The sequence below is a fragment of the Globicephala melas genome, chromosome 7, assembly GCF_963455315.2.
Source record: "Globicephala melas chromosome 7, mGloMel1.2, whole genome shotgun sequence".
Classification (NCBI taxonomy): domain Eukaryota; kingdom Metazoa; phylum Chordata; class Mammalia; order Artiodactyla; family Delphinidae; genus Globicephala; species Globicephala melas.
The window spans coordinates 65,863,246-66,114,202 of record NC_083320.1 but is presented as its reverse complement, the minus strand read 5'-3'; the positions used below and the strand labels follow the sequence as shown (position 1 = coordinate 66,114,202).

General features: G+C 37.2%; 1 protein-coding gene and 1 pseudogene across 3 annotated transcripts; one reads left to right on the top strand and one right to left on the bottom strand.

Annotated features, from left to right (window-relative positions):
* Positions 1–39,434: 39,434 nt before the first annotated feature.
* CSRNP3 (cysteine and serine rich nuclear protein 3) lies at positions 39,435–231,398 on the top strand. 3 transcript variants are annotated; one of them, XM_060302331.1, is made up of 8 exons: positions 39,435–39,510; positions 53,841–54,011; positions 79,731–79,819; positions 152,255–152,425; positions 203,242–203,501; positions 218,077–218,373; positions 220,420–222,896; positions 227,945–231,398. In XM_060302331.1, exons 4-7 carry the CDS (start codon positions 152,278–152,280, stop codon positions 221,455–221,457), a joined length of 1,743 nt encoding a protein of 580 aa, XP_060158314.1. In that variant the 5' UTR covers positions 39,435–39,510; positions 53,841–54,011; positions 79,731–79,819; positions 152,255–152,277; the 3' UTR covers positions 221,458–222,896; positions 227,945–231,398. The 3 variants fall into 3 exon arrangements, with proteins under 3 accessions (XP_060158314.1, XP_030705628.1, XP_060158315.1); XM_030849768.2 differs by lacking the exons at positions 39,435–39,510; positions 53,841–54,011; positions 79,731–79,819 and adding an exon at positions 135,140–135,344; XM_060302332.1 differs by lacking the exons at positions 39,435–39,510; positions 53,841–54,011; positions 79,731–79,819 and adding an exon at positions 137,120–137,206.
* LOC115848870 (small ribosomal subunit protein eS4, X isoform-like) lies at positions 127,235–128,011 on the bottom strand (annotated as a pseudogene).
* Positions 231,399–250,957: the final 19,559 nt, after the last annotated feature.

Below are 250,957 nucleotides of genomic sequence, written 5' to 3'. Positions count from 1 at the left end.
TTATGCAAAACACAAATTTGTGAAAATTGGGACCTCCTAGAAATATTTGTAAGGCTGGAGACCATGTAGAACAGGAAGAACAAAAACTAGAAATATTTGGGTAGCTAAGGTGACCAACCATCTAGTTTACTTGAGAATTTCCTGGTTTTAGCACTGAAAGTCCCATGTCCTGGGAAATCCCTCAGTCCCAGGAGAAGGGTTGGTCACTCTAGTTATAACTCTTACTGTGTTCCAACTTGTCCTATATTCTGGTTAGACCTGGGGAAATTTGGATCATACATTTTAAAATTATATATACATTTTATTATTTTCTTAGTTAAAAATTCTAGAAGTGAAATTGCTGGGCCAAAGATTGCAGTTAACTTTGTCATTTTTGACACACATTTTCAAGTTGCCCTTGAAAGAAAAAGAATTAACCTCCTACCAAATATTAAGGCATTTGCAAAGCTATAGAAACTTAAATCGCTTGTACTGGCACAGGAATAGATATATCAATGCAATTATATTCATTCAAATCCAGAAATAGATTTAAATATGTATAGGATTTAAGATATGATAGATGATATTTCATATCAGTTGGGAAAATATGGATTATTTAATGCATATAGTTGGGCAGCTGTATAGTCATCTGAAAGAGAAGTGAATCCCAATCTCCCTCCTTATAACAAAATAAATTCTAAATTTACCAAAATTTAAATATTAAAATAAAAACATAAAAATATAGAAAAACACGTCATTTTTTTTATTATCCTTGAGTAGAAAATGACTTTCCAAGTATACAAAAATCTGCAAAGTCCAAAGCAAATGACTGATTCTCTTGAACATGTATAAATATTTTTTAAAAGACATGCGTATTCAGGATAACATTCAATAAATAAATCAACAAGAAAAATAATAAAGTGGAACAATATTTTCAACACAAATGACAAAGAATTAATTTTTTTAAAAAAGAATTCACAGAAAACAAAATTCAAATAACCAATAAATATCTGATGTTTGGCATCACTAGCGCTTAAAAATGCAAATCAAAACAGCACATTTTTAACCATTATATTGGCAAAGTTGAAAAAATTTGATAATATTCCGTCTAACGTGGGTGTGGGAAAACAGGCATTTTTTTTTACAAGGTTCTTGTAAATTGAAATAACATTTTGGGATGGCAATTTCACAATATTTATGACGTTTTAAATTAACATATCTCCTTTACCCAGCAAATCCATTGGTAGGTGTTTATTCTTTAAATATATTTACTCAAATACACAATGACATAAAAAGAAGAATGTTCGCTTCTGCATTAGTTATAAGAGCAAAGAACTGAAAATAATTTAATGCTTGTCAGTAGAGTTCTGGTTAAATAATGTGACAACTACTTAATATAATACAACGCAACTGTTGATAGAATGAGGCAGATTTATATTAACAGAAATGGATAGTTGCTGTGGCGCAGTGGTTGAGAGTCCGCATGCTGATGCAGAGGACACGGGTTCATGCCCCGGTCCGGGAAGACCCCACATGCCGCGGAGCGGCTGGGCCCGTGGGCCATGGCCGCTGAGCCTGCACGTCCGGAGCCTGTGCTCCGCAACGGGAGAGGCCACAACAGTGAGAGGCCCGTGTACCGCAAAAAAAAAAAAAAAAAGAATAACATGTTTAGAATGAGTTTATTTGTATAAAAATGTATATACAAAAAGAAATATTCTGGAAGGATAAACATGAAACCGTTACTCATCACTTCTGGCAAGTATCAATAGAAATAGGGCCTAGAGGTTGGGCTGGAAACTTTTCTTTTATATTACACTCATCTGGATGATTTTGTTTTGGCCACAAGCATGGGTTTTTAATAATAGAATATTACTAATAGGAATTTTAAAGGACGTACCAATCTGTTCTTGCACTTGTTTGCCTACTTTCATGATATCTTCCCAACAAGAATGGATATTTCCTGAATGGCTTCATTCAGGTTGATCACAGTTGAATGTCAGGGAGACGAGGAAGCATGTCAGCCTTTTGCAGTGTGTGATGTTCATTCTGTTTTCCCCACTTATATGAATTTTTTCTAAATTAAGTGAATAAAAAGGTTCTGAGTATATCCCCTAGACTTAGTTCTGGAACATGCCTCTTAAACTCATAAAAAACAAAAAAGACTCCTCCTACCCCCACCATCTCTCCCTTTTTACTAATCAGTAATCAAATCATTAACAAATGGCCCTGGATCAGTGGGTGGTGCTGTCTGTTGGTCAGAAACAGAAACTCAGACTACCTCACACTGTATAAGTTTAATAAAGGGATATGTGTGGAAATCAGGAAGGCAAGAACCCCACAGAAACTCGGGAAGAGTTGAATGGTTGAGATGCAGTGAAATTGAACAGAGTGAGGTAGAATTATCCACACAGCATTAGGGTTCATTTATTTGGTCACCTCATTAACCGAGCACATCCTTGTTGGGCAATGATGGAGACTTATCTCTGCTCCCACCAGCCCCCACCCAGCTCGTGCATCTCATTTGTAGTTGCTTCTTCTCCTTCATGTCTTCACTTCACTCATGGCTCTCATGGCCCTGCCTCAACATGGTCTCCTGGGTATCTTCTCGGCTTCTGTTCCCACATGGTCTTCTCCTGCAGATTCTCTCTCTGTTTCCTGGCTTAAATTCCAGAGAAGGAATCTAGCTCCCCTCATGACTTACCTGTGCTTAGAGATTTCTATTCCAGGCCACTTTGGATGGTTGCCTTTGGGATAGGAACCTGTCTTGTGCACATAAAGGATTGGAGAATATAGACCTGACTTACCATAGGTTGGGACCAATGTGTAAAAGTGAGAGAATTATTCTGGATTTTTTGCCTAAATAGCTTTAAAAGATCTCTGCAAGAAACTGTGGAATTTATATAATAACAAGAAAATGACACTTCTGCTATTACGATTTAGACCTCTCCTTCAGCCATATAATCAGGTAAAAGCAATGAATCTTACTTGATAAAAAAATCATATCTAATAAAGAGTTGTCCAAAAAACATTAGACATTATCAAGTCTAGAAAAATATTATGTAATTTATCCTTCTGATTTTCTGGTTTATATATATTTTACAATATACACAATATACTAATATACTATTAGATTAGTAATTACTAAGTAGCCATATGTAATTAGGGATATGTTTAAAAATTAACTGATAGTGTTTACATTCAAAAAAGTTATAAGCTACCCACTTGACTGTCAGCTTTATGAAGTCAGGGCTCCTTTCATTTATCCACATTTCTCACTTAGCACCTAGCATTTAACCATGTTGAGAAGCTCTTGTAAGCCAGACCAGATACTAGTTTGTTTATTGTATACCACAGTCCTGAGGATCCATGTTTTTTATAGAAAGGGGTAAATCAGTATAGTAGTCAATGACTTCAGCAGAAGTAGTACTTGTGGATATAATGTGACAGAATCAGTGTGCCCATCCTGTACAATGCACTGTGCCTGCCCAAGCAGTGTGCAAGGGCAGGAATCCCACCCTATGACTGAGAGCTGAGAGCTGGAATGGAATGAAGGGCTCTTGTCCAAGAAACATTCAAGCACCGCAGGAAAGGGGTGCAAGGCTAAAGAGCTGAGAGGTAGCGCCTTGTCCTGGCATGGACACACTGATCACAGGGATGTATAATTAGGCCTCTGGCTGTGTCGCCATCCCGGGAGGTAACATATAGGTAAGTTAACAGGTCAGCAGGGCCATTAAGTTGAGGCACAGAAAAAGGTTTCAGGGAGGAGCCAGGAATCTGGAATCCTAGAGAAAAAATTGAGTCAGGAAAAAAAAAGTGTAGCTCTCTAACAGAGACCAGAGCAGATAGAGAATCCAGGGATGAAGCTAAATAGGTACTCAGCTAAATAACTGTATCAGGATGGCCCTTGTTAGTTTTGTTAAACTGCTAGTTTCTCAGTGACTTTTCTTGGACCAATTGGAAACAGTTTGTAAGTATGAGGTAGATTTTCAGAAACATGGTCAAGGGCCATTCTCCCTGTTAGAATCTTTTTAGATGCTATAGTTTCAACAAACAGAAGTAATTCAGGTATGGAATATATGGAAATATATGCGGTATTAGGAAGAGATTTTCTATTATTAAAAAGATAAAATACTTAGGCTACTTTCAAAGATGCTTCATAAAATGTCCCCAAACTTCTGTCCATAGCTTAGCATTCATTTTTATGTTTCAAAATACCTTGGAGGCAAGCCACACAGACCAGAAGTCTTTACTCATGCAACACACGCATGTTCAAGTCTCTATATCTCAATGCCTACGTGTTGGTACCTGTTGTATAGTGAAGAATTTAGCTGGTCTTTGTCTTCAGGTTCTGGGAAGTAGCCTCTAAATCCTTGGAATTTTCCAAGTGATAAGGGTATTTTTGTTATTCACGGTGGTGGTCCCTGACACTTTATACTTGTGACCTACTAGTTCCCTACTCATAGGGAGTTTATGCTGAGATGACTCAGGACCAACCATGTAATCAGAGGGTTGGGGCTTTGAGCCATGTGACAGAAGCCCAATATCCAGGAAGAGGAGGGTGGGTATAGATTTAGTTCCATCATATGGCCAGTGACTCACTCATTCATTCCTGTGTAAAGGGAACCCAATACAAATTCTAGACACTGAAGCTTGGGTGAGTTCCCCTGGTTGGCAATACTCTGTTGACTTAAAAAACAAGCAAACAACACTCCCAAATACCATTTATTAAACATCTATTCTGTTCCAGGCACTATACCAGATTACAGCAGTGACAAAAGCTGCCAGTGCCCTCTGCAGAGCAGAGGTGAAGACTTTGGGGTCCTCTGCTGTGAAAGCTGCAGAGTTCGCAGCTGTCACCGGAGCTGTTGAGCTCCTCTGGGACAAAGGCTGCCGGTGTCCTCTGTGCAGCAGGTCACTGAGGATCTCGATGGCGCCCGCCACATGGTTGGTGTCGATGCTGATTCTGAGAGCCCCTGACCTTCTTTTCTGTCTCCCGTTTTCTCCAGATGTTTCAGCCAATCCAATCTCCTCGGCAATCCTTTCTGTGCCGTCATACTCTCTTTTTCTTCCCTCCACTGAGTTGCTGTAGGATCTTAATTGAATGCTTGAGCCCTCCCAGGGCTATTTTTATTCATGAATAGCAATCTGTTTTTATGGGAGGATGAAAAGTAAGGATTTCCTACTCTGTCTGCTTGTTAAAGTCCTAGATCTGTCTCTCTAATCACACCGAGTATTTAAAAGACATGTACTTAAGGGTCAAGATTTAATAAAATTAATTTTTACTGCTTCACTAACATTCTTAAGTGAAACTGGCTTTTTCTATCTTTCTTTTTCCCACGTCTTTGTGGCAGGAAGAATAAAATTACTAGAAATGGAGGACAGTAGGGTGCCACTGATGGTCTTTGTGCTAAAGCACCAGCAGTTTTACCATTATTGCTTCTGCATCATCTATGCAAATGTCAACAAAGTGGGAAAGAAAGCAGATAATGTCTTAGTGGTATTATGAAAAGCATTTTGATCTCATGGACCCACTGAGAGAGTACTGGGGGCCCCAGAGGGTCCATGGAACACACTTTGAAAACTGCTGATGAAATAGCACTCCCTGTTGCTTAGTGATGCTTCCACTAAAATATAAGCTTCTTGGAGTCAGGTTCACTCCTGTCTTGTTTGTCATTTTAGTTTCAAAGCCTAGAAAACTGCTCAGCATGAAATATTGCAAAGTAAATATGTATATAACAAACGATGAATTTAATGTTAGTCATATCTGAAGCTTGCACTCCACTGTTTTGCTTTCAGTGTTCCCCTAATAAATGTCTATCAGTTATCTTGGCTGATAAGACAAAACAAAACAAAACAAACAAACAAAAAAGCAGACTCTATAAAGCTGGTCTCTTAAAAGGCTTACCCTGCATGTGATGATATCCCAAAAATTACGTAGTCAAAAGAGATCGTCTTTAATTCCATAGTGGAACTGGTCTCGTGCCTGAACGCAGAAGTGGCTTCTGATGCATGCTCTAGTAACTTCCCATCCTTGAGCCCTGCATGGAAGGTCAGCTTTTCCATGGCAACCTCTATAACAAATGGTGCAAAACACATTCTTTCCTTTTTTTTTCTTTCCTTGACAATAGCTTCCCTTAAAAAGGCAGTGGGGAGGGTAATTATAAAACATTTAATGTCCACTTGCCTTTTCAAGCACTTTAAAAAAAAAAAAAGTACTTGCTTCTTATTTCAATTATTAGTTGCTGTGAATAATAGAGTATTTTTCACCACAGCTCTGACTGTATTTATTCCGTAATGAACTTGTCTGATGGAGAGCATAACATCCCCATCAAAAGCCATGCTGCAAGGGCAAGTGCCTCCCCGCATTTGCACCTGCTGTTTTCTCTGCAGAGAATGTCCTCCCCCCCTAAAACCTTACCTGTCATTCAAGCCTTAACTCCAGTCTCACCTTTTCTCTATGGCCTTGTGGTCTTCTCCACATGCAAGTTATGTTTCCATCTGTTTCCCCCTGTCATTTATACATACCTGCTGCAGCACTGATCATGATGAATTTTAGATCTTTACCAGCAGGGATGATGTAATCATCAACTTTGGGTCCCCAGGACCTGGTACAGTGCCTGAAACAAAATAGATATTTAACAAATGGTCTTTGGGATTGTTGTTGTTGCTGTTTTTTAAGTCAATACTATTATCCTGTCGAGAGAATCTAAGCAAAGTTGTTTTATCTTCTGATTATCATACAGATACCTCATGATATATGCTCCACTATGAGATACATTATCACCGCAGAGAAACCAGATTTCATAAATGCTATATAAATCCTGGCAACATGTGGTCCAGTCCTGCCTTGAGTACATGCAAAAAGGTAATAAAGCAGCAAGAAAAACAATAAGAAGCAGTTTAATTCTTCCGTGTTTTCCAGAAACTTCAAGGAAAGTGTGCTTTCATAAAGGTAACAGCCCAACTCCTTGATACTGTGGCAAAGAGTGGTCCATGGAAGCATTAGCTTCACTGGGAGCTTATTAGAAATGCCAAATCTCAGTTCCCAGTCCCAAAATATCCAGTTTAACAAAATCCCCAGGAGACTTGTATGCTTGTTAATGATTGAAAAGGACTAATCTAACTTCGTAAAAATCACCTTCATCCATTTCTCTCATTTTCATTGTTTTCAAAGCAGCTGTTCCCATATCTCTCATCTATGGGTGCTCTGTGATTCTAAATTTCTGCCAATGGGTAATAGAGATATTTCTAGAAAGTAAAACAAATCCCACCTCATCCCCATCTTTCTACAGAGGAAGGAAGGACTGTGAAGGTAAGAAGAAAAGGACCCCGGGAAGGATGAGGAAGAAGCAAATCTGAAGAGGGAAGGTGCTTGTAGGTGTGAGTGGTTTACTCTGGAACATCTATGGTTTGTTGTATAGTCAGTGAAAAATAGAACAAATTTTATTTTTATCTTTTTAAAAAGTGTACACTCTTGAAGAAAACTACTTCCCTATTAGAATCCAGATTACTCTGCTCAGATACAGCTTTTTGGAAACAGTATTAATTAAAACAAAACTACTAAATCACCATTGGTGATGGTCATGTGAGTTCAGAAAAACATTGTAAAGTCTCTGATCTTTAAAGAGTAGAAGGATAAACCACTGATTTACTCTAATTATTTTATCTCGGCTCACCTGTCTGTGATCTGTGATTTAGCAATTCAGAAGTGTCTCCTTAAGAAAAAAAAAAAATGTGTTTTTCCCTAAGCTTATTAAACTGTTGACTTGTGGTTCTAACTCATTACACTTAGCAAAAATATGAACTTCAATAAGAATCTGATACAGGCAATCTAAGGAGCCTTAGATGTTGACTTTTCACAATGCACGCTGTCTTTTTTTTAAAAAAATATATTCATAGCTTGTTGCTTTATATTAAAGGGATCCAGAATAAACCACTGTGGCATAAAAAATTATTTTGAGCTGAAGACCTTTGAGTTGCTGAAATCCCTTATCTGCCTAAAAGCAGAGCCTCTCCAAAAGAACCCAGCTGTCACAAATCACCTCCCGGGGGCAATGCTAATTTCTTCTTGGAGACCAGTAGTCAGTACTGCACCCAAGCAGACATTGCTACAAAACCATCCTATCTCCCATCTATTCTCCTAAAGCCCATTTATCTTTTAAAAAGTCAGTTGTTTTTCCATAAGTGGCCTTTTTAATCCCCTTCTAAGGAGTCATTTGTTCTCCCAGAAGTGCCACTCTGCTCCCCCCAACTCCCTCTTAAGATGGTATATAAGCCCCAAATTCGCCTCCTCAAGTCACATTTCTTTGTGAACTCCCTTGTATACACATGTAATTAAATCTGGTTTCTTTCTTCTTGCTAATCTGTCACTTGTCAGTTTAATTGGAGGTCCCAAACACTTAACATAAGAGGGTAAAGTTTTTGGTTTGCAGACAATATTCAATCTTATCAAATTTGAGGCAATCTAAATTGGTATTAAAATGGCAGGCGTACCCAGACCAGAATTAGTATGATTTAACCATTTTATAACTATTTACTCTTTAAAATTTTGGTGAATGTGAGCTGAATTCACTCTGCATAATCAATAGAACCATAGGAAGCGTGGATTAGCATCAGGGACACCAACAGTGCATTTACGTGACTGATTCTTTAACCATTCAGGGCTCACACATTGGTGTTTTCTTCAGCCGCATGGTATTAAAAGAAACAGCGAATTTTGACTACCTTTACGAGAGGCATATACTCTGGTTTTATATCATTCCCGCTCCTCTGTAGTATTCGACATACTTGCTTCTTACATATTTTTAATAACTTTATAGCACCTGAAGGCAGTTGAGCAAGTGTCTCCTGATTTTAACTAGATTGCTCAAGATAACTGTAAATATCCACTAAATTCTGAATAATATCAACCTAAACAGAGAGCTGGCCTAAATCCATATCGTTACATTGCATTTCAGCAGATTTTTGTTATGGCAACATTATACAAAAACAACAGTAATTCCCATTAACAATAAAATAGTACTCAAATTGATTTCCTATATTAATAGTTCTAAAACTTTTGGGGGTAACACACACTAATTAAGAATGTGATAAAGGCCATATACTTTCTGTCCAGCAAAATGTACTTGCTTTCCCTGTCCCCCAAATACTTCACAAGCAACTTTAAGTTGTTTATGAAAGCCCATTTGTAGAGTGCTTTTCCATTAAGTACTTAATATGGTGAAAACTAAGCAACTCACAGTTAAAAACTGAGCTTCTGAAGAAGCTACTACATTAAGTGTGTGTTAGTGTAATGGTGACGTTATCTCAGATCTCATATTGAATGTTTTAGGTTACAAACTCTTGGAGAAGAGACTATATCTATCATATTTCTTTCCCAATGCAAAGCATAATTCCACACCTGGTATTACTACTACTAATACTGCCTTCTTAATCTTTAATATTTGACAAGTGTATTTGAAAGTTGCAGATAGGTTGGGAAGTTGATGTATAAGGGATTTGGAAAGCTTTAGTATTTGCTGTTCATGGCAGAACAATGCAAAGATTATTATTACAATACATTTTTATAAAAGATGTGACTTTATAGTAATTTAGTTATCACTATTTTGAATCCGTGGGCTTATCATTGGCAGTTATGCTACGTTATGCTAAATCTGTAGATATTTTATTTTATCCTGCATGTTTCTACATGATTGAAGAGACCATCTCTCACAGGATACTATACCATCCATTTAGTATTTTTTTAATTTTATTTTTTTTATTGAAGTATAGTTAATTTGCAATGTTGTGTCCATCTCTGCTGTACAGCAAAGTGACTCAGTTATACACATATAGACATTCTTTTTTCAATATTCTTTTCCATTACAGTTTATCACAGGATATTGAATGTAGTTCCCTGTGCTACACAGTAGGATCTTGTTGCTTATCCATCCTATATATAATAGTTTACATCTGCTAATCCCAAACTCCCAGTTCTTCCCTCCACTACCGCCCTCCCCATTTAGTATTTTTGATAGTTCATTAACGAAAGAAAAGAAATGGCTGCAGCAGAAACTTGGATACATATTACCAAACAACCACAAAACTGCTATCACATACAAAATCTGTCTTGCTCTTACTTCAAGAGCTGTGTTGATATTAAATGATTTATACTTGACACGTGTGATTTATAAAACCCCCATTAGGAAGTAGTTATTTCTGTATATCGAGATTTTGTTTCATTTCTTCTAACAATAAAAATTAGGCCGAGGCTACTTTGTTCTTTAAAAAGAATAAACTTAGAATATATAAAAAATCTTTGGATTCCAAGAAAAAATTAACATAAGAATTTTAATATGCTGGATTATTTTTACTCATTGTTAATCTTAATAAGTGCGTTCAATTGAATCCTGACTCCACAACTTAACAAATGCAAAATTTTTGAAAGTTGACCATGCATTATATTGTAAAAATTTTTAAAAATTAAATTGAACACGTTGGCTGGTGTACAGTAATTTTATTCGATATTAGTTCTATTCCCCCTCCCCTATTGATGTGATGGAGTAATGGCTTCATGCAAAATTTTCATCAAAGTCTGATAGTCTTTTAGAACAATAGCTGTGCAGTCTTTGTAAATGTATAAAATCAACACTGTTCTCTAGAAGTTTTCCTTCCAAGTACTTAAATAAGCATGCAGTTATTTCCTTTGTGGAGAAAGTATGACAAAGATTTGATAACATCTAACTGGAATTATTTTGGTTCACTTTTCTCTGAGGAATTAGTTGATTTTCAAACTTAAAAAAAATAAACAAGGGACAATTTGTTTAAACAACACCAAATCTTGGCCTCTCCTCACTTCTATCTCTTTCTATACATACCTATCCACCAACAATTGTGATACTTAAAGGGGCTTCAATGAACTCCTAAGACTTTGCAGAGTACAGTTTGAAAATGATTACAGTTTCTCTATACCTACACGTCTCTGTCAATAGAACAAAAAAATTAAAATAAAATTTCTTTTCCACCATGTTTATGTTTATAAGAAGTTTTATTTTCATACTTCCTATCTCAAATTTAACTGAAATTTACCCATTTAAAAAATATTCGATTAATACTGGCTTTTTAGTCATTAAGGTTTATATGGATCAGTCACTGCATTCAATTGATTATTTGTGTGTCAGATTGAGTAGTGTTGAAAGTAATGCTAAAACTCTACTAAAGAAATCTGGGAGAGGGCTTCCCTGGTGGCATAGCGGTTAAGAATCCATCTGCCAATGCAGGAGACACAGCTTCGAGCCCTGGTCCGGGAAGATCCCACATGCCGCAGAGCAACTAAGTCCATGCGCCACAACTACTGATCCTGCTCTCTAAAGCCTGTGAGCCACAACTACTGAACCCATGTGCCACAACTACTGAAGCCCACGTGCTTACAGCCCATGCTCCACAACGAGAGAAGCCACCGCAGTGAGAAGGCCACGCACCACAACAAAGAGTAGCCCCAGCTCGCTGCAACAAGAGAAAGTCTGCATGCAGCAATGAAGACCCAATGCAGCCAAAAATAAAGAAATAAATTAATTTAAAAAACAAAGAAATCCAGGAGGGTAATTAAAAGGTGAAAATTAACTAACAAATATTTATCAAGTATCTACCAAGTATAAGGTACCACAATAGGCTCCATGTGAGTGCAGAGGGTATGTGCACTCACAGAATTTATATAATATAGTTGAAACTTAAATAAATAGCTTATATTATAATACAAAGAGTGTAAATGCCTTGAGTTATTAAGTAGAATAAGATTCAGAAGACAGAAGAATGATTAAGGCTGCCAGAATGGTTGACCATTTAAGCAACATAGACCCTGAGGAATGATCAAAGCATAGATAAAGAAAATGTTAAGGAAAAGAATGTAATAGAACAAAGGAACAGAATTGGCTAAAACACAGATATGAGGAAGCAAAAAGCATATATGGAAAATGGTGAGTATCTAGAGTGGTCCTATAGGACAGTGGTTGTCAAACTGTGCTCCAGGAAACCCTACAGTCATGTAGAGGTAAATGAAGTGCCATGATAAAGGGGAGGAATGCTAAGTAACTGGATCTTCAGAGAGCCCTTCAACACCCAAAACACTAGACCACCTCTATTTTTGTTTCTATATATATTGAGGTTCCATATATAATTCATTTTGAAAAAACTTTTCCTCTGCTGAAACAAAAAATAGTCAGTTTTAGGATTGTTGTTGAAAACTAAATTCAGCCAGCTTAAGGAAGATAAAGATGATTTATTATAAAGAAACTGGGCATTTCTCAGAAACCAAGAACAAGACTGTGGGCAAGAATTGAGCCTGTTACTACAAGGGTAAGAATTAATAAAGCCTCAGAAAGGAACTTAAATCCAGAAATAGAAAAATATCAAGAGTTCAGAAAGCATGCTTTCTCTGTTTCTCAATTTTATTTCTCTCAGTGAATAGACTTCATTATTCTTTCTTCTGCAGAGAAGTTTTATTTGCTTCTTTGTCAACACAGTTGGCAGAAGCAGACAGATCAAAGCTACCAAGTGCTTCCATGGTACGGGGACTGGCTAACTGGAGCTGTGATAGGTTAAAAGTCATAAAGATTAAAAAGAAGAAAAAAAAAAGATGAACAGAGAATCTGTGACCTGCGGGACAAATCACTTGGCCAAATTTATGTGTAATTGGTGTCCCACAAGGAGGGTGGTAGGAACAGAAAAAATATTTGAGGATATAATGGTTGAAGTTTTCCAGGTTTAATAAAACTTATAAAACAATAGTTCAAAGATGCTTAACAACCCCAAACAGAATAAAAGAAAACCATATAAGGCATAGTATAATCAAATTTTTGAAAACCAAGTCATAAAAAGAAAATCCTGAAAATAGCCAGAGAATAAAGGCAAACTGAATACAAAAGTCAAAAGAAAAGAATGATGGCAGATTCTGGTCAGAAACACAATAAAGCAATATTTTAAATACTTAAAAAGGGAAAAAAATCCTTTCATCCTAGAATTCTATATTCAGCAAAACTATTTTTCAAAAATAGAGGTGAATTAAAAATCTTTTTAGAAAAACAAAAGCTTAGAGAATTCATCACCAGTATACCTTCACCACCAGAAATATTGAAGGGAGTTCATCAAGTACAAGGAAAATTATGTTAGAGGGAAATTTGAATCTTCACCAAAAAATGAAGAACACCAGAAATGTTAAATATTTAGGTAAATATAAAAAATATATTTTCTCATTTTTAAGTCCTTTAAAAGATAATCAGTGCAAAAATAACATGTTGAAGGGTTTAAGCATATGTAGAAGTAAACTATTTTACAAAAATAGTGAGAAATGGAAATAAATTTTACATTTTTATACTAAACATAAAATGGTATAATATTACTTTATAATATACATTAAAGAGGTATACTTTACCCCTTGCAACCTCTTAAATATAAAATAATAAGGTATTGCTAATAAGCCAATATGGAGATAAAACAAAATTATAAAAATATTCTTTTATAAAAATATAAAGAAAGAAGAAAATGAGGAATAAAGGAAAAGATACTTTAGACAATGCAAAGCAAAACAAAACAAAAAACAAGGAAAGGCTGACAATATCAAGTGTTGGTGAGGATAATAAGGCAACTCTCATACACTATTGCCTTACATATGAGTGTGCAAAATACCTTGGAGTCACTTTGGAAAGCAATTTAAGAATTTCTTTCCAGGTTAAATATACATTTACCATAAAATCCAGCAATTCCATTACTAGATATTTTAACTTGTATGTGTACATTTATTGAAGCTTTATTCTTTTTTATTTTTTTGGCTGTGTTGGGTCTTCGTTCCTGCTCACGGGCTTTCTCTAGTTGCGGTGAGCTGGGGCTACTCTTCATTGCGGTGCATGGGCTTCTCATTGCATGACTTCTCTTGTTGCAGAGCACTGGCTCTGGGCGTGTGGGCTTCAGTAGTTGTGGCACACAGGCTCAGTAGTTGTGGCTCGTGGGCTCTAGAGCGCAGGCTCAGTAGTTGTGGCACATGGGCTTAGTTGCTCCACGGCATGTGGGATCTTCCCAGACCGGGGCACGAACCCGTGTCCCCGGCATCGGCAGGCGGACTCTCAACCACTGTGCCACCAGGGAAGCCCAGCAGGCAGATTTTTAACCACTGTGCCACCAAGGAAGTCCCGAAGCTTTATTCTTAATAGCCCCAGCAGAAAACAACCCAAATTTCCACCAACTGCTGAATAAACAAATTGTGGTATATCCATAGAATGGAATACCACTCAGCAATAAGAGAATGAACTAATGCATGCAACAACATGGATGAATCTCATAATCATTTATGCTAAGTGAAGCAGGACTATCTACTGAAGAAAGACTATCTACTGCATGATCCCCTTCATATAAAATTCTATAAAGGGCAAAATTATAATGACAGAAAACAGAGCAATAATCCCCCCTGATGGAGGTGGAGGGGAACGGTGTGATTAGAAGGAGGTATCATGGAGCTCCCTGACCCCCAGAGGTTCACTGTCCTCTAAACTTCGGCCCATTACTCTCGGTGGCCAGGAACAAAAGTCTTCCTCATCTCATTCAAAAATTATCAGCTTTATGATTTAATTTTCATTAAAGCCTCTCTGCCAAGAAGCATAAGGTTGGGTCTTTGATTAAAAAAGCTCAGTGCTTTGTGACCACCTAGAGGGGTGGGATAGGGAGGATGGGGGGGAGACAAAAGAGGGAGGAGATATGGGGATATATGTATATGCATAGCTGATTCACTTTGTTATAAAGCAGAAACTAACACATCATTGTAAAGCAATTATACTCCAATAAAGATGTTAAAAAAAAAAACACTAGTCGAAACTGTTAAAGACCAAGGTTATTCTAAACTAGGTTTTTGATTATAAGCCACAAACATGAATACAGTGCATAGCTGAAAGAATAATACTGAATAGAAGCCAAAGAATGTGTGGATAAATGATTCCAAAAAACTTAGTGACTAAAGACTGTATCCATGCCTGCTGTGGAAGACAGAATTCTAAGACGGTCTCCATTATTAGCATCTCCTTGGTGTACACATCCTACACAATCCCCTCCCCATGAGTGTGGACAGGACTGGTCATGGCAGAGCGCTCCAGCAATTACGTTATCCATCAGTTCACTTTGAGTTAATAAAGAACGGAGTTATTGTTCCTGGATCTGATCTAACCAAGGTGAGCCCTTTAAAAAGAGGTGGTATCTAAGAGAGCCATTCTGCTGACCTTGAAGAATGAGCCGCTATAAGTTCTATCAACACAAGGGAATGAATTCTATCAACAACCATATAAGCTTGGAAGAGGAGATTCCCGGGCCTCAGATGAGACTCCAGCTCTGGCTGACACCTTGATTGAGCAGAAAATACAGTAATGTGGTGTTCGGACTTTGGACACATAGACACTGGTCATCTGTTACACAGCAATAGAAAATGAATATGCCTATCTAGAGTTGGTGCTGGAGTTTCATTCTGGTCATTATGACATAAACTCTCTCAAAGCATTTCTTTGTTGCCAGTGCTATCTGTCCCTCTGAAGTGGTGAGAATTTCCCACTACCCACAGTGTGCACCTTCAACTAGTGTAGAGGAAACAGTCAAAGACCCAGATGGGTGATATTCTTTCCCTTCAAGTAAGAAGATACACAGTATACACTTTTATGTCTTTCCATCCACCTAGATTGTGCATTCCATCTGGGGGGAGCATGTGCTGTGAAAGTTTTGTAACCATTTAAAAAGTATTTATAATGTATTTTGCTTTAAGTCTATTCAGTGTATAATAGACAAAAGCAAATGACATTTTTTTTCCTTGATGGCTCTTTCACCAGTTTCCCAAGGATGGTTACTATAATTTAGTTAAAATATTCATTTTATTTCTAGGTCTTTCAAGATCCTGATTAATATCCATTCAACTATAATGCCAAAACCTTTTTTGACACTAAACACTATTTACTCACAAAAAGAATAATAAATGTCAGTTACTTTTAGCCCAATAATTGCTTAATAATTACCAAAGTTTTTAACATCTATAACAGGTAGCATTAAGACAATGCTTACAATACCCAGATAACTAATACCACTTCATTATCATCAGCTGGTACATATTTCTAATTCATAGATGAGAAAAGGAAGAATTTCTAACTTATTGACTAGAGGTCAAAGGAAAAGTATTCTCTCTAATCCAGTTTCCAAAAGTCAGATCTGCAAACTTTTTTAATCTGCATACTCAAGTCAGTAAGATATTTTCAAACAAATATCCTCAGTTTATGGGTGTTTATTTATTTATGTTATAAATAAATATATGTCTATATTCCTTACATTACAAAGGATGCAACAGAATTTTTAAAAAATGAACTGAGGAAGCCATAAACATTATTTTAATAACTATTTTGATATGAAGGGGGACAAAATGCTTTTTAAAAATATGTATATATTATGTTATAGGGGACAAAACTAACATTTCATGTGCCTCATTATTTATAAAAATATTTTAGCTTAACGCTTTATAATATAGGAATTTGCAGATATGAGTTTAAGTTCAGTTTACTTAGACACTTGGGTTTAGTAGCCCATCTTAGCTGACAAAAAAAGGATGCAGATCCAGACAAAAAAAAAGTCTTTTTTTTTTTTTACTTTTCTTCTCAAATCATCCCACTCATTTCTCTATGTTGTCCATTAAAGATTTTTGTTGAAATTCAATCAAGATTTAATCTTCCCTGAAGTCCATCAGTTTTTCTTGTAAACTAATCAAGTGTTAATTATATCTTTAAATAATGGATCAAAACCCACTGAACCTCTTTTGAAAATTTTTTATCAGGGTAGAAAATTTGTTTTCCATATTTTTAAGTGTGCAGATTTTTAGCAACAAAATTATGTAATGATGGAAACATCCATTTTCAAAATGCTCTTTCCATAGCCTGCATTTATTTCAGAAAAGAGTTCTTTTTATTGATCAACTTCTTGGATCTTAGTAGATTATTCCTCTTAATTAGGTTGAGAAACAGCTTGCATTAAGAGTAGGAAATGTGGGCTTCCCTGGTGGTGCAGTGGTTGAGAGTCCGCCTGCCGATGCAGGGGACACGGGTTCGTGCCCCGGTCCGGGAGGATCCCACATCCCGCGGAGCGGCTAGGCCCGTGAGCCATGGCCACTGAACCTGTGCGTCCGGAGCCTGTGCTCCGCAACGGGAGAGGCCACAACAGTGTGAGGCCCGCATACCGCAAAAAAAAAAAAAAAAAAAAAAAAAGAGTAGGAAATGTGTCAGCTGTGTCATTTTCAGGTGGCTTACTTGTGGTTGCATTACTTGCAATGTCTTCAATCAATCACAATTCTTTTTAAGCCACTAGTCCATTTTCTGAAGGCTTAGGCCAGTGAAAATCAGGGGGGAAAATCCATACATCCACCTAACTGAGCCCCAGTGAAATGCTTTGTGTTGTAATAACGTTTGAATGAGAATGTTTCTGTCAACCCCTCCTCCATTCTAAAGACCCACTTTCCCTACCTCAGTAGGTGACCCATGACTGCCCCTGCTGATGGGCTCACTGTGAGGGCCAGAGTATGAGTAAAGCCTAATGCCTTTCTTAGCTTTCAAATTAAAATTAAATTAAATTAAATTAATAAAATATTTTTAGTTTTTTCTTTCCCCATCTTCAATAGACGTCTTGAACAATTCACTTTGAAGATTGATGTTGGTCATCACCTTCACCAAGTCCTGGTGATGCCTGATAAAATTTCAATTCCTGAGTCCCATCCAGACCTACTGGGGCAATGATCAGAGTTTTAAAACAAGCTTTACAGGTCACCACTTTACACAACAAAGGGACAATTTGTCTTGAATCAGTGATTCCCAAGCAAAGTAGAAAAACAGGCTTATATCAGAATTAACTTGGGATGCTTGTTAAAAATATCCAGACACTGGATTCCATCCGAGAGCAGCTAAAACCAAACCTCTACGAGTAGGACCCAGACTTTTGTATTTTTTAAGTGATTTCTCATGCAGGACCCAGTATGGAAACCACTGCAGTCTATATCACTGAAGTGAGCTTTGTAATAAGAACTGACATTTTTCTTATTCCTCTCAAGATTCAATTTGCTAACAAGCTTTTAGAGTTCTTTGAGGTTCTTAGTTTAGATCTGTGGTTCTCAAAGTGAGGATCCCAGACCAGCAGCAGCAGCATGACTTGGAAACTTTAGAAATACGAATTCTCAGACCGCATCCCAACCCACTGAATCAGAAACTTTGGGGTGGGGCTGAGCACTCTGTGCTGTAAGGACCCCTGAATGTAATTCTGATGCACACTTAAGTTGGAGACTACTGGTTGAGGTCAAATCATGAAAATTACCTGCCCCATTTTTTGGTGGGGAGGGACTTTATAATAATTTCCTATTTAAAAACTAAATTAATTTCTTAAAAGTTGTATTATTGACAATGAATAAAATCTCATGCATTCTCTCTGTGTTTCCCTTAAGTTGTGTGCTGCAGAGATTGGCAAGAATAGCACCATTTTAAATACTGTATTGGGGGAGCCTGAGATCAGAATTGAGGAAATCTTTTAAGGTTAAGTTCTCACAAATACTTCCTCCCAAAGACCTTGTGCTAGTCTGTGATTTCCCAGCAGATGTTTTCCATTATACTGCTACTGGGTCATGACAGACGCTGCAAGGTCTGCAGTTGCCATGACAACCATGGTTTTTGGTCTGCAGAGAATACTATACAGCTCAGAGGTGTATGTTTTTTCCTTAGTAATGAAAATGTTGATCCATCAAATGAATTGATCTAGTTGACAACTGTACATTTGATAAATCAGCAGTAAATTTGCACAATCACATTTATTATACATGCTTTATCCAGTGGACTGTATGCTGTTTCCACTAAATTTTCTAGACAAATAAAGAGCCTGTGGTAAACATATCAGTCTTTAAAACTATAAAAAGCTGGGGGAAATGTTTTCTTATTCTTATAAACCATATTTTTCATGTAGGAGAAAATGACTTTAGGGAAAAAAAGCTACAGATTTTGGTGATTCACAGTTACTGTTTTATACTCATTTTGAAACTATTTTCCCCTTGGTCATTCTACAAAATGAAAGCAAGTATTAATTTGCAAAGCAATGATAATTTAATAACATTGTAGATTTGAAAGCAATATATGTAGCATCTAATTGTTGGTAATTTCATTAGGGAACTTGTTATCTAAGGTATCATTAGGTTTTACATTCACAAAAATGCTATGGCAAAACATTTTCAGAATTAAGGTCCTTTGAAAAATGAACCAATTATTTTTAAATTAAATCAGGAGACAGTTTCGGGTTTTTTTTTTTTCCTACCAGTATATGTCTGGACATGACAAGTTTTCTCTCAATTATTATTCACAACATACTGAAAACCTGTTCTGGTTGGTTTATGACCTATATAAGAATGAAAATCTTTCAAACAGAGGTATTTTAAATTATGGTAATTCCTTTCAGTTCTAGGTCTCATGAAGTCAGGGTCAAAGTATAATGTTCATTCAGTAAGCTGTGAAATCTAACTGCATTTCTTCTACTACAAAAGTAATTAGGGATGGGCTCTATTTTCTACTTGTTTTTGCAATACTTTAAAAGTTTTTGCCTTGAAATATTTTTGACTAAATATAATCATGTATATGCATTACATTGATAGGTAATTATTCCATTTTAATTCTTTATTTTTTGAATTGGTTATAACTCAATGAAAATTTGAAAATATTTTCTTTTTTCTTTGTTCTGGAAAATAAAAAAAGTCTTTATATTCTTTCATTGGCAACTTTCTCTGAAATATAGACCTTGAAATAATTATATTTGGTATTTTTCTTCTACCGGTTGTATCTTATTGCAATGCATCAGTGGTGTGTGTATTTTTATTCTTTCCTCCTTGTAGATTATGTGCTTCCTAAAGTTCAGTATTATTTCTTTGGTTTGTCTTTGTATCCCTTGTAGTACCTAATACAAACATAGGTGCACAATTAATCCTTGTTATAATCAATTGAAATAAAATATTTTATCCTCCTGTAGATTTCAATTGAATGAATGTCAATCTGGTATTGCTTTCTAGATTTCTGAATTTTCCAGATTCTAAAATTAATATTATTTTCATAATCTGAAAGGAAACTATGCTTTAAAATAACAACAAAAGTAGGGCTTCCCTGGTGGCGCAGTGGTTGGGAGTCCGCCTGCCGATGCAGGGGACGCGGGTTCGTGCCCCTGTCCGGGAAGATTCCACATGCCGCGGAGTGGCTAGGCCCGTGAGCCATGGCCGCTGAGCCTGTGCGTCTGAAGCCTGTGCTCGCAGCTGGAGGGGCCGCAGCGGTGAGAGGCCGGCGTACCGCAAAATAAAAAAAAAAAAAAAAAAACAACAAAAGTGAAATTCAGTAGCTACCTTTCTGCCTTGATGTTCCTCTCAGTTCTACGTCACCTGGTAAACACAACAGTGGTGTTTGTATGTTTTTATCACCCTCCAGCCCCTCTGAAATTATGGATAAAATTTTTGAAGTGATGAGGTCTGTTTATTCTAGAGAAATTATACATCCACACTCAATCAGGAAGTGGAAGAAAAGAGTCCCCTTTCTCCTCATCTTGTTCTATTCCTTTCCACCCACCTCTCATCCTCTCCTCTATGGGTTGGTCTTTTAGGAAAAGAAGAATCATAGGATTTCAGAGCCGAAAGGGACCTAAGAGACTATTAGGTTACAATCTCCAGTGCCCCCTGGAGCTGGGCAGTGGGTGTAGTGGGCTTGCCAAGGACTGTGTTGTCTTGGAAAACACAAGCCCCGTCCAAAGGAGGCAGTGCATACTCAGATCCAGGCAGTTATTGCCAAGAGAGAATGTAGGACAGCTCTGCCAGTTCCTTCAAGAAAATTCAAAAACGGATTTTTATATAAACATCCCAATTTTAATTTTATTTTTTTAAACTTAAAAAAAAATTGAAGTATAGTTGACCTACAATATTGTATTAGTTTCAGGGGTACAACACAGTGATTCAATATTTTTGTAGATTACATACCGTACAAGGTTTTTATAAAATATTGGCTATATTCCTTGTGCTGTACATGATATCCCTGTTGCTTATTTATTTTATAATTGGCAGTTTGTACCTCTTAATCCCCTTCACCTATTTTGTCCCTTCCCCCACCGCTTTCCCCTGTGATAACCACTAGTTTGTTCTCTATATCTGTGAGTCTGTTTCTGTTTTGTTATATTTGTTCCTTGTTTTGTTTTTCAGATTCTGCATATATGGGAAAACATACAGTATTTGTCTTTCTCTGTCTGACTTATTTCACTAAGCGTAATACCCTCCAGGTCCATCCATGTTGTCACAAATGGCAAGATTTCATTCTTTTTTATGACAAAGTAATATTCTATTTTATATATGTACACATACACCACATCTTCTTTATCCATTTATTTATTGATGGACACTTAGGTTGCTTCCATAGTTTGGCTATTATAAATAATGCTGCTATGAACATAGAAGTACATATATCTTTTCAAATTACTGTTTTGACTTTTTGGATAAATACCCAGGAGTGGAATTGCTAAGTTGTATGGTTAGTTCTATTTTTAGTTTTTTGAGGAAACTTCATACTGTTTTCCATAGTGGCTGTACCAATATACATTGGTTCCCTTTTCTCCATAACCTTACCAAGACTTGTTACTTCTTGTCCTTTTGACAATAACCATTCTGACAGGTGGAAGGTAATATTTCATTGTGGTTTTGATTTGCATTTCCCTTGATGATTAGTGATGTTGAGCATCTTTTCATGTGCCAGTTGGCCATCTGTATGTCTTCTTTGGAAAAATACCTATTCAGGTCCTCTGCCACTTATTAATTGGGTGGTTTGTTTGATATTGGGTTGTATGAGTTCTTTACATGTTTTGGATATTAACCCCTTATCAGACATATCATTTGTAAATACCTTCTTCCATTTAGTAGAAATGGAGGAAATTCCCTTTCGCTTTATTGATGGTTTCCTTCACTGTGAAGAAGCTTTGGTTTAATTAGGTCCCAAGGTCCCATTTGTTGATTTTTGCTTTTCTTGCCTTCGCTGATGAGACAGATCCAATAAATATTGCTAAGACTGATGTCAAAGACTATACTGCCTATGTTTTCTTATTGGAATTTTATGGTTTCAGGTCTTACATTTAAGTCTTTAGTCCATTTTGAGTTTATATTTGTATAAGGTGTGAGAAAATTCTCTAGTTTCTTTTTTTTACATGTAGCTGTCCAGTAACATCCTCTCTTTTAAATGCTGGCAACTGATGCACACAAAAAAAGTACTTTTTGTCCAAAAAAAGTATCCTCAGGCCAAAATTAGTCCCTGAGCTACCAGGTCGCAGAATGTGCTTAGACCAAACTTCCGTTTCATAGCTGAGGAAACTAAAGTTCAGACTAATATGAAAACTTGCCTTAAGACCATCCTGGATCTTAGACAGAAACTTCAGTTTATCAACCATAAGTGACTTGATAGAGATATTTTCTAAACAAGTCAGGAAGGAAGTTTGCAAGCATGTACTCTGTGGGGATGGAATGTCCGGAAACTGTTTTATATCTTTGATCATGGAAGCAAGAAGGCATTTGTTTTGTGGATTAGAAAGTGACAACAAGGCTTTGTTTGAGTAGGTGATATGGCCCAACATCTGAGATGCAATGTAGAGTAATAATGCTTAATTTGTGTTCACTGCATTTTTAAAATAACTCCAAGTTCTTTTGTGTAGAATAACATAGCAGTCTCTGAATTACAGTTAAAGTTTCGCTAATGCAAGGAAATTGATATATTTTATATTACTTCTATTAGATTATTATTTTCATGAATGCTTTAGGATTTGTAATTTAGAGAAAGAGAAAATTATCTACCGAAATTGCAAGAATAATCTCTCTCCCTGCATTTATATTATTACATTGCATTTTGTTTTCTGCATTTAAAGTGTTTTTTCCCTAAAGTCTCAAGAAAATTCCAATACATCACTGGTAAAATCAACCAGACCTTCCTTATAAAAAGTAAGGTTTCTATATCCTTAGATAAAATTTTGTCCACTGAAGAGATTTTATATTAAAATGGCCCATCATGCATTGCTCCTTGTCTCACAAACTATACAAGATTGGAAACAGGATCAACCAGACCAGAAATGGCTAAAATCTGAAGATGAGAGTATGGCTGCAAAGATTAAGAAAGGCCTAAATCACAAAATACATCAAAAAGCACACTTCAAATGTTTAATAAAAAGACTCTACATCAGTGTTCCTCAGCCCAGATCACCCAGGAAACTTAAAAAACAAAAAAACAAAAAAAACCCAGTGCCCAACAAAGAGTTCTGATTGAATTGATCTGGGAGGTGGGCATACAGATATCTTATCCCAGTGCAGCTCCACTGAGATAAGTACCACCTCCAGTGGTACTGATACATGGTGGAAATAACAAGGGATCCAGAAGTAGGTAAGTTCTCCTCTAAGTGCTCATATCAGTCCTTGTCATGCATCCCAGGATGTCCAGCATCAGTAACTGAAGAGGAGGGACAAATCCATCTCAGTCCCATAGTGATGTGCTGACTACAGAAGAGGGAAACGAGAGCCTTAGTTAATTGCATCTTAAGTGCCAAAGCTGATCGAGTTCATGATTCCCTCTCAGTGTCTATTTCCCTGGCCAGCACAGCAGTTTCCAGATAAAGTGGCTTGTGTCAATAAGACTAAAGTCCTTTTAGTTCTCTGGGGACTCAAAGCAGTAGAGGAGATTAGGACATTGACAGAACGAAGCACCACTTGCTGGACATGCTCAGGGACAAGGTTGTAGTAGAGTCCACCTAATAGAAAATGTAAAGGCATTCCAGAGAGCACCAGAATTCTGCATAGGAGGCTGAACTCTGGCTGGCAGGGAGGAGAATAGTCCTTTGAAACCTGTCTTAAAGTTACATTTGCAAAACAAATCACTTGTTTTACCTAGAACATATGTTTATTTGCAATACAAGAAGTTATAGAGCCATGAAAGGCTGTTGGAGATTATGGATTTAACCAACTATCCCAGCCAGCCATCTATCTGTGATGTCTGTGATGGTTTAGTTTAAGAGCCGGCTGGTTGTCAAAGCAATTCTTAAACACAAGGTCAGGGGCAGAGAGGGAGGCTGAATGCTCTAGTATGGCCACTGGCACAGGCCTTGAAGTGATGGGTTTGGGAAAAACATCAATACTCTGAATGACACTCAGTGGTGAAAAGTTTATTCCTGACTAGACTTGACCTCAGAGGGTTACAGCTCCTAGTGTTAGTTTATTTAAGTTCATCAACATCTCCCAAGGTGCTGGGTCAGTGTTGTTTCCGGTACATGCCACGTTATGGACTCAGAATCCTCACTTCTACTTCTTCCTAAATGTCCACTCTGACAGTTAATATTTGGACCTTCAGAACATCGAAATTCTTATTATCCTTATCTACAGGATAACTAGGACAAATTGCCACAAACTTGCTTCTGTTAAAGGATTCCTTAGTAATTTTCTGTGCCAATATTTAGAGTTGTCACTTATCACTTTAAGGAAGAGAGAAAATATGGATACATACATTTATTTCCATTTAAGCTCTGAGTAATTCCCTAATTTACATTTAATCCTCTGAGAACCTACAGATAGAGATTTACACAGTAGAGATAACCAACTTTTATAAATTTTAATATTTTAAGTTTTAATACTTAACATCAAAAGGATATATCTAGTGAACACAAAACTTTCAAGTCTGTATTTCCGAAACTGTGTTCTGCAGACCTAGGGTTCTATGGTGTGTTAGCAGTTGCCCATACACTCATGTACCAATGTAAACACACACATACACACACACACACACACACAGAATTTACTAGATTGGGAGGTGCTGTCTTAAGTAAATGCAAACTGGCTTAATTACTCCAAAAATTGAAAAGCTTATGCCATTTAACATTAGGAGGATATATTTTAACACGTTTCCAAAATTATTCAACCAATCAATCCACCTTGGAGGGTCATGTGATGAGATTAGTGTTTTTTAAAAAGAACTTCAGAAGAATGTGTTCTACATGATATACTGAAAAGCCATGGATTTTGAAATCCCAGACAGTATTCAAATTCCAACTTTGTCACTTGTCCATCAACGTGACTGTGGACAAGCTACTCAACTGATTTCTTGAGTAGGAATTGGATAAATAATATCTGCCTCATAAGATTGATCTGAGATTAAAAGATATGAATTATGTAAATATCTTGGAATTATGGAAATACAGAAGTCCTCAATATATCAAGAAATCTGAATTCACTCCCTCCTCTCACTTGAGTCTCTTCTGATGGTCCTTCATGCACATCCATATGTATTTATATGATTCTAACCAAATTTCACATATAGATCTTGTTCTTACTTCACTTAATTATTTGCTATAAAGATGGGCCTGTATTAAGGTAGTCCATACAACTTAACAGGCCAGCTAGCATTCTATGGTATTAGACACTAGTTTCCTTGGACTATCGCTTACTGTTGGACATTTGAGTTATTTTCAAAGTTTCCTTTTCATAAACAGCTTTGTATGAATAACTTGGAAAAAATTACTTGTTTGCCTTTAGACTATTTTCTGGGAGTATATTCCCCAAAGTGCAATTACTAGGTCAAAAGAAAGAAAGCATTGTGTAGCTTTTTTCACAAATGGCTCTGCAGAAATCTGAACCAATTTACAATGTCACTTAAAATATATGTGTACCTTTTTTACCCTAACCTGTCACCAATGGATCTTTATTGCTTTTGCTAGTTTAATGGGTACATACTGGTACCTTCAGTTTGCTTTAAGGCAATTTTATTTAATTTCCAGATTTTTAAGTATGATGGTTTACTGTCTATTTTTATGCAAGTATGCAAGCTGTTTATTTTACTCTTTTGATATTTATTGACTAGAATCTGAATCTGAATCTCCAGTGTTATAGGATCTTCAGCCAACCTCATGTATTAGGGCAAATATTGATAACATGTGATAACACTTCTTTAGGATGACGAGCAAGCTTTGTCATGTGACTCCAACCCTTTCCTCTTTTACCACTTCCCGGCCCCATTCTACCCTCTGAATTTTGTACTTTAGCGGATCTCAATTTTTTTTAGTACAAGAATGATGCCACACAAAATCTAGTGCTCAAATCTCAGCTTATGGCTGGCCAAGGTTGTTTAAGTTTCTCTAAAACCCAGAAGAGTCATGATCTCAAACTTATATCAATAATTTATCCCATGGAAAGCCTTTAACTCGGATCCTGATAATTTTTAAATTAAGGTGTAAAGGGACTAGACAATTATGTAAGAGCATTACAGAGGACTATTTCATATAATGCCAAGCTCTGCCTGCAATATTTTTCTCACTTGGCCACTTTCTACCCAGTTCTTTAGGACCAATCCTGACTTTAGACAACAGTTTCCATCTCACTAATCTATAGCTTAGCATTCAGTTGCAGGTCCTGCTAGTCCAGTCTTGAACTGCAGTACTGATCACTAATTTATCTGTCTTGAACCCAAGGATTAAGGTACTTGGTTTTGCCTCTGTGGGCACTCCACAGGGACAGTTGTCTGTTCTCCAAAACTGAAGCTTGTTGGTGGCGGGAGAGTTGGTCTGTGACCTGCTGATTGACTATAGACGCTGACTTCCTGCCTATCCTAAGCCTTAGCAAATATGGAGTCATCTTATTAACTACTAACAGATGAGAAGCTAGATGAATCATGATCCAAAGTCTGAAGCTCTACCATTGTTTTCCACAGAAAAGAGTGTGTGTTATTTACATGGCAAACTGAACAGCTCTCTCTTGCCAAGGTCCACAAAATGAGGAATCTTTTATATGCATATGAATGACTCAAATATTTCCTTCTCTATATTAAGGAAACATGCATGCTTTGTAAAAGAACAGTTATTGAGGACTGTGTACTGAAAGAAAAGAGGCAGGAGAGGGAGCCATAGAGGAGATAACCCGGCAATTGTCTGCAGAAACATTTCACTAGATGTCACCCCACTCTTGAGTCAGGATTAAGGTTTTTTTTTAGCAGAGCACAGTAGCAGGAAAGATGCCTTCAGTTTCCTGGCAAAAAAATCTTCTCTCTCCTCCAACCTGATGGAGTATCTGTGTGTTGAAATGATTCCAAGTCATAAAAGGAACTTCTGGCTTTAACCAAATGATTTTTAATATCCGTGAAGTTTTGACATTTGAGTGATGATGTACTATGCTAACTTACTATGTAATTGTATATAGTGTATATTTACTATATAGAAATTGTAAAATGCAAATAAGCAAAAGGAAAAGGGAAAAACCCTACATGACATGACCTTGCTTTCAAAAATAAAATTACAAACGTTTTGATACATCCTTCTAAAATTCTTCTTATACACAAACATATACAGGCACTAAAGAGTTGACTCATAAAGTACATATTATGAATTCTTTTCATGTCAATAAATACATCTGTTACTGTGAATATATAATCACTTAAACGGCATAATAGTATTATATTATTTATTAAGTTCCATATAGTCGAACATTGACACTATAGGCTTGAGATCCTAGTATGTTGAAAAAAGAGGTGAGCCTTAATGTATTTTTCCCATGTTTTATATTAGTGGGTATGACATTACCAAATCTTACTTAACCATTTTAATATTTTCCTTTGAAATAATTGTTCAAACTTCAAAAAAAAAATCTTAGAGTAAGCCACCTTTATCCAAGTATTTGATATGAATATGTGTATTTACCACTAACTTTTCAATTCTAAGGAAGAAAAATGGTGACTTACTCGATGTGAGTATTCACTCCTATGAAGCCTGAAATGGCTCAGGTTTCTTATCTGAATGTGTGTGGAGCTGGGGGGGATCAGCGGACACATATTGTGTACAAAATATTGTGTGTATGTCATTTACTGGCAAAGACTTTATAGGTTTCAAGGTTTTCAAAGATGTTAGTGATATATTCTTGAGACCAGATGTTTCTGTGTTCTTATTCCTTACTGGGTTAGTTCATGCTATTTATTTAATTTCTCTGATCTCATTTTTTCCACCTGTAAATTGGAGGTCATGATATCTACCTCGATGTGTCATTGGAATTAAAAGAGATCATGCTTTTAAAGTTCCTGGTCCATAAAAGCACCAGGAGTTTATTTTCTGTTTTATAAATGAAACTTCCTCTTTCTCAGAAATATAATCCATGATTCTTCACGTCAGTTGAATGAATGAGTAAATAATACATGTTTAACTCTGTAAAACGATTAAACAGATTTTATTGAACTGCACAATTATGAGGAAACCATGCTTCCTGCTAGTATTTCCATATGGCTTTTATCAATATGCTTTTTTTTAACATCTTTATTGGAGTATAATTGCTTTACAATGTTGTGTTAGTTTCTGCTGCACAACAAAGTGTATCAGCTATATGCATACATATATCCCTATATCCTCCCCCTCTTGCATCTTGCTCCCTCCCACACTCCCTATCCCACTCCTCTAGGTGGACACAAAGCACTGAGCTGATCTCCCTGTGGTATGCAGCTGCTTCCCACTAGCTATCTATTTTACATTTGCTAGTGTACATATATCCATGCCACTCTCTCACTTCATCCCAGCTTACCCTTCCCCCTCTCTGTGTCCTCAAGTCCATTCTCTACGTCTGTGTCTTTATTCCTGTCTTGTCCCTAGGTTCGTCAGAACCATTTTTTTTTTTTTTTTTTTTTTAGATTCCATGTATATGTGTTAGCATACGGTATTTGTTTTTCTCTTTCTGACTTACTTCACTCTGTATGACAGTCTCTAGGTCCATCCACCTCACTACAAAAAACTCAGTTTCGTTTCTTTTCATGGCTAAGTGTCCATCGACAGATGAATGGATAAAGAAGATGTGGTACATATATACAATGGAATATCAATATGCTTTTGATCTGTTTATTCTAAGCACTATACATTCTTATAATTTTTGTCTTCCTTTGATTTTATTCCTTCTCTCTTTTAATTCTTTCCTACCTGGCAAACTAATGAAGTCATTAGGCCCAAAATGAAATAAATCCTGTTGGGTTATGAATATATGATTTCAGTTTCTGTTGATATCCACCATGTGCTAATGGAATACGTTGTTTGGCTTTTGAAAGAAAATAATGACGTGATGCTCCGACAGCTCACTCTCTATACACTTTCCATAATAGTCAAGTAGTAATAGGAAAGTGGTTGCTTTTCTGTGACAGAGCTGTTTAGATAGCCTGGTCAAGCCTCATAGCTTTGCCTGCACCTACCCAGCAAGTGAAGGAATAAAGCAAGAAAACTTCTATCCCTTCTCACTAGGATACATGCTCCCCACTCCCTCAAACACACTATTTAAGTTTCCTCAAAAAGATACTGTGTTCAAGGAATGCTGTATCGATCCTTGTATTACCTTTATCAGAAATGGTTTCTTTCTCAGGCATATTACTAAATAGAAAACACCACTGATCTTGACTTAGCACAGAAACAAATATGTGTGCTTGGTGTATGTGTGTACATGTACATGATTTTGTATACGTACAAAATTCAGTTCTTTGTTTCTCAGTCTCCCGCCCTATAAGAACAATAAGGGAAAAACCCAGCTAGGTGGGAATTGGTTAATCTTTATTTGCAAGCCTTGTACTTCTAATGCCAGACATTTTCTTTCTTTCTTTTTCTTTCTTTTTTCCCTAAGTGGGCTTGTCTGAATGATTCCAGAAGAAGTTAGTAGGTGGCGACTTTCAACTATGCTTTCTGTGCTAAACGTGTCTGCTTTTACCTTGGGTACTGTGCAAACTGTGCTCACGCTGTTTTACTCTTTAGGGCTGTACTTGCTCAAGCTGTGTTACTGTTCACTACTGCTGTAACATCAAGACCTAAACATTTTAAAAGAGAGGTCAAAATAAACACATTCTGTTCCTTTACTCAATGCGTCTTCATGGACTGCTTAATATGCACCAGATACTGCTTGTGTGATTAAGTGTACACTTCTCTTATTAAGTTCTTCCTATTAGCTGTGTTTATTCTCACTTCTGGAAAAAGAAAATCTGTTTTCAGAATACAGTATTATATTCAATGTACACCTTATATGCAGTTTGCTGCCCATTGTATCTGATTCATGTGGTTTACTAGTTTCTGCCTTTCTGTGAACTTTGAAAAGAATGTAAGCATTTAGACTCTGTTTCATCAGTTCAAAGTTTAGGAGGATTTGTTTTAAGTTATTGAAGTAGTCGATACAATAACCCCTTTTACCGACCTACCCTCATTGAACAAATCTCCCATTTCCTATAAATCAAGGTAAACTGAAATAAAACTATACATTTGGTCTTGGACCCGAATGTAAGTTGATATGAAGTAGTGTTATTTATTCAATTATATTTTGGAACACCTTTTTACACATCTGGCACAGTGCTAAACTATGAAGACCTGATGATAAATAAAGGTTTCTGCTTTTTTTTTTTTTTTGCGGTACGCGGGCCTCTCACTGTTGTGGCCTCTCCTGTTGCGGAGCACAGGCTCCGGACGCGCAGGCTCAGCGGCCATGGCTCACGGGCCTAGCCGCTCCGCGGCATGTGGGATCTTCCCGGACCGGGGCACGAACCCGTGTCCCCTGCATTGGCAGGCGGACTCTCAACCACTGCGCCATCAGGGAAGCCCAAGTTTCTGCTTTTAATAGGATTTTTTTTTTCTTTTGGCTGCGCAGCATGTGGGATCTTATTTCCCGACCAGGGATTGAACCCGTGCCCCCTGCAGTGGAAGTACAGAGTCTTAACCACTAGACTGCCAGAGAATTCCCTAGTTTCTGCCTTTAAGAAGCTTCCAGGGCTAAGCTACATGCTAACCTGTTTCCTTCCATCTGGTGGGAAAATGATAGAAACTTCTATGGGTTCTCCTTTTTATATACACCCAAGGGTCAGATTTCAAACTCAGAACTGAGTTATCAAGAGTTTCTTACATTGAGTATCCATAAACTAAAATCGGCACACTACTAATATGTACCGGTCTCTATATCGATTTTTATTACATATCCTTTCAGCAAATATTTATTTTAAAAATATCTAGCATTTATTTACTAATGTTACATGCACTGTACTAAATATGCATATGTATAAATAAATATAAATATTGTCTCTTTAAATATACACAAAAAAACCCTACAAAGAAGGTATTATTATTAAACCCATTATACAAAAGAAGAAACTAAAGCTTAGGGAAATTTACATCATAGAGCCAGGACTGGAATCAGGGTCTGGATCTGGAGCCCATGCTTTAATTACATTGTACTAGATGTTGGGGATTGAATGATGAGCAAATCAAACACCTCTCCTGACCTCATGGAGCTTACAGTCTAATTAGGGAGACAGATACTAACTAAATCATCATACAAATATATAAACACAAACAGTAATAGGTACTCAGAAGTGCAAATACAGGACATTAGAACAAAACTACCATGGGGAACAAGATATAATCTGACAGGGTAAGAGAAAACATCTCTGACAAAGTTAGATTTGAGCTTCTTTCTGAAGTATTAGCGAGCTTTAAATCGGTGCGTGTAGTGGAAAAGCCGTTAGAGGTTCAAGTATTCATAGACAGAGGACAAGACTGTGAGGCAGAGGAAATTAAAGGAAATCCAAAATGGCTGAGACACCTCTAGCCAGGAGAAACTGGCATGAAATCTAATGAAATCTGTGAAGTATTAGAGGCCAGACTGTGCTGGACCATAGGCAATGTTAGGAATGTTTGTCCTTTTCCTGGGCGCTTTGAGAATCCATGCGCTCAGTAATTTTAAGTTTCTAAAAGTTCTATTTACCTCAAAACACTTGGCAGTTTTGCAATCCTATTGCACATAAACATAAAGACATTTGAAACTTCTTCAGTTTTTGTGAAGATTTTGTTATAAGTATGTCGAGTTGTCTGAGATTTTTATTTGAAGTTATTTATTACTTTAAAATTTTAATTACTTTTAGCTTATCTTCATTACATATTTAGTTGGTTGTAAAATTTTTGGCTAACCTCATTCATCTGGAATGTCCAGTGTTTGCATTAGTAATATTTTTGGCCTATAATTTTAAAAATATTACCTGAAGGTTAATATATGTTATAGTGTAAGCTTTTGTCTTAGTACATTCAGACTAGTATAACCGAATACTACAGACTGGGTGGCTTATAAACAACAACAAAATATTATTTCTCACAGTTCTGGAGGCTGGGAAGTCCAAGATCAAGACACAAGCAGATTCGGTGTCTGCTGAGAGCCTGCTTCCTGGTGGAAGGAACAAGAGAGCTCTCTGAGGCCTCTTTTATTAGGGAAATAATCCCATTCATAAGGGCTCCACCCTCATGACCTAATCACCTTTCAAAGGCCCCATCTACTGAATTAAATGGTTAAAATTTCAACATATGAATCTGGGAGAGACACAGACTTTCAGTCCATAACAAACACGATGATGCCTATCGATAGAAAATGTGTACGTTATTCCACTTCCCAGATTTTCTTAAAAGGAGGCACTTTTGTTATAAAGCAGAAACTAACACACCATTGTAAAGCAATTATACTCCAATAAAGATGTAAAAAAAAAAATAATAAAATAAATAAATAAAACACACCATTGTAAAGCAATTATACCCCAATAAAGATGTTAAAAAAAAAAGCTAGATCGTAAAGAAAAATAAATAAATAAAATTACTTTTTCAAAAAAAAAAAAAAGGAGGCACTTTATTGTTGTGTGGTTGTTGTTTTTTTTCTACGTTGGAATCTGGGCATAAGTAGGATACTTGTTTTAACAAAAGTCTTTTTTTTTTTCCCCAGTGGGTCAAATTCAAAAAATATTTGACAGCCATACATGCCCACCTTGCATGAATCAGGCATGAAACAAATACCACACAAAAGAGCATTTCTATAATGGAGATGAGGACAGAGGGAAAACAGACTGCCCAAGTCTCCCTGAAAGAAATGGGAAAGGCTGTAAACCAGGCAATATTTGGTCTGAGGCTCTACGGCTGAGTGGAATTTTGCCATGTTTTTCAATGGAAGAGAGCAGAGGAAATAAAATGTATGACTGCATGGAAATGAGAGAATATTCCATAATTACAAAGTACTGATAAACTTGAAATTCCAGAAAACAAACAAAAGCCACAGCAAGTGATCAGCCAGGACAGGTATGCAGCTTGTGAGACACATGGAGGTGGAAGTGTCCAGTTTGCCAACTTTTGAAAAGAAATCTGTTTTTCACAGAGGTAGATTTTATGACCTATAACAACTGAGGACCCAAGACCAGCAGGGGAAGCAGAGTCTGCCTTAAATCATGAGGCTATTTCTAGGGAATGGTGAGTTACTTGACTTTCAAGTGAGAAAGTACATAAAAATATTGTGATGGATATTGTTGGAAGGGAATACACATTGTTGAGACTCCTCAAACTTTCTATTTTTATGGAAATTAGTAGTCAGGAAAAACACACCAAAAGGAGATGATCAATATGTATGCACAGAGTTTTGGCTCTTGACAAACACCCATATGATAACGTCAGGTCTACTCAGCACATTAATGAATTTTGGCAAGAGTTATGAATTGTCTTAGCAACGTCCCCAGGAAATGAAGTTTGGCTGATGCAATGCCATCTTAGGAAAGGCCAGATCTGCATATCATTAACATTTGTGTTGGTGGGTTCCCAAAAATGGATGTAGTTTGACCCCAAACGAGTGTTGCAATAAAAGCCCCTGCTTGCTACAGGAGTGGGAAGCCATGTGAGGGAAGCAAAAAATCAGACGTTTCTTCAAGCACAAATGGCTGGTGTCAAAACCGGTTACAATCGTGCTATGTTTGGCAGCTGCACCTGCGTGGTAACTAGGGAGCTATCCGGGTATGAATGTTTGTTTCACACATCAGAATTTAAAGTAGAGGATGGAATACACTGGGCAACATCTCATGAAAATGGAGTTTTTTCCTCCTTCCATAATTTGAGCCCAAAGCCTTAAAACAGGAGGAAACCATGACATAATAGTGTTTTCATCTGTAGAAAAGTACATATTTTTCGATGCTAGTAATGGCGTTTAAAAGGGGAACATGCCTATTTGGTCACAGGCCACTCCGACATTATAACTCTCTTGGAATTTCCTTTTTAAGCAACCTTTCCTAGAGGCCCAGTATTGGCCTGAGACCAATTTACTCTTTGCCAAAAAAGTTATTTCTCAGGCCCAATTATCTAGGAAGCTCATAAAATGTGTGCCTTGGCAGACTGAAGAAAAAAGATTTTTTTTAATCAGGTTTTCCAGAGGAACTCTCAGAATTTCCAATCCAAGATCCTGTTTTGGTTGGAAGAAAGTGCACAGATAGAAACATTAATAAAGAAAAATGAGGAGTGTTGTCTAACTATGGGCAGATTTATTATATCAGGACCCTCCTAGTGGAAGTGAAGGGAATGGGAAAAGGAAGGAATCTAGAACTAAGGGTCTCATAAAATGCCCATATTTAACATGCACAGTCATTTGGTAACCTACCTTAAGGAAAGGCCTAGAAGTTAGAGGCAGGATAAAGACCCCTTTTTATAATTGTTTGAACCAGATGAGTACGGCAAAAGCAAAGAGGACCAAGAGGTTAGTCTGGGATCCATGTCAGGTGGAGGGTCAGGAGACTGATAATGGCCTAGGACTTTGCTTATTTATACCCTGTTGCCATGATTTTAAGGTGTGTTTTTATCTTCACAACGAGACAACAGTTACCTTTATTCCTGTTTTCTCTAAGATTTCTCTGGTATATCTAGTTCTTTTATCCGAGAGGCCTTTAAACATTTTAACTTCTGTTATTCCTCTTGAAGCGAGTGTATGTACCTTAATCCAGAAGAATTTTTCCTGAAATTCACAAAACAAAGGTAGGATGCGGAGACATTTCAATGCTAATTATATATGCCTCTGAATGCTATTTGCTTCAAATACTTAGGTGACAAAAATAGTATTCATTTCTATCCTTCTATAAACTTACGTTTACTTTTTTTTGCGGTACGCTGGCCTCTCACTGCTGTGGCCTCTCCCGTTGCAGAGCACAGGCTCCGGACGCGCAGGCTCAGCGGCCATGGCTCACGGGCCTAGCCGCTCCGCATTATATGGGATCTTCGCGGCCAGGGCACGAACCCGCGTCCCCTGCATTGGCAGGCGGACTTTCAACCACTGCGCCACTAGGGAAACCCGAACTTACGTTTATTCTTAATCCTTTGCTTCAAATAAGTTCACAACTGCAGACTGATCTTTATCAGAAAATAATAATAACAATAACAAAAATAATAGTACTCACGTCGTAGCAGGAGAAAGGGGTGTGATCTCGCGTGAGTTCCTGGGAGAAGCTGCCAAGTGAGGGTCCCTGGCTTTGCGCAGGAAAGAATTAAAGAGCGAGCTGTAGTAAAGTGAAAGCGAGTTTATTTAGATAGATACACATTCCATAGGCAGAATGCAGTCTGTTTCAGAAGGCAAGAGTGGGAAATATGGGGTGGTTAATTTTTATGGGCTGGGTATTTTCATATGCTAATGAGTGGGAGGAATATTCTAACTAGTTTGGAGAAGGGGCGGGGATTTCCAGGAATTGGGCCACCACCCAATTTTTTTTTTTTTTTTTTTTTTTTTTGGCGGTTTGCGGGCCTCTCACTGTCGCGGCCTCTCCCGTTGCGGAGCACAGGCTCCAGACGCGCAGGCTCAGAGGCCATGGCTCACGGGCCCAGCCGCTCCGCGGCACGTGGGATCCTCCTGGACCGGGGCAGAAACCCGTGTCCCCTGCATCGGCAGGCGGACTCTCAACCACTGCGCCACCAGGGAAGCCCCACCACCCAAATTTTGGCCTTTTTTTGGTCAGCCTTGGAACTGTCATGGTGCTTGTGGGTGTGTCGTTTAGCATATGCTAATATATTGCAATGAGCGCATAATGAGGGTCAGGGTTTAGGGAAGTCAAATCTTCCGCCATCTTGAGCCTAGTAGGTTCTAACGCGTCTTCGTCATGTCCTGTTTTTCTCAACGGCTGTGTCATTCTCTTAACGATTGTGCCCTGCCGCCTCCCCTCCAGTCTCAACGTTACAGCATCCTCTTTGGTAAGATAAAAACTTAAAATCTTGATGTCATTTTTGTTCCTGCAAATGGAGACAGGGAGAAAAACTGGGAGAGTGAAAACACTTCAGAATTCTGTGTGTGTGAGTGGTAAGGAAATGCAGTGATTTCACCTGGACTGGTTTAGAATGAATAAAAAAGTTTAAACTGGGTGAAAACAAATGGCCCTGGCATTCCATTCCCCTCATGGATTGCCCTAAGGAGTCAGTTTAGGGTATGCTGAGTGTCAGAGCTGCTCTGTGAACCAGCTGCTGGATTCTATTGCTTTAGGAAAGAGGAAAACCAAATGTTATTCTTCGAAATTTAAGGAAACATAGAACTACCTTTGAACTAATCAAGAACACTTTTAAAAACCCTATTAGGATTTTTAAGGCCATTTTGAGAAACAGAAAATTCACCTGAAATGTTTTACTGGCCAAGTCTCTCAAGGCACCTGCTACCATTTCAAATATTTGAATTCCATGGGAAACTTTGGCCAAACCTCACATTATCATATAACCATGGCAAGATTTTTCTTGTTCTTTTTGCTTTTTTGCAAATAAAACTCTTCTGTTTGCAAGGTGCAGCTGTAGGTACTACATCTTCCTGTATGAGTAGGACAAAACAAATGAACATATATCATTTATGAAACGTTATTAATTATTTTGCTACTTGTTTTCTTTTGCTTTCGAGAAATTCATATTTAAATAATATATTTTTAAGAAACCTTTAGAGGTAATGTGTTGGCCCTCATCTTTGTCTTTTAAATATATAAATAACCCTGAATTGGTACAATTTCTTCCTGTGATCATGCCAGATTTGTAATAAATATCTATGTACTGATAAGGAAAGAGTGCCTACCCAAACACTATCTGGGAGAAATGCCTCCCTGGGAGTTACAGCGGAGATCAACTTGGAGGGAATAAAATGACAAAGCATGTGTCATTTCCATCATTCCCTCTGAGATGACTACAGAAGAATAGGATGTATAGTCCTATAGTACCCTTCACTAAGATTTACAGCAATTGTTCCTTTCTTTCAGATTGCTGTTACTTTCCTCAGTGTTACATACTGTCATTAAATTCTCCACCCTCACTATTACAGCTTCCATTACCACCCACATGGCACTACGGCTTTATCCATGGGTGGCAGATGTTATCACCATATGTCATCCGATCAATTTTCCATTCAAGGGTAATGTAATGTTTGGGGGAAAGCCAACTCACACTTTAGTAAAGGCTTTCTCTGTAGTCTTCACCAGCCGTAAATGCAAGCATCCTTTCAACTTCTTGGCTCTGATACCTAACCAAAAAATCAGCAGGGATCTTAGAAATGCATTGCATATTTCCATGTTAGTTGGGCTCTCTCTCACTATCACCTGCCAAATTGTTTCCTACTAAGGAGTTTGGCACTATTTTGCTTTCCTCTACTTTTATTCTTCTCAGAACATTCAGGACAGAGAATCATTAGCTAGATGAATCCCAAAGGAGATAGTGGTTTCAGGTCTGGTTCACGAGGTTGTTACTTCTTGTTTATTTCTAGGATCTTTACTTCATCTCTTTGTTCCAGAAGTTGGCGTTGCTCATAGAGTTTGAAATGCTTATTCTATAAAATTCTAAAGGATAGCCAACACTAAGACAAGATCAATTTATCATTATTTATCATGATTTGCACATGCTCTCTCTCTTTCATTCCTTTTTGTTTTCTTCTTTCTTCTCAACATTTTCTCCCAACTCCACTCCTCTCTTGCTGTGGGTTTATACTTTTCCACATTTATTGAACACTTACTATTTGCCAATCACTGTGCTGTGCTCTGCATATTTAAATATTAAATAACTACATAATTGTGGATGCATCTGGACTACCACTCCTCAAAATCGTCCCAATTCCTTTCTGATGCAGATGGGCCCCAAATCCCACATTAAGAAATGCTAACCTAGGGATTCCTCCAGCTATTCCTAGCAGTAGGACCACAGAAGCTTGGAAAGCATCCTCCGCAGGAGAGGACTTGAAGTGGGAATCAGGGATAATTTAACCTTCTCTTTATCTCCAGCAGAGCTACCCCAAATAACTGAGCACACAAAGTAAAATCAGTACCCTTCTATCTAAAGTCAATTTTAATTGACAGCCACTCCCTTCCTAACAAGATTTACACCCCTAAAAACTTTCCATAGTTATTTCTGGGCTACCAGTGATTTGCCCTCATTCCAGTTGTTCTTGGAGTTGAAGAATACTTTCTTGTCACTTCTCTTTTTTTCTCCCTTTGGTCTTATTTCCATGAGGACACATTACTGATTTAAGAAATTGAATAGCAAAGCCTATAAATATCTGTACGGTGGAGAAAACATTCATTGTTTAATTTATACCCTCCCACGGAAACTTTTTCAGACCCTCACCTAGTGAAAGCTCAATTAATAGCACTTTTTATCATAAAGAGCCATGATCTGTATTATATTTTGTAAGAATTCAATCTGTATATGGTTTAAATTCTTCGTCAGTCCTAGACCAGCTTCCTTTAAGCTGTGGACAGATTTGCTTTGTTGCCTTAAAGAAGTCTAAGGATATTTTCCTCAGTTGTCCTTTTTATGCCTCTTAGTTCAGAATTGAAATGATTTTGCCCAAGGTTATTAGAATAATATTGGAATTCAATTAGTCACTTTGAGACATGGCAACCGAATGGCTGACTCCTTTTTAATTTTTAACAAGTTCCATAATTCACATAGAGAAATTGATGCCAGTATTTAAGATATATGAAGAAATGCAAGCCACATAACTTTGAAATATTTAAATATTCTAATACTCCGGATGAAATATCTTTTTCATACTGACTAGGCTCTGAAACTGGTTTTTAATGAAAACAGTGCCCAACAGAGGTTGAAATGCAAATAGTATTATGCATCAATATAAAGGGTCTTGATTCATTTTAATTTTATCTCTTTGCAAACTGAATGTGCATAATGTTATCTTGATGTTCAGTCTCAATCTCTTCTATCTACATATCAAAATGTACAATAAGAAGATCATTTTTTTCACTGAAAAAAAATCAGTGGGAACTGAAAAATAAGCAAGGTACCTAAGCTTTACGTTATTTTGCTTTGATTTCAGGTGGGTAAAGCATTGATTTTCCTACAGCCAAAGCAAGACATTTTTACTTCAGCCGAGTTCCCCTGCAGATATTTTCCATAGTTTGGAGCTATTCTTTGAAATATCTTTCATCTCTTTATTCCTTTCCTCTCCATGTTCCTTTTCTCCTCTCCCTGCCTCTCTCCAGCTGCAAGGATTTGTCTCCTAAAAGAGTGGGGGTGGGAGGGAACGAGGGATGAAAGCAGACAGGGAGCATGAGCTAGAGAATGCCAGGATCTGGCTTTTGTTATTGGTTGGCTGCTGCTTGATGGGTAGACTAGGGAGGAGAGAACTCTTCAGTCTGTTCTGACGGAGCCGAAGTACAGAAACCATATTTACAGGTAAGAGCAAAAGAGAAGGAAAAAAATTATTTTTCTTCAAAAGAGAATGCTTCTCAATTCCTACTGAGACAATTTTATGATATAGAAATTATTCTATAAGACATTTCCTTGAAAGTGTGTCCCTCTCATTACTTGAGGAAGCTTTGCAATGAGCTGTTCTCTCTCCCTGCAAAATCCTTAGCTGATAAAAACACCAGAGGCATGTCTTATCCTGGATAACTTTCTAGCAAGTGTTACAGAAGCAAAGTTAATGGATAAGATGAGTCATCATGTGTCTTTTATCGTTTGTTTTTATTCAAGTTTATGTTATTGGAAATCAAAGGAAGGTTGAAGAAAGCTCGGTAAAATTCACAGGTCCTGAGAAAATGGAGCTTTCTCTGAATATACAGTATAAAATTTCACATGGTGTTTAATAGTTACAACACAAGAAATGGTTTAGGAAAATAATTTTTGCAGGTTGTAGACTCTTTTAGCACTAATTTAGCATGAATGATTTATATGCATTTTTTAACTCACTCCTCTTGATAAACCTCATGCTGTTGAGTAGCTATATCATTTTGTTTAATGAATTGTAAGCTCATATGATAATTAAACAACTGTCTTTATCAACATGTATGGAGCCGTTTCCATTTTCAAAGCTTAGAAACCTGTTTTTGAAGGATTAAACACTGCTGTAAAAAATAGCATCTTATTAGGCAAGTTTCATTGGTAGTTTCCTTTATCAATCAAATATATCTAGGTAAGAATTCCATCACAGTATTTATATTGTTGGTAATATCCCTAGGACAATATTTTTTAACAGCTCAAAAGTTAAGGTTTTACTTTACCAGTTGCTTCTCTCTCTTAATATTGTCTTTTATTTATAAGAGGGTAAATAATAAGGGTAAATGTATAAACTCAATGACACACTTACAGTAAAGACATGAAAAATAATTTTACTCCAAGTCCATTTAATATTATAGTGATTTTAATTCATAAATATAGGTCAATTAAGGATGGGGAAACTCATTAAAATGGAGCTTATTTTAAAAAAGGTCATTACTGACTTGAAGACATTGACCATCAATTAATACTTGTTGATTATAATAATAAAACAAAGTCTTTCAATGATGTAAATGACTTGTTCATATATTTTAAAAATACTCCTTTTGAATGATTCACAAACTAATAGGAACGAACATGTACAATTTCTAAGGATTTTTTTGGTCTTGTGTTTGCTTTTTGTTTTTGTTTGAGAAAGGAGATGGATTTTGTCTTTGAAGAACAGACAAAAACATAACAGTTCTTGCAAAATTGAAAAAAGAGGGGGAAAAAAACTACTGAATATTGGGTAAAGATTATCTAAATGAATGGAGAACTATCTTTAATTTCCTAAATGTGCTGAACATAGTTATGTTTACACACTTAAGTGTCATATTGACCCAAGCAAATACTCTTGCATGATTTATTTTGAACTATTTCTGGATTTCAAAAATCTAATGATACTAAAATATTGCCATGTTTCTAATTATTCATGGATTCTTCTGATCTTGTTTTCAAAACAAAATGATGGTAGAAATTAATCCATTCCTTAGACTGGAATTTAAGGTGATATGTAAGACCAGATATTCTTTGCCTGAAATGTGTTAAAGAAAATAAATTAAGGCAGTTATAGTTTTTGAAAATTATAAATTCCAAGTAAATCTACCTCCAAGAATGAAGGGGAATTGATGAAAATTAGAGAGCAGAGTTCCACATGGTTTTAAATTATTCTGTTTCCTTGGAAACCAGCTGCTGCAGATGCATTTTGCTTTCTTTGGCTAAAAATATCATCCTTTTAATAATTGGCAAGGGAAAGGTTCTGAATAAAACCAGAGTATATTGTTGCTGCTTTCTATAATTTCCTTAATGGCTCACATATTTTGGATGAAAAGTAGATAAAACCTTTCTCAATCAGCATTTCCTATCATCCATGGGCAGACGTCTGCATGAGATAACTATGGTAGCCTTTACTGAAGGGACTGCATGAAAAAGAGTGTGTGTGTGTGTGTGTGTGTGTGTGTGTGTGTGTGTGTGTGTGAGTGTGTGCACAGGCGCGCGTGCTGGGGTGGAAGCAAGAGAAAAAAAAGTATGAAAGAAAACAGTTAAGAGGTTCCTGTCCAAGTGAAGGATGAAACAAGGCAAATGAGAACCATGTAAGGCTGCTCTATGAGAGATGCCAAAGCAAGACCATTTGTTTTTCCTTTAGTGCAAACATTAAGATTCAAACGTAGGTTTTTAATGGAGACCACTGCATCCAACTTTGTCTCCTGTGCACAATACTTTCTTCCTTTTTTCTCTTTATGTTTGTAATGGTTAGTAGGATACTGAGCAAGACAATAAATTAAACTTTTTTTAATGTGTTAGTCATTTTAGTCATAAAAAGAAAAGCTTGAGATATATGTTCAGTCTATGGATAGTGAAGAGGATTAAATACATATTTTGACAGATTAAGACTGTTTTTTACTTAATGTCCAGACTATCTTTTATTAATGTAGTCATTTCCTTACCTTTGTAATCTCATATATAAAAAATTATATATTGCAACAACCTAAAACTGTTTTTTATTAGTATTAAGGTAATATATTTGAAATTTAATAGAAATTATTATAAATACACATATGTACTTTTTGTTTTATTTGAAACCCTTTGCTTTTGTTTGGAAATAAAAATTCATTTTCTGTGGCTTTCTTTATAAAAAATAAAAATCACTACTACCATCGTATTTTACTCTAGGCAATTTTTAAAATTACAACATTTTCATTATAGTTTTTTTTCTCTCGGCTATTTGGTGAGAGGGAAAATCAGCATAAAGCTGTCACATCTTTCCTATTTTATTATAATTCAGATGAGAGTCCTAACTCTATCTTCTCTTTACCATTTGTTAAATGCTTTTGACATATAATATCTTATTTTCATAATATTAACTTAGTGTATTAGATTTATTGTTAGCAATGGAGCAAATAAAGTACTACAAGCTTAAACCATGTTTTCATATATTTAATATCTAGGCAATACATTATTTAAAGTTAAATTAATTTGATATGTCAGTATGTTATTTTTCAAAGAATTAAGATAATGGGAAGTATTTAGCTTTTATCAATTAACACGAGCAAAGCACTTCAGTGGCAGCACTTTCATGGTAAACACAGATGACATTAAAGAGCACGCTAACAGCAAATCAGATAGACTAGTAAATGGATTATGCAACCTGTATAAATAATTCATTTCAGGCATAATCAAAATTACCAAGTATGTTTCAAGTTCCTTAAAATGATGCAGTGCATGGACTTACCCTAACTACAGATAATTTTTAAGTAGTTTGTTAGTAGTGGTTCTTTACTGTTTCATGCTTCTTTATTAGCTAAAAGCAGCTTGCCAGATTCGTAGGGGAGTTTACACAGGTCCCTTCAGTCTCACAAAATGTATTCAGGAAAATGAAATATTAATAGTTTCCTCTGTAATATAGGTAGACAACTTTATAGCTATAATGAAAATATGCTGGTTTGGCAAATAACCCCACATTGTTGGAAACGGAAGGGTGGGATTTAAAAGAAATGGAAATTCCAGGTTAAGAGAGTTCGGGTCAGGTTTCACAATGTTCAAACTGTGCTATGTACTTAAGGTAATTCAAGCAAATGAAAAATCATGTTAACATTTGTACTATGGTAGGCCATAACTCAAATATATTCTTGATCAGAATTTATTTTTGACTTAGTATATACCGAATACCTGATAGTATAGTATAGGGCTTATATAGCTGTAGAAAGGGAGTTGGTCCAAAGCAGCATTATTACTCTTTAATTACCATTTCATAAATCAAGGAGCAGGGAATGGATTTGCTTATCAAGCTAACGATCACATTTGGATGTTTCACATATCTCAGTGAACTCAGTTGGGCAAATCATTTGATTCCTTAGTCAACTGTTTAGATCTCAGTTGGTGACAAATAGACTAAGTAGTTTGACCTGAAAATTGTTGAATGTGCATGCTTTGAGAATACAGACCCAGTATAACTTTTCAAGCATTTAATTCATACAATTATGATGACCTTGGTAAATGTCACTTCTAAGGATCACACTTTAACAAGAAGACTACTTGATGGGAGATCAGCTTTGCCATCCATTCATTTTAGTCTCATGGCCAAAAGATAGTAGCCATGTGATTTATTTCCAAAGAGTCTTTGTACTTTAGTGAGATCAGGAGCTTAACACATTATCTTCCAGTACAACAACAAAAGGTAGTACACACAACACATTTCTATATTTCTCCTGACTCACATGCACATTTGTAACAATATTAAATCACCAGGTAAAAGTAGTTCTTATGTAAATTTTTATATCTTTAAACGATATTGACTACGAAGTCCTTTAGCAAACACTCATTTAATTTTCTTATTCCCTTTCAGTATTTTAGTCTTCCATTATTCTAGAAGTGTGGAGCTGGCCTATAGAGATAATCCCTTCCTTGACTGCTTATTTTACCTATGAACAAAGTAAGGCACAGAGAAGCGTTCCCACAATAATTGTTTTAGTGGGAAACTGAGCATTATGTAAAATAAGAATAGCCAAACGCTATGAGTTTGTATTAAATATTGGATATAATGCATTAAATACTGGATGGATGGAAAGCAGAGTTTAGGAGGACTTTGGAAGAAGGTGGAAAAACATGGTGTGGCCAGATGGTCCCCAGTGCGTGACAACACAGGAATTTTAGAGTTGCACAGAACTCTTCACTTTAGTCCTGCTTTTGGTTTCCTGTCAGCCTGATCACTTTGTCTTACTGTCATAATCTCCTTGACTTTCTGTGAGTTTGCTGTCAGGGTCAAAAATGCATTTTAGTTTTGTTTTCTAGTAAGTGTTGTTAGAGTTAGCTGCTGTCATATTGTGGATATATCACAACATACTTAATAAATGAAACAAGTAATTTCCTAAACAGGACTCCTGAATGTATTTACAAAGATTTTCATTTCCTTTTCTATCTCAGGTTAAGCTAGCCAGGGAAAATCAACAATGTCATCAGTCATTACTCAGTAATACTGGTTTTGATGCTGTCAGCATATTAAGGCAGAAAGATTCTGGGAAAAGTTTTCAAAAGTGATTTTAAAACTTCTTGCTTCGCTGTCTCAAAATTCCTTTTTTGTAGTTCATAAAACTCAAACCTTAGGTTGTTTGACCACTGTGATGTCTAAATCAGTAAGGGGCCCCAAGCTGACTCTCCCAACCTGCCCACTGAAGTCCCCTATAGGACTGAGGGTCAAATGGGAAACTGCACTTAGGGACTCCATTGTAAGCTTCTATATTCAGAGATCTTCACACACTATGGGCAGGGCCATAGCTAGCAGCCTCAGGGCCACCTCAGTCCTATCCTGTGCTCCCTGCCATTACTTCTTAGTGTGGTCCTTCCAGTCACTTCTAGGACCTCTCTATAACCTTTTATCAACTCAATTATAATTCTGTGGCAGAGGGTTTCCTTTGTCTTGTATCATCAACATCTACCATAATGCCTGATACATTTTATATATCAAAATTGTATCAAAATTGTTTTTCTGACTGCATAAATAAGTGAATAATCTTGTCAGATTATTCTTACCCTTTTCTTGCACCTTCCCCAGTGACAGACACTCATTACATGCTAAAGATAGTCCCTTTCTTTCATGTGCTGCTTTGTTAACACTCTTCAGTGTGATAATGTTCGTGTCACATAAATGTCATTAAGCCATGCAAAATTTTGTATTGCAGACTTTTTATTATGCAAACTCCTTTTGACCTCTCTGACTTTAACAGGGGATTTCATCTGTATGCAGTCCCCATTTCATGACTCCCTGCACTGTGCTGTTCTATTATACTACTCTTCTGTTTCTGATCACACGCACACACAGGCACACACACACAGATCATCATCATATAGTAAATCAATGGACTAATTGAAAATTAATGTAATTAATTTTTATATTAACATGTAATATAAATGTTAAATAATGTTTGTTTAAGAAAATATAGTAATAAGTATTTTACCAATCTGATACATATTCCATCTCTCAATAACTCCCCACTTTCTTGAGTCAGAGTTATTTAGCAACATTTGATTAAAGTTTAAATTGTTCAGCAATATTTTTCTTCTGCTCCAGGTCCACTTTCTGCCATTTATCTTGTGTTGTGGTGAACAATTTTAAGTCATCGTGTTTGGCAGATGACAATGCTGAATCAGCTACAAAGAATCTAAGGGTGTGTACTAAGAGTTAATGTACCCATTTTACTGGGGTTTAATATGTCTCAAGGTAAAGGCAAGCAGATAATACAGGACAGGTGGAAGTCCCAGTCTGCCACAGCAAGGTAGAACTTACTGAAAAAAAACAGGAACGTCACGCCATGATGTAATGTCTGGGGAGTCTATAGAGAAAGAACAACTGCTAATAGCTAATATATCTTTAAATATGCTCATGTGTGTGGGGACTGTACTGTGGGTGTACATATATACCCCTTAAATGAAGGATTCAGTCAGCCAGTCAGCACATCTGCTTCTAGAAATGCATACTCTAGTACAAATTGGGTATTGTAACTTTGGCTAACCTATTAGTTCTTTAGTACAGCATAGTGATTGATGAAATGCGTAATGATCGATGGAATGCATAATAAACTTTGCAGCTATACAGTCTATAGTTCAACTCCCAAACATGCTATCTTACTGCCTGTGTAAATGTGGGCAAGTTACTTAAGCTATCTGAGCCTCAGTTTCCCTTTCTGTGAAATTCAGTTATTATCTACCTGGGTGATATTGTAAAGACTGATAGATCCATGTAGAACATTTTTCACTACAGAATTTAAGACAGTCAGGAATTGTGTGCAATTTCAGTTGTTACTGTTAGTCATCCTTTTCTGTTAATAAACTAAGAATGGAAGGAGCAAAATAATCCCCAGGGTTTTTAATGGCTTCCTAAATACTATTCCTCATTAGGGGATTAAAAAATTTCTTTTTTTTCCATATTAACTGCAGTTAACTCATTGGATATCAGCTGGCTAAATTAGTACTGTATGAGATAGTAAAATTGCAAAAACAATTTAAGCAGTAAGATACCATCAGGAGTCAAGGAAGAGTGTGATGATTAAAATATGATTTCAAGTGCCAGAATGCCCAGGTTCGGGTGCTGCCTGTAAGACTAATTAGCTTTATGACCTTGGCTCATCATCTAACCTCTCTGTGCTTCAGTTTTTAATCTGAAAATGACATTAATAATAATGCCTACCTCCTATGCATACAACAAAGATTAAATAAGTTGATACATGTCGGATTGCTTTTCTATTGCCTTGCAACAAACTACCGCAAATTTAGCAATTTAAACAATGCCCACGTATTATCATGTAGTACTGTAGGTCAGAAGTTCTGCCGAGTGTGGCTAAATTCTTAGCCACAAGGCTGAAACCAGGGTCAGCACAGCTGAATTCTTGTCTGGTCACTCTGGGGGAAGATCTATCTCAAAGCTCATACCTGTTGGCAGAATTCAGTTCCTTGTGCTTCTAGGACTAGGGTCCCTGTTTCCTCCTTGCTGCAGCTGGAGCCACTCTCAGCTCCTAGAGGCTGCACACATTCCTTGTCATGTGACCCCTTCCATCTTCAAAGTCAACCGCAGAGAATCTCTCTTGTGTGGAATCCTTCTCACCCTTAATTTCTGTCCTCTAGATTTAAAGTTTTATGTGATTAATTCAGGCCCACCTGGATAATCTACCAGGTCACTGATTTGGGACCTCCATTATATATGCAGATTCCCTTTGCCATATAATGTGAACATAACGGAGTGATATTTCACCATATTCACAATCCTGGGTTTATACAAAGAGCACACACCAGAAGGTGGGCAATCTTGTATACCACCTTAGAATCCAACGTAATACATATGTAAAATGCCAGAACAGTGCCTGGCATATAGTAAGCATGATGTGTGTTAGCTCTTACTCTTACTGAATATATGAAAAATTTACAAAATTTAAAAAAAAACAGCAACGTTGCAGTAATGACAAGGGTATAGTGAAATGACATCCTACTGCACCATTAAAGACATAAATTGGTAGAACCTTTCTGCCAGGTAACTTGGCAATGTGTACTGAAAGCCTGGTAATTCCACATCTAGGAATTCATCCTAGAGATATAATCAGAGATGTACACAAAGATATATGAAAGAAAATGTTAATTATATGGAGGTTTATAATAAATATTTTAAAAGAAACCAAGCGTCTCCCTTAGAATTGTAGTTAAATATTATTGCATAGCTATTCAATGAAATGCTGTGTAGCCTTAAACACAAAAATGAAAATCGAATAAAAACAAGTGGTTTAGAAAATTATTTAATGAGAAGGGAACATGCTCATGTTATAAGTGGAGGAATTATAGGTTACAAAGTTGCATATATAGTGTTAATCAATTAGTACTCCTTCTGGAGTGTGAAGTGGCCTTTCGGCAAGACAGGTTCACATGACAAGGGAGGGAACATACCCTGATGCTGTCTGGTCATGCCCATCCATCCAAAGAACAAGGGTATCCTCAAAAGAAGACTTTGTAGTATCTCCCCTAGTTTTCTGTCCTGTTGCCATTTATTCCATGCCTTAAAGAGAAATGGCATGCTCTGGTCGCTCACTTCTATTTATAGCCCCCCTCTATACTGAACTGACTAAATTGCACTCTTAGTCAAGACTTTAGTGTATTGTTTTTGTTTTGTTTTAGCTATAATGCCAAGCATCTGGAATTCATAATACATACCAATGGAGGACATAGAAATACCTACAGTGCACATTCTAACACTGTAAAACAGCTACTACTAGCCCCATTTAACAGGTGGGAAAACTTTGGCTCAGAGAAATTAAGTAACTCACGAAAGAACTATTTAAGGAAATGGTGAAACCAGGTTTTCAAGCAACTGGCTTCACCTTTTTCACCATACCAGTGACTCCTGGTAGTTCCTGGGACTCTCTTACATTTAAAAAAATTTCCCCAGAAAATTTTAATGATTAGCCTAGTCTAAGTCCTACTGTAGGACACATCACCACTTTCCCTATACCTGAAGGCAAATTTGTGGTAACAGTGCAGACTGCTTTTTTCTCCTAAGCTTTTTCCAGCTCCAGGCTCTCAGGTTCTAAATTTTAAATTAACTGATGTGTTTTTAATTGGGGGATCCAGACATCACCACAAGTTCAGATTAAAGCAATTCATCCCATTTCCCTCTCAACCCAAAGGGAGATGTACCAAATTTCATAATCTTTGAAACTAGCATTTCTCCATAGATACTACAACCCAGGCTAATTTCTTCTACCTCTTCATCTTCTGTGACTTAACTCTTGATAAATATCACTGCCCAGATCTCTCAAGTCACCAAATTGTCCATTTCTCCTTTGGGGATTTTCTTCCATTCTTTACAAACTCTTTCTCCCATGTCCTACTTTCCCTTCATATCCCCAGGGCCATTCAATCCCCAGGGCCATTTCACTTTTATTCACCTTTATTCTGCATCTGTCTCTGGATCCAACAATCTGTCCTCATTCTTGTTCTAGTCTTTGTCAATTAACCTTAGTAATCAACCCAAGCCCATGGTTGTATCCCAGCTCTATAGAAGTGTCCTTATAGTGGGGGAATAAGGGGAACTTAAAAATATATATATGGTTGTGAAGATTTACTATTTAGTATATTTAGGCTCTCTGGTGTCATACAATCATAAAATCAATCATTGGATACTTTATTCTGTAAAACTTGCCTAATAACAACAAATACTTAAGTTCTTGGGGGAGATCCATATAAACTCTGAACTACTGTTTTCAGAAAAATAATTTCCATTTATAGAAAGGGCAATGTACCCAACATTCATGGTAGTTCTGACCTCAAAATGACAAATTATATTTTTACCTTTAGATTCTTTTAGTGACCTGTCTCAATTCAGTTATTTCTCATTACATCATAAATTGAACATAAAAATTAATAATTTATTTTCTTCCCCTACTCCTAAAGGCTAGTAATCTTTTGTCTTTTGAGTGTCTTGGTTTGTATAAAAACATTCAACTGTCATTTTGAATATTTTAATTCAAAATATGACTCTGCTTTTTGATAAAATTATGACTATTTTCATATTAGGAGCAGTATTAAGAAAATTGTATTATTTTATATACTTTTCAAAAGGAATTTTTGGATATAGGATTAATAAGAATACTATTAGATAGATAAAGAGAACCTAAGTCGACTCCATTTTTTTTTCTGGACCTGGGACACATAGGACCTTGTTAAGGGGCCCTGAATTAGAATTCTAAAACTTTTGACTTTTAACAAATATCATAATCTTTTAGGTGCTAGAAAATATAAATCAAGTCATCCATACTTCTGTCTGCTTGCTAACAGTTTCATACAGCCATGTACTCTCAAAAGAGCATTCTGTGTTATAGGGTGACAATATTGTTTAGGATTGCTCTCCCTGGACTATGTGGCTGGGACAAACTCAATCAAGGACACTCATAATAACTCTGTTCTCCCTTCCCACCTATTACTGCAGACATCTTAATGGGGGTAGCATCTTAATCTCTCTCACAATTTAACTTCTGCATGATCTCACTGTCTGTTGCCATGGAAATAATTGTAACATTGCAATTTTAGTACTACAGCCAGAGCACACTACAGTAGAATCAAACTGGCAGACACAAAGTAGGATGAATCTATTTTTCCTCTCTCTCTCCAAATATTTCTTACGCTTTTGGACATTTTTTCCCATCCTTTCTTTGTGTTTACTCAGCTAATTACACAGTTCATTCTCTCTTTAATGACTCTGTGCAAGTTTCTTCAAGGTCATCAGAACTAAAAGTATAAATGTGAGCAAATCCACACAAATTATTTACATCGATTTCATACCAGTTAAGGAAAAACTTGCAATAGCTTCCTATAACGATTAAACAGGGTACATCAACATTTAAAAAAATCCATCAACAGCTCTCAGTTTTTAGGAGGTTTTCTGCAATTCTTTTAAACTCTCCATAAGTCGCTTGAAGATAAGAGAGACTCTTCAACCGATTGCTTTCAAACAAGGTCAACTCCAAGCCAGAATCCTATAACCCTTGCAGTAGCAAGTAGTAGTTATGGATTTTACTTTAAAAAAAATCTTGAATGAGTAGCTTTAGGGAGGGTGGTGGATAAAATAGTTATTAACTCTTTGCCTCCATATTCCCATCAATAAGTGAATCTTTGATAATGGTCACCATCCATATAATGCCTCTTCTCTACCAAATTAAAAGAAGTATTATTCCTTTAGAGTAAGAAAGGAAAGCCTTCTTTTTCATTGTTAATTTTATTTGCCAAAGCAGTACCACAAAGTGGTAGGATATATCAGAATTGGTCCTATTTAAAACCTAACAGGAAAGGTGGCTCCCACCATCATCAAATATTTGGTAAATTTAGAGACCAGAGATGGTTGTAGGTAAAATTAAGTAACCACATTACTTTGGGAAGCACTTTGACCTTCCTTCCCCTTCTAACTTCGTTCTAAATTCTTTCCCCACCAAAGAAACCTCTTCAACCCTCCGACTGGTCAGGTTCTGATTTTAACTGTTCATCTGAGCTGCTAAGTCCTCCTTAATTCTAGGACTTTTCCATTCCCCATCAAATCTACCTTTCCTTTACCGTAGGCCCTCTTTTTCTTTGTTTTTTTTTTTAATGAAATAATAGGCAAATTTGTGGTCTTTTTTTCTTTTTTTTTTTTGGCCGTGCAGCACGGCATGTGGTATCTTAGTTCCTCGACCAGGGATTGAACGTGTGCCCCTTGCAGTGGAAGCACAGAGTCTTAACCACTGGACCACCAGGGAAGTCCAGAATGAGTGGTCCTTTTAAAGTACAAGTGAGATATTATCATTCCACTACTTATGCCCTTCATCTCATGTAGAGTAGTATCCAAAGTCCTTACAGGCTCTACACAATCTAGCTCCCAATACCTGTCTAACCTCATTGCCTACTATGTCGAACCCAGGACCTCGACACTCACCGCTCCTTTGCCCTGGCCTAATCTTCCCCCAGATGTCAAAATCGCTGGCTCCCTTACCTTCCTCACCGTAACATTAGCTCACCAAGTAATTAAAAATGCAATGTTCTCTATCAGCCAATCTCTTAGTCACTATACCACTTGACTACTTATCTTTCTTCATAGTGTTTAACTCTACAGGACATATTATATATTTAATTTACTTATCTGTTTATTATTTGTTTACCCCTTCCCCCATCAACACCCAGAAAGTGAGCATCATTAGAGGAAGGAATTTTTTTTCTGTGTTGTTACTTTATTGCTCTCTAGCGATAGTCACTATAATAGTCACTGGTTCATGCTAGAAGCTCAAGAGATGTTTATTGAATAAATAATAAGTGGCCCCTTAACAAAGTACAGAAAACAAATCTCTTTTCTATAGAATGGCACAAATATCTGAACGAAGACACAGATTCCCTTACTCAACAATCTGAACTAGGATATATTTAAAAGAACAAGACAATTGTTGTTTAGTGTTGAGGCTTTCAGGATACAATACGGTAGAGGATGTTCTTTCAGAAGTAAAACGATATGCCAGTTAAGGATACTAGGAAGCAGAAAGTACAGAACAGAGGAAGCCAGTCAGCAGAAGGACCTGGAGCACATATGCCCCACAGAAGCATAGCTACCAAAACTGAGGGACTCCATGAAGTCACTGAGAGGCACAGTGCAAGTGGCCAGACTTCTTAAGAAAGTCACGCTAATCAGATTGGTTCCTTATTACAGATAGGACTGCCATGCTCAGTTTTGATGGCTTAAGATACTACCTCTCTTGGGTAGTATACTACCTCTCTTTGCACATGTATCGTGCAAGTGTCTTTTGTAAAGTAAGTTTGTTCTCCCAACTTATGTATCTCTAGTAAAGGCATTTCAGGTGCTGTGTTGGGCTAGTGGGGAAGAGAATGTTTTGATTCCTTTGTCTGTTGATCCTTCCAAGTCACAGATCTGAACCATTCTTTGTTTATTTTATAGAGCCAATCCAAGAGGGGTTTTAAATTACAATGTAATCTAAAAAACACTCCTTTATAAGCAAAATTAATAAGGGAAAGGAGGATGGGGCATGTGAAAGCTAACAGTGTAAAGGATTGCTTCTGAATGTGAATGCGGCATTGGCCAGATTTTGGAGTGTGTTAAATTGGGAAAGCATGGAGCTGAAATGACCTGGACTGAGTAGTAGCTTCCCACTTTGGCCTGGGTGTACACCTCCAGTTTGCCATAGTTCACACTGCTTACTACCCACTGTCTCTTTGGTTGTGAGACCACTTATTATTGTTCCTATGCTATCATTTTCCTTCGGGTAGAAAAGTATTTCTTGATACCTTTGTTACAAATAACAGTAGACAAATGAGAAGACTGAGATGACTTCATGATTTTATTATATCTGACCCTCTTTATTCATTGAGGTTAACTGCCATTGTAAGAATTTGTGTTTGCAACCGCTGATTACCTTAAGAGTTACTTTATGGCTATGAAGAAATTATTACTCTCAGAGGTCTAATGACTCATCTAAATTGACATTAACAAATTTTAAAAAATGCATCAGGCTACCTCTGACTGGCTTTCACTGACCATGTTGATACAAGAGTGAAGAGACTTAAATTAATATTTTATCCAGCAAAAGATTTAGGACTGTGATTTACCCTATATTAAATCTAGTCTGCCAACCTCTGTGGTATAGGACTCAAGAATTCCCTGTAGCTCTGCTGAACTGACTGGAAACATTATAAGGCATCTAAATTCTGTAGGTATAGCCATTCCTAGCAACCAATTTGATTTTTAACGGACAGAGAGCCCCAGGAAAGTAGATGCCTTTGTACCTGAGAAAAAAGAATTCCCAAGCAACATAGACATGCCCTAATCAGTATGCTCCGGGTATGACAGCATGCAAGTGAGTGATCTATTTCTTTCTGAACCCCTGCTCTGTGACAGTACGTGATTTACCAGAACAAATCAAATAAATGTATTTGACTCCTGTATTTGACTCAAAACACTGAGCCATATTTCCTTATGCAGCCCTCTGAATTCACATTCTTAATTTTGACTTTTTCTCATAAAATACTGTTGTCAGAATAAGAATGCAAATAGCAATGAATCAAGGTAGAACTGTTTTCAATGCTTTCAAACATTGTGTAAAGAATGATTTCTGCATGGATATGACACTCTGGCAGACGTGGTTCAAAAAATTACAACCCCCCAAAACAATTTGGAGACCTTGACTGTGCAATCAGTGGTCAGATATCTCAATGCTCTGTTGCTCCCGTTCCTGCTACAGGTACATGTGACAGCGCTGCAGCGATGAGTGGAATTTTAAAGGAGAAGTTGGAAGAAATTGAGGGCTCCGCACCCTGCTCCTCTGTGCAGGAATCTGATGATGAAGTTTTTAGCTGTGACAGTGCCACCAGTGTTGATAGTGTCTATCTGTCCACTTCTAATCATTTCACTGGTGAGTATCTGAGGCTGTACTTCAGGTTGTACTCTAAATTGTGTTGTATGGTCGATTCTTGGAGTTTTTATCTGATGGCTTATATCTGCCCCTAAGCTGTTTATGATAACAGACTTAATTTGCAAAACATGATACCATTTTGGTTAATTAAGTCTCAGTAGTTTACTCCTGTTTCTTTCTACAGAGTGAGTATGAGAGGCAGAAATGAGTCCAAAGTTAAGCAAATAGCAATTGAAAATAATTTCCTATGTGTCTTCAGTTTTCTGAAATAGATTCATCTTTTCGAAATTAAATCATCTGAGCTCTTTTGAACATCTAATACTAGTCAGTGAGTTGTGGAATACTTGCAGTGCTGAGTACAAAACATTCACTTCCCAGGTGAGAAAACGGTGTTTGTTTTTAAAAGAATGCTGCTCTGAAATAAAAGCCTTGAAAACCCTAAAATTCTGTAGTTGTTTGGATACTGGTAAACCTCAGACCCAAGGCCGGGTTCATGCACTACAGTAAATACAGCTTTCTACACATACATACTTCTCCTAAGCAGTTCATGTGAACAACATCATTTAACTTAAGGTGATATGTTCAAACTTAAAATTGTAGCCATTTAAAGTTGCATTCCTTGTAACAGATGCTCATATGAAGATTAGGCAAATCCTTTCCAACATTTCCGTGTCCACTCAACACCAGTCATTAGGAGACTGGTGATTTTCAAACTATGTTTTAGAAGAGTTAACATCATTCAAAGCAAAACTAAACAAAGTCAATAAAAACCCCTGGGGCATTTGTGTATGGGGTTTTTTTAGCTCACCAAAACAGCCTTTTAAAATTCACACTGAAGTTTATACAGTGTGGCTCTGTGATACCTCTAATTCCATTTTTAACCTTCCTCTCCATTTTTTTTTTTTTTTTTTTTGCGGTACGTGGGCCTCTCACTGTTGTGGCCTCTCCTGTTGTGGAGCACAGGCTCCAGACGCGCAGGCTCGGTGGCCATGGCTCACGGGCCCAGCCGCTCCGCGGCATGTGGGATCCTCCCGGACCGGGGCACGAACCCGTGTTCCCCGCATCAGGCAGGCGGACTCTCAACCACTGCGCCACCAGGGAACTCCCTTCCTCTCCATTTTTAACCTTTGTCTCCCTGACCGCCAAGAATTCAAAAGTTTGTTTGGTATTCATGAATTCTCCCTCATCACCGTTAGAAGGATTTAGAATAAAAATAGGTGTAACTTTATAGGAATGTTTAGCTTCTGTTATTTATCTCTTGACTAAAGTAGAACTTATTTTTAATGAACTTGTAGAAAATATAAAAAAGTAAGGAGAAGATAAAGGAACACTTGGGAGAAGGGAGGAAACAATAGCTGTTTTGAGAACAAGATTCTCTAGTTACATAGGACAGTTACTGTCAATCAGTGGATTTGCGGGATAAGTTTTGTTTGAAATTTATCTATAGCCTTCTGCCTCTTTCTCTAAGTGACTGTAGCCTTGTGGTAGGCACACACCTTGCTGTCACCCACGGTGCCTAGAAGAGCACTGAATATTGAATGTTGCTTAGACTTCTTTATTGAGTGAACAGATTAATTTTCAGACAATTTTTACACTTTTTTTGATAAATAAAAATTGTATATATTTAATGTGCACAACATGATGTTTTGACTTATGTATGCATTGTGAAATTATTATCACATTCAAGCTAATGAACATTTCCATCACCTCACAGTTACCTTTTTTTCGTTTTTGGCGGTGGCGGTGGTGGTGAGAACATAAGATCTACTCTTCTGGCAAATTTCAAGAATGAAATACATTATTTTTATAATTTCCGACGACTTTTTTTTAAACTGGAGAGAATGAGTCTACTGGATGCCCTTATCCTTAGAAAAGCAACAGTGCATGTATAAATTCAAGAGCCTCAGGAACACTATTAAATTCCTTTTCTGTGTACCTTGAGAGTGTTCCTTCTCCAAGCCCTAGAGCACGGCAGGAGCTCCTAGTACTTCTCAACTGTTACCGCTTTAGCCACTCCCGAAAAACACCATCAATCTAGACCCTGTTTCTTTGAGGTCTTCCTACTCTAGTGCAGTGCAGCATTTTCCACACACCTGTGATTTGTTTTGAAACCTTCAGCATGCTTAAACCTCCTCCCTCCTGTCTATGCTTCTCCTAAAGTTACAAATTGACTCTCTCCTGGAAAAATCAATTGCAGGCCTTCTCTATGCAAGGTGCCTATTGATTTCTATAGCTTGTGAGCTCACAAAGTACCTATAATGTTCATTTAAACACCATCAGGTCTTACAATTGCAGATCAAAATACTTTCCAGATGAAAGTAATGTTCTAGTAGTGTACAGGGGTTTGAAAAATGATAGGTCAGGCACTTGTTATGAGCACCTGAACAGTTCCCTGGAGGGTAAAAGTTTGAGTGGAGAGTGGTTTTATTTTGATATAATAAACTATTTGATAACTGTTTTGCTATCTGGTCATAACTTTCCTGCTTCATCACCATGGCACGAGTCTATGGAGGAGGAGATGTCTGTTGTGTACAGAGGAGACAGCAGGCTAGTGAAAGCAGTGGCGAAGTTTGATTAGCTCTTTCAGCTACTTTTCGTTGCAAGTATTCAAGGGTTTTGAGGGAAATATTTACCGATACTCCTCTGTAAGGAAACAATGGTATGCATCATTGAGCACCTTGTAACTGAATGTGTGAGGATAAAAACGATTTGGGATAAACGGTGGGGAGGAGGAGTAAGAAAAAAATAGATGGAAATGTGACAGTAACAGGGGGATTTCCTGTTACTGTGGGTTATTCTCAGCCTGATCTCCAGTACAAACGCTTATTATTTTATAAAATTGGGCAAATTGAGGAAGAAAGTGCATTTGAATTTTTTTAGAGGGTCCAATGATCTTATATATGAGTAAGAAAAAAAATAGTAGAGTCAACCCTCATTTTGAATTCAAAGAATGTTAGAACTAGTAGAGCCTTTGAGAACATCTAGATTGACCCTTATTTTACCGATGTGGAGACCACAGCCCAGGGAGAGTTACTTGACAAGAATCCAAATGTGAGCTAGTGGCAGAGAACTTTATTGTAGATCCCTAGAGGATTGGCCTTTCTACTAGACTGTGCTGCTCTCTGATGGGTCTGTTATATCACTGACTACTAAGTAGAGGGACCCAAATCATCAAGTGAAAGACATGGCTGTATCTTTTGTGCCAGCTCCTCTTAGAAACAGAATGAGCCCATCTTTCGGCATCTCATATCTGTTGCCTTTTTCTTCAGTTGGTTTCTATTGAAAGTGTGCATATCTTCTGGCTGTAATACAATGCCAGTGATGAGTTTATGAATAAATTCAATGAGCATAAAGAAGTAGTGGACAGAGAATTCGATTTGAGTGTGAATGAACCATTTCTCTTCCTCCTGCTGTAAGTGACAGGGCAGACTGTTGAGATTTTGCTTGTGTGTCCCTGACATTGATGAAAATATCTTACAGCAAACATGTTGTTTTACATTTACATGAATGAAATTGGTTTGTCATGGTGACATAATGCTACTTGTGATAATGTGAAAATGTTACGATGAAAAGTAGGTGAGATGCAGTCTGCGGTGTGCATCTTCACTGGCAGCTAACGAATAGAAGGTTATTTCATTTACTTTAGAAGTAAAACCTTTGTATATTCCACTTTTGCCAGAAGGGTGAATAGTCATCCTGGATTCACTGAAAAAAATAATAATAATAATGATATCCTTCCATCCCTTGAACTCCAGGACCCTACATTACTTTTACTTGTTCAATAATTCAAGACTTCAGAAACCCACTTAACTTGCATTTCAATGAGACTCAGTCACAGCTTCTGACTGAAGGCAGTAATTATATTCCATTTTACTGGCTAGGTAAAGAATTGGCTTTTATGTTTGCTTGTTTGTTTTAAGCCCTGAAAAACTTAAATTTGGCTTTAAATGTAAAAGCACGATTAGACCGAGTTTCAAATAAAATTTTATATATTGATATCGTAGTGAATCTAGAAAAACAACACATTGCTTGTGGTTTTAACTCTCAGTTAGGTACTATAAAAAACTAATTATAAAGATAGTTCTGGTGGTGTTAATGGTACTATTTCTTACATTATTCAAGGGATAAGGCCCTATTAGCATGAGATCCAAAATACTTAATAGAAAATCTTCCATTTTTCCACAGCTCTTATTTACTCAGGATGTCTATAGATGGAACTGATCTTGTAGCTGAATTTCATAAAGAGTACAAGAAGTAGAGCTGCTATTAAATATTAAAGACACCACCTTTACATTAGTGATCAGAATATTTTCACCTGACAATGTAATTTGTTTACAAATATTTCTTAAGAGTATTTGCATTTTATATACTTCTTGATAAGAATCATTCATATCTTTATTTTGGGGTCATCTAGAAGTGGTCCTGGGCAATAAGGAGATGATTACCCAGTTGCAAAATAGTGTGACTTGAAAAATGGATCCAAATGAATTTAGGTGATTAAAATTCTGCTCAGCATTTTCAAAGTCCCATAATCTTTTGGCTTTGGTTTGAATACCAGAGGCTGACTGGCATTATACTTGTTGTTTATGATGGTGATGATAAAATCATAGTGCCTGAAGCAACTGTCCTTGTGTTTCTCAAAAGATTTTAAAATTCATCATGCAAATCAGGCAATCTGATGCTTTCTGACAGCTCGAGGGAAGTATACTTGTGTGCATGTGAATGCAAAAAAGAATTAAACCTGGTTCTGCTAAAAAAAAAAAAAGCCAGTTGGTGCTATTTCTGAATTGGCTGCAATATTTAACCATTTCACTCTGGAAAATACTTGTTTATACTCTGAAAATATTACTTCTTTTTTTGTCTAAAGAATTTGGGAGTAAACCGGGAATGTTTTAGGGCCACAGAATTATTGTACCATATGTTTTATACGTTCGGCTACAGTGATCAGGCATGAACTAGAATAGTTAAGTGTCTGAAATTTACTGAATTCCATTGAGAATTAGATTAAGGTTAAAAGTACTGTTTTTAAATGTAATGAAGAAAGAGCAGTCATAATAAATATAACAAAACATAAATATTTGATTTTCAACCAAAGGTCAGCATATAGAAACTAGAAAGACATTTTCTTTGAATGGTGTTTAATTTTCAGGTAGGAAAGTATATATGTATATGTATAGCTGATTCACTTTTTTATAAAGCAGAAACTAACACACCACTGTAAAGCAATTATACTCCAATAAGGATGTTTAAAAAAAAAAAGAAAAAATAAATAAAATTGAAATGGACACTCAATTTTTTGCATTTGGCTTTATCTAATCTCACAAATATTATACCAATGGAGCAGTAATGAAGACTGATTTATGTAATTTACAATTCTAGAAATTTGAATGAAATGTTATGAAACTCGCTTTATATAATGAACTATTAAATCACTTTAAGATCCTTAATGGATATCTGCAGTGGTCTTAGCATGGCAAAAAACAAAAACAAAAATAAAAACCTCAAACCAAATTCTAATAAAACAATTTCCAAAGTACTGTGAAAGCTGGTGAAGATTGCTGCACCAAGTGCTAAAAGCACTAGATATTTCTGGCTGAAATACAATAGTGGGTCCCATTAATTGTGATATTGTGGAGACTGAAATGCACTCAGTGCTATATATTTTTATGCCATGATTGAATGATAATGTTAGTGGATATAAAAGTGTATATATTTTAGTTTTAAATCATATTAATAAAATTACTTTTAAATATTCACAATTAAGAATACTTAATATATTTCATTTTAAACTTTGCTCTGATGCCCACGATTTATACATTTCAAAAAATGTATATATTTTGAATCTTAACAATGCCAGCATTTGGGGTATTTAATTCCATCTTTGAGGAAACTTGTTTGGAAGAAATAAGGACTATTAATTTTAAACATAGTTAATTTTTCTAACTTTTTAGCCTGCTCTATTTTATAATTTCTCCAAAGATGTTGTCCCTTATCTTCTTGCTATGTCAGCTCTGACTTTCTGTTGTTTGCTGTTTCTATGACAACCATCATGTTGGCTTGAAGAGAGTAGTACATATTTCAGATACATATACAATTCTAGACACACACACACGCACACTTTTAGAATTTTTTATTTACCAAAAAAATTGATGACTAGGCTGACAATTATAGTGGTCATTAATCAGTACTAAAATTAAATGCTATGCTAACATCATGGCTCCGTAAGATATATATCATATATTTGACCTAGATTTTTTTAAAAATATGCACAGGGCTTCCCTGGTGGCGCAGTGGTTGAGAGTCCGCCTGCCGATGCAGGGGACACGGGCTCGTGCCCCAGTCCAGGAAGATCCCACATGCCGCGGAGCGGCTGGGCCCGCGAGCCATGGACGCTGAGCCTGCGTGTCCAGAGCCTGTGCCCTGCAACGGGAGAGGCCACAACAGTGAGAGGCCCGCGTACCGCAAAAAAATAAAAATAAAAATAAAAATATGCATAAAGCTAGATAAGCTGCAAAAGAAAACTGAGGGAGTAAACTTAACTAAAATTTATGGACACTAATAAAGAAGCGTATATATTTTAAAAGTCCCCTCAATATGAGATAAATATTTTGATGAAAAAAAGAATGAATGGAATTCAGGATAAGCAACCTAAATAAGCATTGTTATTTTCAATAAAACAGCTCTTACATTTTTAGGATTCGCTAGCTTTGCAGCTAGAATATGGAAATGGTTGAAATTTATAATTACAATATTTTAAGTTCCTTGATGGCAAGGGCTGTGTCTTATATTTCCCCCACATTACTTAATGTTAATAATCATAATAGCAAGCTTTATTAAACATTTTATCACTTGCCAGGCATTGTGCTAGATGTTTTAAACAAATTATTTTATTTGATTCTTATAACACTAGGTCCTAAATAAATTTATTTTTGATTGGTATGTTCATGACTTTTTTATAAAAAGTACATGTCTTAATTGATCAAATGATTTCTGTCATCTTAAACATGACATGAGTGAAGTGAAATAGGCTAACTAATTGTATAGAAATTAATTAAGATTGCTGGATACAATTAGGGTCTCCTTCAACAGGTACGGACCCATAGGAAAAATGTTTTTATATCACATGTTCATGGTTTCCAATGTATGCATATAATATTGTCAGTATAAATGAAATCACTCTCCAAACTTCCTACATAGTTTTAAATTTATTAATAAATCAGAATTCAATATTCTAAGATTAGAACATTGAAATATTTTGAATCAATATATTTAACATTTATTTATTACTTTAAAAAGTTAAATATTTTAAAAGTTTTAGCTTTAATTTTTGCAGTATTTTTTCTTATGGTGAAAAATTATAAAGAAACTATATGCTATGCAATTGGTTAAATAATCTATGGAAAACCCATATAGTAGATTCCCATGTGGCCATTAAAAAGAGCTAAACAAATGTATCTATTGACATAAAAATATATTCACATTAATAAATAATTCACATTAATTGCAAAATTATATTGCAGTTTCATTCCATTTGTAAAATCTTACACATGAGGTATGAATGTAATAAGATCCAGAAACAAAATGAGAAACACATATTTTCTATAGAAAACCTTAAGTTTTCTCTGAATAGTGGCATTATGGGTAATTTTAATTATCTATGTATTTCTCAATATTTCCCAAAATCTATATATTTTCTCAATTTATATGAATATATTTTAGCTTAACAAGATTTATTGTGTCCATTTATTACAATAGCTTTCTAGAATTTTTCACTAATATAATTACTGCTGTTATAATATGTTTATAAATTTTCCCCTGAAGTTGGAAATCATAGTTCAAAGGGTACATTTTAATTGCCCTCCAGAAAATTTTACCAGGTTATGTGCTCACTTCTAGTAATTGAAGTAACTGAGTGCCTTTTCCTCTAACATCTTTCCAGCCTTACTAGGCATTCTCTCTCTCTGTCTCTGTGCATACTTACATACGTACATACATACATATACACCTGGCCAATTTGATAGGTAAAAACTGATATTCTCTCTTTTTTTTTTAACATCTTTTTTGGATTATAACTGCTTTACAATGGTGTGTTAGTTTCTTCTTTATAACAAAGCGAATCAGCTATACATATACATATATCCCCATTTCTCCTCCCTCTTGTGTCTCCCTCCCATCCTCCCTATCCCACTCCTCTAGGTGGTCACAAAGCACTGAGCAAAACTGATATTCTCTTAATGCTTTAACTTGAATTTCTCTGAATAGTAGGAAGCTAATTATTTATATATTTATTTATTTGCCCTTTTTTGTGTGTATAAATTGTCTATTTTGGTTCTTTTTTTATTATGATTTTCTTTTTCATTGTTTTATATTAAGGATTTTTGATTAACCTATAAGCAATAGTATCATTCCTATTTTGTCATTGATCTTTTAACTCTGTTTATGTTTGCCATAGAAATATGTCATTGTGGTCAAACGTATCATGGATTTGACTTTTAGGAGATGTTTAGGGAGACCTCAGTTCCCAAGATTAATTGCACACAAATAACCTCCTCTAGAACTTACATAAATTTCCATTAAAAATTTAGATCATTAGACCAATTGAAAATTATGTTGGCATACTCTATGAAAGAGATAAATTTCCAGTTTTCCTAAAATCATATACTGAATAATATAATAGTTTCTATCAATTTGAAGTTCTGTTCTTATCTTGAACCAAATTCTTATTCAGTATTTGTAGTAGGATCAGTGTCTGTAGTTTTCTTTCTATTTCATCATCTAGATGGTTATACCTAAACCAACAACACTGTTATATTATGACTCTGTAGTAAGTTTTATGTCACATAGGAGTTCCTAATTTTCCCTAACCCATTGCTATGAAGAGAAACACAATACACTACCATACTCTTTAAAGACTCTATTAGCTATTCTCACATAATTATTATTTGAATTTTATAAGAATATTGTCAAGCTACCAAAAAAACCACTGCTATGCCATTGGATTTACATTAAATTTACAGGTTAATTTGGGCCATAAGGCAAATTGACACCTTATAATTCCATTCCAGGAATGCCAGATAATCTGTCCATATTTAACTGTCATTTTACCCACAGTAGAGTTTTATGCTTTTCTTCTTGCAGTGAATTTTTCTTGAGTCCCTAAGTTTGTAAAATATTTTTGTACCTGTTATGAATGAGACTTTTCTATATATGTTCTAACAGATTATTTTTTGGTACTGAGAAAGGCATAAGGTTTTTTTCTTTTAATGGAAATGTTTCCAGGTTTTCACCTTTAATTTGACTGTAGGATATCCTTTATCCTATATTAAGGAGGCATCCTTCCATTAAAGGTTTTTAATTAATAATGAATGTAAAGTTACATCAAATTCTTTACTGGAATATATCAAGATAATCCTATTTTTCTTCAAACTTTTAATATGATGAAGTGAAAACTATTTTTTCTAATATAAAACTATTATTGCTTTTGACTCTGTTTTATCATAAAATATTCTTTAATTTCACATGAGAATATAATTTAGTCTGGAAATGTGGGTGTATTAAGAGGTCCTAAAAATGTTCAAGGTTATTTTAAAATCCACTTAAAAATATGTTTCATTGAGAGAGAACAAAGTTGAAGGCATCACTCTTCCTTATTTCAAACTGTATTACAAAACTATAGTAATTAAAACAGTGTGGTACTGGCATAAAAACAGACCGTAGATCACTGGAACAGATTAAATACCCCTAAAATAAACTCAGGCATGTTTGACCAACTAATACTTTACAAGGGAGTCAAAAACACTCAATGAAGAAAGGAGAGTCTCTTCAATAAATGGTATTGGAAAAAACTGTACATTCATATAAAAATAATGAAACTGGACCTCTGTCATACACCATTCACAAAAGTTAACTTGAAAAGGATTAAAGACTTAATTGTAAGGCTGAAAACTGCAAAACTCCTCAAGGAAAATATATGGGAAAATCTCCTTGACATTGGTCTTGGCAGTGGGTTTCTGGAAATGACACTAAAAGCACAAGCAACAAAAGGAAAAATCAACAAGTAATACTACATCAAGCTGAAAAGCTCTGCATAGCAAATAAAACAATCAACAAAATGAAAAAACAATCCATGGAATAGAGGAAGTATTTGCAAATAATATATCTGATGAGTTAATATTCAAAATATATAAGGAATTCATGAAAATAATAAATAAATTATCCATTAAAAAAATGGGCAAAGGAACTGAATAGAATTTTTTCAAAGTAGACGTACAATGACCAACAAGTTCATGAAAAGGTGCTCAACTTCAGTAATCATCAGGGAAATGCAGATCAAAACAGCAATGAGAAATTACCTCACACTTGTTAGAATAGCTACTATCAAAAAGACAAGAGATAACAAATGTTGGCAAGAACGTGGAGAATAAGGAACCCCTGTGCAGCCACTATGGAAAACAATATGAGGTTCCTCAAAAAATTAAAACCATATTCCCACATCTGGGCAAATGCCCAGAGGAAATAAAATCACTATCTCAAAGAGAAATATGCACCCCTTATGTTCATTGCAGCATTATTTACAATAACCAACCTATGTCCATTGATGGATGAATGAATATAGAAGTTGTGGTGTATATATACAATGGATGTTATTCAGCCATAAAAAGAAGAAAATCCTGCCGTTTGTGACAACATGGATGGAATTTTGGGCATTAATGCTAAGTGAAATAAGTCAAACAGAGAAAGACAAATACTGTATGATCTCACTTATATGTGATATTAAAAAACAAACAAACTCATAGAACAAGAATAGACTGATGGTTTCCAGAGGCTGGAGGGTGGGGGAAACATGGAGACATTGATCAAAGGCTACAAAAATAAATAAACACAATAAAATGTTTCAAAATGCATTTCAAATTCACGCAAACACACACACACACACACACACACACACACACACATATGGTAATAAGAAAAAAATGGGCCAAAAAAGCGCTATACTTTTTTCCACTTAACTGGGGAGTAGTAAAAAGATAAAGTATAGATATTGCTTAATGTGAAAGAAGGAAAAGCTAGAAACACTAGTGTTTAGTACAAATAAATAGATATAGTGGTTTGTTGAGTCTTCTTTACCTATTTTGCAAATGGGTTAAAGGATAAATCATCCACTTTATTAAAAAAAATCTTTCTTCAACATTGAGGTACGATAAAAGGGAACAAAACTGCTCTGTTCAGCATCCCACATATTGTAGCTGCAGATTAACTTTAAACACATTTTTGTTTCTTTGTGGCCAATTTTTGTTTTGATAGCCTCCATCTGGCATTGATCTGCATTCATTTTGTAGTCTGATTACCAGGCATGAAACAAAGAAATCAACTGGTTCCTCTATCTTAAAAGGCTGGGAGAAATTACCTTTTAGATTTCTTTTTTTTTAATTTTTTAGTATTTAAATTCTCTATGTAAGATAAAAGAGGGAGAGAATTCATTCAGTATGACGGTAAAACAGGACCTCTCAACACAACCACATTGACTTAATTTCCCTTACTCGTAATAAATAACTATACCCGTTCTTTAATTGCATTTCTTTTACTGGTTATACTTGGCATATGTCCTAGCACTTCTGTAAAATAGTCAGTTAATGGTCACGATTATGTTGGTGAAGACTTTTTACTCAAATGAAGAAGCCCTACACAATCTAGCTTAAACAAAAAAGAGCAATCTTAGTTCAAGTAACTGAGAAAGGCAAAAAGGGATCTGGAGGTCAAATACCAACCTCAGCGCTTCCTCCGACCCCAATGACTTGGCTCTGTTCTCACTATGGGAGGGCCTCATTTTCTCCCACTGCATATGGGGTATTGGGTTTCCCTTAAGGTCTATGGAAGATATGTGCCTACACATAGACATACACATCTTCCTAGCACTATATATATATATTTTTTTCGGATTTTAATGCTTTAATTGTTTTTTAAACATCTTTATTGGAGTATAATTGCTTTACATTGCTGTGTTAGTTTCTGCTGTATAACAAAGTGAATCAGCTATATGTATACATATATCCCCATATCCCCTCCTTCTTGCGTCTCCCTCCCACCTTCCCTATCCCACCCCTCTAGGTGGTCACAAAGCACCAAGCTGATCTTCCTGTGCTATGCTGCTGCTTCCCACTAGCTATCTATTTTACATTTGGTAGTGTATATATGTCAATGCCACTCTCTCACTTCGTCTCAGCTTACCCTTCCCCCTCCCTATGTCCTCAAGTCCATTCTTTACATCTGCGTCTTTATTCCTTTCCTGCTGCTAGGTTATTCAGAACCTTTTTTTTTTTTTTTAAGATTCCATATATATGTGTTAGCATACGGTATTTATTTTTCTCTTTCTGACGTACTTCACTCTGTATGACAGTCTCTAGGTCCATCCACCTCACTACAAATAACTCAATTTCGTTTCTTTTTATGGCTGAGTAATATTCCATTGTATATATGGGCCACAAAGAACATATATATGTATATATGTTCTTTATCCATTCATCTGTCAGAGGACACTTCGGTTGCTTCCATGTCCTGGCTATTTATTGTAAATAGAGCTGCAGTGAACATTGTGGTACATGACTCTTTTTGAATTATGGTTATCTCAGGGTATATGCCCAGAAGTGGGATTGCTGGGTGATATGGTAGTTCTATTTTTAGTTGTTTAAGCAACCTCCATACGGTTCTCCATAGTGGCTGTATCAATTTACATTCCCACCAACAGTGCAAGAGGGTTCCCTTTTCTCCACACCCTCTCCAGCATTTATTGTTTGTAGATTTTTTGATGATGGCCATTCTGAACAGTGTGAGGTGATACCTCACTGTAGTTTTGATTTGCATTTCTCTAATGATTAGTGATGTTGAGCATCCTTTCATGTGTTTGTTGACAATCTGTATATTTTCTTCGGAGAAATGTCTATTTAGGTCTTCTGCCCATTTTTGGATTGGTTTGCTTGTTTTTTTGCTATTGAGCTGCATGAGCTGCTTGTAAATTTTGGAGATTAATCCTTTGTCAGTTGCTTCATTTGAAAATATTTTCTCCCATTCTGAGGGTTGTCTTTTCGCCTGGTTTATAGTTTCCTTTGCTGTGCAAAAGCTTTTAAGTTTCATTAGGTCCCATTTGTTTATTTTTGTTTTTATTCCCTTTCTCTAGGAGGTGGGTCAAAAAGGATCTCGCTGTGATTTATGTCAAAGAGTGTTCTTCCTATGTTTTCCTCTAAGAGTTTTATATTATCTGACCTTACAATTAAGTCTTTAATCCATTTTAAGTTTATTTTTGTGTATGGTGTTAGGGAGTGTTCTAATTTCATTCTTTGATATGTAGCTGTCCAGTTTTCCCAGCACCACTTATTGAAGACGCTGTCTTTTCTACAGTGTATATTCTTGCCTCCTTTATCAAAAATAAGGTGACCATATGTGTGTGGGTTTATCTCTGGGCTTTCTATCCTGTTCCATTGATCTATATTTCTGTTTTTGTGCCAGTACCATACTGTCTTGATTACTTTAGCTTTGTAGTATAGTCTGAAGTCAGGGAGCCTGATTCCTCCAGCTCTGTTTTTCTTTCTCGAGATTTCATTGGCTATTCGGGGTCTTTTGTGTTTCCATACAAATTGTGAAATTTTTTGTTCTAGTTCGGGGAAAAATGCCATTGGTAATTTGATAGGAATTGCACTGAATCTGTAGATTGCTTTGGGTAGTATTAGTAATTTTCACAATGTTGATTCTTCCAATCCAAGAACATGGTATGTCTCTCCATCTGTTTGTATCATCTTTAATTTCTTTCATCAGTGTCTTATAGTTTTCTGCAAACAGGTCTTTTGTCTCCTTAGGTAGGTTTATTCCTAGGTATTTTATTCTTCTTGTTGCAATGATAAATGGGAGTGTTTCCTTAATTTCTCTTTCAGATTTTTCATCATTAGTGTATAGAAATGCAAGAGATTTCTGTGCATTAATTTTGTATCCTGCCAGTTTACCAAATTCATTGATTAGGTCTAGTAGTTTTCTGGTAGCATCTTTAGGATTCTCTATGTATAGTATCATGTCATCTGCAAACAGTGACAGTTTTACTTCTTCTTTTCCTATTTAGATCTCTTTTATTTCTTTTTCTTCTCTGAATGCTGTGGCTAAAGCTTCCAAAACTATGTTGAATAATAGTGGTGAGAGTGGGCATCCTTGTCCTGTTCCTGATTTTAGAGGAAATTATTTCAGCTTTTCACCATTGAGAATGATGTTGGCTGTGGGTTTGTCATATATGGCCTTTATTATGTTAAGTTCCCCCTATGCCTACTTGCTGGAGAGTTTTTATAATAAATTGGTGTTGAATTTTGTCAGAAGCTTTTTCTGCATCTATTGAGATGATCACATGGTTTTTATCCTTCAGTTTGTTAATATGGTATATCACATTGCTTGATTTGCATATATTGAAGAATCCTTGCATTCCTGGGATAACCCCACTTGAACATAGTGTAGGATCATTTTAATGTGCTGTTGGATTCTGTTTGCTAGTATTTTGTTGAGGAATTTTGCATCTATGTTCATCAGTGATATTGGCCTGTAGTTTTCTTCTTTTGTGACATCTTTTTCTGGTTTTGTTATCAGGGTGATGGTGGCCTTGTAGAATGAGTTTGGGAACATTTCCTCCCTGTGCTATATTTTGGAAGAGTTTGAGAAGGATAGGTGTTAGCTCTTCTCTAAATTCTTGATAAAATTTGCCTGTGAAGCCAGCTGGTCCTGGGCTTTTGTTTGCTGGAGGATTTTAAATCACAGTTTTAATTTCAGTGCTTGTGATTGGTCTGTTTATATTTTCTATTTTTTCCTGGTTCAGTCTCAGAAGGTTGTGCTTTTCTAAGAATTTGTCCATTTCTTCCATGTTGTCCATTTTATTGGCGTATAGTTTCTTGTAGCAATAGCTCATGATCCTTTGTATTTCTGCAGTGTCAGTTGTTATTTCTCCTTTTTCATTTCTGGTTGTGTTGGTTTGAGTCTTCTCCCTTTTTTTTCTTCATGAGCCTGGTTAGTGGTTTATCAATTTTGTTTATCTTCTGAAAGAACCAGTTTTAGTTTTATTGATCTTTGCTATTGTTTCCTTCATTTATTGTTCATTTTTTTCTGATCTTCTGATCTTTATGATTTCTTTCCTTCTGCTAACTTTGGGTTTTTTGTTCTTGTTTCTCTAATTGCTTTAGGTGTAAGGTTAGGTTTTTTATTTGAGATTTTTCTTGTTTCTCGAGGTAGGAAGGTATTGCTATAAAGTTCCCTCTTTGAACTGCTTTTGCTGCATCCCATAGGTTTTGGGCCATCGTGTTTTCATTGTCATTTGTTTCTAGGTAGTTTTTGATTTCCTCTTTGATTTCTTCAGTGATCTTGGTTATTTAGTAGCATATTGTTTAGCCTCCATGTGTTTGTATTTTTTACAGTTTTTTTCCTGTAATTGATATCTATTCTCATAGCGTTGTGATCGGAAAAGGTACTTGATACGATTTCAAATTTCTTAAATTTACCAAGGCTTGATTTGTGACTCAAGATATGATTTATCCTGCAGAATGTTCCATGAGCACTTGAGAAGAAAGTGTATTCTATTGTCTTTGAATGGAATGTCCTATAAATATCAGTTAAGTCCATCTTGTTTAATATGTCATTTAAAGCTTGTGTTTCCTTATTTATTTTCATTTTGGATGATCAGTCCCTTGGTGAAAGTGGGGTGTTAAAGTCTCCTGCTATTATTGTGTTACTGTCAATTTCCCCTCTTATGGCTGTTAGCACTTGCCTTATGTATTGAGGTGCTCCTATTTGGGGTGCATAAATATTTACAGTTGTTATATCTTCTTGTTGGATTGATCCCTTGATCATTATGTAGTGTCCTTCTTTGTCTCTTGTTATAGTCTTTATTTTAAAGTATGTTTAGTCTGATATAAGAATTGCTACTCCAGCTTTCTTTTGATTTCCATTTGCATGGAAAATCTTTTTCCATCCCTTCACTTTCAGTCTGTATGTGTCTCTAGGTCTGAAATGGATCTCTTGTAGACAGCATATATACAGATCTTATTTTTGTATGCATTCAGCCAGTCTGTGTCTTTTGGTTAGAGAATTTAATCCATTTACAATTAAAGTAATTATCGATATGTATATTCCTATTACCATATGTTAATTGTTTTTTTATGTCTTTTTCTTCTCTTGTGTTTCCTGACTGGAGAAGTTCCTTTAGCATTTGTTGTAAAGCTGGTTTTGTAGGGCTGAATTTTCTTACATTTGATTGTCTGTAAAAGTTTTAATTTCTCTGTCGAATCTGAATGAGATCCTTGCTGGGCAGAGTAATCTTGGTTGTAGGTTTTTCCCTTTCATCACTTTAAATATGTCCTGCCACTCCCTTCTGGCTTGCAGAGTTTCTGCTGAAAGATCAGCTGTTAACCTTATGGGGATTCCCTTGTGTGTTATTTGTTGTTTTTCCCTTGCTGCCTTTAATATTTTTTCTTTGTATTTAATTTTTGATAGTTTGATTAATATGTGTCTTGGCCTGTTTCTCCTTGGATTTATCCTGTATGGGACTCTCGGCCCTTCCTAGACTTGATTTACTATTTCATTTACCATGTTAGGGAAATTTTCAATTATAATCTCTTCAAACATTTCTCAGACCCTTTCCTTTTCTCTTCTTCTTCTGGGACCCCAATCGAATGTTGGTGCATTTAATGTTATCCCTGAGGTCTCTGAGACTGTCCTCAATTCTTTTCATTCTTTTTTCTTTATTCTGCTCTACAGTAGTTATTTCCACTATTTTATCTTCCAGGTCACTTATCCGTTCTTCTGCTTCAGTTATTCTGCTATTTATTCCTTCTAGAGAATATTTAATTTCATTTGTTGTGTTGTTCATCATTGTTTGTTCGCTCTTTAGTTCTTCTAGGTCCTTGTTAAACGTTTCTTATAATTTCTCCATTCTAAGATTTTGGATCATCTCCACTCCCATTACTCTGAATTCTTTTTCAGGTAGACTGCCTATTTCCTCTTCATTTATTTGGTCTGGTGGGTTTTTACCTTGCTCCTGCATCTGATGCATATTTCTCTGTCTTCTCATTTTGTTTTACTTACTCTGTTTGGGGTCTCCTTTTCACAGGCTGCAGTTTCCTAATTCCCATTGTTTTTGGTGTCTGCCTCCAGTGGGTAAGGTTGGTTCAGTGGGTTGTGTAGGCTTCCTGGTGGAGGGTCTGGTGCATGTGTTCTGGTAGGTGGGTCTGCATCTTGTCTTTTGACGGGCAAGGCTGCCTCTGGTGGTGTGTTTTGGGGTGTCTGTTAACTTAGTATGATTTTAGGTAGCCTCTCCGCTAATGGATGAGGTTGTGTTCCTGTCTTGCTACTTGTTTGGCATGGGCATCCAGCACTGGAGCTTGCTGGCCATTGGGTGGATCTGGGTCTTAGCGTTGAGATGGAGATCTCTGGGAGAGCTCTCGCCGATTATTATTACGGGGGGCCAGGAGGTCTCTGGTGGTCCAATGTCCTGAACTTGGCTCTCCCACCTCAGAGGCTCAGGCCTGACACCAGGCCAGAGCACCAAGACCCTGTCAGCCACATGGCTCAGAAGAAAAGGGAGAAAAACAAAATTTTTTTAAATAATAAAATAAAATAATTAAATTAAAAATTTTTTTAATTATTAAAATTTAAAAAATTAAAAAGTAATAAAAAAAAGAGAGCAACAAAACCAATAAACAAATCTACCAATGATAATAAGTACTAAAAGCTATACGAAGATAAACATAAAAATCAGATACAAGTCAGTCACGGACAGCAAACCCCAAGTCTACAGTTGCTCCCGAAGTCCACTGCCTCAATTTTGGGTTGATTCGTTGTCTAGTCAGGTATTCCACAGATGCAGAGTACATCAAGTTGACTGTGGGGATTTAATCCGCTGCGCCTGAGGCTGCTGGGAGAAATTTCCCTTTCTCTTCTTTCTTTGCACAGCTCCCAGGGTTCAGCTTTGGTTTTGTCCCCACCTCTGCATGTAGGTTGCCCCCAGGCTTCTGTTCCTGCCCAGACAGGACAGGGTTAAAGCAGTGGCTGATTAAGGGGCTCTGGCTCACTCAGGCTGGGGGGAGGGAGGGGTACAGTAGTTATAATTGGAATGTGGGGCGAGCCTGCAACAGCAGAGGCCAGTATGACGTTGTAACAGCCTGAGGTGTGCCCTGTGTTCTCCTGGGAAAGTTGTCCCTGTATCACTGGACCCTGGCAGTGGCTGGCTGCACAGGCTCCTGGGGGCAGGGGTGTGGATAGTGACCTGTGCTTGCACATGGATTCTTGGTGGCTGCAGCAGCAGTGTTAGCGGTTCATGCCCATCTCTGGGGTCCGAGCTGATAGACACGGCTCACACCCATCTCTGGAGCTCATTTAGGCGGTGCTCTACCTTCTGTGGGCAGACAGGGAAGGAATCCCCTCTCCTCGTGCACCACAAAACAATGGTCTCTTGCCTCTTAGGCAGGTCCAGAGTTTTTCCCGGACTCCCTCCCAGCTAGCTGTGGCACACTAGCCCTCTTCAGGCTGTGTTCACACGGCCAACCCCAGTTCTCTCCCTGGGATCTGACCTCTGAAGCCCGAGCCTCAGCTCCCAGGCCCCACCCACACCTGCAGGTGAGCAGACAAGCCTCTCAGGCTGGTGAGTGCTGCTTGGCACTGATCCTCTGTGCAGGGATCTCTCCGCTTTGCCCTCTGCACCCCTGTAGCTGCACTCTCCTCCATGGCTCCCCCCCATCCACCCCCTGTCTCCGCCAGTGAAGGGGCTTCCTAGTGTGTGGAAACTTTTCCTCCTTCACAGCTCCCTCCCAGAGGTTCAGGTCCAGTCCCTATTCTTTTGTCTCTGTTTTTTCTTTTTTCTTTTGCCCTACCCAGGTACGTGGGGATTTTCTTGCCTTTTGGGAAGTCTGAGGTCTTCTGGCCACATTCAGTAGGTGTTCTGTAACAGTTGTTCCACATGTAGACGTATTTTCTTTTTTTTTTTTTTTTGGGTACGCGGGCCTCTCACTGTTGTGGCCTCTCCCGTTGCAGAGCACAGGCTCCGGATGCACAGGCTCAGCGGCCATGGCTCACAGGCCCAGCCGCTCCGCGGCATGTGGGATCTTCCCGGACTGGGGCACGAACCCGTGTCCCCTGCATCGTCAGGCAGACTCTCAACAACTGCGCCACCAGGGAAGCCCTGTAGATGTATTTTTGATGTATTTGTGGGGAGAAAGGTGATCTCCACGTCTTACTACTCCGTCATCTTGAAGGTCCCCCCTCTAGCACCATATTCTTGAAGACAAGGAGCAGTCTTTTCCAACCCTGGCTCTAACAGCTCAGATGGTGAAATAGCTCATGTTTTCATGAGGATTGTCTTAATGTGTCAACTATGTGCCCATTTATGTTCAGTCTCTGCCCTTCCTCTGAAAATTGCATTTCCTGACTGCCTTGCCTACTGACTTCCCTACAAAATGCAAAATCAGAGTTCATAAGCCCATTCAATAGATGAAGAAACTGGTATTATGTAATTTGCCCAAAGTCACAGAAGAAAGATGAAAACATCAAAAGATGTCAACCTCTGTTTTTTGGTACTCCAGAGCCTAAACACTTTTTATTACATTGTCATGCCACGAATATTTCTCTCGAACTGCATTGAATCTTCATTTCTCTACTCATATCTGTAAAAATCTTCACTCAGTGTTCAGTCATTATTCACTTTATGGTAAAATCACTTTATTATTAAGTCATCTATCATGAAGTCTATCAATAGATAGACTTCTGTAACAAAATTTCCTCATATGATATCAAGACTTTTTGTGGCTCTCCTGTTGCAGAGCACAGGCTCCGGACACAGAGGCTCAGCAGCCATGGCTCACAGGCCCAGCCGCTCTGCAGCATGTGGGATCTTCCCGGACTGGGGCACGAACCCGTGTCCCCTGCATCGGCAGGCGGACTCTCAACCACTGCGCCACCAGGGAAGCCCTAGACTTTTTCTTTTCTTCATCCACACATACTTGACATTAGCCAGTGAGCTCCTTGGTGTTGCAAGCAGACTAATTTGGGGTCAGATTAAATACATAATTATATATACCCCATTTCTGTCTGCCACTACATGCAATATTCCTGAAATGTGGAGAAAGTATATAAACACATTAAGTAGTAATTAGGTGCTGGGCACTTTCTACAGGGAAATTTTGGTGAGGCTCCTTATATCTTAACAGTGGCAGAGAAGAACATATTCTTAAGTAACAAATATGTGGTTTTTTCTCATTTCTTTTAAGAGAATGGAAGTTGTCAGGGCAGCGCCAGCAACCCTGCAAGACATTATTTGGGCATTCCTACCCTGCAGAATAGTGACTGTGTGGTTTCCATGCAGGAGAATCAAAACAATTAAAATAGATACTGTAGACTGCTTCATTAACTGAAAGTGGAGGGAATAAGTCTGTAAAGATCTTCCTCTTTTACTTCTGTCAGTGGATATTGCTTTTTCTTTTTTTAAGTTTAATTTCTATTTTCTGCAGCTGAGCATGAAAGTACACTGACTAACACAGTCTGCAATTAAGCTATGTTCCTAGGACCATCTGTAAGAATTTATGCATTTCTTGGGAATCTGATCAATTCTAGCAGCAATTCTGTATTTTCCTTGTGAAATTAAGGAGCCCTGCAATCAATTTTATATTTAAAAGTTGGTTTCTGCTTGAAAAAAAATGTGGACCCAATGTCCAAAAACTATTCTGTGCTTCAAAATTGGTTTCCTTGAATAATTCTCTCTTATGCAGACACACATGCATTTTTATGTGAAGTCGTAAATATCATATCACAGAATTTAATGTAAGGAAGATTTGTTCCTTCTCTCCTATTTATTTATTTAGTCATTTATTTATATCATTATAGACTCACAGATATTCATTTTATTCTTTGGGTTATAATCTAATACTGTCATTAATTTTTATTGCTTAAATTAGTCCAACTTTGACCATTGAGAGTTCTTTCAGGTCAGTCCTTCTGTCCTTCTCACATGACATAGACTTCTCATGTGCCTATCCTTTTTTCTTTCCCTTTCTTACTTTTCATTACTGTAAGATGATTCAGGTTCATCTTGTATTTACCCTGTCCCAATCCTAGAATTAGCCATTTCTCAAAGAGTTAGGTTTTTAATATGAGTCATTGGGTAAATGGTGATGTCATTTACTAAAATGAGTAAGACTGAAGTAAGAGGAGGAAGCCTGAGATTTGTTATCTTTCTCTTTCTTTCTTTCTCTCTCTCTCTCTTTCTTTCTTTCTTTCTTTCTCTTCCTTCCTTCCATCTTTCTTTCATTTTTTAATTATTTTTTGACATGTTAAAATTTGAAAAGCCTATTAGCCATTTAAGTGGAGCTGTAGATTAGAGTAGGCAGTGTGTATAAAAATCTAAAATTCTGAGAAGAGGTTCAGGCTACATATCTAAATTTGAGAATCACAAATAAATGGTGGTATTTAAAGACATAGGACCAGATCTGCTTTCTTAGGAAAGGGTCAGATAGAAAAGTCTCAGACCTCAATCCATGAGAGGATTTAGAGGTTAGGAAGAATGGAAGAAATCAGGCAGGAAGGTTGAGGAAGGGCAGTAAATGAGGTAGGAGAAAACCCTACTCTGTGCATGGTATGTTGCAAGCCAGGTAAAGAAATAGCTCAAGACTGAACTGAAAATCTGAGTCAAAATCTCTTGAGATATTGAAGATAAGGACTGAAAATTTACCATTGGATTTGGTAATATTCAAATTCACTGATGACCTTGATAAATGCTATTTCAGTGGAACTGTGGACCAGTTCCACAGTCTAATTTTGGGGAGTTCAATATAGAATTACATCTGAGAAATGGAGAATACCTTCTCTTGGGAAGTTGCTACAAAACGGAGTGGAGAAATAGTGATAGTGAGATGGGGAAATGATAGAAAGGGAATTTATTTTTAAGTTTGGAGATATTACAACATATTTGCAGACAAAGGGAATAATAGAGTAAAATAGGGGGGAAATGATGATGCAGAAGAAAGAGGGGATCGTTAAAGTAGCAAAGACCTAGAATTGGTGAGAGGAAATTAGAATCCAAAGCTTAAGAGAAGGAGATGACCTTAGGTGGGAGAAAGAACAGTTTCTCCATCATAACAGGATTGAAGGCAGACTATATGGGTACAAATATCAAGAGTACATGGAATATAGTAGGAAGAAGGAAAGAAGTTCCAGGCCCTGGAGTTCTATCAATTTTCTTAGAAGCAATATCATAAACCGAGATGGAAAAGATGAGAAGAAATGTTGGACAGTTGAAAAGAAGTAAAGGTGCCTTTTCATGGTATCATAGAGTTGAATTATGAATTAATAAGGGAAATGTGATATTAGATTGTCAGGCACGACTACTGGGGACCCACTTGCAATAGCCTACATTTTCTCTAGTCATTATCATCCGTTCAGCTACTAGAGGCAGGTTCATAGTAGGAAGAGAGTTGAGTTTAACTAGCTGATTTTTTATTTTTTTGGTCACATTGATTTGAAAAAGAGAGAAAAAGTCCTTCATGGTGAGTGTATATGTGAGGAAGAGATTACAATGATGAATAACGGACCCTAAATTCAGTAAGTGGGGAAATGTGAACATGAGTGGGACAACAGAAAAATGTGTAGAGGTCAAGAAAATTTTGTTGATGAAGTGTACGGTTTATCAGAGACTTTTCGTCACAAAGATTCTTTAAGGCTTCCCCATACCTTACTGATACATTGCTCTTGCGATGGTAGAATCTGAAACATCTTTTCAATCTCTTTTATGATAATCTGTCTAGTCAGGTTTGCACCTTTTCTTGGGTCAGTCTTGCTAATTTACAATTTTCTGGGAAATTATCTACTCCTTTAGGTTTTTTAAATTTTTACCTAAATTTTCACCCAAATTTTCTTATAGTTCTTGCAAATTCCTAGTAATTATAGTTATGTCTTTTCCCATGTCTTTAAATAGAGATCTATCTGAACTCTTTCAGAGAATTGTTTGCACACTTTGGAGCACAGCTGATTGAGTGGAAAAATCCCATGGTGACCACCTGATATGTAAATAGCCTAACTAGGACTGATTTAATTTCTTTTGATAACTCTTGTCCCCACTTTTACTGAAATGGAATGACTAAGTGCTATCATCATTTTAGAAACTTTTTTGGTCATGTGATACTCTTCATTATAGTTCAACACATATTAGGAAAAAATGGAAATTATTTTGTTGTTTGTTAAATAGTGGATTAAGGGCTGCATATATTTTGATAACCGCACTTTATCAGATGTATGAAGGTACAAAATTGAAGTGGTATTGTTACGTAAGAAATCATTCTAAATAGAATCAATGTGATTGTCAGTGGTGTTTTATTCTCTTAAAAAAAATAGGGCCAGGGCTTCCCTGGTGGCGCAGTGGTTGGGAGCCCGCCTGCCGATGCAGGGGACACAGGTTCGTGCCCTGGTTCGGGAGGATCCCACGTGCCGCGGAGCGGCTGGGCCCGTGAGCCATGGCTGCTGGTCCTGCGTGTCCAGAGCCTGTGCTCCGCAGTGGGAGAGGCCACAGCAGTGAGAGGCCCATGTACCGCAAAAAAAAAAAAAAACCTCTAAAAAAAAAATAGGGCCAAACTGTACATGGCAGATTGGTCTTTCCTGCTAGATTCCTTTGCCCTAGGCCCTTTGCTTCTGTCAGGAAGTTGTCCTTCAGAGTGAAAGATGCTTTTGCTGGTTGCAGGCATATTAATTATGCAATACTGTATTTCGAGATGCAATTGCAAATATAACTAAACTATTGCCCTGAACTTACCAGTCGTATTATCGCCTTAGAAAACCTGAACAGCTAATTCACCTTTCTTCATTTGTGTTCATAGAGTATTTCCTTTTGACATACTGAAACTGAGATGAAGCAGGCTTCCAGACTTGCAGAAGTGATCAGCTTGGGGGTCTCAAACTCCCTGATCCTTGGAGGAACAAGTGTATTCTCAAAATCCCCACATTTGCAAGAAAGTTATTTTTTTAGAGATGGCAACAGTTAAGAGTGTTTTAAACAAGTTAAAATTCGTTATATCTAACCACTGAATCATCCACTATAAACAACACAAGCTGATCTTATAGCTCAGTCAAGGCCACCACTGAGATGTGACCTTCAGTGACCTCAGTGAAGTCTAGCATGGCTATTGATTAAAACATGCCAGCAAGAGTCTGTGCCTCATTGACCTGCTAAAGGTGCCCTTTAGAGAAAATGTTGACAAACACAGGAGAGAGCCTTGACCCTCACTTGCCACTCTGAATGGCTGCTGGGATTTGTAAGTTGATTTGCAGTAATGTACGTGGGCAACCGGGAAGCCATAGGGCCTGGAACTAGGAGAGGTGGTGTTCACCTTTCCCTCCAGCCCTGTGACATTGCAGAAATTTCTAAAAATGAAAACTGGTTCTCAGGGAATTTCTCAATTGAACCCCAGGTATTAGTAAAGACTAGATATAAACCATAAGTGTTAGGTGCACATTTTAAAATGATAATATAGGTTTGTGTCAATTTTGTTTTTCACAGAACTCATAATCAGAAACTGAGGTTCTTTAGATGAGCACAACAAAAGATTTGTGAGGACAAATGATGTTACATTTACATTAGTATACATATTCCAAGTCTTCCATAAATGTCACCCTCCTTGAATATTTTTCATAGTACCTGAGATAGTTATATGTGTCCACAAATCAGTCCCAGATGTCACTTGTCACTGCTAAGGCCACCCATGGGACTGCAGTCCCACTCAAATAGTGGTGTAGTGAGTGCTGCAGGTATTCTAGTTTGTTCTGCCAAGTAACCGTGCGTATCCGTGTAGACACACGTAAAGTTTAAATGGAGAAAGAAGCTCCTGGAGACACAATTGTCCTGAGACAATTTTTTTCTTAGGGATTTTTGATGTTCTAAGCTTGTTTGAATGCCATCAGCATAAATTGTTTGCTCAGTCTATTTCTTCATTCAATAACCCATTTACAGTATTTCTACATTAGCTATTGTTATTGGCTATGATCAGTAATAGTTCATTTCTGGCTATTGTGGAAACACAATAAATGAACCACACTTCACAAGTTTCTCTACATCATGTTTAAGGAAAATTGTTACACTTGTATATGGACATAATGATTTATCTTAACATATTAGAATGGAAAGTTTATTAATCTTTAGGAAAAGTAATTATACATATTTTAGTCTGGGGAAATAAAAGCACGTAATTACTGCCAGGATTTTATCATCTCTTTAAATTATTGCACTAATCATAATAAATATTCATTGTGATTTTCATCAACTATCTAGCTACAATATTTTGATTTTCCTGTTTATTTTTGTGTCTTGAAGATACGAATCTCCTGGAGACTAGAAAGTTATTTAAATCTAGTGTAATGCTGATTGATAAGATAAAATGCCTTTAATTTCTTATCCATAGTAACAGTTGTTGATTGAATAATAGGTAAATAAATGAATGAACATGTATGAATGATTAGAAATTTACTACATTTTTCTAAGATGAATGTTCTTTCTGCACTAATTTATATACGGTATGATCATTCAGTTCTAAATTTAATGCCTTATTTATATTCCAAGATTCCTATTGATTTTCCTCTGTGTCACATTATATTTACACCCTGTCATCAGCTTTACTCTTTGAAAATATAACGTTATGTAACATATTGAAACATATTTTCTTTTATAAGGAAAAAATAAGGAGATATCAACAGACTGAAAAGATGTTTTCAGAGGCATAGATTCTTCAGGAAGATACTGGCGTTCATAAGATCTCAAGGTTAGCATACATTATTATTTTCATGCTTTTACAGATCTGAGATATAACTGTGTCACTGCTCCATGTTGTTATTGCTAATGTGTAATTGGATAATAAGGAAAAATGCTCTTATATAAAATACATATTTTTTAAAAGATCTTTTCAAAATTTTTAGAAATTCATTTATACCAGAAATGTATTATTTCATTCAATTGGGATGGTTACAAGAAAATATTGTTTTAGTAGAGAATCCATTGGTTATTAAAATTTTCTTCTTTTTTAAAGGGTAACACTGTTAGCATAAATATAAATGTTAGGCATTCCTATAAAATTTTATTTTTGATTTCTTAAGGAATGTACACCTATTTAGCAAATTTTTTATTTCTTTTGTATCTTTGGTTACAACATACACACATATATACATATAGTTTAGAAGGATAGCTGATCAGCAATCCTTCTAAAATTCTTAGAATCCCACTCCCCAACTTTCCCAAGTACAGTGAAAGAAATTTTACTCTTGTCAGAAAATGTGACCTCAATAAAATGACAGTTGATATGAATGAACAAAAAGATATTTGAGAAACTTTTCTAAGTTGTTAGAATCATATGTCTAGAAAAGAAAAGCAAAATAAGCCTACTCTCATTAAACAGCTTTTTATAATAGTAAACAAATGTAAAATATTCATTTGGAAGTTTGAGTTACAACGTAGGTTAAAATGGCTCATTCTAATGGGATAGCTTGAGAAAGTGAATGATTTCTGACTTCTTTATATTGTGGGACCCAATATCAAATATTCATGATTTTAAATGAAATGTATTAATGATTCTTATTTATTTATTTTTATTTGTTTTGTATGTTTATTTATTTATCTTTATTGAGATAACATTGGTTTATAACATTATGTAAGATGCATGTGTATAACATTATGTAAGATGCATGTGTACAACATTATATTTCTGCTTCTGTGTACAACACAGCATGCTCACCATAAAAAATTTAGTTTCTGTCTGTTACCATAGAGTTGACCTTCCTTACCCATTCCCCATGCCTCCGACCGCCTCCCAGCCCCTTCCTCTCTGGTAACCACTACTCTGTTCTCTGTAATGATCGTTTTATTTTTATTGCCTTGGTCAGGCTTGCCTTCAATATCTACTTGTTTTCCTCACTCATCCAAGGATATATTCATTCAAAATTTATTTAGGACTTACCATATGCAAGACAATGGCTGAGTGCTGCTTTGGTTGTTTCAAAATGAGTAAGATATGGTTCTTGTTCTCGAGAATTGCCGAACCAATATGTTTCTTGGAAATTAATTTTATTATTAACACAAGCAACACATAATTAAAAAGACAGGCTAGATTTAAAAGGGCATGTAATGAATTCTAAAGCACAATGGGAATTATTTGGGGATTATTCATATTTTCACATTATGGCTTTTATTAGCCTACAATACTGAGAGTTAATACCAATGGGAATGATGCTCCGTTACAACCCACACTCAAATGACCTTTTATTAAAGTAGCTCTTCAAGTACACCACAAGTAAGTAATATGAGATTCTAAGAAAGAAAAGTCTCTTTTTTGCCACAACTGCAAATTTAATGTTGTAGAAAATAGTTATGCAAACACATGAAAAGAACAAAGGTGAGCATTGCCTACTTGGTTTTTCTTATTCCTGTACAGGCAACTTTATTAAGCTCACCAGAGAATTAAATCATTTCCCCAATGACCTAGAAAGGCAAGTAGATTTGCAATGCTTGTAATGTAGGTTTGAATGATATAAACCCCTAAGGAATCCATATGCAAATAGCTGGATAAGTAAAGAGATTTGCAGTGGAGTGGGAGTCCAAACTCTGTTGGAAATGGAATCGCATAGCACTCTGCTTCTCACAAAGAGCTTTTAGAAAGGTCATGTCTTAAGAAGTTAAAGCAAGTCAAGTAATTAAAAATAGTAAACATCTTTTTGAAAAGTCAGTGAAGACACCCCTTTCTTAATTATTCCATTAAAGTGGTTAAATTAATTTATATAAGAACTACAATCATTCAACAAATATTTATCAATTGCCTGCTATGTGCATGGGGGCAACAGCAGTGAATAAAATACACCAATATCCTTGCCTTAGTGGAAATTACATTCTAAAGGGTGGAAATATACAATCAATAAAAAACAAAGTTAATTATATGTTACATTAGATGGTGACGGTGCTATGGAGAAAAAGAAAACAGGTAAAGAACATAGAAAGTAAGGAGGGGTAGAATTTTTAAAGCGCCTAATAACCTAGTACTACATAATTTGTACAAAGGAGATAGATGTCACTTTACCCCACATCGTGCCAACTAAAAGCAAGTATAGTGAAATATAGCATCTGATGGTAAGTTTTCTAAATCATCATTTGCTAAGGTAAATATCATTTTAATGTACGTAAAATAACTAGTATGTATTTCAGTTTCGCTGGAAAGAAAAGACTTTTTTAAATGATAATACATTTACTACATGTACATGAAATACTGTCAAAGTGTTTGCAATAAAGAAATATACAACTGAACATGGATTCATCCATTCACTTACTAAAGGATAAAGACTGTAACTATCCATCTGTGTATGGGGGAAAATCAATCCATTTTTTAGAATTGAATAAATATTATAAACCTAATAGTTAAGGATCTCTATGATAATATATATAGATGATTCATGGTGCTAGAAGACTCTATATAATTTTTTTATTGTTCTATCATCAGTCTTATTATCATTTTGGGAGAGTACGGAGTACTGGGATTGAAGACAGAAGGAAATTATTTAAACACCACCTCATTCACATAGTACACTAATTTTTTAAAAGACATGTGTTTCGTTGTACATTTGATTTATTAGAAGAAGTGTGGAGATTTGGAAATTAAAATAAATCAATCTATTTGTGATCTTCAACAAATGAGTCATCAGGTTTCTTTTGATGGTAATCTGGTTGGAATTTTTCTGTGAACCATTAGGTGCTGAGCACAAGATTCTGGAGTTGTTTACAGGCCAGATAACCCTGCCCATTTTTTGGAGTCTGCACTATAGATGAACTCATCACATAAATTGACATTATCTTAAAAGCCATTCAGTTTTGACTTTACTGGATAAAATTGAAAAGTTTAGCCAACTTGATGTGCAGAAAAGTAGTTAAATCAGTTTTTTCGTTGTTAATAAGTCAATGTGAAAGGAATATCTAGCCATCCAAAAGAACAAAATTTAGATTAAGAGGTTTCAAAACCTATTAAGTATCACAATTCCTTTAATCTTCCAAAAGACAGGTATTATAAATAGTATTATCATCTAAAGGAAATAAATGGCCAGTATTGAAGTAGTAAAAGAAGTACAAAGTAAAGGTCACGATTGTTTAGAAGACCTATCTTAATTAAACCAAGGCAGTGGGTATATATAACATGCTGTATTGTAGACAGAAGAGATGGTCAGCTCTGTGAAGCTGACCATACAGAGGCAACCAGCACAACAGTATTGTCTGTTTTGGGAAAACCAAAAGAAAAGAAAAAATAAGAGTTGCAGAGGACTAGTGGAAGATTATGGGAAAAACAAAGACTTCTTATTAATGTCACTGTGTCAGAGATAGATTCCTCCCAAACCAACATTAATCTTTGTTAGATTTATCTAGAGACTTTGAAAGAAAGAACTAGAAACTCTCGTTTAAGGGTAACTAAAACATGACTTTTCAAAAGCAAGTAGAAAATAGCAAATGCTTTCCCTTAAATTCGCTCACTTTCATCTTCCGTATATGTGCTTTACAAAAGTTAAACCCAGGAATATTTTGCAGATTTGTACCACAAATCCAGTTCCCCATGGACTCTTCCAAATAATGACTCTTGCATCCTCTCACAAACCACCACACACAAATGTACACCTTTGAATCTCACATCACCTGGCATGCCCATGTTCTGGGTTGTTCCTCCCTCTCCACCTTTATTCAGTGGTTCTCCAAATGACTTCCTACCATTCTCCTTTTCCATCATTCTTATAAATGATCTGTCTAATCCAGGTTTCTCAACCTCAGCACTACTGACACTTTGATGGCATAATTTTTTGTTGAGGGGTTGTCCTGTGCACTGTAGGATGTTTAGCAGCCTCCCGGGCAGCAGTCGCCAGTAGTACTCCACCCCACAAGTCGTGAAAACCAAAAATGTCTCCAGACATTGCCCAATGTCCCTTTGTCTCATCCCCAGATGAGAACCACTGATCAAATCCTAACAGTCACAACCTCAATAAGCATCCACTTCATATCAACAACCTCCCAACCACCTACAGCATCTTGTTCTCCATTAAAACTCAACTGAGACCCTTTAAATTCCAGCCCCCTTTGTTAAAGTGAAACTCACTTCTGACCATCTGTATTTGTTTTTAGTTCCCTTTTATTTGCTTATACCTGGCCTTGTATCTAAAATGTGTCTAACGGAATGAGTGAGAAAATTAGGGAAAAGGAAAAATAAGGTAAAAACATAAGATTGTCAGGAGTTGCAAATGAATAAACCCTTTTCCTCTCACTTTTTTTTTCTTGAATTCATGGATACTTCCATGTTCCCCAAGTCTTAACTTGGAATTCGGCTTGCACACCAGCAGCTCACTCTCCACATTTCTTAGTCTGTCCTTTTTACAGTGTACATGCAAACCTGAATCCATAGGGGAAATCTCTTTTCTTACATACAGGCACATGAGTGCTCCAGGAGCAAATTATACCACTCTGCAGATAGATGGTTTTCTAATCTGAGTCAGCCCCTCAGTAGCATTCGCTAATCCTTTCACCCTGACTGTGGTCAGCCACCATTTCAAAACCATATCACCCCACACAAGCCATGCAATCTCTCCTCTTCACTCTCAGTGCACCTGCTGTTATGACAAGAAAAGTAAGGTCATTTTGCGGAAACTACTTGTGCATCCTTGCAGTTCCCTCCAGCACCAAACATCAACATCTATCACCATTCTTTCTTTCCTCCAATCTTAAGGGATCAGGAGTCCTTCCTGCTATTCAAGGCAAAGCGTGGATTTGATTTTATTCCCTATCACTGATGCTGAGGCTTTTGCCATTAATTTCCCTTATGTCCTTTATCTTCAACTTTTTCTTCTTTGCTGGCCCTTTTTCTTCAACCTGTACATGCTCTTCAAACTTCTATCCAAAAAATAAATCAGCAAACAGAAGCAAGCTGGCCTCTCCCTTCACTAGATTTCACTTGCTGCTGCCATCCAATTTCTCTACTCCCCAGCTCATTCAGACTCTCCATAGCTGCGGTTATCTCCAGCCTCCAAGGTTCAGCCACTCCTCAGCACAGTAAGATCTGATTTCTAACCCCATTTAACAGAGCATGCTCTCTCTAAAGTCTCAGATGACCTGCAGCCCTTATCTTGACTGGTTCTCTCAGGGGTATTTGACACTGTTAACTTCATTTTTCTTCTTTCACTCCCTGGGCTGCTGTGACACCCCTCCCTCTTGGTTTGCCTCATACCTTAGAGACGCTTTTATAAAGTCCCCTTTCACAGACTCTTCTTTCTCTGTTCTTTCACATAGTCAGGAATCACAACTCAAATACCAATAGGCAGCCATAGGTAATATAAATGAGCGAAATCAGCTGACTGAAAGCAATAAACACTGCCGGGGCCAAACAACTTGCCCACGAAAGGTCTTGATATTTCACTCGTGCTCACATGATAGTGCTCCCTAGAGACCCACCCTCAGCTTACTTCTCATCCACCCTCCTGGCTCTCCCTGATCAAGCAAAGCCACTCTTAAGACTATGAATGACATAGATGGCAGTGACTCCAACCCTGTTCTTTGATTAAACTACAGAATTGCACATTACACACACATGTCTGTGTCTACAGGATATCAATGCCTAGTAAGGACAGACACAAAACCAAATCATCAGAGTAATGGAAATACAAAGTCCAAAAACAGACACGATATACACGTGATCATAACATGCAACAAAGAAATAATCATCAGTCAATGGGGGAGGCCTTCCAATGAAAGGCTGTTAACAACCCCAAGTACACATAATTAATTCGTGTCTGATAAAGAAGGCACTTTGAATGGGGAGAAGCAGGGAAGGACAATGGCTTACTTAGAAGAAGGTACTAGAACAATTCTTTAACTACGTGGGGAAAGATAAGGTGAGATCTATACATCATACTATACTGAAGTAAATTGCGGATAGATTTAAAATATTTTAAAAGATTTAAAATTACTTTAAATATTTTCAAATGTTTAAATTATTATTGAACATTCAGTAAATTCAATAGCTCACAGGTATTTATGTGCCTTGGGTTTAGGAAAGCACTTAAGCAATGCAAGAAAGCAAAAGAAAAATGATTTATTCATTTTTATATTTACAAACAATAAAGTTTACTCTTCTTGGTGTACAGTTTCATGAGATTTGACAATTGCACAGAGTCATGTACTTCACCACAATCAAGATACAGAACAGAGCTTCTCTGGTGGCGCAGTGGTTGAGAGTCCGCCTGCCGATGCAGGGGACGCGGGTTCGTGCCCCGGTCCGGGAAGATCCCATATGCCACGGAGCGGCTGGACCCGTGAGCCATGGCCGCTGAGCCTGCGCGTCCGGAGCCTGTGCTCCGCAACGGGAGAGGCCACAACAGTGAGAGGCCCGCGTACCGCAAAAAAAAAAAAAAAAAAAAGAAAAAAAGATACAGAACAGTTTCATCACCCCCAAAATTCCCTTGAGGTGCCCCTTGTTGGCCCCTGCCCATCCTAATCCCTGGCAACTGATCTGTATAGGTCACTATAGTTTCGCCTTTTCCAGAATGTCATATCAGTGGAAACATACAGAATGTAATCTTTTGCATCCGGCCTCTTTCCCTTAATTAAAATGCATTTGAGATAGATTTATGTTGTTGCATATTTCAATAGTGTTTTCCTTATTATTACTAAGTAGTATTCCATTGTATAGATGTATCACAGTTTGTTTATCCATTAAAGGACATTTGGGTTGTTTAGATTTTGATGTTTTGAATAAAGCTGCTATAAGGATCCAAGTAGAATTTTTTGTGAGAAGCTAAGTTTTCGTTTATCATGGGTAACTGCTTTGGTGGGATTGTGTGTCACATGTTAAGTTTATAACTTTCTAAGACACTACAAAAATGTATTCCAAAATGGCTTATATCATCTTGCGTTTCCATCAGTAATGTATGAACATTCACACTGCTCCACACATTTACCAGTATTTGGTATTGCCAGTTTTTTTTTTTAATTAATTAATTTAGTTTTGGCTGTGTTGGGTCTTCGTTTCTGTGCGAGGGCTTTCTCTAGTTGCGGCAAGTGGGGCCACTCTTCATCGTGGTGCACGGGCCTCTCACTGTCGCGGCCTCTCTTGTTGCGGAGCACAGGCTCTAGACACGCAGGCTCAGCAGTTGTGGCTCACGGGCCCAGTTGCTCCGCGGCATGTGGGATCTTCCCAGACCAGGGCTTGAACCCGTGTCCCCTGCATTGGCAGGCAGATTCTCAACCACTGCGTCACCAGGGAAGCCTTCCAGTTTTAATTTAATTTATTTTATTCTAGCCATTCTAATTGTTGTGGTTTTTAATTTGTGTGTCCTTAATAAATAATAATATTGAGCATTTTTACTTGTGCTTATTCACCATCTATATACATATATACTTTTGTGAAGTGTTCAAATATTTTGTCCAATTTTTTTAAAAGTCTTAATTATTTAGAGCAGTTTTAGGTTCACAGCAAAATTGAGAGGAAGGTACAGAGATTTTCCATATATTCCCCACCCCATACACATGCATAGCTTCCCCCATTATCAACATCCTTCACCAGAGTGGTAGCTTTGTTATACCTTTTGTTATACCTGATGAACCTACATTGACACATCGCCCAAAGTCCATGGTTTACATTAGGTTTCATTCTTGGTGGTGTACATTGTATGGGTTTGGGTAAATGTATAACGACATGTATCCATCACTGTAGTATAATACAAAATATTTTCACTACCCTCCGAGTCCTTTGTGCCCCACCTACTTATCTTTCCTTCCCACCCTCAATCCCTGGCAACCACTGATTTTTTACTGTCTGCATAGTTTTTGCCTTTTCCAGAATGTCATATACTTGGAAGAGTATAATACATAGCCTTCTCAGGTTGTCTTCTTTCACTTGATAATATGCATTTACGTTTCCTCCCTGTCTTTTTGTGGCTGAAAAGCCACATTTATTTTTATCACTAAAAAATATTCCATTGTCTGGATGTACCACACTTTTTTATCCATTCACCTACTAAAGGATATCTAAGTTTTGGTAATTATGAATAAAGTTCCTAGAAACATTCACTTGCAGATTTTTTCATGGACATAAGTTTCCAACCCCTTTGGGTAAATAATTGTTAAGTCATATGGTAAGAGTATGTTTAGTTTTGTAAGAAACTGCCAAACTGTCTTCCAAAGTGCCTGTACCATTCTGCATTCCCAGGAGCAATGAAGAGTTCCTATTGCTCCACATCCTTGCCAGCATTTGGTATTGTCAGTGTTTTGGATTTTGGCCATTCTAATAGGTGTATAGTGGTATCTCATTTTTAAAATTTGCATTTTCCTGATGATATATGATGTGGAACATCTTTTCATATGCTATTTGCCATCTGTATATCTTTGGTGAGGTGTCTGTTCAGGTCTTTGCCCCATTTTTTAATCTTTTTTTCTTATTGTTGAGTTTTAAGAGTTCTTTGTATATATATATATATTTTTTTTTTTTGCCTGATTTTTTTTATTGAGTTGTTTTTATTGTTTAGTTTTGAGAGTTCTTTATAAATATTCTGGATAAAAATCCTGTGGGAGATGTGGAATTTGCAAATATTTTCTCCTTTGTGGCTCGTTTTTTGTATTCTTGACTTTTTTCTTTTACAGAGTAAGAGTTTTTAACTTTGATGAAGTCACATTTATGAATTTTTTTCTTTTATGAATTAGGATTTTGGTGTTGTATCTAAGAGCTCTTTGCCTATCCCAAGGTCATAAAGATTTCACCTATTTTTCTTCTAAATATTTTACAATGTCATGTTTTACATTTAGGTATATGATCAATTTTGAGTAAATTTTTGTATAAGGTTAGAGACTGAGGTTCAATATTTTGCATACAGACATCCAACTGTTTCATCACTATTTTTCTTGAAGACTCTCTCTTCTCCTTTAAATTGCCTCTGCACTTTTGTCAAAAATCAATCATATTTGTGTGGATCTATTTCTGGTCTCTCTATTTTGTCCCACTGATGTATGTATTTGTAATTTTTCCCATTATCACAGTCTTGATTCCTGTAGCTCTGTAGTAAGTCTTGAGATCAGATAGTGTGTGCCCTCTTCTTTTTCAAAATTGCTTTGTCCTATGCATTTTAAAATCATCTTGTCAATATCTAAAAAAACCCCAATTCTTCTGGGGTTTTGATTGGAAATCATTGACATATATTTTTTAAATACTCCAAATTAAACTTAAATTAAAAAATCTTGAAAAATATTCACTATATATATAAGATACAAACAGTCAATATTATTAAAGTATGGAGAATTGTTAGATATCATTAAGAAAATATAAACTTCATTAAGGTAATTAGCAAGGCCTTGTGGGAACTTTTTACAAAAGGTGTTCTGGTCAGCTCTAAATTTAAAATATAATGTTAAAATAACAAGTAATGAAAAACATTTGATGTGTAATGGTCATAAAAACATAAAAACTTTGGGAAATAATGTAGCATACTGACAGAGAGCATCATTTTAAGGTCAGACTGAACTTTGAGTTCATTCTTTACTTATCTGTGAGGATTTAAGCGAACTTTCTAATGTTCAGATACTCTATCAATTAAGTAGAAGAAGATAAAGTCTGGTACATTGTAAACACAAAAGTGGATTATTATTGGTGAAGATGTGGAGAAATGAACTGTATCATACTGCAAAGGTGGACAAGTAAATTGTTTCAACTTTTCTCAAAGACCATTTGTCATTATGTGTCAAATAATCGTACTCCTTACATATTCTTAGGAACTCCAAATATTTACAAACCTTAATGAAACAATCAATTATGAACACAAAACTATGTATACAAAGACATTTATTAAGATAATATTTAGGGACATCCCTGGCGGTCCAGTGGTGAAGACTTTGCCTTCCAGTGCAGGGGGTGCAGGTTCAATCCTGGTCAGGGAGCTAAGATCCCACATGCCTTGTGGCCAAAAAAACAAAACAAAAATCAGAAGCAATATTGTAACAAATTTTAATAAAGACTTTAAAAATGGTCCACATCAAAAAAATCCTTAAATATAATATTTAAAATAATGAAAATGGGAAACATCTGCATGTCTGAAAATAATGAAGTAATTAAATAAATTATTAAATATCCATGTAAAGTAATATCCTGAGATGGTTAAAATAAAGGTGTTCCACAGCATGTTTTATTATTATTGGTGACATCTGAAATATACCAATAAGTGAAAAAGTAGGCTATAAAACAGCTTTTACAGTATGATGTCATTTATGCTCTTAAATGATGTATATGCATGTAAGAAAGGATGATTATATAAATGCATATGTGTATGGGTGTATGCACATATACACATGTACGTATAATAGAAGTGATTAGGTCTGTGTGGTTGGGTGTAAATTTAATTAATTGCTTTTTTGGTGTTTTTCAGTAGTCTCCAAATTTCCTGAAAATACATCTTATTATTACAAAAAAAAGATAATTTAAAATATGGAATAGGAAGGGATAGGAAATCATAAACTACATAAAAAAATAAATAGCCAACTACTTAAAACATTATTTATTTCATAGATGACAGTGAAGGGTGATTAGCCTTATTATTTAAAGAAATTCACCAATTAATATGAACATCAATAGGACTCCAATAGAAAAATGGGCTAAAATAATAGAACAACATGCATAAAAATGAAATATAAGCAGCTGATAAACATATAAAAAACTTCATCTTTAACAGTACTCAAAGAAATGGGAATAAAGTGTTATAATTTTATGTCTATCAAACCAGCACAGATTTTTTTATTGCATATCTGTTTCACTGACATATACTGTTGACGGAAATACATTAGTAGCAAAATATGTTAAACTTTCATATGCTTATGCTTTCTTATCTTAAACAATAAATTTCCAGACAAAAGCAAATATATCATAGAATTACATATAATTGTTTGAATCATTGAAAATAATAAGCATGTTCTATAATAGGAGAATTGTTTTAAAAATTGTGGTACATCCAGAAGATATAATATGACATATCCACTGAAATTTCATTTACAAGAAATTTTAATGACAAGAAAAATACTCATCATATGTTAGATGAGAAAAATAGACATGAAAAAGTGGAGAAAATATAAATTAAATATATAAAAGGAGCATTAAAGTAAACCAAAGACAGAGAAATTAAATAAAATATTTTAAATTATTGTATAATAAGGTAAATATTATAAATAGCATTTGAAAACAGATTTTTTTTAAAAAGTAGAATGGGAAGTGATTTGTATTTTTAATTTCTAAATGTTCATAGTGTTTTTTTCTATTGAGGTATATTTGATGTACAATACTATATAAGTTTCAGGAGTACAACATAGTCATTCACAGTTTTTAAAGGTTATTTTCCAATTTTAGTCATTATAAAATGTTGGTTATATTCCCTGTACAATATATCCTTGTAGCTTATTTACTTTATGCATAATATGTCTATTAATCCCCTACCCCTATATTGCCCTTCCCTCCTTCCCTCTCCCCACTGGTAACCACTAGTCTGCTCTCTATATCTGTGAGTCTATTTCTTTTTTGTTATATTCACTAGTTTTTTTATTTTTTAGATTTTACATGTAAGTAATATCTGTCTGATTTATTTCATCTAGCAAATGCCCTCCGAGTCCATCCATGTTGTTGTGAATGGCAAAATTTCATTCTTTTTTATGGCTGAAGTAGTATTCCATTGTATATATATACCATATCTTTATACATTCATCTGTTGATGGACACTAAATGTTCATAATTTTCATGTAAATCTTAATTTTAAAATATTTGTTTATCTCCTCTATGTCTCAAACTTTTTCCTGCTACTGTGTTGACCATCTCATTTAAAAATAGCCAGTCATGTAAGTCAGGAAGCTTCTCACTCATCAGTCATTTCCAGAAAACCACGACCAAATTTGACTAAGTCTTTTCTTCATGCTACTTCTCATCCCCTCCTGAGAGCTGCACTGTCACTACCACCACTTTAATTCTGCTGCTCTTCATCTCTCAGCTGGATAACTTGATAGCCTGTTGATGAGTTTCTCTGATTCCTCTTGTGTCCCTTCAAATCCATTCTCAATACAGCCTCCCGGAGGCTCAATCTAAAACAAATGTCTGACCATGACCTTCATTCACCCTCCTGCATTTCTTCAGCAATGTCCCGTACATTGATAAGATCCAAGCCACTTGTCTCAAGTACCTGCTTTTTGCATTCTTCTTCAGCATCTTCGCTCGCCGTGCTCAACCTTGATTCTACATTTCATCATCCTGAACTCTTATACTCACCCCCTTGGTTCCATACCTTTGTGCCTTGACATAGATGCTTTTTCTGGTTGGAATGCTGTTCTGTTCATCCTCTCCTCTCTTTTTGTTGCTTCACTAATTCCTCTTTGTACTGAAAGGATTAGATCTAGTGACTCCTCAAGCAGAAAAGTTTTTTTCAGAGCTTTTTCCATGTCCTAGCTCCTTATGTTTACTATCAGATTATTAACAGCTTTTTTTTTCAAATTATCTATTTACGTGTTATCCTCCCCTCAAGACCAGTGAGCTCCAAAGTATAACCTTTGGGGTGAACAAGAAGATCTTTTGAGAAGCAAAGTAAAAATATTAGTATCTCTATTTCTGTTTGTTCCTCATTTCTATGTTTAAGTATTCATACAATTGAGATAATATATTTGTACAATAATACATTATATTATATATAAATGCATATACATACATATATAGGATGGCAGTGAATGCAGAAACTTTTTTTTGCTGGTGGGAATGTATGGTTTACCATGCTTGAAGACCATTGCTCTGAAGTTTTGCAAGGGCAAGGAATATGCCTTTTTATCCATATTTTTATCCATATCCTTTTTATCCATATAGGGACTCTCTGTTGAACTTAACTGAAAGTAAAATTTTAACAAACTCTTATCTATATTTATGAAGTTGGTTGTGAAGTGATTAAAAATTTAGATTAAGGTGGAAAATCCTCTCTCTCTTGTTTACTAAACTTGATGTGTATGAGAGTTAGAGGGAATTTGAGAGAGAAAAATACAAAGCAATAGAGAAAAAAATTCATATTAAAGTAATCATTATTGCAAATGGTTTTAAATCATGAGGAAATGAAGTTTTAACATGCATGCTTATAGTTTCCCAAAGGTACTTAAAATGCAACATTGTCTTAGACAAAAAGATCTATGAGGATTTATAAAAGGGAGCATAACTTTTCAAAGCTAATGAAATTTTGAGGATAGAGTGTGTTTGTGCATCCCAATTCTACAAGCTCAGAACTTGAAAGTCCTTTAAAAATTCCCTTTTCAAGGAGTTGCCCAGTTTACATATGCACTGGGATATCTGCCAATCAGTATTAATACTAATTGATAGAAGGACCAGAAGTCTAAACCCGAGAGAAAATTCCATTCAAATGTTTGATTACCCTATAGTGAATGACTCTCCTAATTTTAATAAAATCATATTTCTAGTTTTCTGTAATTCCAGACAAAGAATGTAGGGAAAATGTAAAGGAATGTCATCTTCCTGGTTTGTATAAGGACAAATGGTACACAAATGAATGAATAATAAAATATTTACAAGCTGTGTTTTTGTTTTTTTTTTTTTGCGGTACGCGGGCCTCTCACTGCTGTGGCCTCTCCCGCCGTGGAGCACAGGCTCCGGACGCGCAGGCTCAGCGGCCACGGCTCACGGGCCCAGCCGCTCCGCGGCACGCGGGATCCTCCGGACCGGGGCACGAACCCGCGTCCCCCGCATCGGCAGGCGGGCGCTCAACCACTGCGCCACCAGGGAAGCCCACAAGCTGTGTTTTGGTGTTGTTTTCAGGGAAAATTTGAAAGTATATATCTAAATATAACATCAGATGTTGGAAAGGAATTTTTCTCTTCTAATTAGTTTTTAAAAAATCTTTATGAACATGATGAATAAGGAGGCCCTCTTGGATTTTTTTTCTTACAAAATGTTATAACTTTATGTTTTCCTGCCCCTGCTTCATTTTAAGTAGAGCTGATCTAATTTAGTTGGTTTTTTAGGTTTTTAACATCAAGCCAAAAATAAACATCTAAAAATTTGTGTTACTCTTGGACAATTATGTCCCACTCTAAGGCATACATTTCCTGAAACTGTTATTTTTATCTCACTCATGATTACCTGTAAGAATCAAAAGAAATGAATATATGGTATGCGGTATTTCTCACATGGCCTCATATATTAAGAAAAAATTAAAACTAACAGATGGAACCTATTTCAGAACACCTAAAAAAATCCCTTAGTTTTAAAGTTCTTTTAGTCTCCAAAATGATTTTTCAGACCAGGATAATATGGTATATCTTGAAGACAAACATTTAGGGAATTTTCTTCAACACAGGTTTGATTTCCAGTTGTCAACATCATATAACTAGTTTCTTTTACAGCCAGCAGAGATGGTAGCTTCAGCCTTTCTGTTAAATATAAATGGGAAGTGTTGGAAAAATGGCTGCAATTTTATGCTTAATTTTATCTCTAGGTATTCTACTTTCTAGATTTCTAAAGCAATAAATACAGCATAAGTAACAGTCAGAAACACAAAAGTGTAATTATAATGACATGAGTGTTTCCAAACTCTCCTTTTAATCAGCATCACCCTCATGTGAGACTGATTGGGAAACTCATTCTGCTTTGAAATCTACTTTTTGATTCATCCCGTAACAATGCGAATCCCTTATTTAGCCACGTCTACTTGAAAATCAGTAAGGTTAAAGGGCATAACAAAGTGCTAACAGAGGCCAAACTGCCTCATGCTCACATTATGTGCTCTATGTTGAAACTTCCAGAGGTTTATTGATGCAGTGGGACTAGAAAAATGAGAGCAGAACCAATTTTCTCCCTGGTCTTCACCCTTTCCCACAGACCACAAGATAACCACCATTATCAAAAGGAAACTAAAATTTTCCTCTTCTGTTTTTTGTCAAAGTAAAATAATGGGATTTCTTTTTTTTTCTCAAGGATGTTTCACTAGGTCAAATATAAATCTTAGCAGAATATTGCTTATGTTCAGAACAAGTAGTGTATTTCCTTTTCTTTCCCTCTATTGCTGATATATGAATAATGAGTATTAAAATGAACATATGTAAATGTGAAAGCTTTACACCAAGTTGACAAGAATTTTTAAATTGTATTTATGAATGGGCAAAATATGCCTATGCTTTTTATTGTTTTCAACGTGTCTATTATGAAGATTTATGTTGATGAAGTCAATACCACATAAAATGAATCCTAGATCTAGGAGACAATTAATTCTTCTCATAACTGTAAAACTTGAAAAAAAATGTAAAGAAAGAAAATACAGTAAAAATAACATGTGTGGTGAAATGATCTTATCACAAATTGTACTGGTTTCTTTAGTAAAGAACTATCTATGCTTTAAAAGTAAAGAATTAAAACAAACATATTCCATTAAGACAGGGCTGAAAACTGGCAGCCTGAAAACTGAAGATATATATTTTCTGGCTATCAGAGTTGGCTTTTTAAAACATTAAATTTGCTGAATTTCCACTACTTTCCATTTTCTTATTCTGTGCTATTTCACATATTTTGTTATCTCTCTGGCCCTGAAGTCATCTGGGTTTGTAACCCCAGCTTTAAAAAATTGTTTTTGCATGATTTTAAAAACATTAGCAAGTGTGCAGAACAGATTCTCTTATTTACTATCAGTAGACATGTAAATTCTTTACGGTGTTTTCTGAGGGTATTAGGTAATATTTACTAAAACATTAATTCCTTTGAATCTTCTATCTCGCTGAAGTTATTCTACAGAAACACTCATATCGGTGCGTAAAAGATGTTCACTGATAAATTGATGAAGTGTGAAAAATAGGAAACCTTCCAAATACCTGTCAATAATGTATTGGTTTAATAAATTATAGTAAATACATAATGGAATATTATATAGCTCTTTAATAAAAGAATGAGGTAGTTCTAATGGACGGGATATGGAAATATATCAAGTAAATATTATTAAGTAAAAAAAGAAAGTGGCAAAATATTTTTGTGTTTGTGTGAATAATTATCTCATATTATTAAAATGATAATACATGACTATATTGCTAATGTATGCCAAACTGGTAATTGTAGCTCTCTTTTATGGGGTGGGATCATGATGGGTTTCTTATATATTAAACCCATACTCCTGTAACATTTAAATAATTAGAGCAAGCATACATGACATATAATAAAAAGCTAAACTATAGACATCCAAAACACTGCAATTTTCTATAAAAAAATTATCAGTTAAGAAACAATTTTCCTGGGCTTCCCTGGTGGTGCAGTGGTTAAGAATCCGCCTACCAATGCAGGGGACATGGGTTCGAGCCCTGGTCCGGGAGGATCCCGCATGCCGTGGAGCAACTAAGCCTGTGTGCCACAACTACTGAGCCTGCGCTCTAGAGCCCAGGAGCCACAACTACTGAGTCTGTGTGCCCCAACTACTGAGGCCTGCGTGCCTAGAGCTCGTGCTCCACAACAAGAGGGGCCACCAAGTTGAGAAGCCCGTGCACTGCAACGAAGACCCAACTCAGCCAAGGATAAATAAGTAAATTTAAAAAAAAAAAAAGAAACAATTTTCCTATATTTATACCTTAGGCATAGCTTAAGAACAGTGATATATATATGGTCCAGATTGTAAACATTCATTTGATTATGTTTACAAGATTTTTGTTGCTTTTTTTCTTATTTAAATGAATAAAATGCATTGTTAAGAGGTATAGATAAAATTGTTAAAATCTAACTCATTCTTAGGAAGAAGAAGAACAAATATTTAGGTACATATTTCTCATAGACTTAAGAGAAGCATATGTGGAGCTTCATGAAAACTTTTATGCTGTGGACCAGGTCTATTCTCAATGCGTTAGATATTTCTTCTTTGACTCACATTTTAAAATTCTGTAATAACCTGTTTTGGAAGGATAGAAAAAGCATATTCCTCCTGCTGTTGAGATGAAAAATTTGTCATCTCTGTCTTAATCATGAACTAGGCAGTGGGTTACAAAATAAACTTGGCAAAATTTAGATGACCTGTCCTTGTAGACCATTTGGTCTACAAATGGACAGATGATACACAAGATGACCTTCTTGTCATCAAGGATAGGATCAAGAATGAGGCAAGCTTGCATGCAGAAGAAGGAATTTGTGTGCTAGCCTTGGAAAATGTTATGTCTGATCTGATCACAATGACAGGTTTATTGCCAAGATGAGAGGGAATTAAAACCTGGCTGGCCTAAGGGGAACTTGAGAATAAAGAGAGGATGGCAGTTTGGAAAATGAGATCATGGCTTGGACTATTGTCATCATTATCAATAGCAAACATATACTGAGAACCCACTAGATGAAAGGCATTGAATTACGTGTGGTGAGGCTGTCGTTATAAAACCCACAGGAGAAGCTGACAGAATGATATATATTTACACAGTTGATTTAATGGTATAGTTAGTCATTCTTGACATCACCAGAATTGGTAACATTCGAAAGTTTCTGTTTCCCATGAAACTATGACTCTTCTCCTTATAAAAATGCACACAGAAGTTTACATGTGAAATCAGAGGTTCATTCATTCACAGATCCCTGATTTTCTTTCAAAAGGATTTTCTTAGGTTAACACTAAAGATGGAAAAGACAATCTGGTTTTGAACTCCAGGGTAATATGCACATTTGTGAACCAATAATATGCTCTCAAAATTCATTTTAATTAGATATGCCGACACAGACTTTCTGTGCATTTGTCAGTTTAAATATAAAGTGTCGAATATTCTAGTTGCTTGACAAACAGTAGTAGTTTTGTTGTTGTTATTGTTTTAAAGTTAGTCCAGGACGTGCAGACTCAAAGTTTTAAAATGTAGATTCATTTGACCTCAGATTTCTCTTGTTTATTTATTATTGATCATGATTAAACAGATTTCTTCAAAGTGAATCTGGGCATGCTTTTTACTTCTTCCCTAAGAATGAACTGACTAAGATTTCCTCAACGTCACCATAAATTTCAGCTGAATACGATTTCACATGATTCCCCCCATCAATGAACATGTCAATATCCAATGACCACATAAAAACCATGCTTTGTCATTTCAAGTATTGGTTTTGTTAGGTGTCGAATAGATAATAACTGTCTTTAAGGCTATATTATTCTGGGTGTTTACTGACCTCACCTTTACGAAATTACTCAGAATTTCTAGAGTGTGTGTTAAACATGTGTTAAACTCTTCAGTGCAACACACCAAACAGAAATGTATATAAGATTGTGCTCTGCTTCTGCCACAGAGACACTGGCACAGACATAGATTCTGGTGGAATCTGCTCATTCTTCCAAAAGTGATATTTAGTCATGATCCACTATAGGTAATTCTTTCCTGTGTGTCAGTCATAGGACACATTAAATGTTATATCACAGGAGAACAAGATTTTGAATTGTGTTTTCAATTAGGTAGATGAATAAATAATATGCATTAATATTAATCAATATGTATTAATTAAGATCTGCAAAGAGACCATATGTTGCACTGGATATAGCCATTGTTTCCATATTGTATCAGATGTATGGTAGTCTCCAAAGGGAAATTGAAAAAAGGATCTATAAAACAAACAATCAAGCAGGAAGCTCTGCCTTCCCTTTCCTCTCTCTATCTCAATGGGTTCCCCAAAAGAACTATCCACAGCAGTCCAGATTTCTACTCTTCACATCACTTTATTGTCTTCGTTGCCCCAGGACAGAAGATAAATCAATGTCTTCAAGTGTCAGGAGACAAGGATGGTGGATAACAAACTCGACTGTTACTGACACATTCAGTGCCATGCTGCTTTTTCGTGTTTATGGCAAAGGGACAAAACAAGGGGGAAAGAAGCTACTTACTGAGTGCCAGTGGGTTTACCAGCCGTGACCTCGTGAATACTGAGCTTTTGGGATTTGTTGACCACATGGTAAAGATATTCAGAGACTGAACAACAGGGGACCCAAAGGCCCTTTACATCAGAAACCTCACCTTAAATTTTCCAAATGACAATATCCCTGGATCCTAGACATATAATGAATGATATTTATCTGCTCTTTCACAAAAATGTTACATGAGGAGTAGCTGAAAGAGTTTTTGTCATCAATGAATATCTTTTATCAGTATTATAAGTGTACATGTGAGAAAAAATTTATCACTAACTTAAAACTCATTTGTTATGAATTATTAGCAATTGTTCAGAATGTAACATCTCCTCTCAAAGAGCTCATAATTTTTTTTCACATTTCACTTATGGTAACTCAACGAAATATTATATTACTCACTCAGCACTTCCTTTTCTTGCTGTATCCTCTTAATGTTTCCTCACTTCTTTTGCTTGCTTTTCCTTTTTTCCATCCTCCCCTTTCTATTTTCTTCTCTTCTCATTGATCTTAGGGTTTCCTTCCCTCACCTTAATTAAATTTATGACCTAGAACTGCTGTTTGCCTTCCCTTTTTCTTTTTGATTTGTTCAGTTCAGGAAACATTTATTATCTACCACGTGCACAGGCACTGAGAATCCTAAGTGAAGAAGAAATAGCTTCTGCTTTGAGGAAACTATGGCGTTTTTTTCCCTTTGGCTCCTGAGGAGGGGTAAGAAAAACAAAACTAGATTGTTTGTGGATAAAGGGGAAGACAAACCCAGCCTTTATCTTTAGCATCATTAGCAAGAACCAGCTCTGCTTCAACCGGATCCCTTAGCAGTTCTGTAGTGACTACAGTTCCTTAAAGGGGCAAAATCTTTCATTCTACACTATAGGAATGTCTATAAGTACAAATACCCCTGAGAGAAACCTAGTTAATTAAGCTCTTCCTATTTGAGATTCCCATGGTGCACTGTTTAATTTATTTTATTATTATTATTATCATTGTATACTATCTTGCCTCTAACTGTGCTATTTCCCCCAAAACAGTAGGAGAAAAGTGGGACAGGCCATTTTAAAGCCCTGGGATTCTAATTTCCAGCGTTACCTTCATCCCTTCCCCTGGTATTCTTGCTTCTTTGAAGGTTGTATTAGCTGCCTCTTCTTTCTCCTATCTCCATAAAGGAGTTAACTAATTCTGTGTTCTACACCACTTACCCACTGCCCCCACTTCCATTCCATCTCTTCCTCCATAACTCTTGGGGAAGACAGGAGCATGTCTAGTCTTCCACTATTTTCATATGGTCTTAAAGAGCTATTTCATGGAATTGTTTTTGAAATGGATCATTGACATTTTCAATGACATCCTCCTTAGTATTTTGCCTTGACATTTCTCCCATTTTTTTCATAACCTCTCCAGGAATAGAAATAGTCTCTTGCTTCAGTTGAAGTGTCCCCCTCCCCTTCATTAAAGAATAATGAAATGGCTTCTCTTTCACTGAATCTTGACATATTTTCTGGAATGTGACAATACATTTGTGAATGCTATTTTAGGGACACACACCTCATTTATGAAAGATCTAGCATCTGTTGCCATTGCTAGGTACCTGCCTTAACCAATTTTCAAATAGCAAAAACCGTTATGTATAAATTTCTATCACTTGTTACTTCAAAATCACCCAAATATATTTAGAATTTTCCCCACATTTGGTGAAGAAATATTCTTAATGATGGATTTTAGGAAATATGAACTATCGTGGGGTAGCAGGTTGGGAAGGTGAAGTGATATTTAAGCAACCAAGATAGGCTTAAATTTTCTTTGAGTTTTGTCCTTTATCTTTAAAATTCATGCAACTCTTTGTATGCAACTCCATGCTATCTTTATGTTTATTATAATACAGTGGGATGTTTTGATTACTTACAGCATTTTCTCTAAGTTTTTTCATTAAAACTGATAGATCAATATGCATTGTTTTTACTCTGTGCTTTTGTGTTAGGTCTACCATGCCTCCCTTAATAGAGAAACAGGAATAGACAATAATTTGCTTTTTCCTTCACCCTGCCCAACTAGGCCACTGAATTTTTATGGTTAATCAACTTGATCTTCTTCCTTGTCATGTACAAACCCACTTTTCCCCTCACTCCTGTGTGACGTTTCACCTGACATGATATAAAAGCCTCACTGATTTGTCCAATATTTGGTTATTTTTCCCAAATGAATGTGTATTTTTAACATTTTTACCTAGATCCTTTTAGCTGTCTTTGAGAACTCCAAGAAGACAAAAGCTTTGTTTCTTAATCTAATTTATAGTGTGACTTGTACGGCTAATGGATAACAAGATACTTAATAAATGCATTTTGATGATGATTTTTAGATTTCTTTTCCACAGCTTTCTTTATATAACCTTCTTGCTTGAATGAATGTGGATTTATATTTGTAATCAAGTGGTTACCTTCTAGAGGTATGGTTAATAATAAGGAAGAAATCAGCAGTAACAGGAGTGATTGTTGATATAAAAATGGCATAAATTTTAAAAATTAATTTAATACATGCTTGGGCTTCTTTTGTTTTCATGTGAGACTGATTCTTGGTTAAGGGTGTCTGTTAGTGACTGTGCCAGAGCAAACTGTAAGGAAATTTCTTGACTTAAAACTAGAGGTACTGGGAATCAGAATAAATCCACAGGTGACGCCTAATTCTTGAACTTGAGAGATCTCCAGAGTTGCTGGTAATATGCCAATAAACCTAAAAGATGAAATGCTAGAAGTAATTGACCTGTAGTCCATCCCCAATGAAACAACATGAAATTACAATACTCTCTGGCCCAAACCTCTAGCCTATTACTATTCCTGGAGAGCAGAGTGCATCGTCTCACTGAGGCAAGGTGCTGGCAGGCAACCAGGTCTCTCTCTTTTTCTGCTCTAAAATGCATTGAATAGGCTGTTGAACTTGTTTATATTATTTGCTTCAGTGGCTTGCCTTGGCAAATTACTCCCTGTCTTTATTGTTAGATTCAGTGTACTGCTAGTGTTTTAATTTTAGTTGGTAGCCCAGTGTTTAACATTTCTACTAGTGTAAACAGTGTTGGATAAGTTGATATTCTTTCTGAGAAAGAAGCTTATAAAATTTATCTCATCCTCTATTTGGCATTCTTTTACCCAGTACCAAGAAAGCCTCTATGTTTGAATTTAAAATTATGTTTATTCTATGGGAAACATAATTAATACCTATGAACTTGTCCTTTGCTCTACTGCTGGGCAAGGCATTCTCTTCTTTAGCTCCTTGCAATGCTTAACTGTGAAGTCAGCTTCTCTTCATCATTCTCTGCTCACTAAGCCCTGGAGACACATGTAGACTTTCCCCTCCTATTCCACAAGACACCTCATTGATCTTTCCAGTTTTATTGCACCAGTTCTTTGTTTTCCACAGGAATCCCTGCTGGCTTGTCCCTACAGGATTCTGGCTGCATTCTGAATTACATACGTAGTCTAAATCTCTAAAGCCTGAACTCTGGATTCTGGTAAATTAGAGGGAGAATTTAGCTGCCTGGCCTGCCTGGAAAGGATAATCCATTTCTGTGGTTGGTAGTTTGTAGTCATTCTGTATTTATCTTTAACATAGTTTCTGTATAATTTGTATAATTTATGCATCTAGAAATAACATCACAGGAACATTTTGCATATATTTTAAAAAATCAAATATTTCTATATGGCAAGGTTTTCTCTGAAAAGCATGCCTTTCCAAAGAAAATGTTGCATTATAACATCTTGTATTGCTCTGACTGCTTGAATTTGGAGTCAGTATTTTATATTCCATCAAACAATCAACAACTTTTACTTGAATATTCATCTGAAGGATCAGTTAATGTTCAGAGTTCAAATTTCGGCTCAGTCCCTGTCTAGAGCTTCTGGCCTCTTTCTACCTGATTACCTGCTACGTAATTACATCCTCTCTACCAAATGGATTTTTTTAGACCGTGAGAAAAGGTTGTCATGTTCTTTTACTTGTGTAATTCACATATTGGAGACTATAGACGTTCATAAAGGAAAAGCCCTTTTGCCTTATTCTCTACCGATGACTTTTCACATATCTTCTAGAATGCAGGCTCTCAGTGGAAATCTGTTCACCACTGCAGTGTCCTTGCTGATAGTTTCCCAACATAGCTATCACAGCCTTGGAGCAGTGATTAGAATTTTCAAAGATATTTTTTAAATTGCCTATTCCTTTCCAGAACTTCTGATAACTTCATCTCAACACTCCTGACACTCTAGTTCCTCCCCTGGAAAATTAGTTTGCTGAATGCAGAATATCACTGATGGGACTGTTCTGTGCAAGTGAGTGACATGGAGAAAGTAAAAGCGTTGACTACCAGACCTTTGAAAATTAGATGAAGCTTTCTGGGAAAAAATAAAAAGCCGATACACACAACTTTTTGCATATACTTTCCTAGGACTCATGAATCTCTTAAAACTCCCTATTACCATTTGGTGTTGATCTTGTCAGCATTAGTGAAAAAATATATATATATAGTATATGTGTATATATATAATATATGTGAGATTTATATTGTGAAATATATATAGTGAAATACAGTAAAGGTATATGCATGTAAGTATATATGTATATAAATATGTAATACTTAAACAAAAATACTCAAGCAATTCATTATGTGTCATTAACTCCTTTTTTCAGTTGTCAATATATTATGAATCTCTTCTCATATCAGCACTTATCCAATGACCTCATAATTTTAATGACTGAATAGTATTACACCATAGGTATATCAGATTACATAGTAAGTCCTCTATTTCCAAACAGTGAGATTGCTTACATTTTTCCACTATTCATAGTGATCCTTAGAGTTAAGTGCTTAAATACATTTATGATTGTTCTCTCTGCATAAATTCTTAGAAATGAATTTTAGGACTTTTGATAAGAAATGCCAATCAGTGGACATTTATCTTACATATTCTAATTCCAACTGATCATAGTATTCTCTCTTAGTAAACATGAATAAACATGATTATTCAGGAATATTCATAATCTTCAAGATTTCTGGCGACAAGTCTTTATGGAGTATCCAGGAGTAAATCTGAATGACGTTTTTCTGAATTTACCGAGGATCTGTGCTTTTGTAAGCAGCAGTAGATTCTCGAACTCCTCTGAAACAGATCAAACAATTAGTTAGCTCTTACAAGTAGTTGAGATATGTTATGTGGTTGTGTCCCTCTCCTGAACACACTGAGGTGACAGTTATCTGGCTTCCTGAATTGGCTGAAACATCAATCGACTCACATTTAATTTGAGGCTTTGGGATTTTCTACCTTTACTAGACCAGGTTGTTTCATCCATCTTCCTTAACTATGCCCAGCATCTCCCTGGACTGCAGAGCTAGAGCTGCCCTTGTCTCTAGCTGCCCTTATTCTTTTTACTACTGGAATTTTTATCTAACTGATTTGCTTTTTTTTTTTAATAGAAGAAAATATTTGTAGCAAAGGGCATGCAACTTAAAAGTACATTTAGTTAGGAAAGATAGAAATAGAAGTTATTTGAAATGATTTAAGTAAAATATTGTGAACATTTCAATTATATTTTAATCAGAATTTGAAACTGGTATGTGACTATTACCACATCTCCATTATCATTTAGTTACAGCTTTAAAAGGTCAAATATGTTATTTTCTATCTGTTAAAAAAAAAGCTGATTTACCACGGATAGAGGAGAAGACTTCTCAGTCATCAAGCTCAATTATTTCCTTCTCATTCAGGATTTGTTGATGTTCTAATGAAGGTAGAAGTTGATTAAAATAGTAGGATTTAACTTATTTTGAAGTTGCAATAAAATCAGTGGTTTTAAATCATTCGTTCAATAAATATTGATTAAGTTCCTATTTTATGTGCAAGACACTATTCTAGGGCCTTGAACACATCAACAAACGAGATGAAGATACCTTCCTTACAAGAATTTACTTCCTAGCAACAGAAGATAGACAATTAGCAATTAATGTAATATTATGTTCTGTGTATATATCATGTAATGTATATAATATATATATCATATATATGATAATCTATATAAAATATAGATTCTGTATATGTAAACTATCCAGAATATCATGTAGTAGGTTAGAAAGTGATAAGGAAAAAAGAAAAATAGAACTGGGGAAGTAAGATCTGAAGTGCAGAGTAGGAGGGTGGGCAGATTGTAGTATTAAATAAGGTGGACAGTTTACTGAGAGAAGGAAAGAATTGGAAGAAGTGGAGGAGGTAGTCAAGGGTTACCAGGGGCAATAGTGATCCAGGCAGAGGGGACAACCAGAATGGGGGCCCTTAGGTGGGAGTGACGCCACTTAAAAGACAGCAGTGAGGCCAGGGATGGCATGAATGATTAAGAAGAATGACTAAGAAAAGAGTTGTAGGTGATAAAGTCAAAGAAGTAAAGGGGTCTTGTTTATACAGACCCTTTTCACTAGTGAAAAACTTTATTACTCTGAGTAAATGGAAGAGCTCTTGAAAGGTTTTGGGAAGAAGGTGACATGATCTGACTTAGACATTTAAAAGGATCTGCCAGGCTGCTGTATTAAAAACTGTAAAAGAGAAAAAAGGCAGAAGGGAGACCTCTAATGAAGTTTGGACCGGGTGATAGCAGTGGAGGTGTAAGAAGTGGTCTAATTTTGGATGTTTTGTAGTTAGTTGCAATGGGACTTACTGACAGGTTGTGAAGTGCTAGAAAAAGAGAGAAGACAAACAGAGCAACTGGGATCAAAGTATGATCAGTGGAGATGGAGAAGGCCACGTATAACAGGACTGAGTAGGGGAAATCAGAAGTTCAGGTGAGGATAAAAAGTTTAAAATATCCATTATACATTCAAGCAGAGATAGTGAGGATGCAGGTAGGTATTGCAGCATGGAGTTAGGAGAACAGCCTGGACAAAATATATAGCTTCAGCAGGGAGATGATATGTAAAACCACGAGAGAGCATGAGATCACAAAGGCAGTAAATGTAAATAGAGAAAAGATCCAAAAATTGAGACCTGACCCTCTCCAATTTAATCAAGAGGTTGGGGAGAAGAGGACTACCAGAAAAGGAGACTGAGAAGGACTAAAACAGTGAAGTAGGAGAAGAGACAAAGGATGTGACATCATGGGTCACAAGAACGTGCATCAAGAGAAGGAAGTGATTGGTTGTGTCAGCTGCTTCTGATAGGCCAAGAAAAGGCAGATTGAGAATTGGCCATTGCCTTTAATGATACGGAGATCACCGCTGGTCTTGATGAGAGCTGCTTTAGTGGGTCAGTGGAATTAAAGCCTGACTTAAGTGGATTTAAGAGAGTATGGGTGGAGAAGATTTAGTGTATGTGTAGATAGTTATTTCAAGGAGTTTTGCTACAAAGGGGAGCAAAGAAGGGGGGCAGTAACTGGATGGGAAGTGGTGTTGGGAGAAGGTTGTCATTTTCTTAACTGGGAGAGACAACAGCATATTTATATGAGAAGGATCCAGTGGAAAGTGAACAATTAATGACACAATTAATGACGTGGCAGAAGGAGAGAATTGCTGTCTCAGTGTCCTTGAGTAAACGAGACGGGGTAGGGTCTAATACATAAGGGAGGTGAGCATATTGGGAAAATTTTAATATACTATTTTGACACTGCATGACAGTCTCATTATAAATAGTTCAAAGAGTCCAAGATTCAGAGTAGAAGTGGGTGGCATGTGGATAGGTATGTGGGCTTACTGTCACTTATTTCTAGGTTATTAATTCTTAACCAGGGGCCATGAGGATAGTGACCATATCTATCTTATTTATTCTGTGTGCCTAGCTCCTAGGATGTGTTCTGGCACATTAAAGAGGTGCTTAATAAATATTTTCTAATTGACTGATTAGGTGAAGGAGATGTTTTATTTTCTGTATTTCTTACATTTAGCATAATTTACCCTTATACTTTTTTCTTGCAGTTTTATTGAGATATAATTGACATATAGCACTGTATAAGTTTAAAATGTATACCCTTATTACTTTTTAAATTAAAAAATGAACGTTATTAATCTTAAAGAAATGAATGGAACCAGGAATCTATAATTGGTGATTTCAAGTGAAAAGCAATATTTAAAAAATAAACTACCTTGGGCAACTTACTAAATACTGTGTAATTCTGAACTGTTGACTGAAAAAAAAAATGCACAATGAGAGTTGTGAGTTAAGTTTTATTTGGGGCAAAATGAGGACTATAGCCCAGGAGACAGCCTCTCAGCTAGCTCTGAGGAACTGCTCCAGAGAAGTAAGGCGAAGGTCAGTGTTGTACATGATTTTAGTCCAGCACACATGTCAGCAGAGGCTTGTCACGAGGAGCAGCTGTCTCCATTCATGATTTTAGTGCTTTTCTAGATATGAGGAGATACAAGAATTTGGGCTCATAAAATCTTCTCCTGAAAATATCTAAATATCTGAAGGCCTCTTCTGCCAGTTTTTCCCAGAGCACAGAGTGCCTCATTCCTGATCTCCACCCTGAATTCCTTCCAGGGTGTGTTGACGGTCAGAGGTTGCAGCAGCTAGTGACTTAATCCTTGCAGAGGCAGATGGCAATGCCAATTTTTAGATGGCAAAACCAAAATAAAAATAATATGTATGGGATGCCAATAATATGGTAGGCTTTTCCATTTACGTAGTAAGATATTACAACTAACCCCATTTTATAGTTGAGGAAACCAAAGCTTAGAGATGTTAAGTATCTTGACAGAAATCACAAGGTGAAGTGAAAGACATGGACTCAACCAAGGTCTGTCTGACTTCCTGCTCTTCCCTACTTCACAAATCTGTGTTTTGCAATGCTGGTACCCTGCATAAAAATATTACCCAAAAACCTAATGCAACATTTTCTTTGTATCAGATTCATTCTAAGCAGTTTCTTCACCACATAAATTCAGAATTGTTTCCTAGCAGTATTATCTTGGCTTAAAATGTATTTTTAATTAGTAGCCTTTTAAGAAAGGTAGAAGCACATTTGAACGAGTTCAGAGGATTTTCCTCAAACAACAAGGTGCAGCCAGATTGCTTTTTCTGATACATACCTGTCTTTCCTCCCAGGGGAAGGTGGGAGAAGAGAAGGAGCTTACAATACGGAAACCCATTTATAGTTTGAGACCCTGGAAAACATTACAAAGCAGAAAGTGAATTATTTGTCCTTTTGTCAAAGTTGGAATTCTAACTGACTTAAAGTACAGAATTCAATTCATTGGATAGGCATCTGGGATTACATTAGCCATATTCTGATTTTTTAAAAATTTGAAGTATATTAGTAAACATTGTGAAAATCTTTTCAAATAATATTAAATATATTAAGTAAAACTGAAAGTTTCTTCTTTATCTCCCTTCTCCTAATGGTAAGCATGGTCAAAGCTGACTATGTCTTTTTTCAAGACTTTTTCTGTGTACAGTAAAAACATTATCTTGGTGTTCTCTGCTTTGGAACATACGTAGGAGCCACACTCATTTTTACATCTGCAGAGCATCCCATGTTATGAATGTGTCAATACTCATTTAACTATTTCCCTATGGAAGGACATTTGAAATTCTTTTCAATTTTTCACTGTTACAAATAGTGCTACAATAAGCACCTATGTATTTCCAGAGAATATATTCCTAGACATAGAATTACTGGTCAAAAGCATTGGGCATTCAAAAATTTTGACAGATAGTGCCAAATTACGGGGGAAAAAAAGCTGCTCTGCAACGAAGTAGGCCAAAGCTTGCTATCATAGCCCTTTGCCAACACTGAATATCATCAGTCTTGAAATCTGCCAATTTGAGGTGTGTGTGTGTGCTTTATTGGTACCTCTGGATTTTAATTTGCATTTCCCTGATTATTAAAGAGGTTGAGCATCTTTTCATCTGTATATTGGCAGTTGGTATTTCTTTTTTCTATTAAGTATCTGCATAGAATTCAAAATATGCCCAGTTTCTCAATGATTTCTCCTTTTAGGTTTGACTGAAATATTCCAGAGAGTACCCAAGTTTTACCCAGGAAATAAGAGTACATGTGCAGATCATTATTTTCAAAATGGAAAGTATATTTCTTTTTGTGGATTTTTTTCTTGACTCTAAAAGTAAGTCATGATAATGATAAGAAAAACAAGATCCAGGTGTGCAGAAAACCATTTTTAAAAAACTATTAAGAAGACAATTAAGAAAAATGTTAAAACCTGTTACAATAACAACCCAGAAGTACCCACTATCAACATTTGGGTGGATCTGTACACTTTATTTTTTAGCATACCATTTTACCAAAGTGATAAAAGATGATAGTACACATTGTTTTTAAACAATTTGAAGTATTTTAAATTGTAATTTATTTTGTTTTTATTGTGAAAATAATTCACACTCATGGTGAAGCACACAAATACCTAGAAAAGTGTAATGTGGAACTCAAAACTTTCTGCTCAACCCTGCTCCTGCACAAGCTAACTTTTTGGTTTGCTAAATTATGTCCTCAACAATTGCCTTATTATTTTGGTGTTCAGACCCATGGAGAAGGCCTACTTAAGCAATAATGAAGTGAAAATTCCCTCAAAATATGCACTGGTATTAATTAATCACAGAATCTTGCTTTTCCTGAAGTATCATGGGTAAAGCATAGTCATGGGGTATGAAGACGTGATTGGAGTCCCATTTCTGCCATTTATTAATAGTCTGACATTAAGAACTACTTCACTCCTCCTCAGATGCAAACTGGGATTAGTAACGCATACCCTTCAAGGTACTCTGAGGATTAAGTGACATTACTGCCTGACACATGGCAAAGTGCCCAATAAATACATTTGAATTTGAATTATCCAAACTATTCCGTATAGCTGTATTTATCTTATAACTAGATTTACACAGGAAATGTTATTTTCACATCATTTATTTATAACCAAAAGTCTTTGACTTACCACAAAGATGGCAAACAAGACTTTAAGTGTTGTGACATAAAACATAAGAGCTTCACTAGGTCATCACATTTATTATTTTCAAGCACAGGGCATCTAAATTGTTTGGAAATCATTACGTCCTAAAAATTGAGAAGCGTAAACACGAGCAAGCACATAAATCCTACTAGTAGCGTCATTTTTTTTTTTACGTGACATTAGAGTAGCATATTTAATCATGGTATCTCAATATTCCTATGAAGAATCTACTGTGGACAGGATAGTCTTTAAATAGAAGGTTTAGACAGAATTATGTCAAAAATTAATACAACCCATATTCATGGCATTTTTCAAAACTACTCCTTTAGGAATTTCTATTCCAGTCTAAATAAAAAGGGAATTAGCTTTTAAAAATATTTTCCCACTACTAACTTTCCTTATCCTTTCAACTTGTTTTGGTAATTGTTTTACTGAGGTTATATATATTTTACTGAGGAGATATATATATATATATATATATATATATATATATATATATATATATATATATACACACACTGTGTATATATAGTAGTGAAGAGTTTTATGGCTTACTTAAGGGAAACTTCTTTTGAATTCTTGAATTCTTTGACTCTGTCTACTTAATCTGCTCTTAGTTATACTGAGATTGCCTGAAGGAATAATTTTGAGCTGGTGTTTCATATTGTGAAGATGATTCTATTTATAATCTGAGCTAATAGACACTGCATTTTTATGAAGTCTTCATCTCAGAGCCCTATTAAATCGGGGAAGTACCAGAAATGGTTGTCACTTTTTCAATGTAAAAATATCAATATGAAAGAAGGCAAAATGTGCCTTTGATATTGTAGAATATTATTGTAAGTAAGGCCTTATTTTAGAGGGCAATTCAATACATCAGTGAGCCTATGGATGAATTATGATGTGATCCTGTGGGAAAAAGAAAAATCAAGGGGAACAGAGTGGACAATTTATTTTGAATAGAGTGGGAATGGTATTAACAGCTCAATTAAGTACCAATGGTTTAGAATTAGCTAAAAGTCATTGTCTTCCTGGGACAAATATATTCTAGCTTTTCTAACTTGCTTTATGTTTCACATAAATGCGAACTAAAATGTGTTTACATTTTTCCTGTTGACAACAGAGCAAGCCAAAAAAGGCTTCACTTGCTGAGTAGAAATGAAGATTCATCCATCTTTGCTTTCTAGAACACTGTCAGGGCACAAATTCTTTAAGTTTCTATATTTAGGCTAACGTAGATACATTTTCACTGGAGAAGTTTGGCCCAACTATTCTGAATCTTCCGCATTCCTCGCTGTCCTACTTTCTCTCTCCATCTCCAGCACACGTTCACCAACTATGTCTTAGGAAGCACCATCACTCCATAGGTGAATAATGTTTTCTCATCAGTCGCTCTGCACTGGATTCAGGCCTCTGACAAGAACAGCTATTTGATAAAATGACAGTGGTCAGCTTTTCCTCAAACATAGTTTCTCTGCATTTTTAGTTTTATCACATAATCTCACTTTCTCCACCTCACCTCCTAAAGAAGACTCTTTTTTTTTTTTTTTACCCCTGAAGTTGCTCTTTCAGATCCACCTTCTCCTACCTTTTTCTATCATCTGCTTCCAGAGCTAGACAGCTTTCACAGTCCCTTCCTGTGTTCTCATTCTTTGATTGCAAATCTGCCTGAGCTTTAAATGTAATTCCAAGGTCATTCCCCCACAGAGTGTTGAAGCTTCTGTTTCACACTCGCTAGATCAGGCTAATACCCCTAATCATTTCATCTCCACTCAGAACCCTAGGAAAGGCACACTGTTATGTGTTCTCCCTACCCAAGTGTGAACTCTGTAAAAGGATGTTGAAACAGACATTTAAAAAGTTCCCACTAAGAGAAAATGAAGGATCCATCACACCTTATTTCCATAATGCTTTATCTATTTCCCCCCAAATCTTTTAGTCTCCCCCAATACCCAAGTGAATGGTGGGAACTCCTGCTGTTTGTCTCGCTACCACTCAGCTTTCTCTTTCTCTGTTATCCCTGAGTGCTAAATCACAAGTGGAGATAGAGAAATTACACATTAAAAACTCTCATGTGTATCCAGCAATGGCAGAAGTCAGTTTCAAAAGCCCCTGCAGATCTTGATAATAACGATTTCTTTCTAATTCTGGTTGTTCATTGCTAAAATAGAAAAGCTGGGAGCAGGACAAAATTGTATTCCCAGAGAAATCTAAACAGTAGCTCTTCATAACAAAGTAAAAATAATGTTCACTGATCTGCAAACTTTATGGGTATATCATAAAATATTGGGTCGCCACTCTGGATCTGGTAACAAAACAAAAATATGTAGATTATTCCAAAAAGAACAGCTCAGAACTCCAAGTTAAAGCCGTAATGTCAACCTGTTCTCAAATGAGACAGATACATGGAAAGAAATCTTCAGAGGGCTTTTTAAGAGCTGCCAAAGAAATACAGAAATTCAATAAATAGAAAAAGTGTGGAAAAGCATTCACATTTATTTTCAATGAAGAATCTAGTCTATTCTCATGACATAATGATAAACAACAAGAGAGCCTACGTCCTTGATTTGTGAAGACTTTATGAGGACCATCCTCCAGAATACTGAGAACTCACATTGCTGGGAAGGCCAGTGTTCTGACACAGTCTCTGACCGATTCTCCTGCCCTACATTTTTCGTTTATAAGCATGTTGGGCAGAGTGGCTCAAATGGAAATTTAATTAAAAGAGAAAAAAGCTACCAGTTTTTCTTCAAATAGGTAAATCATGATTTTATGGAATTTCTGATTAATATAAGTGTATAATATACCAAAATCGTCTCATCACAGGAATTCTACTTCTGGTGCCCTTAAGCCCATTCCCTTCAGACTCCTGCAGCCGTCTCCAACAGTAATCTGGACAGAAAACCAAGCATCTGTTCTAGTGTAATACTCATCCTGCATCAACCAGTGTTAAGGTGAGATATGCTTTGGTGTTTGCAACATAGTTGTCAGCTATGGACTTGGTAGGATAATGAAAGTTAATATTTATTGAGTTCACCATGGACTAGTACACTCATATCTTCTTTAATCCTCAGTAACCTGAAAGGTACAAATTATCATTATCTCTGTACACAGCCATCTACAACCCCCATATCACCCCCTCCTTCCCTGAAAATTTTAGCTTTTATCTTACTGTTACTCTCCCTAACATCATACCTTCATAACCTAATTCTTGGTTATATCTATATCCATGTAAATAAGCCTTTCAGTGGTAGGTTTCTGACTACCTTCTCCAATAGCTTTATCTTTTACTTTCCTCCTGTGTACATACCATACAACTGTTCATAACCAATAATTGTAACCCTTCTGTGATCTCCATTCTCTAACTACCTCCTATCTTACTTGCTTCCTCCCCCTAGTAATATGATTCTTATAATCCTTCAACCCCATTGGGACCTACCATGCATGGATCCCACCACCTTTCCACTCATGTCTTCCTTTCTTCCCAAAATAAACTAGATTCCATGGCCCATCATTATAATCACTTCCTGAAATTTACCCTCAACTCCCTTTGCCCATCTCTCCTGCTTTATAATACATTCCTGGCATGACCCCACCTCAGGTTCAACCTTACATTGCCTATTTCAGACCGGTTTCCAGCTGAACATGACTGAAGAAAAATGTACAACTATACTGATTTATTTCTATTTAAATTCGTAACCACTAATTTCAACTGAGTCTAGGTGGCAGTCACTAATCCTATCTTATTTTCCAGGTCCACTAAGTCCCTTCCCATCCAGAAGACATTCTTTTTCTTCTTATAACAAAACTCCAACACCTCCTCCCCCCATCTCTGTGGTCAGCTTATGATCTTGTTCACTATTTCACTGAGAAAATAGAAGCAGAAGAGAAATGTCGTAGGCGCTCCTCCATATCTCAACCTTCTATTTGTCACTATGGATGAACTGTTTGTGTTGCTATCGAGGCCAGACACTCACCTTGTACACAAGATCTCATTCTTTGTTGCCTATCCAAAGATATTGCTCTGGTATTTACTCTTCTCTCCTATATCATCAATATCTCCCTCTACTATATCACTTCTATCAGCTTGTAAGTATGCTTTTTTTCTTTAAAAGTGAAGTCTCTTTTCTCCCACGTCCCCTTTCATCTATGCCTCATTTCTATCCACTCACTTAGCAAAACTCCTTGAGAGAGCTATTTACACTCTGTGGTCTGGCATTGCCCCTACCACTTCATCAAAGCTGCTCATCAAGGTCACAGTGCCCTTTGAGTTTCTAAATATGATTGTAATTCTCAGCCTTCCGCTTACCTGACCCATCACTAGCTTTGGAGAGAGTTGATTACTCCCTCCTGTGCGCCGCCCTATTTTATTTTATTTATTTTTTAAACTTTACTTTGCTGCCAAGAAACTACACTCCTCGTTTTCCTCTTGCCATGTTTGCTGGCTCTTCTCAGTTTCCTTTGTCAGTTATTCCTCATTTCCCCAGTCACTAAACATTGGGGTGCACAGGACTCAGTCCTCAGACTGCCTCTCTCCTTTATCTGCAATCTAGAGGCTTTGCATATTATTTGTTCACTGGAAAATGTTTATCTTTAGCTTAAAGTCCTTCCATAAATTTCAACTCATACATATAGATAGATAGGTAAAACTACCTATCTGACTTCTCCACTTAAATATATAATAGACATCTCAAAGTTAATTTGACCTAACCTAAACTCTTATTCTTATTTATCCCTTGGAAAACTTTTGCAGGCTTTCCAGGCATAAAACACTAACGCCCTCCTTATAATTGCACAGGTGAGAATCCTTGGAGTCCAGGTTGTCTCCTCTGTTTTCCCTAATCCCAAATCAAGCAAGTCTTTTCTGACTCTACTCCAAAATATATTCAGAATAAACCATGTCTTATCACCTTCACCTGATTCAGGTCCCCATCATTTTTCATCTGGTTTATTGTTAACAGCTTCCTAACTGGCCCCTCTTTCTACCCTTACTCTCACACAGTGTATTTTCAACACAGCAGCCAGAGTCATCTTTTTTTTTATTTTTTGCGGTACGCGGGCCTCTCACTGTTGTGGCCTCTCCCGTTGCGGAGCACAGGCTCCGGACGCGCAGGCTCAGCGGGCCCAGCAGCTCCGCGGCACGTGGGATCCTCCCGGACTGGGGCACAAACCCGCGTCCCCTGCATCGGCAGGAGGACTCTCAACCACTGCGCCACTAGGGAAGCCCTCTTTTTTTTTTTTTTTCAGAGTCATCTTAACCTTATTCGTATTGTTCACTTTTCTGCTCAAGACCCTCCAGTGACTTTCTGTTTCACTCAAAGTCCTTACAAGGGGCTACAAATGACAGGACTATCTGGTGCTCTTCTTATGCCTCAATCACCTCACACATGTCTCTGCCCTCGTCTCCTCCTCTCTCCCTCCCTTGCTCACTCTTTTCCAACATTCTCACCTCCTTGTTATTTCTGGAACGGGCCATATCCTTTGTGTTTGCCATTTCTTTTTTTCTGGAATTCTCTTCACTGCAGATGCTCTCATGGCTCACTTCTTCACCTCCTTCAGGTCTTTGCTCAAAAATCACTTCTCAGTGAGGCTTTTTCTAATCACTCTCTAAAATTTGCCCACCTCCTTCTCCATCCTAGGACTTCACTCCCTATCCCTTGTGCACTTACCACATGATACAGTGTATATTTTATTTAGTTATTTTCTTGTTACCTATTTATTTTCTTTCTCCCCTTCTTCTCCTATGTCCACTAGAATGAAGTTCCTCGAAGGTGAGAATTTTTTCTGTGCCTAAAAAAGTGCCTGAAACATAGTCGATGTCCCCAAAGTATTTTTTCATGAATGGTTTCCCATTTTAAATAGGACGCTTAGAAAGTATAAGACCAAAACCATAGAGCAAGTAAGCTGTGCTGCTGAGTCTGGAACCCAGGCACTCTGAGTCCCATGCCTTGCCAAGTACTCTTCACCTAGACCTGTTTACCAGATGCTGGAGTAGGACCTGGAGTGGCAGTGACTCATCATCCCTTGCTTACTTATTAATGGTGAAGCTGGGATAGTTACAGGAGAGAAGTTGTACTTTCAATACAAATTGGAAAATAAAATGGAAACAATGAGGAAAGGCTCTTAGAGCAGTTTTATGAATTCAGAGGCTGAATCTTTTTTTTTTCATTCTAATTAAATTCATTTATTTTTAATTTTTTAATAGATCTTTATTGGATTATAATTGCTTCACAATACCATGTTAGTTTTTGTTGCACAACAAAGCGAATCAGCCATACTCATGCACATGACCCCATATCCCCTCCCTCTTGAGCCTCCCTTCCACCCTCCCCATCCCACCCCTCTAGGTCATCACAAAGCACCGAGCTCATCTCCCTGTGCTATGCTGCTGCTTCCCACCAGCCAACTAGTTTACATTCGGTAGTGTATATGTATCCATGCTACTCTCACTTCGCCCCAGCTTCGCCCTCCCACCCCATGCCCAGAAGCTGAATCTTAACAGATGAGTAGGAATAGCCAGAGAAGAAAAGAGGAGGTATTTTAGGTGATAGAAATAGCATTGCAAATACATGGAGGTGTATAGTTGCATTTTATGTTCAGTGCCCTATTAATGGGATGGAAAAAAAAAAAAACATACAGCATTTGATAGAAGGTAAGACTGAGGCAGGAAGAAGAGTCCATATGGTGGAGACTCTTGGGACCATGCTAAGTATCCTGATAGTGAGTCATGCAGGAGTTTAGAGGGGTGTGGGGGGGTGTTCCTTGATTACACTTCTGTTTGCGATTGCCCACCCAGTGCCAGGTGTAAAGAGGGAGACCAGGGACTAGACCAGCACAGTGGTCCAGCTCAGTGAAAATGCCTGGGCAAAGACAGTAGTAGTAGGGATGCAGCTAAATGGGCAGAACTAAGAAATATTTGGCGGAGGAGTCAGGACTTAATTAGGTGGAATTAGGAGTAAGGGCAGGAAAGCACTGAGAGTGATTCCAAGTTTCTTGGCTTCTGCAACAGGGATGGTGTTGCTGGACTAAGATATGGAACATGCGAGAGAAGCAGGTCTGGTGGGGATGACTTCAGGTTCATTGTCTGACACAGTGACTTTGAGATGCCTCAGGGAAATCCAAGTAACAAAATTAGTCTGAAGTCTAAAGAGAGATCAAGGCTGGAGATGCAGACATAGAGGTCATCTGCATAAAAGTGAAAATCAAACCCTGAGAATGGATCAGACTGCCAAGGCAAGAACGGGGAACAGGGAGCAGTGAGTGGAGAATGCTGGGGAACACCAGGTGGGAATGGCTGCAGGAAAGAGGGCTGGATGAAGAGGAACCTGCCATGGCAACCAAGAATCAAAAGTCGGAAAAGTGGAAGATGCCTAGGGGAGTTTGATGCAAGTGACAGAAATAGAACACTTAAAAAGGGCTGAAAAATTTTAAAGGGATAGTTTCTTCTGGAAAGGTCAGTTCTAAAGGAATGATGGAAGCAGATGCCTTATGGAAGAATAGATGAGAGATGACAAATTACAATAATTTTCCAAATTATTGGATATAAAGAGAGAAGTGGAGTAATATCAAGATGGCAGTGCAAAAAGTGCTTTGTTTCATTTTTCAAATGAAATGAGAAGGTGTGTTCTGGGTTGGTATTTATCCTATACACATTGCAATTATTCACTAGTTGCTTATGACTCCTACTAGATCCGATAGGCAGATTTACCTATTCTGATTCCATGGTGGAATCTATTCCGATCTATTCAGAATCTAGAGTCAGCAGTCAGGGTCATCGTTAAATATTTTTTATATTCTCCTTAGTGTGATTATAGGCTAAAGGGAAGAAGGTAGAAAAGGAATGGCTGAAGGTATGGAAAAATGGCAATTATTCTTAGCAAAGGTTAGCAAACTATGGCTGAGAGCCAAATGTGGCCTACTACTTCTTTTTGTATGACCCTCAAATAACGGTTTAACGTTTTTTAACGATTGAAAAAATAAAAAGAGCGTTTCATGACCCATAACGATTTCATGAAATTCAAATTTCAGCGCCCATACATAAAATTTTATTGGAACGCAGACAAATCAATTTGTTTACATACCATCTACAGTTGCTTTTGCATTGCAACAACAGGGTTGAATAGTTGCAACAGAGACCATATGTCTTGCAAAAGCCTAAAATATGTATTATCTGGTTTATTACAGAAAAAACTTGTTGACCACTGATTTATAGTACAATTCTTGAGAAGAGAGAGGGAGAAGATGGGATCAAGGGCACATGCAGAGGTATTGGCCTTGAACAGGAAAAAAGATGCTTCATCCTACAAAACGGGGAAAGGATGATAGGATTGTGCAAATATAAACAGTTTTGTAGGGGCTGGAGGAGAAAGAGGTGGGGGCTCGTCCTCACCACATACACCTCACACTCTAAGTGAAATGTGTTAGCTGCCATCGATCATGACATTCTAGAGGACAAAAACTGTGTCGTATTCATCTCTGTCTTCCCCACAGCTTTCAGCACAGAACCTTTCTTTCAGCCACTCTCACTAAATATTTAATTGAATCCCAGGTGAAACTCTATTATAAGCGCATTCCTAGAAACCTCTGCCTTTAGGGCCTTGCATTTAATTCTCTTACTATCTGAGCCCACATTTATTCAAGTTTGATATGTTTAGAGGTGTAAAGAAAATGGAAGCTGACTTCTTATTCAGTTAATTTCCAGTTCACTAAATGGAGTCCATATAGTCAGAAAGAGTTAATATTCTTATTAAAATTGTTCTGTTTTTCCCTTTTTTCAGCTGGAATAGTTTTGTATATCAGTAAGGTGTTTTAAGAATAAATACTATACAAGTATAAGTCATTAATACAGATATTTTTTAAAGCTACTAACAATGTAAAAAGAAAATAGGAACCACAGGAAAGTTTAAAAGTTAAAGGGGAAAAATTATTATAGAGTAGCATATATGACAACCCTCAGTTATTTTATTTAGCCAGCATGGTGAGTTTTAAGAGCTTGAATTTTAACACGCTTGGGTATACACTACTCATTCACTGCCATTGTCACAGTTGCTACTGTCTTATACCTGCTCATACGAATATATTGCCAGCCCGGACCTGAAAAGTATTTAAATTTCTAATTGCTAATGAAGAGTTATCTGAAAGCACAGAACAGTACAGATGACCAACTTGAGGTTTATTTTCATCATGGCTTAAATATACATGCACACATATACATACAAGAATATTTACATGAATATACATAAATTCACCCCAATCAGCCGAATCGTCAGCTCTCCCTTGTTTACTTAAAAAGTAACAGCATGACAGTGGTAATCATATTACAATATATAAATATATCAAACCAACACGTTGTACACTTTAAACTTTCACAATGTTATGTGCCAATTATAAGTCAACAAATAAATAAGCACCAAAATAAAAAAAAAGTAACAGCATGTTTGTGAAAGTGTCTATTTTACCTGTTAATCTATTGTGAAAATTAATTTTGCAAACACCCAGTTATCTAATGTTCTTTAGCCCCCCAATAAATCTTTCCATCTCCAAAGGGAGCTATACGTGTGATGACCTATAATGATATTCATCTTGGCATGATCATCGTTATAGTAATCTTCTAGTAAGGCATAGATTGCTGAAAATACTCTGAAGTGACTGATGATAGCGTTATAATGCCCAGTGACAGAGAACATATCTATACATTCAAAGTAATAGTAACTAGGCACATTTACACACTCCCAGGCTGCCGCCTCTAATCTAGAAACTTGTCTAACAGATGTAAAGTACAGCACCAACTTGCAGTAAAATGATGTGTCAGGAGCTTTGGGGGAGAAACAGAGAGAGAGAGAGAGAGGACATATGCAAAGGGAAAAAAAAAGCAAAATATTATGCCTATTAATCAATTCATGGGATATGAGAATTGGAAAATGGGAGTTTTTGTTTCTTCTTTCCAACTGCATTATTTTTCAACAAATACAAAATTTTGGTTCTTTGCCACTTTCTTCAATAAATCACTCTGGTACCAGAAAAAAAATCCCCAAACAAAGCAGTGCATGGTCTGTGAAGGTGACAGAAACATCAATAAAAATAGTCAGTTTAACTGTTGATCTCTATTGATAGAGGTGTACCTTTAAGATCACTTGTTCTAAATGGTATCAAACTCCTCATAGGTAAAGGCTAGGAGGAACAGGATATGGTTGCAGCTGAACATGCTTTTCATTAAGTATCTTACTTTAGGCTTTCTATCTGAACAACATTTAAATGCATTAGACCAGGATAAATGTTGGGAAGCTGACATTTTTTTAAAAAAATGAACAAAACATAATTTATTAGCAGACTGTTCTCTGGAAGGAGTCCCAGTTATTTACAAGTAAAGAAAAGGGATGTATAATAGAACTAATAGTTGTACTAATGAGCAAAATCAGGTTCTATTGTCACCATTTAGTTTTGACACATTAGAATTTAAGGGAATATAACTAAATTGAGATCTATAAGAATAGGAAAAATGTTAAATTTGCATTTTAAGCCATCTTTCTAGTCTCCTGTTTGTCCCATATTATGGAATTACTCTGCATGTGATACTTTTTCAAACCTAATATCATTTTTTATTCATCCTTATCCAAGGACAAAAGGTTAGGTCCTATTTCTTGTCTTAGAGAGCTCACAAATTATTATTTTATCTGAAAATTTCCTCTTGTTAAATGATGGGATCAATGGACTTCTCCCCTAAAAATATATTTTTAATAGGAGTGTCAATTTTATATAGTATACATATACTCCCAGGAGCAGAGGAAGTTGCTTAGTGACTTCTGTAAAGCTTTTTTGAAAATGACCCATGGTACTGGTCTATGTAGTAAGAGAATCAGGGAGTTACGACTGCTTTTTGGCACTCACCTTAACCATACTTTTCATAATACCTGTGAACAATCCTTATATGCCCATCTCTTTTCCTGCATCTTCGTCTATCATGTTATTCTATAGCCAACCCAAGCTCTATGCTATCTTTTCTCTCTACCCTTAAGCCACATGGTTCTCACTGAGTGATTCCATTCATGCCCCGCAGCCTCTGCATCTCCTGTGACAGTGTCTACCCAAACCACCGGAAGCCTGGCTACCATGCTGAGCTTGAGTTATTCAAATCACTCTGTTTTTGATAAGAAGAAAAGCAACACAGTAATCAGGTGATAAAGTACTATTTAAAAGCAAAGCTCAGCGCTTTCCTGGTGGCGCAGTAGTTGAGAGTCCACCTGCCGATGCAGGGGATACAGGTTCGTGCCCCGGTCCGGGAAGATCACACATGCTGCAGAGCGGCTAGGCCCGTGAGCCATGGCCGCTGAGCCTGCGCATCCGGAGCCTGTGCTCCGCAACGGGAGAGGCCACAATAGTGAGAGGCCCACATACCGCTAAAGCAAAGCTCAAAATATCTGTGTATAATTTGGTTAACTACTTGATCAGATATGAAATGCAGGTCCGTATGGCAAACCAGACTTTTTCCCGTTATGTGCTTGGCTTGCAGATCTACTCTGTTAGTGATTTGCCTTTAATCTCTAAACTGTTTATTTCACTGGTGTTTATGATATGATTTGGCTCACTGAAGCTTAAACCTTTGAGGGGTAAAAAATGCTATTATTTTTATATTTAGTTATAGCTGTCCACTTTCACACAGTGCATTTAGGAACAGGAAACATCCCCTTAAACACTATCCATTTATCGAACATATAAAAGGAAAGACTTTAATTCCTTATAGTAGTTACTAAGGGCTACCACTTGTCAAATACATTTCTGCAGTTAAATAATAAAAAGCCAGAGTGTTTGATTGAAAAGAGCACTAGTCTAAGCTAAGAAAGTGGCTACTTGAAATATTTATGCCTTACTTTTCCCACCAGTAAAACTTCTTCCTTGCATGGCTACTTAAGGATGAAAAGTATATTTAAAACACCTCAGGAGAAAATTCAAGTCCATCAAAAGATTGAATAAATTCAAGTTACCCAGCAAAACCCTCCCAAAGGCCATATGAAATTGGACTCATAAAGGGAGAATGGTTGAAATGTTTTTTTCTTCCTCTCCAAGAATGATTTCTTACGTTTCCAATTCAGCAACGATTCTTCTGTTTATTCTGTGCTCTTGATATTCAACAAAAAGTCATTTCAATCTTGGCAATATATTCACCCAAACCGAAAATGAACTGTTCATTTGGGTTTCATTCTCTCTGCAAATATCATAAAATTACATTTATTCTCTCTTCTATAAATTTAACACCAATATTTACAAAATTCTTGCAATACAGGCCACATTATATTCTCTTTTGTCCTATGAAATTCACCACAATTAAACTGAAATCTTACTATTTTCCATAGCACAGTATGTCCCTTGCCTCAAGAGGAAAGAATAGACAGTTGTGATAGACAAAAACTGAGTAAGAAATTTCTACTTTGTAAACCCTTTTTCCTTCTGGTCCATCTGCTGTAGATTTGATGCAGGAGGGTGTTCTCATCATCAATCAGTGTCTCGATAAGTATTTCTTATGTTAATGGCCATTAAAGTCTAGTGAACTTAATGCTGAAAAAATATAAATACAAAGCTCTTCTATATGTAATATTAGTGTGTGGACATTTTAGTCTATCTAGCATACTTTTATTTAACACATGTCATGAATTGGTAGAAAGCTTCTGTTTACAGAAATAGCATTCTTAAAATAGCTTACATATTGGCAGACATGTTGATCCAAAATGTGAAATGTTTGTGAAGGCCCATTAGCAAAGCCTGAATACCTCTTACGTGCAAGTGTCTGTACTCTAAAAGAAACCTACCTCTGACTTCAAAGAGACTATGTTAGACAAATAAGTACATGCAAAATCACAGGCACTGCTCTTGGACATGGGAACAGTTGAAGCACATCTCTTCTGTATTTGGAAGAAAAGGAGGAAAGGGAGAAAAGTTGTTGGCAAAGAGGGTAGTAATGATGATTGGTACTTGAGGAAAAGGTCCAAGATGTTTTATCAGTTGGAGGAATTTTTAACAAGGCTGAAAATGTGTTACCAGCTGTGGAACAGCTACAAGAGGAGAAAAATTGCAAGGTATCCTGTCTGATCCAATTCTCATAACCCTGTTGTGATGGGTGGGAGGAGGAAGTGTGTACAATATCTCCAGTTTTCATTTGTTTTTTATTGAGACGAGCTCAGAAAACACAAACTGGAAGCTGGTGTTAAACAATAATTCTGTCCTCTGAATAACAACCTGCATGTTGCCAGCATTATCAAACGTTATAAAGACAGCTATCTAAAAGCTGTGTACACCTTATGTCTATATTCTAAAAACATTTTTGCAAGAACTTGTGCAACAGCATTGAGCATCTCTGGTGTGAAAGCCTTGTGGTAGGCACTAAAGGTATAAATATGAATAATGTGGAGGCTTTATCTTTGAGATCCCAGTTTATTGGTATCTTTCTAGAAATGTAGACACATTAATACAGTATGATGTTATAAAGTGGATAGTAGAGTACTAAACAAAGACACATGAAAGAGAGAGAAAGGAATGGCCTTTTCTCTCCATGTGCAAAGGATATGGAGATAGGTTTTAAAGGGAGGGCAATTTTGAGCTAAGTCTTAAAGGGGAGGCAAGAGTTGATTGATGGAGGAAATAAGAGTATAAGAAATCAGAGGACCATCTCACAGTTAATACTGGCCTGTGGACTGAGAATGGGCTTCTATTCCAGACTCTTCTATTTATAGCTAAAGATGTAGGGGTCATTACAGATTAAAAGTTGCCCCTCAAATTGTTGCCTGGGAAACACTCTCCAACTATGTTATGATTGGTTCTTTTCCAGTATACAATTAATAACTATAACAAAACTGACAATAGTATATTTAGGTTCAGAAGTTTCAGCATCATTTCTCTCTGGGATAGCAAGAAAACAAGAGTTCCACTCCTGGACATTTGCTTTGCAGGCGCTCTCCAAGCATAAGGAAAATTTAGTATGAATGCATCAATATTTTCCCAATTAGATGTTTTTACCTCAGGCTTTCCAATTTTTCTGCTGTTAAATTTCAACCGGAACTACATAATGCCCAGCTGTAGATTTTTTTTTTTTAATTCTCAAGGTCGTCTTCCAGTTTAAACATGTATCTCTTAGCTCTAGTGCCCTTACCATTTTTTGTGAAAATACAATCTCTCTCCTCCAGGCAAGTAAAGTAATTTATCATAATGTAGGGCTCAGCAGCTGGGTCAGAAGTAGGGTTACTCTACTCACTGAGACCTTCTTGTGCCACCTCCAGTCACCCCTTCTCGTCCACTGCCACTGAGAGAAGACATGGGAGTAGATATGTGAATCTCTTTGCAGAACCTCAAAAGTGAATTTAGAAAAGCAGTGCAGTATGTAGTTCCTTAAAGAAAATGTTGAAAAGGAATCTGTTCATCAATCAAAAGAAATCACATCTTTAACAAAGCTGGTAGACAGGATGGCATCGTGTCCAATCCAGCCTAAGGGTGGAGTGTGGAGGCAGAGTTCAATTTCCTTCATATCTAAAGGCTTAAACTTACAGCAGTTGAAATTGTTTGAACAATATCCTTATTTGAAGAACCTAGGGGCAAGACGGGAATAAAGATGCAGACCTACTAGAGAATGGACTTGAGGATACGGGGAGGGGGAAGGGTAAGCTGGGACAAAGTGAGAGAGTGGCATGGACATATATACACTACCAAACGTAAAATAGATAGCTAGTGGGAAGCAGCTGCATAGCACAGGGAGATCAGCTCCATGCTTTGTGACCACCTAGAGGGTTGGAATAGGGAAGGTGGGAGGGAGGGAGATGCAAGAGGGAAGAGATATGGGGACATATGTATATGTATAACTGATTCACTTTGTTATAAAGCAGAAACTAACACACCATTGTAAAGCTATTATACTCCAATAAAGATGTTAAAAATATATATATCCTTATTTTTAAATGCCTTTCTTACCATTAAATTAAGTTAGCATAATTAATTTTAATATAAAAGTTCTAATGTTATTAATTTTACATTGTATCAGTAACAGGAAACAGAACACTTGTAAAATATAGAAAAAGCCAAAGTCAAAAATCAAAATCACCTATTACCTAACGTCCAAAAGATAACTATTTTTTATGATTTTGATTCTACTTTTCTAATTATTTTATGCTTATAGATACTTAAAATATTGAGCCCGTAGTGTGTATATTGCTTTAAACTCACACATAGTCCCTTAATTCCTTTGATTCCTCTCCAGTCTTCTTCTATACATATTAGTTGTAATCATGTTTCTTTATATTTCTGGGAACTTTCTTCACTAATTATTTTTTAAGCATATGTATTATTTTTACATAGTCAAAATACTGATTTCAATGGCTATCTGATATTCTACTACATTGATAAATATACATTAAGTATATTTAGGTAATTTAAAGTTGGTTTTTTTGTTTGTTTTTTTGCGGTACATGGGCCTCTCACTGCTGTGACCTCTCCCGTTGCGGAGCACAGGCTCCGGACGCGCAGGCTCAGCGGCCATGGCTCATGGGCCCAGCCACTCCGTGGCATGTGGGATCTTCCCGGACCGGGGCACGAACCCGTGTCCCCTGCATTGGCAGGCAGACTCTCAACCACTGTGGCACCAGGGAAGCCCCTAAAGTTTTAATTATTGTGTGATTTCTTGAAATAGCTTTGTATTTAAAAACCTCATTCTTCTTGTAGCCCATTAAACCATAAATTTATTGCTGCCACCTGGTTCCACAGTGGCCATGGAATATAGTAAATTAAAATAAAGGGAAAATGGAATAATGTAGCCATAGGTGTCCTAGGTCAAAGAAATACTGTATAAATAAAATGTAATAAGCATATGTAGACAACCTTAAAGTCACCTCACTGTGAATGGCTGGGAAACAGTAGCAATATAATGCCCAATTTTGTCTCAGCCGTCATAATTGCATGTTCCATAGATAACTATCAGTAATTAAAGAGGCAAAGATCCAAATCTTGCTTTGGCTTCGAAAGAGTAGCAATAGCTGTGGTATCCCCAGTTGTCGGCTAAAGTTATCAGGAGTTATAGTATTCAGATAAAATGTATTTACCGTTCTCTCTATTCTTAATCCCACATAAGAAATTCTTAGAATATCTAGAGTTTAAATGAGACTGTGATCAAAACTTGTTTTTACTGTTTATTTACAAGGCTAATGGCTTTTCTTCAATGGCATGTTGATGTTCTAAACTAAGACACATGTGACTAAGACAAGGTTCTTTAGCCTAACGACCGAATTAAATAACACCACCTTCCAATACGAAGGAACACATATGCACTATGATCACATGTGTACATAACGATCATATACTAGTATTATAAGGGTGTATAATTTCCTTCCCTCCAGAGATAAAAATCAGAGCCAAACATGGTTGGATCATGGTTTCATGTAATAGTGCTCTTTGATAAAACAGACATGAATAGTGAATACTAAACAGGAAGCCGACTATATGAACAAGGAAGAAAATGCATGCTTCATTTCAAAGAAACCAGTCACTAGCATTAATAGCGAGCCACGGGATTAAGCTCATTAAAAAATTTGCCTAAAGGAGAAATCTCATTTGCTTCTTGTATTTCTTCATGTCGTATGTTTAATATAAAGCACAGAGGTGGATTTTGTGATCTGGATCATGATTTTAATCTGCATAGAACACTTTAATAATAGTTTCCTTATCTGAGTACCACAATTAAGTTCAATTGATGGTATTCCAGATTTGAAGTTTGATTGTGAAGTTGTTTTTCTTTCTTTACCTTTAATCAGGCCACTGAGAGAAATTCTGTTCTCTTAAAAGTTAGCTGTGATGGAGGGAATTGTTTATCTAGGTAATCGATTTTGTCTATGAGCTCCTCTGCCAGGCATTGGGCACTCAGAGGTCAAGAAGGAATCTTTGTGTTCTTAGAACCATGTACTTTTGCCAGGTGCATGGTAGGCATTCAATATTTACCACTGAGTGGCTCCATATCTGATATTCCTCTTGTATTTCTTTCTTTCTTTCTTTTTTTATTTTTATTCTTTTATTTTTTATTTATTTTTATTTTTTTATTTTGTTTGCGGTACACGGGCCTCTCACTGTTGTGGCCTCTCCCGTTGCGGAGCACAGGCTCCGGATGCGCAGGCTCAGCGACCATGGCTCACGGGCCCAGCCGCTCCGCGGCACGTGGGATCTTCCCGGACCGGGGCACGAACCCGTGTCCCCTGCATCGGCAGGCGGACTCTCAACCACTGCACCACCAGGGAAGCCCTCTTCCTTTCTTTTTTAATGTATTATTATCTTTAATTAAGTACAAAGACTTTCCCAATCATGTCATCTAGAGATCATTTTATCCAGTGCTCTGTTTGGCCGCCAGTCTCTTGTCTCTCTTCTCAGCAATGGTAAGGCAGATACCCCTTCCCTGGGGAAGAGAGATCCATGGTTTGTTGTTTTTGCCAATAACAAAAATGTTGGAGAGCCAGATGGCAAAGCTGTTGCCATTGGCATCTTTCACATGAACTATATCAAAAGAAACAGAATGTCTTTTCTGGTTGGTGATCACACCAATTCTTCCCAGGTTAGCATCTCCAGTCACCATGCTCAGGTTACCAGTGTCAAATTTGACAAAATCAGTAATCTTGCCAGTCTCCAAATCAATTTGAATGGTGTCATTTACCTTGACGAGGGGATCAGGGTAGCTGATGGTGCGAGCACCATGGGTCACCAGATGAGGGATTCCTTTTGTGCCCACAAAGATCTTTCTCATGTTGCACAACTTATACTTGGCCTCCTCAGGTGTAATATGATGAATAGCAAAGCGATCCTTGTTGTCATGGATCAGACGAAAATTCTCTCCAGTCTTGTCAATACTGATGACAACCATCAGGGTAGGTTATATCAGTGTGAACCTTGCCATCAATCTTAATGAAACCCTGCATGCAGATCTTCTTTACTTCATCTTCTGTTAAGGCATACTTATGTCTCTTCCTTAGGAAAATGATTAGGGGGAAACATTCCTTCAGCTTGTGGGGACTTGTAGATGGACAAGGAGCAAACACACTAGTCAGTTTATCCAAAGCTTTGGAGTTTCTACACAATTCAGGTGCTCCTTGAGACCATGAGCCATAGCTGCACTAGGCACAAAAAGAGTTCCTCTTACATGTCTATCCATGGTTACTGGTATCTTCATCCATACTGTCTCCTAAATTAAAAATCCTAGATTCAGGGTTCCCCCTCACTCCCACTTAAGTATCTGTTGATTTATTTCCTTAATATCTTTCCTCTCCATCCCCAGGGCTGCCAGTGTTTTCATTCAGAGCTTTATAACTTTTTTCTAGGATATTTCAACTGTCTCATTTGGTCTCCTTTCTTCTAGACCCTCTCTCTAATTCATTCTCCTGAGTTACCTAATAAAACACAGTTGTAGTCAAGCCACTTAAACATCCCCTATAAGTACAAATTGATTCTTAGTTGAACTCCAAACAACCCAGCATTACAAATGCACAATCCCATATCAAGATCAAATAACGTTACCATTTTCACAGTTTTAGTTTTAGTTTCTTTCCCATATACATTAGGCATGCCTCAGAATCTGTATGTATTATAGCTCTTCTTCCCAGCATACTCTTTTCCTTTTCCACAAAAGAACTCCTACTCATCCCTTAAGATTTATTTTCCATGTCACCTCCTCTATGAAGCCCACTGTGACTACCTTAAGTAACATGATACCAGTAGAGCCACACTGCATTAAAGCCATACTACCTGGATTTGGATACTGACTCTGTCACCTTGGCAAGTCACTTAACCAGTCTATGCCTTAGTTGTCTCATCAATGAAATGGAGATAGTAAAAGTAATTACCTCATAGGCTTGTTGCAATGGTTATGTGAATCAATTAATACACGTAAAGTAAAACACTTCAGTCTTGGTTAAGTGTTTGATAACTGTTAGCTATTTTTATATAGTTTATTCACTCCCCTCTTTATGTTCTTATATAATTTTCAGTTAGAGAATGTATCCCATTATGCTGTATCTATCTCTTTATATAGGTCCCTACCTCTAGATGGAAAGCCACTTAGCTTGAAGACTGTGACTTATTCATCTCTTTAACCTATCAGAGCACCAAACCAGATCCTGAGCATATAGTATTCAGTGAATGTAAAATGAATAAATGTGTGAGTGAATGAATGAATGAATGAATGAACAAACTCAGGTAAATAATATGCCCAAACTGTTTCTGTATGTGTCTGTTACACAAATCAAAGTAGATTCAGTCTATTAGCCAAGTATCTATAGACTTGTATTGGTGAAATAAAATATAGGAAACTCTTTCTTGTGCCTTGAACCCCAAAGCAGTGTCATAGCCCTTCTAGTTACGATGTAACCTTCCCATTGACATGGAAAAGCCACTGGTCCTATTAAATTATTATTTTTTTCTTTTTTACCTGCTCAGTCCACGTTTGCTTTTGCATATGCTGTTTGACTCCATATTTTTGGTCTCTGGTTAGACATCTAATTCATTAATAAGAAGAAATCATTATAATCAACTCTGATGGTCACTAAGAAATAAATGTATCCTTTGTGTTCTCAGAGAGGAGGTTTGCCTCATTTAAATGCTCTTTTCTCTTTATAAATGCTGTTTTCTGATGCCTTTGTGGTGATAAAGAGAATGAAGGGTGGGGGGGGAACCTAGATACTTTCTTCTCTGGGTCACTTTGCATAAAGACTTCTTTACAGCCACGTTCAGATGATTTATGTACATATTGTATATGCAGCAGCAGCAGTTATAGAGCTATTCCTACCATTTAACCTGCATCATTCTGAGTGGCCGTTCACTGGCTGCTTAACTTAACATCTGCTACTTTGGTAGTCTAATATCCAGATAGGATGAAGAATCAGAAAAATAAAACTCCAATAGGCTTGTTTACTTCGATAGGTAATGGTGTGTGGTTTTGCGGGGTGGGGTGTGTTTTGTCTTAGTTTGCATTATCCAAAATTATCTATCTTTTTAATCTTTGCAGAATTAAGACATGTTTGTCTTTTCCCAACTTAGGAATCAGACAGCAGAAAGAAATATAAATGGTCTCCTCTGTGTACTGTATTTAAGGAAGGTCTTGTTGTTTTATAGTCTTTTGCAGCTTCCCAAACACAACATTAACAATATTTGATATTAACAAATGTTCACAATATTTGAAAGTAGACAAACTGAGGCCAATACAAATCAAAATACCCGTACAATTACTAAATCTGTCTAACTAAACTAGTTAAATGCTCTCTAGTTGTCATATATAATTGGTAACTGAATCATAAAACTATTGACTTTTAAGGCTATAAATGAGATCAGAGCTTGGCTTATCCAACCAATATAAAATTCCTTCTTTCTTTTTGACGAATTCCTTTCTCCTCATTCCTCAATTGTCACCTTTAGTTCAGGCTTTCATCATATCTTCTTAACTCCTCTTCCTCAACCTCCGTGCTGCCTTGGTGCTCTACGAGTCTAGACACGCCTCAACTGCCAAAGTTGCTTTCTTTATTCATCACTTTGACTATACCGCTTTTCCTATGCCTTGGTCACTTCCCAACATCTCATACGTTGCAAAAATCTCCTCACTTCAAGCTTCATTGCACTCCAAGAAGGGGCACTAGACTTCCTTTTCTCCTTCACCTCCCAACACATGCCTAAATCTCCTGTCACCCAAAACACTTCCTCAAAGTCCTCTCATTGTAGTTAGTAAAGCTCATGCCCATGTTTCTGGGCTTTTCCCAAAGTACCATTACTGGGAATTCCCTTTTCTCCTGGCTAGTGAAGCAATCTCTTCCCTATTAGTTCAGAAACCCCATTCCTGCAATACAATCTTCTTAGATAAATCAGTCCTTATGTGCTTTGGACACACCCTGAATTTTTTTTTTTTGCCTCTTTCTCTGCCCTCCTAGGTTGTATTTTCTTTTAATGCATCCATTAAATTCATCCATTTCACTGAATATATGTATCAGACAGTCCTTTCATGTACTTTTAGGTTTATTATGTTGTCTCTGTCATACACATGTAAATAGGTTCCAGTTATCAATTGCTGAGTAACTACCACAACACTTAGTGTCTAAAACAGCAACCATTTTATTACATCTTATGAATTCTGTAGGACAAGAATTTTAGAAAAACTCAGCTCAGCGCTTCTCCACATAGTGACAACTAGGGTCACTTCATGATATCCGTTTGGTGGATGGGTAGGTTTGGAGGGTCCAAGGTGGCTTTACATACATGTTAGGCATCAGGAATGGCCGGAACCCTGAGCTCGGTTTGGACTGTTTGAGCAAAGTGCTTATATGTGGCTTCTCCAAGGCAGTCTTAGGGTAATTAATCCTCTTACATGGCAACTCAAGGCTCCTGGAAGACTCAAGAGGCTCCAAGAGGCCCAAGTAGAAGCTTTAAAGTTTCTTAGGACCTAACCTTGGAATTTCTAAAACATCACCTCTGCAGCCTCTATTGGATTAAGCAAATCATTAAGACTAGCTTAGAGTAAAGGCAAGTGAAATTGGATTCAACCTCTTGATGAGAAGGATAGCATAGGAATATGTAGCCATTATATGTAATATATAGATATAGAGATAGAGATTAGATAAATGATAGATAAAGTCTTTTGATAAATGGCTTTAATTATGGTAATGATTTTCTGACTTTAGGAAACAATATTGAAAAGAAATTGTATTGATTGTACCTATAATGCATGTTGTCAACAAAATATTCAAACTTTAGAAAACATTCTCTCTACTTTACCACCCTCCCGTAACTTGCTCAGCACTTTTTTTTTTTAACCTAGATAGACTACAATCTTCTTGGGTACAATGTATATTTCATTTTTTATATCCCTAGCAACTGTCTCAGAGCTTGGTACACAGTAAGCTCTCAATAAATGTTTGCTGAATTGAATTGAATTAGTCCTGGATTTTGAGGCTGACATGGCCAACTTAATGACTTCTCTGAACATACCGTAAAGAAGGATAAAGGTAGCAAGAAAATCCAGCCTTATCAAGGGTAAATCCAACAAGAGGTACTGATATATATATTAATAGATATATATTATATATTAATATATATTTATATATAATATATATATTAATATATATATATGCCAACTAATACAGTTCTAGAAAACACAGGTGATGGTATCAGTTAATCTTTTCCATCTTCCTTCATGCAGTAGAAATTTCAAGAGACCATCCATTTAGCATGTCTATGCCCAAATTACTGCAGGAGCTGGATAGCAAACATTCTGGATTACTTCTGACAAGCTTTAGTTATTTTGGAGAAAAGGGGGGCAGACAAAATGATTCTATTATGCCTTTGTCATTAGAGAAAAGCCAAGCTACTAAGAGTCAATAATAAGAATTGACATATCTTTTTGAATTCGCAGCTTTTAATATACAAAGTAAATTAAAACGTCCTTTTAATCTTGAATGGAATTTCCTTCTTTAAGCTGTGATCTTGTGTTTCTCTGTTAATTTCAAATTTAAAGAACTCTTGGCTGATGAAACTGTTGTATAAGCAGAGGCACTGTTGTTCATTGTGTAATGTGAGAATCAGAAACTCTACTGCAATTCTCTTGTCATGTCGCTGACAGAGTTCCAGAATTTTGATTGGAAGGATGGGTATATTTTATAATTTGTTTTAATTCTGAGGCAATTTTATGAGATTTGTTTCAAATTACTTACTAAATTCATTTCTATTTTTTTTCTGTATGTATTAGGAAAAAACTGCCTCTTGTTTCCAAAAGTCCTATCTACTTATTATATCTGTTTGTCTTGGCTATTAGGATAATGCATTTAAAAATTCTTTTAAATAATCATTAGAATTTTACATCATTTTTTCTCATTTTACTAATATTAGTGGACAATGCTTGAATAAAACCAATTTAGGGAACTGAAGTACAAAAATCTTGCTATATATTTCCATGACATGCTTTCCAAAAATTTTTCTGTTCCTGTTTTGCAGACTTGACAAATAAGGCATAAGATGATAAAATAACTCACCAAGGTCATTTAAGATAATAGTAGACCTGGGAAGCTTATTACTGTTTCATGATCATTTTGTCTCTTTCTAGGTCTTTCCAACTATGTTGTCCACCTTTAAATACCTTTTTCAACATTAATGAATTTAGTAAGCTTTTACATTTAATACATTGTTTACAGACTATAGTCTTTCCGTTGGAGACATTATTTTACTAATTTGTTTTAATTGCTAGCTATTTCTATATCCCTTGTATTTATTTATAGTTCTTTCTTACTGTAAATTATTTCTTTACATACATTCATACAAAATTCACATATATGGATTTTTATTTCTAATTTCACACCCATTGCCCCTCCCTGTCCCAAGAATTTGGAAGTAACAGTTTTCTACTGATTCTTTCCTTCCATTTGGCAACCATTTTATTTCACTGTTTTTGAAGTGATGCAGTAAGAGAAAAATGGCTGCCTTTTGTTTATTTCCTTGTACATTAACATGATGACATCATCAAAGATATTAGCTAGAATGTACATATCTTTAAGAACCCAGAGGTACACTATAAGCCAGAAACACTCTGTTTTCCTTTTCCTCTTAATGCCCCAAGGTTTTGCAGCTTTAGTGTAGCTCTTGTGTGCAGGGGGAAAAAGGAACTTGAGCATTTTGGAACAAATGCATTAAAATGGTGGCATTTAAAACATATCTGAATATTTTTTCAATGTTAAGAAAAATCCATGAAAAGGCAGTTATTTAAGTCATGAAACATTCTAAATCAATGCTACCACTACAAAAAATATTATAAAGCATGATGTTAAATCATTGTATTTAGAGACTGGCTAAAATATTTAGCCACATGTGCCTATTCTGGCTTTAAATTATTTTTAAAAATTTCCATTGACACAAAAAATTTTGTTATAATTATTTCCAAAAAATAACTTCTCATTAATGGAAGGTTTAAGCAGGTATATAGATTTACTATTTTTAAGATTACTGTATTACTTACAAACACTATTAAAATGTACTATATAACTGTACAGAAAATTTATTTTCTGATCTTCATTTATGATGCTTCTGACTTTTCTTTCTGTGCTCTTTGTTGCACATTGCATGTACTTGTCATAGGATTTCCATTGAGATTAACAAGCAACAAGCTTTCAGTTACAAATTCAATTTAGATTATTAAAGAGATAAGAAGTTTATTTTTTTCATCAACTTCCAATTATTAAATAGCTTTTTCATTTGGAAATACACAATCCATTTTCAAATTTTGAGAAATAATTTTAGGTAGTTATTTTTAAATGTATTTTAGAAAGATAATCTGACTATACCTATGTGTGTGTATGTATATGTATTAATTCAATATTTACATAGCAGAAAATTCCTGTAAATGTTGAGTACTCAGCTCTGAAACTACTTGTTAACACTGAAATCAGATAAGGTAAACCATATGCTTTATTGAGGTAAGCGGTCTAAAATAAGTTACTGAGATTTTAAGAATTAATATGAACCACATGTCCTTTAGATCTTTAAATTGAAATCTTCATTGTTCTTTTAAGTCAGCTGTTCTAGGGATGTGTCATCTTTTGAGAAGATAAATTAATCATCTACCTCACTAATATACATCAATAAAAGAGACTCACCCTCTCATCTACTTTATCAAAAATAATTAGAACATCCATATTTTTATTCATATATTATATCTTATTTTTATTCATATATTGTATCTATTAGTGATTGAGATTTTCATTGAGGAGATTTTTAGGGAAACAGCCACTTATCCTTTTAGAGAGCAACCTCCTCCAATAAAAATAAACACCAGCAATCTAAAGGTTAAAACATACTGTCAGATCATTCAGTTAAGCAAGGCTCTTTAATAACATTTGTCCAACAGTACTTTCAGAAAGCAGAAGGTAGGAAATAGCTCTTTGCTAGTTCCCCTTCCTTAAATTATTATCCAGCCTCTTATTAAAATAAAATCTAGTGAACTTCTTTTGAATGCCTGCTCAAACGCTTTCTATAATAAAAAAAAATCTTGTGAAGGGATTTCCATAAGTTGTGCTGCATTAATGACTTAGAGCAGCTTCCTAATCTGTTATTCCTTCCTCCTAGCAGACCTCAGCTGATAAAAATATCCATACACACAGTGAAGTCAGTGGCATGCCTGGCTTTCTCAGACAAAACTCCCATGTGATCACATATAGGCAGCCTCAGTGAGGCTGATGCCGTGCAGCAAGCAGTAGGTAATGAGTCTTTGTGCAGAGTGAAGCTCTTGTCGCTGAACAATAAAGCATACGGTACCAGCAATAAAACACAGGGCTGGCAAATTTCAGAAGATTCCGCTGAACCAGGAAGAACAGTGCCTTCGGTGATGCTGACACACATTATAAAATGATAATCAATTTATTTTGGATTCTAATGAATAAAGAGTGCAAGGACTAAGACTACAGCTATTTGAACAGGTCAGTGATTTTATAAATTACTCCTACACTTCCTTGTGTTTGATTGGATTTAAATTAGGATGGTCTGATGTGTGTTTTGCCTTAAACAAAAACTTTGCAAGATATTTACAGTGTGTAATATGAAGGATGCACTTGAATTGACCCAATTCAATTAAATGGCTGATGTAGTCAGATGTGATAGAGAAACGTTTATATGATTATAGTAAACTGAAAAGTTATTCTATTTAAAAATTTATGGGTTAAAAATCATGCAATAATTTCTAATCTTCTATGATTCAGAAAGAACATAAAGCAGAATACTACTAACAAATAGCTCAAATAAAAAGCTTCACATTAATGTTTCCGGTATTAAAAAATCCTGTATTGCAATAGTTTGTGTCTTATGATTTGGATGATATATCCTTCAAAATTTATTGATGTCTTTCAGTGCACTGCAAGAGGTTTAGTATATTTAATTATTTAAATAAAAAATTTTAAAACCAAGAAAATTTTGAAATGTTAATAATGCTGTCTCCCAGAATAATGCATTTTATATTTAACTATAATATAGTATATATCTATAGTAATCTGTTGTGTGCCTTTTGTTTTGCATGTTATATTTCTTTTGATAGATGGAAAATATTATTGCATTAAACCTTTTATTTCATAAATATTCACTCATTAGTGGAGAAAACAAATTAGCTTAATTTAAAAAAGAAGAATTGATTAATTATGTTATGATGCATATTTCCATTGACTCACCATTTAGAAAAGAAGAATATGTGCCTTCATGGGTATTTATAAAAATATGTACACACATGACCTTCTGTATCTAGAAAATAACCACTTCTTAGGTTTATGAGCAAGAGAGTTTATGTTTTAAATAGAGAGATTGCTGTGTGTAGGAAGACAAGGAAGAAATAACTCTAGCAAATAATAGCACAACACTGAACATCTCTGTCAAAGACATACAAGCATTACTGCTGCATGAATCTTTACATTAAAACACATAGTTTAACTTTGCTCTGCATTTTTACTGCTGTATTGTTTTAAAGGCATCGTGGGACCTAAATTCTTTACAATTAATTTCTTGGACACCATATAGGATGATCTTCTCTAAGGCACTAGAGTACATTTAACATTTTATAGAATTACCGGTGACTTCATGTATTTGTATAGTGACTCAAATAATTGTATGCCTGTAAGATGCTGTTTAAACCACAACAAAAAGAAATACCCTATGTCCCTGATTATGCGTGTACTATGTATTCGAAGGGAAAAAAAAATAGCTATGTTTCAAAAACAAGAGAAGTTAATGAAAATTTTAAATTGGTCTTCCACATGTATTTAAATGAAGTATTTGACTATTTGAGTTTCCTTGGTTACCACTGTCGCTGCTGACAGCTTCTTTTTGGTGGGGAGGGGGGAAAGCAGCACTCCAAAACAAAGAGTTAAAAAACACTTATCCATTAATAGACGCGGGGGTGGGGTAGGGAGGCGGGAGGGTGTGATGCGGACAGCCCGGCGCAGTTGGTGCCCACTCCCCATCGCGTATTCCAGCTCTCGGGCGATTCAGGTATTCTGGCAGAACCGCAGTTCCACAATTCCTTACCCAGCATTCCGTTTCAGCTGCTGGAGGGCTGCCTGAGCCTTATGCAAATGAGACCAGCTCCGAGGCTTTGACTGCAGAAGCGAGAGGAGGGGGGCAGAAGGGAGTTCAGAGGTCACAGGGCTGGTGGAAAGGCTGGATCGGTTGCCCGAAAAAAAAAATGCACTGGGCTCCTCTGCAGCAGTGTTTTGCAGCAGTTACATGAAGTGTGCTTTATTTCTCAGAGTGAAGATCTTAACAGCGTGTGTGCCGTAGTCGTTTAAAGTAAACGCAGGTACGGTGACAGATTTCATGATGCGCCTGATTTTATTTCTATAAAAGACACTGATGAGGATTGGCTATTTTAACTGATTGTGGAAATTGGCAGGGTGTTCTCGATTTTCAGCTTCCCTTAACTAGTTTATTAAATCTTCTTAACGTTGTCTCAATTTGAAACGTAGGTGTTTTGTTCCAATGGAATAATGTCATGAGAGAAAAAACTGGTTTGGGGCTTCTAAATAATTCCATTTTGAGGAAAGTTTTTGACTGCAGAGAGGTGTCTGGGTTGAAACATCTAGCTGAACATCAAGACTTCCAACTTTTTGAGGATTTTCACATTTTTAAGAAATGTATTTTAAATGAGGTATCTGGAACTAAATAATGGAGTTCTTTTGTTCATACCCCACATGATATCATAAGGACAGTTTTAATAAGTTATATTTTCATTTCATTTTAAGAGAGGGTTTCAGTTTTGAGATTCTTCTTTCTATATTTCATCGTTAAACATCTTATCAAAGAAATAATTTATTTGGGGGTCCCATCCTTTAAATACTTTAATTTTCATAATTGTTATTAATTTTCTTTGGAACTTTTTAGACAATGCTATTTTGAACTCAACATGTTCAACTTCCTATGACTTTTCCTTTCAGTTAAATCTGGATTGTGAAGTGATCCTCATAAATGTCACAGGCAGGACAAAAGTCTTCTTTTTCCATGCACGAAATTTCACACTTTTGTAAAATGTGTGATCACATCATAGAAAAAAGTCTGACCTGAACCAAACAAATGTGTACTCACTTTTATTGTTCATATTGCTTTTTTATTTCCAAAGCATATTTTTAAATAAACGTAAAGCATCGTGATCAGACTGTTTGTCTATATCATTAAAATTTTTAAATATATCAATTCAGCAGTTACAATGCTGATGGGAAAAATGTTATTTTAATTTGCATCAAGTGTGCATCTGTCTACATTATAGGTTGTACGTGTATGAAAATAAATTGGAAAGATGAAGAGGCAAAATAATGTTTAGTCATGAAATAACTGCTTTATGCTTTCATATTTGCATAAGATATTTTGGAGTGAATTTTATGCAGCTTACGTACAAAGAGCTAGTACATGTTTAGATAAACTTTCTTTTGCATTGAAAAGGGGGTGTTTATTTATTATAATGATTAAGACTTGGCAGTTTGGCAACAATATCTTTTATTTTTAAATGGGGGGTGGGGGGGAGCATGGAAGGCAGACCAAAACAGGAGGATGGCCATTTAAAACAGTGATTTAAAACAGTGAAAGACAATTACTTGAAATATTTATGAAATCACTTCATAGTAGTCATCCAGGGCCAGATTCTCACCCTTTATCACTCTATGGGGACATTGTGACATTTATCCAGGATCCCGAGATTAATTTAGGAAAAGAAATTCATATTTTGGTATGAGTTTTTAAAAAACAAATAAACTGCCATTTTCTTCTAAATTCTCTTTTGAAACTTTTAGTAATGACTGAAGCTTAAGGGGGTATATTTTAAGTCAATTGTTTCCTTTTTATGTTGAATGGAAAATGCTGTCCTCTGTCCTCTGGTCCAAACAACGTATTTGTTTACTTTTGTTTTATACATATGTATATAATTTATATATATATAAACATATATATATAAATTATATATATATATATACACATAGGTTATGAAATACCTATGTTTACATATATTTATATATGTATATATTGTTATGCATACTATAAATTATATATATTTTGTATGTATACATACATACATATATTTCAAACAGCCAAATAAAATCTTTCTTATGGTCAACCATATTTAATCCAACAATTTTGAAAAGGAAAAACTCTTTATTTCATTTTTAACTCAGGTAGTGCCCATAGTTTATACCTCCTAACCGCTGCGTGTGTTCTAGGCAGGGCACAGGGAGGGAGGAGGAGAGAACTGGGTTTAAAATTCATTTAGCTTGTCCAATACTATTAACTTTGTAAATGCAACCGCTACCCGTTAGCACATTCTGAATATAGAAATAAAAACAGTGCGGGCAAAGAAGGAGAGCCTGTGAAGATTCTTGGAGAAAACGTGGTAATAGACAAATGTGAAATAAAGAGAATTGTTGTGCTTCCGTGAGCCACGAGAGAGCTATATATGTCCTGCAGCAAATTTATGGCTTTGAATATCCTGGAGAATTTATGTCTCTATGCAAATTCACTCAGAACTTTGAAGTCTTTTTTGCATTTGCTCGAGCCATACTGCTTCCATTCAAATCTCAGCAGCGTGTACCTAGTAAGTTCATGGTCTGGATAGTTGGGTGTATACAGAAAAATGCATTTGTGTAAATGCAATTCAAATTAAATTTAGAAAGTTAAAGAGTAAATAGAATAATGTAAAAACAAATCATTGAAGGAAGTGCAGTTAGTGTACTTGAAGAGGTGATGTTACATCAGACTTCAAAGGAATCTTTAAGGATTTTTCAAAAATTAATTTCCTGCTTTCTGATTACCAGTCTGTCTTTGTCATCACTTGAAACTAGAGACCATATTGTAAGCTTGGAAAAGATGTTAGGGCAAACATGTCGTACTCAGTCTAGCAGTATGGAACATAGTCTAAAATCTACAAATAACTGTTGTCATCTCAAAATCGCATGTGTAGGTTTTAGGTTGTATTATCACTATATGTGTCCTCCTGAACTTCTGGTGCCTATGAAATAGAAAAAAGAAGAAAATAACTTATAACATATAGCAGGAAAATATTCAAAATAATTGAGTATTCAAAACAATCACATTTCTTCATTTTAACCTGGCATTTCTTAGGAAACAAAACATGATTGCATTTTTATCGCCTATTCTAAAATTTAAATAGAATTGTATCAGTTTTATTGAAGAGTATAAGGATGATAAAATTGCAAAATGATTTTAAAGGTCTTATTTTTATTCCATAGTATTAGACATATGGCAACATTATAGTAATACTTTGTCTAGGACAGTTGGAAAATAATCTGTACTAAATTAACCAATTTTCCAAACAGGTAAAGTTTATGACTTAAATGGCCAGTTTTTTTAAATGTGTTAATTGCTTTCATGGAAGCAAAATACAGTGCATGCCATTCTGCCTTATTGAGCAAAGTGGAAATCCATTTAGGCTTTTCTTCATGGCATAAGAATCATTATTTCCATCGTTACATTAACTTATTGCAAATGATAACACTGTTCCCCAACTGTACACCAACACTAAATGGTGTTTCTATTATATGCTTTTTGCATATAGTTTTATATGTTTTTTATATACTTTATATGCTTTTTATAAATTTACTCCTTCTTTTCTCATGTTAATATTTATTTTAATAGTTAACAATTATTCCTTATCTGAGAGTAATTCGAAAATCAAGTTTGTGCACTTTATTTTACATTAACTTCTAAATCATTTAGACTTCAGTGGGCAAAGAGAGAGAGATAACATCCCTCTATACTTCTCCTATGTACTGAACTTCTGACACGTACATATATGTAGTATACTGAGCATAGAAACATAGAAAATAGAATTTGTTTTAGTTTTCTTATGTTCAGGATATTGAAAATCATGTTTGAGCTCTAGATAAATGAGAAATTGGTTCTTGTTGCTACAATGAGAATCTGTCATAGTAAACCACCAACAGAAATTTGAAATGACTTTGTCTAATAAGGAAATGAGGAATCTCTAACAGGTATACCAAAGAAAACACGCAGACCAATTGTTTTGGTGGTGTTTGACTAAACATTGGTGTCATATACCTATTCTTGCCAATTTCAGGAATTGTGTCTATTTCATTCTTAAATCCTGGGGCTTTGTGATACACCATCACCATGCTAGTTAGGAAGAGTTGTCACTCAGGCAATCTCTTATTTCCATGCAAGCTTACGAATCCACATATTCATTTAGAAATGCATTTAGTCGTGTGTGTGTGTGCACGTACACGTGTGCACACCTAACATTCTCCCCAATCACATACAAGAAAAGTAAGACAACAGAGCCATCAATCCCCATTTCTTTTAAAATTCACTAGTGTAATGCATGTGTAAAGATACACGAGGTGGCTAATACCATAACAGCTAATAGGTGGTCTCTTACACTTTGAAGACCTTTGAAAAGCTGAAGGAATATTGCTTCTCATTCTGTAAGAATTAGAATAGTCCAAACTATTGGGGAAAAGCTCCATATTCTGGTCTTTTTTTGCCCATTAATATTTAAAAAGGCCTGAGAACTACTTTAACAAACCTGGTAACTTTGTTTAATACAATAAAACGTTGTAAACTTAGGGCAATTCATGAACAATTGAAAAACCAGGAAAGTATTGTATATTGTTTTCTTGATAAGTAAGTGCTTTTATTATGTAGTTTATTGAGTGTGTGAGTTCAAGCTATATCATGGAGTGTGAAAAGACTGAATAGGACAGTGGTTTGGAGCTTACCTTCATGTTCCAACCCTGGTGTCACTTCTAAGACATGGTCTGCAACTTACAATCCATGTGGCCTTGGACAGGGTACTTGAAAACTCTAAGCCTCATCTTCATCTGCAAAGTGGGGATAACTGTCTCTATATCAAAGGGTTTTTATGAAAATGAAATGGCATGATGCATGCCTGGCACAAAGTAAGATCATTTTAAGTGATAACTAATATTACTATTTTTCATCCCACAGGGGTTGATTCCCTGGTGCTGATAAGACAAGTTCAGCTTAAGCCTATAGTAACAGATAATCTTGATAAAACATCTTAGACTTCAATGGATGAGGAAAAGCCGTGTTTTCCAAAAATAGAAACCCACTAAGAGTTTATTGGAGGTCATACCTAGGAGGTACTAAGCAGCTGATATCTTATAATCAGATGGGACAAGTAGAGAAGGCAGTCACCAAATTCAAACTATATGTGGCTTCATAGATAGCTTAAATCTTACCAAACAGAAGCATAATAACCACAAAATCCTCACATAGGATGTAGTAATATGTGATTTTCTGAGCTCTCTTGTTTTATATCACTTGTTGCTTTAAAATGTTTCATCTTTGGGCCTTTGCCTACTATTTTTTCTTTTCCATGTTGACTTTGTACAATTAAGGCATTAGTTGTTCATTCTATTCACCGCAGTTCCTATCTTATCCATAGACTATGGACCTTTCAATTACAGAGGGAGCCTGGCTCATGTTAGGTGCCCAAGAAATGTTTGCTGAGCCAGTGCTGTTGTGGAGCATGAGTCCAGTTCTACCTCATGACTTAAAAGTGCTAATTTGTTTGAATCATGAAACGATCTCTATTCATGGACTTACTGCTATTTTATACTTCCTGTGTATCAGAATGATGTCTAGAAATATTACATCAATTGATTTAGCCACAAGGTTTTTCAGAAGAAATTTAGAAAATATACCTACATTTTTTTACTTAAAAATTATTATAATAGTAGCATACCTAGAAGTGATAACTATACATTGGTAACAAGTGTCGGATAAATTGATTGGGGAGGAATATCATGACTCTGCTTTTGTGAAACTTGTTTGAATGGTGAAACTTTTCTAAATAGTGGGTTTCCAAGTTTTAAAAGATTGTATGAGCATGGTGTGATTTATTTCTGTTGTGAACCAGTTTTAATTTATGCCAGTAGAACCTTCACTGAGACTTGAAAATCCAAGTATTTAATCTTACTCTCTAAATTATTTTTACTAATTGCTGTTTAATGTGATGTCAGCTGAAGGTTGAATAACTATTGTTCTCTGCCTTAGATAGTAGAAATCTATATCTTGCCTCAGGTAGTAATCATTTTAAAGAACATCCAAAGTACTTTCTTCTACTTACTCTAATTTTTAAAATCTTCTTTATTTTTTTGCACAGTTATCTTTGGCAGGATCCCAGTGCTTAGATGGGTATAGTCCTAAAGCTTGACCATATTTTATTCTGATGTCCACTTTAGAGTACTTTATGAGGGAAGTGTTTTTAAATATCCTTTCACTTCAGACTATTCTAATGATTCTTCTGAAGGAAAAGGATGTCATATTTCTTACATACCTTTTGAGCTACACTGACTACTTTATTATTTAGTCAGAAACTTTCTAAAAGACTGAAGAGAAACTTCTTAAGTGCTAAGGAGAAAAAAATACGTTATCTTCCAGTGCTGCAGTAGTAATTCTAAATTCTTCCATGTCTGTGTGGTCTTTTTTTTTCCTTAATGTGGTAAGTCTTGCCAATCTTCCAGGAAACTAGGCTAAATACTCTTTAGTCGTAATAGCAAGCACATCAAATAAATTTTTCGTTGGCACTTTTGTCGTTGGGGTAGGAAGAATAGGCTGACAACAGACACTTGATCAATTTTCAACAGTTTTAAAAGCCTTATCATGTTCTTGGTTGGGTCTCTGTGCTCTTGCTAACTGAAAACACGTCCTGAAAGTTAACGTTGGGGAAGGACTTTTGGCTTTCAGTTCACATGTGTTCTGCTATATCATGTTGACAAATAACAAGTAATGAACAATGTTTAGGGTTAAGAGGCATTAAAAACCAAGTTCTGGGTATCTTACATGGATCCTAATCCCAATGACAGGTACTATGGAATGCTTCTTGGGGTCTCCCCATCCAGACATTCATAAAGAACCCCTTTACCATTAGTAAGTGGAGTAGCCTTCCATCCCTTTGTCAGCAGGGCATAAATCAATTTAGCCATTGCAGTTTGCACACAGTGAGGGAAGAGGTATGGACAGTTAGAGGCACCTACCTTTGATGGAGAATCCATGGGTAAATGACGTGCATTTGTGCACTGTTTTCAGGGATAAGCGCTCATTTCTTTAATCAAATTCTCAAACTGCAAATCATCAAGCTGCAAAACTGTCGAAATCCAAAGCACATAAAGTAACTCAGACCTCTAACTCAAGGTCATGGGCAACTCCGGCACAAGGAATTCATACATAATTGGGGAACTCTACAAGCATTTCTCCAACAAAAATATTCATTAGACAAGAGTGCTCCCAGCATTTTTGGCTTAAGCAGACACCTAGACAAGAGAAGTGTATTTGGCTAACTTGTACTTCTTGAATTGGCAAGCCACCAGTAGCATTTTTCACATTGGTGGTGCCCCATGGAAACACCTTGCAGGATTTTATCTTGTGAATTAATTGCCAAATCCCTATCTTCTTGGCGGCAGATAGGTTAATTTCTTGCCAAATGGGTTAAGGCAGAAATAGCCCTAGTATTGTGAAAGAAGTTATCCCTTTTTTTTTTTTTAAGAGAAATGCATAAGCATTCTGAGACCTGTGGTGTGATAAGTGTTCAAGGCATTGAAATCTGATGCCAACTTCTTAAGATAATGATTATCTTATTTAGCAGAAACTTTAGCCAATAGTCAGTGTTTGATTAACATAACAGTGTAAGGGCAGTAGCAGTGTGAGTGTTAGGGCAGAACAAAGATTACTCAAATTCATGGTGTAAAAAATTTGAGGAGGAAAAGGGTTGAATATAAATTAACTCGTTTAAAATTGTATCCTGATAGTTAGGAACACATCTGGATAACTAATGATATCCCACCAGAAAATAAAAGTAACACAGTATGATGTTTTTTTAGCCAAGCTCTCTTTTGTTGAGTATTGGAATAAAACCTACACACCATCAATTGAGCAACTGTCCTCTTCATCCTCTCTCTAGCCCTGTAGACAATCTGGTTGATGAAGTGTGACATTGTGAATAATCTTGCTTTTGCCAACTCAACTTCTCCCACCTGCTATCACAGATGAGCCACACACCAGTATTTTCATCAACTTGTTTGCAGTACTTCTCATCTCATCATTTGAATTTGGTGAAGCAACCAGAAGAAACATCAAAATTGTTTTCCATTCTGCATGAAAGTAAAGAAGAATAAGCTTCTTTTTCTATGCAACTTAATCCTGACACTGGTGTTTCCTGTTCAAGGCGAACAGCCTGAGCTTATCAAAGTCGTTGGGAGAGAACAGTCATGGTTTCTTAGCTTTTTGTGCTTGCTGGAAGAATTTGATGAAGATGTAAAATAGATGATTTTGTTCTTTGACAAATCATGAAGAAACGTCCTTCATGTCAGGTTATAATGCAGTTAACATGCTCCTTTGATGTATGCCGTATCACCAAGGCAGAAGGGTGTTTGTTAATGACCTTTGCAGTTAAAGGTTGCTCTCATTCTGATCAACTACAAAACTAGCAAGCAAGCAATGCAAAGGATATACGCAGACTCCCAAGTAAAAGTGAACAGAGGGGCTCTAGACACCGCCCTTGTTCCTGAGAGAGGACCATGTAAAGCTCCCGGTTTAAGCAGCCTCCATTGGAATTAAGGACATGCCAGGTCAAATGAACCAGGAACTCACAGCTCACCACCCTTTCTTTTATCAGGCCAGGGAAGAAACAGCATCTCACCAAAAAGACCTCCTCATTACCATATAAGGAAATTCTTGCCATGCCAGAATTACTTCCTTTTAAATTCATTTTTTCCTGTGTCAGTGATAGGCCATGCCTGCCCTAAGCCTATTAACCGTCTCCCACCTCCTCACCTTTTTTTCAATAGTTTGATAAACTCTTGATTCACCCTAATAACCTTACATATTTTATTTACTGGGTTTTGTCTGATTGGTAAAGGACAGGAATATTCACGTATGGTATTTCCAGTTGGTAGGTGGCATTTTTTTATGTAGATGTTTTGTTGATTTTATAGTCATTCTACTTTCTCACCAAGAGCACCAGTTAGGGTTGTGAGAAGAGATGCAGGCTGCCCAGTTAAATTTAAATTTCAGATAAGCAACAAATAATAAGTAAAATGATATCTCAAATGCTATTTATTTTTTTATCTAAAATTCAAATTTAACTGGGTGTCCTGTTTTAATTTGCTAAATATTTTAATTTGCTAAATCTGGCAACTCTAAAATGATTCTTCTCCAAATCAGACAACTTGCTCTTCAGAACTAGGAGATGGATGATGCTCTTAAGGCATTTTTCCTGTGGTCATTTCCCTATAATGCAGAGCAAAACATTGGGAAATAGGGACAGAATGTAAGAAGAAAAAAGGATTAAACATTAGATGAATATAAATGGGATAGTAAGAACTCAATGGGTTACCTGGGAAAGCTATGAAATTTTTAGGCAGTCAAAAGAGAGGGATATGAACCAGGTCCTAACAAATACCCAAAGTTTAGCTTCAGTAGTTCTTCCAGAGGCATTAAAATGTACATTTTTATCCAGTGTCTTACTTATCTTCACCCTGCAGCCTTCTGGTTTTCAACACTTTTTCCAGAAATATATTAAATAAAATAATTGTATTTACTTACAACCATAGAAAATCTAGTGTAGTTGATTAGTATCTTTTTGAGGAGAAATGGAAACATTTATACTTTTCTACTACTCTTTCTTTAAATGTGTCCAGAGACTTCTTACATCTAACACAAATATGAAATAAATAGTATATGATAATTACGAATAACAGGTATCCAAAATTACACGATGTTTATTAGAGTTTTAAAATAAAGTAGTTCAGGGCTTCCCTGGTGGCGCAGTGGTTGAGAGTCCGCCTGCCGATGCAGGGGACACGGGTCCGTGCCCCGGTCCGGGAAGATCACACATGCCGCGGAGCGGCTGGGCCCGTGAGCCATGGCCGCTGAGCCTGCGCGTCCGGAGCCTGTGCTCCGCAACGGGAGAGGCCACAGCAGTGAGAGGCCCGCGTACCGCAAAAAAAATAAATAAAAATAAACGAAAAATAAAATAAAATAAAGTGTTCTTAATTGAATTTGGCAATAGAAAGGGCACTTAGGTGTAGGGAAAGAGGAATCCCAAACTGAGAAGCCGGCCAAGTGTTGAATTCATAGATGTTTTGCCGAAAGCCTTACTTTCGGTTTCAAGGTTTGTAGGATTGGCTCGCAAAATAACCTCTCTACACTCAGTTAAACACGAATTTAGAGAGAGTTTATTGAATTAACAAATAACAGTATACTAATTAAGAAAAGAATAGTATAACTAAGAAAGAATAGTAAAGGCAGAGGTATATACATCACCGAATTGGGGAAGCACCTACATCCAGGTCCAAGGAGCGCTGGGAAGTCCCTTGAACAGCAATCTGGAGTCCCAGTTGAGAAGGTCCACCCCTCGGGTGAGACTTCAGTTTGCCACTCGAAGGAGCCCAGCGTTTAGCACCAGGCCGCAGGCCGCTAACAATCAGCCTACTTGCAGGTTTGCAGCTCTGGTTGTTGTCATAAATGCCTTGGTCTTAACTCATAAGTTTTGGAATGTTCTTGATCCCCAGGGGCTGGCCAGACCCTCAAGGTGAAAGAAGTCCCATGACTTACGCTCTATCTTATCTAGGGGTTTATTATTGATTCTGGCCTGGGTGTAGCTCAGCAGTTAGGCATGCAGTCAGCTTTAGCATCATTATCCAGTCGCCTCTGAAGCCAGAACAAGACTACTTTACTAGCTTCCCCAACAACGGACTATATTAATAAGTGAAAAAATTAGATAAATCAGTGTTAGACAAGGAAAGAATATTGGCTTTGAAATGCAATTGAACTCATTGAAGCCTCTGAGTGAGGTTCTCTGAGGTGATAGCAAATTGGCTGGCTCCTTGTCTACTGGCCACGTAGTCGAATGGTCGCAGGGCTGACACCTGACCCAAAACGGGCTAAAAGGTTGCTCATGCTTTGGAACATTAAACTTGAACTGTGAGACGTAGAAGTTGTTGGGCTTAAACCTGGTAACTATGGTGCTCTAAAAAAAAGGATCATGGAATTTCTACAACCATAATCCCAGAAGCTGTCCTTATTCCTGCAGTTCCTCAGTTTTTCATTTCAGCTCTATCTTAGATTGCATGAACTAGTTCAGTATTTTTCCAACAGATGTCTTTGTGCTTAAGTTAGCTAGAATTGGCTTTTGGGTTGCTTGCAAGCAAAAAAAAAAAATTATATGACGCTTTGAGGTCAATTTCATCTCATTTTAATTCTCATCTAATCAAATATGCCAGATATTTTGATAGGAGAGATAGAGTGGTGAATGAGATGTACATGATTCTGCTTACGGAGCTTTTAGTCTATCAGAGAAAATAGACACTGACAAAATAATTAAAGTATGGAAATAGAAGGGTTTCATCCATTCATCAAACAAATATTTACCGAGCCTCTATTAGATACAAAGCATTGTTCTAGACCCTTGGAACATCAGTTCAGAGATCCCTGCCCTGGTATCTTCCAGCAGTGAGAGGCCCGCGTACCACAAAAAAAAATAATTAATAAACCTAAAAATACATAAATAAATAATATGGATTTAGGAGGTGATAAGTGCTGTGGGAAAAGAAATCAAAAAGTAGATCGGAAAGAATCATGCATACATCAAAAGACTTAGATTCCAGAGAGAAAAAGCAGGTTAGAGAAACTGAATTATTATTAGTGCTGAAATATTGGCAAAAAGGCCAATGGCTCAAAAAGAAGATGAAGTTAGCCAGAGTTAGCCAGAGTATATTGTTAAGGACTTTATAAGCCATTTTGAGGATTTTGAACTTTATCCTAAGGTAATCCAAAGCCACTTAAGAGTTTTAAGCTGCTGACCATGATCACATTTGCAATTTATATTTATCATTGTTCCTCCAATCTGGAAAACCCATTGAAAGCAAACAGTAGTGGATGGGAGAGAATAATTAGGATGTGACTGTCCTAGTCCAAATGAGAAATGGTGATACCCTTGACTAACATGTGTTTCTTGAATTGGAAAATGGTAGCTGTGTTTAAATGGCTGATAACGAGACTTAGATTCTCAGCTTATCATATTTAGAGTAAATTAATGCCTGTTCAGGTTTATCTTCTGTTCTTTGAGCTTTGATGCTGTTTGCCAACTTGAAATGTTGACCACTTTTTCACTGGCTTCATACCTACCAAGTTTAATTATGCCTCGTCTTTGGGAACAAAAATATATTATTAAATGACTATTTAAGGAGCTATGGCAGCCACAGGACAAGCATTGATTCTGCTCACTTGCATCTATACCTAGCTAGACACCTATTGTCGTCCTCAAATTCTGAGAGAACCAATACAGGGTACAAGCAAACCAAGTATATACAACTCCTTTATTAACAGGGTCTTTTCCCTAAATTCTTTTTTTTTTTTAGTATTTGTTTAAGGATCTCTTTGTTTTTCTTTTTTTTTTTTCTTTCTTTTATTTTTATTTTTTTTTCCTAAATTCTTGTATTCTTTTCTTTCCTAGTGAGCTAGTATAGATGCTGTAGGCGAAAACCACATGCTCCCATTACCATTCCACTATTAGGTCTTGATCAAGGTCTATATACTTGTAAGCAATAGGTCATTTGGCCCTCATAATTCGTTAGGACATCTTGTTATGCTCACAATGTTTTTTAAAGGCTGTGAAACTAGATAGGTGTTTCGCTTGGTTGCTGCACAGGCAATTTAGCACTTAACCAGTTTCATGGGTATAAGTTAAAGTTATGCCCACTTGTAATTATTTGAATGTTTAATTTCCAGCATAGATACTAATCCCACCTTAAACAGTCAGTTCCTTTGTCCCTTTGACCTGGGAATAGCTCAGGCTCTTTCAGTCTCAAAGATGTAGACAGAAATTACAGCCAACCTTCAACTCCATTGCTTCAAGTCTTGCCAGTACAAATGTAATAACAAAGGGAAAAGAGACTTTTGAATTCCCTCATCATCCCTCCAAAAATTTCCCCTCTCGTGCTTGAGGAGGTGAGAAAGGAAGAGAAGAGTACCACGTACCACGTTTTGCCATGTTTGAATATAGTTTCCTTTGGGCCTGTTGGGTATCCTTGAGAAATCTGCCTTTCTTAAGGAAGCTGGGGGAGGTCAGATGGGAAAGTAGAGCTTAAGGACATGGTTTTTAACTGTTCCTATTGCAATATCTTATTATAAAAATGTACTTTTTAAACACGGATTTCCTTTTTGTATTATTTTGTCTTGGTGTCTCTCCCTCATGAATTACTTTGCATCTTGTTTGAAGTGAACAATTTTAAAATTTATATCCTGTCCTACTTTTCTTTCAGGAACTTTACTTAAAATATCTGTTTTTCTCTCCACCCTCTCAGATATGCATGAACATCTTATGCATTTCACACTCTTTAAGATGGAGAAAATAATAAGCTAATCTGAATAGTGGTAAAATCAGTCAGAGTAGAGATTTTATTCTCAAAAGAATAGACAGTGTAGTGTCGTCTTATTGCTATCAGTTATCTCTATTGTTAATATAAGTCGTGAAAAAGACATAAATTAGTAAAACAAGGCAGTAGAACATGAATTTGCAGGTTATTCTCAATTCCATGCAGCCCAGCATAGTGGATGCTTGCTCCTTGGGAGCAGGTAACACATTCTACTCCTTTTTGTATCCCCTACTCCACCCAAGGAGGCAATCATTTGCATACCAGTTACTAAACACGTGAATAGATGAGTAAAGTAAGTTGAAATTAATGATACTTAACAGACATCTAATACTGTACTTATAGAATTCACACCAGTGCCAGACCAAGAAGATTTTGACTAGGAATTGAGTGCTGGGTTATATAACTCTCTAGGGCTGGTGTGTGGACACACCCAAGGAAGGAAAAGTCCAAGGAAGGAAAAGTCCAAGGAAGGAGCTACTGGAGAACAGACTAGAAATTAGACAAATGGCCCTCCAATTTGAGGATGTATCAGAATCACCTGGAGGGCTTCATAAAGCAGAGTGCTAGGCCCTACCCTCTGGGAGTTTCTGATTCAGTAGATCTGGAACGAGGCTTGAGAATTTGCATTTAGGGGCTTACCTGGTGGCGCAGTGGTTGAGAGTCCGCCTGCCAATGCAGGGGACACGGGTTCGTGCCCCGGTTCTGGGAAGATCCCACATGCCGTGGAGCGGCTGGGCCCGTGAGCCATGGCCGCTGAGCCTGCGCGTCCGGAGCCTGTGCTCCGCAACGGGAGAGGCCACAGCAGTGAGAGGCCCGCGTACCGCAAAAAAAAAAAAAAGAGAGAGAATTTGCATTTCCCTCCCAGGTGATGCTTATGCTGCTAATCCCAGTAGCAGACCTTGAAAACTACTGAATTAAAATTTGGAAAACTCGCCCAGCTAAGGGGATCTGGTCAGGCTGCCTGCTCTGTGATCTGCACGGAGAAGGGGTTATTACAGAGATTTCTGAGGGCAGTGCCTAGATAATGTAACTAAGAACTCAAAAGAGAGTTAAAATCAGCTGACATAATGAGATGGAAGATAGAATGCATGGAATCAATTTAGCAATACTTTCAGCTAAGTTAAATTAATTTAACAATGTAAGACCATCACATATATCTAAGCTAATTTATATATAAGTTATTCCTGAAAATATTCTTACACTGCAAGGAAAGTTTATGCCCTTCAGCTGACTGTGTATATGTCAAGGTAAATGGGGAAGGTAGAGAAAGGGCAGCTCAAGGAAAGGGGAAAACCCATTCATCCTAGAGAAAGGATTTAGGAGAAACCGTATCCACTACCCACACCTCACTCTTCCCACCCAACTAGTGCTACGTCCCAACTAACTAGCCTTAGGAGGTTTCCGAAACAGTAGCAGCAGCTTCAGCAACCAGGTGTCATAGGGACATACTTCACCTTATTGTAATATTTCAATGGAAACTACCTAAAATTTAGACCTGATTTCATATAGTGCTCAGCTAATTAGGTTTCTTACATTTTAAAACTTGAGTACGAAGTTTTTGCATATTTACATGTGTTCCTTCCAGCAATCATTTAGGACTTTGGGGAACATTGGTGTTTATTTTCGATACAGAATCTTATGGACTTAGGTGGATTTTCTCAATTTGCCAACAAAAAGGAATAAAGGTATTGCATTAAAATGAACTATGTCTAAAAAAGTTGATACATTTTGGTAAGCAAATGGTCAACTGCTCATATTTAATTTAATTTTTGTTAATTTGTAAATGTTTTTTAAAAAACTGCTTAGTGATCCTTTCAAGGGAAAGCTCAGCTCATGTATAAAAAGCCACATAAAAATGACTCCGGGACCTTGGCTGCACATCAGCGGTCAGATATTTCAATGCTTCGTTGCTCCCATTCCTGCTACAGGTACATGTGACAGCGCTGCAGCGATGAGTGGAATTTTAAAGAGGAAGTTTGAAGAAGTTGACGGCTCCTCCCCCTGCTCCTCTGTGCGGGAATCAGATGATGAAGTTTCCAGCAGTGAAAGTGCTGACAGTGGGGACAGTGTCAATCCATCCACTTCTAATCATTTTCCCCGTGAGTATGGAAACTATACCTGAAACCGATTGTCTGCTTCTACAGTGAAAATAATTGTATCATCTTGGTCATTTTTTAACTTTTATTACTAGTTTGTTTTTGTTTTTACAGTTGAGCTAAAAACAAAACATGATTAAGTAAAAATGAAATATTTCTGAGGCATCAGTGGGTTCCTTTATTTAGAATGCTTTGGGGAGTGGATTATTTGATAGTGTTAACCAACTGATTCAATGGAAAAAATGACATTTTATTATTATTACTTTTCAAAGGAAGCACCCTACTCCAACAGTAGATGGGGAAGGACAAGTCCAGGCACAAAAATATGTATCCTCCCATAGCTGAAATGATATTCTAGGAGGAAAACATAAAGTGGGGAGGATGTATTTGGCAGTGGAAGTTCTAGGTTCAGTGGGAAAGAGCATAGCCAACCATGCGTTAAGAAATGAAAAAGCAGCAAAACTCTCCCAAGTGTGCGAGTGCAGTGTATACCTCTTTTCCACTCATCCCTTTATTCTCTTATCCTTAAGAATAATATTTAAAGCCCACAAAGGAAAAAAAGGTGTATGCTTTCTCTTTTTCCTTTTTCTGCCACACTGTAACATCACTCCTTCCTGTCAGACAAGGTGAGGTTTGAAGGACTGACAGGAAGATTTTGTAAGGAAATACAATCTACAGGCTAAAGGAAACTGACTATTAATAGCTAAATAATCTTGAATTTATATTTACAACAGGAAGATTTTAATATATTATGATATGATAGATAACTAGTCTTAGTTTTTTTATTTTTCAGTTAAGTAGCTGATTTTATTAATATGTGATTCCATAACATAAAATTTATTTTGGAAATGTGACAACGCAGAAAACCAAGAGAATTAACCATATTTTTAAGAGGTAATAAGGAACTCAGTAAAACTATTGAACACAAAACAAACATACAAAATCGACAGCATTCCTTTAAGCAAGCAAAATTAATAGAAAATATAATGAAAGGGCAACTACACTTATTATAACAGGAAAAAATCATCAAATATTCAGGGACAAGGTTATTGTGTGATGTAGGTGATCTTCAAATACATTTACATATATCATTATGATGTGAAATGAGCTTGTGTTTTGATTCAAAAGAAGATATATGTTTACCTATTTGGCCTTAATATTAACAGTGATAATAACAACAACATCATCATCTGACAGGGTTCTGTGAAGATCAAAGAGCAAGTGAGATAATACATATGAAGGAACTTTATAAAATGTCAAGTACTAAGCGCATGTTATATTAAAAATTATTCTCATAGCTAACATTTACTGGGTACATGCTGTGATTCAGTAGTTTTATATACATTATTCCTATTCTTTATAGCAATCCTGGAAGTACCATTACTTTCAGTTTACGAAGGAAATGACTGAGGATCAAAGAGGCTAAACATCTTGCCCAAGATCACACGGGATTAAAGCCTAGACATACATATATACACACACACACACACACACACACACACGTATATATATGTCCATATATTTATGTGTTCCACCCCATAGCCTTCACCTTTTCCATTATCTCACTCTGCCCTTTAGTTATGTAATATTGGACATATCTTTAAAATGTGATTTATTGTGAGTTAGAAAAGAATACTGGAATTAATGAAGAGACAGGTTATGTTTCTGGTAAACATTTATAAAGGTAAATCTGTTAAAGCTTTCCACATTAATTTATGAATATAAAAGGATAATCTCAATAAAACCCTCAACTGGATTTTCTTAGAAGGTGATGGAATAATAAAAATCCATTTGGAAAAATAAGCTAATGAGAATAAAGGGATATTTTTTAAAAGAAGCCATAAATGTTGAAAAGCCACTCCAGATATCAAATAATAGTAGAAAATTATATAGTTTAACATTTTCAGTACCATGTTAGATCTAGGAAAATAGAGAAAATCTCAACATAGTATAGATAAGAATTTTATATATATATATATATATATATATACATACACACACACAAGTGTATATGAATAGGGCATTATAAAACAATGGGAAAAGGAGTATTTAATAAATGGTTTTGGTATTAGAGTTTGAAAAAGAAAAATTTAGATAACACATCTCACAACATTGCCAAAATACATTTCAGATGGATTAAGTAGACAAATATTTTTAAAAATCAAATCACAGGGGAAGTTTCATATTTGGTAGGATTGTTATCTGAGTGTTGAAGTAACATAAAAAAGTTACATTGCAAAATACTTAACATATTTATATAAAAATATTAAACATACCTGATCCCCAAAAATCCCAAAGTAAAATAATCTATATTGGAAAAAAAATATTTGCAGTTAATAGTTAATATGGTAAAGCGTTACTGTCTGAATAGCGAATAAAAAAACACATAAATTTTTATATAAATTAAGATACACACCCCCAAACATAATCTACATGATAGGAAATATGATTAGCAAATATTTTGAAGCATTTAACACCAGTAGTAATAACAGAGATTAAAATAATACTAATGAGATTTCATTAGTATGAAATCATGGAAATTTCATCTCCTTGAAATTAGTGTTCCTCCCTTCAACAGAAAATACTAATACCTAAGTGCTGGTGAAGGTCGCAGTACAAATTTTGCATACATCCATATTGCTTTTGATGGCAATGAAATTTATAAAAGTGTCTGTTTAGCACTTTGGAAATATAAGAGCCATAATGATATTCATATCTATAAGTCTGTACTTCAGAGAATTTATCTGAAGGGGGAAACATCAAAAACATGGGGAAAAGTGCATAACTGAAAATGTTGGTTCTTGAGGGAAATAACAAAAAATGGGAACTGGGGCAGGGAAGAGGAAGGTAACATGTCTAAGAGTGGGGAAATGATGCATTAAGTTATGGTAGCTTATACAATTAATTAATTTACATGATAGGTATGAAGACAGGAGATAATGTTAAGAAAAGCAGAACACAAAATTTTACCTACACTGTCAGGGAAAGTCTCTGTATCATAATGGCAAAGAATGGTAAGGTGCTTTAAAAACTGAAAACGATTTGATTTGTTGAAGTATTAGAATGATAGATTAATTTTCATATTTATTAATTTTTATTTCAGTTAATATTTATACATCCCACAACAAAGAAATTTTAAATTTAAACTAAAATGATAACTGTAGTTCTGATTGTGTTTATGTAAGCAAATGGCATGATCAGCTAAATCATGCAATACTTCAGCTAACTAGTAAAGGGTTTTTATGAGTTATGTCCAACAGATGTTATTTTTCCTGTTGAAGAAAATAGAAATATTTTGTGATGCCCAAGAATTTATTGAAATTTTCAACTCATTATTTATTATCAGTGGTAGTTGGCAATGGTTAGTTTATGAAATTGCTGATTTAACTTTGTATTAAATGAAATCTGGTGGAGATTTTTCATGATTTTTAAAGATAATTAAATGATTGATTTAATAAAAAGTGCCTTTTTGATTTAATAGTCTGTTTAGTTCACCATATTCACATTATGGAGAAGGAAAAAAAGAAAAAGTGAGAGAAAAAAACCCCCAAAATCAAAAATTCTCCCTCAAATATTTGCTTTATAAAAGATCTGAACATGTTAACCAATGTAAAAGAAATAGTTTAAAAGATTTCTTGTTTCTAGAAATGTATTTCAGATTATTTGCTAGCCCCAAATTGATGCACAAATTTTTATAAAATGTTTTATTTATTTTTTCAGCTAAAGTACAGTGATCTTATCTGCATATGAATCTATGAACATACATTTTTAGAAATATTGTTATTGATGAATCTTATTTCTTTAATATATTTTTCTACTTTCAAGAAAAAAAGTAGTTACCTTAGAGTAAAAAAGGATTTTTGATGACTATCAAATTTGTGTAGTATTAGGAAACCAAATTTAGCTTCACACTGAGATCTTTTAAGATACAGTTATTTAAATCTCACTCATCATGAGCTCATCTTTCAAGTTTAAAATGTCAGATGCACTCAGTGCTTTATAAGCATTAACATATTGTATAACATAACATTTTGTTATCATTGCAAAATAGGAATTGATAAAACTGTGTGGTACAAGTCAACAGCTATGGTAGTAGAAAATTCCATCTATCCTAAGCTTTCTATAAGCTATTCAACTTGCAGCACATCACATTATGATAGTAAAAGCTTCGAAATATAAATCAGTAAAGGCATATGGCTTTTACCTTGGACTTTTGAGTTTTGCTAGGCAACTAGCATACTTACCAGCAATGAACCAAGGTCATATCTTATACTTCCCTTGAGATAGAAGTAGCTGGATTCTGTATTGCTGTGGAACACTTTGTTTCATCAAATCCCTGTGGCTCTATAGCCAATCAGCCTGTACTTGAGTGCTGTCAAAAGGAGAGCTACAGAGAAGCTGGAATGATTTTTTTTTTCTGCCCTCTCAGGGTTCCTGGCGCTTCACACGAGTAATGAGAAGCTGTATGATGAAAGGAACACATTTTTCCTGAAACAGAGTGTTTCTACAGATAAATATATAGTATTTAGGAAGTGGAAATATCAAAAGGCAAAATGATAGGTATTCTAAATTGCACACGAAAACAGGTAGTGTATGTCTTATATAGGGATAAGAGTTTCTAATTTACACTTTCACATTCTTGGGTTCATTTGATATCCTAAAGTTGTTGTGTGATTAGGAGCCATTATTGTACCCATTTTATAAAAGTAGAAATTAACATTCAGAGATATATTATTAATTTATCCAATGGCTGAGATTTTAATGTTTTCCTCCCTCCTTCCTTCCTTTCTTTCTTACTTCCCTCTCTTTTCTCTCTGAATAAACAGGCATAAATACGCTGCCATGTGCACCCAAGTCACAGTCTTCCTCCAATGTCATTTCCCTCACAATGACTGCACATTTCATAGTGGGATTAGAGACAAAAAATCAAAAGAAATCAGATCTTGACATGAAACTTTGTAGTGGAAGTATGACCGAAACATATCTATTCTCTTTACCAAGCAGTTAAAATGCATTGAAAATCTAGATTCAGTTTTGACAAATATAGTGTATCTTATGTTACAGTCTCTGTGGTAGGTGCTTTCAGACATGTCAAAATGATAGACTACAAGTAATAAATACAACTCAGAGATACAGTGACAGATCATGTCTACTCAGCATTGTGGTATTAATTTGAGAACTTACTATAGCAAAGACAAACATAGCAATCTATCCCTAGATCAGTGATTTTTCAAACAATGGAGGAGTGTTAAGGCAGAAGCTGAACATAGAAATTTTAGGGAAGTCTTTGAGCAGGACTTAGGACCACATGACCCTCAAAAGCTCCTTACTACCCTGTAATAATATGGTTCTAAGAACAAGGATCAAAATAGCATCTTAAGTTAGAGCAGACACCAAGTGGGAAAAGATAAGCAGCGTAGGTCAAGGCACCTCTGATGAGCTATTAAATTAAGACATCTCCAGACTCTGACTCTGCAGCTCCTTATGTTGGAAAAGAACCAAATAGCCTGGCCTTGTGAGATCAGACCTGGAACCAGTTGCAGATCTATTATACTAGGTCATGTCCCTATCTGAACACCAGACATGGACCAGTTGAGTCATTAAGTATTAAGTTTAGTTTAGTGGAAATGTGGGAGTTTAAGTAGTTGGCACAATTACGAGTGGAGGAAATAGATACGAGTTAGTGGTCCATTTGGAAAATACTCACTTGAATGTACTATAAAAGCCATTGGCTGATACAGTGGAATTATTTTCAGATCATTTCATCTGAGAGATCTGAGAGATCCAGTATGATAAATCAGAAATAGTCAACCATTGCTGCCTCCTCTGACCTTACTTAGACCATCCTTCAGGTTGAAATGTCTTCTACTCTGCCTCTCAATCTCTAACTATAAAGTTATGTACCTGCTACAAGGCTCATATCAAATATTTCTTTCTCCATGAACACTTTACCACGTCTCTCATGATACTCATCCTCTTTGCCTGAATCTCCTGGTATTTCACCAACATTCAAAACCTTTGGCAATGGTTTTCTAACTTCTTTCCATCTCAGTTTTGCCCACCAAGCCATGATGTCAGTAGCCATGTTGAACTCATTGAACCATTAGCCTCATGTTTCCTTGACCACCTCTATTCTGGAGTCTTCCATTCCATTCACGTCCTTTACCTCCACTCCATATAGCTGCTTATGTCCACAGCTTCACCCAGGATAGTTCTATAAACTAGTACAGCTCTATCACCGAAATATCAAATTTCAGTGTTCCAAACTCAGACCATAACCTGTTTTCCTTCCACTTCCTTTCTCCCCCTACCCATTTTTTTTACCTCATCCTGTTTTCCCCCAACATAACACCCACGTCTTGTCTTTACATATCTTTCCACTCCACCCTTTACATTTGCTCCATTATTTCAGCTTTTTTTTTTTTTTTTGGAGTCTTGGACTCAACCATTTTCCTCCCATATCCTTCACTCCATATTTCCTTTTTATTCAAAACATCCGAACACTTTAAGGAAGTTTTGGAGAAAATGACGAAACTGTATGTTTTCAAACTCAGCTGCCTGTTACTGCCACAAAACATCCTCCTAAGGTGCCCACGGTCATTTTCTTTTCTATCTCAAAGAGCAGAGTGTTCATCAGACTCATCAAGTCCCTCCACCTCCTACCTCATATTCAACAGATCACCTTGCCTTCACTGTGAATGCTACCTTCCTATTTGTCCTTATCTGCATGTCCTTACATTCTACCTTTAAGCAGAGCCGTCAAAATGAGTTTTAAAGGAATGAGTGTAAGCTCATCAAAGGCAGGAACTCAGTCTTTGTATGCCTAGTATCTAGTAGGCACTTAATAAATATTGGATAACAGATTGACCTGAAGAGTCAGGTTTATATATATGTATACAACGTACGTGTGTGTGTGTGTGTGTGTGTATATATATATATATATATATATATATACACTGTTGAGTGAAATACACAAGTTGCAAATAAGACAGTACTTACATAATTAAAACACACAGACAACACTCTATTTTATGGAAGTAAAAATATACATAGGAAGGGCTGATACACAACAATGTGGGGATTGGTTCCTCTAGAGAGAAAGGATATAAGAAGGGGTGGTGGCTGCTTTAGCTGTACTTTCTCACTTTCACTTATATTTTAAAAGGAGCAATCTAAAATAAGTATGCAAAATATTAACACTATACACTGTTATAGTGTATATACAGTAAATCCCACATAACATTTTTGCCTCTTCTATGGTGTTAATATAGAACATTGTTTCTTTATTTATCAGTAAAGTAGCTGCTTGTGTGTGGGAGCTATTGTAAAAGAAAAATATTTAGGTTTGCTATGATTTTGCTTTCCCTAGTGCATCAGGTGAATTTGTGAGAATGAGACTCTACTGCAAATTCCTTCAATTTGTTGTAACTGAAAAAGCCACAACCAAGGAGTCAGAAGATTCTCAATCTAGTTTTAGTTCTGTTACAAGTAGCTCTGACCGTGATTATATCATGTTTTTTCATTTGAAAAATGTGAAAATAGATTGATTTTAAGGTATTTTAAATTGCATAAGATTCAGATAATCCTTTTTCCCTCCAAATATAATATGCCTCTGGTAGTCTTTTTTGCTTGAGTTATTTATAGTATTGTATTTGAGGACATCTTTGTGCTTTCAGTGTTTATGCTTGTGTACTATTAGTGTACCTATATACAAGTCCAATAGAATATTCCATCTGGTGCTTTTAGTTTGTAGGTTCCACCCCTCAAAAAGAAGACAATCATGTGGGTTATTTTAATTGGTGACATTTTGGGCTGTCTTGATTAAACGGATAATGCACTCAAAGAATAGTACATTAGAACTGTAAAAAAGACAGTTTCATAAGGACTGAGTAAAATTAAGTAATGATGGTTGGAATAAGGAGTTGTGTATGTTGTTCTGTTGACAGTGAAATGTTGGAGAATAAATAGAATATTCATGTACTTACAATTTTAAAAATTATCTTCAAAGCTGTCTTTATCTGAGATGTATAAGTGAACACTCCAGAACATCTCATTACCACAAAGGAATATTCTAGCTAAAAATTTCTAAAGAAAGCTGCAAAAGAATGATGCATTGGAAGGAATGATTTATCTGGAATATGTTTAAAATGCATAGTCATTTGAAGCCATGGAATGTTATTTATAAAACTAAATATCTACATTTGTCTCATTTATGTGCTAATTGTGTTTTAATATTGATAGGGTCAACCCTACTTGTCCACAGAATGTACAGGCGTTTAGGCAGTATACTTTAAGAGGCTTTTCTGTCCTAAAATATCTTCTACCACATAATTGGAATTCCCACCATTAATGTAATCGCTTTGGGATGATTCCTTTGGAATGTCTATTGAAATCCACAGGGCTTCCCTGGTGGCGCAGTGGTTGAGAGTCCGCCTGCCGATGCAGGGGACGCGGGTTCATGCCCCGGTCCGGGAAGATCCCACGTGCCACGGAGCGGCTGGGCCCGTGAGCCGTGGGCGCGGAGCCTGTGCTCCGCAATGGGAGAGGCCATGGCAGTGAGAGGTCCGCGTACTGAAAAAAAAAAAAAAAAAAAAAAAATTCCACATATAGGTGGCCTATGTAGTCTATCTAGTAGTTAAAAATGTAATGTCTATACTCAAATTGCTTATATTCTCATCAAAGATTGTCTACTCAGGGGCAAGTAAGGTAGTATCTCTGATGTTTAGTTTCCTCATCTATAAATACCAATAAAAAATAGTATCTACATTATAAGTTTAATGGTGGCTTAAATGGGCGATATAGGCAAAATGCTTTACATTGTACTTCATATTTAGTAAGTGCCCAAGAAGTGTTAGCTATGATGATGATAATGGTTCCAATGAGGGACAACACAAATTTTATTAACAGTTATTTTGGAAAACTACCTATGCAGAGAATAACTCTCCAGAGGAAAGGAGACATATGATAGCTGTGGTTTTGGTAGGCTGGGAGAGAAGTCTGGAAAAGATATAGGTTAGAGATGCAAATCCAAGTATCTTCAGAACCAGGCAAGTCATAGAACTGTGAGAAAGCATCCAGGTGTATGACATGAAGGTATGGCAGATCTAGAGTATACCTCCCTAAAAGGAATTAGACTTAATGGTAACAATAATAACAATAAACCTGTCTAATCCAATGAAATTCTTCTTGAGGTTGTATTCAGTTTACTAACTACCTGTTTGCTACTCCTGGCCTAGGCATTGGAACATTATTCAGAGGATATCATGAGATTCAACACAACAGCTATGGAAGTAAGAATTTCCAAAGTATATTCTCCACTCTTGCTGGCATTAGTCCTAAAAAGTCATAAGGGTTCAGAATAATAGTCATAGCAGTACTAGCTGCCATTTATTGAACTTTCATTAAACACTCAGTGCGAGGGACTGCACTTACATTTTATGTATGTTATCTTAATTAGCATAACCTATGAAGCATCTGATGCTGATTTTAAGTAGCTGCTCAGAATCACAAAGCTAATATGTAGTGGGGCCAGCTTTTAGTCTTTATGTCAGTGTGACTCTGGAACCTGTACTTCTGTATTATTATATCATATTGTTTCCCATAATTATTGTTGAAAACAGCATTAACAGTCTTTCTCATTCGAGCATCACTTCTCAGATTTCTGAAAACATCTCCTAACTGTTTAGGAAATATAGTATAATCTACTGTTAATTAATAAAATAGCACATAGATTCCATTTCAAATGAGAGACACTCAGTAAATATTACATGGGTTGGGTTCAAAGTAAATAAGCTGTATTGGCTGACTAACTCTTTCCTTTGTGTTTAAATTGCAGGGCAGATAGTCAGAATTTTGTCCTCTTAGGTTTTTCTGAAGCTGAAGCACTTAGTCTTTTTCTGAATGACATTTTCTTTTTAGAGTAAAAGGAACAGGGAAGAAGAGTTGCTGACGTTGTTATGACTGAGGGTGTAAGGCTGGGCATTGTGGCACCTCCCAGCCAGGCCCACTTCCCCGCAGGAAGTGCTTCAGAGCTGCAGAGAAGAGGGTGTCTTGTCAGCTGCCTCCCCGTTGACTGACCACATCAGGCTTTAAAAATATCTATGATCTCATTAGCATCAGCCATTTGCAGAGCTCTCTTGTAGACCATCTTAATGGAAACGTGAGCGCTTTTATGAGCGCACTCTAGGATGGGATTTACGGGAAATAGTCACAGCAGGTGTTTGATGTCTTTTGGACTTATTCTCCTGAATTCTAGATACCATCAGAACATCAAGAGAGTGTGACTTTTGTGTAAATACCAGGACAGAGAAATAAGTGTTGGCACAGGTATTTCTGGAAAATTTTCTATAACATTTATCAAGGACAATTTACTAGAAGAAATGGATAGTAACTTGAGGCTTAAAAGTCAGAGAGGGAAGGAAGGAGGGGAGAGGAAGGGAGGGAGAAAGAAGATAATGCAGTCGATTGCACTGAAAATGTATACTTATATACTCAAAATATGGGATTAGGAAAGGAAAAGGGTAGTAAGCAGGAAAAGCATCATAGGGTAGAGGCGTGTGCTTGGCTCAGGCCCGAAGCACAGACAGCAAACAAGTAATAAATAAGAATGTGTATTAAAAAACCAATTGCTACTGTTCCAGTTAGCATCTCGTAAAGTTTCCAGTTAAGAGGCAGAGTCCATTGCAACCTGGCAAGAAGGGTGGGTTTCCTTTCAAATGGTAAAAGAAATGCGAGATTTAAAAAAATGATGTTTACTGCTATACTTTACATGCATTTATACAGTTAATGCCTATTACTTTTAATCCTAATTTTTCACATGAAGGAACTGGAACTCAGAGAAGGTTAGTGACGTTTTTCAGGGTCCTGTTTTTTTCTTTTTTTTTTTTTTTTTTGCGGTATGCGGGCCTCTCACTGTTGTGGCCTCTCCCGTTGCGGAGCACAGGCTCCGGACGCGCAGGCTCAGTGGCCATGGCTCACGGGCCCAGCCGCTCCACGGCATGTGGGATCTTCCGGGACGGGGGCACGAACCCGTGTCCCCTGCATCGGCAGGCGGACTCTCAACCACTGCGCCACCAGGGAAGCCCTCAGGGTCCTGTTTTTAATAAGTGGCAGAACCACATTCAAACCCTGGCCAGCTTCCTTCCAGTGCCTCCACTCTTAACCATGCACCTTTCCCTTTCTATGGAAGCCTCAAAGGACATGCTCAATGAAATCTTTTTCTTCTCTGATTTGCTTCTTAATCTAGGCTTGAATTTAACCCTTGCAGAAATCTATGTGGGTGTGATTTAATTTTCTAAGTATAAAATAAAATCATTAATTCAAGAAAGTCTTCATTGTACAGCTTTTATTAGTATTGCCTAAAAAGTAAAAACATTTATAATTTATCATATATGCCCTTGCTTTTAATAAAGACTACCTTTATATTGTCTGTGTAATACTTAAAAAACCACAAGATGCATGCCAAAATATTAAATACAAATTTGCCACATGCAAAGATTTTTTAAATATTATTTTTGTGGTTATTCTTGGTAATCGTTTAGTTCTCCAATTTTCAAATTTGTGTTTTGTATAGAGTAGCAAAATCAATTACCTTAGAATTCTTGAATAATAGAACTATGCATGTGTAAAGGAGTATATGTCAGAGTATTATATAAGCTGCATTCATTTGTCCAAAGTTTTGAGGACATATGGGTGAAAATGTTGCTTGTAATGGTAACCAAATTTTCAGAAACGGAGACCTGATTGAAATAAAGAGGAATTTATTTGGGGTTTGTTAAGACTGCAGCCTGGGAGACAACAGATTTAAGAAGCACTTGAATTGTGTTTGCTAGGACTACAAAATGGGGAAGGCTTACAACGGCAAAAAAACTACAAGGTTCCATAAGCTGTTTGTCAGTAATTAGGACTGGAGCTGGCAAGAACTAAGGGTGCTTGTTAAGCAAGGATTTGTTTGGCGTCTGAAATGATTACATAGTTGCAAAGGTGGAGGTGGGACTTTGAAACTACAAGGTTGCAGCTAGCAGCTGCTAGCAGATATTGTTTTGAAAATGGCTGGTGGTGTCCTTCAGTTTGATACAGTTTAGAGAAAATTCAGGTTCTCAGTGATGCAGGAATGGGTCTGAAACCACATCTACAATGGTAACCCGGCTCCATTTTGGATGCCTGAATCATAGTTACTCCATTTTGATTTTTAAATAATCTTAAAAATGTCACCATAATCATCAAAACAGTGAAATTCTAACAATACTGTTTTACACTGTTTTGATGGTTATCATAAGAGCTGTTTTGCTTTTGCTTGTATGTTTATTTTGTACTTTGAGTTATTCCCATAAATATTATATTGAAATAAAATTATATTTACTTGCCAGCCATGATGGAGTTATTTACTCCACAGAAATTGGCAAATACCACACATCAGGGCTATGCATTTATTGTTTTGTAGATTGTGCAATGGAAGAGCGATGGAAAAAATGTGAAAAATGCAAATTAAAATTATATCATTTCTGTACCTTTTACATTGTGAATAGCACAAAAACGTGAATATTCTTCTAGTCATCAAAAATTATTATTCTACTTAGGAGAGAAGTCATTCATGTCATTGATGAATGAGTGAAGTTTCAACATGCTTTTGATATTTCATTTTCCTTTTACCCATTTACTTAAATGAAAATATCAATCAGTATTCATATCTAACTACACTCATGTATCAGTTGCAACCAGAAGTTGGTGATAGATACAAAAATTAGGCAAAAGTCAATTAATAATTGATTCTGTGAGAATCAATTGATTAAATAGAATTACAATAAAGAATATTTATATTTTATTATTTGTAAATCATGGGCTATGCATTCTTTATATAAATAAATGTATTTTTATGGAGAGCCAGTTGTTAACTACTTGGTTAGCTCTATGATTATTGTTAAACCCAGCAGTTTTTTGTGCATTTAAAAATTATTTTGCACTTTTCCTTTATCCTTTTGAATGCCCTGAGTATAAAATTTTAGTGTTTCTTAACTGAGAAAATGGTATTTTGTTAATTTTCATAAATATTGACTCATTACAAATTCTAAAAACTGTAAGAAATAGAGGGGAAAGCCACTCATTACACTAAAATGAAAAAATAATCTGGGCAATAATTTATAGATATTTAAATATTAAAAAAAATAATCCGGCTTTTCTCTTATGTTTCTCAACCATTTCAGGTCTTTTTATGCTGTAAGCTTTTGTCTGATTTGTGGTCAGTTAGCTCAGTTAGAATTTGAGTGTGAATATCAGGCACAATTCCAGACTGACAACTGCATCAGCTTCCTTCTCCTCCGCTGACACAGGCTACCCCCAATTCTGATCATATAGCTACACTGTCTATTCTCCAATTCTACAGAAATGGGCTAGAGGACAAATAAATGAAAATGTTCCACAGCAACAGAAAAACAGAGTTCAAAGTGTGTGGTGCTCAATGATCTTTGTACACAGATCATAGTCCCATATGATATACCAACAAAAATGTTCCATCTGTGAGTTTTCAGCACAGTTGTGATAGGTCATTTGCTATGCTATCTTTAAGCAGATGCTTGAAAAACTAAGAGTGTCTTTTTCCCCCTCTTGGAAATTGAAGTGTGTTATCTTATTAACATAGCTCTCATTGTCATCAGTGTTAGCGAATATTTACTAACAGCACCCAAACAGTTCTTTCATTTAATTGGACTCTGAAATTCACAAAGTTAGGCACCTTTGTTATTTAGGGGCAATAGCAGCAGAAAGACAGTATGAACCAAGAACTAAACAAATTGACATTTACACAGATTACACCATTTCATATAATTGTGAAGCCAGCATCAGGACATGTTTGCTATCCATTCACCTCTTTGCCCTGTGTACAGCCCATGCAGAGAAAATTATATATGTGGAAGGATTATGGAGTGCTAGAAATAATAGCCTTCACAGGGATGGGAAATGCTCTGAGGTTAATTATAAAAGGTTTATTAGGAGACCCAAATTTTGAGTTGGGCTTAAAGAATGATTTGGTAATGTATTAGAGGTGGAAAAAGAAGTATACAGTAGGATTATGGTGGATTATCCTTGTGAATGTTGTTATTTATGTGGTATGAGTTTGGGAGGCTGTTCAAAAGTGCCGTAATATGTTAGGAACACATTCCTTTTCATTTAGACCCACCCTTCACATTCTTTCTTTGGGGATGGTTAATATCAGGGCTTTAAAGCCATAAGGCTGTCAATCACAGCCGGCATAGTGAGTGACTTGGTTTCTAAGAGAAGGTTTGTGGGGCCCCAGTAGTGTTCTACATATATGAATTAAAGAAGAGCTCCAATGAAATCAAGCAAAAAAGCAACAAAAAGAGAACTAGAGCCGAAGCTCTAGTTTATATAATTTTATATTTATTATATATTTTTATTATAATATATTATATAAATATTATATATTTATATATATTTATTATATAATTATATATATATCTAGTTTATATAATATATAATTTATAATTTTACCTAAAATTTTTCCTAAAAGAATGCAGAGTAGATGAGGGATTGTAGGAAAATCCCCTCTTCTGTGTCCTAATTTTCCACTTACTGAGTTGTGAAGTGAAAAATTACGAGGTATTTTTTTTCTACTTACCTAAACTCCTTTCAAGTCAGATTCACACAATCTGAAGATTACAACTGACCCTTTTTGCTACCACAAAATATTTCATTACATTAGGAGTGAGCCTAGGGAGTAAAGAGTGCTTCTTGGTGAGTGAGTTGGTTGGGGCCACATGTGATTTTCCCCCTATAGTGTACCTCATAGCTGCTGGCAAAATCAAGAAAGTGTCAAAAACAATGAGAGAACTTATCTTTTTAAAGCCATATGATCGGGCTTCCCTGGTGGTGCTGTGTTTGAGAGTCCGCCTGCTGATGCCGGGGACACAGGTTCGTGTCCTGGTCCGGGAAGATCCCACGTGCCGCGGAGCAGCTGGGCCCGTGAGCCATGGCCGCTGAGCCTGCGCATCCGTAGCCTGTGCTCCGCGACAGGAGAGGCCACAACGGTGAGAGGCCCGCGTACCGCAAAACAAAACAAAACAAAAACTCATATGATCATCTCAATAGATGCAGAAAAAGCTTTTGACAAAATTCAACACCAATTTATGATAAAAACTCTCCAGAAAGTAGGCATAGAGGGAACCTACCTCAACATAATAAAGGCCATATATGACAAACCCACAGCAAACATCATTCTCAATGGTGAAAAACTGAAAGCATTTCCTCTAAGATCAGGCACAAGACAAGGATGTCCACTCTCACCACTATTATTCAACATAGTTTTGGAAGTCCTAGCCACGGCATTTAGAGAAGAAAAAGAAATAAAAGGGATCTAAACTGGAAAAGAAGTAAAACTGTCACTGTTTGCAGATGACATGATACTATACATAGAAAATCCTAAAGATGCCACCAGAAAACTACTAGAGTTAATCAATGAATTTTGTAAAGTTTGAGGATACTAAATTAATGCACAGAAATCTCTTGCATTCCTATATACACTAACAATGAAAGATCAGAAAGAGAAACTAAGGAAACAATCCCATTTACCGTTGCAACAAAAAGAATAAAATACCTAGGAATAAACCTACCTAAAGAGGCAAAAAACCTGTACTGAGAAAACTATAAGATACTGATGAAAGAAATCAAAGATGACACAACAGATGGAGAGATATACCATGTTCTTGGATTGGAAGAATCAATATTTTGAAAATGACTATACTACCCAAAGTAATCTACAGATTCAGTGCAATCCCTATCAAATTACCATGGCATTTTTCACAGAATTAGAAGAAGAAAAATGTTTTAATTTGTATGGAAACACAAAAGACCCTGAATAGCCAAAGCAATCTTGAGACAGAAAAATAGAGCTGGAGGAATCAGGCTCCCTGACTTCAGACTATACTACAAAGCTGCAGTAGTCAAGACAGTATGGTACTGGCACAAAAACGGAAATATAGTTCAATGGAACAAGATAAAAGCCCAGAGATAAACCCACACACATATGGTCACCTAATCTATGACAAAGGAGGCAAGAATATACAATGGAGAAAAGACAGTCTCTTCAATAAGTGGTGCTGGGAAAACTGAACAGCTACATGTAAAAGAATGAAATTAGAACACTCCCTAACTCCATACATGAAAATAAACTCAAAGACCTAAATTTAAGACCGGACAGTATAAAACTCTTCGAGGAAAACATAGGAAGAACACTCTTTGACATAAATCACAGCAAGATCTTTTTTGACCCACCTCCCAGAGTAATGAAAATAAAAAGAAAAATAAACAAATGGGACCTAATTAAACTTAAAAGCTTTTGCACAGCAAAGGAAACCATAGACAAGACGAAAAGAAAACCCTCAGAATGGGAGAAAATATTTGCAAACAAAGCAACTGACAAGGGATTAATCTCCAAAATATACAAACAGATCATGCAGCTCAATATCAAATAAACAACCCAATCGAAAAATTGACAGAATACCTAAATAGACATTTCTCCAAGGAAGACATACAGATGGCCAAGAGGCACATGAAAAGATGCTCAACACCACTAATTATTAGAGAAATGCAAATCAAAACTACTATGAGGTATCTCCTTACACCAGTCAGAAGGGCCATCATCAAAAAGTCTACAAACAGTAAATGCTGGAGAAGGTGTGGAGAAAAGGGAACCCTCTTGCCCTGTTGGTGGGAATGTAAATTGATACAGCCACTCTGGAGAACAGTATGGAGTTTCCTTAAAAAACTAAAAATAGAACTACAATATGACCCAGCAATCCCACTAATGGGCATATACCCTGAGAAAACCATAATTCAAAAAGACTCATGCACCCCAGTGTTCACTGCAGCACTATTTACAAAAGCCAGGATATGGAGGCAACCTAAATATCCATCAACAGAGGAATGAATAAAGAAGATGTGGTACATATACACAGTGGAATATTACTCAGCCATTAAAAGGAACGAAATTGGGTCATTTGTAGAGACACGGATGGGCCTAGAGACTCTCATACAGAGTGAAGTAAGTCATAAAGAGAAAAACAAATATCATATATTAATGCATATATGTGAAATCTAGAAAAATGGTGCAGATGAACCTTTCTCTATTCCTGCTTTCTTGCAAAGCAGAAACAGAGACACAGATGTAGAGAACAAACGTATGGACACCAAGGGGGAGAAGGGGGCGTGAGTTGAATTGGGAGATTGAGATTGACATGTATACACTGCTATGTATGGAATAGATAACTAGTGAGAGCCTGCTGTATAGCACAGGAACTCTACTCAATACTCTGTGGTGACCTAGATGGAATCCAGGGAGAGGGAGAGGATATGTGTATACATATGGCTGATGGAATCCAGGGAAGGGAGAGGATATGTGTATACATATGGCTGATTCACTTTGCTGTACAGTAGAAAGTAGCACAACACTGTGAAGCAACTCTACCCCAATAAGTTTTTTTACAAATCAGTTATAAAGTTCTGTACACACAATGTAAAGCATTATCAAAAAGAGGAGAGTTGGAGGCTCAGAAATGCTTGCCTTGTATCCTAGAGTTTATTCACTGGCAAATATGCTGGTGTAGGTAATTTTGACCTGTGCTGTTTCTCTACTCGCTCAATCTGATGAAGTTACTGAATTGCTTATACAACCACCTAAGTCAGAAGGACTTAGAAGTTCCAAGGAAAAAGAATTTAAAGAATTCTTTTAAACTTACTAGTGAAGTCATTCATTTGATTATTAATAAGACTAAACTTACTACTCTGGTTGGAGGAGTAGATGCTTAGTAAGAGCAAGGCTTGGAAATCAAAGAAAAATTCTCAGATGAAGGGCATGTATCTGAAGTGGGCACCCACAGGAAATGCAACCTTTTTTCTTCTCTTATTTTTAGAGATTTTATATATCACCTAAGCAAAAATATTTAATTGCAAAATTTTTAAAAACTAGAATTAAAGCAGCTTTGTATTTAGTTAATAATTACTTGATACATCATTTTCTATAAATGTTATTGGATAAAGCATATAAGCACTTTAAATTTTTAGTTTTTCTTTTTGATCAATTTGATCCAGCCAGAGCTTATAACCTTCTAAAAATTATCTAAGGTATCTGGTCATCTACTGTTCAAAAAAGAAAAAAAGAATGAAACCTTGTAAAGTTAATAAATATTTTTAATTTTCTTTGTTTTTTTTTGAAATCTATGCTGTCGTAGTTGAATGAAATGTATTCACTTAAACTGATTACAAGTACAAAGTGGCTTTTTTGGTGTGTATTTCGCAATTAAAAGATAATGTGGGGAATGGTAATATTGATATTAAAAGGGATCCTCAGTGTTGAAAACATTGAAAAAACATTATTCTAGATTCTCAAATATGATTTATTCAGAAATAAGGGTATGTCCAATGGGGTTGATAAGGTAGACCATTCAGCACTTATTAGTATCGCATAGTTGCCTCTGTCGCTTCCAAATAGATTACTCTGTTCAAATCAATACTACATAAATGTTTATTTTAAGAATTATTTAGAAGGATAATAAAGCAGAAAAGACTTTTATTTAAATATTGCTATAGAGAGTTTCCCTGGTGGCGCAGTGGTTGAGAGTCCGCCTGCCGATGCAGGGGACACGGGTTCGTGCCCTGGTCTGGGAAGATCCCACATGCTGCGGAGCGGCTGGGCCCGTGAGCCATGGCCGCTGAGCTTGTGCGTCCGGAGCCTGTGCTCCACAACGGGAGAGGCCCGCGTATCGCAAAAAAAATAAAAATAAAAATAAAATAATAATAATAATATTGCTATAGAATTTGCAAAATACTGCAAGCACACCCTTGATATATTGTGACTCATTTTCCATTATATTCTGTGATATATGCTCACAGTGGGTAGTATTGGTATCCCATAAATGTGGTGGCTGATATCTTACGTTTGGTATTTGTAAGGTGCTTTTTCATTCAGTGAATGCTCACATATTTTCATAGAAGGAGTTTACCTGAAGGATGTTACATTATAATTCCTTTTCTACAACAAAATGTCAATGTTGCCTATGGCTTAAATGGCCTCAAGCTTTGTTTACCATCCCTTAATTTTATCTTCTCTTTCATGTGTGTATGTGATATATATGTATATATATACATATATATATATAAAATGATTCATATATAATGATTATATTATATAATTGTATTATATATAATTATATATATATTATATATATAGTATAATATATGTAATGATCAGTTCTTTAGCTGACCTCTTTCTAGTCTGCTTTTCTTCAAACTTACACTTTTAGGAGAGCAATGACCACTATATAGTAACCTCAGTTTTCTTACTTTATTTCCCCAATGTTTGAAAGAACGGAAGGGTATGGTCCCATTATGATACATCTTAAGCTGGAAATCAGAAGCCAAACTAAACAAATACCAGTCCTTGGTAAGCAATTGTGGATCATTGTAGTCCTGGGTGTTACGCTGAGTCTTTTCCAACCACAGCTGTTCTTGGCAGCTTTTACTGCAGGCGTCCTACCAAAATATTTTTATTTGTGTTCCGCTTGCCTTCTTCAATCCTTTTTTTGAAATACCATTGATGCCAGCTCTTTTCTGGCTTTTCATCTCCCTTTCCTCCCAGCAGGCAAAATTGTCCTCAAGTATTCTTTTATTCAATATGCTAAGAATGGAAGACACTAGGAAATAAAACATGGTTTGGCCCTCAAGGAACTCCCAGTTGTAGTGATGGGAAAAGAAGATGCAAGCAGTTTTCAGTAGAGCATAAAATGAGTCGGTGAAAGTAAGGAAAAGTGTGTGAAGCAGCACAGAGCAGAATATTTCTGTTGAAAGGGGTATGGACCAAGAAGGTCTTACAGATGAGGGGATATTTGAGCTGTTTTGTTTTTATTTAGTTGAAAATAATAACATTTCTTTATTAAAGAGAATTTAACATATGTTCTCATCAAATTCTCTATCTTTTCTTGTTCTTAATAGTTTGTACCATTGAAAAACAATCTATTTTAAATAGTCTCAACACATTTTGTCTTTATGCATGCTTGAAAGTGTGCACACGTGCGTACACACACCCACACAGGATTTATCTTGCTTCCCTATTGCCTTAGCCTCATTTACTCCTTGCCTCTTCTTATTTTGACTTCTCACTTGATATTTCTACCTAGGTGTGCTATTAAATGTTCTCACAGGGGATTCGAATGTTTATTTTGCTCTTTGGAGACATCAGCTTTACCACGTAGGGAATTTTCTTCAGATCATTTAACATGCTCCCCTACTCTTACAGATCTTGAAGGTCAGGTAGAACTTTCCTCTTTGTGCTGGTCTTTCTATTGTATTCTGAAATGTCTCCTTTCTAATAGGCATCTTACTGTATATATTTCTGCCATATTTTCCACATTGAAAAATAATTTCTGAAGTTACTGTGGCAGTCAGAAAAGAGAGTATGTCTCCAATTGAATTCAAAAAGTTCTTTTTTCTTGGCAAATCAATATTTTTAATTCTAGTAGCCTATTTCCCTTCTTTCATACGTGTATTTTCCACCATGTTATTATCCAGCTAAGCCTCCTTAATTCTCATCTGGCTTTATAGATCTTTGATGGGTTAGTTCTGGGTCTGTATATTTTTGTAAGAATCAACATATGTATTTTAAAAATAGTATACTAAAGAGAGGCATATATTTAAATAGCTTTTCTTTAGTATCTGTGTATTAGTTTGGCTGATGTAACAAAGTAATAGCCGCTTTAGCTACATTATAGAATATAGCTTATGATTAAGGTTATTATGTAGCTTAAAGAAAATAAAGTTTATCTCTAAACATAGGGTCTAAGCATAAGGAGCCCACTGCCCGTATGGCAGCTCCCTGGTTGTGGGAACTCAGGTTACTTCTATCTTGTTGACCTTTGATACTTCACATACAACTTCCAGGTTGGCTATTTGGTCTCCTGCCACCATGTTCACATTCTCACTCGTGGGTAGGGGGTAAGAAAAGAATGGTGGGGAGAAAGACACTTCTCTTAAAAACAAGACCCGGAAATTGCACATATGATTTTTACTCACACCCATGGGTCAGAACCTAGTCTCTTCATGACCCCACTTAACTGCCAGGGAGGCTGGGTAACTAGCTTGAAAATATTAGCAGAGAAAAAGTCAAGATATTGGCGATAGAACTACCAGTCTCTATGCTAATCTACACCTGTACATCCCACTTTCTTCTCCTCCAACCCAGACCTACTGTCTTTAAATCCACTTGTCCCTCACTTTTCTGAAGAGTCTCCATGCCCAAGCCTTTTGACATACCAGGCTTTTGTATGATGTTTCATGTATTTGTTCTTTGACAACCCTGCCCATCAGAGCCTTCAGCCGTCAGATATTGTGATGGTGTGCGGTCACTGATTGTCTCTCTCCCTCCCTTCTGATTCCTACTTTTGATTTCTCTTTCAGGTGGCTGTTGTCTTGGCTTTTTGTCTCCTACCATTACTTTTTCTAACACTCTTCCTTTCCGTTTTTAGAGCAACCTCAAGTGAAGTGACTCTTCCTGTCTCCTTTTCTCCACAAACGCAATGCTCTCCTTCTCTGGCTTTTCCCGGGATTCCACAGGAAGTCTGTCAGCCTCATTTCTCCATTCCTCTCTGGAGCTTCCTCTTGCCAATCCCCATTCCTTACAAACAATAGCAGAAGAGTTCTAGCTACCCTGCACTCTTACTCCAGCCCAGTTATCTTGTTTCTTCTTTCATCCTGGACCCTAAAGATGATTCAGGAAAGCCATCCTGGAATTTGGGGGGGGGAGGGGAATCGTTTCTATTTTATATAATTTTGGCTTTTTAATAAAGAAATTTTATTAAATATTTTATTTTTCTTAAGCTTTTCCATATATATTCAGAAGCTAAAGGGTACAATAATCTTTATCAAAACTGTATTGGGATTCTGAGTATATATGCCCCAGCCTGGTTCTGTGGGACCTCCTGAGGGAATGAACAAAGGCTTCCGTGCCAGCTCTGCAGAATCACATAGAGGGCTTCCATCAAGCCAGTCCTTTCTTCTTCCTAAAACGGCCTCCAAAGGCAGTCTTTCTTGTTTTTTTTCCTTTGATGTAAGCTCACAATTTTCTCACTTTCAGGGATTTAAATTACTACAAATGTTCTGGGGGTTCACCCATTTTTTTTTCTCCGTGTATTTTTTTTTTCCATTGAGGTGAAATTCACATAAAATAAAATCATCATGTTAAAGTATACATTCAATGTAGGATACATTTTTATTTTTATTTTTTTTTTAATGAATTTATTCATTTTATTTATTTATTTTTGGCTGTGTTGGGTCTTTGTTGCTGTGCGCAGGCTTTTCTAGTTGTGGCGAGCGGGGGCTACTCTCCCTTGCGTGGGCTTCTCATTGCCCTGGCTTCTCTTGTTGCAGAGCACAGGCTCTAGGCATGCAGGCTTCAGTAGTTGTGGCACGCAGGTTCACTAGTTGTGGCACACGGGCTTAGTTGCTCCGCGGCATGTGGGATCTTCCTGGACCAGGGCTTGAACCTGTGTCTCCTACATTGGCAGGTGGATTCTTAACCACTGCGCCACCAGGGAAACCCAGGATACATTTTTAAAATTTCACCTTGATTTTCTCGCTTTTCCCTTGAAGGGTCAAGATACACCTTTCATTTTGTTTTTGAAATTTTTAAATAAAAATTGTATATACGTAAGGTATATGGCATGATCTTTTGGTATACATATATAGTGAAATGATCACTATAATGAAGCTAATTAACATTTCCATCTCCTCATATAGTTACCGTGTGTGTGTGTGTGTGTGTGTGTGTGTGTGGTTACAACACCTAAAATCTACTCTTTTAACAAATTTCCAGTCTACAATACAGTATTATTAATAGAGTCATCATGCTGTACGTTAGCTCTCCAGACTTATTCATCCTGTATCACTGCAACTTTGTGAAGGTTCATCCATTCCGAGGTACCATAGTACCTACAGAGTCCCTTGCTGGCTAGCTGTTCTCATCCATTGTCAAACTGGTGCCTCATAAATTTCCCCTTAGAGGTCCTCCCTCTTCACAAATGCTGCCTGGTCTCCTCTTCTTTTTTTTTTTTTAGAAGATGTTGGGGGTAGGAGTTTTTTAATTAATTTATTTATTTTGGCTGTGTTGGGTCTTCGTTTCTGTGCGAGGGCTTTCTCTAGTTGTGGCGAGCGGGGGCCACTCTTCATCGCGGTGTGTGGGGCTCTCACTATCGCGGCCTCTCTTGTTGCAGAGCACAGGCTCCGGACGCACAGGCTCAGTAATTGTGGTTCACAGGCCCAGTTGCTCTGCAGCATGTGGGATCCTCCCAGACCAGGGCTCAAACCCGTGTCCCCTGCATTAGCAGGCGGACTCTCAACCACTGCACCACCAGGGAAACCCCTAGTTTCCTCTTCTTAACTAAGAAGCCTTCTTTCCATCCTACAGCCCTCAAGGAAAGCCAAACACACCAAGATTCTCACCTTTCCTCCCCCAGCCTCTCCCTATTTCCTCCTCCTTCCTAACATCTCATTCCTTTGTTTATTCTGTCCACTCCAGTTGTCTCACCTACCATTCACTAGGAATCGCTTAGGTGCCAGACGTTATACTTGTTAATCTCCACAACCCAGTGAGGTAGATATTCTCATTTTACAAAGAGGAAACAGGCAAGAGAGGTTATAAAGCTGGAAGAAGGTGGGAAACTAAATAGTGGCTGAGTCAGGATCGAAATCCCAGTCTGGCTCTGAAGCCAACACTGTGTCACACTGCCATTCAGACATACTTGTCACGTTCTGTTTTTAAAGAAGTCACACAGAGTCATTGAAACAACGTGACAGTCCAAAAATCCAATTTCAAATCCTGACTCCACCATTTGGTTTGTGTCCTAGCCAAGTTACTAAACTTCTGAGTTCATTTTCTCACCTGTAACATGGGGCCAATGATCCTTTCTTTAATTCAAGAAATATTTACGGAGCACCTCCTATGTGCCGGCCACAGTTCTAGGCCATGAGGACACGGCCCTGACTAAGACAGACGTTACCCTGCTCTCAAGGAACCAACATTTTAGTGGGAAGGCAGGTAATGAATATACATATCATGTAGTTGTAAGCACTCTAAAGAAAAATAAAACAGGGAAGAGGAGAGAGTGAGACAAAAGAGGGGAAGAAAAGACCATTCCAAGAATGTGAAACTTAAGCAGAGACTCATAATAAGAAAGGGAGGGAGCAACGTGGATATCTGTTATAAGAATATTCCAGGCAAAAGGAAAGGGCAAAGGACCAAAGGCAGGATTCAGTAGTAACTAACTCAAAAGCTTGTTAATGATGAAGTTAATCCTTACAGTGTGTACGGATTGGTATATTTCAGGCACATAAATGTCATCTTTTCCCCTTCAAAGTTTTCATGTATTACCAACACTCGATATTTCCTGTCCAAATCATATGTGAGAGCTGCACACATCCAAAGACTTCCTGTTTTGCTCCACTGCTATTGTGTGCACTTTCTTTGTGCCTTCTGCCACCACCTTTCACTACCCCTGGTCTCTCCTCTTTGTACCCAGTGGCCAAGTGGCTTCACCCCAGTGTGGACCAATCTCTCCCAGTGTGAAAGCTCTTGATTCTGCCATGCTTTTAAACATAAGATTAAAGTTACTTATATTTGTCCCCAAACCAGAGAAAATCCCTACTCCTACCTCTAGTTTTCCATACCCCCAGTCACATCCCACTTCCTCACGAACACAACGAACTGATTCTTTTTTTCTTTCTCCAGTGGCACTCCCCTCACCATTGTACAGGCTGCATCTCTGGCTTCCTTGTTTCTGGTGTGATATGTGTTGCTTATTCTGGCTTTAGGCTTTCACGCACTTTAGAGAAGAGGTTCTTCATGGCTTCCTTTGAACCCCTTCACCCCTTATTTGACTCTTCTCTTTTACTCCCTGCTGGTTATCTCAAATATTCTCTTAAAGACTCTTCTTCTCATCCACTAGTTGACAACATTGAGAGCTTGTGGGAGCCATTTAACTAGGCTGGATGTTCCCCTCCATCTTCTCCTTCTACCCTGAGAAGACCTCTACCTCTGATGTAAGCCTACCCATCGCCTCTCTTCTGCAGGTGCAATCATTTCCCTTTCATTTTCTTGATTTCTCTATTGTCCAAGCCGGGCTAGTTTGTTTTGCTTTCCATTGCCTGAAATCCTCTGCCATTTCCCCTGCAAGCCCTTTTGCACTAGCTGCTCTTTCTATGCTATGATAGCCACAGGTAGCTTCCCTGAGTTCTATTCTCTTTCATTCTAGACCCTTGAAGTAGGCCTAGCCTACCTTTACTGAGAAATGATTTGTGGCCATCTGCAAGAAATAGCGTTTTCTCCCTCTTTTAAAAGAATTCACTGATAGTCTCTCCTTTTTGAAACCCCTTTTCTCCCTTCACATTATACTGATTGCTTGAACCACATGCAAACCATGCTTTTGGTGCCCTTTCTTGGAGCCATTGTAGAATTCTTGAAAAAGAGAATGGGTAGTTTTTAGCCTCAACCTGTTCAACTTGATGAATACACATTAGAGTTTGATACGCATTAAAGCCTGAGAACATTTTCACAGATCACATGTGACCCTGCTAGAGGCATAGTCTGCTCCTTCAGGCCCTCACCAAGTTGTTCTGACATCCCTCCCTCCTTCCTGCTTGGGGGCCCAGGGACAGATAGAGGACTACCGTGTGTGCTCACTGTTTGCCTCCTGCTGACTCATTAAATAATATGCAACAACAGCAGATTCCATGACCCTGGAACGCTCCCATATCCATTTCACTTGGAGTAGCTATGCTTTCTCATTCCCCGGTTCATACATCTCATTCACAGAGGTAAATCTCCCATGACTTTTCTCCAAAATGCTTTGAATTCAGGAGTGCGCTTATGATCTGTCTATCTCTGTGAAGCGGTTGAAGCATCATAAGGTCATTTGGTTACCTGTCAAGTCAGGAGAGAGGGCAGAGTCAGAGGTAGGGTGTAATCTTCTCCCTCCAGATCGCCGTGATTTAGTCTACCAAGTGAGAAATGAAGATGTCTCTACATGTTTGATTTAGAAACCAAATCAGTAAGCTCCAGAACCATCAGATTTCTGTGCTTGTGAAAACCTGAAGCATCAGCTGAGCATTAATCCTATTCAGTCACCCTCTCTTTCTTCCGTTTAAAAGTTTTCATCTTTATTTATCTTCATTTTGCACTCTACCATTCATTGATTCCCTCTTTTAATCCCGGACGCCCTGCCTGGTGTATTCAGCAAACTCTTCCTTCTCTCAGATCTAGAGGACGCTGAGCTGATTTCCTGTGGTTCGGTTCTCAACCACTTAAAAGAAAGGTTGCAGCGTTTTCTTTTGTACGCAGGTGAGTTTGATTGTTTGAAACAAGCTTTCTTTCAAAGAGTCTCAACAGACTGTACAAAAGCTTAATCATCGTATCTGTATATAGACTAAAATAAGACCTGGGGGGGCACCATCTGAGGGTTCCTGTTCTTTGATTTTTGAAGAAATTTTTGAAAGCTCCTTTTTGTTTCCTTTTCTGCCTGAAAAATTAAATTCTAGTGAACAATGTATTAATCATGCATACATATTTTGGATTGGTCTTTTCTTTTTTTACTAAGATGACATTTAGAATTGCGAGTTTTATTTCTTCTGGTGCTTTATCTGACTCCTTTTCCTTCAGTGTTGATTCACCCGGCTTTGTTGCCTTTCTTGCTTTACCCATTTGTAATTCCTCCTCCTTAATCACTTTGAAATCCACCATATTTTCTCCTGTTCGTTAGCCCACAATCTCCCCGGGGCATTAACTGTAGTGAGTGGTGGACACGTTTCAGGTACCTGTGAGAGCCTGCCATGGGGCGTTGTCCCTTCAGCTAGATGCCAACAGTTTCTGCAGCCTGGGTCTCCAGTATCCTCTCCAAAACTGCTCTCACACTGCATCTCTTTTTTTTCCCAGATATCAGATGAAAGACAAGGTAGACATTTTATATTTACCCTGTACATGGATATCTCCCTCATGGTGAATTTCAACACCATTTCAGGAAACATTGACTTTGTACAGCTATCCTCTAGTGGGAATTTTATCAGAAATTCTTTTATTTCTCTTATCATAAAATTGCTAATATTCAACATGTTCAGAGTCAGCTCTTCAGTTCTTCAAAACTGGTGGAGCAAAGGCCTATTGCCTTCATTCATTCAACAAACATTTATTGAAAGCCTACCCCAGGACACACAGGAACAGGTGGATGCCCCAGGGAGGCTAATCGTTTGTTCCACATTCTCTTACTAGGGCCAGGGTTTTCAATTATTTGTATACCTTTTTCATTATGTTCAAAATGAGAGATTTATTACCTGTACTAAACATTTTGTAACATTATAACTTAAACGTAATTGCCTTGCTGCTGCAATTTTCTGAACTAGATAACTTCTGAGGAGGCATATAAGAGAGTTTGAAATTTAAATGATAAAATAAATCACGTGTTCCTGGTAAACAGTAGTTATGCCATGCATCAGGTGCTTTCAGAATTTCATCTCCCGGTGACCATGACTTCAGGTAACTGACTAGGTGCTGGGCAGCACGCATGCAGGGATGTGGCTCATTCCTGTCCTTGCAAGGAGAAGCTTGGTGTGTGTGCCATGCATATCCTCAACAAAGATGACTGGTGACAGTGAAGGCTTTTTTATATACTTTGTTGGGAACGAGACCAATTTACAAGTTGCCAGTCTCCCTTGGAAATCCAGCTATATTGGCACATATATTTTATTTATTCCAGTGATATTCTAATATCCCGTTACGGACGCCCTAATAGGAACGCTTGGCAACTGCCCAGCTGTCCTGTCCTTAATATATCAGGGATATTAAGGAAAAGCTAGATGCACTCCATGCTCTGAAATACCTCAGTCCAATAGAAGAAGCAGAATTGGAAGCAGATAAGTTACACAAACTGGTAATTAGACAATCAGAATATGTCTTGTTTTAAATGATATTTTTACAGCAATAATCTATTTTATAATTCAGAGTTCAGCAAACTACAGCCATTGCAAGCCAAGCCTCTCCTTTCACCAGCTTTCGTAAGTAAAGTTTTACTGGCATACAACCGTCCTGGTCCATTTACACATTGCACATTGTCTGTGGCTGCCTTCGCACTGTAATGGCGAGTGGAATAGTTGCAGGGGATGGAATGGCCCACAAAACCAAAATTTTTACTATCTGGCCCTTTACAGAAAAAGGTTTGTTGACCCCTGCAATAAAATATGTATGAAGCTATTTCAAAGTGTTGGGTTGAAATACTATTGGCATTTAAAGCATTTGACTCAAGAATTGTTTGCAATATTTTCACACTTTCTGTGCTGTGTGGCCAAACCTAGAAACAGTAATGAAATATGACCATCCTCACACTAATGTTGATAGAAAACCATTAAGCATTGTATAAGTGCTTAGAATACTGCCTAGGTACTAATTCTGAATTTAGTGAGAAAATGTTATTTTTATTTTCTTATCAATGTCTCAAGTCTGACATCCTATTAAGAAAAAAAAAAAGTGAAATAAGAAGAACCAAATGTTGTTTTCTCTCTCTTCAACAGTCTCTCCCTGCAGTGGGAGTTTAGAGTCTTACATTTACATTTTAAAAATCTAAATCTAGGAAATCAACAAATCAAACCCATTTGTGTTTTAATAAATTCTCCAGCAGAATATTGCATTGTGATTCACAAAAAAACCCTGGATTAAATGAATATCTCCTCATGGCATAGTTCCAATAAATATAATTGTGGCATACCCCGTGATTCGCCCACATTTTTACTTTGCTTCTGTGTTTACCAGAATTTGCACTCTCCAGTCTAGTTGAACCACATGGACCAAGCGACTTAGCAGCTGTCAATTTCCATTTCCTATCTGCAGAGTAGAAGCCCTTTATCTTATCTGTAGGGCTGTGCCGAGAATTAATGATATAAAACCTGAAAAACATTGAGCACTGTGGTAGATGTGTGAAAAATGTTATTTTCCTTCTCTTTTTTTGATACATTCTGTGATATTTGACCATTCTTTCATGTCATACTTAATGCAAATGTTCCTGTCACCTTAAACTTAGCAAAAGGACCACCCGAGTGAACCAAATGCTGACGGAATGGTGAAGCTGGTTTCTTATCTCTGAAAGCCTTCATCTCCGTCGTTACCTGATAAATACCATTTCAACTGATTGAAACCTAGGGATGCTCAACTCCAAAGGACTAATAATGCAATAATATTGTTAAAAAGAAGGCAGCCAGGACTGTCTTTTATTGTTTCTTTCTATCACTTAAATCACCTGTAACTATGTTGGAATATAGATCATTAACCTCCCAGAGTCAGCAGGTTTTGAGTTTCTATTTTTTTTTAATAAATTTATTTTATTTATTGATTTTATTTTTGGCTGTGTTGGGTCTTTGTTGCTCTGCGCCGGCTTTCTCTAGTTGTGGCGAGCGGGGGCTACTCTTCGTTGTGGTGCGCGGGCTTCTCATTGCAGTGGCTCCTCTTGTTGCCAGCACAGGCTCTAGGCACACGGGCTTCAGTAGTTGTGGCACGCAGGCTCAGTAGTTGTGGCTCACGGGCTTTAGAGCACAGGCTCAGTAGTTGTGGTGCATGGACTTAGTTGCTCTGCAGCATGTGAGATCTTCCCAGACCAGGGCTCGAACACGCATCCCCTGCATTGGCAGGTGGATTCTTAACCACTGTACCACCAGGGAAGTCCTTGAGTTTCTATCTTTAAGGAAGAATGTAATGGTCTGTCATCAAGCCTCAGCTTTCTGGCATCGACTGTATTTTGATCTTGTTATTTTTCTAAGATTTCTTATGAAATTGACCAGGAAATATTTACTTTTTAATTACAAAAAGAAAGAAATCTCTTCTGATAATTGAAGCTTCTTTAGTCTTACTTTATTCAACATTCTAATGCCTTTCTTTGTTTTCCACATAATAACTTCAATCCCCCAGCTTACAAGCTTTCCAAGACTCCCCACTGGGAACAGACTAAAATCCGGTCTCCTGATCACAAGATTTGAGTTTAAAACCAAGCTGGTCTATTCTATTGTATGTTGGATTCTAGGGCTTGTGTCTGATTCCTCTGTTCATTTCTTCAGTGCTGAGAATAGTGCCTGGCACATAGTAAGGTGCTCAGTAAATATCTGTTAAATTTAACTAGTAACTGAAGTATGAACAGAACTGCAACCATCCACTCTTTGTGGATCCCTGAATGTGTTCTGTCCCTGGCACCCTTGGGGTTCTTTTCAGTACCGTTGAAATCCTACCCACACTTTCAAGGCCCTGCTCCATTAAACCTTTCCTGATCCTTCAGCAGCCAAGATTAATTTCTCCATTGAGTTTTCATAGCATTCCCTACATCTGGTACAGTATTAAAGCAATTCGTTCATTCTACAAGTATTTATTTGTTGTGAAATATTATTTATAAAATATGTATTGAGCACCTATTCTGCAATGTTCCAGGCACTGAAGATACAGTGGGGAAAAGTCTGATAAGGGCCTTGTAAGTTTATATTCTGATGGTCATAATGAAAACAAACAGACAAATGTATCACATCAGGCGGTGATGTGGACTCTGACAAAAAATAAAGGAGGGAAAGGAATGGAGAATGAGGGATGGCCCTCCCTGAGGAAAAGGCACGTGAGCAGAGACCTAGATTACACAAGGAAGTGTGCAAGGCTCTGTGCTAGAGGCTGAGAAGATAAAGACTGTGAAGCATGCTCCTTGCTCTCAACAACATGAAGAAACTTACCTGTTAGGTGATAATAACTGCACTCTAGTGTCTGGAAACAATGCCAACACAACCTGTAGACGAAAGCCATTCTAGTACCGATGTGTTTGCCTTGCTATTTTAGATGCTTCTGTGTTCCTTATTATATTGTCCTTTTGTCTAGGAAGAAATCATGGGTTGTTCATCTTGGTGTCCCCCAGCATGTTCACAGTGCCTGGTGCCTTCCCGGCCCAGCAGACTGGTGGGTTTGGCCAGTGCAGTCCCGAGCAGAGCCTTCCCGGCACTGAGGCTGGAACTGAGGGAGGAGCTGCCTGGAGCTCCGTCTGGGTGTTCTCCACAGAGGGAGCTGATTGCTCTCCCCTATGAATTACCATCCACACTGAGAAGCCCTCGGCAGCGGATCTGATGAGTGGGAGAGCTGCCAAAGCAGTGCAGCCAGGCTGGGCCCCCGGGGCACCTGTGAGGTCATCCTCTTGCTTTCTGTTTGAAAAGCTTACTGTGATCACAGTGGAGGTGAGTGGGTGGAACTGGGAGAAACTCTTACTCTTTTCTCTCTCTATATAGATATCAAAAATGTACCCCAGTACCACACGGGGTAATTTGATTCATCCAGGTTGGTAAAAGCCTGCCTCTATTTTCCTCCCAGGAAAAGAAGGAATTTTAAATAGAAACTAAATTCCAAAGTCTTCAGAAACCCTAACCCTCATTCTCAGAGGCACATCTGAGACTTTACTCTCTGGGATAATTGTCGGCTTTAACAAGGAGGTTGGCGTTCATTGAAGCAGAAAGAAAGAGAGCAAGTGACAAAGTGCAAGTGAGTGATTTGTACGCAGGTAGAAACATGGCATCATAGAATGTTGGTACACCCAGGACAGGATTTTGAATCCTTAATCTTATTTATTATACTATTTATTATACTATACTATATATATTATACTATTTACATATGAGACAGTATTATCTTGTCTGCACACAGTATCTCACTTAATGGTGAGACTGGTCGGGACTGGTCTAGATTTTGTGACAGATGACAGTAGTCATCTCGATGTTGTGGCCATGGTCCAGTGCAGTTCACCAGGATTGCAGATGAGAATGACATGATTCTGTAGAAATGAAAATCTGTTTCAGAGTCATAGGTAATCATTGCATAACAAAATGTGTAACCTTGCTCCTCTCCCTGGCTCTACTCTTCCTCACTCCATACTCCTCTCTTTTCCCCCCTGAATTGCTCCCCTGAGAGCTGCAAGGCACATCCTTTCATTATGCAGAACCATTTAGCTCCCTCCAGTTTCTGCTCCCAAACATTCAAACACAGCATGGAAGTGGCAGACTAAAGAGTAAAGAAACCTGATTTTTGTTGTAACTCAGTTTCCTGAATCTATGTAAACACCTGACACTGTTTTAATAGTATTCCTGTAGACATTAAGAAAAACAATGTCTTCCATTGGGTCAAATGAACTTCCTTGTCTTTATCGGCTGTGGCCAGTGGCACACTCGTTTTGTCAGCAGATTGGCAATTTATGCAGAAGCCACTTAGAAATTGCCTGGGTTATAGGTGCTTAATATATGTTTCTTCAGTGAATGAGTATGAATGCATGCCTACATAATTGCGTGCATAAATTAGGAGCGTATATGTGAGGAACTCCTTGAAGGAGTGAATAACATAAGAAGATGATCTGTGTGTTTTTAGAGATCTGTGTATGAGGAAAACCATTCTAAGTTCATTGATAAGACATGTCTTGAGATGCTTTCCCAGTAATGTTGATGTATTTGCCTTACTCAAGTTCATCTCTTCCATTTAGTTCTCATAACTGACAGCATTGATGTACAAGACAGGACAGGTGATTACTGTTACCATGTACAACCTTGGCTTCGCTAGAATCAAATTAGCAAATCAACCAGATACTAATCACAAATGGATATATGACTATAAAAACATATATCTATGTTACTTGTATTGGGTTAGCCAAAAAGTTCGTTTGGGTTTTCCATAAGATGTTACGGACAACGCCAAACAAACTTTTTGGCCAACCCAATATATGTAAGTCACATGTATATTTGAATTCTAGCAAAACTTAGACTCTATGGATATTTTTTCCACCCATTCCAAAATTCCATCATGCTAATTCTCCTACACTTGTATTATTTTTTAAATAATTAGAGAATTAAGCATTAGTTGACTCATTACCTACAAATTCTTCTGGTTTTTACCAGTGCTGGAGCAGAGCACACAGAGATGTGGTTTATGATTGGTAGATTGGGATTGAGGGCAGTGACTGGGCAGTAGGGTTGACCCCTATGCAAGAAAATCAGCAGTCCTATTCACGATACCACAGGTATCATGGCATATGGTTCTGGTCTAGGCCAATTTTTTGTTTTTAGCTAAAACGTCTGATATGGTGAAAAGAAGTATGGCAGAAGATATTGTGGGATCAAGGAAATAGGCAGGTCACAGAGCTAAGATTCTAAGTAGATTCAACAAGGCCATATAGCACTAACTCATGAAATAACTTGGAATTGAAGGAATAAGACCAAGTCCTGAGTAGGAGGAAAGAACTAAAAGAGGGCTCTGCTAGAAAAGCTTCAGTTCTAACAGGGAAATGGAAATGGAATGTGAATTCAGAACCAAGAATGAGGCTGCTTTAAACTGTCGGGTCTTTATATAGAGATCTGGCAGAAACACTACTCTCCAGTGGATGTCGGTATGCCCTGTGAGGAAGAACAGACTAATTGTATACCTGGCATGCTAATGGAGATGAAGTTATTAATATATTTCCAGGCTCATCCTCACTGGCTCCAAATTAGTACTCACAGCTGGTTGTGATGAGACAGGCAAGGAATAACATATTCCTAACCATTATGGAGTAGTTTAGGCTCTTAAACATACTATATGGAATTCTATGTATAAGTACTTGTGCTTATATTTAATGGAATTTAGAAAATGTGAAACATATGGTCATAAGTGCTGGGGTATAAGATGACTCATTTATAGTAATGCCACTTCATGAAGGCACTAAACAATTTTATTGTCTTATGTTCAGAAAGCTATAGAAGTGTTTTTAAAGGGCACAATGGAAATTTTACAGTCTAAGTTTTCAGCTTTTTGTGATGTTCATTGTAGAAGAGTTGGAAAATTCAAAACAGCATAAAGAAATGGATTTTTAAAAACTATAACCCTGTCACTCCAAAATGATCAATATTAGCATTGTGGTATATTTTCCCAGTATTTCTTTCATGTATTATTATATAGCTGCTCTGTATTGTTAAGCATTTTTTTCTAATCTGCTACTGTTTTTTACTGAACACTATATCAGGCATTTTCTAGTATTATTAAAACATCTGCACAATCTTATTAATCTTGTTGGCTACAGAACTATCCCTTCATATGGACAGAGGCTTGTTTTAACTCAACCGTTTCCATAGTGTTGAGCATTTAGGGGTTTTCAGTTTGGCAGTATGCATAACTTGAACATGTTTGGACATAAATAATTTTTTAAATTTCTTAATTTTTTAAGATCAGTTTCTAGATTCAGAATTATTTTTATTCAAAACAAGATGAAGATTTTCTAAGGTTCTTGGTATACATTGAGAAATTGCTTTCTGAAAATGTTGCAATAATTTATATACCAATCAGTAGTATAGAAAAGTGCTCATCTCTTTGTACTGTTGCCACAATTTAAGATTATTAGAATTTTGTATTATTTGCTAATTAAATGGGAAAAAATTGGATTTTGTTATTGTTTTGATTTTTACTTATTTGATTATTAGTGAGTTTGAACACTTTTTATATATTTTAATCATTTAAATACCATTTTTGTCACTTTTCTATTTATTAACTTTGCTCAGCCGTCAATTGTTACAAAATGGCCCATGAACAAAGAAGAAGTACAGCTGATTCTCATTATTCATGGTAGTTGTGTTCTATAAAGTTGCAGCAAACACCAAATGAGCAAATACTGAACCACTGCTCCTAGGAGAAATACAGGGCTAGGTTTCTAGGAGCCTCTAGTCCTAAGATTTTCATTCACTGATCAATACATACCTTGTTTAGTGTGTTTCTATTTCAGAACACCTTATTTAATATTTATTGTTCATTGATTAACATTAAACTCATGGCCAAAAGCACTGTGACTCACGCCCGAACAAAGCTCATCTAACACGTGTATATTTTCTCTGTAAGGCACATCACAGCCTTGCACTTAGGAATACTAGAGAACATTTCAGCACTACGCTTTGGGGCCATTTTAAACAGCAAAATGATCAACAAGAAGCCCCAAAGTGCAAATCCTGTGGCACTAAACATACTACGTGAAGGATGCACGTTTACACTAGGAGAGCTGAAACAGAGAGGCAGGCAGTCCCCTTGTTCAGTCTCAGCTGAGAACATGAGGCTACTCAAACTTTTCACTGCTCTGGGCATGTCTGTGAATGACCACGAATGTGCCATGAGTATTGATTGGAGGTTACAAGTAAGTTTCAACAAGTAGGCAAATTCACAAATACAGAATCCATGAATAATGAGGACTGACTGTATCTTCATATCTTTGTGATCTGGCCACAGATAAATGGTGATAAATATGGATGAGTAAAGAAATGAATAGACGGATAAATGTAAATCAATTCATGTTGAAGGGAACAAGTAAAAAGAAAAGTGTTCTTTAAATCCTATAATTTTGAAGTATAGACAGGAGTTGCAATACCCACAGCAAGGAAAGAGCAAAACTGAGAATGGCAAAGCAGGTATGTTGACACCTGAGGAGAAAGAGCAGAACAGGGCAATGCAAAGGGCACCAGCAAGAAGCCAGATGGAGCTGAACGTGAGGCTCATTTGCCAGCTTGTGACCTTGGATGAAAACCACTCTGAGCCTCCATGGTCTCCTCCACGAAATCAAGATTAAAATATCCTCCTTAGACTAAATGTCCCTTAGGGGTACCTTTTGTCTTTTATTCAGTTACAGCCCTAGGACTTTGCATAATTCCCAAAATATGTATGTCAGCTATGTCAGATATATATATGTCAGATACTCAATGGCCAAAATGTACCAAAAATGAAAAGAAATATGTTTAAAGTTCAGAATATTCTACATTTAAAGTACAGAACAAAGCATTTTCATTGTAAAACACTTGTCATACAGGACTAGTCCCTGTCAATGAATAGTTAACAAACATCGATCACTCCATTTCAGACGCTCTACTGCTCTATATAAATGATTTATGTGAATTCAAATTATATGAATGATTTATTAATTTCTTTATTTTTATTTAACAAACATATAGTACTTACTATGCACCAAGCTTTGTTTAATGCTTGACAAATGTTAATTTGTTTAATCCTTGTAACAACACTATGCAGTAGGTTTTATTATTAAAACTATTTTATACATGAGTCATAGAGGGAGTAAGTAACTCGTCCAAGGTCACACAGCCAGTAAATGGCAGACCCAGGATTTGAACTAAGTGCTTTGGCTCCAGAGTTCATGGTTATAACCTCTACTTTGTCACAGTGGCCCTGGGAGATTCGAGATAAGGAAACAGGGGTTAAGTAACTGACCCAAGTTAGCAATGAACCTGCTGGTGTGTCTGACTCCAAAGCCTGTGTCGTTAGGATTTATAGCTCAAGGCCACTAGCATTCTGGTGATAAAACAGCAGAGGCTTACAATGGTTTACTACCTATGTTGCTTCTAACGGCTTCTAAAACACAAACAACTTGCTTTCTCTCTTCCTGGTTTCTTAATAATGCGGCTAGATTATCATTGCCCTAATTCTAGATTTTTTCTGAGTCCTGAGAGCAGGTTTTCATGGAATATAAGAAGGAAGAAAAAAGAGTATTAGCCCATTCCGGAACTAAGGAAGGGAGGGAGGATATTGTCAAGATTAACAGCTTGAGCTATGGACTGACACTGTCTGAATTCAGATCAGGCTTCCCTGCTACCGGCTGTAAGGTTTTCGTAAACCACTTCACCTCTCTGGACCTCAGTTTCAGCCACAAAATTGAACAGTTGTACCTATTCAAACCATGCTTGTATTGGTGTGAGGATTCAATGAATTACTACCTATAAAGCAATAAGAAAGGTCCTTGGCACACGGTGAATACACAAATAAAACTTCAATAATAGAAGCAACATTTTAAAATTATCCAAGTTTGTCTTTTCCAATTTCACCTCTTATGTACTAGTAAGTTTCCAAACTTTGTGATTCCACACCTTTATCATTAAAATTGGCATATGTACAAACATCCTTACTTTATGTATAGATTATCGAAATGTGTAGCAATAGATTGTAGTAACAGATTGCATGAAATTTTAAACTAGGTAACAGCAACAGTTCACCAAGTCCTGGTTTATCTTTCCCTAATATGCCTAAGCTGCCCTGGGGCACCCTGGATCCTTGTACCCAGACCTCCCCTCCCCAAAGAGTTCTTTGCTCAAAGCTACCTATGGCCTCCTCTAGTCTTTCTTAATTTCAATGACTTGTAAAAGAAAAAGGGGTAACTTCTTCTGTTGATGGAAAGTAATTATATCCATTACCATCTGGGAACAATAATAGTCCCTTAACTCTTCCAAGATTATTCACATACTCAAAAAACATCCTACGTTATCCCTACTGAATTCTTGATCAAAGGCCAGAAGTCTGGGGGTCAAGGCAGGGTCTACCTCAAATTGATTCTGCTTCTCACATTTTTCCTTTTTCCAACTCCCAGCACCAGCTCCCTTTGGTGAATGAATTGGTCTGTGGCAGGGGTTGGAGATGAGTATTTTGCTTGTGAAAGTCACTTAAAACTTGGACTTAGCAACATTGAAGACCACATATACATGAGAGGGAGGTCAGGGAACTGGTTAGTGGAAGATGCTGAGAACCAAGATTCCAAGTTTGAGTTCACTCCAGACAATAAAAGAAACATAGAAATCATTGAGAAGTGGTGTTCTTGAAGATAGAAGAGGCTGAATCCTGCTTTTATTAAACACAGTATACTCATTCCGCTCATTTTTTCTCTTCCATCCCAAGGAATATAAAATCCTAAAATGTAGAAGGAAAAGAAACCTTTTTACACCTTTGCTTCTCCCTTACATAGCCTGAACCTGAGGTCACATTTAGCTTTGGAAAAAATATTTCTTGTAACAACCCATATGTCATAAGAGTAGCATAGGAAAGGGAAAACATAGATCCCAAAAGGAGGACTGTTTCTATACCTCCAGAGGTACCTGAGAATATATATGGATACACACAGTTGGCCCCCCCATATCCATGGATTCTGCATCTGCGGATTAAACCAATGAATGATCAAAAATATTCAGAAAAAATTCCAGAAAGTTTCAAAAAGAGAAACACGAATTTGCCATGCTCTGGCAACTATTTATATAATATTTACATTGTATTTGCAATAATCTACATAGCATTTACATTGTATTAGCTATTATAAGTAAGCTTGAGATGATTTAAAGTATACAGGAGGATGTACATAGGTTATGTGCAAATATTATACTAATTTATATAAGGGACTTGAGTATCCATGGGCTTTGTTTCCATGGGGGGTCCTAGAACCAATTTCCCATGGATACTGAGGGACACCTGTATTCCCTTACATGCCCCATAGATGTGATAGCAAATCGTAACTGGTACTACTCCTGGGGGCTGCCAAAATCATTCCCAAGAACTTTGGACTTATTCTCTCCTTTGGCAAGATGTTTGCAAAGGGAGGTATCTGTGAGCTATGAAGAGACCGAGAGGAACAATGCTATACTTTACAGGAATAAAAATACCTCACGAAGCATTCTCTAGGAAACTCTTTAGTTCATAGACTCTTTATAGGGAAAATTGTTTCTTTATGTGTTTTGAATATTGCTTTCACATACTAAGTAATAAATAGTTATGATGTAGGTGCTTATGAAATTTTTATTTTGCAAGAATTAGAGTTTAATAAAAGTAGAATCCTATCAATAAATTCCACTCATTCATTAAAAAACTATGTATTAAATATATCCCCACACTATTCTAGGTGCTTGGGATATATGAATGAACAAAATAAATAAAAAATCTGTTGGGAGACCCTTGCCAAGAATGCACTGCCCTGTCCCCTCTATACCTGGGCCATTTCTCAGTGTTGCATTTGTAGCAAGCAGCCCTGAAGGATGAAGTAATGTCTCCTTCCTTCCAGACGAAGAGCAGGCTTGCTTACTGCTTACTAAAAAAACAGTGGGTTCCCAAACTTACTATGCTTTTGGTACAATGCAAACCTACTATGCATGTAGCATCTATTTGACCCCTCCACATTGCCCCCATAGAATCTGGGGGACAAGGAGTACCAACAAGAACAAGATGCTCATGCTGCTTGCTGTACTGTGAACAATGAAGTAGTTTGTTTCTGATCCAGAAACTCATGTTTTTGCCCCCATCTGCAAAACGTTAACAAGATAACTCTTTAGTGTCAAGGTAAAATCGTCCCAGAGAAGACAAATCTCTGCCTTCATTCAATTTACATTCTAGCCCATATTGTATCAATTCTATCTTGCTTTCATATTTCAATAAAAATTTAAATCCGGCCTTCCCTGGTGGTGCAGCGGTTGAGAGTCCGCCTGCCGATGCAGGGGACACAGGTTCGTGCCCCGATCCGGGAAGATCCCACATGCCGTGGAGCAGCTGGGCCCGTGAGCCATGGCCACTGGGCCTGCGCGTCCGGGGCCTGTGCTCCGCAACGGGAGAGGCCACAGCAGTGAGAGGCCTGCGTACCGCAAAAAAAAAAAAAAATTTAAATCCTCCTTGCTTGCTTCTGCAACTTTTCTCAGGAGCTCATCAACCATGGTTTTTACTTATGTTTAATCACCACTATCAACAAAAAGAGAAAAATTAGATGACTTAGAATATGGATGTTATTATAAAATTTCATAGGAAATTATAAATCTTGTGCAATATGATATTTTAAGGTAAGTAACTACTTTAAGGTGAAGATAATTTAAATACTAAGAGACAGAATTGTTTTGTAGATCTATCACTAATGAACTGCTAAAGGCACGAATTTCAATCCTGTTTTTGCCAGAGGTCAATATCAATTAGTGATATATATATATATATATATTTTTTTTTTTTGTGGTACGCGGGCCTCTCACTGTTGTGGCCTCTCCCGTTGCGGAGCACAGTCTCCGGATGCACAGGCTCAGCGGCCATGGCTCATGGGCCCAGCTGCTCCACGGCGTATGGGATCTTCCCGGACCGGGGCACGAACCCATGTCCCCTGCATCAGCTGGCGGACTCTCAACCGCTGCACCACCAGGGAAGCCCTGTCCAATTAGTGATATTTTATCAACAGGATTTCTCTTTCAAAACCGTTTTATAATATTCAGATAACTTTCCCTTGCCAGCTACTTGCTTTTCAGAGATGGGTTTACCAACTCATTATTAATGGATTATTTAGAGGTTTATTATGGTGCCAGGGTTTGTTTTTTTATGTTAGGTCTAGTGAAGTGTAAAATATAGCATATTTCAAATGGTTTGTTAATACAAAAGTTATGTGTACCCTCAAGCCATGAGGGCAATGTGTCCCCTCTTCAGTATATAATGGTTTTTATTGAAAGGTGTCTCTAGAAAATAAAGTGAATAGAAATTAGTGAGGAAGGAAGACACTGACCATGAGGCTTTAGGGGAAAACTGTCAAATGTCATCTTATCATTTAAAATTAAGGAAAATATATTTAGGAAATGTATATGTTTACTTATTTAGCCCATAGTTCAGTTATTCATTCATCGAATTTAGTGACCCAGACATTTATCAAGTGAGTCCTCCGTGCCCAGCTCTGTGCTGTACGCTGAGGGTTCCCCAGGGAGCAAAATGCAGTCGTTGCCCCCTAGGTCCTTAGCAGGCAGTGGAGGAGAAACGCACACTCATCTGTATCAAGGCAGCGATGTTCTGGAAATGTGTAGAAAGAGCATTTACCTCATCTTAAGGATTCTATGAAAGTCTTCCTGAAGTTGACATTTGAGCTGAGTCTCAATTTATTTTCCTGGTATTGTTAGGTATTGGGTAGTAATTTTATGCCAGACGTGATACTTCAGAGATTTCCTTATTCGAAGTTTTAAAAAGTGTTAAAACAGACAAGGAGGAGATTATGAGAACTTGAAGAATATGCTCAATCGAAAAATATATATGTTTGTAGAAAAATCATAAAGTTTTTCTTTTCTTTCTTTTTCTTTCTTTTTTTTTTTTTTTTTTTTGACGTTTACAAGCCTCCCAAATCACTCATTGACAACCAGGAAACAGAAGGCATCTCAGTAACCCCAGCTGCCCCCCTCCCAGCTGCCTTTGCAGCCTCTGCTTTAATCCCAACTCTGCAGCCCTGGATCTCTTTTTGAAATTTAGCATTTCTAACATACGGAGCCAATAATACAGCATTGATGAACTTCTTCCTTTTATGTTTTTAACGATTTGGATTTTTATTGGGGGTAAGTATAATAAAGACTTTTTAGGCCTAAGGGTAAAAAAGAAAAAGGTGATTCCAGATTTCATCCTTCCTGGGAAAGTTCAAAGTTCAAGTATACTATCTTTGACCCAGTGTTGTTCTGCAGAATGACTTGCTCTTAGAAGAGTTTTGTTGCTGCTCTTGTTGTTTTAGAGGATTTTGCTTTGTTTTGTTGTTATTGTTGTTCAGTGATGTTCTGACCTGGATTGTCGAGATATGTGAGGCTTGATGGGGCTATATTGTTGGATCAGATGAGATACTGTGTGGGAAAGTCATTGAGCAGGTGGGAAGTGCTGTTTAATCCTTCTAACAGGAGAGGCTCATGGTGGTACTGAGAAAATGTAAAAAGCAGCAAAACAGGTTAGTAGAGCCAAAGAATAGCAAATGTCTCCTTCTGTCACTGTGTGAGCATTTTAATCAAATGACCTGCCTCATGCAGCTTTATTTTGCATTGAGATATTCTATATCCCCCAAATATTTCTCCAATGGTGGTAATGAATTGCATTGCCCTCTCCGTTGTAAGAGCGTGGGTATTCTGCTGCGGAGCCATATGGTTCCCATTTATTTTAATGTGTCTTTGACATCAGGAGAATTGCTGAGACAGCAGAGGAAAGTGCTTACAACTTGGACTGCAGCCAGAACTGCGAATATTTATGTTTAGTAATGACTACCTTTTTTTCCCAATTAAAGAAACGGTATAGTCTTAAGATGGTATCCATGTTGAGATTTTAATAAAGTGGGAGTTTAAGTTTATATATTTTGGAAATAGCTGTTACTTTAGTAGCAGAGAAATGTATTTCTTAAGCATGAAGTTTTAGGGTTTAATTGCACATATGAGAGATTAAAGGAACAAGCTGGGAAGTAGGTGGTACTTATTTTCTCACTGATAATAAAGAAACACACTTTTTGCTTGGTTTAACAGCAATACCAAGATAGTAGTCTGCATATGTAATGCTTTCCATCTGTGATTCCTAAGGCTTTTAACAAAGGTAATTATTTCTGATAATATTCCTGTGAGGTAGATAAACATAATTCTGAAAATACTAATGACTGAGAAATGAAGGTGCCCATTAATCTAATCTGTATAATGGAGATCAGCAAGTTTAGAATTCAGATTTTGATGTAAGTACATTATCTAACAATTTACTATTTTCCAGGTATCGGGATAGGATAATATTTTCTCTAATTCATTAGTAATACCGTATGCTTATAATAAAGAAGCATTCTTTAAAAATGAGAAGACAGTAAAGACCTCAGTAATAATGAATGTTCCATATGTAAATGTTAATATCAGCTCTGTAGAAATCTTAGGTTCCTTGTAAAATTTTAATGTTATCTAAAAGAATATACATAGTGTGAACAGAGAAAAGAGGTGATAATAATGTTGATCATAATTCTGTGAAATTGTTCTCACTAGTAATAAGGTCAGATGGCGAGTTGAATATATGGAACAGGAAAGAAATTTCCCAACTTCCAGTCTGTTTGGGGCAGAACTGAACAGAATGCAGGGCCCAGATTTAGCAAAACACTTTAATATTATACTGTCTTTCGAATATTTTGCTTAAGGATTTTAATGTGCAAACTTTAAGTGATGTATCATATAAACACACAATTTATCATATAAAGACCAGAAGGAAGACTTCATGTCAAATATAGAATTAAAACTCCAAGATTCATGATGCCTAGTACTATTTGATGGATGAATTGATGAAAAAGGAAAATTAGAATGAAACTTGGTAGATCGCTCAGTTAGTGGTGCTATTTTAATCTACGGTTTAATCTAAATTTGTTTTAGTTTAACAATTCACCATCCCCAGTATTAACTGCATTTGATGTTGATGGCTAGCGCTTTCTAAGTCACATCACATTTTCAGTGGAACAGCCGTTTAATGTAAGCAGGAGAGGGTCAGTGCTAAGTCAACTATATATTAAGATTAAAAAGAGAGAACATGATTTCTTTTTAAAATTTTGTTCTTTCCATTTTTAAAACAATTTTATTGGAGTATAGTTGATTTACAATGTTGTATTAGTTTCAGGAATACAGCAAAGTGAATCAGTTATACATATACATATATCCATTCTTTTTCAGATTCTTTTTCCATATAGGTTATTACAGAATATTGAGTAGAGTTCCCTGTGCTATACACTAGGTCCTTACTAGTTTCTCCCAATTTTTTAATTTCAAGTTTATAACTCCAAACTATCGTATTTATCCCTTTTGTCCTAACAAGTATGAGAACAAAATGACCTCTTCCCTATTTTTTTAGATTACTCACAAGAATTAGGGGGAAAGTGCAGGGGGCACCTTTAATAAATAAAAATGTGTGAATGAAAAACAGCTAGTTCTGAGAAATGACCAACCACTCCTTGTGAGTTAATCATCTTAATTATTTATGACATCAAAGCTGGAAGGTCGAAGCTTGCACTTAATTTTTATATGCCGCTTTCTGAATGTACATCAAAATCCTGGGCAATAAACCTTATTTTTTTTCAAGCTGAGGATGGCAAGTAGATGATTACACTATTAAACCACCCCTATAATTGCAGTGTGCTGAGTGGCCTGGGCTGTAGCTGTCAGGAGAGACTCAGGAGAGAGCTGGTTCCCTCCACGCAGATCTCGTGCTTGCTTGTGTGGACGTAGCTGACAGACTCAGTGGATGACGACGTGACATGAATATTCATGATCCAAAACAAAGCTTTAGCCTCAAGGGTCATCTTTTTATATTATTTCTCTTCTTGTTAATTTTTTTTTTGCTTAAATGCATATACAATATTTTTACATATCTTGATAGAAAATGTATTATCACACAGTCTTACGTGAGAGGGTTTTTTGTTTTGTTTTTGTAAACTAAGGATTTAACCAAAAGGGTCTCATCTTGAATTATTTCACTCAGAAGCTGCAATGAACAAAAGACATTATTAGTCTCAAAAGTAATCCATTGGTGAATATTTTCATCTTGTTATAGGATGGAAAATACTTATGGTTAAACTACCTAATCTTGTCTACAAATTATAAACCTAGTCCTCTACAGAAGGACTGACATCAGAATCAGAAGACGACTGGTTCTTATGTATGTCTATCATATTTTATATTCTCCAGTCTATTTGCTGCTTTACTAATACATAAATTGGTTGGTTGGTTCGAGATGGGGAAGAATGGCATTTAGGAGCTGGAGAGACAGATGCGCTACAATTTGAAAAGCATTTAGAGCTATCATTCACACTGTAGGAAACCAAATACAAATTGAGACTTGATAACTTGAGCATCACTTCAAGTGGGAGCTACTCTTCCTTGATTTTTGCTTTTGAATGCTGCTTTCATAGAAATAAAGTCAGTAGTAAAAGAAAAACAAGCCGCTGGTTTGCTCTTTGATGGATTCTGACATTTTCTTACACTTACTGACTGTCTCAGTTCTGATGAAATTTTGGGAAATGCAAAGCACTTCAATTCCAAAATATTGGGAATACCCCAATATTGTCTCTAACATGTTCAGTGTTTGGGAAAGTCTCTTTCTTTCCTTTGTGATTGTTTTTGCCTGCGTTATATCCTTCATAACTGAGTATAAAGTAACATACTGAGTATAAAATACCATAACATTGATTTGGCCATCACTTTATGTTACATACTTAGGGTAATTTGGATTTTGTTCATGATTGGAAGGAAAATATTCCCAATTAGTCTTTACTTTCATTTTGCCTCTCATTTACCCATGCCTTAAGATATTTCCTTCTTATCAGTCTTTTGGAATTGCTCCCACTAAAATGATTTACTGCGGCCCTAAGTACCTTACTTGAGCAAAGTAACAAAATAAACACAACTGGGGCAAATATATTTGAGAAACTTGAGAATGTGACTTAAAGGAATAAAAGGGGACAATTAGAACCAGGAGGGATTGCTTTTGATAGCAAAATTGCCTTCATTTTCAAAGGAACTACTCCTATGTTTCTTGGTTACTAGATCCATTTTCACTCCTTACTTGTGGTTAAGATTTGAGACCATGTGTGTGACACCATGATCAAGAGGGGCCAACCTTGACAATCACATCAAGCTGGAGAAGATGTGAAAATATGATCACAGGAAATTTTCAGAAGTCACTTGTGAAGACTGAGGACATTTTTTTTTAGTCTTAATAATTTTAAACATTGGAAATTGATTTAATATCTAAGCTGTTATGCTAATTTCTATGCAAAATATTTTCTGATGAAACTGGATTTTCTGTTTGAAAGCTAGTTTTCATGCATGATTTCGTAACTGATTTGATCTTGATTTGTTCTTCAAAAGGTAAGAAACAACATGCATACTTTCAGAGCCCCTGACTAATTTGGTCTGTATGATGCAAAAACACAAGTTTTTATTGCCCAGGATTTACCAAGATAAACAAATTAATTTCAGCAATCTTACTTTGCTTCTACGGAATTTCCTCCAAATAAATGAAAAATAGACTCAAAATATTGACTTACAAATCACCTGGTATTTTCCTTTTGAGCATAGCGCATAGAAGTATGCTATTAACTTCAGACCCAAATGGTAGAGTTAATATTTTCCACAATTTACCCCTTGTTTAGCATCAGACTGGACCATAAACTCTCAACCTCCATGTGCCAACTTTAGTGCCAAAATACATAGTTCTGTTTACTGCTTTCTGCCTTTCCAGCTATACCAGGGCTTTGCTGATAGCTGTTGACACTAAAAGAGCCAGGTGTGCCTTAGGAGGGTAACTAGATTGCTGCTCAAGCATTGGCCCCAGAGTGGCTGCACTATGGCTTCCATTTTTTCTTAAGTTATTTTATTGAAGTGTAGTTGATTTACAATGCTGTGTTAATTTCTACTATACAACAAAGTGATTCAGTTATACATATATATATATATTCCTTTTCATATTCTTTTCCATTATGGTTTATCGCAGGATACTGAATATAGTTCCCTGTGTTCTACAGTAGGACCTTGTTGTTTATCCATTCTATATATAGTAGTTTGCATCTGCTAATCCCAAGTGGCTTCCATTTTTAATCCACTCTGATCATGAACTCTTTATTATAATGTATGGTACAGCTTATTTTATTTTATCTACTTACATTCTGACCCTGCCATTGTGAATTAGTCAGTTTCTCAACTCTCTTCTTCACTTATTTTTAAAAGCATTTTTTAAGGTTGGGTAGCTTCTTCAGATGGCTAATGTCAGTTACTCTGTGCTTTTTGTTCCTTTAATTTACAAGGGTCAATATTATCTCCATAATATGTGATCATTTTACAGCAACACCAGTATGCCCTGTTGGACCACCATAATGGTGGTCCCAAAAGCTGTGTCCTGGGCAGGATATATAGTACTGTTGCATTTAGACACTTCTGCTTCAGGATGGTAATGGTGAATGGGATAAAAGAAGAGGAGCTGAGAGGCAACAAAAACTTAGCCTTGTGTATGAAAACAGACTAGTTCTTTTTCAAAGCAGTAATGAAAGCCACCTTCTCCTTCTTCTTTCTTCTTGCTCTTGACCTCACGGTAGTAAAATGAACCCCTGGACTCTGTAGAGACACAAAGTTGAGTTCAATCATTCTGTAAAGGGCACAAATTACTAGGTAGATATTTCAGGGAGGTTCCGGATTCCCTAAGGCAGTTGTGCTGAGTGAATTTACTCTGTTTTTCCCAGGCTTGAAGAACACAGACTTCTTTTTGATAACTTCATTCTGTGATGTTAGTCAAATCGGGGCTTGGAGACAGGAGATAGCCCACAAGAGCCCATTCTGGGACTCCAATTCAATCATCAGAAGAGAAACGTGAGTGGCTCCTAAGTTTAGGAAAGCCACACTTAAAATATCCTTCATTGGACTTCCTTGGTGGCACAGTGGTTGAGAGTTCGCCTGCCGATTCAAGGGACACTGGTTCGTGCCCCGGTCCGGGAAGATCCCACATGCCGCGGAGCGGCTAGGCCCGTGAGCCATGGCCGCTGAGCCTGCGCGTCCGGAGCCTGTGCTCCGCAATGGGAGAGGCCACAACAGTGAGAGGCCCGCATAATGCAAAAAAAAAAAAAAAAAAAATCCTTCATAAGGCTGATCTTGTGGCATTTCAAAGCCTTCCTCTTAAATATATCCCATAGGCTTTTTGATCATTGTTTCTACAGTGCTATTTATAACATGCAAGTGCTAAAACAAGTATAAGCACATGTTTGAATTATAAACCCTAGTGGATAGGAGGAAGCACTAATCCTAGTGCACTTTGACAGTGTTAGAAATGCCAAGAGCCCAGGTAAAGGGCTTCTGCTCTCTGCAACTATTGTCTTCTTCTAAGCCTTGGAAAAACATCTCTTAACTGTCTTTTGGGGAAAGTGTAATCTGGCTTTTTGTGAAAGGATGGTACAATAGATTCATCCAGAAGGTTGAGGAATTTTTTTTTTAAATAAATTTAGTTTTGGCTGCATTGGGTCTTCGTTGCTGCGCGCAGGCTTTCTCTAGTTGCGGCGAGCCGGGGCTACTCTTCAGTTCGGTGCGCAGGCTTCTCATTGTGGTGGCTTCTCTTGTTGCGGAGCATGGGCTCTAGGTGTGCGGACTTCATAAGTTGTGGCATGTGGGCTCAGTAGTTGTGGCGCTCAGCCTTATTTGCTCCGTGACATGTGGGATCTTCCTGGACCAGGGCTTAAACCCATGTCCCCTGCATTGGAAGGCAGATTCTTAATCACTGCTCCACCAGGGAAGTCCATGAAGAATTCTTATAATCTAAAAATACAGGTACAAAATCTAAGTAAATTTTTTTAAAAGGAAATTTGTCTAGAGTACTATGAATTGTCTAAAAAATAAGTAATAAAATTATCAGAGGTGTTTATAGTAATTATTTTAAATGAGTACATTAAAATGTTTTTATTTCATTTGTAAATTATGGCCTTGAAAGATAATGTCTTCAGGGCATCATTTGTATGATACTAAGAGTAAATTAGGTTGAAAGTTATCACCCAAAAAGCAGAGTCTCTAGCCTGCTGTAAGGTGGTGCCGGATGAGGCTGTCAGATAGGGTAGCAGATTACTGGGCAGATTATAGAATTTTGCTTTTTACAGTGATCTTTTACATTTTGACAAATTCTTCTCTGTTTTGAGATGATTTAACATACAGTTATGAAGCAGATCAGAGCTTCTAAATCTAAGTTGAAAATTGTCACTGCTGCCAGGAGTACAAGTATTTTGCCGTGAACGTGTACATAAATAAATGGGAGAACTACGTACATGCTTGAAAGCATTTGCTTCCTGGCAATCTCTTCTGGAGAGGTAAAGCAATAAAGAGGAGAGAAAGTTGGGAAAGCTAAATTCTTGCCCAAATGTCCTCCTTCTCTTGCTCTGTAATCTTTGAGTCTGTTTCTTCTGTCTGAGTTTCTCATCACTGGAAGTGGAAGTTCCGTACAGGCAGGGATCACCATCTGTTTTTTTCACCAGTATGTCCAATCATTTAGAAAGTGCCTGGCATGTAGTAGGCCCTTGGTTTATATTTATCGAATAAGTAAATCCTTGAAATGAGATGTGTCATAGCACCTCTCTGTATTTGACTTGAGAGTTTTATGGGGGAAAAATGAGATAAATGAACTTGAACCCCTTGAAAGAATATTCTTATATAAATCCAAAGTGACGCTGTATTCACTTTTCCTTCATTGCTTATACAGCCTTCCAAATAGAAATCATCTTTGGTCTACAAATAACAAATTTTGGGAGGATGTGGAGAAAAGGGAACCCTTGTACACTTTTGGTGGGAATGTAAATTGGTGCAGCTACTATGGAAAACAGTACAGAAGTTTCTCAAAAAAAAAACTAAAAATAGAACTACCATATGAACTGGATATATATCCAAAAAAACCAAAAACACTAATTCGTAAAGATACATGCACCCCAATGTTTATAGCAGCTTTATTTATAATAGCCAAGGTATGGAAACATCCTAAGTGTCCATCAACAGATGAATGGATAAAGAAGCTGTGGTATATGTATATATGATGGAATACTAGTCAGCCATAAAAAAGGACAAAATGTTGCCATTTGCAGCAACATGGATGGACTTGGAGGGCATTATGCTAAGTGAAATAAGTCAGACAGAGAAAGATAAATACCATATGATATCACTTGTATGTGGAATCTAAAAAATACAGCAAATTAGTGAATATAATATAAAAGAAGCAGACTCACAAATATAGAGAACAAACCAGTGATTGCCAGTGGGGAAGGGGGGAGGAACAATAAAAGGATGGGAGAGTGGGAGGTATAAACTATTGAGTGTAAAATGGGTGCAAGGATGTATTGTACAACGCAGGGAATATAGCCAATATTTTGAAATAACTGTAAATGGGAAGAAACCTTTACAAAGTGTATAAAAATAAAACATTTTTTAAAAAGAGATATACACCCCCCCCAAAAAAAAGTCATCTTTGGAGTCTGCAGCAGTTGACATCTACCAGAAGCAATGTGACACCAAATCTCAGCCTTGTTCAGCTCCCTTAGCATGACCTCAGCTCTCTACTGTGAAATGATGGTTAAAAGACTGGGCTCTTGAATAATGAATCCCAGTTTCACCACTAGTTATGTGACCTTGGCCATGTTATTTAACCTTTGGTGGATTGGTTTCCTCAAATGGAGACATGGGTAATTTCAACACAAGGAGTTATAAGGATAAGATGAGATAATTCATGTAGAGTTCTCTGCATAGTCCATAAATGTTAGCTCATATATGTATTTTTTTACGTCCAAGGAGTCCATTGTTTCTTTCTGTCTATTTCATTCATTTCTTTCTTCATGAAAGAGATAGCTCCAATTCTGTAAGACTGGGTTACTTCACTACAAAAGAAAAAGACTGGGCTAGATGATGTCTAGCATGTCTTCCAACTCCAAAAGGTCAGGATTATAACGTGTAGCTCTCTTTTCCCTCAAATACAGTGTGTATCTCAACGTTCCATCGTGCTCTGTGCATCTTGATTTCCCTGTAACTAGTAATAAAAGTTCTGATATATCTCATGACGTTTTCAATTTTCTCAATGTATACTTGGATTAAAATCCCACTGTCTGTAATGTTATTTATTGGAGTTTTCATCAAATGAAAGCTTGGTTAGATTTAGGTTATAAAAATACCTAAATGGTGCCTTTGAGCCTTTTTTGGTGTACATTTTTACTGCTTTTTGGAATTTTCTAAAATTTAGAAACAGACATGTTTTTCATGCCAGATGCCTTCCATATCAAAATAAGAGCCAAAGCGTTTGTAGTATGTGTCTTTTCTGATTATAGTATGCTACGGCTCATGTGAAAACCATAAAAGTAAAACTTAAAAGGTTAGGGGAAATGAGAAATTAAATTGTGCCACTGATCCACAGACTACTGGCAACTTTCCTAAAAGTTTGCTTAGACTACCATTATAGAAGGACTTAAAAGTCTACTCTGCCACAGCTGGAAGAAAATAGAGGAAAGGAAAGAGAAATCGGTGCCAACTCAGAGACCACATTTTTAGTGTCTCCCAGCCAGAAAAGGTTGACCATAGATTGAAGATCATCGAGTGGCAATTTCTAATTCTTCGCCTCTTCTGAAGACTGCTGCCCTGGCTGTTCACTGAACTGTCTCTTTCCCTTTCAGCTTCCTCCATCCTTAAAAGGGAGAAGCGGCTGAGGACGAAGAATGTACATTTCAGTTGTGTCACCGTGTACTACTTCACCAGGAGGCAGGGCTTCACGAGCGTGCCCAGCCAAGGCGGCAGCACCCTGGGCATGTCTAGCCGTCACAACAGCGTGCGCCAGTACACCCTGGGCGAATTTGCCAGAGAGCAGGAGAGGCTTCACCGCGAGATGCTGAGAGAACACCTCAGGGAGGAAAAACTGAATTCTTTAAAGCTAAAGGTAAAAAAACCTTAGACGCTCACTTTTTTTTTTTTGCCAACCCCCCCATCCTTACCTCACTTTGGTTGCATTAACCATTTTCATATTTAGATCCACAGATTAAACTGGGCATTTTCCACAACAGACTGTCTGCTGAAGCTTTTTAAAAGCAAAAACAGTATGGTCGCCTGAAAACAGGGTGGAAAACTTACCTGACATTGTTTACTTATTCATCCTATGAATATTTCTTTAGATCCTAGACCCTGTGCTTGGGCTGGGACTATGTAGTATGAAACATAGATGTGATTGCTTTTCTCCTGGGACTTACGTATCAATAGGAAAGATAAATATTAATCATGTAGACAAAATAAAACCACATCTTCGTGAAGTGCTGTGAAGGGGAGTTGCAAGGTGCTATGAAAGTAAGTAACAGGGAATTGATGTGGTCCAGAGGTCAAGGAAGGTTTCCTCAAGGAAGTGATGGTTGAACTGAAATCTGCACAGATAGACAGGAAGTGTTGGCAAGAGTGGTTCAGGCGGCAGGGAGAGCTGGAGCTGCCTCATGGCAGGAGGAATCACGGTGAGCACACAGAGCTAGCATGGCTGGAGCAGAGTTGAAGAAAGTAGAATAATGCGGGGGGTGGTGGTGGTGGTTGGGCTTTGTAAGTCTGGTTGAGGCATTTGTTTCCTCTTCATCCTGATGCCATCAGAAGTCATACAGGAGTCCTAAGCATGGGGTTGGGGGTGGCAGGGTAATGTGATTCAGTTCATGCTATGATGTGAGGATAGTTTCGGGGCAGGGGCAGCCATGTTGGGGGAGCTTATGGAGTCAGACCAGGTAAGAGGCTATTACAGTGGTCCAAGAGAGAGATGATGGTAGGTTAGATTAGACTGATGGTAGAGAGAGGAAGAGAGATGGACAGAGGGAGTAATTTAGGAAATAAAATCGACAGTCCTTGATGATGGGTTGGATTAGGAAGGGAAAGAGGGGGACTGTCAAGAATGACTCCTGAATTTCTGGCTTGCAAAACTAAATGGGTTGTGGGTGATATTACTTTTCTCAATAACGAGGATATGACAAGGAATCCAGGAAGAGAAGCAGGTTCAGGCCGGGGGGTGCGGGCGGGCAGTGCCGTGGTGGTTATATAATGAGATCATTTTTGGAGATACTGCTTTTGAGAGGCTTTTGAGTTATCAAAGTGATGTCTGGGAGAGGTCCAGGTGGAGATAACTATTGTTGTGCCACCTTAGAGATTAAGTGGAGAGAAACACAGCTCAGAAAACCTTTTCCTCAACCGGAGACACTCTTTATGTTTGTATTGAGCCATCAGCCTATCAACATGTAGAAAGTGCTCTCCCATCATTATCTAATGAAAAAGGAAATCTTTCTTAGGAAATCCAGAGTGCTAAACATAAGGGATCACTGGTTAAATAGCAGAAGCACCATAAGCACATCTGTGTTACCTGTACCTTTAGTTTTCCAGTATGAAGTCAGTTGGCAGAGGTGTGATGTGTGTTTCAAAACACCTTGTTTTTATGTATTTTGCAATGTATGCATGTGCTTTGTTCCCAATTTACAAGAAGGCAGTTGCTTAAATGAAGCTAGACACAACCTAGCCTAAAGTGTGCCTTATATTTTCTTTGGTGGTATTTTTGACAGATTTCAATGAAAGTCTCTTCAGATTTTTTGGTAGCCAGACACTGTTACTGTTGTCCTCCATGATTGCTTTGCATGTAGCCTAATTTAATGATAATGCTCAGATTTGCTTCTGAAATCCACCCTCTGCCTTTCTAACCCGCTGCAAACCAACTCTACCCCCTACCCAAAGGGTGAAGTCATTCTCCAGATTCAAATATTGGCAGAACAATAGTGATGGCTGCTCTTCATTAAGTGATTTTTATTTGCCAGGCATTTTATAAACATTATTTAACCCTAACAAAACCCCACTGGTAGGTAAATTATGAGACCATGTGTACAGCCAAAGAAGAAGAAGCACAAAGATGTTAAGTAACTGGCTCACTCAATAGAAAACTGGTTTTGTTATCCTGTTCCTTACTATTCTAAAATTAATTGATTATTCCCTATAGGCATTGGGAAAGACAATCTCTGTACCTATAGGGAGTTGTCCCTTTCTGGGGTTTGGTACTGTGTGCAGTGGTTTTTTAACAGCTGGGGGACTGTAATTCTATCTGAGAGAAGATTTATTGTGGTGACCTTTGAAGCACATTGTACATTCCATGACTATTAGGGGGAGCTACACACCTGCAGGGTCCTTCCTCCATACCAGGCAATGATATATTCTGATACTATAATTTGTATTCAGTTACTTCTACCCTTTTATTTTTAACAAGCTAAAGAAGAAGCAAAAAAGAGGCTTCTATTATTGATTTACTTTTGTCATTGTGCTTAGTTTTGGAAGTTGGGAAGACATTCATCCGAGTGGGTGTCATGTCTTGGTTTGTCATTGATAACCGAAAACATGCAGCTTTCCCTTTTGGTGAAGATATAAACAAAAGGCATTAGGACATCATCACTCCTTCCAAATGAATATCAAGCAAAAAGATAATGGGATTCTAAGGTGATCTGATCTAAGCCTCCCTATACTGAAAGTATTCAAAAACTCGGAAACACATGTCACATAAAACGAATGAAAGATCACGGCAATGTGGACTCACTGGCTAAAAAAAGCTGAGGGAAATTAATGAAGGAAAACATATATTTTAATTGTGATTCCTCTAGTGTATTAACTTTTATGAGTTTTTAAATATCATTGACTATGCTTGTCTAAGGTTTAACTACCCCAAATCTAACATTAGCTATCCAAAAACATTACCTATCCAAAAATTTCACTCTGATACTTGAAATTTCACTTTTAATGTGACGTTTGTTTTGAAATATACCTCTGGCATAAGCAACGAAATGTGACTAAATTGATTCCATTTTTTGGCTGGAGCAGCAAGAGAGGGTCAGTAGCTGAGAGAGGGGTCCAAAGAGGAAAGGGAGGATTATTAAAGACAAACTTTGCCACTTTGGTTTTGCCTGGAGGTGGCCCTCTGTGGGTGACAGCGAGCTGCCCATTGAGTAAGGAAAGAGAAGGCAGCATCTGACAAAAAACACTTTCCAAAGCTCTCAGCACCAAACTTTTTCCTAAGCCCTTGCTAGGAAACTCATTGGACTTGGAACTGGGTAGTTTCCTTCCTACTTACTTCAGAATCAACAGCCCCAGAAGAGTAAGAAGTTTCTCTTTCCATTCTACCTGTGCGTCTTTCCAGGGTGTCTCTCTAGGTTCTAAATAGTGAGCCCATTTATACAACACCACCTCCTCCCATGGGGCCTTCATAGTGAAAGGTTAGTAAAAAGAACACAGACACGCATCTTGATGTTTCTTGATGTTTCTTTGGAAACAAAATAAGATAGAAATTTAGCTCTTCATTGTAAAATGTCTTCTTATTTAGTGATTCATCTCTTAATCAAATTATGAGTTAAATATATTAAGAAATAATATATGCAATTAGATTTGTAGAACAAATCCAATTTTATTTGGGGGGGTTCAAGTGTGTCTTTTTTGTTGCTGGCATTGGTGTTCCAAACATTGCCTAGAAACAATTAATAGAGAAAGCTTATTGAATAAAGTGCATGTTTCTAGAAGAAATAACTAGCTTTAGATTTCTAAATTACAGCGCACAGTACTTTTTTCCTGTCAAGCCCATTCAGACATGTTGTACTCTTCACAGTAATCAATGCAGTCATCTTAATACTATACTTTTTTCCAAATTAAGTACTTAGATTTCATCATCTGCACCACATTGTTGAACAATTACATTAGACTTTATTCCCATTTCACATGGGTCTGTAAAATGCATTAGGGGGCTATTTATATGTTTCAAAAGAGCCTTGGCATTCGAATTGCCTCTGGGGTTATATCTTACTGGATTCTACTACCTTGGTGTAGGAAATGTACCTTAGTTTTCACAGCTTTCACTGGACTCTCTTTCTTAATGTTTTTTCAACATTGATTGTTTTTCCTCTCCTTTCTAAGATCAAGCCTTTCTCTACTCTTGTACCATTTCCAGAGGCTTTCCAAAGCTATACAGTTTTCTCATGTGTCCCTTGACTAATGCTTGGTTGTTTGCTGTCTTTCTTCATAAAAAAAGTTACCAGATGGTGACTCTTCCTTTAAGGAGCAACCTTGAAAATATCTCTATCTAAATCTCCTTCACCCCAAATCTTAGATTTATGACTGTGTGTTATTCATTTAGAAATTTACCTGTACAATATTATAATTCTTCCTCTTCACCCCCAGCCCTGCCCCTTGTATCCTCTTAAGAGTCTTGTGATTTAACTAACCTACAGGTAAAGTTCTTAAATACCTAGGAGATAGGAGGGATTAGAGGTTTGTGAGAGGTGGTTGACACCGAATATCTCTAACCTATAGTTTCAAAATTTGGGGATGTGGTTTTAACTGTTTCCTTATACCACAGTTCTTATTAGACGGGTCAGAATCTGCTGATCTTGGTAGTCTTAAGCTCCACTTATTCCTACAGAACTTCTTTGTCAGCCTCTGTAGAGATTACTCAGGAGCATACGTAGCACCAGTGCTTCCAGAATGCAACCCTCAGTGGAGGCCTGCTCCAACACTGAATGCAAAACTCTGATTTCCATTTGCCATGTCACATGTACAGCCTATTTTGACAAGAACAGAGAAGACACACCTAACCAAAGTGATGCATCCTGAGAGACTGGGCTTCAGCCCTGAGCAAATGCAATATATTTAAGAATAGGTTCTTTCAAAATATTGCTGGCATTTTCATTTAAATGGAAAACTTAAGCATATGTAATCACATCTCTACATTCTTCCTGTACAGTAAACATTGATCTTCTCATTGAGGAGAAATCTGTTGAACTGATTCTCCTGGTTAAAATATGGGGTTCATGCAGCGGTGTCTGTAGCCAGCTTGTAAAAATTCTTCACTAAAGAGGATTGTCTCATCTCTTCCCCGTGGTAGCTCAAAATCACCCACGATGGGAGTATTCACACCGTGCGACTTGCCAAACACAAAACTAACAGCACAATTAGACAAACAAATTCGACAACAAATTAGAAACACCCCTCCCTTTTTTTTTCAGAGACCCAGTTGTTAAATATTTATCAGCCACACTCTTGGATTCATTTAGCTTATTAGCTGCTGCTAAAAGAGACAAAGTTTGTCTGAACCAGAAGGGAGGATAAAGGAATGTATGAAAAATTTATATGTCTTATTGTTGATATTATCATCTTTTCTGGTGACTTTTGGGGCGATATGTAAACCAAAGACTCATTGTAAATTCAGGTTGTTGAAATATTTATTAGCTGACAAAACAACCTAACATTTCAAGGACATGATTAATCTGGTTCCAATTTGCCACCTGCAATTAACAACTAATGAGCCAAAGAATTATACTATAAGATTTGACTGAATGTCAAAATGATATGAATGTTTTACTTCAGTTTGCCAGAGACCTTAATGACCAGGTTATCTATCCAGCTCGTAGCATGTAACCAGGAATTCCTTTCATCAAATACATATGCAGATTTGTATATCCAGCCCCTTACTATACATCTCCGGCAACCCAAAGCACACTGATTTTTAAAAAATTTTATTGTAGCATAGTTGATTATGGTTACCAAAGAGGAAAAGGGGGGAGGGATAAATTAGGAGGTTGGGATTAACATATATACACTACTATATATAAAAGCACACTGCTTTTTGAGAAAGCCAATTCCATTTTGTAGCTGTAAATTGTTAGAAAGTTCTTCTTTCTGTTGATCAAACTGCTATCATCTAATTGTACCTTTTGACCCTAATTCTGGCCTCTAAGGACGTAGAATAAATCTTGTCCCAGTTCTCCAAACTCCAAGTGTTTGAAAGCAGTGTTGATGGACACGCAAATATTTGATAATAGGCTATATGGATGGGCTCCATGTGTCTCTGTTCTATAAGATTAAACATCCCTAGTTCTTTTCACTAATCCTGCTGTTTTTCAGACACTTTATGGCCTTGGTTACCTTCTTCTGGATATAATGCTATTTATTTATGTCCACCTCACAATATGGTACTCGATCTGGACATTGTACTCCTAGTGAGATTTGTTCAGTATGTTACATTACATTCTCCCAAGTCGTGGATACTCTATCCACAGTATACACTAAAGGTACAGTAGCTTTCTGGACCTTAATCAATGTTTTTGTTCATATTATGCTGGTGGTAAGTAAAACAACAACAACAAACAAAAAACAAGCAAGCAAACACACAAAACCCAGGTAAATCAGGTCTGCATCATTACATAAATTAAAACATTTTAACATCTCCTGGGCAAGAATCTTCTTTAGCGCTAGACATGGTGTACAGAGAAGGATCAATAAAGTTTTGTTTTCTATTTTAATGAACCTAATCTTGTCATCTGAAGATATGATTAGCCTGCCTTTTAGTTATCCATCCAATATATTATTTAAAAACTATATTTAACAAGACAGGGCCAAGTTCAGGATACCCTCTCAGAGTAGTGACCCTCAAGAGGAAAAGGGGGAGACTTTCCTGTCACCACCCCACAGCGACCTCCCTGGAGATTCCTTGCCAGGTGGGTCACCGCTGCCGATAGGATGTGTAGGTGCCACATCCCTCATTGGTGGTGCAAAGGAGCCGAGCATCGCTGTTCTTTGAAACATTTTCAACGTTTCAACTAACTAAAAATCCATGCATTCAACCATACCCTTATTAATCATCTTGTATTCCATCCTTCCATGTACAGAACATAAGAAATTTTGTCAGAGAATCTCAAGACTAGATCACTGGTTTTCTAATTATGTTCCGTGGGGTCAGGGCTCTGGGTGCCTCACTCTTGCTTTTGTCTGTTTTATATATTAAGATTCTTCATGGGCTTTAATTTGACAAATGGACATTTTCTCCCTAGTGGGCCCAGGCAACAGTCACTGTTCCCTCTTTTCACATGTACAGACCATCTGTTTAAATCATCTTTTCTGGAATTTTATCTAGAATTAGCACTTTTTATTTTTATTTATTTATTTTTTTTAGTTTTCTTTTTTTTTGCGATACGCGGGCCTCTCACCGTTGTGGCCTCTCCCGTTGCGGAGCACAGGTTCCGGACGCGCAGGCTCAGCAACCATGGCTCACGGGCCCAGCCGCTCCGCGGCATGTGGGATCTTCCCGCACCAGGGCACGAACCCGTGACCCCTGCATCGGCAGGCAGACTCTCAACCACTGCGCCACCAGGGAAGCCCTAGAATTAGCACTTTTTAAAATAATAATTCACTTGCATTTTGATTACCTTTTAATTCCTTTCCCTATGACTCTTCACAGATATTTGACTGAGCAATCATAACTTTAAGCTTTTTCATTGCTCTAAAACATGAATACCCTGGGCCTGAGTATTCTTACATAAAACAGCTCAGTACTCTTTCACTCTCTCCCACCTCTTGTTTTTACATGAAATCCTTCCTAGCTGTTTTCCCATTTCTTGTTTAAAGGTTTTTCTCCTTGATAGAGACGTGGAATCAGAGTAAGAAGTAAATAATTCTACTTTGTGTCTTTGTACCTCCCCTCCCATTTTATTTGTCAATCATTTCCTCCTTCCCACTGCTTCTATAACTTGCTCATATATTTTATTGAACTTACCACACTGTATCATATTTGTTACATGGTCATCTCCCCAGCAGACTAGAAGCTACTTAGATGGAAGCACTGTTATACATGTGTAAACCCTGATACCTGATACAGCGGCTGGCAGCATAGCATAGTGATTAAGGATATTCATTCATTCATTCAAAAATATTTATTAATCAATTAGTATGAGGTTGCAGTTAACACAGTGCTGGAGACAGAATTATGAGCAAGACAGATATGGTCCTTGTTCTCAATGTGTTCACAGTAGAATGAATGAGGGAGGTATACATAAAACCAATTACCAACACTAATATATTACTACAAAATTAGGCAGCATACTATGCTGATTAAACGCAGGCCAGGGTAAAAGATTTAAAAGTCAGCTGAAGAAATCAAAAGTAACATTATTTCAACAGTGGTAGCTGTCACTTGGACCAGCTTCTTTTGCTGGCATATCTATTAGAAAGAACACCTCCGCAAGCCCACAAAATAAAAACTCAAAGGAAATGCTAACTGGTGAGAATGTCATATCTTCAGCTGGCTTCCTGTCTTCTTTTTTGAGCTCCTGTTCTCTGTATATGAGTCATATATTTTTTTATTTCTGAATGAGCTAATTATAAGGAAGCTTGTCTGCTCTTTGCCTCCTGCCCTGCAGTGCTGAGATCAGCTCTTAGAGCGTGGCTGCAACCATATCCTTTTCTTCCATACAGGTTTCCTATTACTCTAAGAATTTTCACTCCAAACTCGTCTCGTGAGCCTGGCTCAAGCTTTGGAGTCAAATAGACCTGAGTTTGATTCTCAGTGCAATCACTAATTATCTATGTAACTAGACGTTGGCAAATTATCTTCTCAAGGCTCCAGTTTTCTCCAAATACCGTATTCGAAGGCATATATATGGAATCTAAAAAAAAAAAAAAAAAGAGAAATGGTACTGAGGAACCTAGTTGCAGGGCAGGAATAAAGCTGTAGACATAGAGAATGGACTTGAGGACACGGGGTGGGAGGGGGAAGCTGGGGCCAAGTGGCAGTAGCATCGACATATATACACTACCGAATGTAAAATAGTTAGCTAGTGGGAAGCAGCAGCATAGCACAGGGAGGTCAGCTCCATGCTTTGTGATGACCTAGGGGTGTGGGATAGGGAGAATGGGAGGGAGGCTCAAAGGGGAGGGGATATGGGGACATATGTATGCATGTGGCTGATTCACTTTGGTGTACAACAGAAACTAACACGGTATTGTGAGGCAATTATACTCCAATAAAGATCAATTTTAAAAAAAAGAAAAAAGCACTGTTGCAAAACAAAACCAAAAACAAAAGCTCCAGTTTTCTCAACTGCAAAAATACTTCCTAAGATTGTTTGCAAATTAGGTGAGATAATTTATATAAAGTATGGAGGGAGTTCAGTACCTTGTTTTCAGTATATGATAGCTTGGCCCACTCATTATACAGATCATCATCATTATAATAGGCAGGAATCAGTGTTTGTGGAATTGAATTATTCTTTCACATTCTTGTTTCCACTGTCATTGTTACATGTGTTAAGAACTTTGTAATAACCAGGAGATTTTATTACTAAGAACACCTTTTAACTACTGAAGGGAAGTGTTTTTATTTCTGTGGGTTTTATTTTGTTTTGTTTTGTTTTCAGCATTATAGTCCATCCACATTTTCAGTATTGTTTCCCTCTCCATAATCATTTTGCACTAAATTAGTTTCTTCAAGCACTTAATTCATCAAAAAGTTCATCTTGTAGGAATTTACAGTGGAATATATCCACTACATGCTATAGCCAAAAAAAAACACAAAAGATTGAATGCTGAGTTGATAATCCCCTCCCCCCCACTCACTCACTCCCCCGCCTGACCTGGTACTTGATTCAGGATAGTCTGAGAATCACTCTGCCGATTCTGACAGTAATGTGTAATGTGTCCCATCCCGCAAATATATTTAGATGGGCAAAGGTTTTACTCTGTTGCGCTTTGGGAACTGTTTACTCATACGTAACAGTACATATCAGACAGATTTGCAAAAGTAAGATGTTTCAATTCGGTTTAAGAAAAGTTATAGTCCTTTCATTTGTAGAATGAGTCTGGACAAGTTTACACAGTGGCTCAAGAACTAAGTCCTATCTTAAGTAGCATCATTGGAACAAAGCAAGTACACACACACACACACCTTAAGATACTTCCAATACAGTATAAATAAATGCACATATATGTGAGATAAATATAAAATAAGATAAGGATCACTAAATCAAATTATGAGTTAAGTCATTACTTTTCACCTGTAAAATGGCTAAGGCAGGGGAAGGGAGATGCTACTTTCTGAAAACCTAATGTTTATTTACTTTTTTGTTTTTTGCTTATGGATCAAGACAGGAAGTGATGTCACAAAAGTTCAGCCAGTCTGGCTAATTTGCAAGCCAACGAATGCATGCTCTGTCCCATCTCAGGCCTTTGAAGCTGTTGTTGCTCAGTGGGGAATACCTTCTGCCTCCACCTGTTCAGCTAACTGCTACTCCACCTTCAGATTCAAGCTTAGGTGTGAAAGTCTACCCTCCTCACCCCATCACCAGCCCCACCTCAAGGTGGCCCTCCTGCATGGTTTCAATGCCTTGTGTTCAAGCTCAGCTAGGAAATCCTTATAAATTGGATTAAAATTACTAGATTCCTCTTCTCTTTACTCTAATCCATTGATTTCAAGACCCATGTCTTGTGCACCAACACACTTAGAGCCTAATGTAAAATAAGCACAAAAGATCACTGAATATATATTCAATATATAAAAAGTATGTCTATATAATTATCAAGACAGTTAAGAACCCAAGCTGTAGAGTTAAATATTTAGGATTCTGATGTGGTACACACCTCACTGCTTATGATCTTGGACAAGTTATTTAGCATTCCTGTGCCTCAGTTTCCCCATCAGTTAAATGGGTAGAATGCTAATATCTACTTCATGAGATTTTTGTGATGGTCAGTGAGTAAACGCAGGTAAAGTGCTTGCAGCAGTGACACACAGATTCAGAACTGTTACTGTTATCGTCTCATGTATGATTCTCTCACCTTTCTTTCACCTCCAGCTCCAATCTCTCTTCTTTTCTCTCTCTCTCTCTCTCTCTCTCTCTCTCACACACACACACACACACACACACACACAAGCAGGCTTGAAGGTCAGGATCCTTTGGTGGTCTCCTTAAACCACATTTTTGGCAAGCTTTGTTTGAGCTCTTGGAAAGGCAGTGTTCTTTGGGAAAAGAACACTGAGATAGAAATGGTCCAAATCCCAGACTGGCTTCTAAGGAATCTACTTCAAAAGAGAGCATTCCTTTGAATATGCTGGTTACTCTGTATGTATTTATTTTGTAAACAAAATAGCTTGTTAGACACATTGAGGTTTAACTCCACATTACAGTCCCTGTACTGCATTAGGTACCATTGAAAACTTGGAATCTATCTGTTTTACACAGGGAAAAGCATGCTAGAATAGGGGTCAGGGAATTAGGTTCTATAAGCATGTCTTGGAGGGGACACAATTAATCTGAGCCTCAATAATGCATAAAATAAGGAGGCTGTATTTGATGAACTAACATCTGAAAATTCAATGATTCTATTCTGAGATAGGAAGAAGACATTTATAGGTATCACTCATGTCAAAGAGACAAAATGTACAAAATAAATATTCTTGTGAAGATGGGCCAATGGGGTAAAGGAGTCAGCAAAAACAGATGAGGAAATCATGGAAGACTCCCTAGAGTTTGTTGTACAAGATCTTGAAAGCCTGATGAACATGAGTTGATGGACAGAAATAGAGAGCTCATTGACTTATTGCCCCGTTGCTCTAATATAGAAAAATGCATTTGAAAATAATGTATGTAATACTCTGATTTAAAGGAGCATTTAAACTCGATAGGTTTGGTCTGCGTTTGAAAGGGGCAAATGGGCATATCCTGGAGGAGAGGGCTGGGGAAGGACTTCCAAGGGGACAGCAGAGAATAGTATCTGTCAGTGGTTACGTAACCAAACCAGAAACCGTGAGGACAAAGAGAGAAGCCAATTAACCGGGTTGAACTAGAATATTTCCAGTCTTCACTAGCAATGGCAGAGATGATATTGGATAGATGAGGAGAAAACCTTGCCAGATCACTTCAATGATAATGTGAGATTTTTTTGAAAATCTAAATTAGGACCCTTGTGGGTTCTTGAACAAGAGTAAGAACAGTATGTAGCTAGCTGTGTATCAAGGACTTTTAGATTCTTAATTGAATTTTTATTTAAAAATGAAACTGTTTATTGTAATTTAAGTGTGGGAATAAGAAATGCAGATTTCATTTCTAAGGGCTCTTATATTTGTTTTTTTATGAGTGAAGAATTGTTTTATTGTATTTTTTTAATTTTTATTGAAATATGGTTGATTTACAATGTGTTAGTTTCAGGTATACAGCAAAGTGATTCAGTTTATATATATATATATATACACACACACATACATATATATATGTAACTGAATATGTATATATATCTTCATATATATATGTATATATAGATATATCTTTTTCAGATTCTTTTCCATTATAGGTTATTACAAGATATTGAGTATAGTTCCCTGTGCTATATAGTAGGTCCTTGTTGGTTATCTATTTTGTATATAGTAGTGTGTATATTTTAATCCCAAACTCCTAATTTATCCCTCCCCTCCCCTTTCCCCTTTGGTAATCATAAATTTCCTTTCTGTCTGTGAGTCTGTTTCTCTTTTGTAAATAAGTTCATTTGTATCATGTTTTAGATTCCACATATAAGCAATTTCATATGATGTTTGTCTTTGTCTGACTTCACTTAGTATGATAATCTCTAGGTCTATCCACATTGCTACAAATGGCATTATTTCATCCTTTTTCATGGCTGAGTAATATTTCATCACATATATGTGTATGTATATATATGTGTTTGTGTGTGTTTATATATATCTTCTTTATCAATTCATCTGTCGATGACACTTAGGTCGCTTCCATGTCTTGGCTATTGTAAATAGTGCTGCTGTGAACACTGGGGTGCATGTATCTTTTCGAATTAGAGTTTTCTCCAGATATATGCCCAGGAGTGGGATCATACGGTATTGGAATAAGCATCATCTGTAGTTTATTTGAGATACAGTTGTTTCTTTTTCATTCTTAGGTGCCATTTGGTTAGTCATGTTGCCTTAAAAATTGTCATGTTTTTAAATGTTTGCTGAAGTCTTACTTTTTGTTGATTTTTAGATTTCATGTATTATATGACAGCAACCATTATTTTTTAAAAAATCAAACCCTGTTGATATGAAATGAAGTTTTTTGTTGTTTTTGTGATGTTACCAGTTACTGTTAGTGGACATCACAGAAAAATGAAAACAGCTTAACCAATACATTTATAAAGAAATTCCAAGGAAGGAAATAAATTACAGATCACACCAAGAAACAAAACCCAATAAAAGGAAATGCCCAACTTTATAGGAACACAGATTTAAGCTCTGAAATATAAAAAAATACATAAATTAGTAGCTTTTGACAATGCATTTCAGGGACCCTTTGCAATATATTTTAATATACACTTGCTACTGTGTTGTTTCCTCTACCTGAGGGCAAAAATCAATCTTCTGTTTGTTTTTCAATACATTCAGAGTTGTCCAGGTTGGGATTTTTGTCAGTAATAAATATTCTTATCTAAATATAGGATTTTTCCTAGGAAGATAAGAAACTGATGTCTGGTGTCACCAGGGTATTTTAACTGTGTAATAACTGAATTGTTATTAAGTTCAAAAGGCATAGTAATAATTGCAGTTAATGAAGTTCATGAAGTGATACATATAAAACTTAAAGAATCAAAATAGCTTCCCTATATAGAACTTCCTTGAATAATCTCTGAGTTTCTTCATTTATTCCTGTGCTGCTTCCCAGAATATAGTTCTTGCTTATATTCAGAGGAAATGTCTCTTTCTAAATGTTTTTTTATGAAGAAAATATATTATGTGGTGATATGGCAGTAAGAAGTGAAATACTGACTCAGGGTTTCCCGATGGATGAAATTAATTTAGAAAAGAAATATACACAGAAGCAGAAAAGTTATGGGTATGAGACACAGTCGTCCACAGGTGCTATTATGTGGAAGGTATTGCTCTGGGCAGTTTCCTATGAAGTCCTTCGAGGGAGGAGTTCATTGTTTGGGTTGCCTGTTGGCAAGAGCCTGCCACGCTGCCCTCTGCTCCTTGTCTTACTGAGAGCACAGTGACCTGACTAAGTGCGTCATATCAAGCTCTCGTTCATGGAACATTCTGTAGGGAAACCGTGTTTGTAATCCCAACAGCACAGGACAGCAAAACTTTACTTCCTAGTACATAGTTTCTCTGGAGCCCAAAAGACAGGGTTGTTATTTCAAGGACATGTTTGCTTATTTAGGTGGCAGTAGCTTCCGCTAAGATGCTATCACCTCTGAACAAGGACACATTTATTCCAACATCAAATCTGCCCATCACAAACTGAGTCTAACAATAGCTTTCACTGATGGGCATCTGTGACCTCTGGCCTTTTTCACATCGCGCAGGCTGAAAGCTCCAGCAACTATACCTCCTAACATTAAGAGGTTAAGAGTTCCAATTAACAAGTCTTGTGTCCATTTAAAAGCCTATCATTTTTATGCATTCATTTTCCTTCCTGTAATTTCTCTAAAGAGAAAAGTAAAAGGAAATGATTTGACTCACAAACATTTTCTTCATCCCTATGAATCATTTATTTTGTAACTGGAAGTTTATACCTCTTAATCTCCCACACCTATCCACAAACACTTATGGATTATGGGGACATAATGTTATATAATAGCTTCATTCTTACCAAGTGCAGAAGTAGGGATTTTAGACCCTGTCCATGCTAAGTCTCTTTTTTGCTGCTTTGTATTTCTAGATGACGAAGAATGGCACCGTGGAATCTGAAGAAGCTAGCACTCTTACAGTGGATGACATTTCTGATGATGATATCGATTTAGACAACACCGAGGTAGACGAGTACTTCTTTCTCCAACCCCTGCCAACAAAAAAACGGAGAGCACTGCTGCGGGCCTCTGGGGTGAAAAAGATTGATGTGGAGGAAAAGCATGAGCTACGAGCCATCCGACTATCTCGAGAGGACTGTGGCTGTGACTGCCGGGTGTTCTGTGATCCAGAAACGTGTACCTGCAGCCTGGCAGGCATTAAGTGTCAGGTAAGGATTGGGATTTCAAGGAATCCGAAGGCATGACATTATACACCAACCCCTAAAGAGGCAGTTGTGTTCCATGTAATGAAGTTTCCCACACGTGGAGGAAAATTCTGGGGTAAGGCAAGACACATGATTCAAGAAGAGAGAAATACTAATTCAATGACATTTAGGGGTATATGTAATATATATATATATATATATATATATATATATATATATATATGGTATAGTGTGAAAGGCAATCCAAGCTGCAGTTGTCAGTTGAAATTGTTTGCTCTTGGATTCATTTATTATGCAAACTTATTTTGTCTTCTTACAAGCATTCAGGGAGATCATGACATCCCTAACATTTAAAGTTTGTATTCTCTGATCCATCCATGGGGTGTAAAATGATGACTGCTTAGAGGTAGTGTAGATTAGTGGAAAAATTACTAGACTGGGACTTAAGAAAACTGAGTTTTCCTCCTGGCTCTGCCTTTTGCCACGATGTGAAATTGGCAAGTCAGGTAAACTTACTGGGTTCCGTTTTCCCACTTCTAAAATGAATGGGCTGGGCTAGGTCAGGGGTTGGGAAACGATAACTCACAGGTCAGATCTAGCCTGCCGCCCTGTTTTTGTAAGTAAAGTTTTATTGAAGCACAGCCATGTATTTTTTGTGTGTGTTTACATGTTGCCTATAACTGCTTTCATACTTCTACAGCAGAGCTTGAGTAGTTGTCGCAGAGACTGTATGGCCCACAAAGGCTAAAATAATTATTCTCTGGCCTTTTTACAAAAAAAGAGCTTACCAACCCCTGAACTAGATACTTCTCAGGTTCCTATCCATCTATATCATTGGTGCGCCATGATTAGTTAGGGGTTTTTATTGTATGCAGAAACTCAACTTTTTCAATAAGAGCCTCTCAGGCAGACAAAAGGAGAGGACAGTTCTTATCAGCTGAACAGTTGCTTGAGGTAGATTCACAGAAAGTGGAATCACAGGTAAGAAAGTAGCTATAGATTCTGGCTCAACATCTGCTACTACTTTTTGTGGGGACCGGGATGACTGTGCTGGAATCCACTTTCTCCTCTCTTGCATGGGAAATACCCCATGCTTGGATAAGGTGGAAAGAAGGGCAAGTTCTTTCTGGTTGCCTGTGCTCTGGTCTGCATAAAGGTGGAATCTAAGCCAGCAAATATCTTCGGAGTCCCTTAGATTGCCCAGAATTCCACTCATCACCTGAGTGAAGAGCTCAGTCCAACAACACTTGCTGAACCTAATCACTCTATCTACAGAGTCCAAACACTCGAATAATCATGGGATATTGATTAAATGAACATCTCCTTCTCTCCAGAAGTTTGTAGTCTAAGGGAGGGGTAGGGAAGGCCGGGGAGCCAGCAACTAAACAGAAATCCACCAGTCACCGTCATGAATGTGCGTACGCATCGCAGCCTGCAGTTGCATACGTGCGTCACCTACCGAGGATCCAAAAGAATGAGAAGGTACACCAATGAGAGTGAGTTATCACACTGCTTGATACTAAGGTGGTGTCAATCTGGACACCTTGGGCAGAGAAGTTCATTTTATAATAAGCAAAAAAAAACTCCTGGCTAGAATGAGGAATGTCATGTCATTTAGACTAAAAATAGCAGGTGGGGATGAGGGCAGTAAGTTTGTTTCAAACTGAGCCTGTGAGCTGGCATGCAGCAGAAAAAAAGGGAGCTTGGGGAAAGGACAGAAGCATTGAAAAAAATGGGAGCAAAATTAATGGGATGGAGAGAAGAGGGAAACGGAGAATGGCGACAGAAGTAAAGAAAGCACAGGAGGGATAAATGAACAAAACTACACACCATAACTCATTTTTATTTTGAGTATGGGTTTAAAATTAGGTTAACTCATGTTCTAAGCCTTCACTTCCCTTTTTGTTTCTGTCTGCAGTTTGATTGTCGTTTGTTCTGGCGTAAGTGGGTTTAAGTCATCCCAGATTTCAAAGGCTTTGCCCTGAGGTACTGGATTTTTATTTGATTTGTAAGAGTTCCAGGGGGCTAATCTGTGTTCTTCCCTCCAAGGTGGATCGAATGTCTTTCCCATGTGGCTGCACTAAAGAAGGATGTAGTAACACAGCAGGTAGAATTGAATTTAATCCTATCCGTGTCCGGACTCACTTTTTGCACACAATAATGAAACTTGAACTGGAGAAAAACCGAGAGCAGCAAATCCCCACGCTGAACGGCTGCCACGGGGAGATAAGTGCCCACAGTAGTTCCATGGGCCCTGTGGCTCACTCCGTCGGATATTCCATCGCAGACAATTTTGAGATTGAAACGGAACCCCAGGCTGCAGTGCTGCACCTGCAGTCGGCGGAGGAATTAGATTGCCAAGGAGAGGAAGAGGAGGACGGTAGCAGCTTCTGCAGCGGAGTCACGGACTCCAGCACCCAAAGCTTGGCCCCCAGCGAGTCAGACGAGGAGGAAGACGAGGACGACGAGGAGGAAGAGGAGGACGACGACGAGAAAGGGGACAGTTTCGTGGAAGCTTTGGGTCCCCATGCCGAAGGGGTCCCTCTTCCTTCCGTCCTTTGTTACTCCGATGGCACGGCCGTCCACGAAAGCCACGCGAAAAGCGCTCCCTTTTATGCCAACTCTTCTACCCTCTATTACCAAATAGACAGCCACATTCCAGGAACTCCCAACCAGATCCCCGAGAACTACTCGGAAAGAGAGACTGTCAAAAGCGGTGCCCTCTCGCTGGTGCCTTACACCATGACCCCGGAGCAATTCGTGGACTATGCCCGACAAGCGGAAGAGGCGTACGGCGCCTCCCACTACCCAGCTGCCAACCCCTCTGTCATCGTTTGCTGCTCCTCTTCGGAAAACGACAGCGGTGTGCCCTGCAATAGCTTATATCCCGAACACAGGTCCAATCATCCTCAAGTGGAATTTCACTCATACTTGAAAGGCCCCTCCCAGGAAGGGTTTGGCTCTGCATTGAATGGGGACAGTCACATTTCAGAGCATCCTGCTGAAGATTCTTTGAGCCTCGCAGAAAAGAGCAGATTGCACGAAGAGTGCATCAAATCGCCCGTGGTGGAGACTGTCCCTGTTTAGTAGCTTAAGTTATTCTTGGACCAACTCTTCTCCTATGTAAAGCACTGTATTTAATTGGATTTCCTGGGCTCATCGTGGTTTCAGCTGAGGACCGAGAAAACTTGGACCGTGGTGAATCTTCCAGACTGTATTTTGTTTTCTCCCTTCTAGCTACGTGACTGTGCCGTTGCACAAATGCAGTCTCTATGAGGGTTTTAAACGATTTCAGACTGTTTTGATAGAAAATGCTAATTTTAAAAAAGCATATCTCACAGTTGCCTACCTGTGAAACTGTGTGAAACCTGCCAAGCTGTGTAGATCAGAGCTCCAAGTTTTGGATTATCGGGCCTGTGCAAGATTGTTAACTAAGACTGGGAAATAATAAGATTTAGAGTCCTAATTTTCGATATATCTGAAGATGATGGTGACTTTTTAATGTAAAAGTAATTATTGTAAGAAAAAGATTTAATTGTTCCATGCGTATTTTATTTATGGTAGTTAGAAGTCATGTTTTGATGAAAACGAACAGCAGCATGTTCTTTTAAGCTGAAGACACATAGTTAGTACCACCGAGCATGCCCACATGGATTGCCTCTGGAATCCATTCACATTTTTATGATCGTGTCTGATCAAATTTGCAAATACTTTCTTAAGGGTGAAATAGGCCTATTTTTGCTATTTTGGACAAATAAATGAGTCTATATGTGCAGGTCCTTACACAGTTTTCTCTAAAGTTAACAGTTAGGACAATCCTCTGGTGAGGGTCTAGTTCATTGCCCTCCCTCAGTTGACTCCAGAGATGGAGGTAGAAGGAATTGCCTTTCTTTTTTAAACAGCATCATCTTGGTTCTTAGCTTGGACAGCACCTTCAAACTCTACTCCCCTGCATCAAAATGCACTTTAGTGCCCCTTCATGGTACCTTGTGAGGGGTGGGGACTAAGAACTCTTTGAGATGAAAAATTTTAAAAAAACATTTTTTAATCTGTAACTATTATAAGGTTCATATAATTAAATAGAGGAATCACCCAGTGATACTTTATGAAGGAAAAATGACCTGTTTTCCTTCACCACTCTCAAGACCTAACTCGGTAAAAGCAGAGGAGGCCGAGAAAACACGGAAGAGACAGAACCTCAGCAACCAGCCTTTTTCTACAGCGTGATCAATCCATCTCTACACAATGAGCGTATAATGAAATTTCCATTTAGTGACTAGCTGATTGAAGGGGGGGCCTCTACCCAAATACTCAACTAGGCCTTACTTTTCTGAAGCATTTTGATTTCTCTTGCCTGGGACAATTAGCAGAACAGTCCAGAATGCATTGAATACTTTCTAATTACCTCATGTTCTCTTATTAAAGGGGACAGATAGAAATAAAACATGCACTCCCCACCTTTAGATTATCTGCGCTTGGTTCGTCGGAGGACTTCTAAGATCCCGTTTTCCTGTAAATTAATTTAGGTAACTAAATAGTGTGTTCTACTTTTTTTTTTTTTCCAATGCAATATGACTATGCTAAATCTGTTTCATATTTTTGACCTTCTATTATATCATTTCACATTTTATGCCTCTTTGAAATGTGGACATGCCTTGCTATTCAGTGACTGCATCGCTACTTATTTTTTATGTCTTTTAGACTTGGATGTTTGGATATATGGATATAAATATATTGTAGATCTCAAGTCCTTAAAAAATACTATTTTATTTCACTGAACTTAAAAAATGTTTGATCTAGAGAAAGTCCTCCAATGGAAAAGTTTCTACTAAGACTTGATTTGGGGAAAACATGTTTACTTGGCAGCTCTTCCACTGTGCAGTTGGTTCCTGCCCCTACTCTACCCCACCACTGGGCCAAACTAGAACCATTAGTATTAACAGTACAGCAGCTTTGGGTTGGTCCTTATGGAGGTAGCAGTAATGAGGGCAGGGATGTTCCTTTTGAATGACAAGCCCTTTGGGCTAATCAGATTGGGGTTTTGCTCAAATCGTGATAGTATATCCCATGTTGTCTACAAAGTTACAGTTTTTAGTGCTTGATCTCCAAATTTTCCCCCTATTATATAATCTAAAGAGCACAGGCCCAAAGAGAAAATGACAGGAGGCTATTGTTCCTTCATTTGAGCACGTGAAAGAATCACGTGTGCCATATTGGCTGGGCCATTACAAGCCTTTGAAGCAGCTACGTGTGAAGTATTCAGCTTATTCTTGGAACACAGTGTGGCAGAGTGGGGCAGAGGTGACTCTGGCTGGGCAGAGTTGAAGGGTAGAATGCCAGTCCAGATTCTGAAATGATAGATATTTAATTTAGTTCAACTTTATTTTCACAAGAAGGTTGACACCTACTTGTTTATGTTTGGCTGGGTCTCTGTTTTGTAGCTTCATTTCCAAAAAGATGTTTAACCTAGAAACAGGCAAACAAACAAACAAAAACAGAGCTTTTGCCCCTATCTGTCCAACTGGGGTGGAAAGTCACTGCTACACAGAAGGATTAACCTTCCAGCCACAACAGCTTCTATTCCAAATGTTCATATACATAACCTAACCCCTAAACGTCTCCCACAAACTACACACACAGATTACCTATTAAATCACCCCGGGACGTTGCACATGCATGCACACACACACACACACACACACACACACACACGTACACACACACGTACACACACACACACACATACATAGTAGGTGTATACCACACATTGGCGAATGACAGATTTTAGGCAATGGCCAGTAATGAGTACTGAATTTTTCCCACCCTAGCATCTGGTTGGGTTTTATGATCTAAAAATGTGGTTTAAAAATAAAGATAATTTTTAAAGCTATAGTTTAAAAATATTGGTTCAAAGTTGCAAGTAATACTAATGAGGGAATCATTTCATTATCACTTCCTTTCCCAGAAAAGCTGAGAGAGCACTGTGTGCCAATGGACTTTTTTTTTCCATTAATAGACCTTCTATTCAACAAAAACTGCCCACATGCCAGGAAAGCGCTACAGTTTTTCTAAGGTTTTTAAATGGGGATCAAGCTGGATGCAGCCAGTGGATTCTTCAGATCTTTATACCAAGACACAGTAACCTGACCTGCAGCTGTTGTATTGCCCCCGTAGTATAGCTAACCAAATTATAGTCTTTTTTGACACACAGCTTTTTAGTCATTCACTGTCAATGGCAAAGCTTCGTGCTTTGGTCCGTGTTGTTTTAGCACCAGCCCTGTACTTTTTATTAGGGCTTAATTCCCAGTTTATAATCCAGGCCAAATTGATTTGCAAGTCAAGTGGCTGGAGCAGCTTGCATTTCCTTTGTCATTTTAGGTTTCTTCTGGGAGAAAGGAGTCAATGAAAGAGAATTACTTAAGTTTTTCCCATCTCTTGATCATTGATTGTAAAGACGTTAGTAAAATCCATTTGTCTCATGTCTTTTGGTTAATTGAAGAATATGGTTACTTTTTGAAAGCCAGTATTTTCTTTGTGATGAAACTATATTTTTCCCAGAGTGCCAATCACATATAAAATGTGAAATTAATACTTACTAATTAAATTTTATTATTAAAATCTTCACAATCGTATATGGCCCAGCAATACCTCCCCCAATAAAAGCTGAATTACAGAAACACTGGCCGCAAATTAATCAAGAAAAAAGAGGATTATAAGTGATTGTGCTCTTTAAATTTTTATACTCCAACAGATGACTTCTAGGCAACATTCTGGTTTGGTTATCATTAAACAGGAAAATATATGATTTATTTTCTATGAACATATATCACTGATTCTTTGTTTAAACTTCTGAGATTGTTGTACAAGTTAAAATCCTTTGTTCTTGATCTTTAGAATGTACTAAGTATCACTTCTTTCTTTTAACAAATATTTATTGAACACCTACTATGTTAGAGGAACTGTCCCAGGTGGTTAAAAAAGAGGGGGAAAACACTACAAATTCTAAGGGATTATGATAATGATGAAAAATGGAATGAAATAATCAAGCCCCATTCTAATCGTTTTAATCTGTGATTTTATAAAGTGATATTAGAAATAATGACATCAATTCTTGTCTAATTACATTCAAACTGCGACTAAAGAGAGAACTTCTTTTGCCTAAATTAATGGAACTCAATGGACCCTCCTTCTCCCCTCTCTCCCCATCTGAAATTTATGAATTAAATCTGGACTCAGCTAGAAGAACTGTAATCCAATGAAAAAGAGATTGTCAGATAATTGCTTCTTCCCTGTTAGACCTATGTAAGTGATGCTAAATTTATACCAACAAACTCCTACCCGACAGTTTCAAAGGCAGGTTGACTCACACATAACCCAGGAAACATTTCAGGAAACCTTTGAAACAACAATGTAGAACACCATCACTCTTCCTTCTGTTTATAAACAGCCTATCAAAATAGCTAAGCCTGAGTTCCTAGTTCCAAAGGCATTGCCTTGCAGCTTGTAGAAAACACATTGGTCATTCAGCGCCCTCACTTTTAGCCAGGGATACAAACCATTGAATTAGTAGGTAGAAAATTAACATCCTCAGAAGTTGAGACAGCCTTTTTAAAAGGTGCCATGAGCCTTCCATTTCTCCAAATACAGACTTAATCTTTCTCTTTAAAATGGCATCTGCTCCTTGTCTCCAAGACAGTTTAGAGTATATTATTGTAGTCAGTGTATGAAATACCAACCTTAAATGGGAAGTACCTTCATGCTTTCTTAGGCAAGACTTAACTGTAATTCAAAACTGGAACAAATCTATGTATTCTTACCACAACCAACACCAAAAGCTTAAAGCCTTGATCACTCTTAGTTCTAACACAAATTTGCAACTACTGATTACATTATTCTTTCTGAGATCTGCTAACTTGAGTGACTTAAATACCTAAGCCAAATGCCACAGCTTTGCACAGACAGCGCAGCTCATCAGATGTTTTCCGTAGCATTAAAGAATGTAATTGACAATTTAACTGAATATCAGCAATTTGAAAACTCACTAGAATTATAGACATGTCGGGGGGTTGAGGATGGAATATAAGCTTAGTAAGTGGTGGTGTCTCCTAGGAACCATAAAGTTTCAACAGAGCTGACAAACTAGAATTTTATTATACTGGAAAAACTAGATTCATAAATGGCAGCCCAAAACCTAGAAGGGTCAATTACAATGTGGACACTCACAGCCCAGTTGGTGTTCCCATCTGTGACCTACTATCCCCATCAATTTCACCTTCCGATCTAAAAATCATTTGATGCTTAAAAAAAGTAAAAACACAGAGCTACAGCATGCTAAAGAAACTGTTTTAAAGATTTAAACACATTTTATATTAAAAAGACTGATAGACTCTCGTCAAAAGTAATGAATATGGAAATAAAAGAGCTCTTTAATATTTTACCTGCCAAATCTGTATATTCAATGTGACTGTTTAAAACAGTCACTTCTAAGTTTTATTTCAACTCCTCTCATAGAAAGGGGAGCATGAGGCTCCCCTCCCCCTTTCTAACCAATGCAAGTGTTTTGGTTTTTTTCTTTCTTACCAGAAATTCAAATTCAAAAGTTTGATATGAACTGGGTTTTACCTGGTGAGCAGTCCTGGTGTTAGTCTAACTTCGTGCTGTCTGGATAGTAAGTGTAATAATGCCTTGATTTCTGTATCCTGACAGTGGTGATTCAGACAGAATGATGGGAAGCAGGAAGGTCTATACAACCAGATTCAAAGCCTAAACCAGTTCATCTATTATATGCAATTTTTGTAATCTAACTTATAGCCTGGGATTTTAGTAAATACAGGTACTTGTTACATTCATGGAAAATGAATCTCGAAGATTTAAGTCAGGTTGTTGACTACTTTCTTTCACTTGTGATAAATATACCACTATACAAGGTAGTTGTTTTCACTTGATACTTGACACTTGCTTATAATTCAAGAAAAGCCAACTCTGGTGTGTCATTTTATTTCATCTCATAAAAGTTTCTGGCAGAAGTGAAGTTTCAAAAGAGTATGATAGAATGTATTTTGGACAGTATTTGTATTCAACATGCTAATGGTGGCATTCCTTTCTTTGCATTTCTTGTTACCATGGTGATAGTCAAGTCAGTTCAATGACTCTCATTTTAGTGACATGTGTGAGGCCACTTAAATATTTTTAAGATAATGTATATTGATTAGAAGCATTTAGGAAAAGACAAATTTATGGTAGAAATTAGCCTTGCCTTTGTCTAAGTTAATTTATGTGACCTTGTTTGAATGGTTTTAGTTGCAATTTTGGAATACTTCTTTGCTAGGTATTCCTCTCCTTTCTCTTGTGGCTTTCTCCCAATATTTTTATCTGGCTTAGCAGTATCTTAAAAGTTATTTATTGATGAGTATTAGGAAGGAAATTGATATAGAAAATATCTCTTTAAAAATTGTCTGGGAGCTTCTATCACCAGAGATCTTCATCAAGCCCTCCTGCCACACTGGGTAAGACCTGAAACAACCTTGTCAGGGATGTGGCCTCCTAATATGATTTTGCTGTTGTCTCTAAATAGGGAACCTATAAAAAATACGGTTGAGGGGCTTCCCTGGTGACACAGTGGTTAAGAATCTGCCTGCCAATGCCAGGGACACGGGTTCAAGCCCTGGTCTGGGAAGATCCCACATGACGTGGAGCAACTAAGCCCGTGCACCACAACTACTGAGCCTGCACTCTAGAGCCCGCGAGCCACAACTACTGAGCCCACGTGCCACAACTACTGAAGCCCGCATGCCTAGAGCCTGTGCTCCGCAACAAGAGAAGCCACCACAGTGAGAAGCCCGCACACCACAGTGAAGAGTGGCCCCTGCTGGCTGCAACTAGAGAAAGCCCGCATGCAGCAACGAAGACCCAACACAGCCAAAAGTAAACAAATAAAATAAATTTATTTAAAAAAAAATAAGGTTGAAATTTCTAACTTTGTAGCATAATTTATCCAATTTTGTTTTGCTCTTCCTTTTTATGTTGGCCACCAAGCTTTCCTCCTTAGCCATATATAAAGTGCCCATCTTTTAAAAAGAAATCAAAGATCTATATACCATTTTGAAATGATACTTAAATATGAAAGAGAAGGAAGAAATAAAATAAAATCCAAATCTGAATTCTCCTGAAGAGGAAAAATCTAAATACTTAAACCTAGAAAATAAATTGCCTGCGATTTGTTGGTTTTGTTTTTAATCTAGTGTTGATCCTTGGATGGTTTAACGATACCCAAATTATATCTGAATATAATGGATTTTAAATTTTAGTAGTTGGCAAAGTCATTTCCTTTGTACCATAATCAAATAGGGTCCACTGCCAAAGGTTACTGTCTGAATCTTGATTCATTAGGCACTAGTCATGCCAAACGGGTATCTCAGAATAGTTTCATCTTTTCAAAGATACTCACAATGGCCAACTGTGTGTGAATAATGGAAAGTTTGAGATTCTTCTGTATTCTTCAAATTTTATAGCCCTGAGACTAGAAGAGATCTCCAGAGGTCATCTGGCTCATCCATCTACCTCCAGGGAGGACAATCACTCAGGCATGCTCTACAGGATAGACACCCATCTATTCTTAACATCTCTAGGGAAGGCAGTTTCCTTGGCAACACAATCCAGTCCTCCTAGGTTTTTCTCACAGTACGAAAATATCTTGGCCAGTCTTTGTGAGTTAGGCACCTGGCAACAGTTGTGGTGATTTGGGCCATTGTACTGGGAGAATCGGAAAGTTAGGTTTCCCTACCTTTGATGTTTGTTACATTTGATGATTCCATAAGTCTCCTAAGAAATCAGAGTTTTAAAAATAAAGATGTGGGTATTGGGACAGTGTTCAGTAACGTGACCTGCTCTCAACAAATATGGCTGTAGTTTTTGTTCGTTCATTTTTATTTTCTCTTTTGTTTTACCATTGCTATGATGTCAGGGAAAGTGACTGTTTCAGATCCCCGGTGACAGACATCAACACTAGGATCGAGTGACTCAACTTTTTAACTGTTCAATTTTCTGAGAAGTTACAATTACAAAAAGTGAGCATTTTCCACCTTCTTGCTTCTAAATAAGTACCTTCTTATTCATCTTTCTATACCCTAAAAATGACAAATGAGAATCTCAAATTTTTCCACTTTTTCTGGGGAAGTGACTGGTTGTGGCGAGTCTGGTGTGGAATGAAACGACTCCAGAGAATTACTCAGCTACCATTTGATCCCAGCCTTTGTCCCCATGTTGTTAAAACAGTGGCTGCTTGCCTTCTCAGGGATCAGCAAAATGATTTAAATATTTGTCATCTTGACAAGGCCTGAAAACGAAAGGAATCCGGGAGGGTGGTGATTTTTTCCTGATTACATCACTTGACCCAAGCACCCCCTGCAGAGAGCTTCTTCTGTTTGTTCAGAGTTGCCTCCAACTCAGAGTCAGAACTAACCGGAAAATGAAGAACACCCTCAAAATCGATGTTTCCTTTCTCCATGGGATTTTTTCCAATCTAGGTACAGCTGCTTATGCCCCCCAACTCAGATGCTCTTGTGAAATGACAGCCACATCAGTGCGTGGTTGCTCCCCACAAATAACATTAGGGGAAATAACCTTTTTTGCTTTAAAAAAAAAAAAAAAGCTATAGAATGCTTATGTAAAGAATGTTGAATCATTTGGCCCATGTTTTAATTGACTCTAGACACCTCTTTGGAAATAAGTCCGAGGCGTAGTTTGTGAAACATGTTTCAAAAGTGTTTGATGTAAAATAAACGCTAGACATTTACAGTACAGAAATAGTTTAAAAAAAAAAAAAAAACCTGTAGATTACAACTCCGTTCCTGAGAACCTCAGCCTTTATCGTGTCTTAGTAAAGTTGATCTGCTTTCATTTTAGTTTATTGCATTTCTGGTGTAATAGCCTCTTAAGATAGAACTATTAATACATATGTACTGGTTAATGCCTGTTAATGCAGAAAATGCACTTTGTTATTTCAATGTGTTTCCCTCAATGTCACAGGGTATAACAATTTGATAGGAAAAGGTCATTTGACATTGGTCAAAAATGCATTCTCCCTATTTAAAATGTATATGTATAATTGGTTGCATAGACAAATGTCACCTTTTGCAGTATCTTTATCTCCATCATAGTCTTAGACATCAACTGTGTGCCCACTTTCCAGCTGCCGTAGAAATTTGGTACATTTGCAAATTCTGGTGAAATCTAGTGAGCTGAATGTAATGGTAGATCAAATGATCCAAAGCACTTGGGTGTTATCTTTCAGTCTACATTGAACCATTCGGACATTGGGAATGGTTTTTACACAAGGGAAGTCTTTTGAGAGTATTTGTGGGGGGGAGGGGGTTGTTTTGTTTTGTTTTGTGTCTTTTGGATTTCGCTGGCCAAAAAAAAGTAATCTAAAACCAGTGAGATCAATCCGCCGTAACATTTTCAACATTGTGATTGGTTTTATCTTTTAGTTGATTCCTATTATGAGTTTTACTCAATTTCAACAGTATTTCAATAGATATTTTATTACTGTTATGTTCAATATAATCATTTAGAAAGGTTGAAAGGGAAGAGAATCAAACTACAATTCATACATAACTTCACTTTACACTAAGTTGTCATGTTCTACGTCACGTAGTTTCTAGATTGATTTCTCTTGTGTATAAGTTACAACATCAAAGATGCCAAAGGGTATATAAAATAAGCTACAATAATATTCAACAGAACTTAACCTGGACCTTATGTTGTAATAATTTATTCATATTAGCTGTAGTCTTCTGTATTTATATTTTCAGTATTTATTATGAATGACATGGAAATTCGTGTATTTATTGTGGCTTTTTATTGCAGTGTGTATATATATATATATCTATTACAAATAAGCATTTTTAAGTCTGATCCTTAAGTTTCTTTTATTAGTGGCACTTGTATTATGCTGTACTTTTTATTATATATTGTACAATATCTTGTCCATTTGTTTGCAGCAGAGTAAAACCGGTTTCTAAGTTGTATCTACTGTTGCATTTTTGTTGCATTTTGTGTAAATCCTTTGTTTTTACCTTCTGAGCCGTCACACACACACAAGAATACCTCCCTCCCCTGGTGCAAAAGATACATTCCTGAAAAGCTGTGTGTGAAGCCAGTTCCTGTGAAATGGCTCATTACCTGATCATCTCAAAGATGTGCTAACTTTATTATGATTGATCTCTAAGTGGACATGCTTAATAAAATGTTTCCTCCTCAACTCTTCAACCCTGTCATCAAGTAATGACATGTAAACAAAGATGAGGGCCAGAGAGGAGCATCTTATCCCAAGGAAACTGGGGAGGATATTTTTACCAAGACAAATCCAATCCTTTGCAAGTAGTATCCTGCAATTCACCTGTTTAGTAGTATTTGTGTTCTGCTTTGCCTAAAGCAGAATCTGTGTGATTTGGGGTTTAGAATATAGATGTACACATAAGTACATATATATGCCTACCTATTTGATAATGCCGACTTAAGGTAACCAAACTCCTTTTTATTGGCAGTAGAATGAAGAGAAAAGAAAATGGATCCTTCCTAATCTCCTACTATGTGCAGGTCACTGTCTTCAAACAACTTGTTTTTCTTACATCTGGACACTGGTCTACATTTTTGAAAGTTAAATAATAATATGTGATTGTGTGATCATCCCCAAAGGCAAATTGGATCGTGTTGCTCACTTAACAACTCTTCTGTACGCTTCCTTCCTCATTGCCAACAAGATAAAACCCAAACTCTTTGGAATGCCCCCACGAGATCACCTAAGATCTGGGTACAGCAAACCTCCCCAGCCATTTTGCTCATCAGCCTCTCTCTTTGCTTCCCTTGCCCACAGACAGACCACTTAGACTTTGCCTACTACCCTATTTTTTTCTGCCTCCCTTTTTGCCCAGAGTATACACTCCACACCCCATCCTGACAACACAATTATAATGACTTCTTATTTTTCAAGAGAAAACACAAATGCCCCTTCCTTTATGTTGCCTTTCTGATTTTCCTGAAGATTGATTACCTGCTCTTTTATGCCTAATGCAGACGTTTATTAGCGCCTCTCCCTTCAAGTCTCACTGCACTTATTTAGGTACCTAGTCCCTCTACAGAACTCCCTGAGAACAGAAAATGTGTCTTCTTACTCGCCATGTCCTTGGCATCCAGCTTAGCGCCCAGACCATAGTAGATGCTTAAAGTATGTTTACTGACGTATGTGCAGTGCAAAACTGAGTGGTGCATTTGTAGGAGTTCAGATGAGGGAAGGATGGGTGGCTGAAAGTGTGGAGAGGGTGTCAGATTCAGGAGGAGGAAGAAATTCAGCTGGTAGGGGACATTCTAGGTTCCACGTTGTGGAACAGCTTGAGGAAGGGCTGAGTCAGGACCAAATCACCCACTTCTGTGTAGGGTAGAAGGAAGTTGCTAAGAGCAGATGATTTACATTCAGGAACAAATGAGCATCAGGTGAGGAGAATCGATTCAGATATTGCAAAGCTTTGAAGACCAGTCTAGAGAGTCTGACTTGTATCCTTAGGGAAACAGGGAAATCTTGAAGGGATTAGAAGAGGAAGATTAGATTAGATTAGAAGGAACCAAAGAAGAGTGATGTTTAGCAGAGTGGAATCACTGTGGTTGCAGGACACAGACAGTTTGGGAAGATGGGAACACCAGAGTAAAAATCGTCCTTGTAGGTATTGCAGTCATTACTCATTCAGAAAATCACTGTCAAGGACCTACTCTGTTTAGGACACTTTGCTAGATTACAAGGGGGCAGAGCTGAGCAAGACAGGCAGATCCCCTCCAGACGAACAAAGATAGGGGTCCTGATGATGATGACAAAGAAAATGTTGCTTATTTGAAAGCCTACTTAGGTGTGAGAGATTAAGAGCAGCAAAAAGATGATGAGCTTAAAATACGACAGGTGGAGTACAGGGAAGGACTTAAGAGAATGGCTATATCGTTAACAGAAATGACGATGTTACAAGCAGGAAGAGGTGTGTTCATTTTGGACATTGAATTGTGGCTGGAATACTCAGTGAAAATACCAAATGGACAGAAGGAAATATGAATCTAGAGCTTAGATGAAGATGTGAGATTGGGAATGAATGGGTGTTTTAAGAGGAAACCAGAGAGAGAGAATGAGAAATGTACAGAGGAGAGGACTGAACCTTTCAAAGGCTGGGGTTGCAGGTTGTGCTCTCAGGCAGCGGTGCTGAGACAGAGTTTAGCAAGCAGGATTTTCGTCAGGGACCAATACTCATGGAAGCTGGAGGAGGACGCAGGTGAGGAAGAGGGAGAACTCAAGCTACAAAACAGATGCAACAAAGCCCCGACCAGCCATTCCCACCTGGGTGCTCTGAAGCATAAAGGGCTCCTCCAAGCCTGGGGGCTGAAAATGGCTGGGCTTTTATAGTCACCCCACAGTCAGTTACTGGATGTGGTCCCCTGGGATGGGAGTGCTCTGGGGCGAGTTGGTACTCTGTAATAGAAGAAATGCCCAAAAAGAGCCAAAGACTGGAGGCTGTTTGCTAGGAACACTCTCAGAAGCTGGGAAAGTCCTTCCTTGAAGGGGAATCCTTGAAGGTGGCACGGCTCTGTGTCTTCCACAGTCCATAATTCAGACCCACTTCTTCATTTGAATTTCAAGGAGCAGGCCCTCCAGGATTCAGGAATACTTAGAAGAGCTTCATTAGTAGAATAAACTACAGCTCTTGCCACTGCAATTGGCCTTAGTACCACCACTGATATTCATCATCTCCCCAGTTCACTATAATTTCTACATTCTCCTCATCTTCAGCAACCACTTCTGCTAATCTCAGTGGCTTACTTGGTGGTATGACTCAGACCCAAGAGGCATCTTAGTGCACTGATATTCCTTCCTGGCCCCCATCGTGTAATAGTAGACCCATCTCTTCCTGATGATCAAGATGACGACTCTTAGGGCTTCCCTGGTGGCGCAGTGGTTGAGAATCCGCCTGCTGATGCAGGGGACATGGGTTCGTGCCCCGGTCCGGGAAGATCCCACATGCCGCGGAGCGGCTGCGCCCGTGAGCCATGGCTGCTGAGCCTGCGCATCCGGAGCCTGTTGCTCTGCAACGGGAGAGGCCACAACAGTGAGAGGCCCGCGTACCACAAAAAACAAACAAACAAACAAACAAACAAAACAAAGTGTGCCTCCTTTGGGAACTAGGGCCTTTAACCCAGAGGAGCCTATAGAGTTGTGGAATAGGATGTACAGTTTTCCCCAGTGGGTCATGTTAAGTGGGGCCACTTCCTTCACCCCATGGAAGGAACACTTGGGTTCCTAGACCCGTGTGTTCTTTCTCCTGGGGATGTAATAGTATATAAAGGTTTTTGATCCAATGTGTATACTGCAACCTGAAGCACGGTATCCCATCCTATAGAGCAGTGGTCACCAACCTTTTTGGCACCAGGGACCTGTTTCGTGAAAGACAGTTTTTCCACTGACAGGGGGGTGAGGTGGGGTCCAAGGGGGTGTTCAGGCAGTAACGCGAGCCATGGGGAGCAGCAGATGAAGCTTCACTCGCTCGCCCAGCACTCACCTCCTGCTGGGCAGCCCTGTTCTAACAGGCCACAGGCTGGAAGTGGCCTGCGACCCAGGGGTTGGGGACCCCTGCTATAGAGTATCACCTCCAAACTTTAGCAGGTCAGTCAACAGTCTGTCAGGCTGGTGGCTACTGAGTCCATGATATGACCAGTGGATCTTGTGGTCATGGGCCCACTCCATACCTCCTTTCCTATAAGTTAGTTCACGGCTCTGATATGATGTTAAATGGGACCCCATATGGGCAGATCATATATACTGTAAGCCCTGCAGCTAAGAAAGGCAAAATCAGACTTAGAATATATATTTTTTTAATTAAAAGCAAACAAACAACAACAATAGTAAAAAGCAACCTCTTTCCATCCAGGATGTAAGAAAGTCCAATGTAATCAATTTGCCAGCAAGTGTCTGGTTAGATTTCGGAAGAACAGTGCCATATCGAGAGCCCAGCATGAAGCTCTATAGATTCGGCAGTAGTTGTAGCTTCATCAACCTTGGTAAATTGGAGGCCATGCTCATGGGCCTAGCCTTCCTATCTCCCACTGCCACCCAATTCGTGTGCCTATCACGGCAGCACTGGAGTAGCCAATGGCTGAGGCTGGCTGCTGTCAGCTGGCCGAGTTCTTCTGCCTACACCAGTACTTATCCCTCTTCATGGTGGGAAGTGCAATCATTTATCTCTACTGTGAAGGAGATGTCCTGGAATGCCCCAGACCACAGGGTCCCCAACGATTATACTGATGTGGCAGGCTTCTGAATCTTCAGAGTGTTTATCTCCTGCCCTTTAGAGCTCCTGTGTTTTACCAAGGCCTTCAGCATTCATGATGACCATTTATTACTCATCTGGCCTGATTAGCATAGTATCATAAATGGGGTAGTATTCTGCAGGATATCCAGAGAGTCAAGATTTCTTTGTACTGTATTATGACAGAGTAAAAAACTAAATACATATTGTCACCCATTCCACGTGAAGGCAAATAATTTCAATCCTCTTTTCTAATTGGAATCGAAAGGAATACATTTGCCAAATCAATGGTCTCACCCATGTACCTGAGGTTGGTTAGCCTTCTCTAGCAAAGATATTACATCTGGCACAGCAACTGCAATTGCGGTTACCACTTGGTTGAATTTGCAGTAAAATACTCTCATTCTCCAGGATTCATCTGCATTCTGCAGGGGCTCAGGTGACTTAAATGGAGATGTGATGGGACCTCCACCCCTGCATCCTTAGGTCTTTAAGGGTACCACTAATTTCCACTATCCTCCCTGGAATGCAAACTTGTTTTTTAATTTTACCTTGATTAGGGGGAGGGCACAGGAGCGGTTTCAGAGATTTCCTCTTGGCCTTCCTCTCTATTATAGCCTTTATCCCACAAGCCAAAGGTCCTATGTGGGGATTGCATACATACCAAATACGCCAATCTCAATTATGTAGTCGGAGACAGGGGAACTGGCCACTGGATGGGTCTACAGACCCAGTGGACTTAAGCCGGACCTTAACTAGGTCACTGTTTATTTCCTGGTTCTTATAGGCCCCCTCTTGAACAGGGGGCTCATAGTGAGGCTTCAGTTCTCCAGGTCATTGTCAAGTCTAATCCAGTGTCAAATAGTCCTTAAATGTTGGGATATTCCCCTTTCCCTGGTGCACAGGCATCTGAGTAAATGGTTGTAGGTCCCTTTTCAGGAGGACTGGGGGAACCATTACCATGTATACTTGTATGATATAGCTGGGTCCTTCCTCCTAGGGATCTGGCCTCCTCTTGGGTCAATCAGCCTGAGTCTGAAAACTAACCCAGGTCTAGAAAATGGGCAAGAGATATTTGATCTTTTATTGGGGTGATTGCCTTCAGGCTCCTAGACATCCATCCTAATTTCTTGTGATGGTATAAACTGAGTAGTACTTGTGTTGGCTGCCCACCTATTTTTTGTCTCAGGACCCTTCACTGCCACTCTGACTCTGCCACTAATTATGATAATTGCAACCTCCAGGTTTTTAGCAGTTATGTGCCACTACCTGTCCTCTATTGTTTTAGAGTTCTACCATCCCCATTGGACTGCCACCTTGGGCCAGGAAGTATCTGTCCTCCATATATAATATCATCAAATCATCAAGGTCTTTGTATGTCATATTTAGGACTTTGGCTATTAAGCAGTGGCGAGTTTTATTCCACTCAGAGTTTTAAAAGGGTACGTCTGACAGCAAAATAGAATGGATTAAGAGAGGTGTACAAGACAGGAAGCAGAGAAACCGATTAAGAGTAGCCATGATCGGGGGCTTCCCTGGTGGTGCAGTGGTTAAGAATTGCCTGCCAATGCAGGAGACACAGGTTTGAGCCCTGGTCCGGGAAGATCTCACATGACGCGGAACAAATAAGTCCGTGCACCACAACTACTGATCCCGCGCTCTAGAGCCCGTGAGCCACAACTACTGAGCCCACACGCCACAACTACTGCAGCCCGCGCCCCTAGAACCCGTGCTCCGCAACAACAGAAGCCACCGCAATGAGAAGCCCATGCACCGCAACGAAGAGTAGGCCCCACTCACCGCAACTAGAGAAAGCCCGCTCAGAGCAACGAAGACCCATCGCAACCAAAAGTAAATAAATAAAATAAATAAATTTATTTAAAAAAAAAAGAGTAGCCGTGATCGATGGAAGCAGTTCTGCCTTGCTCATCATTGTATTTGCAGTACCTAGCATGGTGGCTGGACATGGAAGAGCCTCCATAAATCACCATTAAATGAGTGTATCCTCAAGCCAAGTACCAACACTCACCTGAACCAAGACAAGGGCCATGGGAACATCGAGGGGGCAACCTGTTCAAAACATATGTCAAAGGCTGAATGCAGAGGAAGGGAGAGGAAGGATTGAAGGGTAATGCAGAGATTCCCTGATTTGCACGTAGAGGTACACTTGCTCTAGACCAGAAACACTAGAAGAGGAGTAACGGTGGACAAGGGAAGGGAAAGAAGGAAAGAAAGACTGAATTCTAAGGTTCACCTAATAATCTATGGTTAAGAGCTGCCTTTGTTGAAATTTCTCAACCAAGTCTCCGCTGCTAACGCGCTTTCTCATAGCCGTTTTGTATGCACGAGTTCTCGATGATCAGCACCTCCCTATCGGTATGGAACAGCCTCTGCCTCTTTGTCAAGCTTTCACTGGTAAAGCAAAGCAGCAAGCCAATTACTGAGATCATTCAGATGAAAATTTTACTTTTGCCTGAATTAGCCAGAGAATTGAAGCATAAATGGACCTTTTCACTTGACTGATTGAGATAATTGCCTCACTTTTCTAGGGGAGACCTATAGCTGGGAGGCTGCGTTTGATCACCAAAACATGTTTGTAATATGCATTATTGACTTCTCCTGAAACGTCTATGCTTGGCTAGGTGCCACACCCAAACGCTATACCTCGTCTCTTGAGGTATCACTAACAATGCAGAGAAATACCATCCCTGGGAAAACTCAGTGTTTGAATTCTTTCATTCTGGGCCAGCCTGAAAACAGAGGTGCTCAGGCCACCAGAAGAGGTAAAATGGCATCTAGGGGAGTCTGGGGGGGAGGCGGCAGGGCAGGAGGTTGGCTCAGTGGATAAGATGCGACAAGTGGGAATTAGCTCCAGGTGCATGGAAACAAATGGCTTTTCCTGAAAGAAGTGGGTAGGTAGACTTGAAAGAAACATGTAATTTACATTTATTATTGGAGGGGTGAGAGGAGTTAATAAAGAGACCTGAGTAGGGGCACACATTAAAGCAACAGCAGGACTCAGATCAGAGCCTTTGGCCTGGATCCTATGTTATAGAGGCTTTTTCAAAAAGCGTGGGACATGGGGAAAAAAGGACTCCAAAGAAACAGCACAGCGTCTGAGCTTTTCCACAGCATTTACTATCTGCTGGCCCACTGCTATGACAGCCTGCGAGCGCACAGACAAAGCATGGTCAGTGATGACCTAGAAAATTCGCGGAAGAGCAAGACGTACATTAGAAAAACCCTCACAAACTTTCATTCTAGGAGGAAAGGTTGTCATGGAAATGTGTTCATAATTACTTTGTGATGGCTCCCCTTACTGGCCGACAGGCAGAACGTCCTAGATCCCATTCTGAAGACAAGTGGGAGGACATACATAACACCGAGGCGTCCTGCTTAACTTCTAAGTCTCCTGCGTTAAAAAAAAAAAAAAAAAAAAAAAGTTGCTAAAGTAGATTTTATTTTCTGAATATCAAAGTAAAAGAAGGGAAATTTCAGCCATGGCATTTATAAAATCCACCAGACTTATTCTTTGATCTTTATATTAATTATCCCCAGTGGTTGGTAGAGTCCAATGATAGGATTTGTGATTTATAAAGTAATATGATTGCTTTAAATGTTTTAATTCTTTAAACTTTTATAGTTACATCTAATTTCAAAAACTACTTGAGGTGATGGATGAGGTACACACAAGCACACACACACACACACACATCAGGATTGATATATATAAATGAGCTGCATTTTTTGAAGACTATATGCTTACAATAAGGAGACTCATTGTTCAAAGCAATCTTGAATTTCTTTTTTATTCTATTGTTTGGACTATAACTTTGTGGCAAGTATTAATACTTTAAAAATCTATTTGGCATTTTGTAACATCCAAAAATCATTCAGAATCAACTATGTTGAATTGTGAATGAACTAGTAAAGTTAAACAATTGTATCTAAAATAACAAAAATAAAATATATGTTTTCCACAATGTTCCCCAGGATTTCCCCCCAAATAATCTTTAAAATGTCAAATAATCTGCTAACTTAGCACATTAGGTGCTATATATATCATCCACCTTTCCCACAGGTTGTGTACGTGTTTTTTTAATTTAAACGTAAGGACAGGAATATTTTATTTAAAAATTTAAAATCTATATATAGGTATGGTCAGATATCTTCATATGCACTCTGCTGTCAAGAAGTCTGAGTAGAAAAATTCAGTTGCTACTACAAGACTAATTTTTTCCTTTAAACCAAGACTAGTAAATTTTGCTTGCAAGACAAATGATATTGGCATGGAAGTAATCACACTATTAAACTGATTTTTTTTAATTTAAGCTGACCAGCAAGAGATAGGATACTCTTGAGATTAACAGTTTACATTGAAATTATTCATTCTCATTAGATTTTTCACTCTTTTCTTTTTATTTTACTATATCCACTGTGTTAGTCAAGAGATTTGAACTTATGTTTAGGGGCAAACAAGCTCTAAATCTCAATGGTTTGAAACCTGGTCTCACATCAGGTCCATCTTAAATGAGAGGGGCACTCTGCTCCAAGCCGTCCTCACACAAGTATTGAGACTGATGGAAACTTCCAGCATCTGAAACATTGCAGGCAGTGGGAGGAAGGTGGTTAATCGCTCACTCTTTCTTAAGGATTTTTGACTGGAAGTAACATGTCACTTCCACTACAATTGCAGTGACCAAAATAAGTCAGATGGACAGAAATAGAATTGCATTTTACTTCCTATTGTCTTAGTTGACTCCCAACAAAAATACTTTAATCTTTCATAGAAACAAAGGGGGTTGGGTAATGCTATCCTACTATGTGCTTGGAAAGAGAACAGAAACACTGTGAACAGCATGAAAAACTACCACACTTACACTGAATGAGGAACTTTATCTTAATACAAGGAAAGGGGACATTGCTTCCTACCTAAGAATCAAATACAGCAACAGGATACAGTGAAATTTATGTTTTGATTTTTTAACAGAAAGAGGCTGAACATAATATTTGCTGATTAGATTTAATGCCTGAACTTCTTTCCAAGTCTTACTTTTTACTGAAATAAATTGTACTTAAATTGAGCTCTCTGGGGATTTCACAGTGATTGATTGATTAGACTGTGGTTAGGGCCACTCAGGATAAGTGTGAGACATGGGGCAACGGTGCGAGAGCAGCTGCTTTCAGGGCTCTGGCCTTAATCTTGAGTGTTGCCATGGTGACAGCTGCCAGCAGGAACCCACTGGGAGCCCAGTAGGCGCACTGGCTGCCAGACCTTTGTATCAGACATACCATCCCCAGCCTTTCAGACATAAGCATAATGAACTCTTTAGCCAGGGTGTTTCTGCTTCCTATCCTAGGGGACAGTTTATTCTTGCTTCAACTGTCAATTATCAGATGTCAATTCGGAAAGACAAACTCTATTTTCTCTTTCTTCCTGTACTCTTCCTTGCAGCTTATTTTCATATCACAGCCCACCCTTTTCCCCATTTTATAGTTACATAATTAACAATTCTTAATAGAGCAACCTCAACACGTATGTCCTCTAATACAACGCTGACCAGTAGAACTTTCTGTGATGATGAAAATGTTCTATGTCTGTGCCATTCAATACAGCAGCCACTGGCCACATGTGCCTAGTCAGCATTTGAAGTGTGGTCAATACAACTGAGTCACTAAATTTTTAAAATTTATTTAATTTTAGCTCATTTTAATTTTATTTTAATTAGCTACATGTGGCTAGGACGATAGCATTGAACAGCACAGTTCTAGAATCATATTTAAGCTCAGGGAGTTGTACGACCTACAGCTGCCCAGAAGGGAACCATCCTTAGCAGCTTCCTCTCATTTGGAGCAGCGTATTATCTGTTCTAAAGCATATTATTGCTACTGCCGCATAAGGTATGCCTTGCCCTGTACTAACCTCCTTGCTTCTTGTAAATTTAATTATGCAGCCAAAGAAAGAGGAGTAAAAGGAAATATGATGATTTGGGCCATTAAAGGTAATAGTCATCTAGAAGCAAACCTTAATAATGGGAAAGATGTTACTGTTTCTAATTAATATACTGGCCACATTACTGTGATTCTGCAAAAGAATAAGATTCTCACTAGAAGTCATCAGTTCTAGTCCCAGAGTTTAGGCTAGTTAACTGTATTATTTAGGGAAGAAACACAGCAGAGGGTTTTTTTTAATTTTTTTTTTTTTGCCTAAAATTTCTCCTCTGTATGAAAAGGGGGATAATAATATTTACTGTGTGTTTACTCACATGACAGAGGCTTTAAGTCTCATTTATTCCTTTTAACGAGTCAGTAAATTAGGATTTATTATGTACAATATACAGATGAGGAAACTGAAGCTTAGGAGGGTTAAGTGGTTAAGATTTCTCAGCTAGTAATTTTAAGAACCAAATGACCTTCCAACTCAAGTCTGTCTCCAAAACCCAAGTTCTTTCTACTAAATATCATTAGAATGTTTCTATAATCCCTTCCAACTCTTGATTATCACTAAAGTGAGTGCCATGTATTTAAACGTATTGAATGAGCTTTGCAAACAAGCAAAAATAGAATTCTTAACTGTACTCCAGTTTTAAAAACATTATAATAACTGTAACTATTAGATACTTCCCCAGCCGGACCCATCTAAGATGCCCCAGTTTCGTGGCTTTCAATCCTGGCTTCACATTAGAATTATTTGGAGAGTTTCTTTTAAAATACGGATGCCAGGGATCTTTCCCAAACTAATAAAATCAGAATTTCCAGGAATGGGGCCCAGGGACAGCTTGTTTTAAGACCGTCACGTGGTACCAATGTGCAGCAGGGCTGAGAACTGATCTACCAGGTGTGGAAGTTGCAGAAACCTGGCTCTGTTGAGCCACCTGCTAGAACTTCATGAACCTGCGTCCAGGAGAAAGCCCCTTGGCATCTTGGTTGATGTGTTTCATTTTACGGACATGTGCTGGGAGCAACTGCCGTGTGGAGATGACGAAGCAGTCTCACACAAACTAGCTTCTCCTCCTGAAGACTGGTTAACCATGACACCAGAGGAACATTTTCAATCTGAGCCTTAGGACCCCTAAGCCTCTGTCACACACAAAATTGGAAGGAAAGTAGTGCAAAAAGAGTAATTATCTGATGGGAGAAAGGACTTGCCAACTTCGTTCTGAATTTCTTTCCATGTGCATAGGAGCTATAACAGGGCAAGTCCAAGTTCAGATTGCAACAGCGTTCGAAAGGCTTCCCTCCTGGCAGGTAATGCCACAGAGAGCAGGTATGCTAAAGTGGGATTCCTCCAACGGGCAAAGGAGTTTAATAGTTAGGTTGGTTCATAGACTAGAAAAATAGGCTTGCCCATCTTCTCACACCGAAACCAGTTGCTTTTGTTTTCCTTTTTTTCAATCTGAATTCTGTGCAGAATTTTCTGTTACCAAAAAAATGAGCAGAAGTAGACCAAAACTTCAGTAGCCCTCAACAGAGCTTAACTCTGACATGATTTTAAAGAGCTCAAGTTTATCATCCTCAAAAATTTTGAGTGACATGCCTTTTCTCACAGCACTGATTCTCAAACTTGGAGAAGTTTGTTTAAAATGCATATTTCTGGATCCCACTCCTGGAGGTCTAGAGTGGAACCTATTTGAAATCTGTATATTTTAAGGATTCCAGTAAATCTGTTCTAAGTGATCATGGTAGGCCGAGTAATGGTCCCCATAAGATGTTCACATTGTAATTCTCAGAATATGTGAATAAGTTAGCTTAAATAACAAAAGAGACTTTGCGGATGTGATTAAAATAAGGATCTTAAGCTGGGAAGACTATCCTGGTCATCCAGGGGGGCCCAATGTAACTACAAGGGCCTTTATAAGAGGGAAGCAAGCGGGTCAAAGTTTAAAAAGGAAATGTGACAATGGGACCAGAGGTTGAAATGAGGCACTTTGAAGATGAAGGAGCCACGAGCCAAGGAATGCAGACAGCCTCTAGAAGCTGGAAAAGACAAGCAAATAGATTCTCTGATTGTCTCTTAAAAACTCCAGAAGGAATGCTGCTCTGCCAACATCTTGATTTTAGACTTCTGACTTCTAGAACTGTAAAAGAATAGCTTTATGTTGTTTTAAGCCACTAAGTTTGTGCTAATTTGTTACAGCAGTAATAGGAAACTAGTACAGTGATCCAGGCATTAACCCAAATAAAAAGCTGTAGAAATCAGCTTCAATACCTCCCATTATAGAAAAGTAACCTTGAGCACAAGGAGTGAAGTAAATTAGCTAACTTCACTCACAGACCTGTGGCAAGTCCAGGAGAAAAGTGGAATTTTCTTAGTTTGGTTCTATCTCTTTAACCTGGCGCTCAAGGTGTAACTCCTCAATCTAACCCAACCTTTTCCACATTATCCCAGTACTCCTATATCCTCACTCCTATGGAAGAGCAAACTAGGAGACACATTTCTCCCCCTGGATAAGCCCTATATTTTCTGTTTCACTACCTTGGCACATGTATTTCCCTCTTCCTTAAGTCCTCACATTCTTAATTGTTAAGGTTCATTCGAAGTCAAGTCCTGCCCCTTCTTGAGCTATCCAGCATCAGATGAACGTTGGCCTCTGACTCTTGTGGCGTCAGTACAGCTGCTCTGTACTGATCATGATGAAGACTCCCCGGTCAGTCTATTTATTCCTCAATACGATGATCTGATTAACTCTGGGGCTTATGGATACTCTGTAAAGTAATAATGAGGCAGGAATGGATAACTAAAGATGTTTAATCCAAGTCGAGCACCCGGACTTTCCTTGTTCAATAATTAAAATCTTCTAAGTGCCTTGATTTATAGATAGCAACCTCAATATTCACATCTCATTAGAGTAAAAGTTTTTTAAAACATATTTCTTATTGAGATATAATTCACATACCATAAAATGCACCATTTAAAAGTTGTCTTTAGTATATTCACAGAGCTGTGCAACAATCACGATTATCTAATTCCAGAACATTTTCTTTACACCCAAAAGAAATCTTTTAACCATTAATAGATACTCCTCATTCTCTCTCCACTTCCCCAGCCTCTGGCAACCACTAATCAATTTTTTCTCTCTATGGATATGTCTATTTCATGTAAATTAAATCATCCAATAAGTGGTCTTTTGTAGCTGGTTTCTTTTACTAAGTTTAATGTTTTTAAGGTTCATCCATGTTGTAGATTGTATCAGGATCTCATTTCTTTTTATGGTTGAATAACATTCCATTCTATGGATATATCACATTTTTTTTACCCATTCATCGGTGAATAGATATTTGGGTCATTTCTACTTTTTAGCTAATACGAATAATGTTGTTATGAACATTTGTGCACCAATTTGTGTGTGTGTGTGTGTTAAAATATGCTTTTAATTCCATTTGGTATATAACTAGGGGTAGAATTGTTGGGTCATGTGATAACCTACGTATAACTTTTTGAGGTACTGCCAAAGACAAATACTGTATGATATCACTTATATGTGGAATCTAAAAAATAAAACAAATGAATAAATATAACAAAACAGACTCACAGACATAGAGAACAAACCAGTGGTTATCAGTGGGAAGAGAGATGATGGAGGGGCAAGAAAGAGATAGGGGATAAAGAGGTACAAACTACTATGTATAAAATAAATAAGATACAAAGGTATATTGTACAGCAATAAGTTTAAATGGAATATAATCTATAGAGATATTGAATCACTATGCTGTACCTTTGAAACTAATATTGTAAATCAACTATACTTCAATAAAAATAAATAAAAGCTGTTTCACTGTAGGAGTGACTTGGGGACTTGGTACCATTTGGAGACTTTCCAGTTTCCTCTTTCCATTGGTGTTGTTTCCCAAACTTAGCTAGATAAGGAGATGTTATTTGAGAACGCAGATTCTGGAATCTGCTCCAGTCCTCCAGGTAGTAACCTGGAGACCTGCAGCTTAAAAGCTCTTCAAGGATCCTAGTGATTGGCCAAGTATAGAAAATCGATGCTATATGTTTTATTTCTTTTCCAGAAAGACTAACCACCTCAAAGTTAAACATTAAAGATAGTCTGAATGCAGTTGGTTTGACTCCTGGGATAGAAATGATGCTAAATAATTTAATAGGAACTTTTGTCAGGACTGTAAGAACGAGTTGCTAAAGATCTATTGTATAAAGAAGAGGGAAGGCAAAAATTTACTGGGGACACACTTCATCAAATGCTGTTGTATATGGAACATGAAACTTAAGAGTCCCAATTTCCCTGCCAGGTCAGGTTTCCTCTTCCATAGCTGTTACATAACTGAGTATGTGAAAAACTGAAAAGTTGTTTCAATTCAAAAGTAAAAATGTACAGTGCATTTCTTATTTACAGTCTTTGTTCCTAAAGTTACGTCTAGATTAGTTGCTTAGAACCACATAAATATCTTTTAGGAGATGTAGTAAATGGTGAAAATGGTTAATACACTTTTAGAATTTTTTGCAGCATATTAAATGTCTATTTAAAATAATATAGCAGAAAAACAGTTCAATAAACCTATCTGAAGTTCTGGAAATAGAAGGTCATGGAGAGAAGGCAAGAAGAAGGCACAAGAGGTGAGAAAAGAAGAAACAAAGGGAAAATGTGTTTCCTCTTCTTTTCTGAATGCAGGGTCCACCATAAGGAAAGTGGTTTTGCATCTTTCTTTGCCTTTTCTGTACCCCTTTCTTTGGCCTGTATTGTCCTCATAGCCAAACCACAGGTCGGCTGGCACTACCCCAGTCAAAGCTCTCCTAAGCTTAGTGAACAGAACACTTGTTCTTCCAGCACAGTGCAAAAACCTCAGCTAAGCTTAGCTGGAAAACCTTGATCTCATCTATAACCCTTTTACAATTTCAATGGAACCTGCCTTGTTTTACAAAGGCCATAACCCAAGATAAACACACACATATATATATAAAATTAATTAGGGAATATAAAACAGTGAAGAACAATGATAACAACAATGAAATCAGGATATAGGCAGGAACGCTAGGACCTCTAACTTTACCCCACTTTTCAAAAAACTTGAGGGGTAGTATCTACGTGGATTGAAATGTGAAATTCTCTGTCAAGTATTAAAAGACTCAAATTCCTTTCATTCACAGATAGTTCCAATTCTCTCAGGTGGGCAGCATTTAAAATAATTTGTTACCAAAAACTCAGTGGTGCCCAGCTTTCTGTGATATGTGCCATAAAGAGAGATGGACTCAACCCTTTATTTAAATTGTTTGTGGTGGTGTTTTCATTATACTAAGGAAAAAAGTAGGGTCAAAATGGAGATCCATAGTGCTTTATGTTTTGCTCTGTTTTTAGTTTGTTGTAGTTGTCATTGTTTAACTTTTTATTTTTACATAATTTCAGATTTACAGAAAAATTTCAAGAGTAGTACAGAAAATTTACATCTACCAGTCACCCAGTCTCCCCCGTGTGAAATTTCATCATCTTTGCTTTCTCTTTCAAACATTTTTCCTCCTGAACCGTTAGAGTGTAAGTTGCGGAAATGATGCCCCTTCACCACTAAATCCTTCAATGTTCCACAGAGATTTGGATCCGCTCTGCTAGCTAGGTGAGTTCCCATACCCCCTGAAGCACACAGGCTGGAGGGTTAGAATGCCTCTGTCCCTGGGTTTTCAGATCAGCATTAGACCCAAGCTTCTATTGACTGAAACATCTCAATGTTTCAGGAATTTAGAGCAGCTCCTGGAATCCCCCGGAAAAAAAAAAAAAGGGCAGTAACTATTGTCTATCCCTGTCAGGGCCTTTGTTTTCTAATGCTTTTCGACATCCAAAGCTGCTCCAGTATTTAAAAAAAAAAAAAAAAATACAGTTCCCCTCCCACCTTAGCTGCTGACCTAATTTAGCTGAACACACCCTATTAAGTATTTATTAAACATCAGTTTGTGGAAACACTATATCAAAATGGGTACACAAGGGCAAAGCCTACCGGGCAGGTTTTCGGTACATCAAAATGCACAGCTCAGCATTAGGAGGGTGACTGATGCTCTGAAAAGTGTAACAAGAGCTTGAGTATTTGGAAAAATGGTTCTACACGATAGCAGGAGCCCACTTTTCTTTTAAGTGGGTTAAAAAGCAGAACCAGAAACATCATAAATACAGTGGAAGAGAAGCTACATTTCATATTCCTATGTGGATTTGGAAAGAAGTCTCCTTCGTTTATTGTTCAGCTTTCACGTTTGCAACTGTTCATTTCCTTGAGCACCAAGGGCAGTTGCAAGTGTTGTGGAGGCTGAAGCTGTTACAATTTGGGAGCTTCTTGTTATGAAAATAAAACATAGAATTATGAACATAGAGTACAAAGGTAAATACCCATAATGAGAATTTAAATCTCAACAAATGACACATTTTAAAAAACTGACAAATATCATAAATGCCATAAAATCAATAAAAATAAGCTTGGTTAATTAACTAATATGCCTCTATATTTTCCTGCATTTTTTAGCTGCATGCTCTCTCCATACAATGATATTTTAATGTCATTTTCTACATAGAGAATATAAAAATAATTCCATCACACCTCTACCATGAATGGATAAAATTTCTATCAAAAATAAATAAACTGACTCCTTTATTAGGGCCAATTTTAAGCAGTGATTTAGACTTCTTTTTACAAGTATGTCCCTCACCCTCTAGACAGTACTGGCAAAATTCTCCTGTGACGCACAACAGGTTGGGAGTGATATATTATGTCAAGTCTTCTCTTGGAGAAACTTTGATCAGACTTTCTAAATGTGGAGCCTTTTGCCAGAGTGAGGGTAGAAGAACCAGAGGACCTTGGGACTTGGGGGAGAAGGACGGACAATGAAAAGGGACAAGAGCATAAAAAAAGAAGCAGAAAACAGAGTTAGATGAGAGGATGCTGAAATCATCTTCCTGAACACTGATTCATAAGGCCTTTGGTAACATTTTCTCTGCCTCCATCACAAAGTGAATTTGAATGCCAGCGGGCGGGCACGCTCCCGTTGTTGAGAAACAGATCTAAAAGTAAGTACCAAGCAGACAAAAATGGGTGATAAACATGATGAGCAGCACTTTTCAGCTAACTATAGAAGATGTAAGCACAGATGGAGGAGGATAGTTTATCTTTGCTGCTGCTTGAAAAATAAACACCAGAAATATAAATGCCATCAAAATGTTGACTCTTCTCAAACCAAAAATTTTGGTTTCGTATTCAAAGCCATGCCCATTTAGAAGAAAAACACATTCATTTGGGTTTTGTGGTTTGGGGAAAGAGCTGCCAGAGAGGAGTTGAAGCCACAGTGGAGCATTCCTGGACAATCTATCGCAGGCCTGGGAGATCACCATGCAGGCAGCTGCTGCTCCCCTAATCGTCAAAATAGCAACAGGACCACAAATAATTCAAAGCCCGAGACGTTTTCTTCCCTCCAGTTCAAACTCTCCTGCTTCCGTTAGATGGCTCCAGCAATCCTGCCTCTTTCACAAAGCCTTTCCCAACTGAAACCGTGGCGGCTCCCTTTGAACTCTACTTTATATAAACACACAGTTCCCATGGTTCCCTTATAACTCCCAAAATGCACTTGCTCTGTGGTCAGATCATAATGCAAATCCTTTTATGCTGCATTTGTTCAATGCTCGTCGCTTTGGCTCTACAGCGTTCATATCCGGTAGGCCCTTCTGAAGTATTCTAAGTTCCACATCTAATTCACCAAGCGTTTTGCTTAGCAAAGCCTCTTACACAGATACATATTGATCATGAATGCTTTAGGACATATTAGAGACAACAGGGCCATTTTAGAGAAAATAAGAATAGTAGTAAGCAAAGCAGACCCTCCTCGTGATGCATACCCCACCTCCGCCGGCACCCCCAACCCTGCATCACCTTCACCCTCCTGCCGTCTTTACCTAACCATGTTTTCTTTTAATTATAAAATGCTTCATAAATACAGAAGACTGTATGAAATATAAATCTTCATTTTCAAGAAGAATGAAATGAGCACCCACCTTAAGAAACAGAATGTACCTTAGACAGTCCTTGTGTGTCCCCTCCAGGTCACAGCCCTGTCCTTCCACATTCTCAGTAAACACTGACTTTCATGTTAGTCATTGACTTTTGCTATTCTTTAGGTTTTTTACTACCTATGATTTATCTCCAACAACGCACAGTTTAGTTTTTAAAAACTCAGTAGCAACCACAACCTATCTGTGTAAGAAAAAGATCAATATTGCTGCTGATAGAGGACATCTCCCAGAAGAAAATAAGCTGACAGAGGCTCTCTGTCATAGCATGCCTTCAGTTTCCCTGGGAGTTTACAAAAGTCACTAATACGGAAGCAGAGGAAAATAGACCGGGAGGGAGGGACTGTCAAAGCTAGGGCATCTGGGTGTGAGTCCGGAGGTGGAGGTCTGGAAGTAATAAAGTCAGGAGAGGGGCCAGCTCTGCCCTCTCTGCATCTAAGCTCACCGTGGCCCACCTCCTGCTCTCAAGAGTGGGTGAAAGATGACCCTCTTTTACCCGATTCAAAGAATAAATGCCAGATTACTGGGAGAAGCTGAAGGGCAGTCAACCTGGCTAACACTAGGTTGTTCTTCAAAGTACAGCTCCTGGGCATGTCTTCCAGTAAAACTTCCCTGACACACACACACACACACACACACACACACACACACACCGTTGTGTGCAGGGTCACCCCTGTAACTCTCTTTGCACTCTGTGCTAACTTCTAACATCTAACTTTGGTAGGTGCCGACTCCTACCTCAACTGTAATCATATGATCAGTTGTCCACTTCCTCGTTGAACTGGACACTCCTTGAGGGAATAGATCATATCTTACTCATTTTAATAAGTCACCTAACGTTTGCCTAACTTACTAATGTGTACACATTTCATTGAAACTAAATACCAAGACTTGATAAGCATAAGGCAGAATATGTGGTCTTGCTACCCCACCCTTATTAGGAATAGGGGATTGGGGGAATCTCTTCTGTTAAAGTGCTTCTGTGAATTCTTCTTGCATTCTCCTGGCTTCAGGCATGTCACATCTTATACAAATATTTCAGTACTGTCTTTGGCACAGGCAAGGAGACCTTTCCACAGTGATGCGCATGAAATAAAGGTGTCACAAAAATATTTTTGCCCTCATTTGTGCCTAAAACCAAACACGAGTATGTTGTACTAAGTAAATAAAAGTATGATGTAATCATCTTCTATTTTTCCTAACACAGCTAGTAGTTGTTTTTACTTTTATAATTAGAAGGTGAACAATGTA

Bases quoted from the DNA above. Each gene is read 5' to 3' on its own strand.
- CSRNP3 (XM_060302331.1), top strand. From the start codon at position 152,278: ATGAGTGGAATTTTAAAGAGGAAGTTTGAAGAAGTTGACGGCTCCTCC. The intron at 152,426-203,241 runs GTGAGTATGGAA...TTTCCCTTTCAG, and splicing joins CACTTCTAATCATTTTCCCC to CTTCCTCCATCCTTAAAAGG. The intron at 203,502-218,076 runs GTAAAAAAACCT...TTGTATTTCTAG, and splicing joins TGAATTCTTTAAAGCTAAAG to ATGACGAAGAATGGCACCGT.